General features: G+C 37.6%; 1 protein-coding gene across 4 annotated transcripts; it reads left to right on the top strand.

Annotated features, from left to right (window-relative positions):
• Positions 1–22337: 22337 nt before the first annotated feature.
• On the top strand, positions 22338–146302 carry GRB14 (growth factor receptor bound protein 14). Of its 4 annotated transcripts, XM_043487595.1 has the most exons (14): positions 22338–23208; positions 24493–24625; positions 97005–97161; positions 116360–116481; positions 118303–118377; positions 122669–122806; positions 127858–127968; positions 128160–128255; positions 134708–134788; positions 141159–141275; positions 141367–141439; positions 141582–141669; positions 143933–144026; positions 145326–146302. In XM_043487595.1, exons 1-14 carry the CDS (start codon positions 23018–23020, stop codon positions 145470–145472), a joined length of 1623 nt encoding a protein of 540 aa, XP_043343530.1. In that variant the 5' UTR covers positions 22338–23017; the 3' UTR covers positions 145473–146302. The 4 variants fall into 4 exon arrangements, with proteins under 4 accessions (XP_043343530.1, XP_043343531.1, XP_043343532.1 ...); XM_043487596.1 differs by lacking the exons at positions 143933–144026; positions 145326–146302 and adding an exon at positions 143539–143901 and having other exon boundaries at positions 22885–23208; XM_043487598.1 differs by lacking the exons at positions 22338–23208; positions 24493–24625 and adding an exon at positions 76944–77121 and having other exon boundaries at positions 145326–146091.
• Positions 146303–259961: the final 113659 nt, after the last annotated feature.

Below are 259961 nucleotides of genomic sequence, written 5' to 3'. Positions count from 1 at the left end.
CACTCTAGTGCCTGTGGATGTGACCTTATTTAACTTGTTCTTATCTTACTTGGCTGGGTAGGGTCTGAGTTGCAGCACTTGGGATCTTTGGCACGACATTTGGGATCTTTTCAGTGTGTCATATAGACGCTCTAGTTGTGGCACCTGGGCTTAATCTTAGGTCCCCGACCAAGGATTGAACTCGTGTCCCTTGCATTGCAAGGCAAATTCTTTACCACTAGGCCACCAGGGAAGTCCCGGACCTTATTTCAAAATAGGGTCTTTGTAAATGTAATCAAGTAAAGATAAGGTCACTAGTGTGGACCCTAATCTGACATGACTGGCGTCCTTATAAGAAAAGAAGGGAGAAGAAACACACACAAGGAAAAGGTCACGTGAGGAAGGCAGATGTTGTAATGATGCATCTACAAAAAGAATTGCTGGCTGTCACCAGAAGCCAGGAAGGGAGGCACGGGACAGATTTTCCCTCACAGCCCTCAGAAGGAACTGATCGTGTTGGCTTCTAGACTCCAGAACCATGAGACTGTAAAATTCTCTTGTTTTAAGCCACATAATTTGTGTTGCTCTGTTACTACAGCCCTAGGAAACTGATACAATTGTAAAAAAAAAGTTCACCTGTCAGTTTCATATATGGTTTACCACTCAGTAATATTAAGTAATTTTGTTAAATTTATTTTATTTTTTAGATAAAAACCCTAGGAATTTGTAAAAATAGGTATTTTTGGCTATGTTTTTCTGGAATATGGCAAGTTACTTCATACCATTACCAACATCTCCATTTTCATCTGATATTTCAGCTTAATTGTTTTTCAGTAGCTCAGTCATGTCTGACTCTTTGTGACCCCATGAACTGCAGCACGCCAGGTCTCCCTGTCCTTCACTATCTCCCAGGATTTACTCAAACTCATGTCCATTGAGTTGATGATGCCATCCAGCCATCTCATCCTCTGCTGACCCCTTCTCCTCTTGCTCTCAATCTTTCCCAGCATCAGGGTCTTTTCCAATGAGTCAGCTCTTTGCATCAGGTGGCCAAAGTATTGTAGCTTCAGCATCAGTCCTTCCAATGAATATTCAGGGTTGATTTCCTTTAGGATTGACTGGTTTGATTAAGGGACTTGCTGACCAAGGGACTCTCAAGAGTCTTCTCCAGCACCACAGTTCAAAAGCATCAATTCTCAGTGCTCAGCCTTCTTTATGGTCCAACTCTGACATCCATACATGACTACTGGAAAAGCCATAGCTTCGGCTATATGGACCTTTGTCAGCAAATAGATGACTAGAAAGTTAAGTTTTTGAATTTATTCCCTCAATAAATATCAGTATTAAACACCAGGTACCAGAAACTGAACTAGATACAATGGATACAACTATGAATAACCATTTTATTAAGAAATTGATCATTATCACAGTAGTTATACTACAATAATGGTGATGATGGAAAAGTAGTACAGATTACTATGGGAAGGCAGAGGAGGCACCTAATATGACCAAGAGATCAGGAAAATCATCCTACTGTGATATATATAATTTAATTCTACAGAAGTGACATATCAGCTGAACTGTCTAACAACTAAATATATAACAGAACTGAGATCCCGACCCAAGACCTCTGACCCAAATCTCTTTCTACAGCACTGCACCACTTTGCTTTTTGCATTTGCAAAATTGAGGATAATATTACTCCTTAAAGCTTTTGTAAAGATTCAATAAAACTTATGAAGCACTTTGGCCAGATGCATGGTCTTGACAGACCTTACTAGTGCCCACCAGAATCTGGTTCTTTTACCTGTCCTGCATCTTACTCTATCCTGACTAAAACAATGATCCATAATACATGCTCCACAAATTTTCTTCTTTCCTTTGACAATAATTTAGTGCACGAGATGATAGGAATAAGCTTTAAATTAAAAAAATTAAAAATTAGGGCATGTATTGTCCACTTGGATATGATATATTCTTATTCCAGATTCTGAGACAAACCAAAAGCAGCTTAAGATAGTTGAGAAAGTCACCGTGTCCTAAGACCAGCTGAAATGAAAAATCTATTTGCTGTCAGGAAAAAAGTCACCTCTCATTAAGGATCATTTCTTTCATTCTTCCAAACCAAATTATTTAGGGTTAAAAATAGCAAAAAGAACCTTATGAAAAAACATATAAATGCTAAAAATCCCAGCTTGAGGTTTCGGCAACTATTCTTAACATACCTTCAGAGGGTTTTGACTGTCATTACTACAAATAGAAGACTTCCAGGAAGGAATTATTCAACAAAAAGAAGTCTTTTATTTTGTCCACAAATTTGGGACACGGAGAGAAAAATGAGAATAAATATAATTCCAAGTTTTCCGCTCAAACAAATCTAAATGCTTCTGCCTAACATTCAACGTCTTGATGATGTGTTCTCATTTGCTAACTAACCGCATTTCCCACTTTTTTTTTTTTTAACATAGACACCATTTTAATCAGGTCTCCTCAAAGTCCACAAATAAGCCATTTCTTTATGCCTTTATCCATTTGCCTGAAATGCCTTCTCGCTTACTTGGGGAATGGGCTCTTGGTCCGCATCCTGTAACTGTATTTTGTCCTCAAAGATTCAATGCTTTTTAAAAAAAAATAATTTATTTGCTTTTAACGTTTAAAAAACTGAGATATAATTGAAATATAACATTAGTCTCAGGAGTACAATATATGTTTATTGCAAAATGATCAGAACAATAAGTTTAGTTAACATTCATTGATACTTTTTTATTCCTAGTAATTTTGTCTCTGGCTTCCCAAGTGGCTCAATGTAAAAGAATCCACCTGCCAATGTAGGAGATGTGAGTTTGATCCCTGGGTTGGGAAGATCCCCTGGAGAAGGAAATGGCAACCCACTCCAGTATTCTTGCCTGGAGAATCTCATGGACACAGAAGCCTGGTGGGGCTACAGTCCATGGGATTGCAAAAGAGTTGGACGTGATTTAGCGACTAAAGAACAACATTGTCTCTAATTCGGTCTATAAGTTCTCAAGAACAGGAATGCTTTTTACAACTCACCTCCGTCTCCTCAAAGCTCTGGCACAGTACTGAGCAAACCAGCAGTAAGCAAGCACTTCTGGGTCCATCGCTTTGTGAGTGCTTGTGGGGATGGCTGCATAACAGAGTATGAGGAAGAAGAACAGAACATTGAAGATGTTCCAGCAGAAGAACTTGTGACTGAAGTCAAAATCAGTGTCTGGGAGTATGAGGGGGCCTTAAACATCACCCTCTGCAGTTTTTTAGAGCTATGTATTCACAATTAGTGAGCATTGGACAGTAGGCAGTAGTATGACTGTCTCACAGAAAATGAAACGGGTCATAAAGCACTTCAAAAACTTTCCTGCTTGGGAATAGATCTGGTGGCTAGAGAAAAGAGGCCCTGAAAACAACACTGTTGACCTTTTAAATATTAGACATTGCATTCTCTGCTATCGTCTTCACTTCTGTGAGGCAGCTACATGATCAGGAGGTATACTGCAAGTGCCATGTCATTTTACCCAGACTGTCATCCAAGTTATAGACGGAGCACAAAGATGTTTTATGTAACAACAGAGTGCCAGTTAGTTAATGATGTTGTGATACATACTCATGTGAAGTGTATTAACACCAGTGAACACTAACAAACATTTAAGATGTTTGGGTAGGTTTTTCTCAGCTGTCTAGCCGTACTGCACCACCCTGTATCCTCTTACTAAAGCACTTTTCAGATCAGTACGTTAAACTAGGTGTTGAACTACATTTGACATGCCTAAAAGGAAAGACCCCATGGTAGACAGAGCCATGGACTTCAGCAGAAGCAGAGGAAGGAAAGACTGAAGTAGCGGTTGCCTTGAGTTCAGGTTTTTCATTTATCACTTGAATGCCAGGCACGGCTACAGACTTTGAGAAGCTACCCGTGAACAAGACAGACATCCTCTGTAACCACGGTGCAGGTGTTCCATTTGGTGAGCTAGACAATCGATCAATGAATTAGTGATCAAGATTCAGACAGTGATCAATGCTATAAAGAAAAGGAATCAGGGTGTTCTAACAGAGTAGTGAGGGAAGCGGTGGCCAGGAAAGACTGTCTGGGGAGGTGACATGTAAGCAGAGGCCAAAATGACACACGGGAGCAGAGCTGCCCCAACGCAGGGAAAGAATGACCCAGCTAAGGCCTCTAGGCTGCAGGGAGCTCAACACATTCGTGAGGAATGGCAGGCAGGCCATTGTGATGGGGACCTGATGAAGGACACAGGAGTGAAGAGGGTGGGTCAGATGTGCGGGCCCACGGGAGGAGCTGGGCTTCAGTTTCATTAACGATTGGACCCTCACTGTGGTACTGATGCTGGTAGTACTGATGCTGCTCCTAGGCTGTAGTTTCAGGTCCAATTCTCTCCTCTCTCCTGTGCTCACTGCTGGTCTGGGACTCCATTATCTTTCAAAGAGAAGGACTTAATGTCTTTGCTGGATCATTTAGAGAAAACATATACCTTGTGTTTTGCATTAGTCCTTCCTTACTAAGTATACTTGGTCCTCATGTGTGGTCATTTTGTAACAAATGGTGTACTAGTTGTGGCACTGAAATCTGAACATGAGAAGCTGTATTTCATCTCTTATGGTGTTGGTGCCAAGGCCAACTTGTCCATGTGCTATGGTGCCTATGGCCCACAATATTTAAAATATGCAGATCAATTTATTTTAAAAATCAGAAGGAAAAAAAATGAACTTTTAGGTTAGAGAATACAGGTAATATTGATATATTTATTTTCAGCCAATGCAGTTATAAAATATAACTTAATATAGTTTTATTAAAGAAAAGGGCCGTGAACGCTGTGTCTAGGGTCCTTGAAAGTCATAATAAAAGCAGCATGTGTTTATGCGATAACAGACACCAAGGGGCTGTATACTCTTCAGTATAGTTATTATTCTCACAGAAAAACATGTTATCATGTTCATTCTAGTTTAATGATTGAATAGACTCTAAACTATTTGAATGTGTGTGTGCATGCATGCATGCATGTGTGCTAGGTCACTTCAGTTGGGTCCAGCTCTTTGTGACTCCATGGACCGTAGCCCACCAGGCTCCTCTGTCCATGGGATTCTCCAGGCAAGAATACTGGAGTGGGTTGCCATGCCCTCCTCTAGGCAAATTCCTGACACAGGGATCAAACTCACATCTCTTGTGTCTCCAGCATTGGCAGGCAGGTTCTTCATCACTAGCACTACCTGGGAAGCCTGTGTGTACCCTGGAAGCTATAAATAAATAAATAATTATAATATATATATCTACCACTGTTCTATGATAGAGTATGAAATACAATATATACATAGTTATAAGTATATAAATGGAAGACTTTAAAGTTTAGACTAAAGATGAAATAATGTTTAAATAATTCTTAAGTTATTAATGACAAAGTCTTTGCTGTTAAAATTACTGATAATTATTTTTAGAGAAAACAATATAACCTCACATGTGAATTTCTATGAAAGTTTTATTTTAACATTTCGTGATCTGAAAGTGAAGTTAAAGGTTCAACTTTTTAAACTTGGTTTTAATGGCTAACATATCTGAAGAAGATACTTTACAAAAAATGTTATATTCTAATGAAATGAATACATAAAGGAAAATATTTAGGAAATCATGATACTACTCGTTTTGCAATTCCATCTACCAATTACCCAAATATTTTTTGAAATTCAGCAACTTGGCATTTTCTAGATTTTGACACCTAATCAGAAGTTGTTGCATTGTTATATTTTTAGCAATGAGTTCAAGATCCACTTAAATTTTCAGTTACAGGACTTTAAAACAGATTAAATAATGTTAGTTTATTTTTTAAAATAAGGAAGAGATATTTATAGATGTCATATTTACATCTGTTATTAAAATGCAGTAAAATCATATATTTTCAAAAATGCCTTGTCTAATTAATGAGTTGCAAAAGCAATTTGTGAATCACTCCTTGTTAAGCCACCTACTTTATCTTGATGGGTTGGAGGAAAACATATCTTTTTTCAAAAAATATCTATAAGGTGGCATTTTGTTGAGACCCACCTACCAGTGCAGAAAAGTCCAGCAAATGTGAAACCCTTATTTAATATATAAAATAAAAATGTATAACTCAATTTTTATTTCAACAATCACTTTAAGTACTTCAATGAAATAACTAGTGAATGTCTTTGTAAGACAAAACTTTTTAGATATTGTCTTTCTCATTACAAACTATTTAATGGTTATAATACTGAAATGATAAATTTAAAAATTCACTTAATGGGACAAGGAAATTGCAACACATGGCAAATGCTGAAAGGGAACCCAAGAGCGATGGAGCAGCGTTGGATGTCACAGCGGACCCTTGGTGCACCTTGCCCTCACTGTGTGGTCCATGACCTCCTGACACACACAGCGAGCAAGGTGTCACTGTAAACATCTACATTAATGACTGGTACAACTGAATTTCTTTTCTATTTTTTAGGCACGGAATGAATATAAATAGGAGACTTGATGTTTTTGTCTTGCATGAAAGTGGATTATTTACTTTTAGAGAACATTCTGTTAAATTCCCATTGGGTATTTCTCATCTTTAAAAATTTTTTAATTCTAGCTATCTTTTGCTAATATATTTACTATGACATCAATTCCTTTTTAAAATTTTAGCCAATCAAAGTGTTCTTTTAAAAATAACCATAACAAATAAGTATAGAGATTATTGACACTTTCTAAACAGTCTGTGCATTTATTAACATTCTTTTTGGGGTTTCTCATATCAGTTGAAATTAATCATAGAGATCAACTGAAGAAAAAACTTTCTGCAATTAAAAAGCAATTTTCCAAAGTCTCCATTCATTATTCAAAGAGAACAAATCTACATTAGCAAAAAATATTCAGGCTATGAAATATGCATATTTTTATTAAGAGTGAACAAACCCAGGGAATATAGTCAATACTTTATAAAAACTATGCATAATCTATAAAAATACAGTCATATGTTGTACCTATGAAACTAGTATAATATTGTAAATGAAGTATACTTCAAAAGCAAAAAAAAGACTACACAAACAACTTTTGATGTTGAGCAATAGCTATTTTTTCACCTTTTTTTGTGTGTTTTATAAAATTATCACATAATCACATAAGAGAAATATGCTGTGTGTTTATCAACCCCCACCAAAAATCCAAATATAGAATAGCATTTCTGTGACTTAAGCATTATTAAAGGTCAGAGAAGCAAATGTTACTTATGTCAAATTGGAATTTTTAAAAAGTAAAATGACATTATGTAACTTACCAGATTGGAAACCAGAGGGCAAAGAGGGATTAGCATTTCAGAGACAAAATATAGAAAAAGAAAAGAGTACATTAATAGCTAAGATAGTCGTTCAATTAATAGACTATTTTCAATTCAAAGTCAATTTATAACATCAGTCACTAGTAATTCAATTCATATTTGAATCAAGTTTAAAATTCAGCTTCAAGTCATATTCCTGAATGTTTTAAGAATTTACCAGGAATTGTTTATGCATTACTGCCTACTGCTTTTGTTCAAAATAGGGTGGGGAATGCTTGGGAAAATGAGCCAGTTTCGAAGTTGCATTGTAAAAAAAAAGTTTTAAAAGTAAATGGCTGCCAAAAAAAAAATTCTATTCAGCTCATCAAATTTGCCTTGGCCTAATCCATATTTACCAACTTACTTCCTCCTAGCTATTTCCATCATTTTCTATCATTAAACTAAGACAGTAGTTCTCAGTCTTGAAACTAGCTGAAATAACCCCTGAGGGAAGTAATAACTACCTACCTCTTTGACCGCGCCTTCTGTGTCTACTTTGAGGCTTCTTCTTCCTCCTTCTGTCCCCTAAATGTTCCTGCCTGAGATTCGTTCAAGTCTTTACTTTCTGCTCTTCAGACTCTTGCCTCTGATAATCTCATTTAGCCTGTGATTTCAATGTTGCCTTCCTACAGAAGAATCCCAAATAGATGAGTCTAGTAGAAATTTCTCAAGCTATAGTCTCACATCCCAACCTCCTGCTGGTCTTCTTTGCTATGCTCTGTGATCAGCTGCATCCAACTCTTTGTGACCCCGTGGACTGTAGCCCGCTAGGCTCCTCTGTCCATGGGATTTTCCAGGCAAGAATACTGGAGTGGGTTGCCATTTCCTTCTCCAGGGATCTTCCTGGGCCTGGTATCGAACCCCCATCTCCTGCATTGGCAGGCAGATTCTATACTACTGAGCCACCTGGGAAGCGCTAGTTTTCTACATTTGGATAAAATAATTCCTCTTTTCTGTCAGTACTTCATTCTCCTATCTATGTTGCCTTGAGGCTCAGAGCTGTTTGAATTATATGCTTCCTTCCTTACTGTTCCACCTTTCCTATCATTACTTCCACTACTTTCAGTAACATCTTAACTAGTCTCCTTGCTTCCAACTGAGGAACATGTCAAGTTGAATCATCATTCTAAAGCATGGCTTTAACCATGTTTCATATCGTCTTTAAAAATCTTCATTTGCTTCTGATTTATTTAGTTGGCCGCTCAGTCTTGTCCAACTCTTTGCGACCCCATGGGCTGTAAAGCCCACCAGGCTCCTCTATGCATGGGATTCTCCAGGCAAGAATACTGGAGTAGGCTGCCATTCCTTCTCCAGGGATCTTCCCAACCAGGGATCAAACCAGGGTCCCCTGCAATAGCGAATGGCTCCTGCATTTCAGGCAGATTCTTTACTGCCTGGGCCACCAGGGAAGCCCGATAAACATTTACTGCTATCTTTTTTAGTCTTTTTGTTGTATTCAATTGTGTCCAACTCTTTGTAACCCCATGGACTATAGGCTGCCAGGCTCCTCTGTCCATGGGATTTCCCAGGCAAGAAAATTAGTGTTGTGTTAGTTGCTTAGTTGTGTCCGACTCTTTGTGAACCCATGGACTGTAGCCCATCAGGCTCCTCTGTCCATGGGATTCTCCAGGCAGGAATACTGGAGTGGGTTGCTATTCCCTTCTCCAGGGGATCTTCCTGACCAGGAATCAAACCCAGATCTCCTGCATTGTAGACAGATTCTTTACCAAGAGAGCTATCAGGGAAGTCTAAGAATATTTATAAAGAATGTTCAAATTCCTCAGTCTGCTATTCAAGAATTTAATTATCTGTCATACTTTTCTTGATTCATTGTCTATCAACCTATAACTTATTTCTTATACACTGAATCTGAATTTTATTACCTAATATTTCCTCAATGTAACATGCAGTATCTTATCACTTCACCTTGGCTGATATCATGTTGCTGATATCATGAACACCTAGTTCAAATTAAACCTTTTCCAAGATGCCTTACCTGATAACTCTAGCTAGCTGAGATCTCCTGTTGATTTATTCCTAAAGACAACGTGATGCAATGGAAAGGGCATGGGCTTTGGAATTCTTTACATCTAGGTTCCAAAGTCATTCTGTTAGTTTTGTGACAGTAGGAAAGTCATTTAACTAAGTCTTTGTTTTTAAATATATAAAATGAGAATACAGCTTATCAAGAAGTTCAAAAGAAATCTTGTGTGGTATAATTGATGTCACCAGGAGAGAGTCCAATTCAGTAGATAGAAGCTTCTCAATAAACCTGAGATGGTAAAATTTTTATTCATTAACATATATCAAACACCAACGGAGGACCAGGCACTTTAAATTACAGGGTGATTAGCAAGATAAACATAGTCCCTGCTTTCATGGAGCCAACAATCTGAATTCACCTCAGCCCAGAGTACATCCTTCACTTTAAAGACTCAGAAATGACCTGGGGAATTGATTAGGTTAATGCATATTATACTTACTAACAGCACTCTTAACACAAATGTATAAAACCAGAATAAACAATTTCTTATTTATGCTGAAAGTCTTAACTGTCAAACACGCTGACCCCTCATCGTGATCTAACCAGGTAGCTGTATGGAATTAGAAGGAGAAGGGGAAAAGATTCAGATATTTGACAAACTTAGGTTCTCACAGCCAGGTGGGCCAATCTCTAAAACGGGAAGAGAGGCTTCCTTTCTTAAGACAGGTGTGTATTAGGAGATGACACCTGGAAGGAATTCCCTGGTGGTCTAGTGGTGAGGACTCTGCACATCCACTGCACAGGGGCAAGACTTCGGTCCCTGATCAGGGAACTAAGATCCCGTCCCACAGCAGCCAAAAAACAGAAAAACAACAACAAAACCCCACAAGAGATGATACCTCAAATCCAAGAGATGCTACAGAATGATACACCTCTCCTATCTTCCTCATTTTCTAAAGAATTTACAGAAGAGGTTCACGAATATTCTTATGGATCTTAATGTTAGGGATGGAAATGCTTGCCACAGATCTGTGCAATTAAGTATTATCTTATAGCAAGGCTGGAGGCTATGCTGAGAGAAGCGGCTAGAACTCTCAACCAAATTCTGAGAACTTATGAATCCTCACAAGGCAAAGAGAAATTACTCAATTAAAAAAGGATGAACTCAACTGAGTATCTGATATTAGGCAAAACAGCAGCTCAGAATCAAAGATGAGATTCAAGCCAAAAGAAAATCATTATGGTAGTCCTATAAAATTATGTGTCTGGTAATATATTACCTGGGCTTCACCGGTGGCTCAGCAGCAAAGAATCTACCTGCCAACTCAGGAGATGGGGGTTTGATCCCTGGGTCAAGAAGATCCCCTGCAGAACGAAATGGCAACTCACTCCAATATTCTCGCCTGGAAAATCTCACAGACAGAGGAATCTCACAGGCTGCAAACCATTGGGGTTGCAAAAAGTTGGACACCGCTTAGCAACTAAACCACCACAATATATTATCTAAATTTCTTGAAGGCTGATACAAGGCCTGGTTTGGCTTTCTATTAGAATACCATACCCAATAAATAATATGCTTTGCATCAATATTTAAGAAAGGGATAAATGATCCATCTTTATCTACACCTCAGGTAAACTGCTTATGAGAGACATCTTTGGTGACTGGAAGAGGACACTGAAGTAGGCTTTAGGTGGCATGAGACTTAAGTAGTATGACGCTGGCACCAGCAGGGAGGTTTAAATCTTATCCCTAACATCCTCCTATCCCTTTGATATTCAAGTGTCCATTAAAAGAGAGATTCCCCAAGACATATTGGCTGGGTGGACAGTAAACTGCCAGTCTCCTCTGTCCATAGGATTCTCCAGGCAAGAACACTGGAGTGGGTAGCCGTTCGCTTCTCCAGGGGATCTTCCTGACCCAAGGATCAAACCAGGGTCTCCTGCATTGCAGGCAGATTCTTTACTGTCTGAGTCAGCAGGGAAGCCCACTAAAATGGAAAATTAGTCAAAACAGCTTTAACAAAGAACACTTCTCTGAGCTTTGTCCATACCCACTCTGCAGGCCTTTTGGCCCCTCACAACACTGTGGAGTGCACAGTAACCATAATAAACTGTTACTTATTATTTATCTACTCATCACTAGGTTCATTCCAAAAACTATACGAGGTGGCCAGAACACACACAGCAAGACAACAATAAAAAGAACAGCAAAAACCAAAATATACAGAAGGAAGTCAAAGTCAATGCTGAACATAAGGAAAGGGAAATAAGCTCCAACCACGGGTAGTATTCATATAGAGAACGCAGGCTTTTGGAATCTCTACACTTGCTATAAATGGATAAGAGTGACACTGACCTTTCTTACATAGCATTTGAACTTTACAGGTAGAGCCTGATTTTCTTGGGAAATTTTAAGTTTCTTAGAATGTGAGCAAAAAGCATCTTTAGGGAAAGAAGCCTTTCTTTAGGGTATACTGTCAGATTTCCTTAGGCCTAAGCCCACAATACTTGGCTGGTTTAAAAACTGCTACCTGAGATTTCAATTTCTTTAGAATGCTCCTTAAGTGAATTTTCATTTTTACTTTATCTTTACACTATCTCAATCTTTTTTGCCCTTTCTTCCTTCCCTCTCTCCCTTCTACCTTCCTCCTTCAACAATCTAATCTTGATGCTCACTTAAGACAGTCGTTCAAAGGCTAGTCTTTGGCTTTTCTGGTATTGTTACTTAAATAGGATATACCCAATGTGCTTATAAGTGGCTCAGATGGTAAAGAATCTGCCTGCAATGCAGGAGAGCTGGATTCAATACCTGGGTCGGGAAGATCCCCTAGAGAAGGGCATGGCAACCCACTCCAGTATTCTTGCCTGGAGAATTTCATCGACAGAGGAGCCTGGTGGGCCACAGTCCATGGGTCACAAAGAGTTTGACGTGACTGAGCGACTAACACACACACACTGATTTGTTTATATTTTTAAAAAAATTAACATGAAAGGCCCAGGGCTGATTCATGTTGATGTATGGCAAAAACCATTACAATATTGTAAAGTAACTATCCTCCAGTTAAAATAAATTAGTTATTAAAAAAAAATTAACAAGAAGGGAACCCTACCAAAACACTGAAAGTAATAAAACTTGAAATATAAAATGTTTTACACAACTTTCATAGAAAAAGTTCGTGGCAGAATCTCTGTGAGCCATCTGGAGTCCAGGAGTTCGAGAGCATGCATATTTTGAGCTAATGAAGGCAGGCATGCACAGGTGCACTGGTAGGCACTCACTAAACGTCATGCTTCTAGGACTGGAGAATAAAGTACGCTCCCTGGAATACTGTAGTGGTTTTCTTTTTCACTTAAAAAATGATATCATATAGAATGTAGTTCATCAAAGTATCAGACTGGTAGCTCTGCAGCCCCATGTTTCTTCCTGCAAAGCAACAGCAACAGAGGCAGGGATATTACAAATGTGCTGAAACATTTTTAGTAATGGGACTTAATTGGGGCATTATAGGAACTTATAAGCATGTCAAAATTTTTACATATATCAGGTTGTTGTTGCATCTGAAGGCAGTGGTAGGAGATAAATGAATAAATTCACAAGAAGTGCAGGTAGTTTGGTATGTCAATTATGGCTCCTGGAAATTTCATTTTTAATAAGGCACAAAGATTACTTAAAATGGTTGTTCATGGCAGGGGCCTCCCCAGTAGCTCAGCTAGTAAAGAAACCAATGCAAGAGACCCGAGTTGGATTCCTGGGTCAGGAAGATCCCCTGGAGAAGGGACAGGCTGCCCACTCCAGTATTCTTGGACTTCCCTGGTAGCTCAGATGGTAAAGAATTTGCCTGCAATGCAGGAGACCTGGGTTCGATCCTAGGGCTGAGAAGATCCCCTGGAGGAGAGCATGGCAACCCACTCTAGTATTCTTGTCTGGAGAATCCCTATGGATAGAAGAGCCTGGAGGGCTACAGTCCATGGGCTTGCAAAGAGTTGGACATGACTGAGTCATTAAGCACAGCACACTCACGGGAGAGGGCCACATAACGGAAGATGACGGGATCTCCAACCGATGCGCTCCTGCAAAACAGGTTTCTGCACTGGCTGGTCATGGCACCACCCTTCTATCTTAGAAGAACTTAAATTGTTACTATTATTCTCCTATATTTTCTATTATTCAGGGGTAGACTTTATTTTCTAAAAGTCATGAATAAATGTATGTCTCCTAGATCACAGAGAAGATGCTTAAGCTTTTCCCACAATTATTAACTGCTTTGTTAGCACAGCTGGCTATAAGTGGGGGTGAAGGGTGGGGGTGGTCTACAATATTCCTGTTTTAAAGGAGTAAGATATATCATAGGTTAAGATTTGATGATGAAATTTCATTTGTCAGTTCTAGAGGATGGCTGAAAGGCTGAGCAATTTTTTTTTTTTAATAGTCTTGTGAGGGTTATGACAATAGAGCACTATTAAAGTAGAAAAAGGAATCCTGGAAACACCCCTTGATTTGGGATGGGTCACCAAAAGGATGTACTCTAGCAGTAATGGCAAATCAGAAGTAGTAAATCTTTAAAGGACCGGGAGCTCAACTTTGAGTCATCACCAGATGAGATAATTTCAGAGTGCTAGTGCTTTCAGAAGCAGGGAGAAGCAATTACAACCCTTTGGGAAGGAAGGCAGTGTCATCCTAGGCCTCCACTTATTTCTAAAAGTTATTTTGCAAATCAACGTCAGGTAAACAAAAATAAATAACCAAGAGTTTAAAGAGACAAAAAGACAGGAATCAAATATAATAATAGCAAATAGACACATGATGGGTTCAAAGACTGGCATTATCAGACACATTTAAATAACACCTACTACTTTCAAGGAGATAAGCAAGAAGACTGAATTTTAACAGGTATTTAGATACTAAAAATAGGATACTTTCACATGAATTTATGTATGAATGAATGGATTTATTAATATCTTGGACTCAGCTGAAGAAAGATATGTCAGGAAAAAAATACCTAGCAGAAAGTATGAAAAAATAAAAATTTGGTAATACATGAGAAACGTCAATAGGCAAGGAGGGCACAGTGATAAGGTCTAAGATATACATAATTAGAATACAAGAAAGGAGAGAAAGGGGAAGGAGCACTATTTGAAGAGATAATGGCTAAAAACATTTCTAAGATGATAAAAAATATTATGTAGCAGATTCAAGAGCACTTATAAACTGCAAGAAGAATAAAAAGAAATTCTCACCTAGGTGCAACACAATAAGATTGCTGCATATTAAAGGAAAGGGAAACCTTAAGAATAAGGGGGGTAAATAGGATTCAAATTACTTTCAAAATAAATGACAATTAGACTGAGTTGATTTCTCAATATAAACAATTAAGTCAGAGCAATGGAAGAATATATTCAAAGTGTTGAAAGAAAGTAGTGCCAAGTAGGAATTCTCTATGCAACAAAAAATTCTTCAAATAGCAAGCTGAGCAGAAAAGATCATTTAACAAAATCCTATACTTCTTCACAGTGAAACATTCGAAACTAGGAATATAAGTTTACTTTTTTAACTTGATAAAAGTCATCTATGAAAAAACATGGCTAACAGCATACTTAAGGCTGAAAGATTGAATTGTTCCCCCTATGATTAGAATCCAGACAAGGATATCTGTTCTTACCACTTCTATTCAATACTGTACTATAGGCTCTAGTCAGGGCAATTAGACAAAAAGAAAAAAAAGAATAAAGAAGGCAAAATAAAATAAAAGGTATCCAAATTAGAAATGAAGAACTAAGATTGTCTCTATTTGCAAATGACCTGATCTTGCATATGAAAAATCCTGAGGGGCGGAAAAAATGCATCCTCAAATCTATTAGAACTAATAAGTCAGTTCGACAAGGTTGCAGGATACAGAATCAATATACAATTTATCTAAACTAAAAATGAATAATCCAAAAATGAATTTAAGAAAATAATTCCATTTGCATTAGCACCAAAAAAGATAAAGTACTTAGTAATACATTTTTTAAAAGTAGTACAATGTTTATAATCTGAAAACCACAAAACATTAATGAAAGAAACTAAAGAAGACCTAAATAAAGGGAAAGATATCCCATGTTCATAGATTGGAAGACTTAATATTCTTAAGAGGACAATATTCTCCTCTTAACTGAACCAAAGTTTAAGTGAAATCCCTATCAAAATCTCAGTTGGTTCTTTGGCAGAAACTGACAAACTGACCTTAAAATTCAAGAGGAAATTAAGGGGCTACAGAAGAACTTAAACAAACTTTAAAGAAAGGACAAAGCTGGAGGATTCACAATTTCCAATTTCAAAACTCACTAAAAATTTACAATAATAAAAAGAGTATAACAGGCATAAGAAACATAGAGTTCAATGGAACAGAATTGGAAGTCAAGAAGTAAATCTTCATATTAGTGGTCAACTGATTTTTCACAATGATGCCAAAATAATGCAATGGAAACAAAAGTCTTTTCAATAAATATGCTAGGACAATTGAATATATACATGTAAAAAAATGAAGCTGAACTCTCTTTTCACATGATATATAAAAATGTATTATGGACTTAAACGTTAAGAGCTAAAACTCTAAAACTGATAGAAGAAAATATAGGAGTATATATTTATGACCTCAGCCTTCTTAGATATGATACCAATAGCATGTGCCAAAAAAATTGGACTTTATCTAAGCTTAAAACATTGTGATTTAAAAAATCATCAGAAGTGAAAAGAAAACCCATAATGGGACAAATGAACCAACTGAAAAAAAAAAAAAGACAAATGAACCAAGTGAAAAATGGGGAGGGGATCTGAACAGACATATCTCCAAAGAAGATATAAAAATGGTCAGTTGGTGCATGAAAAGATGTTCAACACTGTCAGCCATTTGCGAAGTGCAAATCAAAACCATAATGAGATACCACATGGCACCCACTGGAATGGTTATGCTCAAAAGACAGAAAATAACAAGTGTTAGTCAAAATGAGGAGAAACTGGAACCTTTGTATACTGCTGGTGTAGACACTTTGGAAAATATTCTGGCAGTTCCTTAAATGATTAAACATAGAGTTACCAAATAGCCTTGCAACTTCAAAGAGAATTGAAAACATATGTCCACACAAAAACTTGTAGGCAAATGTTCACTGTGGCACTATATGCAATAGCCAAAAAGTGGAAAAAAACCCAAATATCCATCAAGTGATGAATGGATAAACAAAATATATATATATACATGTATAAATGTATTTACACAATAGAACATTATTCCTCAATAAAAAGGAATGAAGCACTTATAAATGCTACAACATGTATGAACCTTGAAAATGTATGCTAAGTGAATGAAGCCAGTCATAAAAGACCATATACAACAACTATGTTGGGACTGCTGAATCCTTGCCACTAGACCACCAGGGACTGTCCAACTATGTTGCGATACAGGCCACATACCACACAATTCACCACTTAAAATGTACAGTTCAATAGCTATTAATATATGCACAGATTTGTACAACCAACATTACAATTAATTTTAAAACATTTTTATCACCCCCTGAAGAATCTCACACCCATTAGCAATTATTTTCCATTTTACTCCAACCCAAGCGGTCCTATGTAACCACTAATCTACCGTCTATCTCTACAGATTTGCTTATTCTGGACATTTCATATAAAAGTGTTTGATATCCTTGCATTGTTTGGAAAGATGGTTAAAATTAAATTATTATTTATTTATGCTGTAATCTCTGATACAACCACTAAAAGAATACTAAAAATGTGCATTATTCTCAAGTTAATAAAGCAGAAAACAGATGGCACATTCAAGCTGGGTAATTTGAAGAGAGTTTAATAAAGGAGCTCCTTATAAAGATGTGACCAAGTTTAAACAAGAGAAAACAAAATATAACAAAAGGAGCTAGTGCAGAACTCCACTGTGTCAAGATCTATCTGAGTTTTTACTCAGCTTGCAAGCTGACAAATTATCCTGCTATAGATTCAAGGATGCTGGCAGAAGACACAAAACTCCTGGGTCAGAGACAAAGGACAGTTTGTCACTCACAGCAATAGCAGTAGCCAAAGTATCAGCATTTGTGCAGTTTTCTGAGCTTGAAATTCCCATAGGATTACATAAAGAGGTCAGGTAACACTTATACATGCAGTGGATTGCATTGCAAGAGAGGAACCATGCCACCTGACAGGAGAAAATGGGAATAAACACCCCAATTTCATATTCTTCCCACTGTTCAATTTCTTACTGGTTTCTTCCACTGAACAAAACCAACCAGAAGTCAGAAAGTAAGGAAGCTCTTTGATGTCATCCATAAACGTGACCTTCCTTGGGACCCAGGGCAGGGTGGGGAAAGATAGAAAATGAATCAATCAGGTAGGACAAATGGATAAGCAGAAGGAAAAACATGAAGTAATACAAAATAATTCAAGAGAAGAAAGAAGGGGAAAAGAAACACAGAAATGGTTAGATAAGAAGACAGCTCTTATTAGGATAGACATTTAACAAAAAATATTCTTCAATTAAAAGCAATGATCATCTACTTGGATAAAAACAAATTAGCTAAGAGACCTAATCTATGACATAAAAGACACACAAAACATGGAGATAAAAAATGCTGACACAAAGTATGGAAAACAGATGTACCATAAAACATCAGCCAAACTGTATGAATATCAAAAGAAAGTTTGAAGGCAGAAAAGTTAATAGAAGTAAAGGAGAACAGCTCAAAATGTTCAATGTTTCAATTTATCAAAAAGACCTACTAATTCTAAATTTGTAAAATAATATACTAAAACTAACTTCTAAAAATTTAGCCTTAAAATGTATAAAGTAAAATAAAATAGAGTTTAAAAAAAATCCACAATCATAGTGGGAGATTTTAATATAACATCTCTCAGAATACGGTAGAATAAACAAATAAAAAATCACTATGAATACAGAGAATTTAAACAACATGGTTGACACCATGAAATGAAAATACCTTCTTTTCAATCATACACATACTATTATAAATGTTGACCATATGCTTGGCCAAAAAGCAACTTTCAAAGGACTGAAATCACATAGAGTATTGTCCGTGACAACAAAGAAATTAAATTATATTTTAAAAAAAAGAACAAAAGAAAAAGACAGCTAGAAAAAACTCTATCACAATGGAAAATACATTGAAATGAATAATAATCAAAATATAACTCATTGAAACTTGAGAGATACAGCTATGGTCATACTTGAGAGGAAACATATGTCTTTAAATGTGAATATTAGAAAATATGAAAAGCTAAATGTCAATGAGCTATAAGCATCCACATAAAAAATTTAGGGGAAACAAAGGAGGGCAAATAAACCCAAAGAAAGAAGAAGGGGGAAGAAAGAAAAGATTAGAATAGAAACAAACAAGACAACACAGACAATAAAGTAATTCCTGAAAAGCTTTAAAATTCATAAATTCTGGTGAATATCATCAAAAAGAAAAGTGAGAAAGCACAAATAGCTAATGTTAGGACTAAGGAATAGGCCAATACAATACACCCTTTAGGTATTAAAAAGTTAAGTAGAAAATATGAATAATTTTCTGCTAAAACATTTCCCTGATGGCTCAAGCAATAAAGAATTCACCTGCAATGAAGGAGAAGCAGGAGACGTGGGTTGGACCCTTGGGTCAGGAAGATCCCCTGGAGGACAAAATGGCAACCAATTCCAGTAATCTTACCTGGAAAATACCATGGACAGAGGACCCTGGAGCATGGGGTCACAAAGAGTCGGACATGACTGAGCAACTGAACATGCCAAACATTTAAAAATTTGGATGAAAGAGAAAAATTCTTATAAAATGCTACTTGTCAAAATTGACACTAGAAGAAATAAGAATATTAGATTAAGAATATTAGAGTAGTCCTGTAACTATTAAGAACAGTTTCTCAAAAAATATCAATGAGGTCTAAGATATAAGACAGAATGGGAGAATGGATTTACAAGACATTAAAAAAGAGCCCATAACTAGAATATAACTAGAATAAGAAAAAGACAGACAACTCATCATAAAACAGGCAGGAGAACTGGTACTTAGCAAAAGAGAATGTCCAAATGGCAAATAATCACGTGAACAAGTGTTCAACCTCATCAGTCATCAAGAGTTAAATTCCACCATGAGGTATTTCTGTACGTACACCAGAATGTCTATTGTACAAATTCTAATAATATTCCAAAGGTCAAGGACGTGAAGAACTGGGGAAACATGCATTGCTGGCGTGGTGAAAATTGGTAGAGTTAATTTGAGAAACTGGCAGTATCTACAGGAGATGAGCATAGACACACATGACCTCACAATGCCAGTTCTGTATACACGCTCTGCAGAAATGCATGCACACCACCAAGAGAAGGGTGTAAAATGTTCACTGCAACAGTACTAAGACAGTCCAAAGCTGGAAATAACCCAGATGCTTCTCAGTAGTAGATGAATACATATATTGTGGTATTTACATACAATAGAAGAGTTAGAAAAACTAGAGAAACGTGTAAAAGCAAGGAAGAATAAACAACATAAACAAAAGCATGGAAGCATATTGTAAACAATGGGTAAAGGGAACCATCTAGTCAAGCACAAAAGGGTCCTACTGCCTGATTTCATTTACATAAAGGTCCAAACCAGACAACCTACTCTGTTGTGAGTAGGGATGGATACTTACGGTTAAACTATGAATTTACTATGATTACGCGGAAAATCTGGATTGGAGGGCGGGGCTTTGGGATGACTGACAGTAGTGCATTTCATCATCTGACATCAGTGTTTGCCTTATGATAAATCATCACACAGTTCTGTTTGTGACCTTCTTTTCCGTACATGGGCTATCTTTCCCAATATAAAGGGTTAAGCAGTTTGATTGGCTGAGAAAGGGAGAGAAGAAAGCAGAGGCCACATTTTCCCTAGGGGTAGGAAGCCTAGGATCCCCGGAGAGAGAGACCCGGGGCAGAAAACGCTTACACTGGGGGAGGGGCCAGGAGACAGACTGCTTCCTTTGCCATTTTACAGGCTCAAGTCAAAAAAGAACAGCCGCTAGGGGAGGACTGACTCTGGTGACAAGGTATCTGCTTTACTGCTTCAGCTATCTTCATTAGTTATGGGAAGGAAAATCTCTTTTGAACTTCCCTTTTCACAGAAAAATGCCTCTGTATTCTCTTAGGCTGTACTAGGTCTCATAGTATTCTGCACCTTTTATATTGCATAGTTCTTTATTCAGAAACTTTTTTTTTTTTGTAAATCTCTTGGATACAAAAGCTAGTTCTTTTGTTGGCTTGCTTCAAAAATGTGAATGAGGGAACTGTATCATTCTTGATATAGATCCTCAAGGTGTCTGGGAGTAAATTCAATATTTAACGTCAATCTACAAGACAAAACTATTTAAGTTCTCATTCCTCAGAGATTTGTTCTTTTCCTTTTTGCCCCCCATTACTACAGGTATAACAAGTTTTCCTCATGGGGGTTAGAGGAGGAATATAAAGTCTGCAAATGGATACTCCCTGGATTTCCACTAAATGAGAAAATGCCCAGAGAGGGGAGACACAATTGAGATCTCATTCCAACCAATGAATATTCTTTCCTGAGGTTAAAAATTTATGCTGGTAAGTGGAGCAATATACACTACTGGGAAATAGTATTTCCAGTGATTCCAAAGATATAGTTTCCACCTACTCTTTTCTCTGGCAAAAAAAGACAGCCTGCTCTCTTTCTCTGTATGAGACAGAGAGACAAAGAGAGAGAGTTGTTGAGTAGAGAGGGGACAAACCTCAGCCATTGATTCACTCGGTTAGAAAGTTCAAACTATATCATTTTCAGATAGGAGCAATGGCTGCCTGCAGGACTTTTGGATGAAAATAGGAATGATTGGTGATGATGATGAAGAAAATATATTTATGTCTTTAGCTCAAGTTATCTGCAAATACATGCTTCTTTTTTATTTTCCTGGAAAGACTTCAACATATCTGTACGTTTTTACATTAAACTCTCTTGAAATCCACATAGAATCCAAACCATCCTTCAGGGAATAGGATGTGAATGAGGGCTTTGCCTGGCACACAGCACCAATGTGTTAGCTATCGTCATGATTAGTATCACTAATCTTATCCCTCAGGGGAACTACCATTTGGTCTGGGCTTAGCCATTGCATTGCATAAAGTGTCCTGGAGACCACTCTTGATGTGTGACCCAGGTCAATATCGCTATTTATTGGGTTTTAATTTTGACGTGAGCAAAACTTGGATTCTGTACGCTCTTTGACTCAAAATTTTGTGCCTCTATGAAGTACCACAGATTTCTCACAGGCTGGGGATTAGCAAACCCTGGGTGTGGCAGTGGATGGTGCCATGGTGTGTGTGTGTGTCAAGTTGGGGTGAGGGGGGACACGCAGATATGGAGCAGGGGGCTTTGCCAGTTGCCTTAGGAGGCAGTGTTTGCCTTTCCCTGGGCAGAGGTTGTGAAGGTTAAGAAAACCTGGTTACCAGAAGTCAGGGACAGATGTTACCTAATTTGGTCAAAGAACAAAGTGTATAAAACATTTGGAAATCCCAAACAGTGCACTGGGATGGTGTACTTATTGGAAGAGCAGAAACAGATTTACCACCCAGAATTCAGTGTAGGGCGACTGCATCTCAGGTGAGCGTAATGTAATTACCACCTCAAACAGTCTGGATTTGGGGCATGGAATCTTTCGGGTTGGAAGCTTCACTGCACTACTTCACTAGCCCTGTCTTGTACCAGGTACTCCATGACTTTGAGCCTCAATTCCCTTATTCTGGGTAAACATCTAATTTATGAGGCCGTTGTGAGGTAGAACGGGGCTAGGCAGAGTGGGGACTCATTAGATGAGAGCTGCTCTTATCAGAAGAAAATGAATAATCTTCCTAATTCCTAAGACGTCAGGTTCACTCATACCTTACTCAGAATTCTCAAACATCTCAGGAGTTTTCGGCACCGACTGTACTGCCTGTTCCCCGTCCACCCTTCTCCCTCGCCGGTGTCCTCAGCTGCGGAGTGGAAGCAAGAAGAGGCACGTGGGGGACAGACTGGGACAAACCTGGTCCCCCGCTCTCCTGGCCCGGTGGGCCTGTCATGGCGGCCCGGCGACAGCTCTCCGCTAGCAGAGCAAGAAGAATGAAAAGGTCTCGGGGGTCAGGGCTGCCCAGACCCCCGCCCCGCCTGCGCCCTGCCAGGCTCGCCCCGAGGGAGCGCCGGATCACATGGATCCCGCCTCCCGCGACGTGGATCCGCCCCGACCTCCGGCTCAGCCTCGCGCTCCGGCGCCCACCTGGGAAGCCGGCGGCCGGAGCCTCGGGAGCCGGCAGCCAGGCCCCCGCGCGGGCGGCGCGGGCCCCCAGCCAGCGCCCCCCGGCCCCCGGGCCGCGAGCGGGGCCCGCCCGGCGCCCTCCCCGCCCCCTCCGCGCCTCGCCCCGCCGCCCGCGGCCCCCACCCACCCGCCGCTCCTCCCTTCTCCCCACCCTCCTCCTCCGCCCCCTCCCCTCCCCCGCCGCCTCGCCTACCGCTCGGCCGAGCGTCTGAGCCGCCCGGGTCCAGAGCGCAGGCGGCGAGGCCACCGCACCTGCAGCGCGCTCGGGCTGCCGAACCGGCACCTCGCCTCCCGCCGCCCGGTCTCCTTCTCCCCCCGCGCCGGGTCTCCCATGACGCCCGAGCCCCACGGCCGGCGACAATGACCACTTCCCTGCAAGATGGGCAGAGCGCCGCGGGTCGGGCGGCTGCCCGGGACTCGCCGCTGGCCGCCCAGGTGTGCGGCGCTGCCCAGGGGAGGGGCGACGCCCGCGACCTGGCGCCGGCCCCCTGGCTGCACGCGCGGGCGCTCCTGCCCCCTCCGGACGCGACCCGCGGCTGTGCGGCAGACAGGTAGGCAGCCCTCGGAGGGCGCGGGGGAGTGTCCTGGGTTGGCAGCCGGCGAGGGGTGAGGAGGCGGTCCTAGGGGGTGAGCCATGTGCCCGGAGCTGGGCCAAGTTTGAGAAAGTCTCTGAAGACAATTCCCTTTGAGCTGGCTCCTACCGGATGGGCAGGACATTGCGATCTCCCAGCGCCTTATAAATAGCATCACCGTTTCATTGAGAGCTCCGGGTCGCTGTCGCCTCTGCCCATCGGTGTGAACTAGGAGGCCGAGCTCCAGGCTGACCACCCTCCTTCCTTCGTTACTGCGTTAAAAAACAAAAAACAAATCCCTTTTATGTATTATAAAAAATCAGAATAAATCAGTTCGCCTCCCACGTGGAGTCTTAGAGCGACCCTGGAGAGGCAAAGTACGGATTGACATTTGAGCATCTAGCTGATCAGCAGGAAAGAATAGAGGCTTTAAAGTGTTTCCCAATCTCCATAGCATTCAGCCCTAAGTGCCTGTAGAATTCTCAATTTCACACATACTTTAGGAAAGAGAAAGGCTGCAACAATACAAAAATCTATAGTCCTTTATATTCATACATTTAAATGGTGTCCTTTTTTTTCCCTTCAGATTTTCAAAGTGCTTCAACTTCACTGAAGTTAAAATTACTCTGCAGTGGACCAAAGTACATTAATACTAGCAAGTTCTATTCACTTACCCCCTCAAAACCACTGCCTTGCAGTTTAGTATCTATAAGCACTTGAAAAATCAACAGACTGTGTGTGGGCCACATTGTGAATGAAATTTGAAGTGAGATGAACCACAGCTATAATTAATAAACCATAACTTGCAAAAGTGATTAGTAGACTAGAATAGGGATGAATTCACTAAATGTTTATAGACTGTCAATTTAGTGGATGCAAAACAATGTCTAAGACTGTCAATTTAGTGGATGCAAAACAATGTCTAACTCCTCAGGATGATTTTTACTTCAATAATTCTGTAGTCTGTATGTCAGTTGCAGGAAAATTATCAGAAGTCCTGGAAATGGGGCTTCCAGGCCTGGTGATTTTTTTTTTTTTAAAGGCCAAAAGAAAAGGAAGAAAGGAATGCAAAAGGAGATCGATTTATATCAATTAACATGTTTTATTCTGACCCACAGATAGTACACCACAGACCTTTCCTGTATACTTTATATTAGTATTGTCACAGAGTGGGGCATTCTGGCCTTAACTTTTTAATCCTGACAGCAATTATATTTTACATTCCGTTTTATGTAAATTACATCCTATGTTCTCTCGGTGTAGGAGAAAAAAGAAAGATCTTGATGTTCTGGAAATGCCATCTATTCCAAACCCTTTTCCTGAGCTATGCTGCTCTCCATTTACATCTGTGTTGTCAGCAGGCCTGTTTCCCAAAGCAAATTCAAGGAAAAAACAGGTATGCATTTTAAAATGTTCTAATTAAAAAATCTTAGAAGTTCTATATCATATAATCTTAAAGGTATTCAATAACTTACAATATTAGCAAAAGATTAGCTTGGCCTATTTTAAATAACTGTTAACTGACATAATTCTTTGCCATTAGTTTCCTTTAGGGTCTCACTTTTCACATCTGTATAATGGGGACTTTAAAACATACCCGTCAGGCTTTTGGAATGGATTAAATTAAAGAATATAGGTGAAGTACAGAGCCTAGGAGCTATTATTATTCACATTGTAAGTGGAGAGGTATATATGATAACAACTGATCAATTTTAACTCAGAAATTGGGAGAGCGGGTAATGATTTAGAGTGAGAAGGGAATTGACTGGTTCCTTTAATACCTTCTTTAATCTTTCATATTTTCAACCCAAGCCAACCTTATTTACTAAAGGAAATTGATAATGGTGAATCTGTGGTGAAAGGTAAATGGAATTTTGGACTCTACAGGTTTTCTTTCATTTCAGTGAATTCCTCAGTTTGGAAGCTTCTGAGTGCAGAAGGCAGATGACTTGTAAGTGATGATTAGCGTATGAACTTAGTTTTTATGATTTTCTTTCAAGTTTCTAGTTTGGAGCTGACTTGAGCAATTAAACTTCAAGAACCAAGCAACTGTGGGGAGATGCATCACAATTATATATATATTTTTTGGAAAAAAAAAGTGTTTCCTAGGTTAATCCCATCTCTTCTGAATATACTTCATTCCAGTCTTGAATCAGCAGACAGAGAGAAGCTTCACTAGGTAAAATGTACCTTGTTCTTGCAAGGGTTGTTGTTTGTAGTCGCTAAGTCGTGTCCAACTCTTTGTGACCCCATGTACTACAAACAGCACACCAGGCTACCCTGTCTTTTACTATTTCCCAGGATTTGCTCAAACTCATGTCCACCGGGTGCTTCCCTGATGGCTCAGTTGGTAAAGAATCCATTAGCAATGCAAGAGACCCCAGTTCAATTCCTGGGTTGGGGAGATCCCCTGGAGAAGGGAACGGCTAGCCACTCCAGTATTCTGGTCTGGAGAATTTCACGGACCGTATAGTCCATGAGGTAGCAAAGACTCGGACACAACTGAGCGACTTTCACATAAATACACATACATGTCCATTGAATTGGTGATGCCATCCAACCATCTCATCCTCTGCTGCCCCCTTTTGCCTTCAGTCTTTCCCAGCAACAGGGTGTTGTCCGGTGAGTCTGTTCTTTGCATCAGATGGCCAAAGTATTGGAGCTTCAGCTTCTGCATCAGTCCTTCCAATGAATATTCAGGGTTGATTTCCTTTAGGATCGACTAGTTTGATCTCCTTGCCGTTCAAGTTACTCTCAAGAGCCTTCTCCAGCACCACAGTTTGAAAGTATCAATTCTTTGGCGTCTAGCCTTCTTTATGGTCCACCTCTCACATCCTGACATGATTACTGGAAGAACCATAGCTTTGACTATATACAGACCTGTGTCAGCAAAGTGATGTCTCTGCTTTTTAATATGCTATCTAGGTTTGTCATAGCTTTTCTTCCAAGGGTAGAAGCAACAAATTTAAACAGTCAGGTGCTTGCCATAAGGAAAGGGTTAATGAAAAGAGAGAAGATGGTTGATTATTTTCCCCCAGCTATTGTTCTCTTTGCTTTTTTCTGCACTTTTACTATCTGTGATGGGTTCAATAATGTGTGTTTGGGTTAAGATGTAAGATGGGAATATGGATGATAGATTCTTTTGTGCATCATGGTGATGGAAAAATTGATTTTGAACTATCCCTGTGATCCAGGATGGGGAAAGGAAATGTCTGATGATGGCATAATAGTCCTTTGGGGAATTTAATACATCGTTTTCCCTATTTATGGATGGTCTGCTATGTTTCTTGCATCATCCTAGGCTCTGAGGCACAGAGCTAAGCAAAAATGCCATCCAAAGGGTGTTTATCAGGACTTCCCTGGTGGTCCAGTGGTTAAAACTCCATTTTTCCAATGCAGGGGACATGAGTTCTATCTGACTGGGGAACTAAGATCCCACATACTGTGTAGTACTGCCACAAAGCAAAAGAAACAAATAATTAAAGAGGGTGTTTATCAAAAGGTAGGGCTAGGTTAAGCATTAGGAGATGAACAGAGGAAGGGAAGAAGAGGGAGAAAGGCCTGGGTTTACTCCAGCTTTAGATTCGTGAATGAACACTGGGAGAAAGTCTGTGTCTACCAGGTGAGTCGAAGGGGCAGGGTTTCTTTTGAATAAAGAGAGAATAAACATCTTATGATTAGGTTAATAGAGGAAGAAAAAAGAGAGAGTGGGTGTATGTGTCAGGGTCAAGTCAGAGTGTGGCCCAAGTGTGGGTAGTCACCGTCTAGAGTAGGACATCTGATTCTGAATGACAGTGTTTCTTCAGATCGGTTCAGCAGATTGGCAGAGTGGGAGAAGGGTGCTGCTGCGCTGTGCTTTCCTCCGGCCAGTCCCCTACTTGGGCCTTTGTGCCCTGTCCCACAGTGACCTTCAGCAAGAGCCCTGCACCCGAACGGACTGCTGTGGCCCGAGCCGAGTTCTGGCCTGAGTCCTAGGGACCAGTCCCAAGGGTACTCCCATCGGAGAAGCGCCCTCCCTGCTCATCTCTTCCTTGGTGCAAGGGTTGGGATTTCCATGAAGAGAAGGATGTCCTAGAGCTGGGCAAGAAGGCTCCTTTGTGCAATCTTTTATTTTGGCTGTGCCGGGTCTTTGTTGCAGCCTCTAGGATCTTTGTTGAGGAGCACTGGCTTTCTCTAGTTGCAGCACACAGGGGTTTCTCTTGTTGCAGCAGAGGGACTTCTCAGTGAGGTGCAGGGGGCCTCTCTTGTTGTGGGGCATGGGCTTTATTTTTATTTTTTATTTTTTTATTAGTTGGAGGCTAATTACTTCACAACATTTCAGTGGGTTTTGTCATACATTGATATGAATCAGCCATAGAGTTACACGTATTCCCCATCCCGATCCCCCCTCCCACCTCCCTCTCCACCCGATTCCTCTGGATCTTCCCAGGGGGCACGGGCTTTAGAGTGCTCAGGCTCAGAAGTTGTGGCTTGCGGGCTCTCTGGTTGTGGGATCTTAGTTCCCTGACCAGGGATCAAACCTATATCACCTGCATTGCAAAGTGGATTTTAACTACTGGACCACTAAGGCAGGATTTCCAGGTGGCACTACTGGTAAAGAACCTGCCTGCCAATGCAGGAGCCATAAGAGATGTGGGTTCGATCCCTGGGTTGGGAAGATTCCCTGGAGGAGGGCATGGCAGCTCACTCCAGTATTCTTGCCTGGAGAATCCCATGGCCAGTGGAGCCATGGAGTTGGATACAACTGAAGAACTAACACACGGGCTGCCAGGGAGATCTTTTGCATTCTTTTTGTTCTCTTTTCTGCACCTAGACTTTGCTTTTAGAACTGATCCTTTGTTTTATTCCTTTCTATACGCTTAGTTCTTCGGAATGAGGGAGGTTTTGGGGACAGATGGACTCTATGTCAGTAACTCCCCCAAGTTCAGTGTCTTTGTGACACAGATTACCCCTTTACAAGATGATATTTCAGGCCCAATTATCTCTGACCTTTGGTTGAGATGATGTCCTAGGTTTCTATTGACTATTATTTATGGCTGAAAACATTATAGGAGACGATGTCTCATTTCTTTATAGTCTCTCTTTGTTTTGTTTAACCATTCCAGTCATTTTAGCAATTCTTTTCCCCCCATAGAAAAAGTGAAGAATTGCACTTGTTACTTAGAAATAAATGACCAGAAAGTTTGAAAGAATCCAGACTGGCAATGTTAAATCTTGGCCTTTCAAAACCACAGTCAAAAACCATTTTACAGGCCATAGATACTTTTTTTGTTTTTTACAGTTTGCGATGTCTACATAATACATGAGTGGTAAAATGAATTGATGCCACAAATAGAATATGCTTTCTCTCTTTGTGCAAATAAAATGTCTCAAAGTATACATTACTATATGCTTTCAATATTTTTACTTTAAAATAATAACTAGATTGGGATAGAATCTGGATTCTTTATCCCCCCCTCCCTTTTTAAAATAATTCTAACTGGGTATATTTCTTCAGCATATTTCTTTGTGTTTGCCAATAAAGCAGATTTAAAGTGTGCCCTCCATATACATGATCCAGAAAAGTTACTTGCAATTTAAATTTTATATGAAAAATAACTGAACTTATGAATTTAGGTATCTTTTTTTCTGTTTCTGATTAAAATTTACCAGGAAATCATACCTGAGCACTTATTATTTGAAGAAAGGGAAAGAATATCTTTAGCCTTTACAAAAGAATCAGTTCTTTTCTTGAGTTTGCCTACCCCCAGGTTATTTTTGTTCTTGGACTCAGTTTATGTAGTTGCTCTGGCTCATTGCTTTCCAGGACTGTGTAGGATAACTAATTCAAAATAAAGCCACTGAAGATTTTAAAGATAAAAAATCACCTGTGAGAAACAGTGTCATGGAAGTTTCAAGCTGGAAGAGATCTTTGAGATAAGCTGGTGAAACAGTCTTCTACAGATGAGTAAATTGAGGCAAAGAAATGTTATGTAGCTGATGTTATCACAGCTAGAACCTGAAAATTGGATTTCTTGAAGCATAGACAGCCCTCTTTTAAGGAAGGTACAGTATCTGCAGAAACTGAGAACTGTAAGAATAGCAAAGTAATAAACCTGTAACAGTTGTTGTTAGTTATAACTCTCCCCTTAATATAAAAGGTGAGGCAGCAAATGCTGTTTGATGATCTCCACCTAAGGATCTGGATTCCTTTTTCTTTTTCCTTCCTTGACTATAGCAGTCTTTTTGTGTTTTCTTCCCCCTCTAGCTTTCTTCTCTGTCTTCTCCCTAAAACTGATAAGAAAAATCTATCAAATCATTGGTCTACATCAAGTAAGTTTTATCAGTGTTATTAATAAGTGGATTTCGTGTGTAGTTTACAGTCCACAGGCACACTGAGGCCAGGAAGTGTGTCTGTCATCCAGATCGTAAGATTTTTTTTAAAAAGTACAAAACTCAGAAGTGATTTGTCCATGCTTCCACAGTTTAGATAAAGGGAAATCGAAAAGTCATTTCTGTATGTGTTTGTCCCTCACTACACTATTTCTGGTCTATTTTATATTGAATTAAACCTTTTTGTATATCTCAGGAAAATAAAAACTATCTTCCAAATAATTAAAGAAATTCTTTTCCATATGCTCTGCCTTTGATTTTTGTTTTCTTCTCATATGTCCAGGACTATCAAACAATAAGTTTGTCTCTGTCCCCAATGAAAGGGTCTCTGATATCATTCTTTCATGATGTCAGTAGTGATTTTAATTTGTGCAGTGCTAAACCTGTATGTGTGGTTCTTATGTGGCTGCTGCATTATCCAAATTTACATACCCATTTCTCCAATATACATAGAAGAAGAAAGCAAAGAACTCTACTCCCCCTTCTCATTTTCCAGATTTAGCAGTTATCAAGATTTTGTCTCATTTATTTCATCTATTCCTTTTTGAAATTTGTATTGTATTTGTTGAAGCACAGTAAATTACTTTAAAAAAAAGTAAATTCTGGACATCCTGTCATTGCATCCCTACGCAGTTTTGTATGCACTGCTGAAAACTACATTTTCTTATTTAATCAACAGGCCATTATTCCCTAACAAAAATAAAAATTCCTTGAAAGGTGAAAGTCATTCAGTCGTGTCTGACTCTTTGCGACCCCTTGGAATTCTCCAGGCCAGAATACTGACTGGAGTGGGTAGTTGTTCCCTTCTCCAGGGGATCTTCCCAACCGAGGGATTGAACCCAGGTCTCTCACATTGCAGGCAGATTCTTTACCAGCTGACGCACTAGGGAAGTCCAAGAATACTGGAGTGGGTAGCCTATCCCTTCTCCAGGGGATCTTCCCAACCCGGGAATCGAACCGGGGTCTCCTGCATTGCAGGCAGATTCTTTACCAGCTGAGCTGCATGTGAAAAATTCCTTGGTATCACTTAATATCTTTCATAATCAAATTTTCTAAGTTGGAATGATACATGAAATCCTCAAATTACAAACTGGCTATATTTCAGAATCTTTAAATTAGGTCTTTAGCTGTTTGAATTCACGGAAACAGCATTATACATTGTGTTTAGGCCCGCCAGGCTCTTTTACAAAATCCTATATTATGTAAAATGAAATGCAAATTTCATATATTTGCAGAAAGTACACAGAAACAATACTTGCTCCTATTGGGGTTTCAAACAAATACGTGTTTCCAGCAGCAGAGTGCTACTTTTGAATGTTGGCACTTGATGAATATAATTTTCCTTGAGAGAAATTTGAAAGTGCCCAGATCTTTGTAGCAATATTGAAGCAGGCTTTAGAACAGTACTTCTCACTGGACCACCTTCCTCAGAATCAGCAGGGATGCTTATTAAAAATATAGATACTGGGGCTTCTTGAATAATAATATCCTGGTGAAGGGCATGGGATTTGACTTCTTATTTTTCTTTAATATATATACAAAATTAAGGGTACTCATTCTCTGCTGCTTTTAGGCTCTGGAGCAATTTGACCTTTCAAGATTGCGGACAATTTTATTTAGCTGAGAAAAGGTAGAAATATTCCAACAGGACTTTAGTTGGTATTTTATCCAGGTATTGATTGTTTGGGGTGAATAGAGCCTCATGTGAACTAGTTTGAAAGGTTATGTTATAGTACCTGAAGGCCAAAAGTTCATTGATCTCATGAGAGACTGGAATTGGGAATCAGAAAGCCAGCAAAAATCAAGGCAGCCACTTTCTCCATTCTCTCTCTTTCTTTTCCCATAAACATAGCACATAGTCTCTGCTTCTTTTTCTAAATCCATATCATCCTCTGATATTTCTCTATGGTCTTGCTTGTCTTGATTGCATGTCACTGCATGTGGCCCCAAGTGGCCACCCTTATTGGAATAACTATTTCTTTCTGTTGCTGGTTTAGCGTGTGGTGACTGACTGGAGTCCATATTTGGAGACAGCTATTAGCCCAGTGTGTCCAGCTCTTATTCAGTCAGCTGTGGCCACAGCTGACACAAGGGACCTGGACCGCTGCTCACTCAGCAAAGGTTATTAAACAAATTCTGTGAGTAGGAAGCGCAAGTTCAGTAGGTATAATGTATGGAGGTGGGGAGGAAATGATGAACAACTAGCACCCTAAGGAAAAAAGCTCAAACAAAAAACAGTGGACACACAATTTCTTATAATATATGAATGATATATGGTAGCCCACCATAATTTGTCTGACATAACCTGCACAGTTCACAGGATCCAACTCCTTTACCTCAATTCACTTAATTCCCTTGAAGGGAGTTTACTTGACAGTGGTTTCAGTTGATGACACCCATCAGTGATGGTCATCTTCCTTGTTCCTTGTTCTTTGTTTTAAGCCTGCCTCTTATTGAGGTCCCTTGGCTTCTGAGGACAGGAGCTGTCAACTCAGGATCCTCCCTGCTTCGTGCTAGATACCTTCGACTGTAATAGAAAACAGCTGTCTCTTCCTATTTTAAAACTTAAATCCCCTAGCAGATCTGCTTGTCAAGGTTTTATTTCCAGTTTGAAGTTTGCCTCTAATTTTTAGTTAATTTGCAGGATGCATTTGCAGTCCAACCTTTATCTGCAATATGACTTTTATTTTTTACTTCTTTGAAAGCTCAGCTTCTAGTTTGTTTTTCCCTAGGGGCGTATATTAAGTTCTTTCAAGAGGAGGAAAATTGGAGTCATTCATGGTTCAATATAAATGTGGATCTTAATTAATATAAAAAAGCTTTCTGTAGTCTTATGGAGTTGCTTTGAAACATGTCAGCTTATATGGAATAGTAATAAATTCCACTGTATAAGTATCTGAGCAAGGATAAGCAGACTTGGGAATTGTCCTTTCGGCACTCCTGCTAAGGGCTAGCTCAATGCAGAACTTAGGAAATGGCTACAAGCCTTTGCCGAAGAAATGGAGCAGAAGGGAGACTTTCAGAATCAGTTTAGAAGTCTAATGGGAGAGCTGACATAGGAAAAGTATCTTTTACTTCTTGTCCTTCCCTTTGGTTCCACTTGTTGAGTAGTTTTCAAAGCCACAGAGAGAATAAACACAAATAGCAAGATTACCACTTTTAACTATTGGTAGTTTACAGATGTTTCCGTCTATTCTGAAAGATCGTTTATAAGTTGGCTATTTATTCACTTGTATTTTTTCCATAGCTGTAATGTTAGATGGGGTTTCCCAGGTAGCGCAGTGGTATAGAATCTGTCTGCCAGTGAAGGAGACTCAGGAGACTTCTTCAATCCCTGGATTGGGAAGATCCTCTGGAGGAGGAAATGGCAACCTGCTCCAGTATTCTTGCCTGGAAAATTCCATGGACAGAGGTGACTGATAGGCTACATACAGTCCATGGGGTTGCAAAGAGTTGGATGCAACTGAGCACATACAATGCTAGATATGATTATTAGGTTATTAAGGAGCCAGTTAAAGTTTTTTAACCCACAGTCGTGCCTCCAAATGGTAGATTTACACCATCCTCTGCACCAGCTTTTAATACCATTTCCATAGAAAGATGTAGGGCCACATGATGTAATTGAAAGATACTGGACTGGGAATCTACAAACCTAGGTTTTAATAGGGTCCTGCTGCTGAGTGATGTGATATTAGCCTATTGCCCACACTTTCTGGGCCTCTAAGTGCTACAATTTTATTCTGTTCCTAAAGCAAGTGATTCTAATGGCTCTTGGAATGTTAATACTAATGACTGCATAGTAGACAGGTGTCTTAGGAGGCTTTTTTGATCCCATTGGCCCCAGCATTTCCCTTTCAATCTTAGATCTTCTCACGTGGTTACTACACCTCCTTTGATGAAGAAAACATTTGGGTGCTGTGGGACAAGTTGCACAGGAGCCAACTTTACAGAGATGATGGGGACAAGAAGGGCTTTTAAACTTGACATTGTGCATCATTGTGTCTAGATCCAAATAAGAGAAAGTCAGAAAGGTATCATATCTGGAAGGGGTCAGTTTGTGTGGTGAAATTGTTTTTAAACTTAGAAATAAGGCTATAAGATTAGATATGAACATTGAAGACTGGCCTTGGTTCAGTATGCACTTGGTTATGCTTGGCTTAAGGGGTTCGAGGGGCTTATAACTTCTGTGTCCTTTTCTAAACTCCGCTTGCTCAAGTCATTTGTTTGATCACTCAAGTCAAAAACCAAGGAGTCCTCTTTCTGGCCTTCTTTCAAGTACTGCTACATCTTTCATCCCAATAAACTTGAATCCATAACCTTCCCTCCATCTCTGCTGCTACCATCCCAACTTGAGCCCCTGTCTTCTGACATCTAGGAACATTTTAAATGGCCTCCTTTTGCTTCTGCTTTAGCCTGTTGTGGTCCATTTTCCATATACTTGCTAGAAATGAACTTTTAAAAATGTAGATCACATTATGTCACTCTCTGGTTGAAAACTTTTTGATAGATTACGAGAAAATTTAAAATTCTGCCTTGACCTACAGGTTCCTGAGCAGTTTGCTTTCTGTCCATGTCTTGAACCTCACCTGCATTCTACTCTTCATATTCTAACCATTGGAGAGGGACAGTCCTGCCTGAATGTGAACTTGGCAGGCTTTTTTTCTACCTCAGAGTCTTGGGCTTCACTGTTTTCTCCATCTGGAACCTTTTTTTCCTGGTTATTTACAAAGCTGACTCCTCTTTATTCTTTAGATCCCAGTGTAAGATCATCTCATCAAGGAGGCCTTTTTTGACAAGTCTACCTAAAGTATCCCTCCACACTTTCATTCCCCATCCTATCACATTTCCTAGTACATTTTCCTTGGTCATAGTTACCATAATCTGAACTGTCTCATTTATTTATTTGCTCTAGTTATTGTTTTTCTCTCCAAATAAAATGCTGTGGTTTTATTGTTTTCGGATTCTCTTAAGAAAAGAATTAATGAGTAAATGGATTATTGAAGATAAATAGTTAAAACCAACTTAACAAACAATATTTTGGCATATTTATTCTAATTATTACCAGTCATCTTTTTCCTCTTCATCAAATTTTAAAACATTAAAACATATTTCTAATTTTATTAACAGATTCTATTTACAAAAAACGAATATACTAGGTTCGTAGACCTGTGGGATTTTAGCAGTACATATCTTTTTCTTTCATTATGCACATAGGAAATTTTGATCACGTGTAATGAAATTAGTGGACATATTTCTGATTTTAATCATTATTCTCATTTAATGGAATTATAAGTGAAAAGTACATGGTGGATTGTTACACTTCCAGTTTATTGTGTGTTTAAAATCTACACATTTAGAAAAAAAATTAAGTATAAATATGAGTTGGGTTTTTAATATGAGTCTCTCAGTGCAAGGGGTAGATGTCATTACAGTGTGCATGCATGCATGCTCAGTCACTTCAGTCATGTCTGACTTTTTGTGACCCCATGGACTGTAGCCTCTCAGGCTCCTCTGTTCATGGGGTTCTTTAAGCAAGCATACTGAAGTGGGTAGCCATGCTTTCCTCCAGGAGATTTTCCCGACCCAAGGATTGAACCCAGGTCTCCTGCATTGAAGGCAGATTCATTACCTTCTGAACCACCAGCATGTGCGTGCTAAGTTGCTTTGGTTGTGTCCGAATCTGTGTGACCCCATGGACTGTAGCCCATCAGACTCCTCTGTCCATGGGATTCACCAGGCAAGAATACTGGGGTGGGGTGCCATTTCCTCCTCCAGGGGATCTTCCCGACCCAGGGATCAAACCCTTGTCTTTTATGTCTCTTGCGTTGGCAAGCTGGTTCTTTACCAGTAGTGCTACTTGGGAAGCCCTGTTATTATAGCAAGTGTTTTAAATTATTATCTATTAATGTCCTCGATGAATGATTTAGGCCAGTGCTATGATGTTGAAATGGGGAGACATATACCCTGTGGATATATACAGAAAGACTTTCCAAGAGATTTACAAACTCAGAGATTTAAGATAACTAGTTTCCAGATCCTCATCCTCCATGCGTACTTCTTCCTAACAGCTACCTGTGTTCACAGTAACTGTCTCACTGCATCACCCTGGGGCATGAAAACCTCCAGGGCATCACACACAGGGAAAGCTTCCTTTAATGATTAATCAAAGTGCAACAAATCAGAAGGGGTTCTTATCTTTTTACGCCTTATATTTTTGTTCAGGGGCAACATGGTTAGAAATAAGGATTTTGACTGGTGTTGAAACATTCTGAATTCAGATATATGATGGGAATAATGACAATTTTAACTTTTTCTGTTTTTCAGTTTACATTTATTGACTTAATTCTTGCCTCTGCTGACTGTTGTCAAAGAATATATAACTTTTGAGGGAGAGTTTCCTAAGAACAAGGCAAATAGCGAGCACATCAGTGGGAAATACTGAATGCTGAAAATGGCCTTTTGTGATGTATTTAAATGTAATTTGTATGTATTTTCCCACTGTTCTCAACACTTGAGACATATCCACAGCTGAAGGAAAATGCACCTACAAACACCTGATGTTATATATATTACTAAGTGGGTTCTGTGGGTGAGGGAAGTTCCTTGGGGAGCCGACTTGGAGCCTAGGTTTGCCTGCAGGAAGTGTGCTGGGGCTCAGGGCGCTTGGAAACCCTGTCTGTGGGATGAGCACAGGACAAGTTGGGCCGCAGTGCAGCCACAGCAGAAGCATCAGCTGATCTCATAGGAGCTGGAGCTGCAGAGGCCTATGGAATTGTTCAGAATGAGGGCACAGAGGCTGCTCAGCGGAGGCCTGAGCTTGAACATGGGGACTGTCCTCCCCTGAGAGCAGTGACAGGTGGGGAAGACTTGCATGCGTGTGTGTGCTCAGTCGCTCAGTCATGTCTGACCCTTTGCAACCCGATGGACTGTAGCCCGCAAGCTCCTCTGTCCATGGGATTTCTCAGGCAAGAATGCTAGTGTGGGTTGCCATTTCCTCCTTCAGGGGACCTTCTCAGCTCCTGCATTGGCAGGCGGATTCTTCACCACTCAGCCATCTGGGAAGCACGTGTCCTCAGCCGCTCAGTCGCGTCTGATATTTTGCCTGCCCCGCCCGCGACCCTTAGCTGGGTCTTAGTGGCTAACACTGTAACAGCGGGGAGAAGTAGTCCTTCAGTCCTGAAAAGGGCAGTCTTGGATTGTATGCCGCCGCGTCTCAAGGATATAATTTATACATAATTTCTTTCAGCTTTTATGTGTCTTACTTAGTATTGTGGTATTTTATCAAATTATATAGTGAACAATTCATTCCAGTCTATTCCCAACCTGTGTTATCATAAAATACATTAGAATTTTCCACTTGCTATTAATCAAATGGCCTCCCATGGGGGCTCAGTGGTAAAGAATCCTCCTGATGATCCAGGAGATCTGGGTTCAGTCCTTGGGTGGAAAGGTCCCCAGGAGAAGGAAATGGCAACCCACTCCAGTATTCTTGCCTGGGAAATCTCATGGACGGAAGAGACTGGTGGGCTACGGTCCATGAGATCCGAAAGAGCTGGACACAACCTAGGTGACTAAACAATGACAACATCATCAATAAAATACACTAGAGGCTAATTTTTAGAAGTATATACCGTTTGCTTTCATTAAAACCATAAGAAAACTTTATCATGATGAATACTATAATTAGTGAAACCATTTCTGATTTTATACTTAATTGTTAAAAATTACATCCAAAAGCTGAAAATCAGTGTATAAGTGTACATTCACACAATTATCAAAGGAATTCCATGGCCTTCCTAGCACTTCGTCATACTACTCAGAACTCTTAATTCTATATAATTTTAATTTTGAGTGCTTTCAGCTATTTCTTTAGAAATATGTTTGATAATTAATTATTAGTGGTTTTTAAAATATTTTTTCTCAGAATGCGTATTGATGCCTCCATTTGAACTGAAAAGTAAAGCTGGACTTTATTTGATAGAACATTAGTCTGATTTGTCTGATTGATTTGAGAGTAAGGACTAACTTTTCCAGTTATATGGTTGACATTTTTCTTAAATTGAATGCACTAAGTTTACAGTCTTAAACCTTTTTTATTATTTAATTTAGAAGAATTAAAATTTTCAGAATTGATTTATGGTTGATTTACAGTATTGTGTTAATTTCTGGTATACAGCAAAGTGATTCAGTTATATATATAATATATATATATATTCTTTTTCATATTTTTTTCCATGTGGTTTTATTACACAGTATTGAATATAGTTCCCTGTGCTATACAGTAGGACTTTTGTTGTTTATTTTATATATAGTAGTTTGTGTCTGCTTATCGCAAACTCCTAATTTATCCCTTTCCTATTCCATTTCCCTTTTGAGAACTGTAAGTTTGTTTCTATGTCTGTGAGTCTGTTTATGTTTTGTAAAAAAGTTCATAGTTTGTATCATAGTTTAGATTCCACATATCAGTGATATCATATAATACGTCTTTGTCTCTCTGGCTTACTTAGTATAGTAATCTCTAGGTCCACCCATGTTCCTGCAGACTTATTGGATGATTGATCATTAAAAATGAACTTTAGCTCAGATGGAATTCAGAGATTGATGTTGCTTTCTGTCACCTCTGCACTCTTTTCTCCATTATTCAGCTTAATTATTCTCTAGCACTTACTGTCAGCTGGCATATTATATGTTCATACATGTTTCTGTTTATTCTCCCAGTGCCTTTTTTCACTAGCGTATAAGCCCTGTGAGAGCAGGGACTTTGTTTTATATGCTGTTCAGTTTCCAGTAGATAGAGCATTGTCTGGCATTTAATAGACCCTTACCCTGATGCTAGGAAGGTTTGAAGGCAGGAGGAGAAGGGGATGACAGGGGATGAGATGCTTGGATGGCATCATCGACTCAATGGACGTGAGTTTGAGCAAGCTCCGGGAGATGGTGGAAGACAGGGAAGCCTGGTGTTGTGCAGTCCACGGGGTCAAAAGAGTTGGACACAACTGAGCGACTAAACAACAACAGTACATTTTGCTGAATGAAAGAATAAATGAATGAATTAATGCATGGGAAAGGAGCAGAGGAAGTAGGTATTATTAAGAGAAGGAATGAGAGTATGTTTAAGAACGTACTGATAGTTTAATATAAATGGTAAAGAGTTTGGAAGAAAACTTAGGAAAGTAAAATTTAGTTATTGGGAAGGTTCTGATATTGTTAAATGTTAAGAGAGATCCTCGTCAGAATAAACTTTTGAGTATTGATTTACCACTATTAGCACATTCTAAATCTGAATTACCGTTGCTCAGAATAAGTGCTGCTCTTGTCTCTTTGGTCTCCTTGTAAGCATTTTCAGTCTTACCAGCCCATGTGTGCCAGTTAAAAAGCATGTATGCTTTATGGGACTAAGTCCAGTAAAAGCTTTTTAGTCAACCCACATTCACAGTAGAAGGTTACTTTCATTCTTGGGAAGGGTGACGAAGCCCAGTATTCAGATGAAAGGGGTACTTTGGTATTATTTAACTGGGTATTGGCAAGACTCAGCCCAGTATCTAGTTTCTCTTTAGAGACATTTTGCATTATATTACAGTACTCTTACTGTGCTGTGCCAGGGAAATTAAGATCACCTGGAACATTCTGTAGGTCACTGGCTTAGAATCTTAGGGCACTGGGAACTTGATGTTTTGTTTTAATGACCTCATTTAGACTGAACCTGTCTTGGTCCCGAAGGCAAAAGGACTTCTTTACCAAACCATGTCTATGCCTTGGGAAATAAATGGGAAAGGTTTAGGGAAAGGTGATTTGAAAGCATTGGATCAACCTCCATGTAAAGAACACTTGATAAATTAGGACTCTTCTGTCAAGAAAGATGAGGAAGTGGTATAATTAAAGTCCTTTCCACATGGATGTAGCCATTCAGTTCCATGAAACATATTTTGAAGGTTGAAGATAGTTTTAAGAAAAGTGAAAGGAAGAAAGGTTTACAGGTCATGTAGTAGTTCATGAGCCTTGTGCTCCAGCAGATCCTTCTGCAGAAATTTCCAGAGGAAATGAAGCATGCCCTCCATGTTTCTCAAAGTGGGAGGATATAGTGTGTATATGCATATGGTGTGTATGAGAATGGTGGGAAGGCCATATGGGACGTTGCACGATAAACATGGAACACCTTTCTGGAACAATAATTTTAATTGAAAATGAGAGGAAACACTTTTTTGTTAGAACAAACACTCCTGTTTTTATGAGTCAAATGCACAATTTACATGGATTTTAAAGAGCAAATTGTATACCTTAGAGTTCTTGCCTACCCTGAGAAGGCAAGTGCTGTGTAATGACTTTCTTTTGTATTCTTGATAGAAAAGAATTTTCTGGTAGAAAAATTTGAGAAACCCTAGTGTAGTTTTCAGGTCTGTGGAAAGGGGCCTTTTGTAATCCTCAAGAGGATCAGCTGTCATCTCTCTTTTCCTTCTCGGTTCTTTTCTAGCCAAAGTTCTTTCTCGCTGAAATGTCTCTGATTTTATTGGTACCTGTATCATTAATCTTGAGGGTATTGGGTTGTTAAACATTTGAAGTGTTTTTTTCCACTTGACTTTCCTGCAGCATGGCAGGAAATTGTTCTCACTAAAATCTCTAAAGACCACCATATTCCTGAAGACCTACTTCAGTGCTTATTTTGATACCTCGGCAGTTTGGGGCTTTTTTGACTACCCTTTCCTTTGTGAAACATTTTCTTGGCTTCTACCTCTTATAGACCTCTGTTGGAAGATCTTGATGTTGGTGTTCCTTAGGGTTTTATACTATAGCTTTTTGTTTTCATTTTATTTTCATTTTATTGTTGGGGCAATCTCATCTACTCCCGTGGCCTCTATATATAAGTCTAGACTCGGTTTTCCTGGGCTGCTTGCTAAGTATCTTCTTTTGTGCAGACCATAGGCATTGCACAGTCAGCATATTCCAAACCAAATTAATACTTCTGTTAAATTTGCTTCTTCTGTGTTGCCTTTCCTAGGGAATAGCATGCTTTCTGCTTATACTGGAAGAAGATCAGAAATCTTCCTTCTCTTTTGGCTCCTCAGGATTCTTCTGTCTCCTCATTCAGCTGGTTACAAACTTCTCTTGGAAAAACAACCGTTGAACTTATCAATTTTTTTTAATGCACTCTCTGCCATTGTCGTAGTTCAGGCCAAATCATCTCATAATTGAGGGTTTCCTCACTGATTATTCTATTTTTAGTCTTATTCTACTCCTAAAAGTGTAATGTGCTTAAAACATTTTTTTTAATTGAGGAGCTAAAATTCATATAATGTAAAATTAACCATTTTCAAGTCTATAATTCAGTGGCATTTGGTACATTTACAGTGTTGTGCAATAATTACCTCTGTTGAATTCCATCACCCCAAATGGAAACCCTGTATCCATTAAGTCACTCCCCACCCCATGCCTTCCCCCAACCCCTGGCAACCAGTAATTTGCTTCCTGTCTCTATGCATTTAGCTCACTTTAGATATTTCATATAAATGAAATCATATAATGTATGACCTCTGTGTCTGGTTTCTTTCACTTAGCAAGTTTTTGAAGTTCATCTACTTTGTAACATGTAATAATATGCTTTAAACCATGAAATAATTCCAAACATGTGGAGAAGTACTTATTTTTTCTTTTGAGGAAACAGGAGGTTGTTCCTTCATGGTAGCTCCCTTTATTCTTTTGTTCTCCATCCTGTTCTGTCTCTCCTGTCTTCCTGTAGTGAGGGAGTCACTGTCCTGAAGTGGGTGAACATCCTTCCTTTCATATTTTTATACTTTGGCAATATACAGCACTGTACTTTGTTTTAGTGATTTATGTAAAAATATATATTGTATGAATATCTCTGCAACTTACAGTTTCATTCAATATTTTTGATTATTCCATGTCAGTAAATGTAGATCTAGTTTATTTTAATTTTATTTCACTGTATGTAGATATTACAATCTACTTATCCTTTCTCCATTGAAGAAAATTGAGAATCTTAATTTCTATCATTAAAAAACACACTGAAGTATACATTCTTATGCCCATGTGAAGGCATGCTCTGCTGTACGTATTCACAAGTGGGATTGTTTGGCTGCAAAGCAGGTACATAATCAATTTCACTAGATACTGCCAAATTGTTTCTCCAAAGTGGTTGTACCCACTAGTACTGTGGCTCCATTTCCACATTTTTTTATCAACAGCTGGTATTTTCAGATTTTAAAGTTTCTGCCAGTGTAATGAAATTAATTATGGCATTGATTTGCTTTAGATTGACTACATCTTTTCATTTGCTTCTGACCATTCATGTTTCTTCTTTGTGAATTGTCTATATTTTTCTATTGTGTTTTTTATTGATTTGTAAGATTCCTTTATAGTTAGTATGAATACTAATCTTTTTGTAATTGTAAACATTGCTGTGATCTTTTCTCAGTAATTATGGCTTGTCATAACTTTTTTTAATAGTGTCATGATACAGAGTATTTTGTTTTAGTTTAGTTAAATCTAGTTTCATATTATTGTGCATCTTAATAAATCTTTTCCTCCTATTTCTTGAATATATTTTCATCTAGTCACTTCAACATTTTGCTTCTCATACTTGGGTCTTTAATATAAGCATGACTTATTTTTATACATGATAGGATTCTAATTTTTTTCCAAATGAGTATCTACTCATACAAATACCATTAGTTAACCACCTCTTCTTTCTCAAAGCATTTTAGCATGCTTTGATCATGTATCAAGTTCTCTTTTTTACAGAAAATTAATAGTTTTAAAGGGCCAATCAGATTATACATTCTTAAACCATTCCACAGTCCCCATCATTCTTTGAATACTGATTTTACTAGGGCTCTTGGGTACTGCATAGCTGAACCGCCTTTCTAATCCTGCCACCTGCCCTTTCCTCCTGTGTACTCTGTTCTTTAGTCACACTTATCTCCTTTCAGTTTTCTAGTACATCATTTTTATGCTTATCTGACCAGTGAGGATCAGGTTTTTTTTTTTTTTTTTCATTTATTTTTATTATTTGGAGGCTAATTACTTTACAATATTGTAGTGGTTTTTGCCATACATTGACCTGAATCAGCCATGGATTTACATGTGGTCCGCATCCTAAACCCCCCTCCCACCTCCCTCCCCATCCCATCCCTCTGGGTCATCCCAGTGCACCAGCCCCGAGCCCTTTAAGCTGTGGTACATATACAGAATGGAATATTACTCAGCCATTAAAAAGAATACATTTGAATCAGTTCTAATGAGATGGATGAAACTGGAGCCCATTATACAGAGTGAAGTAAGCCAGAAAGATAAACACCAATACAATATACTACTGCATATATATGGAATTTAGAAAGATGGTAACGATAACCCTATATGTAAGACAGAAAAAGAGACACAGATGTATAGAACAGACTTTTGGACTCTATGGGAGAAGGCGAGGGTGGGATGATCTGAGAGAACAGCATTGAAACATGTATATTACCAAGTGTGAAACAGATCGCCAGTCCAGGCTGTATGCATGAGGATCAGGTCTTTACAGAAGACGTTTGACTTCCTGCATCTCTTTTCTCCTTGTGCTTAGTCGCTCAGTCATGTTCGACTCTTTGTGGCCCCATGGACTGCAGCCCACCAGGTTCCTCTGTCCATGGGATTCTCCAGGCAAGAGTACTGGAGTGGGTTGCCATGCCCTCCTCCAGGGGACCTTCTTGACCCTAGAATCGAACCCAGGTCTCCCCAGGCAGGTGGATTCTTTGCCATCTGAGCCACTAGGGAAGCCCAAGGTACAAAGCTAGCTTCCAATACCTCTCTCTGAACACTAGGCTGAGAGAGTTTTCTCTTTCTCTCCCAGCTCTGTGGTCGGTGCTCTGTTATTCGCTCAGTAGGTTGCATCATCCGTCTGTTTATATATCATTGCTCCACTATCCAGGAAGTTCTCTGGGGGCAGCAGGAACCAAGTTTGCCTCAGACGTCAGAGCATTTCCAGACCCCAGCCTTTTGCCTGGCATCTTGTAGACCCTCTATAAATACTTGCTGAATTGAACAGATGGTTCAGATAACAGGTTTTTTTTTTTTTTTTTTTTTACCTAAAGTAGGATTTGTCTCTGAAAAATATCTGATAGATGATCCATATAGTCTCCTTAAGCATTTTCAATGATGAGCTTAATTTTCCTGTGACCAAGAAAACCCTGGTACCAATGCTTTCTTATGAATTGCATATAAACCAAGATTGTGTATAATGGTTAGAAAATAAATTTAACTGTAATTGTTTGTAGTATTTTACCTTTCCCTATTTAAGTCTAAATTTTGATCCATTCCTCCAGTATGTCAGTATATTATTGAATTGTATTCTTTCATTGCAGTAATTGTCCCTCTCAGTTTTGCTTCATATGCACACAAATATAGATGACATTAGTGTCTTCAGTCAAGAGTGAAAAATGAAGCTTGTTAGTCTAGGCTGCTTCAAAGGTTTGCTAATGGATCATAAACACTTTTGTTTTTTTCTCAACATGTCGCCAGTCTGTTCAACCAGTATTTATTGAGTGTCTGCTTTGTACCTGTCATTGTATTTGGTATATGTACACTTATGTCATCATTTTGGTCTTATTTTCATTTTGCCTATCCAGAATGTCAGGAGATATTTCTCAGTTATTCTTTAGATGTTTTAGTCCTGGATATTCCTTTGACCCATCAGTCTAGAAGCTTATTTAAAGGTAATAACTTAGTTATTACTGTTATCAGTAATATTTATTCAGTCCTTACAATGCACCAGATGTTGTGCTAAGAAGATGAGTTTTATAATATATCCTTTTCCCAATACCTCAGTGAAGTAGATGCTATCATCATATCCATCTTATAGAGGAAGATGTTCAGGTCTACGAAAGATTGTTATTTGATCAATTTTACACAGACAAGAAGTAACAGCGGCAGGATCCACATTCTGGCCAACTTGTATTAGTGACATTTGCACACTCCTGATGACCCTTCCCTTCTTCTTCCCTTCCTCTATTGTCCCCCCCCCCACCTTAAAATTTTTTTGAAAATAAAAAATGATTGTTTTTATTAATAGACCAGACCCCTACTATGAATTGTTTTGCATGGTAGAATTCTAGAGGTAAGCATTTCTGAGACATCTCTCATACACGATGTGACCAGTGTGCCTGATGGAACAGAGCCAGTGTGAGATTTACCCAGAGGTTCTTTTCATACAACATTAGCTTGAAGTTCATTAGTTTATCTCTGGATATATGAAATTTAGTAATTGCACAGAATTTAAATATAAAAATGCTTCTTTACTTCTTTGAGAAGAAGGGCTTTTCAAAACCAGTAAGACTGGCTCCTAGATTGTGGAGGTCCAGGCTGTTCAGAGCAGTATGACTTCTCATGCCAGTTTCTGAGGGTACGTGGAGCTTCCTGCCTGTGTTACTGATCGTACAGCTTGCAAGGTACTTTCAAATAGGTTATCGCTGTTATCCTTTTACTATCTGAAGGTAGTCTGTAGAAGAGTTAGTGTTTTCTCAGTTTTACATATGGAAAGAAGCTGAGTCAGAGATCGAGGGTTAAATCGTAGAGGCTTGCATAGCCAAAACTTGATCCAAGATTTTCAGATTTCAATTCCAGCCCTGAGTGCCTAACACTAAATTGATAGGTGGCATTCTACTTAAAAACTACATGCAAAAAAACAAAAACAAAAACAAAACAAAAAACAACACATGCAGAATTCCTCCTTTTTGCTTTCAATATCACCGATTTTCATGTCATAGAACATAAATTGTGACAGTAATAGAGTTGTCCTTTGAACTGCACGTGAAACCTGACCTTACTGTATTCTGATCTCCCTCTATCTCCAGTGTTTTTCCAATGGTATTGGTATATTGCTTCCAGGAAATATATTAAACAAACCCTTTTTATTATAGTTTCAGAAAGTGTCAGAAATCTTTATTATTTTTTAATTTATAGGATTTCAAATGATTTTTGGAAACTACCCAGGAAATTGGATCCTTCTCAAGTCAGGATGTATTCTGACTGAAAGAGCTTAGCTGTGCTTTGGGGTGTTAAATTAATTTTTCACTGACAGACCACTGCCTGGGATTTAGTTGAGATTTAAGTTAGTGAAAATCCTGCCCTGTGACCTAGAGAACAACTGGGCAAAGTAGGTGAAGTGGAGAGCAGTGTGTTCTCTCAGCCTTTCTGTTGCATTGGATAGAACCCAGGTCATCCACAGAGAGGAAAGATTTGGTAGTGAATCTGTGCTGCCGTTGCACTGTCACCTGTAGCAAGTCCGATACCTGTCGTTAGACTAAATGTAAGGCTGTAAATGTCAGTGCAAAGAATCCTGGTCTTTGAAACATGGAATCAAAAATGATGCAAGTGTTCAGAGATCAAATTAAATTCCATTAAAAAAGCTTAGTGGGTTTCCCTGGTGACTCAGACACTAAGGAATCTCTCTGCAATGCAGGAGACCCCTGTTTGATACCTGGGTTGGGAAGACCACCTGGAGGAGGCATTGCAACAAACTCCTGTATTCTTGCCTGGAGAATTTCATGAACAGTGGAGCCTGGTGGGCTACAGTTCATGGGATTGCAAAGAGGCAGACACAGCTGAGCGATTAACACTTTTAACAGAAGTTAGTAATCCTTCATTTTTAAAAATTTTTTTAATACCAAAAACATTTTGTATTGAGGTATAGCCAATTATAACAATGTTGGGGTAGTTTTAGGTGAACAGCAAAGGGACTCAGCCATACATATGCATGTGTGATCCTTCATTTATTAATATGATTACCTTCCAGTCCCAGAAAAGTCCTTTTATATTTGTAATGTGTTAGGGTGGCAGTTCTCAAGCCTTACTGGGCATGTGTCACATACCTAGACTGTTTGATATCAGTACTGATTCCTGGGTCCTATTCCTGGGGAGTCTGTTTCCATAGGCCTGGAGTGGGGTCGAGGTATTAGAACATTTAACAAATGCTTCACAGGTGATTCATATGATGCTGGTGCAGGTTGTCTGTGGACCACTTTTGAGGACACCTTGGGATTGTTCTGATTGGGTTGGGTTGGAAAAACTGCATTTCTCTTGCAGAGAAAGAATTAGGCCACCATTATTGTGGAAGTGTTACTCCACATGTACATCCCCATGCTTTACATCCATTTGTGGTTCTGTATTTTCTGAACGATAGCACTTGTCTAAATATTTTTACTTTCTTTCCAAGCTGATCTGAAATTGCATTGCCTTTAAAAATAAAGCGTATTTGTTGCTTAATAAAGAACTTCTGTGGCAATGAGAATTGGCACAGCTGTGTGACTGCTCAAGTGGTTGCTGGTGTAGATCACACAGGAGGGCGCTGTTGGGATATGGTTTTGCCTGTAGTTAGTTCGGAAAACAGACAGCAGAGGGAGCGTGCTTTAAATGACCCAGAGAACCTGTGACCTAATTGTTTTAATATGAATTATTCGAGATTGCATCGTTAATTCATTTCATTTTGACCATTAGGAAAGTATTGAGACAAATGGTCTATTTAAGGAAGGACCACGTGATCAGATGTTTTAATCAGTTAATTGAGGAAAAATATTTTAATTATGTATTTAAATAATTCTGATTTCTTTCCACATTTTCACATTATGTTACAAACACTGGTTGTAGCTAGCATCTCTTCCAGTTAGGGCTTTTTTTTTTTTTTAAGTTGAAAGAATTAAGAGTCTGATAAGCTAAATGGTTAGTTGATTATGAAACTAGAATTGACAGATACTTCTTGCAGACTATTTGTTGAGTAAAGTTTTACAGTGTTTTGCCTAGGAATTGAAGATATGTATCATTTAGACTAAATTATATCACTAAGAAATTGGAAGTGAATTCCATATCCTAAAACTTTTTTTCTTTCCTTCTAGACCTAGTTTATAGGTAGACTCTGTTTATAATGTGGCATTTCCCCATACATGCTTTTATCAGTTATTAATGTTCTATTAGTAACAATAGAATAAATCAGCTTGAGTTAGGTTACTAAGCAGAAAAGGAATGCTTCCTTTGCCATTCTTTTTGTTGTGTTGAGAACTTTTTCAAAGCCAGGGACTGTTTGTCCTTTTTTATCTTTTTATTTTCTACTGTGAAATATTGGACAGAGTAATGGGTGTCACTGCAGGTGTCAATTCTTAGATACAGGCTATATGCTGGATTAAAAGTGCACGTTGATTCTTTCTACAGCCTACCCCTGCTGCCCACCCCCCCCACCCCTCCGCCCAGTGAGAGGTAGCATTATATCTTGGTATTCTAGAATCTTTAATGGGCCTGATTACTTGACCAGTATAACACAGTGGAAGTGATTCTGTCTGGTCCAAGGCTTTGAAAGACTGGTGGTTTCCATTTACTGTTTCTTAGAATCCTCTCTTTGGAAGCCCCCAGCTTTCTTGTCTGAGTTCAGTCTGACTATGTTGGAGAGGCCATATTTAGGCTCTCTGATTGATAGTCTCAGCCAAGCCCAGCTTTTTAGGCATCCCTGCCAAGGTGTTGGACACCAGAGTGACACAATCTTGAATCTTCCAGACCTGCCCATCCTCTGGCTGAATACCTATGACTTCTATTGACATCATGCCGAACTGAAGAAGTACTTAGCCAATTGACATCATGCAAAACTGAAGAAGTGCTTAGCCAAGTCATGTCGTGATCCACAAATTCCTGTGATACGATAAAAGCATTCGTGTTTTAAGTCACCATGTTTTGGGGCAGTTTGTTATGCAGCAATAGGATAAACAGAACACAAGCAAAGTTCCTGAGAGAAGAATAGATGGTGCTAACTGGAAGGAACTCTGGGGAACATCTTACTTAACCACTCCCTTTTATAGGGAAAAGCTGCATTCCAGAGAAATGAAGTGACATGTTCCTTTCAAGTCATCCTGACAGTCATGGTCACAGTCAAACTCTAGTCTGACTGCTGCATTTACTGCTGGAATACCCTAGATCATTAATTTTCACTTTATACCTGGTAAAGCCAAGACATGTAGATATAGCACAGAGACACCAAGGGAATAGACGGAAAGAACTTTTATACAACCTCAGAAAGGAGCCCCAAACAGTGTTGTTCCAGGATTACCCAACCCAGCCATTTCGTATGATTTAACTATCATTAAAAAGTTACATTCCAGTGTAAATGGATGTTTCACTTAATATTCAAATATAGTAAGTGATGTTAGAAAAAGAAGCATACACACAAATAATGAATGCTCATTTTCTACATGGGTAATCTCAGCATATATGCAACTTGTATCCCAGGAAGTAAAATGTTAGTTGCTCAGGTGTGTCCAACCTTGCAACCCCATGGGTGGTAGCCCACCAGGCCCCTCTGTCCATGGAATTCTCCAGGCAAGAATATTGGAGTGGGTTGCCAGGATCAAACCTGGGTCTCCTGCATTGCAGGTGGATTCTTTACTGTCTGAGCCACTGGGGAAGCCCTGTATTCCCAACTTCCTCAGTGAATTTGGTAACTTGCAATGCATTTCCCTGTGTAAACAGTGATAAGCAAATTTCAATTTAACACATAATATGCCTAATATATAGTACTTTAAATAATCACCATATTTATTGATTTTCTATGGGATGATGCTTTCCAAATTCCGGCTTGGTATCTGTGAACCCGTCAGTCTAGCCTCTCCCTTTGACTGTGGTAGAGGAACTGGGTTCTGTTCTTTCATGAGCAGTGGGAGTGAGCACCTCACCTCGCTCTTAGCATCAGCTGGGGACAGACTTCTTATGCCTAGGGATGAAGGAGAACAGGTTCTGGGGGCTCTGTGCAACTGGAAGTGTGCTCTCTTTGGGGATAAGAAGAAGAAAGGGAGCAATAGCAAGGTTCAGGATATCTTGCTGATAACATTTCTCAGTTCAGATCAACTCCTGGTGCTTTCCCCTCTTTCTTCTAAGAATCCTAGAGATTTGTTTACTTTCTTTCCTTTTCATCTTTCCCAATATCTTCCCCCATTCAAGGTATCAGTTCTTAAACTCACCAGAGATGGGATAAAGTCTTTTCATTTTTCTATATTTTTCTATTTCTCAAGATAGAAGAGAGATTTTCTTTTCTATCCTTCTCTTCTCTCTCCTCCCTTCGTCCCCTCTTTCCTTCCTCCCTTTCCCTTATTTCTATTACAATCAATCTAATTTCTTTTATGCCTTGGGAATTGTTATCGGGTTATTGTTGTTCAGTTGCTCAGTTGTGTCCAGCTCTTTGTGATCCCATGGACTGCAGCATGCCAGGCTTCCCTGGTATCTGCTATAGTTAATTAAATACTTCAGTTTATTTTTAGATTTAGAGACGGTGAGTGGCACCTTTACTGCTTATATAACTAAGACAAATTATAGGTCTTTTACTCGATTATAAGCCCTTGATAGGAGAGACTACATCTAATTTTTCTCTGTAATCCCTTTCATATAATTTTGAAATACTTAGCAATATTTATTGTGCAGATGAATACAGATTACTATTATGACCTCTATAGTTATATGTCTGTAAAATGAAAGAGGGTGCAATGCCCTGACAGTTATTTTAAAATCCTGTGAATGCTGGTGTATTGCCCACATTCCTAGCCTGTATATTTAGTGCAAGTGTATGTGAAAATATAGTCAAATTTTGCTTTGGTTTTCCCTTTATTACTGCTTAACTTTCTTGTTACGATACCATCAAACGGTGAAACTGTGTAAAGTCATAAACGTGTGGCTAATTCACCAATAATAAGGGCAGTATCTACATTAAATACTTCTGTTCCTTAGGGTAAGTAAATAAATGAAGGTTTTGCGAGTTTACTTCAAGGATTAAAGACTACAACTAGGAAACTTTTTTCCCCCCACTTGTTTTTTGATGACAAGTGAACTCTAGTTCTTTTTTCAGAGTACTTTGCACTGTGACAGTTCTCTTTTCCTCAAGGATAAGAAAAAAAATTGTGCCGAAAAGTTCAAGGTAGTTTAGTGTTTTATGTTCCCTGGAGCCTGATTTGAAGTGTAAAAACAAGATGCCAGGAAGTCTCAAATTGAAGAACATACTATTCTACAAAATGTTATCTTTCATATATTTATCAGTTTTTTACCCTAGCCATTCTAAACCGTTTGCTTTTTTTTTTTAATCTTCTTAGACCAAATGTCCTTTAAATAATTCTTCAAGTAATTGAAAACACAACTATGAGAGAATCCTAAATAGTAATTTTAAGAGAAACTTAGAATGATATGTAAGGAAACTTTTTATTAAAAATCTTGGTTAATTCTTCGTCCTTTTTTTTTTAAAGAAAACTGACATTTTAATGACTTGAGTGGTATTAATTTCTACTTTTTATGTTAGGGTTCAGGATTCTTTAAACATCTATTAGAGCACTAATTCTTTAGACACTCAGTATTTCAAAAGAGAAACAGCTCTATTTGCTTGATTAAAACTTGACGATATTGTTATAGATTTTATGAAAATTCTTATGTCCCTTCCAACACTGACTTACTTATGTTTGGGTAAATTTATTTTAATTAATTTTTATTCATTAATTATACATGGAGTGAAATATTTTGTACATTAATTGTACATGGAGTGGAATACCTATAGTACTATTCCCAGGTACTAATTCCCAAGTACTAGTGCCTAAGTTGGAAGTTTATATGTAGGTACCAAGTATAGAATTCAGCTTTTTCCTAGTTTTTCCCTGAACATATCTTAATATGATGTGTGACGTTATTCTACATTATTGCAGTAATCTCCAGATGCCATCAAGTGGTCCCCCAGATACCTTTCTCTCTTTGGGTGTTGTACTTGAGTACTTCTTCTAAAAATCTAAATCTGAACATGATTTTCTTCTCTGTTAATCCTTGAGTAACTCTCCACTGGTGGAGATTGTTGTTGAGAGGCCCAGTTCACTCAAAATTTCAGTCTTTTGTGAATTGTTTGTTCTTTTTTGGAGACTTTTAGGATGGTCTTGTTATCAGAGATGTTCTAGAATTTCATGATGAAATGCCATGATGTGGGATTCTTTTTTTAATTATTGTGTAAGGCAGTTTGTAATTTAGAGATTAGTCCTTCTGTTTGACATTTTTTTCTGTAATATTTCTGTGGTATATTCCTTCTTCCTGTTTTCTCTTCTCTATTTTAGTTATACAAGTCAGATGTTGAGCCTGCTGATCTAATTTTTAAATCATTTCCTCCTTTTCATCCTTCTTTTGGACTTTTTGTTCTACTTCCTGGGTGATTTTTCTCCTTTTATGTTTCCATTTTGAAGCAACCATTTTTTTTTTTTCCAGTGATTGTATCTTTCATGTCTAAGAACCCTTTTCTTATTCTAAGTCTTCTTTTTTAAGTTTTATAGTATCTTGATGCAATTTATGCCATCTCTCTGTGGATGTTATTTGTAGCTTCTTTGAAATTAACTTCTGTCTCAGTCATTGCGTCTGATTTTTTTCCTCTGTTTATTTGTTGTGCTTCTTTCTCCTGTGCTGGCGATACTCACCCAATGCCTGTTGAATTTTGGCTGCCCATTCATATTTTAAAATGAGGTCAGAAAATGATTGTTGGAGACTGTGTTTGTTGGCTGGCAGTTTTCATGGTAAAGCAGTATTAATCAAGCTTATTGGGAAACACACATGTCTATATAGGTCTTACATCTGAGGCCATCTAGGTCATCCAGACAGGGATTCGCCAGTGTTTTGCTTGAGGATATAAGCCTGGCAGCCAGTGTGTAGGAGCAGGGTAAGAACAGTGTGCTTGGAGAGTGTGTGTCTGATTATTTGGGATATAGATTTTCACCCCTAGCCTCTTCTGACCCTAGAGCCTCTCCAGTTTCATTTCTCTTAAGACTCTGTCTCCCCTGAGACTTGGTAGAAGTAGTGGCCTGACTCTGCAGGGTGGAGAGGAAGGATGTAGGAGTGCAGAGACCCTTTATTCAAAATTTCAGGTCATAACCATTTTTTTTTAATATCTAATAAGGGCGTGCTGCAGTCCATGGGGTCGCAAAGAGTCGGACATGACTGAGCGACTGAACTGAACTGAACTGAACTGAACTGAAGAGCACCTCTTCTGTACATACCTTATCTTTCTAGTTTCTGAACATACCAGGGCTTTGCAGGACATAATGGATTGCTTCTCATTGCTTCAGCTCTTAGGTTTGACCTCCCTCCATTCTCCTAAGTCATCTACTATTGTAGCTATTTTATGTTTTCATGTATTACAGTTTGTAGTTAAATCTGCTCCTTGATCTCTTTGTAGCTGAAATGAATATTTTTGTTTATTGTTCTTGTTTGGGGGCATTTGTAAAGGAGGAAAAATGTATTACCCTATAGTCTTGAAACTTTAATTTTATTGAAAATGCATTCATGCATTTATTCATTTCATTTTTATTCTCTTGAGTAGCTATAACATACATATAGTTTGCGATATAAAATATATTAAAATTATTCATCAAGAGGTCTTGCTCTCAGTTTCAAATCCATTGGTTTAGGACATCTCCTCCACGTCCTGTAGGGATTCACTTTTATTAACATCTTTTTATATCCCAAATCACTGCAGACGGTGACCACAGCCACAAAATTAAAAGATGCTAGCTCCTTGTAAGAAAAGCTATGATAAACCTAAACAGTGTATTAAAAAGCAGAGACATCACTTTGCCAACAAAGGTCTGTATAGTCAAAATTATGGTTTTTCCAGTAGTCATGTATGGGTGTGAGAGTTGGATGATAAAAAAGGCTAAGTGCCAAAGAACTGATGCTTTTCAGTTGTGGTGCTGGAGAAGACTCTTGAGAGTCCCTTGGACAACAAGGAGATCAACCAGTCAGTCCTAAGGGAATCAACCTGAATATTTGTTGGAAGGACTGATGCTGAGGCTGAAGCTCCAATACTTTGGCCACCTGATGCGAAGAACCAACTCATTGGAAAAGACCCTGATGCTGGGAAAGACTTAAGGCAAAAGAAGGGGGCAGCAGAGGATGAGATGGTTGGATGGCATCATTGACGCAATGGACATGAGTTTGAGCAAACTCCAGGAGATAATGAAAGACAGGGAAGCCTGGCATGCTACAGTTCATCGGACATGACTGAGTGACTGAACAGCAACAATGCATCCCCTTGTTCTTATTTATGTAGATATTAATAGCTGTGAATATATATTTATTTTTAGGCATACCCTATTTACTTTGCTTTTTGGCTTAACACTTTCTCTTGATATCTTTACTTGAAAACACTTTAAGCAGTATAAACCCGTATATATTATAAAGTGATTTGTATTAATCTAGAGTTTATAATTAGTTCTTATACACTTTCAATCACATTTTTATGAAACTCAAGGATTTTCATGGGGATTGGGATTGTGCAGAAGATTGAGGTATAAAAGATAAAAGAGGCTGAGGCATAGAGACAGTTGAGATGCAGTGAGAGAAGCTCAGTGTTGAAAGGAAATTAGAAAAATGGAGGTGAGTATTTAGGCCGACTTTCATAAACTGAGGAGTATTTCCACACGTGGAAAAAATAGTATAGATAGTATAGTGTTCAACTACATACAAAACACATACAAAGTAAGCATATGGTGCATGTCACCATATGCTTCCCGAAATATCTAGTAAATAGCAAAGCTTGCATCAGAAACTGTTGCCACTTCTAAAAGAGAACATGCATCTGTGCACATCTTGAAAAATTTGATAGACTTGAGACCATTAAATAATTTCTGGCTTATACATGCATATTCAGCAATACATCCACATTCAGTGATTCAAAATGAGGATGATGCCTTCAAGGAACTTATTTTCCGAGCATCTATATCAACATTGTGCTCAGTTGCTAAGTCATGTCCATAGCAACTTAGTCACAAAAGCAACTCTTCTGTGACCCCATGAATTGTAGTCCTCCAGGCTCCTCCGTTGATGGGACTTTCCAGGCAAGAATACTGGAATGGGTTGCCATTTCCTCCTCCTCCAGGGGATCTTCCTGACCCAGGGATTGAACCCATGTCTCCTGTTGTCTCCTGCACTGGCAGTGGATTCTTTACCACTGAGCCATCTGGGAAGCCCTGTATCAGCATTATACAAAAACAACTACTCAAAGACTTGGTTGGTTGTAATTCAGTTAGTAATGCTATATGCACACTTCCATCATGCTTTATGTATGTGTAAATGAGAAAGCTCTACTAAAATAGCTTCCTAGTCTACACAAAAAACAACTCAAAAAACATTTAATGATTGGGAAAAATCCTGCTTGACTGATCTTAACCATCAGTCTTTTCGTGAGAAGTTATATAATTTTGTTCTGTATTTTAAATTTAAAATAAATATTTAAATTTAATTAATTTAGATTATTAAATATTGTGGAAAACTATAAACACTATACAAACAAAAGATAAAATTAAGACCACTGAACAAAAATAAAAGTACTATCCCGTTGCTTAGAAATAATTCCTGCTAAAATTTTGGATTTTTTTAATCTTTCTCTACCCTTTAATGCATCTAGACTTCTCTGGTGGCTCAGATGGTAAAGCGTCTGCCTACAATATGGGAGACCCATTGGGAAGATCTCCTGGAGAAGGAAATGGCAACCCACTCCAGTATTCTTGCCTGGAAAATCCCAAGGATGGAGGAGCCTGGTAGGCTACAGTCCATGGGGTTGCAAAGAGTCGGACACAACTGAGCGACTTCACTTTCACTTAATGCATCTAAACATATAAAGTTTTTCAATCAAATACTCTGTATTGACCTAGAGTCATAAGCTTTTAGCAGGAAGGGTTCTATTAATGATTTTTTTCTTGTTTTACAAATTTAGAGACTGACCCAAGTGAATTAAATTACTTGCCAGTACTTGGCCGTGGTCATTAATCAAGTGAAGTGGTGGCAAGAGGAAACCTCAGGTTTTCTGATGATCTGGCTGCAGTGTCAGTGGATGTGAGTCACACTCTGATTTTCAGATTGTCAGCAGGTTGCCATGCACACCAAGGCCAGACTGTGGAGTCAGAGGCGGCATGCACACAGTGGGCCTGTTGGCTGATGCCAGCTGCCCGCTTGGATCCCAGCCTGGTGGTGCCCAAGAGTCAGGGCCTCCAAGTCAGAGGTGGCCTGTTCGGGGTAGGGTCCCAAAGGCCTTGCTAAGATTAGGAGCTTATAAAGCAGAGTCTCTGAGCCAGGCACACCAAATGTGTCTGCTCAGCTGCCCAGAACAATAGTTACTGCTTTGGAGAAGGCAGTGGGATCAGGAAATAGGTTCTGAGGATTCGTGGGGAATGATAGAAAAGTAACCTGCCCTGAAGCCTTGGGAAACCTTTCGTTTCCAGACCACCAGTCCAGAGGATTGGAGGTAACCAGGCCTTCCCATATGTGACCTCTGGTTCTCTGAAAATTAGCAAAGCAACAGCCTGGTATTTCAGGACTTAGCTGAACTTGGGCAGGATAAAGCCTTTTGTTTTTCTCTCTTTTATTGAAGAATGTAAGTACAGTTGAGGCACGGAGGACTCAAGCCTGTGGTGAACTCAAGCCTATTGATGGGGGGAGAGAGTGGGAAGGGGAAGGGAAGGAAGAGAGGAGAAGATTTTGTTTTAACTCTTGAAACATTTTAAGACTCTTTTCACTCAGTAGACATTTAAATGCAACGTTTTGATCAAAACTGCTTACTTAATGGTCTGGGATGGAAGGCACCTTAGAGAAATACAAATGAGGTGCATGCTGGTATAATCTTTTTCCATCCTTAGACTTGGAAAGTCTACATTCTATGTGGAAGAGTATTTTTAAGTGCCAATTTATTGTAGCAGTTGCTGAGTTTTAGAGGAACCCTCAATTAAATACACAGAAATTTCTGCGTATTATTTCTCCTCAGCTTAATATTAGAACTGAAAGCAATTTCCTAGGGCTGAGACAAATTCATTAGGTCAAATAATTTTACTGGGTTAACAAAATTATAAGTGATATATGATTATAGCCAAGTATTGTCCTGTTGTGTTTTTATTACGTATGTGTTGTAGCTTTTACAAAATAAATCAAGTGGCAGTTTTACAATATGAATTATAATATAACCAGTGAAGTTGTATATTTAGAGCACTTGTAATACCAAAACAATGGAGTTGATATTTTCTTTTCATAAAGAGTATGGTTGTCTTGTTTGTTTAAAAAAAGTGCAACTACTTTTGCAAAGCACTATAAAAGTAGTTTCAGTCATAGGTTCAGATGAAATGATCCTCTTGAAAAGACGTGGAGCCTTGTAGATTTCATCCAATGCCAGGGTGCTAGGTACTATATGCTGCTGCTGCTAAGTCGCTTCAGTCGTGTCCGACTCTGTGCGACCCCACAGATGGCAGCCCACCAGGCTCCTCTGCCCCTGGGATTCTCCAGGCAAGAACACTGGAGTGGGTTGCCATTTCCTTCTCCAACGCATGCATGCATGCTAAGTTGCTTCAGTTGTGTCTGACTCTGTGCGACCCTATGGACAGCAGCCCACCAGGCTCCTCTGTCCACGGTATTCTCTAGGCAAGAATACTGGAGTGAGTTGCTATTTCCTTCTCCAATGTACTATATAGAGAGCATAAATTAAATGTCAGTTTGCACTAGATTATAATCTAACTAATAGTTTTGTTGTTTATTTCCTCCTTCCAAGCTGGATTCATCTTCATTTGGATATGTGTTAAAGTCATGCAATTTATTTTATTCTAGAATCAATACATCTGAATAAATATACTCTCATTCAAGATAAACACTAGGAGATGACACTGATTCCAGTGATGGTGTTACTGCTCAAAAGTTTGTAACAACTGAGTTATTTTTAGAGATTGATAACAATCTTTTAAGCATTCTCATTGGTGACTGATCTTAATTCCTTGAAGCAGTCTCATTTTGAGAGTTAGCAAAAAGTTGTTTTGAGCCAATTCTGGAGAATGATGGGAATGCTCGAACCAGGACATATAGGAAGAAGGCTCTGCATTTCCTGCTTGACTCAGACACCTTGATATTCCTTAGGAAGTATATGAAAATTGCTTGTGGAAAAGAACATTGTTAGAATAAGGATATATAGGATGTCCAAAACTTTTTCTGTAACATTTTCTTTTGAACTGCAAATTAGAATATTTTAACTAGGATAGCATTTTTTTTCAAAGGCAAGGTATTATTATAGTTTTATTTTTTATTTTTTTTTTTAATTTTTTTATTAGTTGGAGGCTAATTACTTCACAACATTTCAGTGGGTTTTGTCATACATTGATATGAATCAGCCATAGATTTACACGTATTCCCCATCCCGATCCCCCCTCCCACCTCTAAATACATCCTAGAAGGACAGTATTGTGAAAGCAAAAACCATAAATCACTCTTAAGTAACAGGGGGATATAGTCTTATATTGCAGTGGCTATAAAATGTCTATAAATGTACACAGACTCCAGGAAAGACCTCTGTGTGCTGTAACGTGTGCATTCAACATACCGAAAGTGTAACTGTACCTCATCTGTTGTGCCGCTAGTATGTACCAATGAGTGCGTGTTGTGCTGTGTTGGGCTTAGTCTCTCAGTTTTGTCTTTGCAGTTCCACAGACTGTAGCCTGCCAGGGTCCTCTGTCCATGGGGATTTTCCAGGCAAGAATACTGGAGTGGATTGCCATGCCTGCCTCCAGGGTATCTTCACAACCCAGGGATCAAACACAGGTCTTCCGCATTGTGGGCTGATTCTTTACCATCTGGGCCACCAGGGAAGCCCAAGAATACTGGAGTGGGTAGCCTATCCCTACTCTAGGGGATCTTCCCAAACTGGGAATTGAACCGGGATCTCCTGCATTGCAGGTGGATTCTTTACCAGCTGAGCTCCTGGGGCTATTCAGAAGAAACTTTTGGAATGGTTTATCTGAATTGGGAATTTTAATAAGCATGTCTAAGAGATTTCAATGGAAACCATCTTCTTCTCAAAATAGCGTGCCCTGCAGCAAACTGAACATTCAAAACTACTGCATTAACTTCAGATCCATGTTACTTCAGGATGAGCTTACAGCTCCTCCCCATTTATTCCAGAAAATAATGGTCTCTTCTCAATAGCCTGTTATGTGGATAAAGGTGGCTGAAAATAAAAATACAGGTTTATTTTGAAATGCAGCTCCAAATGATGAGATCTGCCTGAATAACTCCTGAGACAGTCACTCTTGAAGGAGTTCACTCATTTGCTGCATCTTTATGTTCTAGTATATTTGTTAAATCAGGATAATATCACATAGTCACACCTCATAAATATTTGAACTTGCAATCAAGAAACTGCATATTCTCCCACAGTTACTTAAAAGTTAAGAATACTTTTCTCTCTCCACCTACATACAACTCTATAATGATGTCCACATTTGCTTTCTCAAAGTTTCTGCTGTGACCACTGGCAGAAACAGCAGAGGAGACCAGATGGTCTGTTGATTTGAGTAGAGAAATTCTTTGGCCTTTATTTAACTCGGTAGTTCTACTCAATCTGCTCAGGAGAGTCTAATGAGAGAACATAAGGATGCTGCTGTTAAGATGGGGTACATTGGCACCATTTCTGCATTTCTTGCCTACCCTTGGCTGGGCATTGTCATTAGTTCTCTTATCTTTATAAAACCATTAAATGAATCATTTAAACAATAAAATCATTTTTACATGTGGCATAATATTTTAAAAGATGGCTCTATGTTTAAATCCTGCTACATATAGAAAGTTTGTGAGGACTGGAAATGGATTTATCTGTTAAAAGTTGATGAGAAGTTCACCATTTCCTTTGGCTTCAGAAATATTTTGGTGACTACTGTAGTTCTAATGCAGAAGGATTGCAGTGACTAAAAGTGACGCCCTAAACAAATGCACACACTATTTTTGGACCTGGTTGTTTATATCAGAAGTTTCCATGACAAACATCATCTCTGAAAAGATCCTTTGTGAACTCACCTCCTTCTGGAGTTGCCTGTGGTGAATCCATGGTACCCCCATCTTGTATGAGAAGAGTTTTATGTCAGTGCGTTTTCTTTACATTTGGTCCTATTGTCTGGAATGAAAGTTTGCTTTGGAAGATAATCCTAAATATCTGTTTAGTAAGATGAGTAGTCTCTGTTCATTAAGATTAGCAGTTGAGCAGTTTAGTAGTTCTTGTTCAGTAAGATTAGCAGACTCTGAATTGGAGAAAATAAAAATGAGTAAAGATTTGCCTTGAATTATTTGTTGGAATTTCAACTTACTGACTGCCTGAATGACTCCCTTCTTCCTTTTCTGTATTGTCAGTGATTATTTGTCAGTCTGTGGTATGAGAGTTGGTAGATGTAAACAATATTACATTATTGTGTCAATCCCAGTACTAAAAAAACACCTCATTTATAGAAATATTAGAATTAAGCCAGTTTGGGGAATACAGTGTTCCAATAAACTGAATTTTTTTTTATTAACTGTAAGAAAACCCTTTTATATAGAAAAACTGTCTTGGACGAAGTAATTCACCTGAGCTAATGAATGCCTACTACCACATCTGAAGCAGAAAGGGTGGGTATGGTGCTAGGCATCCATTATCTCAGGTGAATTAATAGTGCTATTGATTAATCATCTGTAATTAAAAGTGCATAGAGCTCTGTTTTTAAGGATGTCTTCACTTGACCCTCATTCTTGTTCATTAATTTGGCTAGGTTTAGAATTCTAGGTTCAAAATTATTTTATCCCCAAAACTTTGTCTCAATTAATCCTTTGTCTCTGAGTGTTCAGTTTGGAAGATAAAAAGTGTGTTGTTAGCCTGAGTCCTGTTTATTTTGTAAGAGTTTTTGTTTTGATTTGTTTATTGGTTTTTATTCTCCTTTCTGGAAGCTTTGCAGTTTTTCTCTTATTGTTGGGGTTATGATATTTCACTAAAATATGTTTAACAATTGTCTTAAAAACCCTCCTATTCCTGCTCTGTACTTGGTAAACTCATTTAATCTGAAGCTCATAGTCTTTTCTTTAGCTAAGAGAACATTGTGTGTTTCATTATTTTCTCTCTTCTGTTTTTCCCTTCTGGGCCCAAATTGTGCCAAGCATTATGTCAGCCTTGTGGTTTTCAGCTAGTTAACCTCTAACATCTTTGATCATCAGTTGCATTATTATAAAGTGGAAATAATAATCCCCAGGAGGCCAGTACCCAAAATGGTAATTATTCTTTCTCCTTCAGATGCCTTGCTGCTCTAAGCTTATCGTTTTGATCAAGGCACTTGAAACTAAATATAGATTTCTGGCTCTTAAAGTGATGTCTGGGCTGTTTTTAGCATGAAGGTTATTGGACATGACTCTGGTCTTCCTCAAGGTAGCACTGGCTTATTTCCGAAGACTTCTTTGGATACTGTAGCTGTGTTATATGTCAACTACAGTGATCAGCACAGAGAAAAAAAGAGTCAAAGTATATGTGGAAATGGGAGAGTGTTAAACAAGGTGACCCAGTTTGTTACAAGGTAGAAGTCTATACAAGAAAGCTGTGGGATCTACAATGTTTCCATATAGATTCAGCTGATGAACAGCTGCTGGATTAATCTTCCCAGAAGAGCTCCAGGCATGTCACCACTCTTTAAAAATCTTTATTGAATCTCCATTTCCTTACAGAGGTAACATCAGATTCTTGAACTTAATTTTCAAGTTGTCCAAAACACTGGCTCCAGTTAAACTTTCCAATCTTATATCCTACTGTTCTCTACATATTCATTCATTCTAATTAAAATATATTATTCTGTTTCCCAAATCTATCCCATGCTGTTCCCTTTGCCTGCAGTTCTCCCTGCCTTCTATATTTTCTAGTGAAATCCTTTGCTTTTAAGTTTCAACCTCAGAGCTTCTTCCTTTACAAAGCCTCCGGCAGTCTCTGTAACTTTCTCTGTACGGCTCCAAAGCACAGGATTTGTACATGTCTTATAGCATCTAACGTACTGCACTGAAATGACCTAAGGAAGAAACTGTATCTTCATCTGTAATTTACTGAGGTCTAACAATGCCTGTTTTGTAACCTGTGCTTGATAATTATGGTTGAATGCTTAAATGAGTGAATGCATTCCAGCCATGCTGCGTTGTAATGTTTTACATAGAGGAAAATAGACTTGGAGGTTTTTTTGTTTTTGATGAAACTGACTGGCGACCAAAATTGTGCCTTTTTGACTATTTTGATTAGAGGTTTCTTAAAATATTATTTATATGATCGCTTCTTGATTTTTATGAAAGCTATAAGCACTTTCTAATGACATAGGATGTGTCAAATTTTGGGATGTAGTTACTCAGCTTTCAGTTCTTCTCTTTTTAAAAGTCTTTATGAAGAAAAATGAAAATCAGATATAATACTGCTCGTGGCTGAAAAATACTGTGCATTTTAATGAAATTTCTTATACCATCTAATTTGTTTTACCTGTGAACATATTTGTTACTTGGGATTGACTGTGATAAATCTGCTGAGAGTTGAGTTCTGTTGCAAAATGCATTCTTTCTTCTAACTTCTTTTCCACTGATGAAACTGAAGATATGAAATGTCTTCTTTAAGTTGCAGCATTTCTGTAACTAAGTGCATGACTTTTATAAATGCACTAGAAGTTTCTTGATGGATAGAAAGATGAGGAGTAGGGCAAGACATTACATGGCAATTTGTTATGTGTGACTTATAATATTTGGGAAAAGAACAGCTATAATTTTGTGTCTTCAGTCAGCAGAGTGGCATTGATTTGTGGCAAGTCAACATATTCCTGTGCAGTTTTGCAATGATGACAGTACTTAAGAGAAAAATCCTTACTTAAGTCTTCTGAAAAGAACTTTTAAATTGTAGGGGCTTACTTCTGATCATCTCCCCAGTATACAGATTTTTTTTCTTTCATAACATGAGTGTGTTTTCAAGTTTATATTAGTATTTTTTCCCCTTAAAAGTGAAAAAAATATTTAAAGACTGTTTTTTTTACCAACACCTCATTTCGCGGAGAAGGATAGATGCTCTGAGAGTTGGTAGAGGACCTGGGACCAAAATGATCAAGTCTTCCAACTTAATACTGACAATATTAACAACAAAATAACAACAGTAATAATAGCAACTAATATGTATAATGCATATATTTTCATATACTCTCACTATAAGGAAACTGAAGCATTGAAAAATTAAGTAGCTTGCTCAGGATCACACTATGAAGTGGTAGAGTTGGGGTTCAAAACTAGGCCGTCTTCTTTTGAATCTCTCAGTATAACCCAGAAATGTGGTTATCTGTGGCTTCACTTTTTAAATGAAACTCTTGAGTGAATTTAAGTGCTCTAAGAAAATAAGGATTAATCTTAAACCTAATATCACAACATTAGTATTAGCAATAGTTTTGTAAATGTCAGTTCATCTCATTACAGAGCATACCTGTCACAATTTATGGGCAGAAAAAAAGAATCTGCCTGCAGTGCAGGAGACCTGGGTTCAATCCCTGTGTTGGGAAGATCCCCTGGAGAAGAGAATGGCAACCTACTCCAGTGTTCTTGTCTGGAGAATTCTGTTGACAAGTCTATAGTCCCTGGAGTCACAGAGTCAGACACCGAGTGACTAACACTTTCACGTTTATTCCTAGGCTGACTAAAAATTTCTTATTTAAAATAAAAATATGATGGAAATTGAAACTGGGTTTAACCTTTCATAGTTTATAAGTTGAATTCAGTGTAATTCATTTTAGACTCTGGGTACTGATATTGAATTGATGATAATATGTAAGTGCATATGAGGTCAGCTAATCCTGTATATTCACAGGGAAACAAAACAAGTATGATTTTCAATAAAGAAGAAAATGTCCTCAAGTAAGAAAAGTTCCACTTTGTTGAACTTACTAGAATGTTTACAGACAGAAAATCTACTAAGAAATTATGTCAATTTTAATATAAAAATGAGTACAGTACCTACAGCTTCAGACCATTTATTGTTTACCCTTTTACTATTTGTCCCAATCATTTTATATTTCTTATTTTTTTTTTTTTTGTTTTCTGCCTTCTTTTGGACTAATGAACTTAAATACTTTGAAAATTATTCAGCTATTTCACTGTATAAGCTGGTAGGTTTACACTATTTTACTATAAGTGATGAAGATAAGTGGATTGATTTTGGAGATGTTCACGAAGTACAAATAGCAAAATTGGTGATAGAATGGATATGAGGTGTGGATATGAGGCATATCCAGAATCACTCCCAAATTTCTGGCTGCTGAATGGATGGAAGATGAATTCGCTGAGCTAGAAACACTGGAAGAGGACCAGATTTGCATGTTGGATAGTGACATTAAGAGTTTGATTCAGAATTTTTGAGTTTGGGATGCGTTTGAGGCCTCCAAATGGAGATATCAAATAGCCAGTAATATCATGAGTCTTTTGCTGCACAGAGATATCTGAGCAAGAGACGTGAGTTTGTGAGCATCTGCTTATATGGTGGTAATTGAAGTCTTTGGACTGAGTGAGCTGGCCAAATGAAAGTCAACAGAGATATGCTAGCCAAGAATGTTCACATAATGAAGGGCAAATAGAAAGGAGGATGAAAAATGTTCATTTTACTTAGCTTCAAGGAGATCTTTGGTTAAAGGACTGAATTAGGTCTTTCAGAGTGGAAACCTTAGATTGTATTTGGAGAAAGTTTGTTGGTAAAAGAAAAAAAAATTATTTTAGCTAGAGAGAAATTTTAGTATTTTTGTTTTTAAATCTAGAGGCTTCAGTAATATGTTTAAAAGCCTAAGAGAAATCTGGTTGAGAAAAGTTTAAATACCCAGGAGAGAGAAAAGAGCATAAAGTAAGACTCCTAAGAAACTAGAGAGAAAGGGGGATGTATTAGTTTCCTATTGTTACACTAACAAACTATAACAACACACATTTATTATCTTACAGTTTCAGAAATCTGAAACCAACTCATTGAGCTAAAATCAAGGTAACAGCCTTTTTCCTTCTGGAGACTCCATTGAGTTGCCTTTACTAGCCTCTGGTTCTTGGTCCCACCTCACTGTGACCTCTGCTTCTGTTTTTACATCTTTCTTTCTCTGCTTCCATTAGCACATCGTTTTCTGACTTCATCCCTGCCTTCATCATAAAGGACCCTTGTGAATACTTTGAGACCACGTATATATTTCAGTATAATCTTCTCTTATCAAGATCTTTAAATTAATCACATCTGCAAAGCCCTTTTTACCATCTAAGCTAATATATTCACAGCTACAGATTCCAGGAATTAGGACATGGACTTTTTTTTTTTGATGGAGGCACATTATTCAGTTTTATCATTTCGCTTTTTTTCCAAGTTTTAATTTCTACTTTTATTTTTATTAAGTGTTTTTTCTTTCTATTTTGCTGAGATTTAACTTAATAATGTTTTCTAAATTTTGTATGCTAGTGAATTTATTTTCATTCTTGTTTGTTAATATATATTTAAGGCCATGAAGTATAGTATGAGAATTATTATAGCAGTATAAGATGTGACGTATAGTATTTTCATTAAATTCATTATTAATAGTAGTAGTAGTACTATATGGATATTCTTCAATTTCAATTTTTATTTTTTCTTTGGAGAGTTACCTGAAGAGTCTTAAAATTTTTCCTAATCCCACATTTTCTTTGTCATTTTTCATTTTATTATATTGTGGTCAGAAACTGTTGTCTGTCATCCTTCCACTACTAGAATTTATTGCGGTTTTATCTGTGACCTAAAATGTGACTGAGTATTTTTTTAACCATTTTCTTAAAGAGAAGTTATATTCTCAATTTAACCTTAGAATTCAATATGTAGCAGTTAAACCTATTTTATTATAGCAAACTATTTATAGCTTTCATATTTATATCTACTTTTTAATACACCTGTTCATCATGGTTTGAGAGGGTTGGATAATAGTCTGTTGATAGAGTGTTTCTGATGTTCCTTATGTCTCTTATATGGATGTGTATTATATGACACCTGCTGCTGCTGCTAAGTCGCTTCAGTCGTGTCCGACTCTGTGCGACCCCATAGACGGCAGCCCACCAGGCTGCCCCGTCCCTGGGATTCTCCAGGCAAGAACACTGGAGTGGGTTGCCATTTCCTTCTCCAGTGCATCAAAGTGAAAAGTGAAAGTGAAGTCGCTCAGTCGTGTCTGACTCTTAGTGACCCCATGGACTGCAGCCTACCAGGCTCCTCTGTCCATGGGATTTTTCAGGCAAGAGTACTGGAGTGGGGTGCCATTGCCTTCTCCGATTATATGATACCTAGACATTCATAATTAATATATATATTTTATTGTGAATCACATCTTTTAACGTTCAGGTTGTCTTCATTGCTTGTTTGATGCTTTTCTGTCCTGCTTGATATTGCCCACTGTGTTCTTTCCCTAACCCTCCTTCCCTCCTTTTTTCCCCTTTCTCACCCCCGTGCCACTCTCCCACATTGTTTTCAAACTTTCTTAGTCACTTGGTTATGGAAGTCTCTTTCCCACAGAATAGAGTGGAATCTGCTTTATGATTCAAATGGAAAGTTGGTTCCCTCTCAGTAGGTGAGTTTGGCTCTCTGACATTTATTGAGAGAACATAAAATTTTGGTGTTACTACTGTTATACTCCTGGAGAAGGCAATGGCAGCCCACTCCAGTGCTCTTGCCTGGAAAATCCCATGGTGGGCTGCAGTCCATGGGGTCGCAAAGAGTCAGACACGACTGAGCGACTTCACTTCACTTCACTGTTATACTATTTGTTATGTTTTAAAATAATAGGTTTTGAAGAAAATTTACTGTGGGTTCTGCATTCTTAGCATTGCGTTCTTTTAATTAGAAAGGTTTACATTTCTGTTATCATTATGACTATATATGGAAACCCTTAAACCTCTTATTTCTTTAAGCATTATCTATTAATCCCCTCTAAGGAGCAATAATAAAATTAATATTTTTCTTTTTCCTCCTCCCTTTTCTACCCGCTGGCTTTAGCATTATAAAATAATTTAAATTATCCTGTGATTTATCAGTCTTAAATAATAGCTTTTGATCTCAGTAACATTTCCATGTTTTTCCTCCTTCAGCTTTTATCTTTCCATGTTTGTTTTATCGTTTCTGCATTTTTTAAGGTTTATATTACTTTTATTATAGCAACATAATTACATAGGGATTTAGTCCCATAATTAGTTTTGGTATTTATTACAGTCCTTTTCCTCTGAATTTTCCAGCTGTCTCTCAGATGATTGCAATTTATCTCCTAGTAAATTCTTCAAGAAGGTTCCATGGGAACAAGATTTTATGTGCTTTCATATGTTCAAAACTTTTGAATATTGTCTGTTGTCTTTATAATCAATGAGTTTCACTAGATTTAAAAATCTCGTTTCTGTTTTTCTTTCCCCAAGTATTTCATGGGCTTTACTTCATCCATTGGGGTAACTAGAAGGCCCTGAGGTCCAGTGAAACTTGTTTAATGTTATAGTGGAGAAATACCACAGTAGATGGATTTCCCCCTTACGAGCCACTAGGGCTTTTTTGCCTTGATGTCTGAAGCAGTCTTTAAATTTCAAGTCCAATAAAGTAGGATATTTTACTGTTGGCTATTAAAATGACTTTCTTAGTGGATATGTGCCCTTTGGTAGGTATTTTGTTTTTTAATCATTAAAATAGCATTTCAGCTTTATTAATAGTAAATTTGGAATAGGGAAATCAGTTTAGACCATAAGCAAAACTAGAACTTTCTATTCGTTTCCCAGCTACCCACTCACTATTCATACAAAATAAGCCTTTACTCCCACATCTAAGTGAAATGGGTCTGCAGAATCTTTTGGTGAGTGATGGGGTACCAGTGGCCAGCCTCAAACCTCGTCAGGTCTGAAAATAAGATTACTATAAGTTGGAAGTAACATTTCAGTCTTGTCTTGAGTGGTATAACCTAGGTTCAATTACAACTACATTTGTCATGTGAGGGTAAAGAGTTCAGTGTCTATTTATTGGTCAGAGTGGCAGGTGAGATGGAGCTGAATGTTTGAACTAAATTTATCTAGTTTTTTTTTTTAAACTCATTTGTTACCTTTTGGTAACTCACTCATTCTTATCTAGGGGAAAGAAAGACTTGCAGAAGAGAATGCTAAGATTCACTGAGTATAATAAAATACACATCCTTCAAAAGAAATACAAGGAATGAAGTGAAAATTGTCATCTTTTTCCTAGTCTTATTTGATATTTCTCTGCTGTTACATTGCAACCAAAGCTTTCACACCTCTCAATACAGACTTCTACACTCTGCATTTTATAGCTAGGAAATGCACTAATGAATTTTTACAAAATATCACATATATTCACTATTGTTCCAACTGTATTGCTAAATACCTATTAAACTATAAACAAATGGTCAATGAACATTACACAAAGTAGCTTCATTCTCCATGTTGAGGGAATAGACCAACCCATTGGACAATTTTATTCTTATTTTCAGACAATCGAGCTCTTATTATATTGGTTTTCCCTGAAGTATATTAAGATACTTTATCTTACAATCATATCTAAGCAGATGCTAGCATTTAGAAAGTATGAAGATGTCCCTCTCTCAACAGATACGGAACAAGCCTTTATTGGAATGTTGAACTCCAATTGAATGTTGAACTTTATTGAATGTTGAAATATGGCCATCAGAGTCTATTGAGAGGAAAATACTTAAATTCTTTCAGAAGTAAACTTTGTGTAGAATGTTTCTGATGTGCCCCTTTAATAAATCTTTTTTTTAAAATTGAAATGCAGTTGGTTTACAATGTTGTGTTAGTTTCAGGTGTATAGCAAAGTGATTCAGCTACACATAAATAAATATAAATATATATATCTATATATCTTTCAGATTTCACTATGTATTTTATTGTAAAATGTTTCTCATATTTTATTTTTATATATTTACTTGTTTCCAATATTTTGATTTTCTTCTGGGGAGATTGTGTAGATTTCCTTTACTTGTCTTTAGTTCTCTGTTTATTGGCTGTGCTGTTCTTAGTCGCTTCAGCTGTGTTTGACTCTTTGGGACGTGGACTTTGCGACCCCATGGACCATAGCCCGCCAGGCTCCTCTGTCCATGGGGATTCTCCAGGCAAGAAAACTGGAGTGGGTTGCCATGCCCTCCTCCAGGGGATCTTCCCAACCCAGGGATCCAATGCATGTCTCCTGCATTGCAGGAGCATTCTTTACTGTCTGAGCCTCTAGTGCTTCTTAAATTTAAAGCAGCTTTTTTTCTCTCTTTGGTTGCAGTTTTTGTATTTGTCATCTATTTATCCTGACTTTGATTTCACTATAGATGAGCTCTGTCAGCTGATGCTTCATCTCCTCTTATTGTCTTGGTATTTCTTCCTTATATTTTTAATTGTCTACTTTGTGTGCAAACAGATATGATTTTGCTTCATTAATTATTTTTTTATTTTTGGTTTAATGTGTGATCTTAAATTTTATCTGCTTTTTGCTAGTACTTTTCTTGCAAGTAGTCCACATCTGCCATTTGTTTTTCCTGTGCCTCTTCTTCTTTCTTCCCATTCATAGTATGTTTATACAGATTCGAGGATGGGTCTCTTTTAATATTCATCTACAAGCAGTGGGTTTTTGTTAGAACATATTTTTGGGAGGTTCATGAGGAAGACAGCCACAGTTTAAGTACTAAGTTAAAAAGACTTTTCCTTTTCTATGATTGAATATTTTTTTCAGTCTTTAATTCTTCTAAGCTAAGGGATTTGGGAATATGTGAAGTTTTTCTTAATATAATGACTGCCAACTGCTACAGAGGTATGGTGTTCCTGCAAAAATTGATTTCTTACCTCCTTTGGTTTCTGTTACTTTTTAAAGGGATTTTTGTGCCTATGTTCATGGGGGACATTGATGAGAAATTGGACAGTAGTATGATGCCAGTCCGATTTTCTTACATTGCAGGTAAACAAAAATTTCTCTCAGAAAGTGTTAGGGATTTTTTTTCTCTTTGAAGTTATCACATTTCCCACCGTTTGTTGAGCATGACTCCTTTTTCATTCATATTAGCCATCTGGGGCACTTTTATTTTTTATTTTTTTCATCTGGGGCACTTTTAGTTTAAAACTTATAACCTTATTCAGCTAAGGGAACTTCTCTTCTGCCTTTTCTTTCTTATTCCTCGTACTTTCTTTTTTAAAAACTCTTTCTGTAACATATTCTACGTGTGTTGATCTTTTTAGATTTTTCCTCTATGATTTCTTTTTCTTTGTATTTCTTTGACTTTTCTTCACATTATAGAAGACACTTTCTCAACTTTATCTTCTATATTGTTTTCTAGTTTTTAGCTTTTTTTGTTATAATAATGTTTGAGAGTTCTAGTTGCCTCATCTTCTGCATTCCTTTTCTCTTACTTTCTCTAAATATACTGTAAACCTAAGTTCTCTGGACCTGCCTTCACCATCTTTTCCCTTATACACAAGTTCTGGCTATAATTTCTTGTGTTCTTATTAGTCTAATCTCAATGACTTCTAGCTTTCAGAAATTCTTTTAATTTATGGTATATTGAAGGTACCTTTCTTGTATCCCAGCATGGTAAAAAATAGATGAAGTGACTTATTTTCTTTTAGCAAGGAAATTCTCTCTCGTTTTTCTTCTCTTCTTCCTTCTTGTCATTTTAAGGTTTTGGAGGCATGAAGAAAGTTAGTGTTTGTTTTCTGTCTACTTTCCTGATCCATTTTTCTTACGAGAACCTTAAAGTATATGAAATTTGAATAGTGTAGATAAGACATTTATCTTTTAATATTCTACACTTTTTAAAATTATAATTTATTTTGAAAGCTCATATACAGGGAAAATATAATTTTATTTATATTTTTTAATGTTTTTACTATTTAATCCTGTATTTCTCCTCCTTGTCATCTTTGAAATCTTGGTTTCTATGTTGATAATTTCCATTTCTCTCTGGGACTCATTTAGGACTAATTTCTCTCTTTCTCTTTTTCTTCCTTCTAGTCACTGTTTCACAGTTTGTCTTCCACACTAAGATAAAGGTCACATCTTATCAAATACTGCTACCTTTGAGGATGAAAGTCAGACTTCTCAGTGTGACATAGAATGACCATTCTTGGCTGGCCCATGCTTTTCCAGATTTATCTTTGTATATGTTTCCATCTTGAATATTTTGTCCACTTGGGGAACTTGTCTGCTTGCTCATGGTGAAATTAATGTCTTTCTCTTTTATGGTTCCAGAACTTTATGTATACTTGGTTAAAGAACTTAACACATTGTTGTAATTATTTTTATGTGTCCCTCTACCCTCCTGTAGACAGCACAGTACATTATGCTTCCTTGGTCAGCAGCCATAATGCTCCTAGAAAACCATCTCATCTGGAGAAAGAATACCTAGGCACTTTTAAAAATACTTGAATGACCTGTAGATTAGTAATATTTATCATCACTAGTCTCATAAGTCATTCAGTAATTTCTTTAAAAGAAGAAACTTTCTATCAGAGTTTTAATCAGTAAGAAAGTCCAGACATTTTTGATGGAAGGAAAGAGCTGTCAAGGTGGAGGAGGAAAAGTAAAATAGAGGAAGATCCGGATCAGATCCACCAAGTATAAAGGGTGATGCTGTGTCTATACCTAGGGAAGCAAAGGGTATTTGAGTAAGATGAACTGATAGGATTAGAAGTACTGAGTTTGTATCTAAAGATCTAGACTACTTATTGCAATTAACTGCTATAACGAAATATTTTAAGATTTTTCTGAATCCAGCGTTCTTAGGACAACAGTTAAATTTAGTGACAACACTGCTGACCACTGACAGAGCTATGCATGCTCAGTTGCTCAGTCATGTCCAGCTCTTTGCGACCCCGTGGACTGTAGCCCGTCAGGCTTCTCTGTCCGTGGAATTTTCCAGACAATACTGGAATGGGTTGCCTCCTTCAGGGGATTTCCTTCTCCAGGGGATCTTTCCAATCCTGGAATCGAACTCACTTCTCTCTTGCATCTCCTGCATTGGCAGGCAGATTCTTTACCACGAGCCACCTGGGAAGCCCAGAACTTTGTCGTTTAGCAAAAGAACATCCAAATGGTCCTGTGAAGAAGACTGTGTGCTTTTGTTCAGAATAAATCATAAGGCTCGCAATTGTTAAGACGAGAAAGGAAGCTTGTCCACCATGTGACCAGAGTGAGTCGTCATTCCACGTTGACTGTAACATAATGCCTACTATGCACAGAGAGGAGCAGCACAGGAAAGGAAATCCTGGGTCCCACCCTTAAGGATTATATTTTCCTTGGGCAAATAACTAAGGCCTAAAAAAGGATTTATTAGTTATCAAAGCAATTATTAGTATGTACAGAAAAAGGCATGAGAAATGGAAAAGTTTAAGCCCTAAAAAATGTATAGAACAAGAAATGATATAATTTAGATGCAGGGAATGACTTCTTGGAGGGGCCAATTTTGATCTGCATCTTTGAGGGAGTTAATGAATATGGAGGGGCAATTAGCTACCCCACTGGGTAGCATAATGGCACAATATTCAGGGACATGGTGAAGGGGCGAAACAAGTTTTGTTTTGTGTGAGACAGGAGATTGGTTGATGGGTCCCCTAAAGAAGTATTTGTAGGATTTAGTAAACAGGAAGCATTTATTACAGCATTTTCCCCCATGTATAAAGCCACTCGAGTAGAAAGAGTGCTGGTCAAAGGGAAGTTAGACATGTCCCTGGGACTTCACTTGTGGCTTGATGGTAAAGAATCTGTCTGCCAATGCAGGAGCCTCAGGAGATGTGAGTTTGATACCTGGGTCGGGAAGATCCCCTGGAGAAGAAAATGACAAACCACTCCAGTATTCTTGCCTGGAGAACCCCAGGGATAGATGAGCCTGGCGGGCTACAGTCCACTGGGACGCAAGGAGCAAAGAGTTAGGCATGTCTTAGCAGCTAAACAACAACAACAAAGACATGTCCCTATTTGCAAGGAGCCTACATTCTAAATAATATAGAATGTTAGGGAAAAAAAAAGAATGTTAGGAAACAGTAGCTGAAGCTTGACTAAACTAGGGTAAAGAATCTGGAAAAGATGGATGTGGCTTGAATCTGTAAAATGGGAATAAATAATGCCTGCTTTATAAAGCATTATCTACCTCTCAATTCTAAGGTAACTTGTCCAAAAAAAAAAGAGAGAGATGCTTGAATGATGCATCCCCAGTAAAACTTTCAGAAGAGGTGGGACTGTTTTGAGGCCTTGAAAGGTTTTAGAGAGGCCTTGTGGGTTTTAGAGAGAGAGCATTATAATATAAAGAGGTAGAATTTGAATATGTTTAAGTGAGTTCCAAGAAGCTTTCATTGATGTTGAGTGGAAGGAGAGGCTTGAAAGGCAGACTTGGAACCTAGAGGCTGATCAGTGCTTATGCCACATCCCTTCTGCCTGGATCCCACCTTGCATCCTACTTTGCCCAGGTGTTTACCTGTTGCCAAGTGTCAGCTCCTCTGCTACACAGGTATCAGGGATGATCAACTCTGAACTCCCGAGAGCAAATAGCATCATACTTTATGCATACTAAAGCCCCGCCCCATGTGTATTTATTAAGTGAGTTAGTAAATGAATGCTTAGGTACATTAGAAAAAGAGTGGTATGAAGATGACATTTTATGCTAATTATACATCAAATTATATAGTTCAATGTGGGAGAGAATATTGTAGAGTAGAATAGTAGTGTCTTGGAGAGGGCCAGATGTAGTTTTCACCTTGACTGATGGACTTACGTACTTGGTGAATTTGGGTAAGTTTTTGCAATATATACTTATATCTGAGACCATTTTTAGCCATCTGCTCTTCTGTCTTTAGTTTCTTCATTGACTGAATAGCTAGTGCCTACTAGAGTGGGCGTCCCTGCTGACTCAGACAGTAGGGGATCTGCCTGCAGTGCAGGATCTCTGGGTCAATCTCTGGGTCAAGAAGATCCCTTGGAGGAAGTCACTCCAGTGACTTCCACTCCAGTATTCTTGCCTAGAGAATTCTATGGACAGAGGAGCCTGGCAGGCTACAGTCCATGCGGTTGCAAAGAGTCTCACACAGCTGAGTGACTAAGCTCACATGTGCACTTTATAAAGTTGTGAGAATTCAATGAAAACTAGCTAAATGCCTGGCTCATATTGGGTGCTCCCTTATATAATATTATCATCATAATGTTTACTATTATATATTATTTTTTATTAGTCTTAATTCACATTGAAACTTTGATATACATAATTTGAGTGACAAAATTCACTCTTGTTCTAACAAAGTACCGAGCAAAGAACAAAATAATATACAGTGCTATTCTATAGTATTTCATTGTATATCATACTATATTGTTTGCAACCCTGTTATATCAAAATTTAATTTTGGAAACCATGATCTGTGACACAGCCTAAGGAGAAGGTATCTTCGGCCTAGTTCTCTGCAGGAGCAGTTCAAGGAATATTTTGCAGCACCTGCCTTGGACTCTTCCAGATCCTACACAGAATTGATATCCTTGACCCTCATAGCAATCCCCAAATTGTTGGCCATAGCTTTATATTCCCATTTAGCAGCAACTGAAGAAATTAAGGCTCAGGTGACAAGGTTAGTGAGTATGCAAACCATTGATAATAGTGGTAGAAAGCATAGGCTAAAGTTAGGTTTTAAGTCAGTGTCTGCAATAACTGGGATGTAAGATAAAGGACAGTCACTAGGAACACTTGGAAAGGATCTCTGAGAAGTTTACTCCTCCTGTGTTATTAAGTGCAAGTGTCGTCTCATTAATCTTTTCAGCCTGTTGACTGTAAAAAATGTGAGCTTTTTTTCGAAAGATCTTTTTGGAAACAGAGTCACAAAACGCTACATTTCACTCTTCATTGTTTTCACTGAAAATTTGTAAACTTTAATTTTCAAGAGTTCCAAAGAGATGACCTATTGTACTTCAGCAGTTTATTGTCTCTTGAATGTTTTTAGAGAGCAGGTATGTTCCAGTGCAATGAATATAGAGCCTGGGTGATGTTTTGACTTGAAGGATTCATTTTACTGTTTAAAAAGTTTGTGTGATATAAAACAGCATCTCTGACTCTCCGTTCGCCAAGACTTCAAAACTTGCAGTCAGCTTTGAGACGCTCCCTCTGAGTCTCCATCAGTTATCAAGTTCTGCATATTCTTGTCTCCTAAACACTTTTCAGAGCAAACGTCATTTCCTCCTTGAAGCCTGTCATGATGGTGTACCCCTGGTGCTTGGCATTTAATCACAATGAGACTCAGTCCATTACCGAATGTAATTTTTTTTTTTGGTTCACCTCTTTTTTAAAAATTTTTAAAGTATTTTTTTAAATTGCATTTTATTTTTTAAATTATGAAAATATGATGACACATTTACAGAGACTTGGAAAATACAGAACAAAGTTACATATGTGATTTTTCATTTAAAAAATCAGTGTCTATTCCACTACGAAGCAATGACCATACCTTACTTATCAGGATGTGCCTACCACCTAACTCACTGCCTAGCACATAGTAGGTACTTTGCCTCAAGATTTAGTGGAATGAATTACCTCGATTATGGTCGAAACGTTTTTTGAGACCAGAGATAACGCTTCTTTGTAATATTCAAAGACTAGATTGAGAAAAGAAGAAAGAAAAGTTATAGATAGTAATCTTGAAACTATGTAGTTACAGTAGGCTTTGTTATTGTGTGCCTGCCAAAAAAGTGACTCAAGGTTAAAGCGAAATCTTCCTTCACAAATGGTGACGTCCCTCTCAATATTAGTAGAATTTTTGTTGGTAGTTTTATTTTAAAAGACCACGATAGTGATGAACCTATTTGAAGGGAAGGAAAGGAGACACAGATGTAGAGAATAGACCTGGGGACACAGTGGGAGAGCGGGAGAGTGGGACAAATGGAGAGAGCAGCATCAACACATATACACCGTTGGGTGTAAGATGGATAGATGGTGAGAAGCTGGTGTGTAACATAGGGAGCCCAGTGTGGCTCTTGCTGATGATCTGGAGGAAGGGGATTTGGGGAGGGGAGGGAGTCTCAGGAGAGAGGGGGTATATGTATAATTATGGCCGATGTGCCCTGTTGTATGGCAGAAACCAACTCAACCTCGTAAAATGTTTCTTAAAAAATTAAAGAAAAAAAAAAGACCATGATAAACCTAATAGGATAGGAATCAAGTGAATGCCCCCAAATTAGATGACTGTGACTTTTTTATTAAGTGAATTCCCCCTACCTCTAACTACCATTGTGAGCCATCTGTGTAGGATTTGAAATTCAAAGTAGGGAACCCTAGAGTTTGTAGTGTCTTTTTCTTTTGAGGAGTATGAGATCACCATGCATATAAAACACACCCATGTGAACCCTGCCCAGTAGCAGCTAGACAATGAAATGGAAAGTTTGTGCCTGAGTTGCTGAGAATCTTCCATTTTGCCTTGTTTCTACAACAACCACTTTGTGATCTAGTGATGAGGAGCGCCCCTGATGCTAAACACAGGGCCCCAACACCCTGTGTCCTGCTTGAAGGCCATTGAGTAGGTGCTTGTTAAGGAGTCAGTCCAGAGGAGATTTTATAATTATAAAAACTAGATTAGTTTTAATATTGTAATACTTTTTTTTTTGTCATTTTTGAGTGTTTCTCTTACTCTTCATTTAGACTTTATTGAAAATTTTCTCATTAACCAGAAATGGACCATTCTCCAACCCTCAAAAATACTGAAATACAGTTTTTAGTTATTATAAGACAAAAGTCAAAATGCTTGTTAAAATTTTGAGAATACTTTAATCATGATTATTGTTTAAATGCTTTGAATTAAGTGAAATATGCTCAGTTACACAGATCTGTGCTTTTAAAAAAATTAGCATATCCAACTCATATATTGTAGCTTAATGCCCCATTTATATTTAACATTGTTATTTAGGTTGATTCTTAAGATTGTATTTAACAGGAATATTTAAGTGTGTAACTTCAAGGGCAGCTGAAAGGTTCATAACAAAAAATTTTAGCTGCTTAGAAGATGAAATGCCTAAGTATATATTAAAATCCTTTTATTATAACTTGTAAATGAACACTTTTGGACTGATTCTAACTTCAGGATTATTTTTTTTTATGTGTGCCTCATATAACATGTTTCAATCGACCCATTAATCACTTTTATGAGTAGCATAAGTAAATTTAGTGCATCTGCATATTTATACACTTTAAATAGACCAATGTAAACAGTTTCTTATCTGCCATATGTTGAAATGTTTTAGTAAAGTAAAGACATAACTGCCTAGTCAACAAAGAATGGCATTGAATTGCACTGTTTTGGAAAAAAAAGTTAAGTGAACTAGATGGCTGTTAATCTGGTTCTTTAAATATCATAAACAAAAGTATCAGAATGTGTTTCCAAGGACAAAGGCGGAGTTTTCTGGGCTTTGATTGGTCGCTGCCTTGTCCTGTCCCACAGCCATCCTTAATTGGCTTTGGGTAGATTGGAATCACATAAGCAGAGTGACATTTATTACTTTCCTAGTTGTTTCTTTGCACTGAGCCCCGAGATTCCCAAGGAGAAACTATAAAAGATTTCTTTCATTTTGTCCATGATCTGCGGGAGGGGATCCCTCTGAGAATAGGCATGAGTTTGAGTGCAAGAAGAGCCACTCTGCCTGCAATAACGCCCATAGTTCTCCAGAAAAGGGTATGTGACTTCTGCTTTTTTCTTTTCTTCTTCTTGCTTTTTTTTTTCTTCCTGTAACTGTGTTTATTAGTGTGTTGGTCACTTTCGTTATCTATCCTGAGAGGGGCTAGAATTCATTGAGGCTGTAGGTGATTAAAGGACAGATTATTGAAATTAGACTAAGGGGAGAAAAAAAGCAGGGCCAGCACATCTCTGTTGTAAAAAAGCTCCATGTGAAAGCAGTTTGGTCTCAATTTCAGGGCCTTGTGATTTAGAGACTGTATTGAAGCTTTTTCTTACTTTTTTTCCCCTTCTACTGTAACTTCAGGCCGCTTTGCTTTTAGTTCAATAGGCAATCTGCTAGCTATTATGTTTCATATTTGTTTACTAAGGAGCAGTTTCTTTGTTTCACTATAATTCATAATATATCCATCTTCATTGTTGAATGGACTGTGTAATTGTTTTACTACTTAAACATATGGCACCAGTTTATTAGCCTCCAGTTTTCTACCCATTTCTATTGAGTTTCTGCTTTCTTGCTTAAGAAAAACTTTCTATTGAAATACCCTGTGAAAAGGCTTTCTGTTAATTGTTAATGCAATCAATCCGTTGTGTGAAAATATTTTGTCTATTAGTTTCTTTGTAAAGTTTATTCCTATGTCTCACTCGCTGCATTGTACTTCATAAGGTAATAAACACACCACGTAATGTAGCATTTAAGTAAAGCTGAATATACTAAACTTCTCTTGTAAATGCACCAAATAAGAAGCATGTATTGAAATCCTTAAAGAATCAAATCTGTTGTATAAAAAAAGAAAGCACCAAAACACATTTTGGCACGTAATTTTTGAATGATTTTGGTGACTTTAGAAACTGTAATGTTATTTCCATACCTAACTTTTAATGGTTAACTGTCAGTGTATTTCATTAAGTCAGATGTTATGGTTTAATTTATTTGAAAATGACAAATCTTACAATTAGAGTTGTTTTTTTTTAAGAAGTGTCTCTTTTTATTGTTCTTAATTTATTTTCTTATCCGATTGGCTACTTATTCACCAGGGACGTTTTACTTGGCAGTGAAATAGTATATGATAATTTTGCCAACATTTGTTCTTATCTTTCTTGATGTCTTTCTCTCATCTTGAGCAAATTTAATTAAAAATATTTTGCTTTGAGCCGGAATCTTTATTTTGATTTAGAATTAGTAGTATATTAATAATGACTATATAGATTTCCTGAGTCACTGGGAATGTGAAAAGATATAATAGCATATATCACATCTGTGTCCTTATGTTTGGGTTCTTCTTTATCCAGTTAATTTTGCAGTTTGGAATAACCAAGAAACTTTCATCGTGTGGTATTTTTTGCATGACATGTTGGTGTGGTGGAAAGCATGCCACGTGGATTCTCCATTTCCTAGCTGTATGACCTTGGGCAAGTCACTTAAACTTGGTGTCATTACCTCCTCACCTGTAATTGTTGAGAGATTTTCATTAAATGCTCTCTTTAGTCTTATTTGTGTCTAGAATTTTGTGAATCAAGTATTTGGATTTTTATAACTATAATAAAATATTTAAACCATTTCTTATTTTCTTAGTGTATAAAATATTAGAAAAAGATGCTGTCATCTTCAAGTATTTGGAGCAGTTAGTCTAGGGGAAATTGGTGTGAGTAAATAACATTCAGCTCTGATTGGTAAGTAGCAAAACAAGATTACTGTGATTATAATTGCTATTAAGTCTGAGCTGCCGATAGATATATCATTGTGATTCCTCTTGGTCTTTTATAATAAGCTTCTAGCCAGATTTCTATTATAATAATTACATAAGTCAAAATTCCCTTTGCCCAAGTCCATGTTATTCCTTTCCTGTGAATACACATATTAGATTTTCATATAATTTAGCACATCATTTGCTGAAAATACGTAATACTATTTCTTTCTCCCAACATTTTAATCCCCAGAGGACCCATTGTCTGTAAGATTGTTCTGAAAATCTTAGTGTTAATCTTATTTTAGGAACTGGGTGTTTCTCTGACTAAAAAATATCCATCTGTTCTGGTCACACCATGCCTTTTTTCCCTAAGATAGGAAATTACTCTGTACTTGTAATTAACTTGTCGTTTTCTATATGCACCATAATTTAAGATGATACAAATTAATACAGCATTTCTCAAAGTATTTGGGGGGCAGCTCTTCCTTTTCCAAAGAACGTAGGTTTTTTTCCCACAGGTTTGGCATAGAATTTGCTCATCCTGAATGAGTGGTGCTTGTAAAATAATTTGCCAGCTGAAATCCTAATCATTTCAAAGGCTGAGGATATTTCTGAAAATGCCTAACAGTGCTAAGGAGTAAGTTTCTTATCAGCAAGTGCATATGATTTAACTGGGTATAAGATCTCCTGAGATGGATTGAGAACTTGAACTTTAACATGGCTCGTAACATGGTATGGGTCTTTTTTGTAGCAGATCAAATGTATTTTGATCTTTGAGGAATAGGGTATTTGTGTGGACTCTCTATGAAGTAAATTGGCAAGAGCATTTTACTTTCTCTAATTCTATTAGGATCTGATTTCCTTGATTCTAGTGAGTAGTTAATCAAGGTTTTAGTGAAGAAAGTTTCATCAGCTCTCTCAGAAATGATCACATCCTCATCAAATGTGCTGAGTGAATTCTTTGCCTCATAGCATTTTTCTCAGATCACTACTAGGTTATGCCATTTTTGTTCAGATGAGAAGACTGAGTCTCTTGAGTGTTGAGTAACTTATTAGGCAAGGTCACTCAGAAGGTCGATGGCAAAGCTAGAAATAGAATCTAGGTCTTGTGACTTCCAGGGTGCTTCTCTTATTAGATATGTGTTACCTCCTGAATTAATATGTTAATGAAATTGCCTTATGGTGTGTTTAATTGCCATTCAGCTTCTAATCTGAAATTAGCTCAGACAAATCCTTTCATCTTCCTCTGCACCTCCACCAACTCCCATATGCTCTAGTGTAGAAAACATTTTATTCAGAAAGCAATTGTGAGCAAAAAATGAGTGTGTGCGTGTGTGTGTGTGTGTGTGTGTGAAAGAAAGAAAGAAGGGGGGAGAGGAAAATGGAGAGAATGAGAGACAGAGAGATGGAAAGGCAATTGTACCCAGTGCTCTAATTGGGTTCATTACATCAAGAAACTATTTTAAGGTCCCAGAGAGTTAACAAAAGACTGAAGCATTATAAGGCTTACACTAAGTGCAATATAAAATTCACATTCTTTTTATAGAAAGACTGCAAGGTCAGAGGCCAGATGTTCATACTTTGATTCTGTGGGTAGGAAGGGTTCTACCTCAATCAAATTAAAATCATTTTGCAAACTATGTTTCCAAGCATTTCTACATTCTTTATCCATACTATAATTACAAGAGACTTTCAAAGGCACACAAAATTCTAACATCTCTTCCAAAATCTCAGAGAAATAAGAGATACTTTTTAGAATATATTTTTCATAAGATTCAAATCATTTTGAAAATCCAAAATTCATGAGTATAATATGGAGCAAGGCCATTTACTGAACGATCCAGTTCCCGATTATACAAGAGAAGAGTTTGTTATATTCATTTTCCTCCTCATACAATTAGAATTATTGCTATGAATTTCTAAAAACAATTTTGTAAAGAATGAAAGAATATAGATCTTCATGTTACTATTTTGCCCAGAAACTTGTAAATACGTATGAAATCAGTCCAGGCCTATGTAGCATTCACTGTACTGCAGGACCTGGGTCCACAGGGGTCTCCCAGCTTCATGTGAAACTTCCACTCCAGCGCGTGGTTTTTCTCCTTTTGCTCCGAACAGGGTGTGCTGTTTGTCCCTCTGTACTTCTGCACCCTGACTTGTGCTCCATGGCCTATAGACACCTCCAGGATCCTGTTTGTTTTCCCAAAGGCTCAGGCTGTAGTGCCATCTGAAGCCTTCTAAGACTCATTCTCGTCACATCTGTCTTGATGATGTCTGGGCTCGGGTGTTAGTGGCTGTACCTTTGTTACTCATTCCTCAATTCAGTAATGCCTGCTGGGTGACATCAGTTTCGTAATTACCTCTTATGATATTTAAATCTTATTATCTTATCCTTAGGTATCTTACACTTTCTGACTTTTCATATTTGACTTTTAGTTTTCTTTGTGGACCTCATATATCTTTTATATATCTTGCTCTATTTGGTTTTCAAAATTTGGTGGATTTTGTTTTATAACTAGATTTTACACTTTTAAGGAAAAGACTCTTTAAATAAAGTGCTTTGTCAGTTGCAGGTTGAATTTAATTTCATGTAACCAGAAAACTCAAATGACAGTGTATTAAACAGGGGAGAGATTTATTTTTCTTTCTCTTTACAAGAAGAATTGGTCCAAAGCTAACCTAGCCTTACTGCAATGTCCTCAGGCAACCAAGCCCCTTGCTTTCTATTGTACCGTCCTTAGTGTGGGTCCCTTTTCCTTTTATGGAAAGACCATTGCAAATCGCTAGTCATCCTGCTCACATTCCTGGCATACAAAATGGGAGGAACCAAGGGTATTCAGGCTACTTCTGTCAGTTATTAACGGGCCACCAGGGAATAACCAGGAGCTTCTGCTGACTACTTACTGGCCAGGGTCATGTCATGCGGTCTGGATCCAAGGAAAGCCTGGCAATGTAGGCCTTGAACTCCACAAGCTGCCCTTCTCATCAGAGTCAGGAGATAGGGAGGATGGTTCTTTGTGGGCAACTAGCTGAGAAGTGCCTCCTACATATAAAGCATGCAAAAAATGTTTGTCCCTTAGATTTTGATTATTGTCATGCCGGCTACAAGATATGGTTATGCTTTTTGAACAAATATATTTTATTGCTTGATTGGAGACAGTAAATGTCTAGTAAGTGGGGAGAGAGCAGATTTCCTGAGAAGGGGAGGCTACTGGAGATCACAGATGGTAACTTGACTTTAGGTGGCTGACTTGCTTGAAAGGTGGTCTTGAAGTGGTAGTGAGTACTGTTTTTGCTTATTTGCCTGGAGTCCCCATTCCTGCTAAACCTTAATCTTTCTTCTGTCCTTTTAATTTTTATACAGGGTAACATAGTTGCATATTCACCCGCGAAGGGTACCACATAGATGAATGGATTTTGTGTTTTCACAGAATGTTTCTTTTCCCTAAAAGTGTGCTTTTAGGAAATGTAATAGAGTGGAGATTCTATTTTAGAGTCAGGAAACCCTGAGTTTGAACCCAGCTCTGTCAGTGATCAGTGTTGTGACTTTAGGTGTCTTCTTTTTAAACCTTTCTAACAGTCAGTTTCTCTGTCTTGGGAATGATGGTGCTTCCTTACAGAACAGTTGTGAGGATTAAATAGCATAAATATTTAGAAGTACTTGACATGTAGTAGAAGCTCAACAAATGTGAATTTCTTTTTTTTCCCCCTCATCTGGCATGTTTTACTAGTTTCATAAACAGTTTAAAATCTGCCTATTAAAAATGGTGGAGGGGGGGCTCTATCCTGTTAAGTAGGTGTCCAAAAATTTTCTTGTAACAAATGAATCAACCAAAAAGTAGTTGTCCTTGATACAGTGCAGCCAGGGAACAAAAGACAATATGTCTCTCAAATTCTTGTTGCCTCTGCTCACTTTCTGAATGAAGACTCTAATTTGAATTAAAAAAATTAATCCAACTATTATATGCTGATAAATATTTTTTTTAAACATCTGGAAATATAGATTTAAATATAATAAGATAGGTATTTAGATAACATCTCCTTTCACTCTCCTAGGGAATATCCGTCAGGAACTTCTGGGTTATATATAATATCTGAAAGAGGTACAGTTTTACCTAGTGTTAAGACATTGTCTCAGTAGACAGAGGGGACATTACTGGACTGTGAGCTATAGGCTGATAGGGGCTGTGTCATTTTTGATCATCACTAGACTCAAGTGCCCAGCACAGGGAATGTACAAAGTTGAGATATAATTCCTATTCATTGAATAAACACATTTAAAAAAAAAGTAAATGGGGCTTTTTTGATACTGACCTGTTATTGGCATTTCGTTCTTTGCATTTGTCTCTCTGTAGCACTCCTTTCCTTTTCCGTGTTCCATACCTTGTGGTGAGAAGCCACGCACCCAGGGCCCATTTTAGCTGGCCCACCCTGCTTTTACATGAGCTCTGTTTCACCCCACCCCCCACCCCCCAGCTTGTTGCCCTGGGCAGTTTTGAGCTCTCCCGGCCGTCCACATACCCCGGTAGAAATAAAGGCAGCTATACTGTGTTCAGCACTAATTACACGGTCTCTTTAATCCTCTTAAGAACCCTAAAGGATTGGTGGGCAACCCAGTCTGGGATGAGAAAAGTGAGGCTTGGAGAAGTTACCCAGAGCACAGTGCGAGTGAAAGACGAGGCAGGACCGAGCCCGGGCGCGCCCTGCCGGCACAGGAGCGCCTGTCAGAATTGATCGGCGCGTGCAGGCTGCAGAGCGGGCTCCGCCCCGCGGCTGCCAAGCCCTTGCCTCTCACCTGTAGTCTGTGCTGTACTCTGCTTAGTCACTCCATCGTGTCCAACTCTTTGCAACGCCATGGACTGTAGCCCGCCAGGTTCTTCTGTCCATGGGGATTCTCCAGGCAAGAATACTGGAGTGGGTTGCCATGCCCTCCTCCCGGAATTTTCCCAACCCAGGACTTGAACCCAGGTCTCCCGCATTGCAGGCAGATTCTTTACTGTCTGACAGGTGGATTCTTTGCCATCTGAGCCACCAAGGAAGTCCAGGAATACTGGAGTGCGTAGCCTATCCCTTCTCCCAGGATCTTCCCAACCCAGGAATCCAGCCAGGGTCTCCTGCCTTGCAGGTGGATTCTTTACCAGCAGAGCTGCCAGGGAAGCCCATCTGTAGTCTACTCATTGGACAAATCTCACCTTTTTTTTCTTTAACCACTCTGTCTTTTGCCCTCCTAGTTATTTTTTCCTTGATGTGCACTCAGTCTTGCCTCAAAGATACAGTGATCAAACCATATGAGAGAGTTCATTGGACCTCAGTAGAAATCTCTTGGGACTTATTTTGCTTTCAAAAATGTATAATAATAGTCACTATTATGAATGGAATGCTATGAGTTTGCTGTCACTTTGCCCATTTTACAGGATGAGAAATCTAAGACTCATAGGTGATAAGCTGGTGGTCTAGGATCTGATCACAGAGCAGATTTTGGGAGTCCACCATGGCCTCAAGCACCTGGTCTGAACCTCTGCATGACTGAGGGCCATCCCTCGTATTAGTTTGCAAACTACAATGTCTGGTCCACTTTTGGCAATGAAAGGAGATTAAAAATAGCTGGGCTGATTAACAGTCTAAGACTCTTGCTCGGGCTGGTCTTAGGGCTGACTCTCTGGGCCATGCCTCAGTACCCTAAGCCAACTCTAGAAAAATAAGAATCTCTTTTTGGCAGAAAACAAGAAGTAAGACTTTTGGTTATTTCAGTTATTAAGCTCTCTGAAAGGATAAAGATTTTCTACTCCCATAGGATATTAAAAATGCTTGCTCTTAAGACAGCTTCAAAAGAGGGATTAAAAAACCATTTTGGCAAAACAGCATTGTCCTATGTTGTTTATAGCTTCCTAATTGGACTTCATATTTGGATATACACATTCAGTTGTGTCTGTGAAGATACCAGGAGTTTTATTTTATGGTTTTAGAAGTCAAATTAGTTGGGGTAGTTTTATCAGGATTTGAAGAAAAATTTTGGCATGATCATTCCAAATGCCAAGTAGGATCTTCAGCTTGAGTTCTAGGAAAGGGGACTTTATATTATATACCACCTGAAGTGACATACATATATATGTGTGTATATATATATATATATATAAATATATACACACCACCCTCCGCCCCATCCCTAACCCTACTTATTAAAGATTTAAAATTATTAAAATTATTAAATTTTTTATTAAAAATTTAACTTGTTATTTAAAACTATTAAATAACTTATTAAATTACTTATAAATTATTACTTATAAATTAAATAACTTATTAAAAATTTAAATAGTTCAGAATGTTTAAAAATAGATTTAAATTTGTTAGAAGCTTGCAACTATTTTAAGCAGGACCTCTATAGGGTTAATAATAGTAAAAGTGAAAAAAGTAAAAGTGACTCAGCCGTGTCCAGCTCTTTGTGACCCCATGGGCTATACAGTCCATGGAATTCTCCAGACTAGAATACTGAAATGGGTAGCCTTTTCCTTCTCCAGGGTATCTTCCCAACACAGATTAAACCCAGACCTCCCACATTGCAGACAGATTCTTTACCAACTGAGCTACCAGGGAAGCCCAATAATAATAAAGCAATATTAAATATTAAAGGGCTAACAAAGCAACTTTCAAAGCATCCTGTTTTCTTTCTCTATTTGCACCGAGAAATAAAGACTCCCTCTGCTGGCTGTTTCTGAATATGCCTTTTTTTTTTTCCTGGCAAGTTGTGCTGAAAAAAGTGAAATACAAAGAATAACTTTTTTTGACATTCAAAAAGCTGGGTGCTTTAAGCCGTATTTGCATATAGTTGCATATTTGGGTTTTCAATTATCTAATGTGTTTATCCAAGATGTCTTGTCAAAACAGCAGCGTAAAGTTGGGTAAGCAGACTGGAAAGACCAGGTAGGAACCCGGAGACGTGTTCCCTGGTAGGTTCTGCCAGTGAGCAGATGGAGATCCCCTGGCAAGTCAGGCCCTCTTCAGTCTCAGCTTCTTCACTTGTAAAATAGAAGATTTCAGTGGGTGTTTCTAAGAGTCCTGGCAGCCTTACGTATTTTATAATTCTAACAGTATTGATGCCATTTTTTTTTTTTTATAGGAATGTGCTTGTACTTAGTCACTCACTTGTGTCCGACTCTTTGCAACCACATGGACCATAGCCACCCCAGGTTCCTCTGTCCATGGGATTCTCCAGGCAAGGACACTGGAGTGGGTTGCCATTTCCTTCTCCATGTTATGGAAGTATACATGTTTTATACTGATACACATGCTTTGCACTGATAGAAAAGAAATATTTAGAAAAGTGAGAAAAAGGTAAAATTATAAAAAATGGATATAAATCAGTTTTCCCTAGTGCTATCACAATATGGGAATGTTAGGTCTAGAAAGTTATAGTTTGCATGCTGTTAAAAGTTCATATAATAATACCCGCAGGGGTATCAGAAGACTGAATATTGCATATTTCACTGATTCTCTGGCACCTTACATCATAAAAAGTATCATTATCTTATATGCTTCCAATTAAACTATGCTGTAACCGTTGATGGTAAGTTACGCCTAAGGTTCAGAGGAGTTAAATGTGAGAAGATGTGCTTTTGAAAATCACTGAAACAGGTCCTAAAAGTGCTTCCGTTGATGCCAGGCAGCTCAAGAATTTACAACAAAAAGTCTGATGGGTCCCGGGCTCTAATAAATATTCTCTTTCCTGTCCTCATGTTTTCTCCTCTTTTCTAAACTCTTCTCCCCTTGCCCCTCCCCTACTTGTCCTTCTTCCTCACTGTGTGAAACAGTTATTAACTTTTTCGCTTAGGCATGTCTTATGGTTATTCTGGGAACAAACGACTGCTGAAAACCTGAAATGAGATACTGGAATAACATTGTGTCCAAGATAAGCATGACCAGTGGTTTTCTGCTTTAAATATGAATAAGCATTAGCACTTGTGAAGGGTTTTTTTTTTTTACTTCAAAGATGAATTAGTCAGCACTGGCATCTTCACAGGAATTACATGAGTTTTAAAAACACTGAGGCTTCAGAGAACACTCCTTTGATGAAGTTACTGGGAACATTAGAGTGGGATTTGTGCTTTGACCCTTTTTATTATTTGTGTTGGATTTAGGTCCTAAAATAACATGGATATATTCATATGTATATGTGTGTGTCCACGGTTTGGGATATTTTTAGACTTAATTTTAATGTTTACTTTCTTTTATAATGAAATTGGAGCTGTTTCTTTTGCCCTCTTTCCTACCACATAACAGAGCACAACGAAAGGGCTTCTGATATCTTGCTTTATAAAATTGGACGCTCGTTTGAGTTAGGGTCTTTCTTGCTATCCTTGAGGGAGAAAGAAAGTCCATGGAATGAGCAATCTGCCTGGCTCTTGGCCTGAGAAGGAGAGCAGAAAGGATGAAGAATAGAGAAGAGCAAAGGGGCTTGAAGGAGAGTTTCTGGGCCCCTCTTTGCCTGCAGACACACTTTCTCCTCTTGGTTGGAAGCCTAGACATGGCATGATTCTCCGTGTCACCGATCCAGATTGTCAGGTGGGGCAGTGCTAAATCCCCTGCCATGCCAGGCCTGGGGCATTTCCAGTAGTGAGGCCACACTGGGCCTCAGGGCCTGATGCTAGACGGGAAATGAATTCATACAGCAAAAAGCTTCATCCTGGCTTTCTGAATTCATACGAAACTCCCAGAAGATCTGTATGGATTTCCAGCCACACAGACGCTTTAACTCTGAGTTAGTTCATCTCTTTATCCTGGCACAAACTCTAATATTCCTGCTAGAATGTGATAACCTCCAGATGTAACCAAGTTGAGGATTTTTACAAAGGTGGTGTGGGGATGATCCACCTTGTGACCTTGAGGGATTGTGAACTGATATTTAAAAAGCCTGGGTCCATAGTTACTTGGTGGAATGGCCTCTTCAGACCCTGAGCTGTCCACTTCTGGCTTTAAATGTGAGAAAAAGAAAAAAAAAAATAAAAACTTTAATTTAGTTAATAAGCCATTGTCAAATAGATTTTTCTATTACTTGTAACTGAACTTGTTCCCAAATGATTAGATCGCCATGTGGTTATTTATCGTTCTCTTACCATTGATAATCTTATTCTGGTAAAACTGTCTTTTCAAAACTTAATTATCTATTTCCAGCCATTGAAAAAAAGGTAGTTTGTTGTCTGTGTATATTAAACAGAATCCCCTCTTGGGGTGCCCTCCTCGCTAGTTCGCATTGATGGAAACCAGTGTCCGGCAGTGCTGGGCCAGGATGCTACTTCCACAGGCCTCCCAGCACCCATGCTTCCTCACCTGGTCCTCAGAACTCAGTCTCTCTCAACTCAGCTGAGTCTTCCGTCTCCTGTTTTCATGCACAGTTTTCGCCTCTTCAGTCCAAGTATCTTTGCTCATGATATTTGTTCCACCCATATGGTCTTTATTTTTTTTTCAAACTCTCACAAAGTCCTAGAGATGTCATCTCATCCACCTTTGTTGAGTCTGCCTATTTCTTGGAAACTTTGCCTGTGTTTTCTCTTTGGTCTCATGCGGGCCCTTCCTCCCCTCGAAGTTTTTAAACCCGGTGAGGTTTCCAAGCTACTGTTTTGGAATCCCTAATATTGTCTCCTACAGAGCCGTTCATGATGGTATCAGTCGTCACTAAAGGACTGTTTACCCTGTGCTAGGCACTGTGCTGACTGCCGGGGGACATGGTGGGAATTGCATATTGAGGTTATCCCTGGTGTCATGTAGCATGCTGAGTAGTGGAAGCTGATGGATAGTGATCACATAGTTGCACGTATGCATACATGAAACAAAGGGCTGGGACCTCAACTGGGAAGAGCATTGAAAACTTCCCCACAGAATGGAAGGTTTATCTGAGGAAGGAGAAGCAGAAAGTGGAGGGACAGTGGTTTTAGGCAGTGGTAGTAGGAAGTGCAAAGACCCCATGTCAGGAAGGGTCATGGCTGTTTGAAGAAACTGAGAAAAATAAGATCAGAGTTAGAGAGTAAGGGAAGGATCATAGGGAATAAAATTGAAAGGGGCCACCGGAGTATGAAATGGACCCGTTTATGTCAGTCACTTCTTGTAATTCTGATATTGGTGACAGTATCAATTTTGAGTTAATATCAGATAGCTAACTGAACATGTACTGCTCATGCTTAAATAAAATATGTTGTTGAATGTCTTGTCTAATGACAAGAATTTAAGTCCCTACTATCTGATTTCTCTAAACTATGTACTGTTTTGCTCTTAATAAATATTTGACAGCTAGCAAAATATGAAGGGTAGCAATAAGGAAGCAACAGCTTTTCTTGAACTGTTAGGATCTTTTGGAACAGTCTTTGTTTTTAAATATAACATTTTGTTAGAGGTTTGGAAAAAGCAAGAATGAATATATTATTTGCCATTTCCTTCAAGGGAACACACTGAGTTGCTTAATTCAAATTATCTGTCTCTTCTTATCTTAGGACGTTGCATTCCTTATTTAGAAGAATGTAAAAATCCAGGGCTACTCTGACCTCTATATAAAAATATTTCACTGTTTTAGGTACATTGCCTATCTGTTAAAAACAATGGAGAAAAAAAATCTGAAGCATTAAAAGATATCTTTATAATCTGGCTGTACTTGGATGATAAAATTTTAGAGAAGTAGAAATAAGCTTTACTTTGGGACCTAGTTGAAATCAAATTTCTATGGACTTTACCTTGTTCCTTATTTTCTATTAATTATATATAAACATCATATATAATTAATAGGTACAATAAATGCATTTATCTTTCTTTTGAAAAGTTAGGTAATTTTCATTCTAGTAAGATCTTGGTATTTAAATGATGGTGTTTAACTTACATTTAATTAAATATTAAATGTGGTATTTAAGGGTACTTAATCTAAAAATCAAATTTAATTTTCCCCAAAATAGAAACTTTGATACAGAAAATGGCCATATCCAGTGGTCTTTTTCCTTCCCTTTTGCTTATTCTTTCTTCTTTTTTTTTTAAAAAACGGTCTCTTACTTCATCCTGTAGATGCTTGCTCATGTAGTTATGCTTAGTCTGTGCTTGCTTTTTACCTGCTGAATGATTATCACCTTTTCCTCTTTTCTCTGAAGAAACAAAGCAGTAAATGGGGGAAGGTTATCAAGTAGCTAGTTACTTACCAGTGGGTCCAGCGCCCTTTTTTGCTCTGTGGTTTCGCCAAATGACCAGATGACGATCCTGAGTATTTCCCCATATTCTAGGATGAATCCAGTTTGGAAAGGAACTAGCCATCTTGTTCCATCACTTTCTGGAGTCTTCGGGAAGGATGAGAAAGGCTGATTGCTTAGCTCCTGCCCAGGCCTTTCCTGAGACTTCCCACATAAGCTGCTCTGAGAATCAGAATTTCCGGGGAAAATAACAGATGACTACTGTGTGTGCTTTGAGGACAAAGCAATACATATCAAATTGACTTTCAACTTCAGTCTCTAATTTTTGGCAGTAGCCTTTGTCTTATGTTTTAAGTCGTTCATCTCCTTTAGTCCCTAGGCTTTCAGATTTCTTTTCTGAAGTTAACCATTTCTTGCTGTCTTTGTATGTTTGAACATTGTTGTGTCTACTGCTGTCAAAATGAGTTATGTTAATTTTTTAATCTCTTGCCTCCACTTATTTTTTGATGAAAGGCCAGTCTAGGGGAGTTGGGGTGTAAAGTATATAAACTGCCTTGATAAGGATGTCAGCCAAAACAGAGATCTGCTCCATCCCCATGCTGGCATGTCCTCTTGCAGGGGCTACTGGGTCTTTATACTACATTTTCATTGCTGGATGCCACATGCTCCCAGAGCAGTTTAAACTGTAAACCACGCTAAAGGCCAAGGCTGCTCTGTCAGGATTATAGCGACACTTGAGGGCTTCCTCAACACAGCCTGTGTGTACATTGTTGACTATCCTCCAGAGCGCTCTCTGTTCATCCTGGTGGGATGTTATAGACAGATCTTATCAATGCTTGTCTTTCTTGCTAATCAAGTGTCTGCTCATTGATGAGACAAAGACAGTTCCTGTTCTTCTTTAGGGTTCTGGGAGGATTTCTTCTTGCTAAGATACACTGCAAATAATCTTGTGGATCAATTGATATGACTTCTTTTTACCCTATTTTTTTTAACTTTATATAGAAAGTTGAGGATTTGGGCCACTGCATTGGAAATGTACAATATCCCTTTATTAAATAGCATGATTATATGATCTCCATATCTCTCTGTTTTTATCTTTCAGTATGTGGAGGAAATAGAATACCACTGTTTTGCTCTAATGATTCATAAGAGCAACCCTGCTATTTGGTTTTAGTATGCTCACAAAAGTTTGTACCTTAGTTTAAATTTGTAGTAATCATGTAGATTCACGTAAGACTTGACATTTTTCTTAAATAGGAAAGTTTAGTGTAGTAATAATATTGGCAAGGGGCATATTCAACCTACTAAAGAGTTAAGGGTTAGATTATCTTTCCCCTTTTCATAAATTTCAAGGAGAAAAAAGTAGAAACAGAAATGAGACATTTTAACAAAGCCTCTCCATGGGTAGTGTAAGGAGTTTTTCATAAGTACTGAATAGATCTGCGAGATGACAGGGACTGTGGAATATCAACCAAAAATGTAATTTTATCATTTGTTGATAAATGTGTATTTTGGACAAATGTCAGCATTAAATGGAATTTTTTTTTTTTTTTAAGAAGGATTTGAAATGGAGTTCAAACAAAAATATTGAGTTTTTCTCCTAACAAGTGTTATTTATTTAAAAAATGAGTACATGCACTTATTCCAGAAATTTAAATTAGCCTTGTCCTTCTAAATTTATGTGTCTCAATTCTTGGCAACTTTATTTTTCAAAAAATTTGTAGCAATGTCAACTGAAGAGATTAATGGCATTTCCTGGTTGGTTAGATGTCTTTTTCATTTTCCCCAAAGCTTACCTCTTGCTCTGTTCTGTTCTCTTCTTGGATTTGGCTTAGACTTTAAAATATCTCCAGATTTTCATTTTGTAGTTCGTCTGATATAAACAACAGAGCGTGAAAAATAAGAGGCATGCTTCCATTATCCTACATGATGGGAGTTTATTGTAAGAAAGCATGGGGGTAGTCAGGAAGTCCAGGGAACCTGTCCACTGGCCACCAGCTCATTCCCAACCCCTGGCGTGGAGTGGGCATTGGCCTCTGAGAGTACTGAAATGGAGGCTTATCATTGTTCCACATGAAGTCAGATCTAAGTCAGATCTTCTTGTCCTCTCAGGATTGGTCATCTGCATGTTGCTTTTGGCAAATGCTCCCACCAGTGCTTGACCACAGCAGCATGGTGGATGGCATCTCTTAGCACCTCAGCAATTGTCTGGCACTGAGATTTGTCTGAAGGCAATGAGGACACAGGCGTAAGAACAATAGCCTTCCCAGCTGCAATCTCAGGAAACACTGAGATTCCAAACAGATCTTGGGATCTTAGTGAGCAACACATCTTAACCCTAAAGTAAAGGCATTGAATTGAGGGCTCAGACACTTCATCTCATTTTGGCAGTGTCTCCAGATTTTTATTTCTTAGTTTTTCTGATATAAAATGACCTTATAGCTGCCTCAGTGACTCCAAAACTCAGAACTGTCTGCTGATGGCAATATTGTCAGTTCTTTCCTAGGACTATTTATAAGAAAAATAGAACAATTTTAATTTCCTGAGCACTAGAATTTGATCAATTTATACTTTTGCAACAGGAATTTTTTTCCAAATTAAAATTTACAAATATGCATTGAGTATTATGTACAAAACATTTTGCATGGGTACAAAGTTCATTTGTTCCAAAGATCTTTATTAAGCCATACATTTACTTGGGTTCAGTCCCTGGGATATCATGTCAAATGGTGAGTAAATAGAGATTTTCCTTAAAGGAGCTTACTAGTACAGTTGAGGAGAAAGATATTGAAATAGAAAATTATAAACTAAGAGCATTGAAAGGGGCACATTACAAAGCCAAGGGCAGTCAGGAAGACTTTCTGGAGGAAGTGCTATTGAAATTGGAGCCAAATGATAAGTAGGTATTTGCCAAATAAAGCATGTTGTTGGTGGTTGGAGCAAAGGTTTCAAGTAGAGGATACCTCATGAGCAAATGGAAGGAGTAGCAAATGTATATCATATTTGTCTATGGTCAGAGTGACCTGTTCCATAGGCTGACTTGCTGGGGATACACATGCTGTGAGGGGCTTCCCAGGTGGCTTAGTGGTAAAGAATCTGCCTGCCAGTGCAGGAGATGCAGGTTTGATCCCTGGGTTGGGAAGATCCCCTGGAGAAGAAAATGGCAACCCACTCTAGTATTCTTTCCTGGAGAATTCCATGGACAGAGGAGCCTGGTGGGCTGCAGGCTGTGTGTGTGCTAGAGTGTGGGCTTCATTCCCTGGGGCCCCACTTTCCCTGGTTCTCTGTTTCACTTCATCTTTCAGACTTTTCTTGCCTCTAACTCACCATTAAATATGGGAATTTCTCAGGGTTCAGCCCTAGATTCTTTTTTCCCTCATGCTTCTTCCTTTTCTCCCTTGTCTGATATATCCATGTCCACAAGTTTGTTTACCACCTATAAGCTCAGTGATTCTTAAGTCAATTCTGAACTTAGAGTCTTACACCCCTCTTACGACCATCGTGTTTACGACTGTTTCCTTAGGACCATGCTCTCTGTTTGCTGATCCTGCTACCCCTGACTCTGTTAATCATTAGAACCTGCCAAGTTTCTTCTTGCCCCAGGGACTTTGCCTGACTTCACTTCCCTTATCCTGCAATGCTCTTACCCTCTTTTTGCCGAGCTATTGCCCACTCCTCCTTCAGGTCTTAGCCTGAATATCACTTTCCCAGGGATGTCTTTTGGGCTTCTCCTAACACCCGTTTGATGACTGAGTAACATACTGCATTTTTATGTCCTACTTTCTAATTATTGTTTTTAATATTGCTTTCCCCACTGTGCTTCAGCTCTCTGAGGGCAACAGCCAACTCTTTTGCTGACATACATGTGCATGCTCACTCAGTCGTGTCCAATTCTTTGTGACCCATGGACTGTAGCCAGCGAGGCTCCTCTGCCCATGGGATTTTCCAAGTGAGAATACTGGAGTGGGTTGTCATTTCCTTCTCCAGGGGATGTTCCTGACCCAGGAATTGAGCGCACATTTCCTGTGTCTTCTGCATTGACAGGCGGATTCTTTACCACTGAACCACCTAGGAAGCCAGCCTTATATTAAAACACTTAGCAGAGGATGGGCACTTTGCCTGGGGGCTTTGCACAATGAGCTGCTTGGGTTAGGACAATGAAGAGGCCCTGAAGAATTTTAGAATGATCTGATATGATCGGCTATTAGAAAGTTTATTCTTCTAGCAGTATGGAGGACTTAGAGAAGGTCTATGGCTAGAACAACGGAAATAAGTAGGTGGATATTACCACTAGAAGTGTACAGCCTCATAGCACACATATTATTAAAACACAAAGACTTCAAAAGTTCCTTGGTCCAAGGGCACAGGGTTATTCTCAGGACTCTTCATCTCTTGGTGTGATTTATTCCATGTGGGACCCTATTTTTCCACAGTCTTTCTCTTTGTGAACAGTAGCAGCCACACCTACCCCTGCCCAGTGGAAAAGAAGACCCACTTTATGATGTCCAGATTGGCCCTGATCAGCTCTGATTAGGTCATGCCCCCATCTCTGAAATGGTCATTGTTGCCAGGGAAACTCTGGGTGTTGATTGATCCATCTAGATAATATATTCGCTGTGGAGCTGAGGCAATCATGCAGTGGTAAACTGGCTCTAAAAATTTTTTTCTTTAAAAAAGACCTATTTGTAGCATTTGCCAAATTCTTCAGTATACATTCTCCCACCATGGCTGATTTCAGGATGCCTGATTGGCCAAGTTCCTGAATGTTTAACAGTCAACTGTGACGAGCAAGTTCCAGCAGCTCCACTACTCGGTCGATGAGCTGAAGTTAGAGCCGCCAGCATCACAGAGACTGATGGGGAGGGAGGCAGTGGTTCTCTGAAAGCCAATCAGAACGCAGTTAGATGGGGAGTCAGTGCCCGGCAGCCAATCCAGCCAATAAGACTGTGCATAACTTATACTTTGGTGTCCTTATTTTATTTTAAGCATTTGTTTTTAAAGTTCTTATGTCATTTTCTTGAATAACATTTTTAAGCACCTTATAATATTCCATTTTGTGAAAGTGCTATTGTTTACCATTCTTTTATTGTGGACTATTTAGGTTGATAGAACATATACAGTGCTTTGCAGGACATGTCTATGCCTAAATCTATTTTCCCCACATTTAGGACAGATTTACTGAGATAGTTTGCCTAAGTGAAATTACTAAGTTGAAGAAATAGCCTCTCTAATGCTTTTATCATGATACTTTCCAATAGATGTAAAAAATAGTTTTACCAATTTATAACACTCTATCGTTGTAAGAGAGCAACTGTTTCATTCCAGTCATTTTATGTAATTAGAAAAATAATCAATAGGAGAGAATTGATACATCATTTTAATTTTCATTTCTTTGAATTGCTAAAAATGTTTAAACGTCAACATTTTTATAGCAAGAATATTTCTTACATTGAGTTTTTTTTATAACTTCTGGACATTTGTGTGTGTTGATCTTACTATACTACTTTCATAGGTATTTCAGTCAGTTCAGTTCAGTTGCTCAGTCACGTCTGACTCTTTGCAACCCCGTGAATCGCAGCATGCCAGGCCTCCCTGTCCATCACCAACTCCCAGAGTTTACTCAAACCATGCCCATCGAGTCAGTGATGCCATCCAGCCATCTCATCCTCTGTCGTCCCCCTCTCCTCCTGCCCCCAATCCCTCCCAGCATCAGGGTCTTTTCCAATGAGTCAACTCTTCGCATGAGGTGGCCAAAGTACTGGAGTTTCAGCTTCAGCATCAGTCCTTCCAATGAACATCCAGGACTGATCTCCTTTAGGATGGACGGGTTGGTATTTAGTTCATCATAAAGTTGGATGCATGAGACAAGTGCTCGGGGCTGGTGCACTGGGATGACCCAGAGAGGTGGGTTGGGGAGGGAGGTGGGAGGGGGGTTCAGGATGGGGAACACATGTAAATCCATGGCTGATTCATGTCAATGTATGGCAAAAACCACTACAATATTGTAAAGTAATTAGCCTCCAACTAATAAAAATAATTGGGGACAAAAAAAAAAGCAAAAAAAGAAAAGTGCTCACTTTCTTAAAAACCAAAAAACAAAACAAAACATAATTTAATTTATATATGACATACCATAGTTAATAGTGGAAATTCTAGCAGGTAGCACAACGTGGTAAATGTTGAAGAGAGTGATGTATATGAAACTTTCTCTGATTCTGTATGTTTTGGGGGTGACATAAGCTGCTGTAATAGATAAATACAAAATCACAATAAGTTAGCAGTAAAAGTTAACTTCTTGCTCTTGTCAAAGTTCCTTGCAGGCATTCCTACTTGAGCACCTTTTGGTGGTCGTTCAGAGACAAAGCCTCCTTCTGTCCCATAGCTCTGCTGTCCTCTTTAGGTCTTTGTCATCATCTCCATTCAGTGATTAGGTGGTGTAAGAGAATGGAGGACAGTATGTGGGAGAGCTGTAGGGACTAGACCTGTAAGTACCACATTGCATGTACTTACATCCTATTGGCCAAATTTCAATCCTGTGGACACAACTACTTGCAAGGCAGAAGAGAAAAAAGGATTTTGTGACCATCTGGCCAGTCTTTGCCAAAGTTCCTATAAGCTGAAATAGAGAAATCTTTGCTGCTATTACGACTTGTGTATATCTGAGAATAAATCACCTGTGTTACTTGGATTATTTACAGATTAAAATATGGAATGGAAAATTTTAAATGTTGATAAGAGATGAATAGTTTTTTAGTAGATCAGAGTGGTGGAAAATGACATTGAATGGTCATTGAATGGCCTGAAGTTTACACACTTAACAGATTGGAAGTTGTCGGACAGAGTGACTTTGACATGTTATAAACAAGTCTTGAATGGGCAACCATTTGCTCCATGTATAAGAAAATTAGATGTAAAATAGACTATATGAGAAATTGGTAATTAGCTCAACCAATAAGTTTAATGACTTGTTAGAATGATATTTTTAACAGACTATTCTAGCTCTTTTTTTTTTTTTTAATTTCTACCTACACAGGTAATTAAAGTATACAGTGAAGATGAAACCAGCAGAGCTTTAGAGGTACCCAGTGACATAACTGCCCGAGATGTTTGCCAGCTGTTGATCTTGAAGAATCATTACATTGATGACCACAGCTGGACCCTTTTTGAGCACCTGCCTCATGTAGGTCTAGGTAAGGACACAAAATCATGGTCATATCATTGCTTTTCTGTCCTTTATAATTTTGATCATATGGCAAAGGTTTGCTTCACTTATGGAAAGACAGAGGACAGTTACAAATCATCCTTTTCTTTGTTTTTAATTTTTGTTGTGGTGATTGAGAGAAAAATGAAGTAGCATTAGAATAGAAATAAGGATAGAAATATTACAGATTTCCCACCTCTCATTGTTTCAATAATGATCTATGGAAATTTGGGAGCTAAACCATAGAGTCTAAGTTGATGGAAAGATACATTGCATAAAAATTTTTAGTAGCACAAAGAAAATTTTTGAGAGGTTAATAAAATATGCTGTAATGTGAGCTACATTTTACATTAATTATAGTACAGCCATGGGAAATACCCATAGTGGTGTTTAACTTTATGTGAGTGTATACCCTAAATTTTTCTTACAGAAATAAATAATTCCTTCACATTTGAAAGTCATAAACATAAAAAATAGTCTTATTTTCAGTTGGAAATGCACCTCTGTATTGTAAACTTGTAGAGGCTTTTCCTCTCAAACCTTTTAAAAACTTATAAACTGTTTCCATTCTCTTGCTAGAATGGGACAGACTTTAACAATAATTTTGTCTCCCTTTTCTTATTTTTACAGATATTGCTGTTAAAAACCATGTTCCCACAGTAGGTAGATGAGAAAGGAAGGAGTGTGTTAGGACAGTGCCATTTTAGCACTGTCCTTAGCGTTTTGCACTGATTTTAGCATTGATTCTTTTTAAGAATCATTTTAGCACTGGTTCTTAGCGTTTTATGTTAGTTTCCCTTGGCTACTGTGACAAATCAGCATGAACTCAGTGGCTTAAAACAACTGAAGTTTATTCCCTTAGCATTCTGGAGGCCAGAAGTCTGAAATCAGTATCAGTGGGTTAAATTCAAGGTATCTTCAGGGATGAACTTCTTCTGGAGGTTCACGAAGAGAATTCTGTCTTGTCTCTTCTAGCTTCTTGTGGCTGCTGGCAGGCCTTGGCTTATGGCTGCGTCACTCTGCTCTCTCCCTCCATGCTCACACTGTGTCCTCTTCTGTCCATGTGCAACCTCCCACTGTCACTGTCTTATCAGAACAGTAGCATTTAGGGTTTATGCAGCATAACCCAGGGTGCTCTCTTTACTTCAAGATCATTTAATCAATTATACGTGCAAAGCTTTGTTTTCTTTTGTTTTTTTATCATGTAAGGTAACGTTCACAGGTTCCAGGGATTAAGATGTAGGTATCTATCATTTAGCCTACCACCAACTCCTTTGCTTTATATATCAAACAACTTAGTAGTAAATCATCAAAATTATTTTAAATAATCTGTCAGTGACAGCACAGTTTGTTCCTTCAGTTTGTTTAAAGAACTGAAAATTTTATACCTAGCTATGAGAGTCATTCACTTTCTTGCATAGCTAGCTACTAGTCTTATAAACATGTTTCCTTTGTTTGATACATAGAACAAAGGAAACATGTTTATGCCCCAGAGCAGTGTACCAAACATGTTTACGCCCCAGAGCCGTGTACCAAAGCAAGGCTCAGTTTGGATGAGAAGTTTGCCTTTGTCTTATGAAGTACAATGGAGATGATGTTGGCAGAAAAGTTATGTTCTTAGGAGGATCCGTTTTCAAAAAATTCTGGAAAGTGGTTGGTTCATTTAAAGTCCCTCGCATTCCCTAAACAATTCGGAAAGTGCCTGTAGTACTTCCCGTTTGAAGATTGCTGTCCTAAGATGTGTCAAGACCTTGGGAGAGGACAGAGGGAAACCTGCAGAAAAGAAGCTTGGACAGTCCCCACAGGGATTCTGAACCCCAGCCCACCCTCCCACCCTCTGTTTGAGAGTTAATGGGCCATAACATGTCAGCTGATCTCCGCACCTGAGCCTATACCTGCCAGGAAAACTCGAATCTTGCAGGTATGCTATACTGGTCTGTGTGACTTGCTGTCTCACCTTCGTAGGCCAGAAAAAACCCAATGTATATTTTCTTCATTGCCATTTGTAACTAATTTAGCTTCTATTTATGACCATTAACCTCTTAGAAGTATGGTGGTTAACTCTCAAAAGGCACGTGCCATAATTCCAAACTATTTTGTTTACTTATGGCTTCTAGCAATATAACTCTTAATTAACATAATATCTAATAAATGTATTTTATATTCAACTTTTTCTCTTGGAGAGACTTTAAAAATCATTAAACATCTTTTGCAGTTATAGTCACTATGATTTATCCCTAACAAAGAGCTTGAAGTTCAGTAATAAAATCTACTCTCTAAATCAAGCAGCAGTGTTCATGGAGACCAACTGCAGGTTATATGAGGAATAAAAAGATTTGTGCAAGTCTTTTAATGTAGAAGCTTAAAATGGAACATTGAGAATTAATTTGAGCTACATACTAAATTTAAACTTTCAGGCACGGAATAGAAATATATTTCTCCATTACTGTATTTTCTGGAAACTGCTGAAATAAAATCAAAGATGTGAGAATATCGTTTCATGGTTTCATTAACCAAGCATTAGGCCGAAGCTTATGAGAAAGAAATTGAGTTCCAAAGCTTTCTTATGTTCTTTTTTTTCTCTTTGTTTTTACTCAGATAATATCTTTATACAGTAGAAAAATTGCAGACATTAATGCTACTGAATTACTAATGTGTATTAGATTTACCACCTTCCCTTCCTTTTTTAAAAAAAATCTACTGCTTTATTTCTGTGAGGATACACTGAGATGTTAGATGATAATAGTTAATGACTATCCAAATAAACTCCTTTTTATTTCTTCCACTTCTTTATCTAACAGTGTGACAAGAACAACTTTTATGGTGCTGTGGTCTTTCTCAGCATGAAGTATAAAACCAGTGTGTTTTTGAACTGTATTTGTGAGTATGTAGCTTATAAATTGGAGAAGGCAATGGCGACCCACTCCAGTGTTCTTGCCTGGAGAATCCCAGGGACTGGGGAGCCTGGTGGGCTGCCGTCTATGGGGTTGAACTAAGTTGGACATGACTGAAGCGACTTAGCAGCAGCAGCAGCTTATAAATACTCTTGCAATATCTTTTCAGCCTAAGAGTGGTATTAAGCAACATTTTTGCTATTTGCATGTTAAAATGAAAACAAGTAGGATGGAGTGTTTCCCCCTTAAACATGCTGTGCAGATGACAATGTCCTTTGTCAATAAAGTGAGGCACTCACATACTGAACTGTAAATATTCTAAAGGACAAACCATTTGCTGAAACTTTGGTGACCAGCTAGTGAGCTCTGCATGTTGTTCAGGGGACATTGTTGACCTCTCTCTGATAGAAATACTGGGTTTTCAATGCATAGAATCCTAAAGGTGAAGGGATAGTCTGTTATTTTTTAAAAATATTTTTAGTACAAAAATAATTAGTCTCACTGACAATAACTTAGAAATAAAGATGTCAAGAAGTAAACAATGCTATCCACAATTTAACAACACTGAAATGTTTCTTTAGTTTCTCTATTTTGACATTATCTCTTGCCTGTGTGTTCACTTGGGTAAACTACCCTTCTATATGTATGTGTACATTTTTAAAAAAAATCGTAAGTATTTTCAGTTTTTTTTTTCACTTTGCAGATTCCACAAAAACTAGGAGCTCCCTCTGCTCCTTCTGCCTTTCCCGATTGCTTTCTTCCAATAGCTTAACAAATGTCTATTGACTGTTTTGCACAAGCCTGTTTTGTATATGGATCCTGGGGGTACAGTAGGAACACAATAGACAAAAAGCAATGCCCTGATGAATTTGCATTCTGATGGGAAGAGAAAGACAAGAGACACGTGATTAAAATGTGTAATCTCTTAGGTAATGATTAGCACTGGGGAGAAAATGAAGGCAGAGAATGGGGTAGGGAGTGTAGGGCTGGCAGGGAAATCAGGGAAGGTGTCCCTGACAGTGTGATGTTTGGGTGGAGATTGAAGCAGATAGGAGCAGCTCTTTCACTTAAATGGAAGAAGATTGTTCAGCAAGGAGGGAACATAAAGGGGGAAGGCCTGGACTTGGCAACCAGCTTGTGTTCAGGAAGCAGCCCAGAGGTGGGCACTTAGGGAGTCAGGAAGGTCGTGGAAAGGCACTGCATGGAGCTTCTGTGGGGCCCTCAGGCCATGGAGGGGACTGAACTTTTACACTGAGTAAGGCAAAAAGTAACTGGACGTTTTTGCATCACAAAGCGGTAGGATCTGACTTAGTTTTAAAGTCTACTTCTGAGAAGAGCCAAATGCAAGTTTTAACCATTTGGAGGCTAAGCAAATTAATTTTGCGTTTACATTAAATTATCTGTGGTTTCCTCGCTTAGTCCTTGCCCATCTCTCATTTCTGCTAGTGATGCATGTCACATTGTACCATCTTCACGTCATGGTCTGCACGCATATGAGGCTTAGTGTTTGTGAGATCCTGAAACCTTGTAGGCAAGAACATTTTGACTTATGAGATCATGACAGCTGGGAGTTTTCTGCACTCCAGTTGACTTTAATGTCCCAGATAAGCTTAGGAAAGTTCCAGAGACATGCTGTGTTGTTAATGGATGTGCTGCTGTGGTTGCTTCTGATCCATTTTAGCACACCACAGATTACTGAGGTCAGGAGGAGGAGTACGTGACATTAAAAATATGATAGGGCTATCAAGTCCAAAGGACTTCCCTGGTGGCTCAGCAGTAAGTAATTTGCCTGCAATGCTGGAGATACAGGAGATGTGGGTTCAGTCCCTGGGTTGGGAAGATCCCCCGAGGAGAGCATGGCCACCTACTTCAGTATTGTTGCCTGGGAAATCCTATGGACAGAGGAGCCTAGAGGGCAACAGTCCAGAGGATCACAAAAAGCTGGAGATGACTGAAGTGACTAAGCACACGTGCATGCATCGAATCCAAAGTCTATTTTCAGAGTGACAGTTGGTGTGGCAAAGAAAACTCCTTTTTATTTTAATATGAATGTATATGTGTGATTCCCTGGGCTTCTCTGGTGGCTCAGAGGGTAGAGCGTCTGCCTGCAATGCAGGAGGCCTGGGTTCAATCCCTGGTTCAAGAAGATCCCCTGGAGAAGCACATGGCAACCCACTACAGTACTCTTGCCTGGGAAATCCCATGGACCGAGAAGCCTGGTAGACTACAATCCATGGGATCGCAAAGAGTCGGGCATGACTGAGCGACTTCACTTTCTTTCTTTCTTTCTATAAGTGTGGTGCCTACTATTAATGTGCATCTTGTGTTTGCAGGGCCCTTACTTAGAGGCTTCACATTCATCTTGATAGACACTCAGTATTTAGCTTCATATTGATAGACACTCAGTATTTAGCTTCATAGCAACCCTGCAAGGTACATTAATTTCATCTCCATTTCACATATAAGAATACAAAGAATCGGTGATAAAATGCCTGACCCAGAGTTAAACCTTGCACAAATCTATATACCTGTCAGCTTCTCAAGTGTACATGTTTTCCTTGGAAAAAAGTTTGTTTTTTTTTCACCCCATTAGATCAGGCAAAATTTTGGGGGAGTCTGTAGTTGGTTTGTCTCCCTCAGTGTCCATCTCCATCTCTCATACATGCTATAAATACAAGATTGAAATTTTGAAACCTCAAGAACATTTTCATATAACCCTTCAGCCAGGTAGTACTGAAATTATTGGTATTCAACTGATCCAGCCTAGTCCACTTTATTGCAGGGCCAGTTATTTGTTTTGGCTGAGCAAGGGGCTCATTTTGGAAATGACTTGTTCTTGAATTTATACACATCATGAATGGTGATATGACCTTTGGAGCTTTGACTGCAGAATCATTATTTCATTACCTCTGTCCATAATTATTAATATATACTGCTGAGAATTTTCCCAGGCAGAGTAAATCATGGCGGGCAGCCCAACATCCTGCTTTTGTTACAGATCCCTGATTTGCCTGATTTGGGGTTGTGTTATTATGAGTTTCTAGATGTATACATAGCTTTATTGACGTTGGATTTCAAATATCAGTAAATCAACAAATATTCCCCCTTCTCTAATTATAAAACAAACCAAGTTTTGTAGCTGGTGTATTTTACTTCACAGCCACTGGATGTCACTGCAGTTCCCCAGATGGAGTCCCCTGCTTTTAGAATCGTGTAAGAGGAGGGTGGGGGAAAAAGAAACTTCAGTTTTAAGTCTTCTGGAACTTACTAGGATCCGTGTTGGCTTGGCTCCCGTTTTAATTCCTGGCATGAAGCAGCGGCAATTAACACAATACCTCAAGCGCATAGCTATAGACTCCTCAGGAAGTGGAATTAATTGTATTTTAGAGTCATTGCTGGGGACAGCTGAGATTTCTATTCTGAATATCACTGTAGAGTGGCTTTAATAAGCAAAATGAATGACTGGAGACTTTTAATGAAACCACTTCTATGTGTGCGGCTCTCCCCACGTGGTCTGTTTAAGACTGAAGCAGTGTACAGCAGTGGGGAGGGAACCCTTCCCAACAGCCTGCTTTGAAGCTACTCCACTTTTTCTTTTGGCGAAAGAAGCACACGTGTGGATGTTTGACACTGATACTAATGTGTATTTGTACTTCCTGTGCTGTTTGGGACCCATCAGCCATCAGAGTTGTGACCACCCTGGTCACCAGCAGAAATAATTGTGAAGCTTTTAGGACATGTGTGCCTGCGTCTCTCCTAAGACCCTGACCCGAGGGGTAAGGCGACATGGTTCTGGTAGCACCCTAAGACAGGAGATGGAATGTTAAAGCAGCAGAGAGTGCTTATAATCAAATCTGCCTCTCATGGCCCAGCTGATTTTTCCTTTTCAGCGTTCTCATAGCCTGGGTTCAAGTCTCATCACTTCTCTTCTCAGGAATTCCTTTCTTCTCACAGCGGGCCCTTCCTGTTGCCTCAGATCATACCAGAGTTATCCATCTGAGCGCAGACATGATTTACCTTGTGTTTGGGGGCTTGTAGTTTGTGCGACTTGACTACCCTTCCTGTCTCCAGCCTTGCGTCCTGCTCCTCTCCTCTGAGTCCATACATGAGACAACTGCCTGTAGTCGCCTACATTTCTACTCCTCCGTCTCCTTACTCATGCTGTTAAGACTCTCAGGAAGCCCTTTCTCACCCATCTCTACCTGGCTAACTGCTATACATCTTCCAAGGCTTACTTGGAATAGTAGTTAAAATTGACAATAAAATATAACTGTATAATAACTCTCCCATAGTGCTCGTGGTGAAGAACTCACCTGCCAATGCAGGAGAGATGAGAGATGGGGGGTTCCATCCCTGGGTTGGGGAGATCCCCTGGAGAAGGAAATTGCAACCCATTCCAGTATTCTTGCCTGGGAAATCCCGTGGACAGAGGAACCTGGCAGGCTGCAATCCATGGTGTCACAGAGATGAATGAGTGACTGGCACTTTCAAATGGTAACTGCTGGCTGTTTCCTAAAAATTCCTATAAAAACAAAAATGAAGCCCCTCAGCTGTCGAGGCTGACTGACAGCTAACCTGGGGCCATGGTCCAGGGAGAGGAAAGATGGGAAAGCAGTTGGAGGCATCCCACACTCTTCCTTATGAAGTGGAGTTGCCCTTTCCATTTGAGAGCAGGTAGGGACACACACCTGCCTCTCCCATATGCCTAGGTGCAGCCTTTGGCTGCTCAGAAGCTAGTTGTTTTTTGAGACAGTCAGCATACTTGCTGGCACTAGTTTTTCTCATACATCTTTTAAGAAATTACAGACCTCCCCGCAGCCCCCAAAACAGAGTGATGCAAGAAGCGCTAGGAGTCAGTCAGTTCAGTCACTCAGTTGTGTTCGACTCTTTGTGACCCATGGACTGCAGCACGCCAGGCCTCCCTGTCCATCACCAACTCCTGGAGCCTACTCAAACTCATATCCATCACGTCGGTGATGCCATCCAACCATCTCATCCTCTGATGTCCCCTTCTTCTCCCACCTTCAATCTTTCCCAGCACCAGGGGCTTTTCCAAAGAGTCAGCTCTTCACATCAGGTGGCCAAAGTATTGGAGTTTCAGCTTCAGCATCAGTCCTTCCAATGAATATTCAGGACTGATTTCCTTTAGGATGGACTGGCTGGTTCTCTTTGCAGTCCAAGGGACTCTCAAGAGTCTTCTCCAACACCACAGTTCAAAAGCATCAATTCTTCAACTCTCAGTTTTCTTTATAATACAACTCTCACATTCTTGCAGGACTACTGGAAAAACCATAGCCTTGACTAGGTGGACCTTTGTTGGTAAAGTAATGTCTCTGCTTTTTAATATGCTGTCTAGGTTGGTCATAGCTTTTCTTCCAAGGAGCAAGTCATATCTGCAGTCAGCATCTGCAGTGATTTTGGAGCCCTAGAAAATAAAGTCTGTCACTGTTTCCATTGTTTCCCCATCTGTTTGCCATGAAGTGATGGGACCAGATGCCATGATCTTAGTTTTCTGAATGTTGAGTTTTAAGCCAACTTTTTCACTGTCTTCTTTCACTTTCGTTAGTTCTTCTCCACTTTCTGCCATAAGGGTGGTGTCATCTGCGTATCTGAGGTTATTGTTATTTCTCCAGGCAATCTCGATTCCAGTTTGTGCTTCATCCAGCTTGGCAGTTTGTATGATGTACTCTGCATGTAAGTTAAATAAGCAGGATGACAATATATAGCCTTGACATACTCCTTTCCTGATTTAGAACCAGTCTGTTGTTCCATGTCCAGTTCTAACTGTTACTTCTTGACCTGCATACAGATTTCTCAGGAGGCAAATAAGGTGGTCTGGTACTCCCATCTCTTTAAGAATTTTCCACAGTTTGTTTATGATATACATAGGCAAGGCTTTGGTGTAGTCAATAAAGCAAAAGTAGATGTTTTTCTGGAACTCTCTTACTCTTTTGATGATCTAGCAGATGTTGGCAATTTGGTCTCTGGTTCCTCTGCCTTTTCTAAATCCAGTTTGAACATGTGGAAGTTCACAATTCACGTACTGTTAAAGCCTGGCTTGGAGAATTTTGATCATTACTTTGCTAGCGTGTGAGATGAGTGCAGTCGTGTGGTAGTTTGAATATTCTTTGGCATTGCATTTCCTTTGGATTGGAATGAAAACTGATTAGGAGTGATAGAAGTGAACTGGGTCTGGCAGGCGACTCTCCCACAAGTGCCAGATAGGTGGGTGCAGGGGGCAAGCAAATTTGGATAAGAAACAGACTTAAGGCTGTTTCAAGCAGGATTATTTACAGTATCAATTAATGAAAAAAGAAGCCTAATGCTATAATAATAGAGGGATGTTATAAATTATAGTACATTTATAGAATATGATGTTATGCAGCTTTTAATCATGTTTTCGCAGTTTTTCCATTGAAGACTAGTATGGACAAATGTGAGACTGTAACGATGATTTGAATAAAGTGTATACTTTTCACCGCATTTAGGAAATGTTGTATATATGTTTATAAATCTATATATACATTGTTTTCTAAATGTGAAAAACCTATACATATAAACTCACATGGTCCCAAAGAAAAAGACAAGAAGGGAATATAATGTAATGTTAAGTGCTTATTCCTAATGAACAGTTTTAAAGATGGATTGTGATTGTGAGTTGTCTGTTTTCAAATTTTCTGTAATGGAAATACATTATTTTAGTAATCTGGAAAAAAAATAAACACAAATTTTAAAACTTGTTAAGATATTTTTTTAAAGACTTAATTCAGAAAACTTCCTGAAGGTCCAAGTTGGATCAAGTACCAATCTTTTATGCTGCTGTAACATTTCCTGCTGCTGTCTTAATAGGGATTGTATTATTAAATCTAATCTGTAATTACATTAATTTTGGAACTGTGTATATGTGCATCTTTGTAACTTAGAGTCTAAAACAAATAAATGGCTTCTGAACTAAGATGTACTGAACAAGCAGTTCAAAGGATAGATTACAATGTGCATAGAAGGAAGAGATTTGAAAAAGGAGCTAAAGGAATCACGTGTCATGCCATGCCCAGATGGAAATTTACTCTGAGTCCTTAAAGGATGCATTGGATAACTTAGAATTTGTGAAAGTTGTTTCTAAACTCAAGTATTTGCAGTAAGCTCGAGATAATATATATGCAGACTTCTGGGGAAAAAATAAGGCTTTCTATGAATAATACAAGTTGTGATCATTGAATCTGAGTTAGTATGAGGACTGTAGAATTTGCTGTAACAAATTTATGCTTTGTTGAGGAATGATCCACAAGACCCTTATACCCATCAACTTAAGCATCAAGATTTTCTTATTATTGCTTTTGGGAAGCTGAATCTGGCAGTGACGATTTTCTGGGGGATCTTATTGGTATTAGGTAGTTTTCTTAGGTTAAGGAACCTTTTAGAAATTGAGCCTTGCTTTATTGTTTGCTTCCCCAGTTACTGTTTTGCTTGCTCAGATGCTGTTCATTTTTATCTGAAAATAAGATTGACAAAATGTATGTAGTTTCTAGCCAGCACAGAGAAATACAAGGACCTTTTGTCTCCTGGAGTTTCCTGTAACAAAGGTATACAAAGAATTGTTTTCTGGGTGAATTAGAGCTAAAAGCCACTTTTGTTTCTTCTCTTATCTGGTGATGAAAAGAGTAGGGACTTCAGTTTCTATTTGATCCTCATGCTCTACTTTCAGTAGATTCAGGGAAGAAGTCCAGGCAGAAGGTCACAGGTGAACATTTTCCATTCTGGGAGGATTGAGGTTTTTTAAAAAGACTTTGAAGTTAAATAAACAGTTTCAGAAGAAACTTCTTTCTTTTCTTTCTTTTTAAAGAAAAATTTTCTGAAAATTAAATAGAAAACAGAATTATGTGTAGTTATCACTATTCAGTAATATTTCATGTATTACCATAAGACTTCACTGATTTATCAGAAGCAAAAATAAAACTTAGTGATGTGAAGCTTCTGTTTTTAAGACAGCTTTTTTTCCCATTCTTTCTGGAGGCTTTTTTTCCCTCCTTGTGGGTGCTGTTTTGAAGTGACTTAAGATGGCTTCTCTTCTATTTTTCTACCTACATAAGAGTGGAATTTTATCACTATAACATTCATTTTACAATGCCTGAAAAGTTCTTCGGAAAGTGTTTTAAATCGACTTGTATCTGTGAAGGTTTGTGGCATTTTTTTTTTTTTCTGCCATGCAGCGCCGGTTGCAGCCTCCTGGTTCCTGACCAGGGATGGAACCCGTGGCCTCTGCAGTGGAAGCATGGAGTCCTAACACTGGACCACCAGGGAAGTCCCTGTGAAGTTTTAATAATTTATCTTAATATAATAGTTTTGATGAATTTATAAAGTTTTAAAACTAAGGTTTTTTTAAAAATAACATTGAATTTATGTGGATTTTACCTGGAGTCATTTCTCAAATGATAACTCAACAAGTATCTGAGTTCATCCTGGATGATAGCTCGTAATACTGTGTTTTCAAACATTTACAGCAAAGAGCATCTAAATATAGAATTAATGCATTTCTTTTGCTATTTAAACAATATAAGTTATTTACTAGGATTGCTCAGTTGGTTAAAGTCTGCTTGGCTTTATAATGGGACTACAGAAGAAGAGTCAACCGAAAGTTTATTGGAAGCCATCTAGACAAGTCTTTGGTTTTGTTTTGCCTTTCTTGGGTGTTGGTGGTGATGTCTTACTTTATGAATAGGCCTTGGCAAAACAACGCTGGTCTTCGGCCACTTTTCACCTACCCTTTAAGTGTTTTTCTTTTCCTTTCAAAGTAATCCATTTAGGTATCTTGTATCCTCTTGAACTTCTCCCTATTAAATAGATCTGTAATTAGCTTGATTTCTGCATTTTTAAAAAACACTATTTTTCTGTAAGATGTGATTAGCTGATAATCACTTAGACCTTTTCGGGTTCTTTGGATTATTATAGCATTTATCTTTTAACATAATGAGCATCAGTTGGGAGATGGTATATATAATGGCACATCTAAATGGGGACTGTGATGTGTAAGTGTAAGCAAATTATTTAATATCATTTTAAGAAGCCAGATTCTATAATAAGTAAGTTTTGTCTCCATTACCAGAAGAGTATAAGAGGTAAAAACCTGTGGCTGCATTTGATACTCTGGCCTGTGTTTGCTTTTTATATGTTTTCTGAATTTTCAATAGAATAGTACCAGAAGTATGTTTCTGCTTTCCCACATACTCTAGTTTTTGTCTGCTTGATTTGAAAACATTTTTTTCTGCTTAAGATTCCAAGGCTATCTTCCTGATGCTAGTAATTGGCATTTGGTATTATCATTCTGTGAACTTTTCTGCAAATCATATATCCCTTAATTTTCCATTCTGGATTGGTATATTGGGCTTCATATGTGTGTAACCAACAAAACCCCAGCTAGACTGTTGCTTTTTTGGTGACTACACATATTACACCAGTTTTTTTTGTGTGTGTGTGACATGTTTGTCATAGCTGTTCAAATGCAACTTGGTTTTTCCACTCTTTTTTGTTTTATTTTCTTTTTTGAAGAGAATCCAAATTCAAATAATTTACTTTACTTTTATGTGAGGTTAAGATTGATAATTTGAAATACTGCTTGTTAAATTATTTCCCTTATACCCAAACTGTGGTTGTTTGTTTTCAGTTAATTAGTAAATAGTTATTGAACACATATCAAAATAAAAGAATCTGAGGCAATGGAGTCTTGAGAACTGCCAGAACGTGAGAGAGATATGAGCTGATACAGAAAGAACAAGTAGGCTATAAACAGGGGATGCCCTTCCAGTGGGAACTGCAGTGAAGGCCAAGGCAGTGCTGTGCGGAGGAAGGAGGAGAAACCCGAGGTCAGATGTGTGGCTGCCGTTCAAATCCTGAGACGTTTGTTATTCTAAACACGAGACTCCTTATCTGCAAAATGGAAATAGAGCTTGCTCTTATAGATTATCCTCTTAGTTTCGTAAGGTTGCTGGAACAAATTTATGGTGGCTTCGTTGTTTGTTGTTCAGTCGCTGAGTTGTGTCTGACACTTTGCAACCCCATGGACTGCAGCATGCCAGGCTTCCGTGTTCTTCACCATCTCCCAGAGCTTGCTCAAACTCATGTCAAATATTGAGTCAGTGATGCCATTCAGCCATCTCATCCTCTGTCGTTGATGGTGGCTTAAACCAATAAAAATGTAATCTTTAAAGGTCTGGAGGTGAGAGGTCTTAAATTAATTTCGCTAGGCTGAAATCAAGGTGTTGGCAGGGCCACACTCTTCCCAGAGGCTTTATGGGGAAGCCGTTCCTTGCCTCTTTCAGCTTCTGGTAGCAACCATGATTCCTTGGCTTGTGATCACTTCACATCACTTGAGTCTGTGCCTCTGGGGTCACATTGTCCTTTCCTCTTCTTTCTCTGTCAGATCTCCTTCTGTCTCTCTCTTAAAAGGATACTTGTGTTTGGATTTAAGGCCCACCTGTATAGTCTTGGATAATCTCTTCTCGGGATCTTTCTGTTAAAGACATCTGCAGATCCTTTGCCATATAAGGTACTGTTAACAGGTTCCAGAGATCAGGACATGAAGTCTTTATTCAACTTACTGCAGAATAATGATATAATAATTAAATACAGCCATGATTTCTCAGGTTTAGACATGAAGAGATGTAACTAACTTTATTTCTATAGCTTGAATTAATTTCTGAGTGAGTCTCCTGACCTCTTAATGACAATTTAATCTTTTGTTATTGGCTTGCTTTATGGATTATTCTTAGTCTTTTTGTTGTAATAATCAGTTCAGGTTATATACATAAGTTTCATATAGGTTTAAGATCCTTGCAGTTGAAGGTTCAGAGAAGGCAATGGCAACCCACTCCAGTACTATTGCCTGGAAAATCCCATAGACGGAGGAGCCTGGTGGGCTGCAGTCCATGGGGTCGCTAGGAGTCGGACACGACTGAGCGACTTCACTTTCACTTTTCACTTTCATGCATTGGAGAAGGAAATGGCAACCCACTCCAGTGTTCTTGCCTGGAGAATCCCAGGGACGGGGGAGCCTGGTGGGCTGCCATCTCTGGGGTCACACAGAGTCAGACACGACTGAAGTGACTTAGCAGCAGCAGCAGCAGTTGAAGGTTAAGACCTACTTTCACTCTTCAAATACTCTGGTGGGGCATTTAAGTCCCAGGGTGTTTGTCTAACTGCTATCCAACTTTTCTCTTCATGTTTTAGAAACTCTTGTTACTCTCAAGCTTATTGCCTGTACCATAAAGTCCAATAAGTTCATGGTCTTCTCTTAGCCCTTCCCTACTCCTTTTGGGGAACTTGATTCTGCAGTGTTCTTTTCTCATTCTTGAATGTTATGGACTCATCTTCCTCAAGGTTGCACTTAGCTAATTGCTTTTCTGCCATGTTAGATGCAGGACTTCTACTTGAGGCTGTAAATCTCCCGAGGTTCTCTCTGGTTTGAACCACACACCACCAGTAAACTTATATGGGGTTTTATCACCATCCACTCCTCACCCTGAAAGGGTCCTAGTTCTAGGAAGGGCAGAGTAGGGAGTCGCTGGGACCTAAGCCATCCACTTACTCTCCATCTCCCTCTCAGTCTCCACTCCACCCTTTCCTCCACTAACCCCTTAATCCAAGATAATTTCTCAGATGACAGAGGGTGCATCCCTGCCTGGGGCAGTAGAGGATCGGCTGGCCATTATTCTCCCTGAAAGTGAAAATGAAAGTCGCTCAGTCAGGTCCAACTCTTTGTGACCCCATGGACTATACAGTCCATGGAGTTCTCCCTGCCAGAATACTGGAGTGGGTAGCCTTTCCCTTCTTCAGGGGATCGAACCCAGGTCTCCCACATTGTGGGCAGATTCTTTACCAGCTGAGCTATGAGGAAAGCCTGAGAATACTAGAGTGGGTAGCCTATCCCTTCTCCAGGGGATCTTCCCGACCTAGGAGTAAAACTGGAGTCTCCTGCGTTGCAGGTGGATTCTTAACCAACTGAATTATCAGGGAAGCCAATTATTCTCCCTAAGTGATCATATTTGTCAAAGATTGATAAAGTCTGATTTGAAAGTCAAAAGTAAAGAAAGTGCATCTTTGTCATTTTTCTTGTCTGCATAGTTTATCTTCAGGGCAGATCGTGTGCTGTTTTCTTAGTGGTAGGGATAGATGATGAGTACAATTAAACACAGGTTGATAAAACAAATAGGCAGACCTCTTGCTTAATACCTTGCACTTTTCTCCCACTGTAGTTGCAGTGAATACAGATCCAGCGCTTAGCACATAGTATGTTTAATAATGTGAACCTGTGCTTCATAAGACTGAAAAAAATCAGCTGGGGTTGTGTGAGAACTAGACACAAGTAAGGCTAATAAAGATTATTAGAGGTGCAACTTCTCACTCGATATCTGAGTGACTGCTGGATCTCCCCTCAAAATGCTTCTCTTACAGTCTTCCTAGCTCTGTGGTGGCAGTCCTTCCAAATGCCTAAGTCGAGAATCCTTGTATCTTCCTTAACTGCCCCCTCTCTTTCACTCCCTATCCAATTTGTCAGTAGATCCTATTGGCTCTGCCTTCAGAACACATCCAGATCCTGCCTGCTTCTTACATGTCTTCTTACTGCTGCCCACTCATCGAAGCCACATCATCTCTCCCCTTGTTAATTGCAGTATTCTACCAGATGGGCTTCCTGCTTGCACCCTTAAGCCTTGTGAAATCAGTTCTCCACTGAGCATCTAGTGTCATCCAGTGAAAACAGGGGTCAGCTTGTAGTATTCCTGTTCAAAATGACTTCTTATCTAACTCAGAGGAAAAGCCAGATCCTTATTCTGACCTGCATGTCTTTATCCAGTGGCCCCAGCTCATCACTTTTACATCCCTGACCTCTCCTCCTGGTACTCCCCTCCCCTTCGCTCACTCGGCTTTAGCTACCTTAGCCTCCTTGCCCTGCTTCAAACATGCCAGCCTTGGTTTTTGCCTCAAGGGGTCTCCTCTTGTTCTTCCTTTCGATAGCTGCTTGGCTCATGCCTTCTTCTCTTTTGGATTTTTGCTTAAACATTACCTTCTCGACATGGCCTTCCTTGGTAATCTTTATTATTTAAATTTTTTTTTTACTTATTTATTTTTGGCTCTGCTGGGTCTTTGTTGCTGCGTGGACTTTCTCTAATTGCAGCGAGTGGAGGCTACTTGCTCATTGCAGTGCTCAGGCTTCTCATTGCCGTGGCTTTTCTTGTTGAGACACTCAGGCTCTAGGCGCGTAGCAGTAGTTGAGGTGCACTGGCGTAGTTGCTCAGTGACATGTGGAATCTTGCTGGATCAGGGATCAAACCCGTGTGCACTGCATTGGCAGGTGGATTCTTAACCGCTCTACCACCAGGGAAGTCCCTTGGCAAGCTTTAGAAAATGAATTTCTTTCCTCTGTTCCCTCCTCTCTCCCTCTTCCCCAGTCCATTTTTCTCTATAGCGTTTATTGCCACCTTTTAAGATTTACATTAGATTTTTTTTCCATGTCTTCACATTAGAGTGGGAGTCCCACAAGGCAATGCTTTCTTACTTACTGTCTTGTTGACCACAAAATTCCTAGCTCCAAGATGAGTGTCTGACACATGGTAGGCCTTCAGTAAATATTTGTTGAATGGATAGATGAATGAACAAGGGAAAACTGCCAGATTATATGGATTTATCTCATAACAAGTAGAAAGTAGATGAGTTTTTGAACAGTGGTCACGTTGATGCAAATGTATTATGAGGCTTCTTATGATATAAGGGTCCAGGTTGTATTGGAAGAATGAGAAAACAGCGGTTTGGAGATTAGTTAGGAAAAGGCGAAGGTCTAAATTGGAATAGTAACAGTGGGGGTGAGGAGTTGGTTGTGTGAGAAACTCAGAGGAAGAGTCTAATGTCTGGGGTAACAACAGTGGAGAATATCGGAGAGGACATGGGGTTGTAAGAGACATAGCAGAATTTAAGAAAAAGCACTTTGAGAGAGAAAAAGTAAGATACTCTTAGTTTTTTAATTTTTTCAGCAACTTTTGGGAAAATGTGTGTAACATAAAATTTATCATTTTACCCATTTTACTGTTCACTGGAATTATATACATTTATATTGTTGTGCAGCCATTATCCCTGTCCATCTCTAGAACACTTTGATCTTCCCATAATGAAACCCTGAACCCATTAAACAATAACTCCTCATTCCTCCCCCACCCTGGTCCTTGGCAACCACCGTTCTACTTTCTTTCTCTGTTCTAGGTACTGCATGTAAATGGAATCATATAGTGTCTATTTTTTTGTGTCTGTCTTATTTTATGTAGCATAATGTCTTTAAGGTTCATCCATGTTGTACCATGTGTAAGGATTTCATTCTTTTTAAGGCTAAATATTCCACTGTATGTCTTTACTACACTTTGTTTGTCCCCTTCGTTTGTTGATGGACGTGAGGATGTTTTTACTTTCTGGCTACTGTGAATGATGTTACAATGAACACTGATGTATGAGTACCAGTTTCAGTCCTTGTTTTCACTTCTTTTGGTTATGTGCTCAGAAGTGGAATTGCTGGGATTGTGTAATATTTTGAGGAACCACCCCTCGGAACTTTGGTTTTAGACAGACTATGTTTGAAGTGGTTGGAAAGGCTAGCAGTTAGGATTGAAGCGCCAGTGAAAGCAACTGCAGTGGAGATTTCAATTCAAGGAACTTGACAGACAGACTTAATAGCTGAAGAGGAGGGAGAGTGAATTAGTTGAGAGAAGGGAAAGAAAAGAGTCGCGCCAAGGACTGCATCTTAGGAGAGAAGGAGCTACCAGAGCTAGTCAATGAGACAGAAAAAGAACGATCGGAGTTAGGAACAGAACCCAGAGTACTGATATACACTTAACTCCAACTCATCCATATTCATTGAGCGCTCTTACAAGAACTTCCTTTCAGAAGAATAAGCTTCTGTTTAAGTATGACATTACTTTCAAGGGTTTGGGTGTTGTAGGTCACAGATCATTCCTGAGTATTGAATTTCTGAGACAGATTCTTTTCAAAAAGGTCCATGAAACACCCAAAAAAAAGCAGAGGATTTCTGCATTTCTTATTTGACTCTTCTCCATTTTGCATTAATAATTTCATAGTCACTTTTCTTTCCCCTTTTATCGAAGTGTGACATACCTTACCGTAAGGGGACAAATGTAGATAACTTGCTGGATTCTCAGATATTGTATTATATACCTGAGTATCTAACACCCGGATTAAGAAACAGAATATCTCCTTCACCTAGTGTTTCCCTCACAGCCCTGCACCCTCACCCACTGTACCCATTATCTTGATTTCTAACACCGTAGACCTATTGCATTTGTGTTGAACTTATGAAAGTAGACTATTACTCTTTGTGTCTGACTTCTTTCATTTACTGTTATGTTTGTGGAATTTATCCATGCAGTTGTGTGTTGTGTAGTGTGTATTCCGCTGGTCCTTTACACATTTACTTATTCATTCTCACATTAATAGGCATTTAGATAACTTCCAGTTTGGGGCTATTATGAATAGTACCACTGTGAACATCACAGTTTCTTTTTAAAACAGGAATTTTGCATGTTATGTTCACCTCTTTAAAGATGCCATTGCTTTTTTCATTTAAGTTCCTTTCCTCCTAAGTGCCTTCCCACCCTGCCTAATTATCTTCTTGGTTAATACAAACTGCCTGAACATTAGTATTGAAAATAAAAAGTACCACAAGAAATTAAGTTTCTTAAAAAGTGTATGTCCTTGCATTAAAAGTTTCTTTTTTAAAGCATTTATTTTAAATTTTCTTAACTATCCAGATTATGAGTCTTAAATGCATACTGAACCTGTCAAAATTTTTCATCTCTTAATGGGATGAATTGTTCAACCTTGAGGCAAATATTTTAATTTTTGGCACCATGATGAGTTAGAGAAAAATAATAGCTCTCATATCCTTAATTCAGGTTTGTTGCAAACATAATTTACATATCAGCAAAAGGAGATCAAGAATTAGTGAAAAGTGCATTGTGATATTTTGTGTCATTTTTCTCTTTGGGTTACAAACTGCTTTGGTGTAAAATCAACATTGCAAATTCAAAATTGATGAAAATTTTATCATTCTGGCTATTTCAGAATTGAGTTTAAATTGACTATGTTTAATAAAGATACATACATTATATATTTTATATATTTGTATGGATATATATGTCCATATATATATTTGTTTACCTATCTGTCCATCTTTCTGTCTGTTCATCCATCCATCCATCCATCTATCTGTTGACATGCTCACTGGAACATTCTTTACAGAAAGAACAATAGAAGACCACGAGCTGGTGATTGAAGTGCTATCTAACTGGGGAATGGAAGAAGAAAATAAGCTATACCTTAGAAAAAATTATGCCAAATATGAATTCTTTAAAAACCCAATGGTAAGTGAAATCCCAATTAATAGTTATGGAAAATAAATGAGTTTAGTTAAATTTTATTTTATTTTATGTGAGGAAAAAGTACACTATAGATAAAGTACAATTATGTACTTGGTAAATTGTAGGTAAGAATTCTAGTCCTTTAAACTTATAGTTGACATGCTCACAGAAGTTCATATACGTAGTTTTGGGGAACTGTTGCTTTTTTTTCTTGCCGTTTAAGAAAAAAAACTACATTTGATTTGGGGAATGAATTATTAGATACCTCCCAGGCAGGTTCCAAAATACTATGGTTTAAGTCTTTTTGCAGAACTTAGGAAATTAAGAAAAATTCTAAAGGAAGATCAGATTGATGTTTGTTGGGAGTGTTGAAACTTAACCAGAAGTTTAGATTGACAAGCATCTTGCTGTTCCAAATTATTTTGTTTTCAGTGCAATAATTACTGAGCTAAGAAGAAATGAGATAAATACCAGTCCATTATCTAGTAAATACTACTTTCATTATAGTTCTTTTTAAAAGAAAATAAATGTATGTCACATACTAGTGAAGACTAGTGATCTAGAGAAGTCAGAATAGCCTCTGGGCTCATTACTTTAAATTGTTTTTGTCTCTGCAGCTGTAGCGTATTTTTATACTAAGTTTTGGATAATTGGATTGAAATGATATACTTAATGAAAAATATATGATACACACCATAATAGAATATTTTCAAACCCAGAAAGGCCTCTTACATTCTCTTTTATTTGAACCTATTAATAGAAACATAATGGGATGATCTTTGACGAATAAAATAAGAGTCCTAATAAAAATTAAATAGAATTTAAAAGGAAACTGTTTTCTTGTTGTGAATCTTTATTAAAAGCAAGAAATTTAAAAGTCATCATTAAAGACATATGATTTAGTGCTCATTTTTGGTTTATCTACTTTTCTTTTATTTAAACAAGGCTATAGATTCATTTTGTAGACTTAGAGCAGTGGTTCTCAATGAGAGTGATTGATAATAATGTCTGGAGACCTTTTTGGTTTTCATACTGAGGGGACGGGGGGCTGCTAGTGGTGGAGGCCAGGGATGCTCTAAACGTCCTGCAATGCACTGAACAGTCCCCCCAGCACAGTGTTATTAGACGATGTTAATAGAGCTACTGTTCAAAAACCCTGTCCTAGAGGAAGTATAGTGGCATGTAATTTTCCAAACTTGCCTGATCATGAAAGTTTCCTGGGGGAGGAGCTAGTGCTTATTAAAAATACAGGATCCAGATCTACCCTGACCTACTGAATCAGACACTCCAGGATTGAGGCCTGGGAATTCCTATTTTAAACAGCTTTTCTGGGTGAGTTTTATGATTAAACAGGTTTGGGGAAACAGTAGGTAGACAAAACTGTCCTTTGAGCAACCTGACCCTCTGGTCAAGTCCTGGCTCCTTCATACTGTGGCTGTGACCTTGGGTAGATACGTTACTTCTGTGAGCCTTGAGTTTGTAAAATAGCCCTTCCGTACCTGCTGGAGTGGTTGCAGGACCCTGGGACAGGCGCGGGAGCTCACACACGAGCAGCCCGAGGGCGGTGTGTTGTAACTGGAGGTGCGTGGATCTTCCTGTGTCGGCACCCCCGAGGGTGTCTGCCCGGCGTTTGGGCTGTGCCCCTATCTTCTCATTAACGTACCTGTGTATTGGTTAGAGTCAGGGACTGGCGTTTTAAAAAGTGCTTGGGTGAATTTTCAAAACACTGATTTAAGAGCTTTTGCTTTAGAGTACTCTGTTGGTCATAGTTCCCTCTCTTCTGGCACGGCTTCTGGGAGAATGTAACATGTATCTTTTCGTTAGTATTTTTTTCCAGAGCATATGGTGTCTTTTGCAACTGAAACCAATGGTGAAATATCCCCTACACAGATTTTGCAGGTAAAATATATTTTCAATAAGATATGTAAGTAATAAATAATAAAGGGAAACTATAAGGTCCATATTTATTTAAATAAATAAATAAATATCTAATTATAATTATAAATACCTAATTTTATAAGTAGATATACTCATCTTACATTTCAGTGCCCTTTTGTTTTACTTTCTGAGACTAAAAATGTTCTGTTTTTATTGAAGTATAGTTGATTTACAGTGTTCTGCTAGTTTCAGATGTACAGCAAAGTGATTCAGTTATACATCCATATGTATCTATTTTTTCAGATTCTTTTATAGGCTATTACAAAATATTGAGTATAGGTTCCTGTAGGTCTTTATTAGTTATCTGTTTTATATATAGTAGTATGTATATGTTGTTTCCAAACTTTTAATTTATCCTCTGCTTTCCCCTTTGGTAACTGTAAGTGTCTTTTCTATGTCTGTGGATCTGTTTCTGTTTTGTATATAAGTTCATTTATATCATTTTTTTTTTAGGATTGTACATATAAGCAATATCATATGTTATTCATCTTTCTCTGTCTGACTTACTTCACTTTATAGTATGAAAATCTCTAGGTCCGTTCATGTTGCTTAAAATGACATTATTTCATTCTTTTTTATGGCTGAGTAATATTCCATATTCCATTATGTAAATATATCACATCTTTATTCATTCGTCTGTCAATGGACATTTAGGTTGCTTCCGTGTCTTGGCTGTTGTAAATAGTGCATCCATGAACATTGGGAGGCATGTATCTTTTCCACTTATGGTTTTCTGTGGATATATGCCTAAGAATGGGCTTACGAGATCATATTTTTAGTTCTATTTTTAGATGTATTTTTAGTTTTTTTTTTTTTTATGTTTATAGTAATTTTTTTTTTTTTTTCTTATCAGCCATAGATTTACACGTATTCCCCATCCCGATCCCCCCTCCCACCTCCCTCTCCACCCGATTCCTCTGGGTCTTCCCAGTGCACCAGGCCCGAGCACTTGTCTCATGCATCCCACCTGGGCTGGTGATCTGTTTCACCATAGATAGTATACATGCTGTTCTTTTGAAATATCCCACCCTCACATTCTCCCACAGAGTTCAAAAGTCTGTTCTGTATTTCTGTGTCTCTTTTTCTGTTTTGCATATAGGGTTATCGTTACCATCTTTCTAAATTCCATATATATGTGTTAGTATGCTGTAATGTTCTTTATCTTTCTGGCTTACTTCACTCTGTATAATGGGCTCCAGTTTCATCCATCTCATTAGGACTGATTCAAATGAATTCTTTTTAACGGCTGAGTAATATTCCATGGTGTATATGTACCACAGCTTCCTTATCCATTCATCTGCTGATGGGCATCTAGGTTGCTAAGGAATCTTCATACTGTTCTCCATAATGGCTGTACCAATTTGCATTCCTACTAACAGTGTAGGAGGGTCCTCTTTTCTCCACACACTCTCCAGCATTTATTATTTGTATACTTTTTAATGATGGCCATTCTGACCAGTGTGAGGTGATACCTCATTGTCGATTTGATTTACATTTCTCTAATAATAAGCGATGCTGAGTATCTTTTCATGTGCCATCTGTATGTCTTCTTTGGAGAAGTGACTGTTCAGTCAGATCCATATTTATACATGTCCAGATTTTGGATGTTATGTCTTGAATTATTAATTTTTGATGGAGATAAAGTTGGAAAAGAATAGAAAAAAACAAAATCTAGATAAAGAGTTCCCTAAGTCAATAAAACCCCATCACTATATTATTCTTTCCAGTTTTGGACAATTGTCAAAGGATTTTAAGTGTATCACAAAAGGAAATTTGCAGAATTTTGCTCTGTGACATATTTAAAGAATATGTTAGTCTTTGAAAAAGTCAAAATTTCCAGTAAATTGTAGACCCTTTACAAACAGATATTTATTATTAACTTTTATAATAAATGCCCTCAATCCTGTTTGTGATAAAATATTTAGCAATTCAATGAAATACTATCTATGATGGAAATACCTGATTGAAAAATGAAATAGCTGAATTAAAAATACTAAGTATTTAACATTTCCTTAGTTTTGCATCTGTTGGGCATTTTTCCCAAACTGGCTATGGCTTTAGGTGACCATTTTCCCAAGACATTTGCATTACAATAAAAGGTTTTAGGTATTTTATGTTTGATACTATACTTGTTAACAGGTTAATGGTAAACAGGGTCTTTATAATGGTTGCTGTCTGAGCTAAACAGCAGGCATCCTCGAATCCACTCAATATTCTCTCATCTTTAATGATGAAAACTTTTAATAGTTCCAGTATAGATATTGCTTAAATGTATTGATATTTGAATATATTGGTAAATACACTGAGGATCACAGATTTCTTTTCTGTGGGCTTTTTATTTTTAATAGGTTGTATTTCATTTTTTGCTTCAAAATATTTTAGAGATATGATTGGTCTCGTGATTTCTCCAAAAGCTACTTATATGCTAGTGGGTTTTCACAGACACCCCATGGAATGTTCCAGTGAATTGCAGCGGAGGTGGTGCCCCAGGAGCCCCGCTCTCATGCCTCTTAATACTTTGCATTTGGGTTATGAGAGAGTGGTGGATTGGAGTTCTTCTTCTGCCTCCTTTCCCAAATTCGCCTACAATTTAGTTATACTGCTTTAATGTTAGAGTATAAAAACAAGAAAAATCATAACTTTGGAATCAGATAGTCCTGTATGTGCCCCTGACCTCTTCTCTCCACTGAGGCAATGTTTCCACTTTTTAAAACGTTCCTTCTTTTTCTAGTGTGACCTCTGTGACTCCCTTTTTAAAATTTAATTGGTTTGGTTTAATAACTTGGAAAGCACTCAAACTAAAAAACCTACTTCCCTGTTTTGCATGTCAATTAATTAATATCTGTGGCTCATTAAATTAAAAGTTTTTTTTTTTTAATTTACTTAAAAAACATTATCTACTCTCGGCATTTCCCTGAATAGCCGTTTAAAAATATGTCATGTTGTTTTAGCTAATACTTTCTCTTAGTTTCAGTTTTTCTATTTTGCATTAGTTTATTCATAGAGGTTTCTATTTTCTTCTTTTAATGAGACACTAATGCATTTCCACTGTCTTAACTAAGGATGCTGAGCACAGCTACTCAGAGCTAGTCCTTTTCATTCTCCATTTCCTGACCGACACGCGCCCTCTGTCTCAGTTACTTTTCACTGGGTAGTAAACTAGTCCAAACCTTAATGGCTTAAGTACCCACTCACATTTTGTCAGCAGTTTTGTAGGTCAGGATTAGGAAAGGGCTTAGCTGGATGGTTTTCTGAGGCAGATCGACTCCCAGAGGGGTTATGGACCCACTTCTTCTAAGATGGCTTTTCACTATATGTGCCTGGTATTGCTTGGCGCCTCTCCCTCTCTCTTCCTCACCTCTCCCCCGCCCTACATGGTGTCTCATCCTCTAGGGCTGTTCCAGTTGCATTGTGCTTCTCACTATACAGCCATCTCAGGGTGGTCCAGTTTCTTACATGACAGCTAGCTTCCAAGAGTTAATGAGTAAAAGGCTAGTTAAGGGACATCAGGCTAGTTAAGGGACAGAGGGTTAGAATCAGCATTGTGCCCCTCCCACCACATCCTATTGGTCAGAACAGTCACAAGCCTTGCCCAGATTCAAGGGGGTGGAGAAACTTCATTTCTTGTTTCAGTGGCAGGGTAACATTTGCACAAGAGCTACTGTTACAGTTCTCTTTGGAAAACACAATCTGCCATACCCACCCACAACTGAGAACCATAGAGGACAAAGAAGAGATTATTTGCTTTACCTTCATCGAGGAGATGAATTTGGCCCAATTTCTTTACTCACTGAATAATGGAAGTCTGAATCATGGTCTGTCTTAGACTGTAATGAAGTTGAAGTTGATAGGTCAATCTATAATCTCAAGGAAAATCACCAAAAGGGATGAAAAGATACTCTGGTTTCTCTTCAGATCTTATGAATCTTTCACCTTTTATTAAAGAAAGAGATGTAAAGTATCAAGACGAAGTTGACTTTTCAAATGGACGTTGAAATAGCATATAATTTCTGTAGTACTGATTTCTAAGTACTGATCACTTAGAATATATATTTTGTGAGCATATTTACATTTGGAACTTGCCTCAGGGTTTCAGAAGACTGATTTATTTTCTGTGTATATATATCCCAATTTCCATAGTGGTGTATAAGTGGCATCTGTGTTGTTTGAAGGTGCACATTTCTGTTTGAAATATAAAGCTACAGTATCATTGATTCAGAAACTGTATGAGAGGGTCTAATTTTTCTTCCAGATGTTTCTAAGTTCAAGCACATATCCTGAAATCCATGGCTTCTTACATTCAAAAGAACAGGGAAAGAAGTCCTGGAAAAAGATTTACTTCCTTTTAAGAAGATCCGGTTTATATTTTTCTACTAAAGGGACATCAAAGGTAAATGGTAATATCAATGATATATTATGAATTATATGGAAGTTGTAAGTTAAAGTGGACTTTACTTTGTTTTATTTATTATTTTATTACATGGTATTGATGTATATTTTTTTTTAAGATTCCAAACATTTGCCATAACCTGTTTAAAAACTAATTATTCAGCTTTGTTTTCCACTAGTTTCAATAAACATCCTTTGATGGAATTTGGATGCTCTTGTTTCAGTATCACATTCCCTGCCCATTTTCCCCCACTCTGAATCTACCTTCATTCTCCTTATCAAGGCTGGGGTTTTGAAGCCCAGCAGAGTTCACATCTTTTCTTTTTACCGAGGTTCATATTACTGACCTTCTGTTGATGTTGAGCAGTTAATAACACTTAGCTGAGTCTGTAACCACTTATTAATTCCTTTGTGTGTGTCAGTTTTGCCTCCTTACCTAGACTGTAAATTCCTAGAGGAAGTCATCATGTTCTGATCAGGTGGATGTATGTGTTTGTGTGTTTGTGTATGCATACCTGTCTATGTATACAGTTACTTAGACATGGCTGTGCTGATGTTCCTACACACATACAGAATCACATATGCGTATAATTCCCTTAGTGCTAATACTAGTTAGTCTGTTTCTATGTAGTCTAGTTGTTGCCGACTATGCCATATTCCTGCATTTTGTGTCTTGATATTTTATGCAATGCATAGATTTCTTTTAAGTAAAACTACTTTTGAGAGTTTTCATGAGAGTTTAATTCTATGTTCATGCATCTGTTTTGTCACTGACAACATTGTTGCTTTTTTATGGGTAATCTGTCATTTTTCTCTGGCTCTTTTTCAAATTTTATTATCATCTTTGATATTTAGTCATTTCCTGGCATATTTCTTGGTATGTTCAAATATATTCTGCTAAACCTGGCTTGATTCTCAACATACACATTCAGAATGCAAATTCATGTTTTTTCTTATATGCTGAAGATGTTTATTATTTATCTCTCATTTTTAATATTTGATCCTTTACATTGTAGTACTATTTTCTGTCTTGGCTAGTCATGGCTCTAGGTGTCCCTTTGTTTGTGGCTACCTTTGATCTCTGCCTCTCTCTTCACACAGTCTTCTCCTTTTTCTGTGTGTCTCTGATAAGGACACTTGTGATGGATTTAGAGCCCACCCAGATAATCTAGGAAGATCTCATCTCTAGATCCTTAACTTAATTACATCTGCAAAGACCCCTTTGCGCAAAAAAAAAAAAAAAAAAAAAGGTCACATTCGCAGTTTCTCCAGGTTAGGACAGGGACAGATCTTTTAATTTTGGGTGGAGAGTGAAATGATCAGCTTGTAAGAAGATTAGTATGGCCATAGGAAGCTTAAAAAATCAACTAGAGAGACAGAAAAATTAAGAGGGAAAGGGAGCAGGGGAGATGGCGGGTAGTGAGCAGGGAAGGGAGAAAGACTGATTGAGTTGAGGCACCGATGCTGATTAGTGCTAATTAGATGATCATTTCATTAATCAAGGATGGAGGTGATGAAATATAACCTAGGAGGAGCAGTGGAGAGAGGAGTGGATATAAGATTAAATGGCAAATGGCCAGGCTTTGTTGACAGTTGATATGAAAGAAGAGGAAGCACTTAATGTTCTTAGAGAAGGACATGAAAGGAAAATAAATAGAAAATGATGAAATAAACAGGAATAGGAGATTTGTTTCAAGGTCACCATCTTAGAAGAAAGATAATGATCTTAGTTCAAGATATATTGCATTGATGATAAAGCATCAAATGGAAATGCCCAGAACACAGCTAATGATGGAGACTAGATATTTGAGCAGTGGTCCTAACAGGAGTTCAGAGTTGCAAAGGAGTAATGATAACCATATTTTCCCCAGCTTTTCTTGCATGGTTTCCTGGTTTCCGTGATACAAAGTTTTCCTTTGTTGCTATTCACACGCTTGTGCACAAAGACTTGCAGGTGGTTGTGCGTGTACCTGTGTTTCTTTAAGGTTTAAGTGGTAGAATATTTCATGGAATAGGGCTCTACTTAGGAACCCATTCCTTCACAGAAATCTTTTATGTTTATTTTTAAGTATATATAGTTTGACTACTAGTATTCTGAGCCACCAGGGAAGCCCCATTCTATCTTATAGATGCATTTAACTTTTCTTGAGGATTTAAACCTAGTTCTCAAATTTTTATATTGTAGATAATGTGAGAATGAATAATTACCCATTTTTGTAATTAAGATTTTAGATTTTTCCTTAACCTTTGTAATGAACTTTCTCTTTTCCCAGTGTTCTTAATGTATGAAGTAATATATGAAGTTAGTTTTAAACAGATGTGTGTTGGATCATCTTTATAGTTTTAACACGGGAGAAAAGTAGATTCTAAATCCAGTAACTGTGTTTCTTTCACTGTCTGTCCAGTGATTCTTCTCTGGAAGATATGATAGTATCTCCTCAATTCCTGAATTCTAACTGGTTTCTCATGAAAATCCACACTGCCCATTATCTTTTTCCTTCACCCGGCTCCTTTCTTTTCCTACCTATTACATAATAAGACAGCTCTTACTCCATCTGTTGGAGCCATGCCCTTATCCTCGCCATGATTCCCCCTTGGCTGGGTGGCATTACAAGTATCAAACCTCTATTCTCAGGTCATACTTTAGCTCTCCTCAGCGTGGTGTCTGACTTTGCTAGGCATCATACATGATAGCCTTCTTTCTGTTGTTTATTAGCTAAGTCGTGTCCGACTCTTGAAGAAGGAAATGGCAACCCACTCCAGTATTCTTGCCTGGAGAATGGACAGAGGAGCCTGGGAAGGCTGTAGTCCATGCGGTCGCAAACAGTCGGACGCAACTGAAGTGACTCAGCACACAGCATGCACGTCCAACTGTTTGAGACCCCGTGGACTGTAGCCCGCCAGGCTCCTCTGACTATGGGATTTCCTAGGCAAGATTACTGAAGTGGGTTGCCATTTCCTCCTCTAAGGGATCTTCTCAACCCAGGGATCGAACCTGCATTTCCTGCATTGCAGCAGATTCTTTACCTGTGAACCACCAGGGAAGCCTAGTCTTCTCTCTAGCCTGTGCTTAATGAGCATGTGTTCCATTGTTTATACATGAAAATGATTTTACCTTCTCCCTCAAAAAAGGAATTGCATATATTAGATAACCCCAAGGATTATGATCTTGATACAAATCATGTAGGTTGTCTAATATGGCATACCTGCCTGGCAAAGTGACCATTTCCTTCCCTTTTTCTATGAGAAGGGTCTTATTTGTTTTACTTTGTGAAGATGTAGGCTGCATGGGAGTTGGATAAACACTTTTGCAAGCCTTGGAGGTATAGCTGTGACTTACATTTACAGAGAAATACCTAAGTACCCTGCTGTCCACCTCCCCCCCTTATGTACCCGTGTGCATGCATAGCTTCGCTAACCATGCCAGCTCAGCCTGCAGTCTTACAGTGTGGTAAGCCTTGATATGTCTGCACTTCAGTTCCGTTCAGTTCAGTCTGAGTCATGTCCAACTCTTTGTGACCCCATGGACTGCAGCATGCCAGGCCTCCCTGTCCATCACCAGCTCCCAGAGCTTACTCACACTCATGTCCATTGAGTTGGTGATGCCATCCAAACTAGTGGAACAAAACTCAAGAGAAGAAGCTGATCATGCCTCTCATGGCCTTCCAGTATTTCTTGAGTTGCCTTTTTCTTACATCCAAATGACTCAGCTACACTGACTTCTACACTATCAGTGGGCAGGAATGGTTTTATTCCATCTTCATAGAAATCAGACATTTTTATGAGCAAAGTTTCTATCAAGGAATAAAGTTTTAAAGGCCATGCCAGTGAGAGTACCTTTCTCCCTCCTCCTCCTCCCTTCTCCCAGGACCCTAGGCTGGGTCTCTTTAACAATTTTCTTTTCTGCTTCATTGTTTCATGGAGTTGGGATATTCATTCATTGGGTTAAAGTGCCTAAAGAACAGTGACACGCAGAGAAACAGTTGCATACAACAGAAACTCTTGATGGGATAGCCAGTCTACTGTCCAGTGACTGAATTTTTTTGGATTTGGATTTGAATGGGTTGCTCAAATTGCTGAATGTTCTTCTTTGTCTTTTTGTTTTAAGAATACTACTGCTTCTAAAATTTAAGTGCATACAATCACTTGGGTTCTTGTTAAAATGTAGATTTTGGTTTTGAATCAGCAGACCTGGGGTGGGCCCTGAGATTTTTCATTTTTAATAAACTCCCAGGTGCTGCTGATACTGCAGGTCTGAGATTGCTAGTAGCAAGATTTTAAAGAACAAATGCATTTTGCTCAGTTTTGATTATACATTCAACCCCAGAATTAAGCATTTCTCCAAGTTATTAACCTATCACAGAAGAGTATGACCCAGATTTCCCATGACCAACTCTAAATCTCATGGCTTTCCCAGAGAAAAAATAGCCCTTCATGATTCCATTTTGCCTTGAAAATCATACACATTCCATTGCCAGGTAATTTCCCTGCATTTATCTGTACAGGTTCCCTTGCTTTTGTAAAAGAAGGTAGTCGTGTTGCCTCTTTCATTGCTTGATGTGGTGTGTGAGGCGGTACACAAACATGAGGAATGATCATTTCTCAGTGAAGCAGGGATCATCATCTGTTTCTTTGTTTTTTTCTTTTACTGCTGCAGAAGCTTAAACCACCCTTTTTCCCTTTGAGGAACTACCATTATTTGAAAGCCAGATAAAGAAAACATTTTCAAAAGCTGATCTTTGCTATCTTTCTTCTTTCCCTCAAATTCCTTGAAGGGGTGGTTAAAGCGAGTCATTTTAAATATGGAGATACATTTTTTGGTATATTGGAAGTTAAATTGTAAACAGGTCGCCTCTTCTTAAATTAAATAATCTCATATCCAGCTCCTGGTTATCTAAGGATATGGTGACTTAGTTTTCCTCTCCTTTTGTTTCTATGACATTATTTGGGATAATGTTTACCAAGGTATAAATTATGTAATATAATAGAAATACAAAAGGCAGTGTAAAATATATGTGCCCATGTCAACACACACATGTATATTTTTTTAAGGAACCACGGCATTTGCAGTTTTTCAGCGAATTTGGCAATAGTGATATTTATGTGTCACTGGCAGGCAAAAAAAAACACGGAGCACCGACGAACTATGGATTCTGCTTTAAGGTACAGGCTTAATATTTTGCTAGATGAATAAAGCAAGCCTCAGCCTTTTAGGTAAGCTTGAGTTTCTTTTAATTTCTTTTAAGAAGAGACAGCTTTCTCTTATATATAGGAGAATTTTAGTGGCTTTTATTTCAACAGGTGTTACCTTCAAGATATGCATTAACGATAAACAATGTGCTGTGGCCTTCTAGCCTAACCAAGCGGGAGGGCCCCGGGACCTGAGAGTGCTCTGCGCGGAAGAAGAGCAGAGCAGGATGTGCTGGGTGACCGCGCTTAGATTGCTTAAGGTAATCTCGCTGCAGGCGGGACTTTCCGTTAAATGCTGGGGGTACCATCAAAGTTTGAAAATGGCTGGATTTCAAAGCTCAGAAGACTCACTCTGATTTCGTGTGGTTATGTGAGGAAAAAGAAAAATAACCACCACTACATGCATGTATTTTATTTTTTATCTAAAAGATAAACTTTTCCAGAGTAGAACCTAATGCATTTATCTTGTGTGTGTGTGGAGTCTTCCATTTTTAGAAATGTTCTGATTTTTATTGTTTGGTAAGAGTGTTACATATATAGCCAGTAAAACGGACTGGAATTTCTCCTGTCTGTTACTAAGTCTGCATTTTAAAAACATTGTCATCAATTCGAAGTAAAGTGTATTTTAAAATGTGCCCACCTGGATATGTTTACTGTAGTTGTTTTATGTTTTATTGAAGTATTGTGTGAATTGCTTTTTAGTCTAATGTAAATTATTTTATAAATTTTACTGTAGCTCTATTATTCAAATATTCACCTTTGTGCTAAGTAAGAATTATAGCTTCCATAAGCAGAATTTATTGGCAAGCATTTTGACAAGGAATAAGAATGTTCTGAAAGTAGGTACGGAAGAGAGACACAGCTGATACCTTCCTGGATGTATAGAAAGCACATGTATTTTCAAAACTTGTATGCTAGTAAATTTAGCACAACTTTAAATTTATAATTATAAAACTTTACCCATTTCATTTTAAGAAGGGCAGAATAATCAGGATCAGAATTAGTAGTTGTCATACCAGGCTTGGAGGAAAGTTTTATGTTCTGTCCTTTTCCTTTTTTTTTTTTTCATTGAGGTAAAATACATGTAACATAAAATTAACCAAATCAGCTCTTTTTAATATGAACAAATTAGGGGCATTGAGTACATTCAAAATATTATGCAACTGCCACCTCTGTCTAATTCCTAAACATTTTCTTCACTCAAAATGAAACTCTGTGCCCAGTAAGCAGTTACTCCCAGCCTCTGGCAACCATCTTTTGCCTCTATGGATTTACCAATTTGGATATTTCATACAAATAAAAGTGCCCAGCTATCTCAGTCAGTAGAGCATGCGACTCTTAATCTCAGGGTCATGGGTTCAGGCCCCACATTGGGTGGCACATGTTTTTGGGCATCCCCAGTAGCTCAGTCAGTATAGAATCTGCCTGCAGTGCGGGAGACCTGGGTTTGATCCCTGGGTCGGGAAGATCCCTGGAGAAGGAAATGGCAACCCACTCCAATATTCTTGCTTGAAGAGTCCCATGTACAGAGGAGCCTGGGGGGCTACAGCCCATGGAGTCACAAAGAATTGGACATGACTTAGCAACTAAACCACCATACAAACAAAATCATGCGATATGTGACATTTTGGATCTGGCTTCTTCACTTAGCATAATTTGTGGTTCATCCATGTTGTAGCAGCTTGTATCTGTACGTTGTTCTTTTTATGGCTGAGTAATATTCCATTGTATGTGCATTGTTTAACATACACATATATGTTAAATAAACAATTTGTTTATCCATTTATCCATTGATGGGTATTTGGATTGTTTCTACCTTTTACTGTTGTGAATAGTGCTGTTTTGAACATGTCTATACACATATTTATTTGAGTAACAGTTTTTATTTTTTTATATATATGTATATACCTAAAACGGAGGAGGTAATGGCACCCCACTCCAGTACTCTTGCCTGGAAAATCCCATGGACAGAGGAGCCTGGTAGGCTGTGGTCCATGAGGTCGCCAAGAGTCAGACACGACTGAGTGACTTCACTTTCACTTTTCACTTTCATGCACTGGAGAAGGAAATGGCAACCCACTCCAGTGTTCCCACGTGGAGAATCCCAGGGACGGGGGAGCCTGGTGGGCTGCCGTCTATGGGGTCGCACAGAGTCGGACACGACTGAAGTGACTTAGCAGCATATACCTAAAAATGGAATTGCTGGGCATATGGTAATTCTATGTTTAACTTTTTGATTAATTGCCAAAATGTTTTCCTCAGAGGCTAAACCACTTTATATTCCCACCAGGAATGTATAAGAATTCCAACTTCTCCATACCTCACAAACATGTATTATTTTCCATTTTTTTTTAAAAAAGATAGTCATCCTAGTGGGTGTGAAGTGGTAAGAAGCAAGTGTTTAAAAGTAATTTAAAGCTTGGATTAACTGTGAAATTTTCTTCCTTTTGTGTTATGGCAGAAAGTCACTATGGTTACCTTTTTATTAGAGATTTGTTTGTTTCTCAAATAAGTCTATTGTCAAAATGGCTGTCATGATTTTGATTTCTGCAAATCTTATAATTACTAATTCTTTGAAATCCTCATGATAAGTAGTCCCTAGTCACTTCTATGTTGCTCTCATTGTCATAAAATGTAAAACAAACAAAATGAAAAAGAGAGAAGTACTTTAGGGTGTCTTGGAAACCAACCAGTCAAGGCAGTAGTAACTTGGTAACCAGAGACATGCATTGGAATCATAGGAGGTGCTTTCTGAAGCTCCGTGGCCCAGCTGCAGCCTCGGGGATCCTGAGTTCGTGATTGAGTTCCAAGTGTCTACCTGATTAAGAACCACTGACTTCATCCCGTCCCCTCCTTTCACAGATAAAGAAGCTGGCACTGTTTGAAAGACTTTATTCCATCACAGTTATGGTAGAGAAAATATCTTAAGGTCTCTGATTTTCTCTCCCCTTCCATCAGAACTCTGGAAGCCTAGCTAGGTTGACTGAGGAGATACCTTCCAACCTTGTTTAGCAAAACTTTCTCCCTTCTTATGGACTCAGATTCAAATACCCAACACAGAAGCAGGTGGTAAACCCACTTCCTTTAAATAGTTCTTCAGTGACTCTAACATGCCATTGATCTTACTAGGATGCTCCATTATTTTTATGGAACTAGAAAGATAAGAATTATGCCAATAAAATTATGTGAGGTTTCACAGCACTTATGATTTTTATTTTCATTTGAGTATTTAGATTTATTTAGGCCTATAGACCTACTTCTCATTTTTGTTGAAGTTATCAATTTTGTGTATGTACATGTATATATATGTATATACATGTATATATATATGAAATAAATTAGTTAAGGTATTCATGAAACTTCTTCATATTCTAAATCTGACTTTCTGAATAGTTTCCATCTCAGAGTCATGGATACTTATATTTTCCCCAGATTGTCCAGCTCTGTGCCTTCAAGAGCTTAGGGGAGGCAGATGAGTGCTCTGCCGTGGTCTGTGAGTTTCTTTCTAGCCACTGGCAATCCCTTTGCAAGGTTTGATGCTAATGACTTTTTAATCCCATCAATTTCAGGCAATGGCAAGTTGCTTGGTCCACAGTGAATATAAGATGCCATAGGTTATAATATACAGATTATTAGTCTAAAAACAGATGTCTGTCTGAGAAATGATGAAATATACTGAAAGTTTTGTTCTTTTTGTATCGAGAATGCTCAGTTTTTGGAAGATTGTATCTCCTTGTTGTTTGACTCTTCTCAGTCTCTTTCAAGTCCCAGCTGCCCAGTTTAAAGAGGCTGTGTTGTATCAGTTTTCCATAGCTGCTGTAACACATTACTGCCAGTGTAGTGGCTTAAAACACAAAATTATCATCCTTCACCTCTGTCATTCAGACATCTGAAGTGGGTCTATTGGCCTAAAAAGAAGGTGTCAACAGGGCTCCATTCTCCTTTGGAGGCTTTAAGGGAGGACCTGTTTTCTTGTGCTTTCCAGCCTTTAGAGACTGCTCATGACACCTTCCTCCATCCTTAAAGTCAGCAATATCCTGCTGAGTCCATGCTCCCTTTTTTCTGATTCTCTCTTCTGGTTCTGGATAAGGACCCTTGTGATTACACTGGATCCACAAGGATCATCTAAGACAATCATGTCATTCCAAAGTCAGCTGATCAACACCCTTCATCGTATCTGCAACCTTATTTCCCCTTTGCCAGCTATCCTAGCAACCCACACGAGTATCTTTGCTTGGAGAATTCCATGGACAGAGGAGCCTGGTGGGCTACAGTCCATGGGGTCGCAGAGTCGGACACGACTGAGCGACTTAACACACACACAGCTAGCCTGGTGTATTATATTCACAGGTTCCAGGATGTGGACATATATGGCCCATTATTCTGCTACCACATCCATGTTTCCTGTTTGTTTCAATTATGGCAACGCTTTTCCAGATGAGGCTGGAAATACAGGCCAGCATCAGTGAAGTCCTTTAGCATGGAGCCAATGAGAAACCACCATGGAATCAAACAGGAAATTGATATGATCTGTTTTACAGTTTAAAATAATCAGTTACAGGAAGTCTGAGCCTGCCAGCACAGACACATTTGAGACTCTCTAACAGGGGACTGGCAGCTTGTTAATGAGCTGCTGATTTGATCCCCATGGCTGGTGCAGCTGGGCTCACCTGGGCTTAGAGGTAGCTTTTGATCATCTCCTTTGGTTGTCTGTTGTGTTATTTCCACAGTTTATCAGCAAGGAGCAGGGGAAGACTAGTCTATGTTATGTTGGCTCAACCAGACGTACCCTTCTTATTTCCATTATATGCTGTTTATTAGATGTAGTCTCCCCCAAGAATTTTGGCCTCTTGTTTTATTTTCCTTTCTTTTTCATATATACATGTAAATTCTTCATGTAGCAACAAACAGAAATATTCCCATTCTCTTTGAAGAAATTCCATTTCAATGTAGAATCAGAAAAAAATCAGAGACTTAGAAAAGGGGAGATTTGTTCATGTAGAGTGTCCCAGGTACATGGTGTCTTTTCCCCTTACCTTCAGTTAGAACTCTTTAACATATTTTGGTCCCTTATCTGCCCCTCCACAGGACAGGGAAATATTAAGGTGATCCATGCCCTACCTCTTGGACGGAGTTAACTGCCTACTAAAGACTTCAGCAGCACAGAAGCAACTTCCCAAAGCCAGGGGGTATTGGGGATAGAACATCTTTGAAGAAAACAGTCTTATTAGTAGATGGCAGACTTTTCACTACAGGTGAATAAAAGGTGTCCAGGCAGCACGTACTTGTGAAAGTGTTGGTTGGAGTCTTATATATTCTTCAAAATGAACTTGACTAGAAATTAAGCTCCTCTGTCTTCTTTTTAAAGTCATTGTAGGCTTAGAGTTGATTTAAAATAAATTTCATTAGATCCTATTAATGTCAATCAAACCTTAAATTAAAAAATAACTTTTAGAAGTTGGGAAATAATTGGATAAAGAAGTCAACACAGAGAATTTTAAATGACTCTAGGTTTGTATTCATATTAAAAGCAAAATCTTGAAGACAGTGACTTCCCTCGCCCCCCTCTGACTTTCTGCCTAATTACCAAATATATCCACATTGCTGAAATTGCTTTCATGAAAATAGTTTTTAGTAGAGAAATAGCTCTGTTGGAATGTTTAAATGGAATTCATCCTAAGGGTAATATTTGTTTCCATGGTGTCTTTTCAAAGTCTTTTATATAGGACCTACTTTTAAGTTCATAATGGCTCCATGAAATGGAGAGAATTATAGAGGGTAGCAGAAAAAAAGATAAGCCTATCTGTTCCATTGGTTTCTTCCTTCCTTCCTTCCTTTCTTTTTTTTTTTTTTTTTTAAGGGAGTAACTTAAATCTAAGGGGGTTATCTTCCAGTTTTAGATGGGGGCTCCTGTAAGATGTTTGGTCATGGTAGTTGACATTCTTAGTGTTTCTCAAACTAATAATCCAATTATAATCCAGACCCACTTTCTTATCCTAGCCTGGCAGTCTGGTTCTTATGATGCTACCTCTTGAAAGTACATTGTATAGTTCTGATCTATTGTTCTTTACATTGTATGCCATGACCCTTTGCCTGACATCAACCTGATGCCCTACCATTTTGATTCCCAGAATTTAAAGTCAAAAATTAAACAATAGCCTAAGAGTATTGTTACCAGAGGGATGGTACAGTGCCAGGAATCTCCAAAATAGGATCAAGTTTGTGGATTACAAAAAAACAGTGCAATTCATCAATCAGTCATTGAAGAGTTATAGTAAATTTGTCATTGAAGAGTTATGGTAAATTTTACCCAATTCTGCTTAGGATGTGTGTCAGATTCTCAGAGTCTTTGCACCATAAACCCAGGAAGACTTCCCAAGTGAGCTCTCTCATCACTAGGTGATATACCACGCCACATAGTTTTGGTGCTATTGACGCTAAGAATAACGAGTAGGAATGTCAATTCCAGATCTTTATATTGTGAGCTAGAACTTAAGTGTGGGTCCCAATAAAAACCACTCTTTTAAACTGTCCCATTTAGAACATCAAATTTTGTCTTTCAAACTTTTGGTTGCTTTACTTATTTGTTTTAATGAAAGCTTGTAATTTTTATTTTTTTATATTGATGTATAATGAATGAAAGTATTGATTTTCATAAGTTATGTATGTGGTAAAAGTGGTGGGACTGTGTTTTTATTTATTTGTTCTGCAGTATGGCATGCAGCTATACCAGAATTACATGCATCCATATCAAGGCAGAAGTGGCTACAGTTCTCAGAGTATATCTCCCATGGTAAGGACCAAGTTTTTGAACCTACATCTTATTTTATATTTACATTACATTAATTTGCAATCATGTTACATTATAAATGTACATTATAATACATTTCCTGTTTTTTTTTTTTTTTTGTCAAGTAAAGTAACTTTTGAACAGCTTCTTACCATCATGTTATATTAAACTATTTACATTTGGCTTTTGTGTGATTGCAGCCTATGTGATAAAATCACGTAGTGGGGCGTACGTTAAGTAGTCACTTAAAATAATGTTTTATGTTAAAGAAAAATTTTAAATATTTGAAAGAATTATGAGAGTCATTGTGTGTCATTACATTGAGGATTAGATCTTAATAAGATATTTGATAGAACACTGTCCTTGAGAATGTAGATATTTCTTAATTATTGATTTGATTGTAGGTTTATTTATTTAAATATTAATTCTGGGATTATCATAGCCTGTGACTTCTTTTGCATTCTGACTTTCTAACAACAATATTTTTAAAGTTTCAGGTCCTTGAAAAACATACCGCTCTCCAGGAAACCCAAAAGATGCAAGCCAAAATATTGGTTGTGCATTACATTAAGACTAGCACCGCTTCACAAGTTTATCCTAAATGGCACTTGGATATTTATACACAGATACATCTTTCCCCGTCTTTGGGACCTAATTTTAATTTCCTGTGCATTAACAAGAAATTTATTTTTGAACTTAAAGTTTATGTTCTGCTGTTTTTGCTTGTGCTCTTTACTATTGAGTATATTGGAAATTTGGACATATGAGCTTGTATGACAAATTGGCTAACATGCTGCATTTACACTTAGGTTAAAACATGCTTTTCATGGCTGTGACCAAGGGAGGTGCATTTTCGCACGTGGTAACATAGCAGATAAAACGCTTAGTTCTAGGAATGAGGCATGAAATAATGTCAATTATGTATCCTGATAGACTAATATGGAAAAAGAATTCCAATTCTGTAGTTATGGTGCTTTAAGTTAAGGAAGAGTAACTTTTCATTTTTATATCGATTACTTTTTAGCTCCAAAATAAGAAAGTAAGGAATGTAATGAATTTTTATAAAAGCAGTAGCTTTAAGGTGAGAATTTTTATAATTTGTCAGCTTACCCTAATCTTTTAATTCATGTATATATGAATAATGAATTTTATTATCTTAATCCTTTTCTAAATCCTTCTAAATTTCTTTCAGAGTCTAAAGTTATTAGGATGAGCATGTTAATAGCAGCCATGATTTGGAGGCAATTATTATTTAGTATCCTCTTAATCACAGGGAAAAAATGCTATAAAATAAGTCCTTTCCAGTCTCATCATTGTCATTAATATACAAGTATAGTATTATTCTTGCTTCTTTCCACTGAAACTGATCCTACTGTTGATCATTATATCTATGACAGTTCAGTTAATGTAGCTTTATTTTTTCAGCACCTTGTATAAGAAAAGACACTCCTTGAGTCTTGAATTTGGCTGTAAACAGGGGTTCAAGGACAAGAGGTTTAAACCTCTGTGATGAGGACAAGGATCTAGTCCTGTATGGCAGTTGACATGATCAGACAAAATGGCATCTCAGCTCTTCTTAATTTTCACGAAGGAAACCTAGAAGACTGGGGAGGCATTTTTGTTTACTTTGATATCTATACAGAATCCCAGGATAATTTCTAGATGAGAAAATCAGTGACCTCACCTGCCTCCGTGGGTTTTCATCAAGGTACCATGTTCAAGGAGCAACAGGAAAAGCTTCCTAATTTTGTTATAGTTTTAAGGGACAATATTTTCTTCTCCAGGGATTCATTTTGAGAAGGGAAATGAGAAAAAAAATGATCATACCATAATGAACATCTTAACTATATATAGCACACAGTAGCTACCCCATCAACCTTTGAAAGGAGAATCATCAGCAGATATTTCAAGAAGCAGATATTTGGTCTTTTTTTAGGACAAAAAAAGGAATTCGTTTAAAGGAACATCTGTTCATTAGACCCTGGCCAGAATGAGGGGATGGGAGAAGCAAATCAACTGAAGTTCTTATTTATTGTTTCTCATATTTGACCTTGAGCTAGACATTCCAAATTGCCATTTTCTCCCCTGTACCTCCCATCCCGTGGTACAGAAAAGAACCTTAGAGAGGGCCTGTCACTATTTTCACCAAGAGTGTGACTTTGGCTGAGTCACTGCTGTCCTGCAGTATAAAATAAGGGAGGGTGGTTGTGTGATCTGTGGAAATGATTACCCCTCTGATGTCCCATGGCTCTGTACGATACTGATGAGGGGATGGCCTGCACTGCATGTTTATGCGAAAGTCAGTTGCTCAGTCGTGTCTGACTCTTTGCGACCCTGTGGACTGTAACCCGCCAGGCTTCTCTGTCCATGGAATTCTGCAGGCAAGAATACTGGGGTCGGTTGCCATTCCCTTCTCCAGGGGATCTTTCTGACCCAGGGATTGAACCTGGGTCTCCTACATTGCAGGCAGATTCTTTACCATCTCAGCCACCAGGGAAGCCCTGGAGTGGCAGAGACTGAGTAGTTAACTAGTTGCTGCTTAGCTAAGCTGCCTGAAAAACATTTCAGGCCCCAGCCTCACTCAAAAGTGTTTGGATCTGATCTCAAGGATGATCCGGATAATGGAGGGTGTACTCAGGCTCCTTCTTTCTTAAAGAGAGGCAAGCTGTTAAAATCACGGACTTTTATTTTTCGGGCTTGCCCTGTTTATCCACCACATGGAAGAGCTAGAAAAAGGGACAAATAGTTGAGAAATACATTGATTCTGAATGTTAACAATGTCGCTTTCTATGTGAAAGAAATTGAGTTGAAAATGACCTTTTGGTTCAAGTCAGATTTTTCTTCACTTCCATTTCTTTGTCCACCAAAGGTAAACTATTAATTTTTCATCTACCACCTGCCATTCAGTAGAAACATTTGCTCTATTTCTGTGTGTTCCCTAGCCTAGTAATGTAGCAAATGAAAATACTTATTTGTATTGTAGACTCCCTACTTAAGGTCAAGTAATTATGGAACATGGGATCTTGTTTTACATTTCAGCCTGTCATACTATAAGGGGGAAAATGAGAAATGAATTAAGAACAACTGCTTATGTTTATTTTTCTTTCCTAACGGTATTTTTATGTTGTCAGAGTCTTGTGATTACAGAGGCCATCTTGGCATGTGAAGGCAGAGGTGTTATATGGATAAAGCTATCATTACGATTGAGATTAGTTACTCTGTGGCTTGGGCAGGTGGAAGCTTTTCATTAATGTCGGCAAAGCAAAAGTATATCTGACTGGTCCACAGCCCAGCACAGGAGATCATGGGGTGAGAAGGGCAAAGTAAGGTGTGACAGCAAATAGAGATTACAGAGACAGCATCTGTCTGGAAAGAGCAGCTGTCAGTTACAAAAACTCCTGTAACAAATGAAAAATTGCACGCCGGATCTCCACAAATAAAGATGAACTGTAATAAGATTGTGGACCACTAGAGCAAGGTTTTGAGAGGAAATAATAAATGCTAACAAAGTGGGATGTGTAACACAGAGATAAATGATCCCCCCTCCCATTTTTGTATGAACCAAGTTTTGTTTCGAGCAGACATTTGACTAGAGTCTGTTAGACAAAGCAGGATATGCCAGAAACCATGTGGAGAGAGAGGCAAAATGGCCTTAAGCCAGGAGTCTCCAGGTGTATGTTGGCTCATCCTTACTATGAAAACTCCTTTTTTTGTGTGGTGTGTGTGTGCGAGCACATGCCCAGTCATGTTCGGTTCTTTGCAACCCCAGGGACTGTAGTCCGTCAGGCTTCTCTGTCCATGGAATTTTCCAGGCGGGAATACCAGAGCGGGTTGCCATTTCCTTTGGGGGATCTTCCTGACCCGAGAATTGAACTGCATCTCTTTTGTGTCTCCTGGATTGGCAGGTGGATTCTTTAGCACTGGCTCCATCTGGGAAACCCATTTTTTGTGTGTGTTGCTCGTCTATTAATGACCAGTGGGGAAAAACTATTAAACATTGCCCATGCTGGTTTATGGGGTTCCTAGTTGGCACTATGGTAAGGAACCCACCTGCCAATGCAGGAGATTTAAGAGACATAGATTTGATCCCTGGGTAGGGAAGATCCTCTGGGGGAGGAAATGGCAACCCACTCAGTATACTTGCCAGGAGAATCCCATGGACAGAGGAGTCTGGTGGATTATGGTCTCACTTATTCAGTTCAGTTCAGTCACTCAGTCGTGTCCAACTCTTTGTGACCCATGGACTGCAGTATGCCAGGCTTCCCTGTCCATCACCAACTCCTGGAGCTTACTCAAATTTATTTCAGTGGAGTTGGTGATGCCATCCAACCATCTCATCCACTGTCATCCCTTTCCACTCCTGCCTTCAGTCTTCCCAGCGTCAGAGTCTTTTCCAAAGAGTCAGTTCTTTGCATCAGGTAGCCAAAGTATTGGAGTTTCAGCTTCATCAGTCCTTCTAATGAATATTCAGACTGATTTCCTTTAGGATGGACTGGTTGGATCTCCTTGCAGTCCAAGGGACTCTCAAGAGTCTCCTCCAACACCACAGTTCAAAAGCATCAATTCTTCGGCGCTCAGCTTTCTTATAGTCCGACTCTCACATCCATACATGGCTACTGGAAAAACCAAAGCTTTGACTAAACGGACCTTTGTTGGCAAAGTAATGTCTCTGCTTTTTAATATGCTGTCTAGGTTAGTCATAACTTTTCTTCCAAGGAGCAAGCATCTTTTTATTTCATGGCTGCAGTCACCATCTGCAGTGATTTTGGAGCTCCAAAAAATAAAGTCTGTCACTGTTTCCATTGTTTCCCTATCTATTTGCCATGAAGTGATGGGATCAGATGCCATGATCTTAGTTTTCTGAATGTTGAGTTTTAAGCCAACTTTTTCACTCTCCTCTTTTACTTTCCTCAAGAGGCTCTTTAGTTCCCCTTTGCTTTCTGCCATAAGGGTGGTGTCATCTGCATATCTGAGGTTACTGATATTTCTCTCGGCAATCTTGATTCCAGCTTGTGCTTCATCCAGTCCAGCATTTCTCATGATGTCCTCTGCATATACGTTAAATAAGCAGAGTGATAATATACAGCCTTGATGTGCTCCTTTCCTGATTATAAACCAGTCTGTTGTTACGTGTCCAGTTCTAACTGTTGCTTCTTGACTGGCATAAAGATTTCTTAGGAGGCAGGTCAGGTGGTCCGGTATTCCTTTTTCTTTCAGAATTTTCCACAGTTTGTTGTTACCCACACAGTCAAAGGTTTTGGCATAGTCAATATAGCAGAAATAGATGTTTTTCTGGAACTCACTCACTTTTTCGATAATCCAACAGACTGTGATCTATAGGGTCATAAAGAGATGGACACAACTGAAGTGACTTAACATGCATGCACATGCTGGTTTTGGATATTTTGTCTTTTGATTTCTGTAAACCGAGTGACACTTGTAATTGGAGAGTTATCAACTTTTTTTTTTTTAGGATACATTATTTAAGATGACACATTTTTAAGAAAGATGGTTGTGAATTAGAGTCCTAAACAAAGAAAAAATAAATAAGGTCCATGTTTTGGATGTTTCATTTTCACAGTCAGAGAATATGAATAAAAAAAGTAATTGGCAAAGATGACTTTCTTACTTGTTTAAAATTATTTAAAGATGTCTTCCTTTTGTATTGGTTCTTTTGTCTTTCAGACTAATTTTTGCAACTCTCATTTTGCCATGTTTATGCCTACAAGATGAAAAAACATTCGCATACTAAATCATAGAAATTTTAGTATTATGGAGTTATCTGAATTATTTCATTAAATTTCATTTTCTAAGATAGAGGAAAGTTGACGTGATAAACTTTTAAAATACATGTTATTGGTTTATTATAAAATATGAGTACTGTTTCTTTCTAAAGAAGTAATGTAAGTCAGTCTGTTATAGCTTTAGTGTATCTTGAATCTTAATAAAAGCTGTTTTATAAGTAGGTAGATTTAACATATAAATAATCATTGATGAATTTCAAAGCATAACAGAGGGATGAATTTGGAAGTGATGGATATTTTTAGCCACATGAAGGGTTAATTTTTGGAAATTGGTATTTTTCTGCTTAAATGAATACAAAGATATAGGGTTGCTTTAGGAGAAAGACATACTTACCTTGAAAGCTATTAATCTCTCTTAATTCAGTGACCTTAACAAATAACTGTGTAACCTACTTAAATAGATTATTTTATAGCATCATTTCCTATTCAATATGTATTGTTAACTTTTTAATTTCCTGCTAGTTACCTTTGGAACCATATCCTAAAATGGAAATGTATTGCCAGCAAAAGACTGAAAGGTAACTTCAAAGGTATTTTCGAGGTAAAAAAAAAAATGTGCTTTTTTCCAGAGAAGTATATCAGAGAATTCCCTGGTAGCAATGGACTTCTCAGGCCAGAAAACCAGAGTTATAGAAAATCCCACTGAAGCCCTTTCCGTTGCAGTTGAAGAAGGACTAGCTTGGAGGGTACAGATTAGCTTCCTGTTCTTCAAAATGTTTATGATTTGAATTTGTTTCACCCTGAAAGTTGAAATTTGTTTCCCACTTCCTTATGCAGAAAAAAGGATGTTTACGCCTGGGCAGTCACGGGAGCCCCACCGCGTCTTCACAGAGCTCTGCCACAAACATGGGTATGTCTGTTCAGTCACCGCGGCCAGCTGGGCGGGAAGGTTGCATTTAGACGTAGTCACCGAGGGGCGAGGGTCAGAGTACATGTAACTAGACTGTGATCGTTGCAAACAAATCTTGTATTACCCCACTTTATTTCTTCAGCTATCCACCGGTCCCAACCATGGTTTCACCACAAAATTTCTAGAGAGGAAGCTCAGCGATTAATTATTCAGCAAGGTCTAGTGGATGGGTAAGTTAGATTTTGAATAGCACTGATTTTTGATTTCTCCTATAATCAGCAATTACTTATTCAACACACAGAGAGAGTTTTGATTTCAGCTCAATGAAGTGACTTTGTGCTGTAAGGATGGTTGCCACTGAATCCTAGCAATACCTAGACAATACCTGTTACATAGTGGTTGCATAGTCTTTGTCCATAAAGAAAAGAGTTGAATAGGATTCTCTGGTCTTAAACAGTGATAGTTAATATTTTGCCATTCTGTGCATCTCAGATATTAATTGATGGGGCAAAAGCTGAACACGTTTTGGCGTGTCAACATTTTGATTTGAATTGATTAGTACAGTGGCAAAGTATGGTTTGTGTCATGACACAACCACATCTTACAAAACCATGAACCACATCTTACATGTTACACATTTTTTAAGTTTGATGGAGGGTGTGTTAAAGTAAAATATAAAAGTAAAGTAAAAAGCTGTTTCTTATGTACTTAGATTATGCCATGTTTTTCTGTTTACATCCCATTTCTTTCCTCTAAATTTTAACAGTTTCAAGTAATATAAACCTATGAAAATAGTACTTTTTGATTCTTCTCATGTTATCTTTTAGTGGGAGACCATAGAAGACACAGGAGAAGCAGAAAATTTATTATGCAAGATTTATAGTCTAAAAAATTTTATTCTTCTCAAATTACTCAGTGTTACAGATACTTCCTATAAAATAATATTAGCTGAATTTTATTCCTAAATGCAGCACAAATGAAGGAGGTTGTATTGAGGTTTGGATGGGAAATAAAACCAGCATCAATTTAAACAAGTGGTAATGGGTGGGCTGCTCTCTATAGGGTCACATAGAGTCGGACATGACTGCAGTGACTTAGCAGCAGCAGCAGCAATGGGATCTTACATCTTCAAGGGTTGGATTAAGATGATGGCAAGATTTCAAGGTGATTTAATATAGACATTTGGACAAAAATGCATTTTCATGTAGAAGATTATTAATAGCAAGTCAGCATTTCAGTAGACTCTAAATAAGAAAAGATTTCAATATACTCTGCATGGAACTAGATCTTTTTAGATTAAATCTGAACAATCAGCGGAATTACCATCTGATAAGACCAATAAAAGAAATAAATCACAAAGAATTGTCAAAATATTTTGGAGGATTATAATTTTCCTTATTTCTGAGCCCAGTTTTTTTAATTGAATGACATAACTGCATAAAGAATGAGAGTATCGTTATGTTTTACGTTTTTTAATTTTTGAAAAATGGTTTTTGGTATTCCTTTTGGAAAGATGTGATGCTGTCAGGCAGTCCACTAGGGGGTAGTGTTGATCCACTCAGGAATCAGGAATGGGGCAAGACTTAGAGCTTGACTGACCAGGGAAACGCCCTTTTGTCCCATCTCCCAGGGATGTAATGTCAGAATCACACAGCACAGATGCAATGGATAATCTTGTCATTTGGCTCTCTTTCCCCAGCAGAGTGAGATCAGTATTGGAGTCACCAGTGGGGACTGTTGGCACAGTCTGTTTGCCAGCCATCATTACAAAGATGGTGATGCACTGAGTTGCCAGTTAATAAGAATCAGCCTGGCCACGTTTTTCTTAGGCCGTTAGGACGTGTCTTGTTTTTCTACTTGTTATAGAGACTTTATGCTACCCTTTTCAAGGTTGAAGTAAATGTTGTTTGGGTGTTTCTTTTACTAAAAATATTTTGCTCAAACATTTAATAAATGATTTCACGATTGATTTTTTAGAATATATTCACTTCTCAGTTTCAGTTGTATGTAATAGTAAGAACCAGAATAAAAAAAAAAAAGTATCCAGTATAGAAGAGTGGGTTTAAAATTTTTTAATTCTAAAAATTTTCTTTCTGCAGGACCTTACATGACCCAGAAGAAACAATATGCTAATGATTCATTCTCTGTACCAAAGAGTTGCATATGATTACCCAACTTCCCACTGGAAAAAGGACTTGGCAATAATTGTTGATGCCAGCATAGCTTTATATTGGTTATTGTGAGGAAAAAATCTGACAAATGACTGTGTATTTATCCTATTCAAATTAAATTAGTTCCAATGATAGTTTTTTAGTATTAGAGTATATCATACCATATTGTTTACCATGTTGCATAATCCTATCATTGAATACACAGTAAAGGAAAACCCTGGCTACATTTAGGAATGTACTTCCTGGATTTGGTATAGGCTATATTTCTATGAAATCCATGAATAAATAAAGAAAAATATTGAAATTCCTTCTCTCTCTTTAGAGTTTTCTTGGTACGGGATAGTCAGAGTAACCCCAAAACTTTTGTACTGTCAATGAGTCATGGACAAAAAATAAAGCACTTTCAAATTATACCAGTAAGTATTTGTGATTTCTTATTCGTGTATTAGAGATGATCTTAATGCATAAGCTTTTGGAGACTTTAGTTTTCTTTGGTTCTTTTATTAAATATAATATGGGAGCTTGTGCTTTGACTAGAGTTAACTATGGCAGAAATGGTTTTATGAGTCTGAATTAATATAAGAAATACAGGAATTGTAAAAATTAAATTTCCCTTTTCTCATGAAATATGATTTGGTAATATTGTATAGACCCCATGCCACCTATTATTAAAAGGCCACTGAAAATTCTTTCTCCTGAAATCTACTAGTGGTTGTTTAAAAACCATTATCTTAAAGCCCGTTCTCCTCTCTTGTCCCAAAAATGTTTTTTTGTAGTTTTGTTTATAATCATCATTATGGATATGTAAGCAGGTGTTGTAGCACTGGAGATCATTATTTAAACTATTCTGAACACCTTTTAAAAATGTAATTCTGCTTCCAGGTGGCACAGCTTGCTTTGAGATTTTTTGTTGTTGTTGTTATTATTGCTTCTGCTGTGTGTGTGTATGTGTGTATACACATGCATGCATGTATGTATGCATGTGATCTGTGTATTAGAACCAGATTGTGTGGAACAGAGATCCAGTCTACTTTTAAGAAAGTATTAACATGAAATTGCTAAGTTGCTAGTGTTTTCTTTTTTCAAATGAACTCTTTTTGAAATTATCCAATCCATATGAAGTTTCTTCCTGACTACATTTGATTATGTGAGTGACATCCCTGGCAAGTTATGAATTGCTTAATGCCCGAAGATCTCAATGCAAAGGGGAAAAAAAACCCAAACCAACCTGTCATTCCATTAACATAATGTTTGACTGACTGCTCCAGAATCAATTTACTGATACAAATTCTGGTGGATATTCATGTTTAAATATACAAAGTGAGGGTTTAGGTAGACAGCAATTAGAAATGGAAATTATTTTCTGAGGGTAGGCATAACAAAATTTTTTGTTTACTCTTACACTAAATAGTGCAGATTTCTCACTGTGTACTGTATTGATTCAGACTTGTCCTACTATTCTAACTACAGAACGTTAAGAGAATTAAAGATACAGGAAGTAGAGCCACACCTTACTTGGGATCAGATGATATTTCCTTTAGATGCAAGTAAAGTTACAAAAAAGAAGTGGGTGTGCCAAAATCTTCTTTTCACTGTCCTTTAGTATTATAAATGTGTCAGTTCTGGCATTTGAACATGCAGTGTGCAATAAAACATGATTGACTTTCTGAGTAGTTTTTTCCCTTCTTACTGGTTTGTTGGTTTTCCTGTTTCAGGTGGAAGATGATGGTGAGATGTTCCACACTCTTGATGATGGACATACAAGATTTACGGATCTAATCCAGTTGGTGGAGTTCTATCAACTCAATAAGGGCGTTCTTCCTTGCAAGCTGAAACATTATTGTGCTAGGATTGCACTTTAGCCAAACCAGAAGTGACTTCTTAAACTGTTGAGGAAAAATAACTCAAGAAAAAGACCATAAATAAGGGTGAAGGCATTGCCATGGTGAAAATAATCTATTTCACCTACAATTATAAAAAATAGTTTGTACATTACAAATAATTCAAGATTTGGATTGACATTACCTTCATCATTTAAAAATTCATTAGTTAAAATTAAACCTCAGAAAAAAATGATTTGGTGTGTTCTTGTGTGATTTTACATTATTAAAATATTTTCTTCAAATATGCATAATTTAGACATCTTTCTGTCCTTATTTACTATAGCAGCATTAGAATTCTCAACCACAAAATGTGAAAAAAATTTGAGGCTCAGAATGAATTATTTGTGGACTGAATTTCAATTATACCACTGTTTTTATAACTTAAGAAGTATGACAAAAATTCAAGTTATCAATTAAAAGAAGCTACTCGCAACCTGTTAATAAAACTAAAAACTATTTTGAATTGTATATTTTCTGAGTTTATTATAACCTTAAGATCAAATCATATTTTGAAATAACAGCTGAAATTTTTTTGAAATATATTGATTTTTCAGAATGACTTTTATTACATATTAAATTATTAATTATACCATAATTTTTACACTGGTATTGTACCTATCAGTGACATTATTTATTGCATTTTTTTCATTTATTTAAGGATTGACTGTGACTATCTACCTGTTTTTAAGAAAATGATCAAAATGTAGAGGGGATTTAGATAATTTGCACATGCTTTCTCATGGCATATAAATTTATGACAGTGTAACATTTTCACAGTAATATTTCCCATTTGCCCCATGCTGTAACTTTCAGAAGGTTCTTTAGATCCTTATACAGCTAGATCATTAACCTGATCAAAATGTTAAAATCAAAGATATAAAAATCTATTAAGATTCAAATAGGTAAATCCAAGCTATTCTCTTTTCATACCCCCTTTTCTGTTTCTTACCTTGGCAACATCAGTATGAAAGACAAAGGTTTCGGAAAGTTGTGACACCAGCCTCCCTTATCACCTCCCTGAGACCATATAGAAAGCTTTTGTTGGGATTCTATCTCTATTTTTCCTACTTTTTGTGAGAAGGGTATTCAGTGTTCTAAAAAAGGATGAGAAGTTAAACAGCAAAAAAAATTAACATAATACACAATGTTGCCCATCTGCTCTGATCCTTGTAAAACATTGTGGGAAAGTTAAGATTTTTTTAAGAATAATATTTCAAAAATGCATACTTTAATTTTAAATAAAAGCTATACATTTTTAGTAATAGAGCATCTGAAACATTCACAAAATGCTAATAAAATCAGCTGTTACTAGAAAAGAATTATTGACAGAATTTAAAAGTAGTCAATTTATTTTTAGCCAGTTCAAACCTAATTCTTAAAACACCGAAACTTAGAGCACAAATCTGATGTTATCAAAGATTGATCTGTCCATATATAGATATACCTATGGCTGATTCATGTTGATATTTGGCAGAAGCCAATAAAATTCTGTAAAGCAATTATTCTTCAATCAAAAAATAAATAAAAATCTTAAAAACACCAAAAAAAAGAGATAGATTTGGTGTCTTACAAAGGCTTGGATGATACACAGGATCTCTAAATAGTAGAGTAAGAGGTAAGCACACTTGACTCTTTCAACCTTGTAGGATATCTCGGATTATTTCTGATTTATAAAAATACTTTATTTTGAATTGATATGCATTTTCTTGTTTTGCAGCAGGGTCAAATTGACAGTATCAGAAAATGTCCTGTTTTAAATGCTAGACTCTCATAAATTGACCAATTTGCTCTTGTCTTCGCTATTGTGTCTCTAACTTCATTCATTATCTAAATTTATTATTGTGGAGCCCAGATTTTGTACATAATTGTCATTTTGATCTTAAAGCATGAACCAAGAAAAATTATGGAGGAAAGGTTGACATTATCCTTTCTGATTCTATCTGGTAAAGAATTTTGAACAGGTGTTAATTAGTATATATACCTTATAGGAAATTAAATCTGAGAGTATCAGATACATCCAGAGTTAGTACAGTATTAAAATGAATTTCCAAGAAAAATAGAAATTACTTTTGGGTTACTTTTCATTTTTGTTTAGCCAAATTCTTCTTGTTGTTCAGTTGATAAATCGTGTCTGACTCTTTGTGACCCCATGGACTGCAGCACGCCAGGCTTCCCTGTCCTTTACCATCTCCCAGAGCTGGCTCAAACTCATGTCCAATAAGTCAGGGATGTCATCCAACCATCTTATCTTCTGTTGTCCCCTTCTCCTCCTGCCTTCAATCTTTCCCAGCATCAGGGTCTTTTCCAAAGAGTTCTTAACATCAAGTGGCCAAAGAATGGGAGTTTCAGCTTAAGCATCAGTCCTCCCAATGATTATTCAGGGTTGATTTCCTTAAGACTGACTGGTTTGATCTCCTTGCTGCTATCACACCATTTTTGGATTAGGATTAGGACAGATTAGCTGTGTTTTCTTCTTTTTTTGCTATTCATATGTTAGAGGTAGTGTACAGTACTAGAAAGAATGAAAGAAAAAGCTGATCTGGTACATCCACATTGTTCTGTTTCATTTTTTTTATATGGGAGAATTATTTATTTTGAAACATTCAGGAGACCTATTTAGACAAGATCAAAATTACTAGGAGTGTTTAGTAATTTTTCTGAATTATCAGTTGGAGATTTTTGTCTTAGCTCTATTTTAGGGTGGTCAACATCAGTTAAGCAAGAGAATTCCAGAAAAACATCTGCTTCATTGACTATGCTAAAGCCTTTGACTGTGTGGATCACAACAAACTGTGGAAAATTCTTAAAGAGACGGGAATACCAGTCAACCTTACCTGCCTCCTGAGAAAACTGTATGCAGGTCAAGAAGCAACAGAACTGGACATGGGACAACAGACTGGTTCTAAATCAGGAAAGGAGTACCTCAAGGCTGTATATTGTTACCTTGCCTTTTTAACTTATACACAGACTACATCATGTGACATACTGGGCTGGATGAGGCTGAAGCTGGAATCAAGATTGCTGGGAGAAATACCAATAACCTCAGATATGCAGATGACACCACCCTTATGGCAGAAAGCCATAAGAACTAAAGAGTCTCTTGATAAAGGTGAAAGAGGAGAGTGAAAAAGTTGGCTTAAAACTCAACATTCAGAAAACTAAGATCATGGCATCCAGTACCATCAGTTCAGTTCAATTCAGTCGCTCAGTCATGTCCAACTCTGCGACCCCAGGTACTGCAGCACATCAGGCCTCCCTGTCCATCGCCAACTCCTGAAGTTTACTCAAACTCATGTCCACTGAGTTGGTGATGCCATCCAACCATCTCATCCTTTGTCATCCCCTTCTCTTCCTGCCTTCAATCTTTCCCAACATCAGGTCTTTTCAAATGAGTCAGCTCTTCGCATCAGGTGGCCAAAGTATTGGAGTATGAGCTTTGGCATCAGTCCTTCCAGTGAACACCCAGGACTGATCTGCTTTAGGATGGACTGATTGGATCTCCCTGCAGTCCAAGGGACTCTAAAGGGTCTTCTCCAACATCACAGTTCAAAAGCATCAATTCTTCGGTGCTCAGCTTTCTTTATAGTCCAACTAGCACATCCATACATGACTACTGAAAAACTATAGCCTTGACTAGACAGACCTTTGTTGGCAAAGTAATGTCTCTGCTTTTCAATATACTGTCTAGGTTGGTCATAACTTTCCTTCCAAGGAGCAAGCACCTTTTAATTTCATGGCTGCAGTCACCATCTGTAGTGATTTTGGAGCCCCCCAAAATAAAGTCTGCCACTGTTTCCCCATCTATTTGCCATGAAGTGATGAGACCAGATGCCATGATCTTAGTTTTCTAAATGTTGAGTTATAAGCCAACTTTTTCACTCTCCTCTTTCATTTTCATCAAGAGGCTCTTTAGTTCTTCTTCACTTTCTGGCATAAGGGTGATGTCATCTGCATATCTGAGGTTATTGATATTTCTCCCAGCAATCTTGATTCCAGCTGGTACTTCATCCAGCCCAGTATTTTCCATGATGTACTCTGCATATAAGTTAAATAATAAGCAGGGTGACAATATGCAGCCTTGATGTACTCCTTTTCCTATTTGGAACCAGTCTGTTGTTCCATGTCCAGTTCTAACTGTTGCTTCCTGACCTGCATACAGGTTTCTCAGGTGGTCTGGTACTCCTATCTCTTTCAAAATTTTCCACAGTTTATTGTGATCCATACAGTCAAAGGCTTTGGCATAGTCAATAAAGCAGAAATAGATGTTTTTCTGGAATTCTCTTGTTCTTCGATGATCCAGTGGATGTTGGCAATTTGATCTCTGGTTCCTCTGCCTTTTCTAAAACCAGCTTGAACATCTGGAAGTTCACGGTTCATGTATTGCTGAAGCCGGGCTTGGAGAATTTTGAGCATTATTTTACTAGCGTGTGAGATGAGTGCAGTTGTGCAGTAGTTAGAGCATTCTTTGGCATTGCCTTTCCTTGGGATTGGAATGAACACTGACTTTTTCCAGCCCTGTGGCCACTGCTGAGTTTTCCAAATTTGCTGGCGTATTACGTGCAGCACTTTCACCACATCATCTTTTAGGATTTGAAATAATTCAACGGGAATTTCATCACCCCCACTAGCTTTGTTCGTAGTGATGCTTCCTAAGGCCCACTTGACTTCACATTCCAGGATGTCTGGCTCTAGGTGAGTGATCACACCATCCTGATTATCTGGGTCATCAAGATCTTTTTTGTACAGTTCTGTGTATTCTTGCCACCTCTTAATATCTCCTGCTTCTGCTAGGTCCATACCATTTCTGTCCTTTATGGTGCCCATCTTTGCATGAAATGTTCCCTTGGTATCTAATTTTTTTGAAGAGATCTCTAGTCTTTCCCATTATATTGTTTTCCTCTATTTCTTTGCATTGATTGCTGAGGAAGTCTTTCTTATCTCTTCTTGCTATTCTTTGGAACTCTGCATTCAAATGGGTATATCTTTCCTTTTCTCCTTTGCTTTTCACTTCTCTTCTTTTCTCAGCTATTTATAAGGCCCCCTCAGACAGCCATTTTCCTTTTTTGCATTTCTTTTTATTGGGGCTGGTCTTGATCCCTGTCTCCTGTACAATGTCAGGAACCTCCGTCCATAGTTCATCAGGCATTCTGTCTATCAGATCTAGTCCCTTATATCTATTTCTCACTTCCACTGTATAATCATAAGGGATTTTGATTTAGGTCATATCTGAATGGTCTAGTGGTTTTCCCCACTTTCTTCAATTTAAATCTGAATTTGGCAATAAGGAGTTCATGATCTGAGCCACAGTCAGCTCCCAGTCTTGTTTTTGCTGACTGTATAGAGCTTCTCCATCTTTGGCTGCAAAGAATATAATCAATCTGATTTCAGTGTTGACCATCTGGTGATGTCCATGTGTAGAGTCATCTCTTGTGTTGTTGGAAGAGGGTGTTTCCCATGACCAGTGTGTTCTCTTGGCACAACTCTATTAGACTTTGCCCTCCTTCATTCTGTACTCCAAGGCCAAATTTGCTTGTTACTCCAGGTGTTTCTTGACTTCCTACTTTTGCATTCTAGTCCCCTATAATTAAAGGGACATCTTTTTACTTCATGGCAAAAAGATGGGGAAACAATGGAAACAGTGAGAGACTATATTTTCTTGGGCTCCAAAATCACTGCAGATGGTGACTGCAGCCATGAAGTTAAAAGACACTTGCTCCTTGGAAGAAAAGCTATATGACCAACCAAGACAGCATGTTAAAAAGCAGAGACATTACTTTGCCAGCAAAGATCCATCTAGTCAAAGTTATGGTTTTTCCAGTAGTCATGTATGGATGTGAGAGTTGGACTATAAAGAAAGCTGAGCACCAAAGAATGGATGCTTTTGCACTGTGGTGCTGGAGAAGACTCTTGAGAGTCCCTTGGACTGCAAGGAGATCAAAGCAGTCCATCCTAAAGGAAATCAGTCTTGATTATTCACTGGAAGGACTGATGCTAAAGCTGAAACTCCAGTACTTTGGCCACCTGATATGAGAAACTGATTCTTTGGAAAAGACCTGATGCTGAGAAAGATTGAAGTCAGGAGAAGGAACCAACAGAGTATGAGAAAGTTGGATGGCATCACCGACTTACTGGACCTGAATTTGAACAAGTTCCGGGAGTTGGTGAAGGACAGGGAAGCCCTGCGTACTGCAGTCCATGGCGGTAACAAAGAGTCAGATACGACTGAGCTATTGAACTGAGCATCAATTAGTCAGAGCCCCATGTGGTCTCTGGCTTCTGATCACCAAGAGTGCTATCTCTACATATGGTAGCTATGTTACATTACTGCTATCAGACTGCCACCTGAATTATGATTTCTCTGAGAGGAAAGATTACCATTGCTAATGGTTATAAGTCAGTGTTTCAAGCTGGCTCCACTATTTAAAAACTCTTCTCCCTATTGCCAGGCATTCTTAAACTTTTCTGTGCCTTGGATCCATCTCTCAGTTCTGGTGAAATATATAAACTCCCTTCACAGAATATCTTTAAATGCATAAAATAAAACAGAATTTCAAAACAAAGTAATAACAGAATTCTAACAGTGTGATTATATATGTAGATGGACCCTGGGTGGAAACGTGCGGTAGTGTGACCTGCTGTGTCTCTGGGCTGTGTTGACTCTTGCTCATATAAAGCCTCCAGTTTTCTGTGTCATCCTCTAGGGAATACAAGGCTAATGCTCAGTCAGTGTTACCACACCATGGGGCACAGAGTAGTTTGCTTGAGATGCAGGTTTCTAGTAACTTATTGAACTCTCAACCAAACCTTCATACTTGCCTCTTGTGGGATATATCAATCCCTGCCAGCCCTGACTCCCACACTTTTACCACTTAACAGTTAGGGATGCTCATAACCAGGGCACTGCTTATAATGTCTCTAGTTGCATATATCTCAGGCCACAAATTATAGATGTGAACAAGAGAAAGGCTAGCCTTTGGACTGAGCACATAACTATATTAACCCAAAACGTCATTGCAGAGATTTCCCCAACAGAGAAAGGCATCCAAGTGAATTTTTAACCAGCATAAATATTTGTTTCTACAGTTAGAGTCAAGGCTATGGTTTTTCCAGTGGTCATGTATGGATGTGAGAGTTGGACTGTGAAGAAAGTTGAGCACCAAAAAATTGATGCTTTTGAGCTGTGGTGTTGGAGAAGACTCTTGAGAGTCCCTTGGACTGCAAGGAGATCCAACCAGTCCATCCTAAAGCAGATCAGTCCTGGGTGTTCACTGGAAGGACTTATGCTGAATCTGAAACTCCAATACTTTGGCCACCTGGTGCGAAGAGTTGACTCATGGGAAAAGACCCTGATGCTGGGAGGGATTGGGGACAGGAGGAGAGGGGGACGACAGAGGATGAGATGGCTGGATGGCATCACTGACTTGATGGACATGAGTTTGAGTAAACTCCGAGAGTTGGTGATGAACAGGGAGGCCTGGCGTGCTGCAATTCATGGGGTCGCAAAGAGTCAGAGACAACTGTGTGACTGAACTGAACTGAATAGTTAGAGAATTAGGTGACTAGTCCTTTACCACACTAGTTTCCCTGTAATTATAAAAAATTTACTGCTTCCTAATTCAATTCCTCATGACACCCCAGGCATTAGGAACTAAACTTAAGATTGTAGCTCTGAAGTCATACTTTGCAGATTTGGATGCCAGCCTTTGCATAGTAGCTATGAAGCCTTGGCCAATCATAGTTTCTTCTCTCCTATGAAGGGGATTACCATCATCACTATCCGCATCATCACTACTTCTTCAGCTGGGTGGGGAAATGAAATTCATGTAAAGTGCTTAGCACACAATCTAGAATCTTAACTGATGTATTTTTAAAAAATCATATTAGTGATTGTGTATTTAGGTACTCTACCTCCCTGGAACATTGCCCTCTCTACCACTGAGTATCTGCCATGTCACCACTTGTGTGCCCTTCCTGCCAAGAATAGCACAATATACATCATATATTGTGCCTCAGCCCTGGTTTCAGTCCTTCCTGTAAGACTGCTTTTATGGAAGTAGCCACAGTTGCAGTATAGTTGGGGGTGCCTAACCCTCCCCTCCCCGCCCCCCTGAAGAGACGATGTGGACAGCTGTCCCTACCTGCACCAAATCCTGCAGACTCCCATGCTTCCTTCCACTTGATTAATACAAAGTGTTAATTGAGATTCTCATACTTTCCATCTCCATTCCCCCAAATAACGTTGATAAAGTGGGAAATGTAGAAGACTGAAAACCTGATCCAGAGACACCCTGCCCTCCACCTAGACAACACAGGAATTGAGCTAATACATGACTGAGTGGAAGAAGAAAAAAGGACTGCTAAATTAAATATTACAGTATTGGATATACAAAGGTGTCCCAGAAGCCAAGATGAATAAGATTATAAATACAATGGGAGAGAGACATTGGTTACACTTGCTGAATGATGGAAAGAATGAGATGGGTCCTAGAAGGCCTGTGGGGATTACCTTTATAAAGTCAAACTTTGGAGAAAGAGCCGAGAGTGTCATCAAAGGGAGAGTGGCGATGCCAGCCAGGCTGGAAAGGGCACAGGTTCAATTTAAGAGTCTTCCAGCAAATGATAGCTTCATTGTAACTGAAGTGTGCAGGGCATGTGATGGGGAAAGGTCATGGCTAAGGGAACTGGAAAGGCAAGCTTTCGTTTAAAAGGGAAGGCATTTTAGTTCAGGAAGGTCATAGCCAGGGACCTGAGGGTGCCACCCCATTTCATTTTTACCTTGTTGAAATCAGAAATGAGCTTTGTGTTTTCATCTCCCCTCTGCATATTAGAAATTCTCAGAAATATCTATTGAGTCAATGAGTATAATAATTAGAGGATAAAAGTACTCTGATGATATCTGGATTAGAAGGGTAACTCTGTATTAGATGACTAAGGAGGAGAGGGGAACCAAAGGAGGATAGCCCATCATGAAGCCATTGCAGTAATCTGGGCAATAATTAGGAGAGCCTGCTCTCCAGTCATGGGCATGAAAAAATGATTTTATGGAGGAGGAAATCATCAGTGTTATCACCAGACATTGGATGAGAGACATGAAGGAGTAAAGGGAGGAGCTGGAAATTATCAGTAGGTTTAGGGCCAAAGAAACTAGTGTTAGTCACTCAATCGTGGCTGACTCTTTGTGAACCCCTGGACTGTACCCTGCCAGGCTCCTCTGTCCATGGAATTCTCTAGGCAAGAATACTGGAGTGGGTTACCATGTCCTTCTCCAGGTGATCTTTCTGATCCAGGGATCGAACCCAGGTCTCCTGCACCGCAGGCAGATTCTTCACCATTTGAGCTACCCATGAAGTCAAAAAACTAGGAAGATTGTAATAATTATGATGGTGACAAAGTTACAATTTTAACAGATGTCATTGGAATTCTCAGAAAAATAATTATCTTTTTTAGCACCTCTTTATGTAGGAAGATGAATCTGAAACTTGATGCTGAAAAAAATTAGTTAAGTATAGAGAACTTCATTTTGCATGGGAAGATAAGAACTTGGGCATGGAAGTAGACAGGGGAGGCAGCAAGAGAATGAATGAAGTGGTCTAATGAGAGAGTGGGAGGCTGGAAGCTGAGGTGAAAGATGGCTATTGGCAAATTCCGGAGACCAAAGACTCTTAAGAATATGGACATTGAGGATGTATTTCCTAGGATGTTTGCTATGTTCTTCTACAGTTTAATAATGCTTCATCTTCCCAAACCTGACGTGAAATCTCCACACAGACAAGGGGCTTGGAAGAGTGTTGTGGTAGAAAGTCAAGGGAAGAGACCATACTCCATATCAAGGTTTAGGAGGAACACAGGCAACTAAAATTTCAGCAGAGGTAGGAAACAGAAAATTCAAGTTTCAGCCTAATGTCAGAAATTCTGAGTTGGTCATTGCCCTTCCAAGTAGATGCAGCTTGTTTTGCAAAAAAACAAAAAGTAATCTGCCCTCAGCTAAGATGTAATTTTCACTTTTTGTAATCATTAAAAAACATCACCCTTTGGTTGCCTTAGTAACAACTCTAATGCTTCTCCCTGCCCTCCTCCTTTATAAAGTACCTGCTTGCACATTACCTTTTCTTCACTTGCTGTGACTCACAATCGCTGACATTCCCCCACCTCCTTGAAACTGTGAGACCACACATAAAAGGAAACATTTCAGATCTTTTGTACCTGCTCTTTCAACAACTTCAGTGCTTCTAACCAGTCTCTCCTTCTTGAAACATTCCTTTCTTTTGGTTTCCATGAAAACAAAATTATATTCTTCCAGTCCTGGATACCACCTCTTGGTCTTCTTTACAAATCCATTTCCCTTTTTGCTCACTCCTTAAATCTTGCTCTGCTTAGCTAGGCCATAAGATCAATTTCCCTCCCTCCTTATTTTACTCCGTCCCTTTATTCTCATGGCTTCACATACAGTCTAAGTGGCTTTCAAGCTTGCTCCTCCTTTCTGAACTTCAGATCCAATTATTTGGCTACTTGTTCAACGTCTCCATTTGTGTATCTTATAGTTACATCAAACTACATTTCCATGGATCTCTTTATCTTTCCTCCAGACCTGATCTCCAGAGCTTCACAGCTCAGTAATGTGCTACCACCAACTTCCCAAACAACAATCTAGGAATACCAAGTGCTGTATAATGCTGGTTATATCTGTGTACTTCTCCTCACTTCCATTGCCATTACACAGATCTGGGCCACTTGCTTTCCTAGATAACTACAGCAGGCTCTTGGCTGGCCTTTCTTTTTCTGATCTTTCTCTATGCTTACCCTCCCTTCTCAAGTTTATTCCATACTCTATACTCAGAGTGGTCTCACAAAAAATATTTGATCATACCACTCCTCTACTTAAAAACTTCAATGGCTTCCTACTGGCTTTGGATAAAGCTTTTTTAACAGGGCGATGAGGCTTTCATGATTTGGCCTTTGTGTTTCCAGCATTATCTTTAGTCACTTCTCCTTGTGTTCTATTTTCCAGCTAGCTGATGCCCTGGAATAGACTCTATTCTGACATATTCTTTTTAGCTTTGGCCCTTCCCTTTATCTCAAACACATTACTGTTTTCTCCAACCCAGGTAACACATTCCCGCTTTTAGGGCTTATGTAATATACTATTTCTTCAGGAAAATGTTCTTGATTACAGATTAGGTAGGTTACCAATAATATGTTCCTCCTATTTTTTTGTTATAATGCTTGTCGCACTTTACTGAATTACTCATTAATTTTTGTTTTCTCTATAAGTCTAAAGTGAAAGTGAAAGTGTTAGTCACTCAGTTGTGTCCAACTCTTTGCAACCCCATGGACTATAGCCCACCAAGTTCCTCTGTCCATGGGATTCTCCAGGCAAGAATACCAGAGTGGGTTGCCATTCCCTTTTCTAAGGGATCTTACCAACCCAGGGATTGAACCTGGGTCTCGCACATTGATTGATCAGATTACCATCTGAGCCACCAGGGAAGCGTGTAAGTGTAAGTTCCTGGCAAGAAAGAACTTTGTTCATGGCTGTAACCTCAGAACTTAGCGAAATATCTAAGGCAGATATTAAGTGCTCAATAGAGATTTGTTGAATGAATCAATAGGATGAGGAGGAGGAACAGAATATGAGATCAGTTTTGGAACTCCTAAATCTAGGATTCCTATGCAACATGCATGAGGAAATGGTTTCAGACATTATAAGATAAAAACCAGAATTCAGGTATACCCTGTGATCATTTACCTAATCATGAGAATGATGATATTTTGGTTTTCCTCTATCCTTATTTATCCTCCTTAATTGAAATTTTATACTCATTAAAAATTGCTTTTACATTGAATCCAGTTGAGAACAGCTAAAATCCCCCTCATGTTTTTCTGGGCTGGTGGCATAATATCTCTCCTATTCTGTTTTGAAAAGTTGCTAGAGTCTTAGTACTCAACAAACCTGTAAACACTCATCAAGATTCTACTGGATCCTCCCCCGCCCCATGGTGTAAAGATTCTAACTTTGTTCAGAAAAATTAACATATTTTTAAAAATTAACATATTAACATAGCAAACAGTATGTGGAAAATGGTGGGATATTGCTATAACATTAAAATCTATGTAAAGTAAAAGTGATAAAAAATAATTTCCAAATAGACTAATGTGATTATTGTATAACTGAGTTACTTTGGTTTTGGTTGTTGTTGCTGAGGACTCATTAGAGAAGAAAGCTACTCCTTCTCCTATCCTTACTTTAGAAAGCAGAGACAAACATCGTGATTGTAAACATCTGAGCTACACTCACACCTGAAGAGAGGTGATACAACTTTGTCTTTTAGAACTACTGAATGGTGGTGAAATCTAGAGTATTCAAAGAGGAGAAAGGGGATTTGTATGTTGCAAAAAGCGGAAATGTCCTAACCAAAGGAGAGGTAATATAGTTTAGTTGAAATTGAGAAGCAGATGGTGGTTTGGAATTTTACTTGAGGAGCAGAAATCTGTGTCCCTTTTATCCGCAGCTCTGTGGATGGGTGGATGATTGGAGAATGCCTGGGAGATGAGACTATTTTATCTTCAAGAAGAGAGACAAAATCTTCTATGGCAGAAGCTGGAGTCCGTAGTAGACTGCGCAGAGCACCAAGGGTAACCTGATGGCAGAGGATCCATATGACACAACATATTTTAGCAAAAGTATCAAATGGTGCTGATCGCCAAAAAGGAAGATCAAGTCACAGCATTTGGTGCCTGGGACCGTGCCTTGGATTTCTATAAAGGTAAAGTTTGTTGCACTCAAGTGTCATTGAACAAATTCATATTTCTTTAAAATGGAAAAAAGAGAAGCCAGGAAAAGAATAAGTAATGTTCCTGGGATTAGACTCAATGAGGAAACAGTTGAGGTTTTAGGTTTGATGGGACAACTAGTATTTCAAAACTCCCTACTTTATTCTTTATGCAATAATAAATTTCATGTAGTTCAAAACCCTAAACAAAAAATATGAAATCATAAAGAACTGGAAAAATGATAGAGGAATATTTCTACAAATTATTTTTAAAACAGTGCTACCAAGTTTTTTTTTTTTTTAAAAAGCCTAGTATTTTTCCTTTAAAAAAGAAACAACAACAACAACAACAAAAAAAAGAGATTGATCTTATCCACAGAATTAACTCTGAAATTACAAATGAATGTGACTGAAAAAATATCACATAAGAGTGATTATCTTAATAGAGCATTAAAAAATTCTGCTTAGAGATGTCTTACAAGAGACATTAAAAATGAAATTAAATATATGAATATAAAAAAAAAATTGTGGCTGTATTTAAATATTAAAGCCAGAAATAAAAGAAGCACTGAAATATACAAAGTTAAAATTTGTACAAAAGAGGACTATTGCCATAAATAAGGCTTAATTACAAAAGAAAATTTTGATAAACTATTTGTGACATTATTAATGAAAAATAAGATTAGTATTCCTATTGTGCAAAATGCGTTTATATAACAGTAAACAAGGAAGGCATATGAGAGAAAAAAGACAAAGAAATGCCAATTAAAAAAAAGATCACCAACATACATATAAAAAGAAGTCCAGCTTTATTGACATTCAGGAGCTAAAATTTAAATTTGATCCATTATTTCATTTCCTAGTAGATTGGTATTAAGTGTTGTCAGAGATGTGGAGGGGAAAAAATATCCCCATTAAGTTATTAGTGAGAATTTCAAGTGTTCCATACTTTTAGTAGAATAGCTAGGTAATATTTGGTTTACTATTTTAAAACTTGAAATATAACTGACATACAGCATTTTATTGATGTTAGATGTACTCAAATACATAATATAATTGGATATATGTATGTGTTGTAAAATGTCTACCACAATAAGCTCATCCACCACCACCATATTTATAATTGTTTTTTTTTTTGTGAAGAGAACTTTCAAGATCTACTCTTTTAGCAACTTTTAAATATATAACACATTATTGTTAACTATAATCACTACACTATATGTTACATTACATTGCCAGGACTTATAACTGAAAATTTGTTCCTTTTAACCACCTTCACCCATTTCATCCACCCCACTCCCCACATCTGGCAACCACGAATCTTTACTCCATCTCTGTATGACTTCAGTTATTTTTAGATTCCATATATAAGTGAGATCACTCAGTATTTTTCTTTCTCTGCTTGACTTCTTTTAGTTCATATAATGCCCTCAAGGACCATCCATATTGTTGAAAAAGGCTGAATAATATTTGGTAATATGTATATAAAATAAAAAAAAAATAATTTCACTTTATTTAGAAACTCTATGTCTAGAAATTTATCCTAAGAAGAAAACTGGTTAAATAGTGTATCAAGATGTACTCATTGATTCATCTGTTCACTTATTCATTCACGCAACAGATATATTGTTAATGCCCACCAAATGCTTGACTATGAACCATTGATGTACATAAAAGACAATCACTGATCTTGTGGAGCTTGTGCTGGTTAAGGATACAGACAGAAAAGGGGAAATAAAATTAAAAACAGATTCAAACAACTTATAAGGAACTACTAACAAAAATGAGAATAATGGGTAATGTACATTAGATAAAGTGGCCAGAGAAAACCTCTCTGGGGAAGTGTCATTTAAGGGGCGACAAAAAAAAAGTAAGGACAGCTATATGAGTGTCCTATGATTGAAGAGTTTTCCAACCAGTGAAAAGAACACATGCAAAAGCCCATGGCAAAACATTACAATGTGTACTTGAGGAACAGAATGATTGGACATGGTGTGTAAGGACGGAGTAGTGCAGATGATAGTAGAGACGGGTGACATTCAGATCACAAAGGCCCTTCCAGGTCATGGAGAGGAGTCTGGGTTCTATTCTAAGGGAGATGGAAAACCATTGGTGGCTTTTAAACAAACAAATGAAAAAACATAAAATAGGATTTATATTTGGACAAGATCACTCTTAAAGCTTTGTGGATAATGAATTGGAAGTGGGCAAGAGTAGATGTTCAGTGCAGCATAATTTACAATTGTAAAAAAGGTGGAAACAGACAATACCTAGGGTACCAGTCATAATCGTAATGGATGTTTATATATGTAACTCACTGACAGCGAAAAATTTTCACAATTTTTGAGAAAAAGTATATGCATGAGTCTGTGTGCAATGCTAACAATGCGATGCTCACAAAAAAGAGGGTAGAATTAGTGGACCCTGCTCTGCCTACGATATAAAATTAGTGGTATTCTTGGCTGACTTTCTATTTGGCTTTGTATTGTTCCTTTATTGCTTTTGATGAATGGGTAGTTTTTATATTCAGAAAAATCAATCTCTCTTCATTTTCAAGAAAAAGAGACTAATCAACACAGGGAAATTTTTATTTAAGTGATTTTATACTCTCTACTTTTCTAATACAATTGTCATTTCTTAATGTGAACTAGCATTCTTGTAAAACATGCATGTGGATTATTGGGTGTCTTACCCATCCAAGCTAGTGTTTCGATCTGAGCATCTTACTCTTCAAAACAGGTGGATTAGTTATTTCCCATTAATTCGCAATGGACAATGAACCTACACCTTGGCCGCTGTTTGACAGTTCCTTAAGGAAAGAAGAAAAGTCTAAATTTAGGCTCTCTCCCCAGGCTGTGGTTTTGTAACTCAAAGGAACTAGAGAATTTTCATTAAAAGAGACCTGTTTTTATCTTCTGAGGCTGGGGAGCTTTTGGCTTTTATCCTGAGAGACTAGTAAAGATTACAAAGTGGCTACAGCATCAAACTCCCCAGTTCTCTTCCAGCAACATTATCCCAGACAGACAAGAATCCTACACAGGTCCTTGGGAGCCTGAAGGTGGTTTGAGCATGTTCTCTGAAAAGACGTTGCTTTTTCTGTTACTGTACTTTGTAACACTGTGACATTTTATTACAGCTAAAAGAAGTAACCTACTTGGACTTGCAATCTACCTCGTTAATTTTTAATCTTTAATCTCTCCAAAAAATTGAAAATAGTTTCACGCCCTCTAAGTTCTAGTTGCTGTCCCTCCTGCCTTTACTGTTTTATAACCCCATCTCTGTAGCACCTTTTACTTGGGTTCTCATAGAAAATAGCTTAGGCCTTGCGCTCTCTTTCCTTTATGTCCTCTACCTTGTCGGGTCTTCTCAAATTTGTTCTTCACTCCAAGTCACAATTATTCATTTAAATTATGAAATCATAGTTTCTGAGTAAATACCCAAACTCTTTATGCAGTGATTCAATTCTTAAAGGCACCCAGGAAGCTTCTGGTTGATTGAAGGCTGTTTAGGGGAATGATGATGATAACAATGATAAGGATGATTGGTTAAATATTGTTGGTTAAATATTATCAACGCACCATTGAGTCCTCCCTGAACAACTGTGGTTTCCCCAGAACCTGTAGGGTGGGTATGTTTAGCTAAACTTACAAAATAAACAAACACATCCTAATTGCAAAAAACTCAGACATATGTAGCAAAAAAAATTTACTTGTGATTTTACCACCTACAAATAACACAATACTGCTAACACATTGATACGTATAGTGAGAATAAATGACATATTGCCTTTGAGTGTTTGACACTCATTACTCTTCACCTATTTAATTTCATTCCTTTCTCGGAATCTGATTTCCATTTATAAACAATCATAAATTATTTCTGTCTTATACGTACTGCCTGGAAGATTTGAAAAAAAAATTTTAAATACTTTTGAAAGATCTGATGATCAAATTACTGGAAGTGTGGGTGTGCTCAATCTCTCAGTCATGTCCAAGTCTTTTGTGACCCCTTGCACTGTAACCCACCAGGCTCCTCTGTCCATGAAATTTTTCAGGCAAGATACTGGAGTGGGTTGCCGTTTCCTCTTCCAGGGGATGATCAAATTACTGGAAGTGATATAATGCAAAAGAAGTCATTTAAATAAGTTGTTCCACTGGTAAAGTTGACCTTCTCCCCTCTGTTTCCCCCAGTTGGGCATCCAAAACAGTATGTTCTGCGTTCTGTGTCTAATTCCGTGTTTGGAGTACAGAGGATAAGAAATTTTATTCCTCAAAGTGTGGTTCGTGAGCCAATTACATTAGAAACTTTCCTCAGAGATTCTGATAGAGCTTTGCAATGAAGCCCCCAAATCTGTAGCTATAATAAGCAATCCACATAGTTCTGCTGTTTACTAAATTTTGAGAGCTACTAATCTTAGTGCACTTGACCATTGCTACACAGTGCTCGTCTTTCCCAAATGCTTCACTGTTTCCAAAATGACAGCAGCAAGGCATTTCCCCACACCCCATTAGCATAACACTGCAATACTGATTTTCACTGATTGTATGCAAAGTGAAGATGTTTTCTCTTCTCACTGTGTCTCTGTTTGTCTTCTCTCAAACTGATGGCCAGGAGCGTCACTGGAATCTCTCTAACTCAGAATACACAGAATGATTCACATATATTATTGAATTTCAAGCTCTTCTTTGGACACATGATCCACTCAATGTAATGGGTGTACAGGTTAATCCAACTAACCGAGCATTAAAGAAAGGCATAAATATGTAAGATCTGCTATTTTTTTTTTTTTAAAACAACTTACACTAAAAATTCAAAGATTCTGAACAATGCCAAAGAACTGCCAGTGGATGTCACCGGTGCACCATAGATTTGTAGAAACAAGTACTATTTTTGCTGGTACCTCTCAGAAACAACTGTGACTGATGGTCTTTTACCTTTGTAACATCCAATATTTTTTCTTCTTACCTTATAAATTATTGACTAATTCTGTACCAATTAGTTCTACCAGTTGGTAGGTTTGTTATCACGTTAAGCTTCAAGACAAGAACCTGGACTCAAATGATTAAAAATTTAGAGGCAGTTGATTAAATATGCAGATAGTCTGTGAATCCACTTCTTGAAACAATTATATTGCCTTTTAATACTAATGATTTGTATAATTAATAAAAAAACAAGCTTAGAAGCATTAAAAAAGAAGTGAGACATTAAAGAGAATTGGGTTAAATGCCAAGAAGTAAGAATATAATTTGATCAGGACATGTTTACCCTTTAAGTCAGATCTAGCTGTTTTAATAATATGGTTTCCTTTTTAGCAAAGATGATGTATTAAATTGTACAACTGTTTTGGAAATTATGTGTTGGATCAGTGAGTGGTCTGAGGGCTAATTAAATACATTTTGCAAATTGTATACTTTTTCTTCCAATTAAAAATCTTAATTACTCCAGTGAATTTTCTAATTTGAAGGTTTGTTGTGAAGTATAAGCAGTGAAGCGTAGATGTCCAGATCAAATGGGAACGGCTGTTGAGATCGCTGGGCTTAAAATAAGGCTATTTTTAGTTAATTATAAAATTATGAAATTTCCCTATCAACTCTGACCTCCAAATAAGTTTTTAAGATGCTTTTTTCTCCAGGTCATGGATTCTTCTCTGCTATGAACAGAAATTTTGTGTCAGTTCAGGTCTTTCCATTGTGTGATAGCAGAAAAGAAATTTAAACTCTTTATGTATCTATTTTCTTAGCTGTATTATAGGGCCAATTAAACAATACCAGGAGTAGTTATTATTTTGAAGGGCCAAGTTTCAGGCACTATCACAGGCTCTTTGCGTGGTTTACCTCATTTAATCATTGATAAAAGCCCAGACAGGAAGTTGTGCTATTTTGGTATCAGAGAAGGGAAAACAGAAAAGTAAGCATTGTAGCTTGCTTTCAAATCATGAGTGCCTGACTCAAAGGCCTAAGATCTTTTCCCAAAGGACTCTCTTTTCAGTAGAGAAGGCTGTTGCTATGCTTCCTAAGGTCCAGGTATTGCCCAGGCATTGAAGTGAATATGTTCCATGGCTTGACGAAGGGGCTGGCAGTGTGAGTGCCAATGACGTCAAAGAACAGTGCTCCTTCCTGAACAGAAAGGATCGGCCAACCTCTTCCAGGGCTCTTTGAACAAGGATCTGTCTATGCCTTTCCATAGGATTGAATCTAGTTATTTGCTCTTTGGAGCCTTTGTAATCAGAGTCATTGTAGAATAGTAACCTTTACTGTTTTAAGTTTAGTGCCTTATTGTCAAAGGCAGGAAAATGAAGAAGAGATTTTCAGTCTTAATTTACAAATGGAAAAATCATGGTGAATACAAACAGTAGCCTCAAGGCCATCCCATGAATCTGGATTTAACTCTGCGATTGGCCAGTTCTTCTCATGTTGGACCCTGGACACCACTTGTTTGAGGTTGATTATAGAGATGTTTTTCTGAAGATTACTTTTGTAACTCCGGTTTTCACTAGGTTATCATTAACTATGTAGTCTAACTTTATCCCAACCTCAGCATGATACAATTATATCTGTGGATAAACATTATGGGTGAATAAAAATAGCAATTGTAAAATGATTTAAAATAGGTTAAATGATTAAGAAACTGAGGTTCTGGGCTTGTGGGGGTAGGTATGGACATTTAAGGATGTCGACGGTATAATTTTTTTTTCTATTTCTTGATACATCAGGGTTTTTGTTTGTCCAAGATTTTGATAACACTAATCTATTTTTGCAGTTGCTTATGTGTGCTGCTTTTCAACTGCTATTTAATGGTCAAATCTCTATCTCTATCTAGCTATCCAACTATGTATATATGTCTTTCATCATTTAAAACCAGAGTACAAGACCTTTGTGTAAAAGATCCATCACGGTGTGTTTTGGTTAAAAGGCACATTCTGGAGGCAGTATGTACATGGGGACAAGGGGATGGGAGGGAAATGTGTTTTTGTTACAGAAAGACAGTGGGTTCAAATCTACTTAACAACTCTGTGATTTTAGCACAAATAACTTCTCTGCACTTCACTTTCCTTATACAAAAGGAATTATCATACAGACTGAGAGATAATATATATCAAACATGAGGACTAGGGCCTGGAACAAAATAACAATAAATGCTATCTTAAAAATAATTTCCTTTCTCCTTTTTCTATGTGAACATAGTTATTTAATAAATTTTGGTTGAGAGGATAAATAACTGCTATGCATGGATAACTTTTAAGCCTACTTATTATAATGTCCATCTTTACCCTAATCTTTCCATGCCTACCTTCCAAATGGTTGTAGATGTGAGCGTGTTGTCTCCCAAATCTCTCTGGGTTCTACTTTTGCTGACTACTTCATTTGTTTTTGGTGGGTTCTCGTGCCATCAAATATGCACTCCCCTAAAAGTAGACTTTTTTTTATTTGTCACCCAAGGCTTCTTCACTTATTCACCATCTTGTTGTACTTCAAAGCACAACTTGACATGTACCTTTTTGATGAAATCTTCCAAGAGAAAAACATTAGATTCACACAGCACGCAGTTCTCTCAAAATTTTACATTTCTGAGAACATGTTGAAGGGGCTTTGTAAAATCAGCATGTGTTTGAAACAGACTACTTGGTCGTCATGAGCAGAGAAAGCATTGCATATATTACTGTCTATTTTCTTGATGCTCCCTAAGCATTCAAAGGAAGGCACTCAGCACTCAAATATTTGCTGATTTGAACAACAGAACACATTTCCAACCAAACCGTATGAGAAAGAAAGGGTATAAAATAATTCTTCTTTGGAATTTTAGAAAAAAACTGGTCATTTTCTTCTGCCTTCACCTTCACCAGTACCTCTCCTTTGGAGAAATAGGAAAATAATTTTAAGCCCATCCGCCTGTAAGGAAAATATCTGAGTTGTTTTTTGATTATGATTATTTTATGTATTCCCAATTAATCTATTTAGCACTTTTGATCATCTCCTGTATCTTAGATACTGTTCTCAGTGCCAAAGAAATGTGACATAAAAAGAAAACAGGCTCCTGTCCTCAAAGAACTCATGAAAAATTACTAGGACAAACCCAGTACAAAAATATGGTTATATAATACATAACTGCAAAAGACACATGTACCCCAGTGTTCACTGCAGCATTGTTTACAATAGCCAGGACATGGAAGCAACCTAGATGTCTACCAATAGATGAATGAATAAAATAGTGGTATGTATTTCAAATCTTAAAAGATGATGCTGTGAACGTGCTGCACTTAATATGCCAGCAAATTTGGAAAACTCAGCAATGGCCACAGGACTGGAAAAGGTCAGTTTTCATTCCAATCCCAAAGAAAGGCAATGCCAAAGAATGTTCAAATGACCGCACAATTGCACTCATCTCACATGCTAGCAAAGTAATGCTCAAAATTCTCCAAGCCAGGCTTCAACTGTTACGTGAATCGTGAAATTCCAGATGTTCAAGCTGGATTTAGAAAAGGCAGAGGAACCAGAAATCAAATTGCCAACATCCGCTGGATCATCAAAAAAGCAAGAGAGTTCTAGAAAAGCATCTATTTCTGCTTTACTGACTATGCCAAAGCCTTTGACTGTGTGGATCACAATAAACTGAAAAATTCTTAAAGAGATCAGAATATCAGACCACCTGACCTGCCTCCTGAGAAATCTGTATGTGGGTCAAGAAGCAACAGTTAGAACTGGACGTAGGACAAGAGACTGGTTTCAAATCGGGAAAGGAGTACATCAAGGCTGTATATTGTCACCCTGATTATTTAGCTTATATGCAGAGTGCATCATGCAAAATGATGGACTGGATGAAGCACAAACTGGAATCAAGATTTCTGGGAGAAAAATCAATAACCGCAGATATGCAGATGACACCACCCTTATGGCAGAAAGCAAAGGGGGACTAAAGAGTCTCTTGATGGAAGTCGAAGAGGAGAGTGAAAAAGTTGCCCTAAAACTCAGCATTCAGAAAACTAAGATCATGTCATCTGGCTCCATCACTTCATGGCAAATAGATGGGAAACAATGGAAACAGTGGCAGATTTTATTTTCTTGGGCTTCAAAATCATTGCAGATGGTGACTGTAGCCATGAAATTAAAAGACACTTGCTCCTTGGAAGAAAAGCTATGACCAACTAGACAGCATAATAAAAAGCAGAGACATTACTTTGCCAAGAAAGGTCCATCTAGTCAAAGCGATGTTTTTTCCAGTAGTTATGTATGGATGTGAGAGTTGAACTATAAAGAAAGCTGAGTGCTGAAGAATTGATGAACTATGGTGTTGGAGAAGACTCTTGACAGTCCCTCGGACTGCAAGGAGATCCAACCAATCCATCCTAAAGGAAATCAGTCCTGAATATTCATTGGAAGGACTAATGTTGAAGCTGAAACTCCAATACTTTGGCCACCTGATGCAAAGAACTGACTCTTTGGAAAAGACCCTGATGCTGGGAAAGACTGAAGGTGATAGGAGAAGGCGACAACAGGATGAGATGGTTTGATGGCATCACTGACTTGATGGACATGGGTTTGATCAAGCTCTGGGAGTTGGTGATGGACAGGGAAGCCTGGCATGCTACAGTCCATGGGGTGGCAAAGAGTCAGATGTGACTGAGTGACTGAACTGAGCTGATATATAGTGGAATATTACTCAGCCCTAAAAAGGAATGAATTTGAGTCAGTTCTAGTGAAGTGGATGAAACTAGAGCCTGTTATACAGAGTGAAGTAAGTCAGAAAGAGAAAAATGAATATTTTATATTAACATATAAATATATAATCTAGAAAAATGGTACTGATGAACTATTTGCAGGTCAGGAATAGAGGCTCAGACATAGAGAACAGACTTATGGGCACAGCGAGTGAAGGAAAGGGTGGAATGAATAGAGTGAGTGACATTGAAATATATACATTACCATGTGTAAGATATTAATAGACAGCTAATGGGAAGTTGCTGTATAGTGCAGGGAGCTCAGCCTGGTGCTCTGTGATGACCTCGAGGGGTGGGATGGGGTGGGAGGTGGAAGGGACGTTCAGAAGGGCAGGAACATGTGTACACCTATGGCTGATTCATGCTGATGTATGGCAGAAACCAACACAACATTGTAAAGCAATGATCCTCCAATTAAAGTAAATAAATTATTTTAAAAATATGGTTATACTATGGAAGATTCTTTGGGCACAAAAAGGAATGAAATTGCATCATTTTCAGCGATGCAGATGAACCTAGAGTCTGTCATACAGAGTGAAGTAAGTCAGAAAGAGAAAAACAAATAAATATTAACACACATATGGAATCTAGGAAAATGGAACTGATGAACCTATTTGCAGGGCAGGAATAGAAACACAGACATAGAGAACAAACTCATGGACACAGTGGGGAAGGAGAGAGTGGGATGGATTGAGAGAGTAGCATTGATTTATATACAGGATTATATGCTAGTGGGAGATCAGCTTGGTGCTCTATGATGACCTAGGAGAGTGGGGTGGGAAGGAGGTCCAAGAAGGAGGGGTTATATGTATACACGTAGTTGATTCACTTTATTGTATAGCAGAAACTAATACAACATTGTAAAGCAATCATATTTCAATAAAAAAATTTTAAAAAAAGAGTCAGAATTTTAAAAATACTTTTTGCTTATTCAATAAAAAGCATTTGTGTGGCATAAAAAATATGGTTGGTCCAGTGCTAGAACTCAGAAGTATAATGAGGGCACCCCAAATGGACAAGTTTAACCTAATTTTGGCTGCCAAAGGTGTGTTCTGGGATATTCTTATTCCACAGCTTACCTGTGATGATTTTGATTCAGTGGGCCCATATCCTTTCTCTTATCACGAGTTCTTTTTCCTACTGAATTGACTCCATAAAACCAGGACACTTGTATATTCCATTTGGAAATTATCTATTTATCTATCCTATTCATAAGCCTTGTCTATGCTATACATGAAATTACTATCATGGCAATAGCGATAATACAGTTTTTCTCTTATGGCAATAGTGATAATATATAATATACTCCTATTCTTTTATTACACTATAAAATCATCAAGAATTTAGACAAGGTCTATTCTCACTGTCAACATCTGTAAAGATAAAAGCATGTTACATTTCTATATCATTTGATACTTTTCCAGGCATTTCTATGGAGGCCTGTGCCTTGGAAGTAACATTCCTCAGGAAAGATATGCCGTGTTTACAATAGAATATAATGGGCAGACTCTTTGGCAAATGCCATATGTGGCAATTCTTCCCACACAAAAGCAGTCCAAAATGTGTAAGTAATTCTTGTCATGTCAGAAAGTGCAAATGTTCTTCAGGTATGGTTGGTTGATTTTATAAATGAGTTTTTCCACTTTCCATAGTTACGTCAACAGACATTTCATTAAATTATATTTAAAGATTTGACAAGACAGGTCCTGTGGAAAGCATGTTAGCTTGAATTTCACCATCTCATCACATCACACTGTGACTGGTTTAAGTGTGGTAGAGCCTGAAAGGGTGGGCTTAATCAGCATGAACATTTGCTGAAAGTAATGAAATTTAATAATAAATAATTCCAAGAGGCCTCGTTAAGCTGGAGCATTATTATCAAACCGAATATACATGTTGACAGCTATGCCAATAAATTTGAGAGCTGTGAACATTTACCACATAAAAGAATGAAAGTCCTTTAAAAGGTTCTGCTGTTCTTGTTCTAGGAAAAGGATTACTCCCTGACTTTGTTTTCTTTCTTTGTCAAAAAGAGAAAAATGAAGGGGAAAAAAAATCTTCTGGGCTTGCTGTCAGAGACATGCTTGCAAGGAAATGCAGTAGGTTTAAAAGAAATGTAAGAAAAAAAAATTCTAAAGAAGTTATTATATTATCTCTGCTATCAAAATTAAGACTACAGATCTAGTGACCACAGCAATTTCCTTGAGGTTTTACATCTTATCAAATTGATATAATGCTTTTGGATTTTCGTTATGAATAGGAATATAAGAAGATTACTTAATCCCTAGATCTTGATTCTGAATGCAGAATTGAACACAAACTCATTATAGTTGCTGCATTGAATTTAATAAAATTATGAGCCAATAATTAAATACTATGCTTCAGAACAGATTATGTTATTTTGCAATTACCAATAGTTTTTACAAAAGATAAAGGAAGCTGACAAGCTCTGTTAGATTTGTTTAGAATCCCTTGTTACAGAACATGGATACATTTTGACATTAAATTGTCTTGGATATAAAAATACCTAGTATGAAACTTCACATAGAGACCTGCCAGCATAGGTGATTACAATTTAGCTACAGCTGGAAGAGAATCAAATATATTGCAGAAAATATTGTATAGTAAATGAATTTGGTCCAAATGATATTATTTTAGGCATAATTGCACAAACCTTAACATCATTGAAGATATGTAATCCCCTTAAAAGATTTTTTTTCAAAAAATATCTGCACAAAGTGTTTCTGGGAGTTTCACAAATTTTCATTTTACTCTACTAGATCTCATAAACAGAAGAGAAAGAATGAGAATGAATGACCTTTCTTTGATTTTTTTGTTTTTCCACAAACACATTAGATTATGGAAGACCTAAGCACCTATTTTCCAATTGTAGTCCTCAGCAAAATGAAAGAAACCTGGCTTGAATTCTCTGAAAAACAATTATTGAAAATGCCTGTCCTGTGTTTCTGATTCAGAAGATCTTGTAACCACTGCAGGGAAGTTCTACGCTAAAAGCCATAGACTAAAGCTATTTTCTCCTGGTTTTGTATGACAATCAGATGTCTGAATCTGAGGGCTACGTTCAGGCAAAGATGGGGAAGTCTGCTCCTTGTGTACACTCTTAGCCCTTTTTTCAACCTTCCATTGACTGTCCCCTCCTGATGTCCTATCTAGCTACCCACTTCCAACTTTGGTAGACGTTAGCACCAACATATAATATTTTCCCTTTCTAGGCACATGGAAGACCAACTTCTAGGGTGAGTGGACCCTGTAACTTTTTCTGGTCAAAGAATATGTGGTGGTGAAGAACTTGTGTGCCTTTCTCCCTCGATCTTGATTCACAAATGGTACTAAGAAAATGACATCTTCCAAATATCACAGTTATGAACTGGCAAAGCCTCTATTGCTTGGATTCCTCAGTAGAAAAGAGATCTCCATCAATCTGCTTTGCCCATATAACATGAATAAGACAGATATTTTTATGTTAAACCAGTTAGAGTTTTGGGGGTGCTTTGGAGTTGTCCTCCACTAAGCCAGGCCAAGCCCAATCTTTTAATAAATTCTATGACCCAGGTTGTTTCCTACTGCTCTTCTTCCTATTGCAAAAGAATCAGTCACCACGGAGCAACTGAACAACATTCTTCCTTTCAAAACTTTCTTCATTTCAGCTAGCTGTTTCATTAGATTAGAAAGGTTAAAAAAATCTCATGTGTCTGGAAAATATTAATAGCTACTTCTAATAAGAAAGAAGGTAGTGAGCAACAGTAGGCAGGAAAGACCAGGGTGATCAGATGTAACAATTCTGTTATCCAAAGAAATAACTCGTGGTAGAACAGCAGAGCTTTAAGACTGACTAGTAAGGGAGAATTCAAAGGGACAGAGGGCTTTTCCTTATTTCTGTCTGTGCATGCTCAGTTGTGACGATGTGTCCGACTCTCTGCGACCCTGAGGACTGTTGCCCGCCAGGCTCCTCTGTCCATGGGATTCTCCAGGCAAGAATACTGGAGTGGGTTGCCATGCCCTCCTCCAGAGGATCTTCCCAACCCAGGGATCAAACCCACATCTCCTGTGTCTCCTGCATTGGCAGGCAGATTCTTTACCACTGTGCCACCTAGGAAGGCCCCTATTTCTGCCTGGGGTTCTGATAAAAATGCTAGTGCTTCCTGGATACCTAAATCTTCCATACCAGTTTATGTCTGTGTAAGCTCAGGGGTCAGTTGCTTCTGAAGTGGTAGATATTTTGAGTTGTTTAAAGTAAAATTTATTCAAGTATTAAGGTGAAAAATAACCATAACTTAAGTTCAGGAAGGTAAAGCTTGTGGGAAATGAGATCTGACAATAATTCCTTGAGTGTGTAAGAAGTAGAAATATTTCATACCCCTTCCCTGAAGCTTTAATTTCCATGGCAGACAACAACTCCCCCAACCCCTGGAATTATAAATAACATTTGGTCATATTTTCTTCATGCTATATTTTGAAGAAATAAATTTGGTCATATTTGCTTCATGCTATTTTTTGAAGAAATAAAACACTTTAGCTTCCCATTTGTTCTCCCCTAAAATAAAATTCACAAATTTTATGTGTATTTTTAATACTTTTACTACTATGTAACTATCCATTAACAAGATATATTTTATTTTCATGTGTTTGAAAACTTACATAATGCTATCATCCTATACATATTGTTCTACAACTTGCTTTTAAAAAGTAAATAAACATTAAATTTTGAGATCTATTTGTGTTGATTTACTTATTGTTCTATTATTCTGTCTAGCTGTGTATGCATTTAACTTTTAGTGTTTTTTATAATTATACCAAAATCTATCAATTTCTGTATATGTTATTTTGGGGGATTCTTTCAAAGTTTTCATCATTACAAACAACACTACAAAAAATTCTAAATTATGTGTTCTTATAAGAGTTTTGTTTGTGTTGTTAATGTTCTTGTCAGAGTATATACCTAGGGGTTGAATTGATAGATTTCAGATTTTGTAACTTTTCTACATTAAAAAATACTTTGAAAATGCTTTCATAATTGGTTCTAATGATTTATACCCCTATTGTAATGAACCAAAGCTACCTAATCCTCATTAACACTAGGTGTTATAATTTTTTTGCCAGTCTGGTATGAAATAGTATTTTGAAAATATTAATGTGTGTGGATATCTTCCCACAGGATTGTGTTAACTGACAATGGAAATTTACTTTTCTGGTATTTGTTCAAATCCTTTCCATATTTTACTATATTATTATGTTTTTATCACATATAAGAGTTTAAAAATTTTTTTTGATTCAGTTTCCTTGTGATATGTGTTTCAAATGTCTTCTTCCAGTGTGGGTCTTGTCCTTATATTTTGTTTTTGATATCCCTTATGAACAGAGATTTAAATTTTGATCCAGACAAATTAATCCATCTATTCCTTTATAATTCTTATTTTTTTTGCCATCCTAAGTCCACAAATGTTTCCTATTTTTATTCTTTATTTGTAAGTTTTAATATCCTTGGAATTATGTCTGTGTATATTGTTTGGCTAACAGTCTGATTTTATTTTTATTATTATTATTTAATATATGAAGCTAATGTCCAAATTCTCATTTTGGAATAGTTTGTTCTTTGATGATGTGTTTTAATACCCTGTTTACAATTACCAAGTTCATCTATATTTATACTTCTGTAGTTCATCTATATTTATACTTCTGTTTCTGGGATTCCTATTCAGTTCTATTGATTAAAATGTCTTTTTCTACTCTATAAACATATTGTATTCATTACCATGGCTTTATATAAAAACATTTATTTCTGGTGGAGAAAGACCTCTCTGTACTGTGATTTTTTTCCCCCAAATATATTTGGCTAGCCTCAGAGCTTTATTTCTCTATATGGATTTAAGAATCAGTTTGTTAAGGCATAGGAAAAATCCTATTATGCTTTTGATTGGAATTGCATTGAATTTATAATGCCCAAGGAGTTTTTGATTTTGTCTACATAATACTAACATATTCAGATAAAGAGTTGATGCTGTACTCCAGACTTTAATGCCAAGACACAAATAGAATATATGCATCACTTCCAAATCTAACTCAAGAGATGTGAACCTGTATTGGAGGTACTTTAGAAAGAAGAGCAGGTGGTTTTTAAAATGGGAAAGAATTTGGAGAGGATCCAATTGTAAAAACAGAAATAGAAAATGAGCAAAAAAATATAACCATGGCAGGGAATGAAATGACATCTTATCAGGTATGAGGATGGGACCAAGAGGATACACAGAGAGAGTCGCACAAGAATGCTACTTCCAGTGTTTGATTCTTCAATGTCCTGAAATTGGAAGCTTGTCGAATGTGTTTCAAAGTGGTAACCATTTCCCGCAAATAACAAATAAATTAGTTTCAAAAAACCACTGCCAAGTTCAAGCTCTAGAATCTGCCAGTTTAAATGGTCTGTGCCAATGCATTCTTGTATACCCCACTTCCCTCTGCCAGCTTCATTGCTGATTGGATACTGATGGATGGCACTTCTCTGTTCCAAAGCAGCACTTTATAAATAACAATGCTGTGATCTACAGCACAATGGCAATGCCTATTTTTGCAGCGATTGGACTGGCTGGAAACAAATGATTTCCCTAACAGCAGGACTTTGAATGGATTCTGGTCTCTGGACCCATCTTTAATAAATGTGTTGACAAGGTATTAAAACAAGATGTATATGTTTTTATGAATGTGAACATTTTTAGGCCCAAAGCAAATTTACTATTTAAATGCACTTGTGCTAATGTAAGTAAAAAAAAAACAAAAAACTAAACTAAATAAAACAAATTGGTATTGGTATCAGGGGAAATGTCAGGCACACAGCACATATTTGTTAGATAAACATTACCATGTGATGTTAACTATTGTCAGTACTTTATGTCCCTAGTGTTTCTCTTTATTATTATATCTGAAGAATGCATTTTTTCATAGACTTGTTTAAAAAAGATGCCTTGATAAGATTGACTACTTGGGTGAGAAAAGCTTAACTGTCAAAAATATGACCAAAATATAAAAGTTACCATAATTTTAAGATTGTCTATTTATAAGGATATGGTCATTACTAAATATGATGACATTAAATATAAGCCAAGAATTTACATCAGCTAATTAATAATTCTATAATAAGAAAGCCAGGTGGCTAGCTAGATTAAAAAGACTCAAGAAATAAATTCTACGAGAATTTTATAATGGATATTGTTAAGAATTGTAGACTAAGGTAATTACTAGAACTGCAAGGGGTTACATTATCATTTTGTCAAATTCTTCCAGTTTACCCATGAGAACCCCAAGTACCAGTTATTCTTTAATTCAAAAATTACAGGCAAGATCATTTTGGTGTCATGGTGCACAATTCCCTCTCCTGTCATGAGTGAGACTTCCTTTCTGTACTCGTGGAGGCCCTAAACTCCACCCTACCGAACGATATAGCTTATGTGTGGAATCTGTAAAGAGGCTACAATGAACTTATTTGTATTTACCAAACAGAAGTAGAGTCACAGATGTAGAAAATAAACTTATGGTTACCCTGGAGTAGGAGGGATAAATTGGGAGATTGGGATTGACATAAATATACTGCTACATATAAAATAGATAACTAATAAAGACCTACTGTATAGCCGAGAGTGCTCTACCCGATATCCTGTAACGACCCATGTGGAAAAAGAATCTTTAAAAAAGAGTGGATATATGTATAACTGATTCACTTTGCTGTATACCTAAAACCAACAAAACATTGTAAATCAACTATATTCCCATAAAAATTTAAAAAAATAAAATGAAAAAAAAATGCTTTGACTGTGTCAAACTCTCTCTCTGCAGGCTTTTGAAAATATTCCTTTACTTTGGAATGCCATTTCCTCTACCATCTAATTCATGTTGATAACCTCCTACTTTTACTTTGATAAAAATAGGAATTAGTAACATTTATGACATGCCTGCTAAGTCACTTCAGCCGTGTCCAACTCTGTGTGACCCCATCCCTGGGATTCTCCAGGCAAGAACACTGGAGTGGGTTGCCATTTCCTTCTCCAGTGCATAAAAGTGAAAAGTGAAAGTGAAGTATGACATGCTTACTATATGCCAAATTTCTAAACACATGACATCACTTCACTCATAAACCCCCATATTGACCTATTGAAGCATATAAATTATCATCCCCATTTGATAGATGGGGAAACTAAGAAACTGAAAACTTAAATATTAATAACTTGAACAAGAACACAAAGTCAGTTTACCAGATTAAAGCTCAGGCAATATACCTCCAAGACAGTAAATTGTAATCTATGTTACATTAGCACCACAGATTCAGCTCATACTTAACCTTCTCTTCAAGACTCTTCTGTCCAGGAAATATCTCTTCTGAGCTCCCACAGGGACCGCCATACATAGCAACTTCCAAGGTACATACAAGTAAATTTTGCTTTTGCTCTCCCGCTGTGGGGGCTTCCCTGGTGGCTCAGAAGGTAAAGAATCTGTCTGCAATGCAGGAAACCCGGGTTCAATCCTTGGGTCAGGATGATCCCCTGGAGAAGAGAATGGCAATCCACTCCAGTATCCTTGCCTGGAGAATTCCATGAACAGAGAAGCCTGGCAGGCTACAGTTCATGAGGTCACAAAGAGTTGGACTCTACGGAGCCACTAACACTGTATGATCTTCTTGAAGACAATGAACAGCATTTTAGAGTACTAAGAGTTTAGACCTGGAATTAGACAGACCTGGATTTGATCCCATGTCTGTCACTTCAAATGTAAACTTGGCAAATTCCTTAATCTACTGGAGCTTGGTTTTTATCATCTATAAATTGGGGATAATAATAATTGCTTCATCATAACATTATACTAGAAAGATTAAGTACATTCAGCACATCATTGCTTAACATAGATTGTTAATAATTATTTCCTGTATCCTCTAAGTTTATTATCATAATTGTAGATGCAGATTTGTTGCATAAATTGGGCTATGAGGGGCACAGATGAACCAGATTGTATTCCGAATTTACTGACTAGTGATACCCTTGTTTTTTGAACTGTGGAGCTTAACCTTCAATATAGAGACAATATCCCTCCCTTAGCTATGTTATCTTCAGCTTAGGGTCCTCCTGGTAATGCATTTGTCGTCTTAGTTGATATATCAACTCAGGCTACCTAGGATATTATTTAGGTCACAGGAAATAGATATGTTTTTTTAATGCACTGATGTTTTCTGAACTGAAGGAAGGCTGGACATGGAGAGAATTGAGTCCTTTAAATAGCTCCTTGAAGCAGGGGGAAGGAGCTATTGTAGAGGGGCGATCTGAGCCACTGAGATGTTACATGACCTTCAAGGTATTATTCTACTTTTGCCCTAGAAAAAAGGAAAACAAAACTACAAAACTTTTGGTTCCCTTCATCCATCGCCCCTAGTGTGACTGTGTGTGTGTCTGTATGTGTTGAGATGTGCCCACGTATCACCTTTGTCAAATAAGGTTTGGGGGAGCCAGCTTAGCACTGCGGTGGGAGGTAAGAGTCAGTTCTGAAGTTTTTGCCTTTAAAAATATGGTCTTTTAGTGATAAAACTGGAACTTATATAAACAAACTTGTGAGAAAGCAAGCCAAAAAGGAATGCTTGCGTGTGTGCTCAATCATGTTTGACTCTCTTCTTAAAAGAATGAAGCTGTTAATGAGAAAACCCATTACGAGTCCAGTGTCAAAGTGCAAGGTACTCACCAGCATCCTCGGCATCAGGGTCCCAGTGTACTTCTGAAGTTGTGATGAATTCCATGGTGTGATTAGGTACCTAGAAAACTGAGGCACCTCCAGTGGGGTTTTCTGAGTGTATCGGATGAGGTTCCATTAGTTAGGAAAAGATTTTGTCAGATTAAAATATGTTAGCTTGTTGAAGGAGTGGCACTTATAAATCTGCACGACTGATGTACAGTAGTCCCCCATTATCCGTGGTTTTGCTGTCTGTGTTTTTCAGTTACCCAAGATCAACCCTGATTCAAAAATATTAAATGGAAAATTCTAGAAATTAGCAATTGGTAAATTTTAAAGGGAGCCACATTCTGAGTAGCTCCTGTGCCAAAATCTGGCGATGATCCCTCAAGGTCCTGCCCCAAACGTGAATCATCCCTTTGGCAAAAATAACTCAGCTGGTTATCAGAGCGACCATGGGAGTGTCACAGTGCTTGCTGCAAGTAACGCTTGTTTTACTTAATAATGGCCCCAAAACACAAGAGGAGTGATGCTGGCCATTTGTATACACCAAAGACAAGTCAGAAAGTGCCTCCTTTAAGTGAGATGGGCAAGTTCTCGACTTAATAAGGAAAGAAAAACATTGTATGCTGAGGTTGCTAAGACTTACAGTAAGAATGAATCTTCTATCTGTGAAATTATAAAGAAGGAAATAGAAATCTAGTTTTCTTGTTGCACTTTAAACTGCAAAACTTACAGCCACTGTGTGTGATGAATGCTTAGTTAAGATGTGAAAAGACATTACATTTGTACAGTAAGATATTTTGAAAGAGAGAGGGAGGCCATATTCACACAACTATCGTTAGTCTCTTGTTAAAATTGTTATATGTTGTTTAATTTATTAGTTATTATTGTTAATCTCTTACTGCGCCTGGTTTACAAAATAAGCTTTATCATAAGTATATATGTACACAGGAAAGACCAGGATACCGGTATATACAGGCTCAGTACTATCCACGGTTTTAGGCATCCACTGGGGGGTTAGGAATATATCCCCTGCCTTCTCCACTTATCCCCCAGAATAACCTTTTAAAATGGGAATATAGCCTATCATGCTTTTGTTTGGACCTCTTCAAGGGCTTTTTGTTGTTTCTTGCACTATGAATACACTAGAAAGCCAGGCTATGTCCTTCAAGGTCCTCCGTGATCCAGACTGTGCTTTCCTTTGCAGGGTCACTCACTCCTCCTCTTCGTATCTTCCAGGCCCAGGGGCCTCTTACATTTCCTGAGGGCACCCAGTTTTCCCATATTAGGGCTGCCACGCACTCTGTTCCCTCCCCTCTTTAAGGAATCCTTTTAAATGGCATCTCAGAGAGGTCTTCCCTAACTACCTTTTCATTCTACAGCCTATTCTGTATCATTTGCCCTATACATATCTTCATAAAACAGTTCATAATTTGAATTATGGGTTTTTGTTAGTTTGTCTGTTCTTGTGTGGGCTTCCCTGGTTCACTCAGTGGTAAATAATTCACTTGCAATGCAGGAGTTGCATGTTTGATTCCTGGGTTGGGAAGATCCTCTGGAGGAGGGCATGGTAACCCACTCCAGTATTCTTGCCTGGAGAATCCCATGGAAGGAGGCGCCTGGTGGGATACAGTCCATAGGGTCACAAACAGACACGACAGCAGCTTAGCATGTAACCTATACTTGTATATGGTTTTTCTTCTCTATTCAACTATAAGCTCCAAGAGGGACATTTATCTGCCTGTTTATCACTGTATAGCCAACACAGCTTATTATATAGAATATATTGTGTTGGTAGGTATTCAGTAGCATTTACTGAGTGAAGAATGAGTGAATAATTAGTTGCAGTCTCATTTCATGGAGGTCTATTAGATGATCACCGTTTTCTCCTTGCTCCGGCGAGTGCCTGAAGTCAGTTTTGAGGAGGACTCCAAGTAGCAGTATGTCTGAATTCTGGTGAAGTTAGAGACTAGTAGAGTGGCTAATACGTATTTGTCGTGTGCATGGCACTCTGGGGGATGCAGAGTTGAACTAGATGTGATCTGATTCCTGTCACATGTCACAATTTAGGGTATGGGCATGTTCCTCTGAATATATGAGTCTAGTGTGAGTGGGGCAGACCGGTCAGCACCATGTGTTAAGTTCAATTGTGCTACTGTGTTCTAAGTGCCATGGGGGAATGTAGGTAATACTTGGATTTTTAAAATAACACTTTGAAGGCAGTGAGTCTATAGTCTTTCTAATTTAAACTGATCTGTATAAGCAATGGGCTTTCTGCATCTTTAGGTCTATATGCCATTACAAAAATCGAGTGGGACTGGTAAACTCATCTGTATGTCATTCCCTTATTAAGTCAGAAAATATTCTTTGATCTCCCACACAGGAACAGTCACTGTGCCTGGTGTGTTAGGCACCGGGGACATTGCTGTGAATAAAAGGGATTAACTCCCTGCTCTCACAATGCCCTTTCATTTGTGCATGAAACACAGATGCTAAATAACTATAATGTCAGATTTTGAAAAGTATAATGACAGAGGAGAGTGATGAGATGCAGAACCACTGGGGGAACTAGGGGTGAGCCACTTTAGGTAGGCTGATAAGGAGAGGCCTCCCTAAACACGTGGCATTTGACCCGAGGCTTGAGGGATGAGAAGGAGCTGCTCCTAGGAGAGCTTAGAGGAAGAGCCTTCAGTTCAGAGGGGGGCAGAATTAAGACCCCTGAGGTGGGACAGGGCTATGTGTGAAGAACAAGAAAGCCAGCATAGCTGAGCCTAGTAGGGAGGAGAGTGAGAGGGGTCACAAAGATAGAGCATGTAAGATCATTTGGGCTATGCACAAGAGTTAGAATTTGATTCTAAGAACGAACAAGGGGAAGTCATCGAGGTTCTGTAAGTACAAGATTGACAGAATCCGATTTATATTTTCAAAGGATCATTGCTATAAAAAGAAGGGGTTTTAAAGGAAGTATGAGTAAAATAAATAACTTAATGATCTTTGAGATCACTACTACACATGCATTTCCATTTATGATAACACAGTTCAGCAGACGTGTGTTGAGTAACCTCTATGTGCCAAGCACGGTGCAGAAGTAAAAACTTGGTGCTGTTGGACTGCATCAACAGTATTACTGACATTTTCTACAGGGACGTGATGGCCATATTTTTCAAAATTGATTTCTTCATTCATTTTCAATTTCCTTTTCATGATTAGCTAAATCCAAAGCAAATGTTTGGGGTCCTTTTAACCTACTCACCTCAAACCCTCTTTCTCTTTCTGAGCAGACCTGTAATTTCCCAAAGTAGTGCGTGGCTCTGGCATACAGTACTTATCCTGAAGAAGCAGGTTCTGCTGGGGGTTCATGCTTGAGTCCATTTTTCTTATCTTCCTCAAATGGCCGAAGTTAACTGATTTGAAAGGGCCTCATTTTAAATTACATTCATTCAGTGAAAACAGAAATTAACACTTAGAGACATCTATATGCTAATGATTGTAGCTCAGGGAATTCACTTCTAACCTTTTCAAAAGGCACTGGTAAAGAGCCATTTCACTTGAAAGCAACTTAGTAAAACTGGTAGATTAATTAAATACCATAAAATTTCTTTAAAAATCTTTATTTCATTTATCATTTAAGCTATTTTTTTCTTTTTTAAGTGAGTTACCTTGGCTCAGATTGTGCCTTCTAGAACATATTATTTAGCAGATTATTTGACATGAACAATGCAAAATCCAGAGCGATAATGCAATGCCATGAGTTTGGAAGATAGTAAAAGAACAAAAGACAAACAAAGGAAATCTGTTCATCAAGACCACTGTTAGCTTTGAGCAAAATTTTTCATTTAAAGTGCCGTTTATTTTGTCAGTGAAGCCCTGAGTGAGGGCACAAGCCCAGTCTTGGTGGGTGAAGTTGGGGTGCAAAGCTTCACTTGCCCCTTCAGTGCCACGCACTTGTACAGTGAGCAGATTGAACAGATTATAGTACATCCTTTAGGGCTCTATGTCTCATCTCTGCACCTTACTTATTTGTATTTACTTAGCTTTATCTGTGATTTCAGGTCTTTATGTTATCAGGGACATACAGGCTTTTCCCTAGTCTACCTACATCCTGAAGAGTAAAATCTGCTCAGGATTACGGAGTAGGATGAATTTTGTTGAACTGCATGAAGGAAGATCTTATACCTAAGCAGGGAAGCCCTTTCAAGGGGATAGATTAAGTCAAAGTGATGTGTTATTTTCACACCCAGCATTTTTTTTCTATCTTCTGAATAAGTAGCAATAGTTTAGAACATGGGTTGTAAAGTCAGACTTGCTTGTGAATCTGTTTCACCTGTCATTTACGGGTTGTACAATGTTGAGCATGTTATTAAACTCTTGGAAATTCAATTTTCTCATCCGTAAATTAGGAACAATAATACCTACTGGGAGAATTAAATGAGGAAATACAAGCCAAGTGCTTGGTAAAATGCTAGGCACAGCATAAGTGCTCAGTAGAGGGTACTGTTTGAAGTGCTAAGGATGAATTTAAAAAAGAAACAAGTGGAAATTTTGCTGCTTTTAGAAAATTGCTGCTCTAGAAAATGATCCCCAAATTAAGCTGAAATAAGTGCACTCAGATACCTAAGTCGGCAATGTCGTATGAAAGCGTTAGTCACTCAGTTGTGTCTGACTCTTTATGACCCCATGAACTGTGGCCTGCCAATTCTCCAGGCAGGAATACTGGAGTGGGTTGCCATTTCCTTCTCCAGGGGATCTTCTTGAACAAGGGATTGAACCTAGGTCTCCTGCACTGCAGGCAGATTTTTTACTGTCTCAGCCACCAGGGAAGCCCCTATGTTGTAGGACTCTTTGGTTAAATATTCTTTTGTCATGTTCATCTCATACTTTGTTTTTCCTTGACCCATGTCCTCAAAAGTAGCTTCTATAATCATCAAAAGGGATCATATCAGTAAATTAGTCCATGGTATGTTTATAACCCCTCTAGTTTTAAACTGTGAAATTGATTATGCTTTGACCTATATTTATACCCATGAAACCTTCAGCACAATCAAAATAATAAATATATCAATTACCCTTCAAAGTTTCATTGTGCGTTTCTGCAATCTCTCTAGTTTACCCTCCTATCCTCACCCCGACCAAGCCCTTTCCCATCCCCAGACAGCCAGTGATATGCTTTCTTTCACTATAGATTAGTTTGCATTTTCTAGAATTTTATATAAATGAAATCACATAGCACGTGCTCTTTCTTTTTTCTGGTGTTTTGTTCTGGCTTCTTTCATTGAGCATAATTATTTCGAATTTTATTTTCGAGGTAAGCATTTTTACCTCAGCAAAGGCATTTTTCTATCCAAACAGCATTCTTGTTGTTGCATCTATTAATAATTTATTCCTTCTTTTTGCCAAGTAGTACTTTATTCTATATTTATACCATAATTTACTTATCCATTCAATAATAAATGTTGATAAGCATTTGGATCATTTCCAGGTTTCAACTGTTACAACTAAATTTGCTATGAAGATTCAAATACAAGTCTCTGTATGGACATATGCTTCCCTTTTTCTGGTAGAAATATGTAGGAGTGGAATGACTAGATCATACAGTAAGTGTATGTTTAATTTTTTTCGTTCTGTTTCCAAAGCGGTTGTACCATTTCATACTCTATCAGCATAAAGTTGCAGCTGCGCCATTCCTTTACCAATAGTGAGTCAGCTTGGCCTTTTTAATTTTAGTCACTTAAAGAGTGATACAGTGGCATCTTATTGTGATTTTAATTTACTTAATGACTATCAGGTGCCTTTTTGACATCCTTTATCCTCTTTGGTGAAGTGATATTCAAATATTTTGCTCCACTCTTAAATTGAATTATTAATGATTTTGACAATTATTTATATATTTTGGATACAAATCCTGTAACAGAAATGTGATTTGCAAATATTTTTTCCTGCTGTATCTGCCTTTTCATGCCATTTGTGATCTTTGAAGGGACATTTAATTTTGATGAAGTTTAATTTATCATTTATCAATTTATCACACATGATTCATGGATCTTTGCTTAAGTCGAAGTAACAAAATTTTTCTATTCTTCTCTCTAGAAGTTTTATGGATTTCAGTTCAGTTCAGTCGCTCCGTTGTGTCTGACTCTTTGCAACCCCATGAACTGCAGCATGCCAGGCCTCACTGTCCATCACCAACTCCCGGAGTTTACCCAAACTCACGCCCATCGAGTCGGTGATGCCATCTAACCATCTCATCCTCTGTCATCCCCTTCTCGTCCTGCCTTCAATCTTTCCCAACATCAGAGTCTTTTCAAATGAGTCAGCTCTTTGCATCAGGTGGCCAAAATATTGGAGTTTCAGCTTCAACATCAGTCCTTCCAATGAACACCCAGGACTGATTACATTTAGGATGGACTGGTTGGATCTCCTTGCAGTCCAAGGGACTCTCAAGAGTCTTCTCCAATACCACAGTTCAAAAGCATCAATTTTTCTGCACTTAGCTTCCTTTGTAGTCCAACTCTCAAATTCATACATAACCACTGGAAAAATCATAGCCTTCAGTAGATAGACCTTTGTTGACAAATGTCTCTGAATTTTAATATGCTGTCTAGGTTGGTCATAACTTTCCTTCCAAGGAGTAAGCATCCTTTAACTTCATGGCTGCAATTACCATCTGCAGTGATTTTGGAGCCCCCCAAAATAAAGTCAGCCACTGTTTCCCCATCTATTTGCCATGAAGTGATGGGACTGTATGCCATGATCTTAGTTTCCTGAATGTTGAGTTTTCAGCCTACTTTTTCACTCTCCTCTTTCACTTTCATCAAGAGGCTCTTTAGTTCCTCTTCACTTTCTGCCATAAGGGTGGTGTCATTTGCATATCTGAGGTTATTGATATTTCTCCCAGCAATCTTGATTCCAACTTGTGCTTCTTCCAGCCCAGCATTTCTCATGATGTACTCTGCATATAAGTTAAATAAGCAGGGTGACAATATACAGCCTTGACGTACTCCTTTTCCTATTTGGAACCAGTCTGTTGTTCAATGTCCAGTTCTAACTGTTGCTTCCAGACCTGCATATAGGTTTCTCAGGAGGCAAGTCAGGTGGTCTGGTATTCCCATCTCTTTCAGAATTTTCCACAGTTTATTGTGATCCACACAGTCAAAGGCTTTGGCATAGTCAACAAAGCAGAAATAGATGTTTTTCTGGAAGTCTCTTGTTTTTTCAATGATCCAGCGAATGTTGGCAATTTGATCTCTTCTTCCTCTGCCTTTTCTAAAACCAGCTTGAACATCTGGAAGTTCACAGTTCACATACTGCTGAAGCCTGGCTTGGAGAATTTTGAGCATTACTTTACTAGCGTGTGAGATGAGTGCAATTGTGCGGTAGTTTGAACATTCTTTGGCATTGCCTTTCTTTGGGATTGGAATGAACACTGACCTTTTCTAGCCCTGTGGCCACTGCTGAGTTTTCCAAATTTCCTGACATATTGAGTGCTGCATTTTCACAGCATCATGTTTTTGAATTTGAAATACCTCAACTGGAATTCCATCACCTCCACTAGCTTTGTTCGTAGTTATGCTTCCTAAGGCCCACTTGACTTCACATTCCAGGATGTCTGGCTCTAGGTGAGTGATCACACCATCCTGATTATCTGGGTCATGTAGATCTCTTTTGTAAAGTTCTTTTGTGTATTCTTGCCACCTCTTAATATCTTCTGCTTCCATTAGGTCTATACCATTTCTGTCCTTTATTGAGCCCATCTTTGCATGACATGTTCCCTTGGTATGTCTAATTTTCTTGAAGAGATCTCTAGTCTTTCCTATTCTATTGTTTTCGTCTATTTCTTTGCACTGATCACTGAGGAGGGCTTTCTTATTTCTCCTTACTATTCTTTGGAACTCTGCATTCAAATTGGTATCTTTCCGTTTCTCCTTTGTTTTTTGCTTTTCTTCTCACAGCTATTTGTAAGGCCTACTCAGACAACCATTTTGCTTTTTTGCATTTCTTTTTCTTGGGGATGATCTTGATCCTTGTCTCCTGTACAATGTCACGAACCTCCATCCATAGTTCATCAGGCACTGTGTCTATCAGATCTGTCCCTTAAATCTATTTCTCACTTCCATTTAGGTTTTACATTTTGGTGTATGATACATTTTGAGTAAAAATGTTCATTTGCTGAGACATCAATGCTCATCTTTTTTGGATATGAATATTCAATTGTCACTGTACCTTTTGTTGAGAAGATTATTCTTTTTGCACCTGATTGCCTTTGTATCTTTGTCAAAAATCAGTTGATCATATATGGATGGATCTACTTCTGGACTCTCCATCTTGCTCCATTTATCTATTTTTAAGGCTGTGTTATTTTATGTAACCTTTTAATTCTCAAAGCAGTTTGCTGAGTTCCGTTCTATCAGTCTCTTCCTCTATCTCTGTAGCTCAACTAGAAAATTCAGCTTAACTTTCTCTTTTAGTGAAATTTATTCAAGGTGAATTTAGCCAGTGATTTTAAATGGATCTAAGTACTCTCTCTATCCTTTGACAGTTTTGCCTCATTTTAATTTTTATGTTGTTTGTGTTTTTGGTGGTGGGGGGGAGGTTGTGTGATGAAAATACCTTGACAAATTGTTTTATATTGCATACAAACCTATAGAAATTAGCATGAATCATCAAATCGCACAAGATGGGGTGGGGAGTCACAGTGGAAGAATCAAATGAAGAACCTAAAGTAAATGCTAAACCCTTTCTAAAGGATTCCTGCTAATGAATGTGTCCATTCCTAAATTATAGCTCATTTTCCTCCATCCTCTGCAATACACAGAGAAGGAAAATGTTCACTTTTGCTTTAGACATTCTCAAAAGCAGAGGCAGACCAGAAATCCCAGGACAAGATCCAGCTGAGCCTGCTTGAGAGCAGAGCTTTCTCAGGTAGGATTCCACTTGTAAATCCCAGCTGTCAAGCTGTGAAGGATAGTCTCAGAAGAGGAAAGAGCCAGTCTAAGGGAGGAGTCAGGAGAGTGTGTGTTGCTAAGTGTAAGGCCACCGAAGGCGGTTATCAGCCCTTTAATAGGTCCAAGCTGATTGGCGAGCTCCCTGTTGATGCTAATGAGGCTATTTTTATACTGATAGCTATATTATTCCCAGCAATTGTCATGGTTACATGGACAAAAGGAGAAGGCGAATGGTAAACTTTCTGAATAAAGGAGATGGCATGAAATTGGAATCATTTAATCATTTATTCTAACAACAAAAACAGATCCTTTCTAAGGTGAGTTAATGAACTCTGGTTTACCCTGGAGGCTGTAATCCTCCGCTGACACCAGTCTCCTCATCTGTTCAAATGAGAGGGTTGGACTAGATGGTCTCTAAGGTCCCTTCCACACTGAAAGTTCTATGAATCTGTGATTACTTAATGTTTTTCTTAGTGGCTGGAGGTTTTGCATTCCTCTATGTAGGAACAAAGGGGACTTTTAACTTGGAAAATTTGAATTTTGTTTGCATCACAAGCTGTATTTCAAAAGAAAGAAAAAAATGGAGATGTTTGAGTAAAAGAAATTGGTCTCTAATATACTTTAGACCATGTATAATAACCTATTACTGTACCATAACCTGTAGTAAGCTTATTCAGTGACAGGTCGTGGGGACTGGGAACGGAAGCATGAAAAGCCTTCTGTGTGTGTGCTAAGGTGCTCAGTCGTGTCCGACTCTCTGTGACCCTGTGGACCGTAGCTCACCAGGCTCCTCTGTCCTTGGGATTCTCCAGGCAAGAATACTGGAGAGGGTTGCCATGCTCTCCTCCAGGGGATCTTCCCAACCCAGAGATCAATCCTGCATCTCTCATGTCTCCTGCATTCGCAGGCTGGTTCTTTACCACTAGCGCCACCTGGGAAGCCTCCCAAATCCTGCTGCTGCTGCTGCTGCTGCTAAGTCTCTTCAGTCGTGTCCGACTCTGTGCGGCCCCATAGAAGGCAGCCCACCGGGCTCTGTCGTCCCTGGGACTCTCCAAGCAAGAAGACTGCGGTGGGTTGCCACTTCCTTCTCCAGTGCATGAAAGTGAAGTCGCTCACTCGTGTCCGACTCGCAGCGACCCGATGGACTTCAGCCTACCAGGCTCCTCCGTCCATGGGATTTTCCAGGCAAGAGGACTGCAGTGGGGTGCCATTGCCTTCTCCGCCCAAATCCTGCTAGTTCTGGTTAAAGGTGCAATTTCAAATTTATGATAGATGACTTCTCTCAAGTATAGTATGATATCTGTGCTAATTCTACTCCTTTTTCAAAATGGCTCTCAAGCATAATTTGGTGGCATGCCTGAAACTAATAGGTAGATGTGTTCTTTTCTTACCAAATCAGGGTGCCAGACCAAATCAGGGTGCTCATCTCCCAACTTGAGCAAACCCTATGGAGACATTAAAATAATGCATCAGAATACTCTCAGACAGGAATCTGCAAGAATGTTATTGAGGTTGTTATATATCTGGGCCAAAAATGGGTAGGATTTTATTCTATCATGTTTGTATATCATAGAATCAATAGAGAATGATCATAATGCTAAAAATCAACTACCTGAAACTGTTTGCAGATATTCTCCTATTTCTATTTATAGACTCACCTACATTTCTTCCAGTCTACTTACTAGTTTAGGGAAAAGGACCCAAAGTTTAGAGTCTATGCATACAATTTTAGCCTTAGCATAGAGTTCTTTGGTAGCCCTGTCCTCCAGGAACTTACAGTCTACTTGGAGAGAGGAGACCTGATTAGCAGTACATGATAATAAGTGTCCTGAGGGGGTGGAGATTGGGATCGGAGGAGAGGACATGTTCATACTTTAGGCTCTTGGTGCCACCTTATCTCAAGTACTAGGCATAACATGGGATTCCCAGGTGGTGCTGGTGGTAAACCATCTGCCAGTGCAGGAAACATAAGAGATGCAGGTTCGATCCCTGGGTCAGGAAGATCCTCTGGAGGAGGGCATGGCAACCCACTCCAGTATTCTTGCCTGGAGAATCCCATGAACAGAGGAGCCTGGCAGGCTACAGTCCATGGGGTCACAAAGAATTGAAAATGACCATAGTAACTTAGCATGCATGCACAGGCATAACACACACCGTGAAAAAAGATCATATCATTTCTATTCTATGGATTAAAAAACTGAGTCTCGGGGATTAAGAAAAGAAACACAAAAGCTGTGGTTGCATATCTACTGAACATTTTTATCTGGGGTTTGAATCCTGGTTCATCTGATGCCAAGGCTTGGCCTATTTCCTCAGCACATAGCAAACAGGTTTCACCTGCCAGTACTAAGTGACGGGACCACCGGGAGGATTGATTGAGAAAGTTTGTGTGTGTGTATCCAAGACCAGAGGGAAGTGCCTTGGTCTTTTGTACTGTGATGGAGCATGGCTTCTTGAAATTTCCCATTCTTGCCCTGGCATCTGCTGGCCAAATGAGTAACACACACCTCAATTACTGAAGAATGAAAAGAAGGCTTTTTAGCAGAGTTTGCATGTCCAGGGAAGTTTTCTTTAAAAAGCTGGGAGATAAGCCAGCCTTGCTAAATGGATAGAAGAATTTGGACAGTGGGCTGAAAACAAATAAGTACTCCAAGAGTTTGAGAAGTGGAGCGAAAGCAAGTAGACCTTTAAGGCAAAGGATGTGTAGTTTCTACGAAGCTGAGACACTTGCCTTCATGCCTGTGTTAACCGTGGGGCGATGAAATAAAGGCAGATTATTTAAACGAGTTCAAAGCCCTTTCGCATTTACACTGCTTGAATAATTTTTGTGTGTTTCATTAGTTGCCAATAAGTTATCCCTTTGTTTCTGTGTTTGGTTTTATGGATTCTATTGTTGGAATGAGAGCACAGGGAAACCATGTAATGACAGGGGGAAGCACTTGCTGGAGGAAAGAAAAAGCACTTTGAAGCACTGGGGCTCCCAGGCTCCATCTGGGCACAATGCCAGCTTTTCTCTAGCAGAAGAACTTACCACAGAAACAGCTGGCGGTGGCTACATTTAACCTGTAATAAAGACGACTCAGCACACTAATCAATGATTTAATAATTGTATCAGTGAAACAGATTATTGGATTGGTTTCGGGGGATTCAAGCCTCCCTCTGCAGTTAGATGCTGGCTTTCAGAATGGCCTCCCCTTCTTCAATAGACTCACACATTTCCCTCCAGTGTTTTTATTTTAAGACTCTCCTGGTTACAACTATTTTACCAAAATATATTGGAACATCATATAACCCTTAGACGGGTGTTTATTGACACTTACAGAAGCTCTAGGAAATTCCAGTGAGTGAATAGAGCCTCTCCCCACTCTGCCCATCTAGGTTTGTAGAATCTGTCTCTGGCGGGCAGGACTGTCCCCTTGGGGGTCGTAGAATATCTTTTCCTCAAAAGAGTTGAGCTACTGTTTCCCAGGGTGCGTCATAGTTTGTCTGGTTGAGGGGGTTTTGTTTGAGTACAGATTAGGTTCCATTGCATTTTGGGTTTTCTTTACTCTCTCCTTCTTTCTCTTGTGAGGTATTCTCAAACTCAGTCCAGGTTTTTTTCAGTCATGAGTAGAGTTTTCTATAGAGGCTCTGGATGACTTTTTTTCTCTCCATTTACCAGTGGTCAAATGAATAGATGCAAAAAATGTAGGGAGACTCGTCCTTCGCTTGTCCCGATGTGCAGAGCAGGCTCCAGGCACGCAGTGTAGTGTGGAGTGGCTGGTTCCAGACACTTATGATCATGTTCCATGTTCTTATGATCACACTGCTGCCAGTCCCTCGTCAAGCAGTTCTCATAGCACTTTTTTTTTTTTTTACCTTATCTTCTTCATCTCACGCAAAATGATCTAATGGTCTATCATCTAGTCTCTCCCACGTGAGTTCAACCTCACAGATGTTAGGAATCTAAGCATTAATGATATTAGATCAGTTAGAATGAGGTCTTCCTTGGTGGCAAGCCTATCATGACATTTGGGTTTTAGGAGGCAAACTGTAAGCGGTAAACGTCACTGTGTACCCAGTTCTATTTGTGGGTAGATATGAGTCAGACAAGGACTCAGATATTAAAAAAAAAAAAAAGAATCACGACCTTGCACCCACCAGCAAATATTATAAAAAGGCTTAAAATTTTATGAAAGATATGCTCTGGGTCCCCTTCCCAAAACCAGGTTCCAGTGATTTGTTAAATATACCACACTCCTGCAGTCCTGGGATCAGCCTGCCTGGCCTCAATTGCTGGTGATTCCCTTTATAATTTGAGCATTTTTTTTTTTTTTTTGTCTGTTATGTTCAACTGTGGATCCTAATGCCCAAATAGGAAAGTCCCCCTCCACATTCTGATATGTATAATGGCCCCAGGCATATTTTCCATATCTGGAAGTATATTTGTGTTCTATTATTTTAAAAACACACTCTGCTATCATTCTCCTCATCCTTGGTTTATCCTGGGTCCCACTAATTAAGGGCCTAATCTGCAAGAAGATTGTGTCACTTTTGAGAGTATATGCATTTTAATAGGTTTGCTTAAGGCCTGAAACAGATTCAAGACACAGAGGATTGAGTCGATAATGGTGGGATTTCAGGCAGTTTGACAGGTATTGAGGGATATACTTTTGGCCAGAGGCCCTGCCTCACTCCATTCAAATTTCACAAAATAGGCAGTTGTCTACTCCGTAAGCAAATGGGCAGTATCCTTTTCTTCTTTTTTTTCCTTCATAATTTTGACATAAGCTGTGCAGTAGAAAGAAGGTACTGACTGGTAGTATCCATTATGTATAGGGACCAATTTTATTAAGGATCTAGAAAATCCCTCCCTTGGTGGCATATTTAGAAAGTACTATTGGCATCCTGTCCCTCTGTGTTACCAGTGAATGACATGTCAATGTCTTGATGCCTGATCTTAATTATTCACTCTCTGCCATTTCCAGAGCCCTGAGATGACTTTTGTCTGTGCTGACACATGGAATATAGCAAAGAGCATTAGTGGATTCCAAATGTGACTAGGAAAATAAAGAACAGAAATTATATGTGTATTTATAAAAAATATACATGTATACACACATACCTACATGCATATATGTACACAAATATATATGTATATACATATGTGTATATATGCATGTTATAGGTTGATCATAAAATCAGTTTAGTAGCATCCAACATATATAGGAAGAGCATCATACTGTTCATACATGTAAGAAACCACAGTGACTTTTCTTTCCTGACCATCTCCCAGAGAGCAAACTGGAGTATGTAAAAGTTATCTATTAAATATTCATGACATGTTTTCTATTACATAATTTGTAGAGCATTCTTTTGAGGGTAAACTAAGGTGATAGAAAATATTTTGAAGATGATAAATTGTAAAATGAAAAATATATGTCATTATAATGACAACTATGATGATTTTCATGTCATCTATTTGGTCTCAAGTTTTAGATTGCAACTTTCTAGGCAGCAGGGCTAATGTAGTTGTATTTTCATTGTGAGTACCAAAGTGGCACAATGATGAAAAAAGCTCAAAGACAGTGAAGCCTAGAGAACAATGAATGCCAAAGAGCTTGTGTGTTATTCCCAACTCTCTGCTAACAAATTATGCCTTGAGCAAATTGTTTAATATCACTAAGACTTTGTATCTTTATCCTTAAAATGAAGGAGTGGATCAACCAGTATTCCATCTAGATCAGATTTTAAGGGATCCTTGAAAGAACTTTAAAAAAAAATATATGAAGCTGATCAGGAGAAAATGCTACTACAAAGTCTTTCAACCTGACAAGGTTTTCAAATTGGCATATATTTTTCAGTTTACAATTTATCATCTTCAAAATATTTTCTAGTCTATCACATTACTTTATCCTCAAGAGAATGCCCTATAAATTATGTAAAAATTTAGCCTTGGTCCAGGTCCCATAACATGATAGGCTGCAAAAATATAACAAAGCTGAAATGTTTTCCAGAAATTGTTTTAATGCCAAGAGGCTGTTATCAGTTGAATTGCTGCCAAGACATTATAATATGTGAGAAGATCCAGAATAAAATAAGAACACAAACAAAAACAAAAGCTTGGAGGGAAATCTTTTGCTGCTCAGTGAGTTTTTGTTGTTAGTATGATTTATCTGACTATAAGACAGTAGTAAATAAGTTTTTTCCTTCTTTAAATTTTTGCCTTTCCCTTCTTACCTTCCCTCCAAAGCCCTATTCCTGGTAGGAAAAATGGAGTCAATAAAATCAATGTTCAAAGGTAATTTGGAGTGGTAGAAACCATTTCAGGTAGTTGTCAAAAGCCTTCTGAGAACTTTTTTTTAGGCATTCTCACCACTTGTGGAAGTTGAAAGGAAAACAACAGAAAGAAACTCGAGTGGGAAATGCATTTTCAGCAGCCTCCTACTAAGAAGCCATAGCTGTTCCACACTGTGTGCCCATGTTATTTATCAAACTATGTCCGTGTTTGGATTTTCCCTGGATATGGTGGCATTCTGTAAGCCATGTACAACTTTTATGTTTTCTCCATTTTAAAACTGTCTTGCTAAATTAACTGGATTAAATTAACTGGATGTAGAATAAACATATTCCTACATCTCTAAAGGTCTTAATAAAGGTCTAAAGGTGATATTTGAACCTCTCCTCCCATCTATGTTGGTGAAAAGCAATCCAAACTGAGGGAGGAGCGTGTGCAAAGGCCCAGAGGCATCTCTTGAGGCAGGTGAGTGCCTGGTTGGAGGAAGTGCAAGAAGGCCAGAATAACTGGGGACAGTGAGAGACAGGTGGGGTAGTAGAGGATGATGAGGAAGATGAGAAGGGGTAGGGGGGTCTTGTAGGAATCTTTAGGCCATTGTGATGAAACTGAAGGTACTAGAGGATTTGGGCAGAGGAATGACTTCAACCACGTGATATTGTAATGGGGTATTTCTGGCAGTAAATAGAGAGGGACCTTAGGAGCCAGATAGAGTAATCTTAGGGAGTGGATAATGGTACCTTGGTAGTAGTGGAAGTGGTGAGAAATGGTCTGGATCTATTTTGACAGAGAGCTTACAAAAATCTGTTGGTGGATAGGATCAAGGGGTATGAGAAAAAGAGGTAAGTCCAAGAAGATTCAGATATCATGGCCTGAGATGATGAAACTATGAAGTTTTCATCAACTGAGATAGGAAGAACAAGAATTTGTGGGTGCAAGTTTTTGACTCCCATATAAGAAAGAAATGTTTTGTAAACACTATATCAGTACAGTTGTGTTGGATAGCAATTTTCCTTCTATTTAAATTTAAGAAAGGAGATTGAGAAAAGGGGAAAAAATGTAGGACTAGCCCATTCTATTGATTTCATCTATTCATTCATTCATTCTTTCAATTAATATGCACTGTAAACTCTTATGCATTTAAAGCTAGATGCCAGGTGCTGATAGATGTAGCTGCTGCTGCTAAGTCACTTCAGTCGTGTCCGACTCTGTGCGACCCCATAGACGGCAGCCCCCCAGGCTCCCCCATCCCTGGGATTCTCCAGGCAAGAACACTGGAGTGGGTTGCCATTTCCTTCTCCAATGCAGGAAAGTGAAAAGTGAAAGTGAAGTCACTCAGTCGTGTCCTACTCCTAGCGACCCCATGGACTGCAGCCTACCAGGCTCCTCCGTCCATGGGATTTTCCAGACAAGAGTACTGGAGTGGGTTGCCATTGCCTTCTCTGGAGAGAGGTAGAAAGGTATTCAAATGTGAATTATGCTATCAGAATGCATATAATTTTCTATTTAACCTGATAAAGGGTGGAAATGTGTGTCACTAACACAAGTAAGGTGTCCTGGTGTTTGGGTATACATGAATGATTATGAGAGATAACATGTGAGATAGCCTTATAAATTGGTTAGAACTTTATATTCCAGGAGGAAAGTTGTTACATCAATAGAGCCAGAAAGCCCATAGGAGAGGGAAATAATTAAAAAAGAAATTATTAATGACTTTGTGAGATTGTTAAAAGTAATCTGAAAAAACAGTCCAAATCAACCTTTTTCAAGATGTTCTGCATATTAAGACCTAATGTTCATTTCTTGTAATGAATTTATTTATCTCATATGCATCTAGCATGCAACTAGCCTCCTTGGGAGTATTAAGTCAATTGTTCCATGTTTGAAGAAGGCTGAGCTAGTCTGTACGGGTTCTAAATTCAAGGTTATATTTAATTAGTACAAAATATCTCAGCTTCTTGTCAAACTTTCACATCTAACTCAGAAAGCAAATAAGATGGGTGGTGGACCTGATGTCTGGCTGAGTTTGATAGCAGGTAAGAGGCTATGTAGGTAAGTGAAAATAGCAAAAGAAATAAAAGACATTTCTCTTACTCTTGAGGCTCCTATAATCTAATTGGGAGGATAACTACAAGGACAAGTAAATGAGAATAGCTTTACAGCATCATCTAAATGTGGTCCAGTGATATCATAGTCTGAGTGTGGACAAAGGGGAGGGTAGTGATTTGCATTAAAGAATAATCGAGGCTGTCTGGGTGAAAGCAGAGAGGATATCCTTGAGGATCTGAATCTTAAGAGAATATTGGCAAGTCATTGATTAATCCATTTTAAAAAATTGATGTTTGAGTGGGGATTTTATGAGCTAAACAATTGAGACTCTATAGAAATGCTGATATTCAGAGGGCTTTCCTTGATTTTCAGAATATACCTTCACGTACAAAAATTTGTGCTTCTCAAGTCTGCTGGACTTTCCTCTCCCAAAGGCTGACATCTGTCTAATACTCGGGTTGTGAAAAATGTCTCCTCTGGTAGGCTCTTTTCATTGACAGTTGTAAAATTTCCTTTTGGAAATCACTGAGTACTATCTTCCTAAAAGGAATGCTCTAATATGATGAAAACATCTAAGGAAGTGCAAGCTCCCATCAAGACAAATTCCCCACCCCTAGTGTGTGGATAAATGACTGATAACCCCTTTTCTCTCCAAATGGGGGACTTGGCAAGGGATTTTGAGGTACTACTGTCTGGACTCAGCAGGGCGCTTGAACCTCGGTGCTCTCCAAGCCGGTCTAGACACATCATAAACACATCCAGAGAGTAGGAAATCACACTGTATTTTTCCACCACCCCTTTGTGGAATATGTTGCCAAAACCCACAGTTTGTACTGTAACATCTCTAGGTGAAATGCGAAAGGGCAGGAGCTGGTGCAGGTTGTGACGCTTTCCGAAGGCACATGGAGGGAGGCTGGACTAATGTGACAGCACCCGTGTTACCTGAGCACGGCACGGTGAAATATTACATAAGTGATGCCAAGCATTTAATGAGTCGGGACTGAAAACTTAAATTAGCTTGTAAGGCTTATTATTTTATTTTTTGTTCATTATATTTTCTGCTCAGTCTCTGTGGATGTTCTGCATTTTCATCATCAAATGACTGTCTGGTTATTTTTGTCAAACAAGAAGCCTGAAACCATCAAGTCTGAGTGCAGAGACAGTCTGCCCGCTCTGTCAACAGGATGAAAGTGAGTCTCGGGCTTTTTTAATTACAAGGATAACATGTTCGCTCATCTAATAATGAAGATGGTTAGCAATTTTAAATTTTAATAATCAATTACTGAAAGTAATTCTCCATTAAACCACAAGAGAGCCATTAAATCTCAAAAGATGGAACATGCTGTATGTAACAGTAGCAAATTTTCTATTTTTAAATATCATTAGGGAATATCTGATTGTTTCATTTCTCTGCATTTCTTTTACCTTTTTCCTCATGCAGACCATCTCATTTTCCACAGGAAGACAGCACATGATCTTATAAATAATAAAAGAAAACCCTTGCAAGACTTTATCCAGGGGTGTGAAATATGTGCTAAGAATGTAATTTATTTCAGTCTGGCATATTTTGACTGAATAATAAGGAAGGTGACTAATTAATATTATACTATGCTGTGGGCAAGGCAGCACAGTGGGCTAAATTCATGCTCCTTTCACCTCTGGAGACTGGCATGCCAGCCTTAGAGGAGGCATAACTGCTGAGCATGGTTTGGGGGAGGGGAAGAGATGGCATAAGACGTCTTTTCGTGGCTGTGGAGACCCCTGTCCATATTCTAAAACCACCCTGAGCATCAGCTTCTTCTCTGCAGAGATGGGGGAAAAGACAAATGATTGCTACTTGACTATGGCAATTTGGCTGACTTCTGTGTCAAGGGGAGATAACTCCCTGACAGCTCCAGCTGTCCTGCTCTAGCCAAGTTCAGCCAGCTCGCTTTCATCTGCTTAAATATTTGGAAATAAATGGAATAAAAGAAAAGGTGTGTGTGTGTGTATGTGTGTGTGTGTGTGTGAGAGAGAGAGAGAGAGAGAGAATGTTTTTAGGTAGAAGATTGGATAAGGGTGGGAGCACCATAATGAGATGACCAGAAACAGTGAATTATTTAGAATTAAATTAGCCTAGGTCTCCACTTGGTGCAGTTGATTCCATTTTTGCAGTATCCAGAGCTCACAGAGTAGAAAGGTACTGGGCTTTATTTCTAAGGCATTTGATTAGCTTTCAGATAATGGGAAGATCACTTTGAATCTAACCAGTGGTTCTACACTGGGCACTACGCCCACCATATGGTCTGTGGGTTTGAAAGAACATGAGTACCATAAGCAACAAAGCCAGAGATGAGGTTTCTATCATCTTGATTGTTTTCCTAGTGGGAAATGTGCCTGTGTTATGAACTGTACTAGCCTTTCCAGGGAGCAGTCTCTTGCTTCCCTCGGAAGGATTAAAGCAGAAACCCTGCCAAGCCAGGTGGCTGGGGATGGGTAAGGTTTCACTGCACTGATAATTAAGCTGTAGTTCCTTTGCATTTGTTCATAGAAAACTTTAAGTTTCTGAATATTGGAGGGTTTCTGTCTCTCTCTCATCCGACTACTTGGACTTGGATCATTGTTAGCACAATGGCCAGGGAGATGTTGGTTTGGTGGCGATAAGAGAATGCTGACTCTCAATATAAATTTTACTCTCAGGTAAAATTGGAAGCTGACCCCAACACATTGAAGAAAAAGAATGACCACCCCAGACTGGTGGGTGGCAGTTTCAGTAAGCTAGGAAACTTACATCTGAGGTTTGTCTTGATTGACTGCAAGATAAGTAGGTCTCTGCATCCACCTGCTGGAATCCTAGGAATTTATAGAGAGGCCTGAATGGGCTTCAGTCTCTCCCTCAGGCCAGGGAGTCTCAGGAACACCTTGCTTTCCCAAAGCTGTGTCCTCCTCAGAGTGGCTCTGAGTACAGGAATGGTGGGCAGAATGTACATTCCAAGGATAAGGGCGGGAGTAAGGAGTTTCAATTGCTGGGGACCAGTTCTGGGATCAACTTGTGGTCATGTCCTCTTTGTTGAACTCCACAAAGAAATATAGTCCACACTGGATAATTTTGACCTTTGTAAACACATCTAAGAGGTGACTTAGGAAGATAAGAAGAAACTATTTGTTGAAGTTCAGGTCCTCATGTAAATTCCAATTATCTAGCTATGATGACTACTCTGTGTTCTACCTGTTTACTATTACTATGTGTAACTGGGTGTCAGAATGGTATATTTTTTAAAATTTCAAACATTTATTTAATTTCCCAGATTATTATCCAATCATGGATTATTATGAGTGAACTATGCCAAAGCTTTTGACTGTGTGGATCACGACAAACTGTGGAAAATTCTGAAAGAGGTGGGAATACCAGACCACCCCACCTGCCTCTTGAGAAATCTGTATGCAAGTCAAGAAGCAACAATTAGAATGGGACATGGAACAAGAGACTGGTTCCAAATAAGGAAAGAAGTACATCAAGGCTGTATATTGTCACCCTGGTCATTTAACTTATATGCAGAGTACATCATGAGAAATGCTGGGCTGGATGAAACACAAGTTGGAATCAAGATTGCTGGAAGAAATATTAATAACCCCAGATATGCAGATAACACCACCTTTATGGCAGAAAGTAAAGAAGAACTAAGAAGCCTCTTGATGAAAGTGAAAGAGGACAGTGAAAAAGTAGGCTTAAAACTCAACATTCAGCAAACTAAGATCATGGCATCTGGTCCCATCACTTCTTGGCAAACAGATGGGGAAACAATGGAAACAGTGACTGACTTTATTTTTGGGGGGCTCCAAAATCACTGCAGATGGTGACTGTAGCTATGAAATTAAAAGACGCTTGCTCCTTGGAAGAAAAGCTATGACCAACCTAGATAGCATATTAAAAAGCAGAGACATTACTTTACCAACAAAGGTCCATCTAGTCAAAGCTATGGTTTTTCCAGTGGTCATGTATAGATGTGAGAATTGACGCTTTTGAACTGTGGTGTTGGAGAAGACTCTTGAGAGTCCCTTGGTCTGCAAGGAGATCCAACCAGTCCATCCTAAAGGAGATCAGTCCTGGGTGTTCATTGGAAGGACTGATGTTGAAGCTGAAACTCCAATACTTTGGCCACCTGATGCGAGGAACCGACTCATTTGAAAGGACCCTGATGCTGGGAAATATTGAAGGCAGGAGGAGAAGGGGATGACAGAGGATGAGTTGGTTGGATGACATCACTGACTCAATAGACATGAGTTTGAGCAAACTACGGGAGTTGGTGACGGACAGGGAGGCCTGGCATGCTGCAGTTCATGGGGTGGCAAAGAGTCGGACACAACTGAGCGACTGAACTGAACTGACATCTTATATCTCCTCATAAAAACTTAACATTATTGAGTGAATATAGCATTTTATGAAAAATTGCAAGGTTATAGAGTTAAGAGCTCCTACTTCTGAAGCCTCATGAGCCCTCTTGAAAAGACCTATTATTTTCTAACTGAGGCAGAAAACCCCATCACCACTGTATGACATAGGCAAGTTTCAAGAACTAGAAATACTCTGACAGTCACGTCTGTAAATACTGTTGAAAGAAATCCACATTAGTGGGCTAAGTTCTGCTTGATATCATACTGTGTTCCTGCGTGTTCTTTCATATCCTATTTTCTGTACACACAAATCTGATCCTTCAAAAGGACATATAATAGGAAATATTGTGTCTTTTATTTTAAATTTATATTTAGAGACAAATTACAGCTCCTGATGCTGTGCGTTAGTGAAGCTGCTGTATCAGGAGCATGTATTTACTTCTGTAATGGGTGTAAAAATAAGGTGACCCAAGGGCATAAATCATCTAGCTTCGTATTGTTTGCTAGCTTTGTCTGGGATGTTTTAGATTGGTACTTGGGGTGCATGCAGGTAACTGAGCACCCTACACTGGGTCCTCGGATATTTGGTTTGGAGGTCAGGCTGTAGATTCCCTCCCCTAGGAGTCTTGACTGCTTTGAAGTGGGAGAGAATCAACTTTTAGTGGTTTCCCTGAGGAATATCTGATACTCCATAGATAGCTGGAGGGAAAGGACAATGCCAAATCCCCCTTACCTCCCTGGGGGTATTTGGATTGTTCTCTAGAGGTGGATCATTGAAAATGCGAGAGTTCCAGAAAAACATCTACTTCTGCTTTATTGACTATGCCAAAGCCTTTGTGTGGATCACAACAAACTGTGGAAAATTCTAAAAGAGATGGGAATACCAGACCACCTGACCTGCCTCCTGAGAACACTGTATGTAGGTCACGAAGCAACAGTTAGAACTGGACATGAAATAACGGACTGGTTCCAAATCAGGAAAGGAGTATGGCAAGGCTTTATATTGTCACCCTGCTTGTTTAACTTATATGCAGAGTGAAGTGAAGTGAAGTTGCTCAATCATGTCCGACACTTTGCGACCCCATAGACTGTAGCCTACCAGGCTCCTCTGTCTATGGGATTTTCCAGGCAATAGTACTGGAGTGGATTGCCATTTCCTTCTCCAGGGGATCTTCCTAACCCAGGGCTTGAACCCGGGTCTCCCACACTATAGACAGATGCTTTACCATCTGAGCCAGCTGGGAAGTCCATGATACAGAGTACATCATGCAAAATGCTGGGCTGGATGAAGCACAAGCTGAAATCAAGTTTGCCAGGAGAAATAACAATATCCTCAGATATGACATCACCCTTATGGCAGAAAGCAAAGAAGAACTAATGAAAGTGAAAGAGGAGAGTGAAAAAGTTGGCTTAAAACTCAACATTCAGAAAACTAAGATCATGGCATCTGGTCCCATCACGTTATGGCAAATGATGGGGAAACAATGGAAACAGTGAGAGACTTTATTTTCTTGGGCTCCAAAATCACTGCAGATAGCGACTGTAGCTATGAAATTAAAAGACGCTTGCTCCTTGGAAGAAAAGTTATGACCAACCTAGACAGCATATTAAGAAGCAAAGACATTACTTTGTCAACAAAGGTCCATCTAGTCAAAGCTCTGGTTTTTCCAGTAGTCATGTGTAGATGTGAGAGTTGGACCATAAAGAAAGCTGAGTGCTGAAGAGTTGATGCTTTTGAAATGTGGTATTGGAGAAGACTTTTGAGAATCGCTTGGACTGCAAGGAGATCCAACCAGTCCATCCTAAAAGAGATCAGTCCTGAATATCTATTGGAAGCACTGATGCTGAAGATGAAGCTCCAATACTTTGGCCACCTGATGCAAGGAACTGACTCATTTGAAAAGACCCTGATGCTGGGAAATATTGAAGGCAGGAAAGAAGGGGACGACAGAGGATGAGATGGTTGGATGGTATCACTGATTCAATGGACATGAGTTTGAGCAAGCTCCAGGTGTTAGTGATGGACAGGGAGGACACCAGGCCTCCCTGTCCATGAGTCACCAAGAGTCAAACACGACTGAGCAACTGAACTGAACTGAACTAGAGGTCAAAAAAAGTCATCGGTGGCATTGCTGAAGGCAGAATTGTATTCAACAGAGACAGTGGCAGAGTCAGCAGGGGGCCACTCTAGGGAATCCTCCAATGCTGTCTGGGAAGCAGAGAACAGAATAAGGTTGAAACCTAAGGGAGGTCCACTCTAACACCCCATGGAGGGATGCAGAGGCAATCAGGTAAACTTGCTAGAAAGCTCAGGGCTAGAATCACAGCCAGCTGGAGGAAACATTTAAGAAAGATCTAGCTGGAGGCCCCCAGATTACTGATATTAACTGGATGACTCCTGAAGATCAAACAGGTGGAGAGCGGCCCTACTTATACCAAATCCTAGGACCTCTGACTCAAAGCACTAAGTCTGCTGCATTATGAGATCGTGTACAGGGAGACAAATTATTTTCCAACGAGGTGCAGTGCAGCAAGAATGTGACATGGTGGAGAGGCTGTGGCATCTGGAGTACAAAACACGCAGGGTTTGAGGTCCACCTTAGCCACTTATTCGCTCTCTTACCTTGAGCAGTATTTATTTACTTAGTATTTATTTAAAACACCTTGTATTTATTTAATCTCTTTCAGCTTAATTTTCTTTTTATTTGTTAAGTGAAGGTAAAAGTAGGGCAAGGCTTTTTAACCTTTGCATGATTGCCATGTTGGACTGGATAATTTTTTGTTGCAGAAGCTGCTATTTGCATTGAAGGATATTTAGCAGGATCCCTGGCCTCTATCCCTTATACACCAATGGTACAGACCCTCTGTTCTATGTTCTGACAACCAAATATGACTCCAGATATTGCCAAATGTTCCATGGGGTCAAAAAGTCCCATTTGAGAACCACTGCAATATTGTACTAGTGAGAATAATGAGGTTCCATGCAAAGCACTTGGTATAGTATCTGGCATGTAATTATTGTTCCATATATATTAGATATTTTTGTTATTGCTGTTTAGTTGCTAAGTTGTGTCTGCCTCTTTTGCGACCCCACAGGCTATAGGCCACCAGGCTCCTCTGTCCAAGGGATTTCCCAGGCAAGCATACTAGGTGGGTTGCCATTTCCTTCTCCAAGAGATCTTCCTGACCCAGGGACTGAACCCATGTCTCCTGCATTGGCAGGTGGGTTCTTTACTACTGAGCCAACTGGGACATCCCATGAGATATTTTTATTTATTGATAAAAATGTGAGCAATATTTTTATTAGTATTGAACAAAACCAGTTATTAGGAGAAACCATTCACTCCCAGGCCATATGTGAATACTTAGTTCAGTTTTAACTAGCCCTGTTGTCTTTTACTTCGCGCAAGGGAAAGCAGGTTAAAAACAGGCATTTTTTTCTGTGTTCATGTTCTTAGTTCATGTACACTATGCAGATACACTCACAGCTTACTGTTTGCAGAACAGTAACTGCATGATTAATTGATTAAAGCTGCAGTGTTCATAACATTCTGGGAGAACAATTACAACTTTCCCAATGTAATATATGTCTTGAGTAGCTGCCCTCAATATTCTTATTTAGAAAGATATTCATGATAGTTATCTGTGGGCTTCCATTAAAAATGTGTTTATGTTGCTTTCAAACTATAGAATATTCAGTTGCTCTGTTGATAAAATCTAAAGAGGAAGGAAGATACTTATTTCTGTTTATCATGCACATTAATGTCCCATCTTATTTGGTTAGTATTTGATATCATGTACAATCACATAATCATTCAAAATGCAATTCTAGCTTCTACTTGAATTTAGTGATTAAAAACAAGCCATTCAACATGATCCACTGAGTCCTGGCTCATGTCAAGCTTCTACCTCTTCTGCAGCACAAGCAAACTTCAAGCTGTTAATAGGAACAGGCATGACTAACCAAGGTAATTTCTTCCTGCATTAATCTTAAACTCTTTAGGAGTCATCAAGGTTTTCTTTCTCTAGCTCAAGATGGAACTGCTGAATTTTGCAGAAAGTATTAAAAATTTACACAAATGAGATTAAATGAAAACAAAAGACACAATTGTCATTAAGACTACATTAAAGCAGGGTGGAAGAAAATCTAAAGTATATAAGTATGTATATTTCTAAAAGAAAACTTAGGGCTAAAAATGAACCTTTCAGCTTGCATTGGCAATATTTGGATTTGGTTCTCTCATTTGATTTGTTTAGATTGTACCACATAGACTAGCTTATAGAACACTGATTTGATAGATACTTTAGACAGTTTGGGGCAACAGTACATTAGAATTAGAAATTTTGTCTTCCAAATTGCAAAAGGAACTTGAAGAAGCAAATCAAAATAAGGTTGTTTATTCATATAATCTGTGTTGTATGATCTTTGAGGTTATCTGTCAATTGCCCTGTCTCAAGTTCCCAGCTCTTATTTCTTCTACAACTTTATTAGCCCAAATATACATTTTGGGCTTCCCTGGTGGCTCAGGTGGTAAAGAATCTGCTTGCAATTCGGGAGACCCAGGTTTGATCCCTGGGTTGGAAAAATCCCATGCAGAAGGACATGGCAATCCACTCCAGTATTCTTGCCTGGAGAATTCCATGGACAAGGGAGCCTGTTGGGCTACAGGCATATTGAGTGCAGCACTTTCACAGCATCATCTTTCAGGATTTGAAATACCTCAACTGGAATTCCATCACATCCACTAGCTTTGTTCGTAGTGATGCTTTCTAAGGCCCACTTGACTTCACATTCCAGGATGTCTGGCTCTAGGTGAGTGATCACACCATTGTGATTATCTGGCTCATGAAGATCTTTTTTGTACAGTTCTTCTGTGTTATCAAGTCACTTTTTACTTTGCTGAAGGGGCAATACAGAGCATTCTGGAGTCAAGCTCATGCTCAAGACACACAGATTGGAGATAAAGGTCTGGCTTTGCCACTCCTTAGCCTGAGAACTCAGATGAGCAACTTTGTTTATTCATTAGGAAAAGGAAACTAATAACTGTATTTAAATCAAAGTACCTAAAATATCTGATATATTTTGTGTGGCATATAAAAAGCTGTTAGTAAATGTTCCCTATACTTATTAACACTCTAAGGCTTTACAGTTTGACAAAAATTTCTAATTCTATTAATACAGTTGTTTTATAGGTACTGAATATGGATTCTAATCCATATATTTTATAGTATACTTTAAGAAATGTGTTTCTTTATACCCTGTCAGAGTTCCCAGGAAAATTTATTTAGAAATAGTTTTTTTTTTCTAAATTGGCTAGAGAAAAAAATTCTTCTTTTGAATGTTTCATTTAGATAATTTTGATGTTATAGAGAGTTTTGTTTTCATTTTCAGGAGAACTCTCCTGATCCTCATTTTAAAAAGTAGCTGTCAACATCTTTAAAAATTACTTTATAGTTTTAGGCTATGTATCTCCTTGGAGAATTACCTTTTTCTTTCAAAAAGTGAAGTGATTAAAAATGCTGAGATTAAATTATTTGCTTTATTCTTATATACCACAATACTTTACAGTTACTATCATACTTTTGAAATCATGGGTTGAATATAAAATTTATACAAGGACATAACTATGGATTTCCTTGATCAGTTTCATATCTTACCTTGTTTTAATTTCAACCCACACTTCTTTTCTTAGATGACTGGAAAAAGGAACTTTCGGAAAATGAGTTACATAACATTAAGTTTTAAAACATCTGCTATTTGCTATTATCTAAGATCATACTAGCACAAATGCCTTTTCTTGGTCACAAGTAGGTTTGAAGTATGGCTGTACCAGGGCAAACTCCAAGTACCTACTCTACATAAATTAATTTCCCAAAGGAAAATGCATTATGCTTATAATTGAAGTTATCATTTCTAATACCACCATTAATGCTGATTGAATCTTAAATTTGTGTTGGGATCATTTATTTGAAGACACTATATCTCTTAAAAATTCATGTCAAGTACACCCTATAAAGGTTAATCTATAGTCTTGAAGCTATTTCTTAGGCTTTGGCAACCTGGAGAAGGTCAGATTATCAATCTATGCAAAAATAAGAGCCTATTTTTTTTAATGGGTTAAGAGCAATATCTATTTTACAAAAAGATAGGGACAGACAATTTAGCTTAAGGATTTTATTTTTAAAATATAGAAAATTTATAGATCTATTCATAATATCATCCTTTCTTTAAGCTCATTTTTTATTTTGTTAAATTATTAATAGTGTTTTGATTTTAAACCATTTCCTGTACTCTTGGAATACGGAGTTCTGGGAATATGTCAACTCCTTCAATCAGCCCATTTCTCTGTCTCTTTCTTTCTGTTTCTTTCACTTGTTTTCATATTTAGATGGGTACCCTCACTATCTACCCAGATGCTATTTTTGGAAACTTTGAGGAGGGTCCCTCTTTATGTCTTTTTTCTTTCTTTTTGCTATATCCAATCAATCTTCAAATCTATGCCTGCTCAAAAATAGCTACAGATGATTTGGAAAGCATCTATATATTTCCATTCTCCCATCATGGCTTTAGTGCAGGCAGCAGCTGCCTAATCAGTAGACTGAACCTTTATGAAATTGGCATCTTTGTTAGACAAAAAATATTAATATATTCACAATTCAACCAAAATACTTTTCTTTTTGCCCTAATCCATGTTTCACATTAGTAAGAGAGATATTTCAAAACTACAAATCTGATGAGATTTCACCCTTGTTAACCCCCTTCAACTGTTTTCCACTGTCCTTATAATAATATCTGAATTCCTTTCCATGACCTGCAAGGGCCTACATGAGCTGGTCTCTGTTGATGTCTTTAGCATCATTTTTTGAAACTTTATACCTTTGAGATTTTGTTCATCTTATCTCTGGTCTTTTGAATGTATTTTCTACACGGCCTGTCTCCATTACCTCTGCTTTGCCGAATCCAATTCATCTTTTAGATTTCAGTGTATCTAGCACCATCTTTAATTCCTCAGGTCTATGTTAGAAGCTGTCTTAGGTGCTTAGTGACTGTAACACTCATCACACTGTGTTTTATTACATATTTACTCTTTTATCTCCTTTACTAAGCATAGAGGAGAGGGCCATTTCCTCTGGTTGAGCCCTGGGCTTCTAGTGCTAATGCATTACAGGTATCCAATACATCCTTGGGTAAATTATTTATTCTCTCAGGCTAGCCTCAGTTTCCATATAACAAAGGTGGGATAACTTCATTGGGAGATGGTGAAGACTGAATAATAGGACTTTTTTTGGCAGGCTATTCTTATTATAGGACTTCCATAGTGGCTCAGACAGTAAATCGTCTGCCTACATTGCGGGAGACCTGGATTCAGTCCCTGGGTTGCGAAGATCCCCTGGAGAAGGAAATGGCAACCCACTCCAATACTCTTGCCTGGAAAATCCCATGGATGGAGGAGCCTGGTAGGCTACAGTCTATGGGGTCGCAAAGAGTCGGACACGACTGAGTGACTTCAATTTATTCTTGTTTTAGATCTTTGTACTTCCCTTCCCCATTCATTTCCTTAATATTTTTTTGTTTGTTTGCTTCCTTTCATTTGGGAGATTTATTTTCTCACTGGTGAAGGAGAGATTCGGTGCATTATGTAGGAAGGATCGAGGAGGATGGGAAATAAAATGGAGTCAATTTTCCTTCCTGCTGGCAACTCACATCCCTGGAACTTGGTTTCTACAACCATGGAGAGAGGCAGCAGTGGTCAGATTCTTTAGGGCTGCACTGTACTTAAGCGATAGAGTGGGCACAGAGTTTGGAAGGAGACCTTTATGCCCTTGTGCATAGGGTCCAGTATTTTGTGACTCTCAGAGGACTGGGACCTTAAGTTTGCCAGGCTCAGGTTATAGGGATTTATTGTGAGACTATACTTGCCAGTAAGGAAGGCAGCATTTGTCTCTTGGGAATAAAGAACAGTAAACATAGCATGCCACCCTTTGCAGAGACTGGAACTAGATTCAAGAATCTCTGAGGGATTTTTGTTTTATGTATTTTCATTTTTGTGTGCTCCTGTTAATGGCCCTCGAAGCATCCCCAGGGTTGTTTGGGTTTTGTCTGTCCACTTCTTTTTCCTCTTCCTGCTAGCTCTTTCATACATCTTCATTACACCTTGAAAGAGAAGACTAAATAGGAAGTCAGCTCATCATTTGACTTTGAACTTGATTTCTAATTCTGTGCCTCTGCAAGCATTACCGTTTTTACTTATTCATTCATTCAACAGATATTCACTTGAGTGCCTTCCTCCTTTTTGGCACACTTCTTGATACTGGTAATAATACCTAGATCTTATACACAAAAACAATCCTGTGTTCAAGATACTCATATTCTAGCAACATTCAAACTATTGAAAAAGAAGCTGAGACTTGAGTAGAATTATAGTAGTTACTAGTATGATATCATTTTGAAAGTGATCAGAAAAATAGCAGATGAGAACATTGTGTCTATTTCTAAGGCTCCTTGAGACAGATCCATGCTTTCATTGATCATTTGTAAGTATACGTAAGATACCTTATTCATTTTCTCCCATCACACTTCTCCCTCCTGTATCCTACTGCCCTACAGAACCACTCTATTTCCATAGGTCATAGGTAAATTATCTATGAAGTCAATTTATGGGCTGAGGTGTGCTCATGGATTAATGCTTATGATGTCCAGGTATTGTTTGTATTTCAGCAGGGAGTGTCCCTCATCTTAACTCACCAACTACAAAGCATCTTTGTGGATAGTTTTAGAACTTTTTTCTAAAAAGGCTAATAGGGAAGCAATTTGGACAACAGACGAACTTTTGATTGCTTCTCAAATCTTCCCATCTATCTGGCTAATTGGTAAATACTCTCTAAAAGCCCAAATAAGAAATAAGCTAGAATCATTTCTGTTTTTCTGTCAACTGTTGTATATGTCCTACAGTCTTTTTGTAAAAAAACACCATGAGTCAAAATATGATGAGATTGTTCCCACATTATGCTCATTCATGACAAAATATAGATCTTTCTTGTGCTTGACATTATAAAGAAGCAGTCCTGGGTTAGATCTTTAAGTGAGTTAGAACAAGCCATCATCAGTGAATAGCTCTTTAAGTAGACTTGCAACCCAATAACAGTGCTACATTACTTATCAGGCTGTTATGACCATTCCTTTAAGCATTCTTTTACCTTAAAAATATTAGTGCAATGAACCCCAAGATTCACCATCCTGGGAGTTACTGGCTGCTTTGTGGGCAAAGCCAGCTTTCAGAAGCAATAGAAGCCTTAGATCTTACAGCTTCCCAGCTGTCATTCTCCTGCCAAGGCCCTTTTAAAAAGGGTTTGGGGTTCGCCTTTGCATTACATATGCATAACTTCCATTAGTGTTAATCACATGCTCCATTTTAGAGCTGTTTTGGCCCCTCCGGTTAAATGGGCGTTTAAACAGTTTTTAATGCATTATATGTACTTATTTTTTAAACGAGTATTATATGCCCAATTGACTGGAATTAATACAAAGTCCATCAGGTGAATACAGATTTATAATTGTTTTTAAAGCATGTATTATTTACTCGACCAACCATGACAGCCCTTTTGGAGTCATTCCAGCTGAGAGGGGAACTACATGTGTATGTCAATACTGAATAAGCCTTTATGAAATCTTTTAGTGAGGTTCTCTCAGTTAAGCTTAAAGCTTATCCAGCTAATTGTTTCCTCTCACTTTCTCTCTCTTTTCACAAACAAATTCTCAAAATATTGTTCACTATTTTTAGCTTGCATCATCAGCATCAGTGAACTAGGTAAAAGCTATGCAAAGGCCCATTTGGTTCAATTTCAACAAATTCAACAAGATATACAGTGTCTACAAGGCATTAGGTCCACATACCGAAAAAGGAAAGATATACTCAGTTCTCAAGTCACATATAATTGACCTTCATCAAGAGTAAAGTTCAATAGATTATTTCATTTTGCAAATTATCCAATCTGTCTAAAAATTACTATAACCAAGCAATTGAAAAGAAATTAAATAGCTCCTTGTTCTCTTCTCGGACATACAATTAAACTCCAATCCAGTCTTCTTTTATAGCATTAAGCATGTTATGTATCTTTTCCCCCCTTCCTTGGGTTAGTAAGATTATTCCAAAATTGTTTTCCAAATTTTAGCATAGTTTTATTTTTATAGCATCATCAAATTTTTTACTGTAATAGTGATTGAATAATTAGTAGGACACTGGAATTCATTTCTACTAGCTTTTAAAACTCAAAACAGATACGTCATGCAATTTTAGGAATGTATTCAGACCCTATGCCAGATGAAAGATGATTGCTTTAGACTATAATATAACCTTGTCTTATGGTTGGTCGAATTGAAATCCATATTATTTGTGAGAAGGAAATGCACTGCTTATTACCAAAAAAGAGCAGTACATAGACTTTCAGTTTCTGACAATGAAATTTAAGACTTTAAAAATTTCAATAGTACTTTAGGGAGACCCTGACATTCTTTATAGGTCAAAAATGAATGCACAAGAAAGACTGCATTTACTGAAGCAACCAAGAGTAATTCTTTCCTTACTATATACATGTGAAGATTGTTCGTGGGGTGAGCACTGTGGCCTCTCTTCCAGAAACTGACCGTGTTTGCAACTTCCCCTCCGACTGGAGATCAGTCTGAGACTCTTGCTGGTAGCGGTTTCCTAGGTAGCAGGGCTCTGAATGCAGGTGTGGCTGCTGCTGTTGTCCAGAGGGGACTGTTTATTGGTGGTTCATAAGAACACCTTTGGGTGTTCTTGTATGGCTTTCACAAAGGGAAATTTAGTTTTGACAATGTGGTTCAGAAACTAGACAGCAGTGGATGGAATATGTTCTCATTATTTGAAAAAACAAAACAAAACAAAACATAAACTCATCTTCACAAAATGTGTCCTTGGAGAATGATAATGAAGTAAGGTGAGCTTACATAATAAAAAAACATGTTGAAATTCTCAAGCATAGATAAATAATAAGTCCAGCAACCATATTTATATCCGTATGACTTATAGATTAATGATTTTCCTTGTCTGATAGCAAAGGCTGCTAAACTTAATATTGTTACATATTTTATACATCCCTTTTCTTTGGGGTTTTCTTGTTATTTAGCTTTCTTCTTCAAGCCTGTCCATCTTTCCTTTTCTCCTGTTCTTTCTTTCTTTCCATTCTCTTCTTCCACAAATACTGACTGTAAATTTGCTACGTGAATTAGGCTCTGAATGAAATATGGTTCAGTCTTTAAATACTTCATAGTTTAATAAGAATTATATGCATATGAAAAAGATAATAATTCAACAGGATAAGTGTATAAGTATAGTTAAGTATCAGCAGGATGATGTTAGCTGGGATTTGTTGGTGGCTTGAATATATTTTTTATTTGTTTGATATGGGCTTCTATACATTGGTCAACTTTTAGCAGATTCTTTCTTAAATTTAAAAAAGACATTTTCCTAGAAGGATCAAAATGATTATATTAAAAATTATGGAAAAGTTCCCCAAATGCCTCTGAGTGTGTATCTTGGTAATAGATATGCATTTTCAAGAATATAAAACATGTAGTTGACAAATTCTATACAGTAAAAGTATTATATATATATATAAATACCTATATATATATGTATGTAATAGCTTGACCTTAAGTTGGGAAGTATTATCATTACCAAGCCTAAACCACCAAAAGTATAATTTACAAAAAGTAAAATAAAACTTTGTATGATATTGTAAGAAGACAGTAAAAAATATTTACTCTGCATTTCCTCCCCACCTAAAGAAAAAGCCTTTTGAAATTGGTCATAACTTAGGGGAAATATATCTGGAGAAGAGAAATCTTTTTTAAAATCTCTCACATTGTCAGCATTTTTTGTCACTATTTTATAAGCAACTGAGTTCCATTTCTATACCCTTGTCTTACGGTGCAAAGTCCTTTGTGAACGGGCCACATTCTTCTCACACATACAGGTCCCCACAGCATAATCACGTTGATTAACTGACCTGGATCAGTAATTGTTACACTTGAAGAACTCTATAAACTTGAACAGAGAAGTGACTGGTAATGTGACATTGGCCACAGAGATTGACATTTTCTTTTTTTGTTGTTTGCTTGCTTGTATTTTAAAATTTTTTTACAGTCTCTAGTCATTTCCCACTTGAAAGAAATGTTACTAAAATGTTTTATTAAAATAAACTGTTTTCACATTCAGCATTAGCTGGAATAAACTCAGAGATCATATTGAATTCTTATATTAGGTAGGCAACAAAGTGATCATTTCTTCTACAGGCCTTCTCTGCTGAGTTTAAGTAAAAATAGTTCAGTAAATAAAAGCATAAGCATCAAAGCAGTGCTGCTGTTGCATGTTAGAAAAGGAATTTAGATGAAATTGTGATTATTTTTATTTATTGATATCAATACTTTGTACATCTCTTCCCTCTCTTATGCAGATAGCGGCTTCCATGAAAGCTTTGCTGGTTATAGAATGGAACAAAACACATAGAACCTAGCCAACCAGAAGTATATTTTACAAAAGAATAAAATAAGACTTAGCATCTATATGGCTATAAAAAGTATTTCCACTTCGTTTTCTCACCACCTTTTTTTAAATCCAGGTGTTAAAGTGTATACATTTCTATAAAGATTTTTTTCTGAAAATATATAACTTTGAACATCTTACTCTATTTTTAAACATTTCTAAATGTTTGTCAAATTATTAACAGCTACCAAGCTGATTTGAACAAAAAGAAATACGTTGGATATGATTAGATATGTCCTCCAAAAGTCGTTTCCTTGAGAAATAAGAAAACACATTCAGGGTTTCAGAGAACAGAAACAGCAAATACATTTTAAGGAGATGAAGTATTTTCTTTCTCTTTCTCTCTCTCTCGGAAGCCCCTGAAGTCGACTCTGCAGCTGAGCTGGATTCATGTTAGAAAGCTGTCCTAAATACGCACTGACAGAGGGGCCGTGAGGATGGACACAGAGCTGTCTGCTGTCTCACACATGCCACCACACACGCTCTCAGGTTCTGAATTGTTTAAGAACACTGAGCAAGGAGTCTTCAAGCCTGTTCTTAAAATACAGTCTAGTTAAGATGAATGTAGATGCCTATGCCTAGACGAATGTATATCCGGAGTCTGAAAACAGTTTACCTGATATTTAGGTGATGCATATTAGAAAACTATGGAATCACTGCTAGCATCTTTGTTGGTTAAACAAACATTCTGGTGAATAATGTGATTGACCCAGGGGAAAAAAATATTGGTACAAAAAGGGAGCAGATACGCTTTAATTTGGTATGATTGCCCTGGAAGGTGCTTTGTTAATTTCTTTGCATGATGCAATGAAGCGCTAAGAATCTACAGCGATACAAAGAAACAGAGTTCCTATATAACTTTATTGAATGTAACACAATATAATCAAAGAATGCACATAATTAAGTGCTTAAGCTCAAAGCATCTTTAAAGCAGGAATTCTGCTGATTTTTTATTTTATGTGATTGCTTACGGATTAGTTCTCTATTTGCTCCTAAAGAATATACTTAAACACTCAATCAATGAATAACCTACAGCAGTTTGTTGTAGATTCAATAATGGGGAATGGTGCATTGTACCAGGATAGTCAGATATACCCAAAGGGAGTGTCAGTGGTCAAAATGCTTCCATTGCCAGAAGGTAGTCTGAAAATGGTCTGGAAATTCAATACAGCATTGACCCTACATTGTATACATGATCCACAGTCAGTTTCTCAAGCATACTTGTAGTTTTAAAAAAGAACCATTGACCAAAAATAAGCTGGAACTTAAAAAAAAACCAAAAACCTATTTTAAGTGAGTTGTTTTTTGTGAATAGTTGATTTAAAATGTATTTGTCCAAATGAGCTAAACAGAAAAATCCTTTTTATTTCAGGTTAAATGCGCCTAAAATTATTTTATTTTCTTTAAAAATAATATAATATTATAAAGTTTTAAAAATAACTTAAAATTTTCAAGTTATGTACTGATATTTCTATTTGTGAGAGTATAGTTAAATGCTCATCTATTCCATCCTCATAAAGCCTCCTATTTATCAAACAGTAGCCATACATGAATATATACCTTGTGATATTGATCTAATTTCTATTAGTTTTTTTCTTTATTTTATCAGTGGATTAAGAAAAAGTGGCAAGTTTTCTAACAAAATAGATTAGAGCCATTTACCAAATCTCATATGGCCGTGTTTGCTTTTTCCTTCCTTCTGAGAATTGTCAGTATATTTCATTAAACATTAACAACTTTACATCCTGTAATTAATTATTTGAGGTTTTATTTTCTGTAGTTATTTAAAATTGCTTTGAATGACAACTTTTTATTGGAATTGGAATAAGATAAGAAATTATGATTACCACTAGTAGAAAAAAATTAATTATTTTGGAATATGCTTAATTTGGGAATACAGTATTTTCTTGTTATCCTCGTACACTTAGAGTTCCTTTTCAGTTTTAATAAATTGAAGATGTACATTAAAATGACGTCACATCAGTTAAATCCTAGTTTTTGTAACTTTTATGATCCTTTCTCATTCTCAAAATTATAAGGATAGTCACATTTGGGTTTTAAGAACCGCAAGTATAGCTATATGTATAATAGTAAATATTATGTATAGTTATATAATGTCTGTCCTTTTTGAAACTGCACCCAAGTACTACATTTCAGACTCTTTTGTTGACTATGAGGGCTACTCCATTTCTTCTATGGGATTCTTGCCCACAGTAGTAAGGTAATGTAATGGTCATCTGAGTTAAATTCACCCACTCTCGTCAATTTTAGTTCAATGATTCATAAGATGTTGATGTTTTCTCTTGCCAGCTCCTGCTTGACCATTTACCTTGATTCATGGACCTAACATTCCAGGTTCTTATGCAATATTGTTCTTTATAGGCTTGGACTTTACTTTCCCACCAAACACATCCACAGCTGGACATCATTTCTGCTTTGCCCAGCCTCTTCATTCTTTCTGGAGCTCTTAGTAATTGTCCTCCGTTCTTCCCCAGTAGCATATTAGACGCCTTCCAATCTGGGGGCGGGAGGGCTCATCTTTCAGTGTCGTATCTTTTTGCCTTCTTGTATTGTTAATGGGGTTCTTGTAGCAAAAATACTGGAGTGGTTTGCCATTCCTTGCTCCAATGGGCCACGTTTTGTCAGAACTCTCTACTATGACCTGTCCATCTTGCATGGCCCTGCTCATAGCTTCACCAAGGGGCACAAGCCCCTTTGCCACGGCAAGGCAGTGTCTGTGTAAACATATATGTTTAATAAGCATATGCTTCATTATTTCACCTGGAGGATAATAATTGTGTACATGAGATGGAAATTCAATATAATTTGGGAGTTGGTACTAAAATCTTAGTTTGGCATTTATGGCTATTTGATCAAATGGCACATCAAAAGGGCACAGATGAATCATACAATCATCCTGTGATGTTGATGAAAATAAAATTCCTTATTACACTTTAGACAGCATACTGATTTTTGTCATGTAGATTTCATATATTAGATTTCAACAAGCTAGATGATAATAATTTGAAGATTAATTTTTTCCACATTGATTGACAGATTTACTTTTTTGCATTAGACCTTATAGCTCATAAATTGATATAGTTCATTAAGACCCCTTTACAAAATCTGTGTAAGAAAGGTACTATTTATGGAATTACTGATGGAGAAACAGTGGTATAATAAAGTTAATCATTCCACACACTGAAATAAGTTAATTTTAATGATTCATTGGTTTTTCTATTTGACTTTTTTCTATTTTTAAGATAAAAGCTATCCTTATCTATAAAATGATTTAGCTGATCTTAATCTGCCTTTGAAAGATGTGAATGTGATAAAAATATGCAAAGTGCCTGGAACTGGGCTAGGCACATAGTTAGACATGTAACAAATGCTAACTCTCTTTCGCTATTTATCGTAAGAATTCTAGTGTTTTGTGCCTTTTTGTGAGAAAAGACTAGGTTTTGTAGCTTGGACAAACCATCTGGCATATTACAATGTCCGTTGAAAATTACACAGGCTATGGTACAAAATTTGCAGGCGGGTTAAGAACTTAAAGTATCAGAAAATCTTCACTTTTACCTTAACTCCTAACCATAACTTGATAATAATCTGTTTTTTTCTAGTTCTAATAATCCTGAATCTGTTTTTTTCTAGTTCTAAACAAAATTATAGTTTCCAAGAGGGCAGGGATGTGAATGTGTCCTGTTCACAGTTGTTTATCCAGTTCCAAGCATACAGTAGGTACTTAATAAATATCAGTTACATGAATGAGCAAAAACACTATAATTTTTCTTTATTTTCCATCTTTATAAAGTCATGTAAATTAAATTAAAATTTGTTTACTAATCTTGTGATATTTTTAAAATAATTAAAACATTCTATTTCAATACTGACTAATTTCTCCAGTTTCTGTTTTCCCTAAGAGTGAAACTAAATCTTCTATGGTCATGATTCAGGCTCTTTATTCTAAGGAATCTCTAACCTCCATTTCTTATTTTCTGCTCACCCCACTGAATGGTATTATACCTAGCACAATATTCCTACCTCAACTGCTGGACTTGTAAGAGCTTAATGATGTTAATTTATGCATCATCATTTTTTAAATAACTCTTTTTAAAACAAAGACCTTGTCATCAATGTTTGCAGATAGGACCTTCCAAATGGTTCTTCATGTACCTAGAAATTAGTGTCTGCTCTACTTTCACTGATGCAAATATTTACTAAGAGGAGAGAGAAAGAAAATAACCTTTTGCCCTTTTTTTTTCCTTTTCTGAAACCTAAAAGCATTTTGTTTTCTAGAGCTCTATAAAAGTTCAACGCATAAAAGGTTAGGAGCCTGACTTTTTTCTGTCGTGTATATCTTTGAAAAATTGGTTTACGAAGAGTCATACATCATGTAGCCAGACATATGGGAATAGTTAAAGATTAAGGTAAATAGACAAATTGAACTGCTTTAAATCATTTTCCTCGTTTCAGTTTTATGAAGGAGCTTATGAACAAAAGCTGACGTTAAGCAATCACAATGGGCTCTTCTCTATGTTTTAGACAGTGGTAAAGACTTTAGTGTCAAAGAGTGTTGCATCACCAATAGTTACATCAATTTGATTGGTGTCCAGATTTCAAAAATGTTACCTTGTCAAACCATAACCTTTTCCAAGTCTTTCATTTGTCATGGTTTTGTAGATTATATCATTTGTTTTATATTACCTGTATCAGAAAGCATGGATCATGGATTATAAGATTTTTTTATTATATATTGGTTGTTTTTGTTTTTTAAATAAAATTAATACCATAGGCATTTGTGTTCAAAAGAGACTAATCAAATATTTTGGAAGGAAGTTTGCTTTCATGCAACAAACATTACAGTAACTCTGCCTAAGGAGACCTTTGGTTCCTTTTCACTAAAAAAAAGTATTTTCAGAACCATTAGGTTAACATTTTTAATAAATTGAATAAATATACTGAACTTTTCCAAGGTACCTAATACACTAATATCCTGTGGAGAGAAGCTGGCTGTTGGACTTTAAGGTAAGTTGCAGGAATTTGCCTAGTGGCATGGTGACAAGCCCCTACTCTTATGAAAAGTGCTATGGGATCTTTAATGTCCACGCAGGGGAGTAGGATTTAAGATTTTGTGGTCTCATTTGAAAGACCCCTACATAGTAAACTGCATGGAACTCAATTTATCTACCTAGAAAGGAAAGAAGGCTTTGTAGCCCCTGTACCTATAAATCTAAGAAATGCTGTGAATATATGCCTTCATATTCATGCAGCACCAATCCCCTTCTTAAAAAATAATAAAAATAACAAGGTCTGTGATCATCAGGTTGATATGGATAAAAATCCATTAACTTTTCATCATTATCACAGCTCTTATATCAAAGTGCAGACATTCATGGGGCTAGCTCACCTCCCTTGGCAGCTGTGCAAAGAGCTGGATGAAGATCTTTTACATACTTCTTTGACGGTTTGCCTTTTAAAGTGTATGTGGTCGATTTAGGAACTGCTGATGGTCAAAATGTAATTTAAGAAGACTACAAATATTTGCACAGGAATGTGAGCCCAGCTTATAAGACATCCAGCTAATAAGGTTTCTCATGTCCTTAAGTAACGTGTATGATAGGAAAAAGAATAACTTCTACAAAATGTTGACCAAGTTTATTGCCTAGCTTGGTGTGATTCTCCATGGGATGACACATATGTTTATGCCTAGTCTGGAGACTAACATATATATTAGGCATTGCAGAAATGTTAGGTTTTTTCCTTTTGGAATATTCCAGTTGCCAAAAATATATATATAAGAAACAGCCTCGCAAAGCTTGCTGAGATATCTCCGGATATAAACATAGGAACTGTTTCTCAATAAGAAATTTGATGTAAAGGAGAAAAACATCATCATGTGTGTTTGATAAAACAGCATTTTTGTGGTGGAGACTCTTTCTGGGATTGCATACTTCTAGCAATTTTGTCCTTAGTCTCTCTTTGTCATATCTGCAAACTTCTAGCAATTTTGTCCTTAGTCTCTCTTTGTCGTATCTGCAAGCGCGCACACACACACACACACACACACATTGAGGGTGTATGGGTTTTCTTTTTTTTTTTTAAGATTTTTTTTGAAGTAGACCATTTTTTTTAAAAGTCATTATTGAATTTGTTCTAATATTGCTTCTGTTTTATATTTTAGTTTGTTGGACCTGGGGCATGTGGGATCTTAGCTCCCTGACCAGGGATCCAAACCCTCTGCATTGGAAGGGGAAGTCTTAACCACTGGCTTGCCAAGACACACACACACACACACGCTCACACATGTGTGTGCATGCACATACACACAGTTTTGATTCACTTAAAGGATGAGATATTTGTGTGTTTGTTTTTTAGGTCAGATGAGCTAAGTGACTTCTTTATATGATACAGTTTATGCCAGCATAACATATGACAATAAACCCATGATTTCTGATTTCTCTACTACACATTCCACACATCAACCCAGAAAGATATATCCATTATCCAAAGTTGAATACACGTCTTCTCTGTAGCTGTTCCTTATGACCATGAAATTCTATTTCAAAAAATAAGTAAAACCAGTATTTTACAGAATTTCTTTCATTTTTCCACCAGACCCATTCTGGTCCAAAGTACTCATGACTATAATGGGATTTATTGGTGAAATGTGAGTTGAAGCTAAGAGAAAACAAAAATGCTTATTACTTATTTGATGGGATCTTTATTGCTCACCTTTAAAATTAGTTGTTTTTAAAGACAAGTCAGATTCACCAAAATTCCCACTGTTAATGAAAACAACGTAAGTTCAGTATTTCATTGTACATTATGGTATTGAGCATAAACCACCTTTCTTTTTAAGGTGTGGTCATTAGTTAAGTTTTTCTCAACTATCCCAGCAATTTAAACTATTAAAACATATCCTGAAATACCATAAAGTTGGACAACGTATCACTGAAGCAATAGTCTGATAACATTAATGCACTATTTTACCTGTAAAAACCTTAGATCATTGTACATTTCTCGGGTATGCTTGATCACAGAATGATATTCAAACATTTTTAAGTTTAAGAGCACATTTACGTCATTTGCAATGATGACTCTACTTTTAAAAGTTTCGTAATATTGGCTGTAAAGCAAGTGTCAATGGGCTTGCATGTATACAAATGGCTTTTCCGCCTTCCACAAAGTGTTTCGGGGCAGTGTGCACTAGAGGGTGCTGTTGGAGCTGATACTAACCGTAACACACATGAACTTGGGCTTTCAAAATCAGTCCTACCCAGATCCAAAAATATTTCTCATGAAATGCTATATTACTATTAGTCTTTAACATTGGGTTCTGTGAATGTCATCAGCATAACTTCCAAAACAAGTTACAAGGCAGTAATGAAAGCAAAAGCTCTCCATAACTTGGCAATTATTTGTTGTTGTTGAAAGGAAATCAGGGTTCTCCTCTCCTGCCTTTATAATACCCTTCCAGGTTTTCTTCAGGATGTGTATATAAGCTGGTGATACATTTTTATAAATGGCAAGAAAAATAGGCTTGTCAGGCAATTAACATTTTCTCTGGACTTTAAACATGCATGGCCACCAAAGATCGTTTCTTAAAAGAAATGTGTCAAGAGGCTGCCGGTCTAACTTTTCTCCTGGTGTTTGTGAGAAATCGCGGGCATTCAAAAGAGGCAGGCACTAGAGAATACACAAGCCTTATGTCAAAAATGTTGCTTTATATCAAAAGGGAAGAATTATCTCCTCTCTCTGCCCCCACCCCCCTGGTAGTTATTTATAAAGGCGTTACTGTAGTTGCCTTTCTTAGACCTTCCCTGAAGGCATGATCAGACTCAAGCAGGCAGCTATTTCCCTTTAATTTTCCACAGCAAACCAGTAATGCTTATGATTATTGTGAAGTCAGGAAAAGTTTAGTTTCATCAAGTGACATGTAGTGATACAATTAGTTACTTAAGCACTTCTCAAAAATGTTCCACCGTGGAACCTAGTTTGTCAGATGCAGCTAAATATTAGCATCTCATATTAAACACAAGAGTAGAGCTGCCTCGTGGAAAGCACAGCTGACAGCTCTCAACATGAGCTGAATGATCACTCTCAATTGTAATCGATTCTGTAAGTACTAAACACAAACCCCCAGGCAATTGAAGAAAATAGGATGATGAAGGACTGCAAACTAATATGTTACACATCTTCATTGATTAGACATTGATTAACCATTATTTTCCTGAATGACAAACAGCTAGTGGTAAAGTAACTGAGGCTTGTGATTTATTTACATCTTAGACAGAGATGACTTCTTTATTCAACTGATTGTGAGCTGGTGCTAAACCTGGAGACAGTGAGAATTTGACAATCCGAGCTGATATTTTCTTCCTTTTTTCTCTCTTCTCTCCTTTCTTTACTCCCTCCCTCCATCCCTTCCTTCCTTCTCTCTCTCTCCCTATTTCTTTCTTTCCTTCATTCTTTCCTTCCTTCCATTTTATTATCCTCTCTGGTGGTCTTAAATTTCTGGCATGTTTCCATTTGAAACAAATTTAACTAGACTTAACTGAATTCCAAAATACAGACCATGTACCTGTGGTTTAAATACATTTAAAGAGAAGATCATTTTATAGACTTGGTATTTACAAGCATATTGATCAGTGTTTATTGAATTTTTAATTTACTTCTCTCTTTTTTTCAATGCCTTATTGGCAGTTATACACAATTTTAGAATGAGTGGAATAGGAGTTTGTTGGTATCTGTTGCTTATTTTTCTTCTGGGAAGTATTTTGCTTTAGAACTGTGTGATTCATACAAGGAGGCAAATATTTTGTTTAAATGACTTTTGGTTCATCTAAAACTGATATATTTATTATGGACAAACTTGGATTTATGTAGAAAAATCCTGTGGCAGTATAGTCAAAAATTTTAAATCTATTTCAATAGCTGTTAAACACAATGGAAAATTTTGCTCCTAAGTTTTCAGGCAATCTCTTTTCTGTTATAAAGTAGTAAAGAGAGCAAGATAGCCATTGAAATGAACTGCACTATTAGCAAGTTAAAACTAAATTATAGTAAGGCTAACATTATTATTATTATTATTGCTTTCTAGAGCATTCATGTGCATTTTGAAGGTTTGTGGGAGACATTATTTATAAGCAGAAGTAATTAAGATGGTCTGGCATTCTTCATCATAATGGTCATAATAAAGACTTTTGATGTTCAAGAAAGCATAATTTGCTTCTCCATTGGAATTCGATTGTAAATTAGCACTAATTAATGTTCACTTAAGTGTTACAGATGTGTGATATATCTAGTTAGTTACCAAAGGGGTAACAGTAGAAAATTTGTTCTATAAAAGTATATGAGTTTAGAATAATGATTAGATTGTCACTTAAAACAATAAGAGAAATTCATTATAATTTCTAGTGTTACAAGTCAATTTTAGCACTTGCATAACTTAGGGAAAAATTAGTAAACCGTATCACTTCAATTAATATAGAGATGCATTCAACACCACCCTTATTAGTTACTGAATTATTAGACATGTAATTATGGAATTTCATTGTCATTTTCCCTTTAATGTAGTTCTATCTCTAGGTTAATAAATCAAATGTTCTTTATGGACATTACCCTCTTTATCATAATATAACTATGTGGATATGCTTTTCCCTGAACAAGTTCTGCTAGCTTCATCTAAGACACGGGGTCTTTGTACACAGGTATATTAACAGGTCTTTTAAAGATTTGTTTTACAGTTTCAGAATTTTAATCATGGGGTAAAGAGAAAAATATGTGACCTTTGCATCTGTATCTTTAAAGTTAACAATTGGAAGCCTGGTCTAATTGTTAAAGATATCCAGCTGTATTTCAAGGAAAAGAGTCTTAAGTTTTTAAAAGAGGAAAACTATCAGTTGGGAAATACGTGGTGCTTAAACTTTTACAAAGTTTGAGGATGAGCTTGACTCATCAGTTGCCCTTCGTTAAAATACATCAGTGGACCCATGCGAATTATGAGTCAACTCCTTAGTTTTATTTTTGAGGCTACGTTCCCTTTTAGCTTTATACAGTGCTCAGAGCATAGGGAAGGGAAATAGTTGATTGGCTAGTGGAGCATGAAGAAAGAACAAATGAAAAACCATCCAACAGCCATATCCCAGAGGGAGCTCGGAACCCTAGAAAGAAGTCTAATAGTGTGTTGTTTCCTTGTCCATCTGTGTGCAGGTGACAGCATCACTGCAGGGGTCTGTGTGTAAATGTAAAAATCAGAAACCTGAAATTTCATAGAAGCAACCACGGTGTGATGTTTGCACAGCAACTCCCTTTTGGAAAAATAAAAAGTGCCTTCTTGGGTGTTGGCTGTCTTTTCTTGTGTGTGTGTGTGTCTGCATGTGCATGCACACACAGAGGCTTCTGTGGAGCTGAGTGTGCTTCAGCTTCCTCAAGCATATTTAATATCTTTAAAATTTTAAATGAAAATGTAGCTGTCAATTTTAAACTAATTTGGATGGACAGCAATAAAATGCAAACCTCACTTCAAATTAGAATTTTCAGTGAGGATTTCTAATGGAAAGTAATTGCTGACAATAGGAAATGACAAATTACTAATTACTTAGTTCAATTAGACTTTTGTGCCTTTGGTCCTAAGTGGCAAGCATACAGCAAATCTTGCACTTTTCTAACAATTAATGACACTAAAACTATTTAAACTGCCAACAGATGTGAGTAAGAAGACATGAATTGAAACTTACTTAATTTACATACTATCCCTATTTTATATCAAGTAAATGGTGTTTAATTTTTATGCTACAATTAAATATTACTGGTACAGTGCAATTTTCACAGAACTTCATAGGCCAAAATATCACTGCTCAAAAGCTGGTCAGTGCTAATGCTTCCTTTTCTGTTATCACAGCAGTATTTCTTTTTAAAAGATTCTTGGAGTATAAGTTTCTATGTGGTATTCGTGGCTACACATCAGTGTTAATTAAATAGCATCTTCACTTTTTTGCTTTCCTTCTCTTTATTTTTTTTTGTCTATTCTGTTCACCTTTAATATCCTAATGATTTATGTAGAATCCATTTATTTTTCATTCTGTATCTTACCCTGAAGACTAACTCAGGTGTGATTTTGGGAGAGAATTTTTCTTTAAAAGTAAACTCCCTTTACTGCCTCTGGACTGTTAACTTCTGACGGTAGCTTACAGGGAACTTAACTTGGTATTTGTAGTGCTCTCATCTTTGATCATTTTGATTTTGCAAATATAGGATTGTTTTTAATGTTCCCAGTTATAATCAGAAAGATTTTTTTCTCTGTAGGTCAGCAGCTCAGTAAACCTATTGAAGATATATGTGGAGAGTAAAGAAAAAAAAGGCAAGGGATCCAGTTATGTTTATAATGATTCATTTCCTTATTAAGACCTAAAATATATTCTTTATTCAAAGCATGTATAAAAATATTTGCTTGCGAAATGAAAATAAAAATGCTGATCACTATTGAGGCAAATTCACCTAACGTTTTGAGCTTACAGAGGAAGGGCAATAATTTTAGGCAACCAAACTAGCCATAAAAGTAAACAAAACAGGATGCTATAGAAAAACAAGACACATAACAACACTGGTCAAATTAAAGGCTTTAAAACTCACTGCATAACTAAGCAAAGAAGTGAATCAAGTATAGAAGCCCAATCTGGCTGTTAAATTCCATAATTCTCCTCTGGGAATTCCTTTAGCCCATAAGATTCTCTGGATGTCACTAAGAACTCAGACATCAGTTACCCAATTGCCTTCCCCTGTGTTCTGAGTAAGACTGCAAACGTCCTAGTCAAATTAGTTATATCTTATATTTATCTCTTAAAGATTAAGATGACATGTATTTTGTATCTTATTAGTATTGCACCTTTAGTTCATTAATTGAATGAACAGAATCTCTTATGATTTATTTCTCCTGTAAATAAAGAAAAATGTAAATAGATTTTGTTTTATCATATTGATGCAAGGATAAGGCAAATTGGAGGGGCCTGAGTCTTGAGAACAGACATATAACAAATGCTTTTTCCAAGGCTTCTGCTTGATTTTTGCAGCTTTTTTTTTCTCTGACATTCCTGCAATTAAGCTATTGTTTGGAGGCAACACTGTAAATTAGATCCAAATAACCAAGGGTAGTTTTTGGACAAACCTCTGTTGTTTCACCACAGCTGTAGTTTTCTTTTCTCATGAGCCCTGTGAACTTTAAGGGCTAGAAATATAACAGAGAGCATAGTAGATAATAGAGGAAAAAGGAAAAGCTTAGGCAGGGGGTAGGAGGCCTGGGCAGGGACAGAGGAAAGAAAGACTTTTTACAAATCATAAGAAAAATGGCACTGGCATTGTGCCTAAAAAAAGATAACTTGGAGAAGAGGCAACAGCAGCGATAGACTTAGCAAGTATATTTAGAGCAAGAATGATAGGAAGAAAGAAGTGGCCTAATTAGAAAAGAGGGAAAGGGGGAGAGAGGGAGAGGGAGAGGGAGCAAGAGTGCAAAGGAAGTGTCAGAAATACCCAGAAAGTAATGAACCTAGGGAAATTAGCAAAATGTATGTGGAGCTTGAGGGTGTATCCTCACTCACGCCACAATGCATCGTGAGAATAGACTGTTTCGGTTGATTTAAACACCCAAGGAATGCATTGTTTCTTTTCTAGTTTCCAGCATCATTATTGAGACACAGACAACATATAAATGTCACTTTAGTAATCTAGATTCCTTTTTTGTAGCCACGTGAGAAATTGAAAGGTATGAAATATCCACATATTATGTTTTATGAATTATATGAAAGTGCCATATACTTAATTCTGTAGTAAGTACAGATCATCCTGGGCTTCCTGGGTGGCGCTAGCAGTAACGAACTCACGTGGCAATGCAGGAGACATAAGAGATGCGGGTTTGATCCCCGGGTGAGGAAGATCCCCTGGGGTAGGCAATGGCAACTCACTCCAATATTCTTGCCTGGAGAATCCCATGGACAGAGAAGTCTGGAGGGCTACAGTCCACAGGGTCACAAGTTGGACATGACTGAAGTGACAGCATGCACATGCACAGATCATCCTAGACTTAAGATGATAAATCTATCATAAGTTGAAAAATTAACAAGCTGAAAATGCATTTAATACACCTAACCTGCTGAACATCATTGCTTAGCCTGGCCTACCTTAAATGTACTGAAAGCACTAGTATTAGTCTACAGTTTGGCAAATATCATCTAACACAAAGCCTATTTTATAATAGTGTTGAAAATCTCATGTGATTTATTGAATGTGATACTGAAAGTGAAAAACAGTATGCTTGTATGGGTACAGAATGTTTGTAAGTGTATCAGTTGTTAACCTTCATGGTGGGAGTTGCTGAGTGGGAGCTGCTGCCCGCCACCCCACCCAGCATCAAGAGGGAGGACTGTACCGCATAGGGCTAACCCGGGAAGAGATCACAACTCAAAATTTGAACTGCAGTTTCCACTGAATGTGTATCACTTTCTCACCATGGCTAAAGTTGAAAAAATCATAAATTGAACCAAGTCAAGTCAGGGACAGTCTGTACATGGTTCACCCACATTCTATGCTTGGTGAAAATTTTGAAAAAGTTTTGAAGCTTCAAAACATTTGAACTCTTAATTACATTTTTAAAATATGGAAGCATGGTGCATTTTCCAGAAGGTTTTGAGAGAATTGTCTAGTTTTTCTAAGATTGATATTTTAATGAATATATATGTATATACATGTAAACTTATAGGAAGAAAATTTTCTTAAGTTGCATTTTCCACATGAAGACCTTACTTAGATAATTATGCTTTCTGTTTTGTTATTAATTGTATTTCAGTTTAGGAATGCTAAAGCTGGATTCTGGTCAGTTGTATGATCTTTCTAAACAGACACCCAGAAGCTGAGAAGATTGTTGTCAGTCATTTCCTTCCTCCTTTCTTCCATTGCGCTTCCTTCTCTCTCTGCCACCTTTCCCTTATTTCTGTATGCACTGGGCCTGTTTGCATGACTTGCCCACTGAAGAGGTTGGATGTTATTCTAAATATGTTTTTGTACCTTCATGGAATGAATGGATAAGGGCAAGATTTCCTTGAAATGATCTTTGGGAGGTGCTATAGAATGTTCATTCAATTGTGTCATTAAAGCAGCTCTAGCCATGTAGATGTTGGTCAGTGGTAGACTTGTTCTTGATATGTCTGCTTCAGGTTTAGGGTCAGGAAGGCTTTGAACAGTTGGGACAATGTCCTGGCAATTTCTGTAATATGCAGTAACTTGACTTGTCCCATGGATGGTTGATTCACTTAGAAAGCTGGCTGGACACTGATTGCAACTGGTGAATTTCTTATTGGAAAGTTGTCCAATGTGAACACACATTTTGATGGACATCTATTTCTGTATCTCTCAGAGGCTGAGGGTTAACATAGCAAGTATTAAGATGCTTACCGATTGGTTAAGTATCTTATCATCTATCATTTTTGTTTTCTTGGAAACTAGGATTTGCCTTCTTTAGAGTTTTCCTTTTTTGGGGGTATTATATAGAATTGAAACAAAGGAAAAACAGAGATATCATATATACGTTCTAGACAGCGCACAGTTTTTACTGTTGAGAATTGTATACATATATGTGTGTTTGTGTGTCTAGCTGTCTATTTATCTACTTATTCTAGCAGAACAAATTTTCTAGTCCACTTTTAAATATTCTTGCAAAACCATTGAGGCTATTTCAAATTTCCTATATTAATTTCCTCAATTGTTTGCATACCTTGGAAAATTTTGATTACTTGAATTAAAATACATACAGACTTCAGGTTCAAAATCCTCATTTTCACTTTATTTCTACTGTGAAATTAGTGAAAAATCTATTGTTAGTGTCATGCAAATATTTTAGTAGGAAAATGTGTGGATTTATCATAAACATAGAAAAAGGAATGTGAAACAATAAGAATTACTTTGAAGGAACATTCTCTTCATTTTTACAGGTTCCTGAACTTCACAATTGATCCCTCAGAAAAGAGTTGTACTCTTAACTTATAGTCATGCATATTTTTATCAATTTCTTGCTAATAGTGACTGACAGAGAATAACTGGGCTTATTTTATATTAAAATAAGACATCAAACTTTTGCATAACAAAGAGCAGGAAAAGATTTAGCCAACAAACTCTATGTGGGTTTTTAACCTGGATGATTTTAAGTTATATTAAATTGCTTTAAAATCAAGAACAGAAAAGGTCTCCTACCAGATGGGAATTCACATGTGAAGACTGCATTCTAGAGATTAAGGTCAAAGTGAGAGAAACTTGAAAGAAAAAAAATGTTAGTGGGTTACTGCAATTCAAATACTAAATAGTATATTTACCTGAGGACTTCTTCTGGCTTTGGGGATAACTAGTAAATTAAAAATTTTAATTTCAAGAAGTATTAAAAATATTTTCTTTGCTTAGTTTAGGAAAACAAAAGCAAATTTACTTCTTAAATAAGTCAAAGGAAATTCTTAAAAATTTTCTCTCCATTAGTAGACTCTGGAAGTTAGATATGTAGGTTTGAAATGTAGTGAACTCTGGGCTAAAATCAGGAGAAAATTCTACTTCTCAATCTGCCATAACTTGCTATGTAATCTTTCACAAATCACTGAAATCTTTCTGTACTAGACCACTCATTATAGAATGAAAAAATTCTATTTTTTCTAGGTTTGGTATTTTCTTTTGCAATAAAGTAAGACAATGTAACTACTTGTAAAATGTGTTGCATGATAACAGTATCAGTAGAAGCAAAATTTTTGTATTTTTTATAATCATTAAGGTTTCAAAATCACTTATATTGAAATAAAGCTGTTACTCTTGAAACATTAACACAATAATAAATACACCTTTTATAAAAAAATAAAATTCAGTATTAAAATATGCTTCTAAATTCCAAACATCTTAAAATCATAAAAAATTGCACAAAACAACTATACAAGTAAAGCAATTATTTAACTTAAAATGATAAAAGGAGTGGGAAAGGAGATAAAACAATGGTTAAGAAGTAATGGAAAAATATCACTAGTAATAACATTTTAGAATTGTAAATGTTTTTGTTATTTCAAAGGTCAGCTTATTAATATAAAAAGTGTATACAAATAGATTGAGATCTTAAAATTAAAAATATATTTTGACTATAAAGTCACTCAGATTACATAAGCAAATGTGTTCACTACAGATTTATAGTTGACTTTGCATTTAATCCTTAAATTTTACTCAAATTGTACTAAATTAGAACAATACAAAGACTGCCATAAATTGCAGAAAAGAAAAGGAAAAATAGAGAATGAGGGAATACATTTTTTCAGATCCTGAGGGTTCTTCTAGTCTAACTTCCCATGTAGTTCAAGCATCTTTTAAGAGTCCCTGAGCATTGATTATCCAGGCTCTGCCCAAATGCCCCCGCTAATGGGAGGCTCATACTTGTCTGTGACTGTGTTTTTGGCACAATATTTGAGATCTGCTTTCCATAATCTGGATAACGAACACCAATGACAATTTTGGCTCACACTAAAGCTTTGAGAAGGTTAGATCCTTCTAGATTTTTTTTTTTTTAATATAGATTCAATTACATTTGAAAACCAGTTGTATAACATAGACACGGGGGTGTCAAATACAGCAAATCGTTGACATGAATCTTAATATTCAGAAACTCATAGCTTATAAGAAGAAAGACTCAAAACAAATAATTGCAACCTGGTGTAATAGGGACAATGATAGAAGTATGAACATACTACAGAGGTGCATAAGAGAGGTTTTAACAGATTTAAAGACTCATAACACATGAGTCTTCATTGAGCCACTGAGATGAATGGTGATAGAGATGGAAATGGAAGGTAGAAAAAGCACATACAAAGGCACTGAAGTCCAGATTACATAACTTACATGTGGGAAATTGCAAGAGAGAAGTCAAATTAGGTCCCTCCTCCTTTATTTTTATAATTGGCTTTCTTAAGAGTTTTATTGAAGTATATTTGATATATAAAAAATCATACCTATTTGTTGTTTGCAATTTGTTGTGTTTGGATATATATATATATACACATCTATCTATCTATCTATCTATCTATCTATCTATCTATCTATGAGGGCTTCCCAGGTGGTTCAGATGGTAAAAAATCTGCCTGCAATGCAGGAGACCTGGGTTCAGTCCCTGGGTTGGGAAGATCCCCTGGAGAAGGGAATGGCTTCTTCCTCCACTTCTTTCAAGTGGCTGAAGTGAAATTAGCAAAGAAGAGACTCGGATGAGATCAGAAAGAAAAACTGGCTTTGTATGTCACTGCAGGAAATTTGAGCTTTAGTTTGGAAAGCCCCTGAATTTTGAGTGGAGGAACGACAGGAGAGACTTTTACATTATAATAGATTATTTTGGCTGCCGAATTGAAAATAGACCAGAGCTGGCCAAGGGAAAAGAAAGGCTAGGTTTGTTTCGTTCTGTTGTGTTTTGAGGGAGGGGAGATTGCTGTTGCAGGTATTCGTGGCTTGGATTAGAATGGTAGCGGTGGCTGTGGCTAAAGTCAGTTCTCTTCTGGATAATTTTGAAGGTAGAATTAGCTGAAGGATTGGATATAGAATATGATAGGAAGTCATGGAATACTTTATAACTTTTGGCCTGGAATAGCAGAGTTGAAATTTACCTAAATGGAGAAGAGGAGCAAGTGAGTCTAGATGACATGGCTGTGAATAGTTTAGGTGTAGTCATCTACATTCAGGTATAGGTTTAAATGTAGAAGGTGTATGTTCATCCAGGAAAGCCAGGGAGAGGCGAGAGCTAAGAGCCTTTACAGAGAATGGTTGCAGTGGCTGAATCACGGAATTTAAACTCGCTGAGGAGAGTAGCGGGGCTTCCCTGGTGGCTCAGCTGGTAAAGAATCTGCCTGCAATGCAGGAGATGCAGGTTCGATCCCTGGGTTAGGAAGAGACTCTAGAGAAGGGAAAGGCCATCCACTCCAGTATTCCTGCCTGGAGAATCCCGTGGGCAGAGGAGCCTGGTGAGGCACAGTCCATGGGATTGCAAATAGCTGGATACAAGTGAGCAACACACAGACGCAAGGGGAGTAGTGAGGGCATCAGAGAGAGAGTGGAGGGTCGGTGAAAGGTGATGGGAATAATGACTGTAGAGCTCATTCTGAGGACATTAGAAGACTTTAGATTGTGGTACTGCCAGGAAGTGAACTGGAAAGATTATTCTGGTTATGTATGACAGTATGTGTCAGCTAAATTCTACTAAATTATTATTCACATCTTGATTTTTTTAACTGCTTTGTTCAAGATAGTAGTGTTTACCCCATTCTCTTAATGTCAGTGTGGCATTATTAAAAAAGACAAATCAAGTCAGTTGTGCAAGTTATTTTTACAAAAGTCATTTTGCTTTCTAATGATTATTATATGCTTTTCATTATATCAATATTTCTTTTCAAATGTTCACAAAATACATTGATTCTAGAAATTCTGGTTTAACTTGGTATCTGTAATGAGGGAAATATTAAAGAACAGAGCTCTGTATTTTACTGTGAGATTCTAAGATCTAGAAAAAAAGAATAATTAGTCTCTGGTCTTACATTTAGATCTTTAATCCATTTTGAGTTTATTATTTTACATGTTTGATGCCTTCATTTTAAAGAATAAAAGTCTTTTGACTTTTAAATTTAAAAAAGTGTTCCTGTTTATTGATATTAGCCTCATAGATCTACTTGTAGAATTTATATTCTCTCCATCAATGCTTTCAAATTTTTCTTTAAGTGTTTGGAAACTTAAACAAATTTTTAAAATTTATTTGTTTATGGCTATGATGGGTTTTCTTTGCTGCATACAGGCTTTCTTTAGTGGTATGCAGGCTTCTTGTTGTGGCTCTCATTTTTCTTGTTGTGGAGCACAGGTTCCAGGCATATGGGCTTCAGTTGCAGCATGTGGGTTCAGTAGTGGTGGCTCTCAGGCTCCAGAGTTATGGCTTAGTAGCTGTGACTCACAGGCTTAGCTGTCCTGTAACATGTGGATCTTTCCAGACCAAGGATGGAACCCAAGTCTCCTGCATTGGCAGGTGGATTCTTTACAACTGTACCACCACGAAAACCCTCAAATGTTTTTGATAGTGTGCCCCTTTCAGTAAAATATATCTATGGATTTGTATCCCAACATATGTTTATGTATAAATTATGTTCTTCAAATATAATCAAATACAAATATGATACATACATTATAAAACTTGGCCAGTTATAGGAACTGAATAGAGTGAAGTTGAATGCAATGTTGTTTATTTTATTTTTTAGCCTAAACACTTTTCTCATTTAGTTAAGTAATTATAGTTGATATTACTACTAGCAGTATTTTAGTAATAGTGACATGGTTGTATTAGATCTGATGATTTTATCATTGTCATTGACTTTTCACTCGTAAATGTTTGATAGGAAATATGCCCAAAGGGGAAGAGGACTCTTAGCACTACCATTTTCTAATTGTTCAGCTGTACTTGTGATAAGAGAATTGCCTTTGATGACTCCTTTGCAAGAGACTTTTTGAATTTCTTGTTCATTTTGTGAGGGCAAATTTCATTAAGACTGGACAATGTAATCTGTAAATCTGCTTAACTGGTACACTTAAATTGGAAAAGTTTAAATATGAGCAAAGTCACCTGTCTTAATGAACTCCTACTGTTCCATTAGAATGTTTCCATAAACTAGTACAGCATGTATAATGGTCTCATATTTGGGCTCAGTGAGGATGGTCTTGCCAATCTGTATTTTAAATGTTAGAAGAGCTTCATATCCTGACATCCTTCTTGTAGGCACTAGTTTTCCAACACAGGAAAAAAAAATTAACAAAAAGAGCATGTGGTAAATACTTATTCAGTGAAGTACATGGAAGCTGAAATTCCTCATGCACCTAAAACTTCACTCTTCATCACTTCATTCATTTTTGCCAAAGAGGTAAGGAATCTCTTGGTATAACTCCCTTACTTGCTTCACTGTGGTTTTTACCTCCACTCCTATGATACCTACAGACATCTTTGGGGTGCTTTTAAAAATCGTTGAGGTAACATTGGTTTTGTAACAGTATATAAGATTTATGTGTACAACATTATATTTCTACTTCTGTAGGGGACTTCCCTAGCGGCTCAGTGTTGAAGAATCTGCCTGCTAATGCAGGAAACTTGGATTCGATCATAGAGTTGGGAAGATCCCCTGGAGAAGGAAAAGGCAACCCATCCCAGTACTCTTGCCTGGAGAATCCCATGGACAGAGGAGCCTGGTGGGCTACAGTCCATGGGGTCATAAAGAGTCAGACATGACTGACTGAGCATGCACACACATACAGTAAGATTCTCCCTTCTTAGTGTACAGATTTATGAGATTTGTCAAACACCTGCAGTCATGTAGCTACCATTGTGATCAATAATAGAACAATTCTGTCATTCCAAGAATTACCCTCGGACACCACTTCATCTGCTCCTCCTTCACCCCCAGACCCTAAGCCACAACTCGTCTGCTTTACTCCTTATAGTTTTGCTTCTCCAGAATATTACATACTTGGAATCAGACAGTATGCATTCTTTTGAATCTGGCTTTTTCCATTTAGCATATTGCAGTTGAGATTCATCCATGTTTCTATGTGTATCAGTAGTTTGTTTCTTTTTTCAGTTGACTAGTATTCCATTGTATGGATGAATCATTCAGTGATCAGCTGAAGGACATTTTAGTTTTTCCCAAGTTTTAATAATCAGAAATAAAGCTGCTATAATAATTAGTACACAGTTTTTTTGAGTGAACATAATGTCATTTCTCTTGGATAAATACAGAGAAGATAGTGCTGCTACTTAATGAGCAATAATTTATGTATAGGTATGAATATTGTATAAATATAAGTGTATTATTAAATAGACTTTCACTAGAACCCAGAAACACTATTATGATGTCTAAAAGTAACTTTCAAATTCTTTAAGCCAGCTCATTTCTCAACACTAAATTTCAGGTTAAAACCATTGTCCTTTCTTCACTGAAAAAGGTATTGGGTTGGCCAAAAAGTTTGTTAGGGTTTTTCATAAGATATTACAGAAAACCCCAAATGAACTTTTTGGCAAATCTAGTAGAAATGAACATATGCAAAATCTATCATTTTCCCACCACATCTAAAACCCCTTTTACCTCTGTGCCTATTTCCTCCTCATAAAAAAGGGAGAAATTCCCACTGTCTTCATGAAACAGTGTATTATGAGGCTGTTTTAATTTCTCTAATACATATTTACAACCCCCTCTACTTAAATTTTGTTTCCACTCTCAATACCCAATCAAAAATACTTTCAACAAAACCACTGATGTCCTTGATGTTGCTAAATTCAATGAATTTTTGTTCTTGGTCTCTAACCTCTTGTGTATTTGTCATTGATTATTACTTTTGTTCTATTTTAAAGCCTTTTGTTTCTAAAGCTGAAATACTTAATAGAGTCAAATTTAATTATTTTGAGACATTTGGAGCAGTCCTAGAGTATGATGCAGTGTTTTTCTTTTTCAGTTTTAATTTGACTCTATTTTTATATTCTCCTGCAAGCTTAAATTTAAAATTTCCAAACTGAAAGAAATCTTTTAGGAATAGTGAAAAGAACATCCATATATTTGTCTTTGATTCTTCAACTGTTAGCATTTTGCCAAATTTGATCTGTCTCTCTAAGTCCATTTTTCTCTATAAAGAGAGATCAATATCAATCTATATTTTAATATACATCCAAGCAAAACATTTTTCTGTATTATACCTTACAAATGAAATAATTTGATCTTGTATATTTAGGTCTATGATTTATTTAAAGTTAATTCTTGTGTGAAATGCAAAGTAAGGGTTGGGGTTCTTTTTTTTCTAAGTTTTTGGTTTTGTAAGAAATAGACTTTATTTGTTAAGAGCTATTTTAGGTTCATAGCAAAATTGAGAAGAAGGTACAGAGATTTCCCATATATACCTTGTCCCCATGCATGCATAGCCTCCCGTATTATCAACATTCCTCACCAGAGTTATGCATTTGCTATAATTGAGAATCTACACTGCTACATCATTATTCCAAAGACTATAGTTTACATTGGGATTTACTTTTGGTGTTGTATATTTTATGGATACAATGATATGTATCCACCATTATAGTATCATAGAGAGTATTTTCACTTCCTTAAAAATCCTGTGCTTTTTCTTCCTTTCTTCCCCTCTAAACACTGGGAACTGCTGATCTTTATACTGTCTCTATACTTTTGCCTTTTCCAAAATGTCAGATGCTTAGAATCATTGAGTATTTCAGATTGGCTTTTTTATCCTTGTAATTTGCACTTAAGATTCCTCCATTTTTTTTGGGGGGGGGTGGCTTGATAGCTCATTTCTTTTTAGAGCTGAATAAAATTCCATTTTATTGATGTACCAGTATGTATTCATTTTCCTACTGAAGGATACCTTGGTTCCCTCCGAGTTTTGGCAATTATGAATAAAGCTGCTATATACCACTATGTGGTGGGCTTACCTGGTGGCTTGGTGGTAAAGAATCTGCCTGCCAACACAGGAGACATGGGTTTAATCCCTGGGTCAGGAAGATCCCCTGGAGGAGTGCAAGGCAACCCACTCCAAGTTTTTCCTTGGAAATCCTGGTGGACAGAGAAGCCTGGTAGATTACAGTCCATGGGGTTGCAAAAGAGTTGTACATGACTTAGTGACTAAATAACAACAACAAATACATCTATGTACAGGTTTCTGTGTTGACATAAATTTATACTCCTTTGGGTAAATACTAAGAAATGTGATTGCTGGATCATATGATGAGAATATGTTCAGTTTTGTAAGAAGCTACCAATCTTCCAAAGTGGCTGCATCATTTGCATTCATGCTAGTAATGCATGAGAATTCCTGTTGCTTTACATTCTCCCAGCATTTGGTGTTGTCATTGTTCTGGATTTCAATCATTCTACTAGGTGAGTAAAGGTATCTTGTTGTTTCAATTTGCATTTCCCTGAGACAAATGATGTGGAGCATATTTTCATATTCTTACTTGCCATCTGTATATCTTTGATGAGGTATCTCTTAAGGTCTTTGGTCCATTTTCAAATGGGTTTATTTGTTTTTTAGCGTTAAGTTTTATAAGTTCTTTGTATATTTAGCATAACATAATTTTATCAGTTGTGTCCTCTGCAAATATTTTCTCTGAGTCTGCGGTTTGTATCTTTATTCATTTGACAATGTCCTTTTCACAGCAGAAATTTTAAATTTTAATGAAATATCCAGCTTATCAAGTCCTTCTTTAATGGATTGTGCCTTTGGTGTCCTATCCAAAAAGTGAAAAGTGAAAGTGAAGTCACTCAGTCATCTTTGTGAGCCCCCGGACTGTAGCCTGCCAGGCTCTTCCATCCATGGGTTCTCCAGGCAAGAATACTAGAGTGGGTTGACATTTCCTTCTCCAGATAGGAGATCCCTGGGTCAGGAAGATCCCTTGGAAAAGGGATAGGCTACCCACTACAGTATTTTTGGGCTTCGCTTGTGGCTCAGCTGGTAAAGAATCTTCCTGCAATGTGTGAGACCTGGGTTTGATCCCCTGGAGAGGATAAAGGATACCCACTCCAGTATTCTGGCCTAGAGAATTCCATGGATTGAACCTGGGTTTCCTGCATTGCAGATGGAGTCTTTATCACTGAGCCATCAGGGAAGCGCTCCCCAATGCACAACCTTATATACAAGTATGGTGGCTAAAAAAGTGATGCCTAAACCAAAAGTTCAGACTTTATTTTTTGGGGATCCAAAATCACTGCAGATGGTGACTGCAGCCATGAAATTAAAAGACGCTTGCTCCTTGGAAGGAAAGTTATGACTAACCTAGATAGCATATTAAAAAGCAGAGACATTACTTTGCCAACAAAGGTCCGTCTAGTCAAGGCTATGGTGTTTTCAGTGGTCATGTATGTATGTGAGAGTTGGACTGTGAAGAAAGCTGAGCACTGAAAAATTGATGCTTTTGAACTGTGGTGTTGGAGAAGACTCTTGAGAGTCCCTTGGACTGCAAGGAGATCTAACCAGTCCATCCTAAAGGAGATCAGTCCTGGGTGTTCATTGGAAGGGCTGATGCTGAAGCTGAAACTCCAATACTTTGGCCACCTCATGCGAACAGTTGACTCATTGGAAAAGACCTTGATGCTTGGAGGTATTGGGGGCAGGAGGAGGAGGGGACGACAGAGGATGAGATGGCTGGATGGCAACACCGACTTGATGGACATGAGTTTGAGTAAACTCTGGGAGTTGGTAATGGACAGGGAGGCCTGACGTGCTGCAATTCATGGGGTCTCAAAGAATCGGACACGACTGAGCGACTGAACTGAACTGAACTAAACCAAAAGTTATCTAGATTTTCCCCCATATCTTTTCTTTTAGGAGTTTTATAATTTTGTGTTTCACGTTTAGGTCCATGATCCATTTCTGAATAATTTTTGTGAAAGTTGTAAAATTTGTGTTTAGATATATATTTTATGTGTGTGTATATGTATATATATATGCATATATGTATAAGGGGCTTCCCTGATGGCTCACCAGTAAATAATCTGCCTATAATGCACGAGATGCAGGAGATGTGGGTTTGAGCCCTAGGTTGGGAAGATTCCCTTGAGGAGGAAATGGTAACCCACTCCAGTATTCTTGCCTGGGAAATCCATTGACAGAGAGGACTGGTGGGCCACAGTCCATAGGGTCACAAAGAGTTGGATATGACCAAGCACGGGAGTGTACCTATATATGTATATCTGTATGCATAGATATACATATACATATATATATATATATATATATATATGTATCTTTTTTGTATGTGGATATCATGCTATTCCAGCACAGATAGTGTCAGTCCTCCAACTTTGTTCTTCTTTTTCAATAGCATGTTAGCTATTCTGAGTCTTTTGCTTGTCCATATGACCTTTAAAACCAACTTGTTGATATCCAAAAATTAACTTCCCATGTTTTTACTTTTACTGGAATTGTGTTGAATTTATAGATCATTTTGGAACTAACATCTTTTTTTTTTAATTATTTTTTTGAACTCACAACTTGATAATATTGAATGTTCCTATCCATCAATATCTCTCCTTTTGTTTGGCTATTCTGTGATTCCATTAATCAGAATTTTGTATGTTTCCTTATAGAGATATTGTACATATTTTGTTAGATACATACCTAAGTATTTCTTTCCTTATTTGGTGCTAATAAAAGTGAATTGTGATTTTAATTTCAAATTCCACTTGTTTATTGCTGTCATATAGGAGAGTAACTGACCTTTGTATATTAATCTTGTATTCCGCACCCTTGCTATAATCACTTATTAGTTCCAGGGTTGTCCTTGTTTCTTTTGAATTGGCTACATAGAAGATCCCCATTCCAGTATTCTTGCCTGGAGAATTCTGTAGGCAGAGGAGCCTGGCTGGCAACAGTCCACAGGGTCACAAAAAGTCAGACATGACTGAGCAACTGAGCGTGCATACACACACACACAGAAGATCATGTCATCTATAAAAAAAGTTTCATTTTCCCTTTCAAATTTTTATATATTTTATTTCCTTTCCTTGTCTTATTGCATTTGCTGGAACTTCTACTATAGTGTTGAAAAGGAGTGGTGAGAGGAGACATTCATGCCTTGATCCTGATCTTAGTAGGAAATCTTTGAGTTTCTCACCATTAAATATTATGTTAGTTACAGGGATTTTTAGATATTCTATATCAAATTGAGAGAGTTCCTTCTATTAATACATTCCTGAGAGTTTTTATTATGAATGGGTTTTGGATTTTGCCAAATGCTTTTTTAAATTTTTTCCATCTATTGATAATGATCATGTGATTTTTCTTCTTTAGCCAATTAATGTGATGAAGTAAGTGAAAGTCACTCGGTCATGTCTGACTCTATACAGTCCATGGAATTCTTCAGGCCAGAAAACTGGATTGGGTAGCCTTTCCCTTCTCCAGGAGATCTTCACAACCCAGGGATCAAACCCAGGTTTCCCACATTTGAGGCAGATTCTTTACCAGCTGAGCCACAAGGGAAGCCCAAGAATGCTGGTGTGAGTAGCCTAACCCTTCCCCAGGGGATCTTCCTGGCCCAGGGATTGAACCAGGCTCTCCTGCATTGCAGGCGGATTCTTTAGGAACTGAGCTATGAGGGAAGCCTTAATTAATGGGATGTATTATACCGATTGATTTTTGAATGTTGAACAAGTCTTGCATATCTAAAACAATCCCACTTGGCTGTAGTGTAATCTTTTGTACATTATTAGATTTGGTTTTGGAGAAAGCAATGGCACCCCACTCCAGTACTCTTGCCTGGAAAATCCCATGGATGGAGGAGCCTGATGGGCTGCAGTCCATGGGGTCGCTAAGAGTCGGACATGACTGAGCAACTTCAATTTCACTTTTCACTTTCATGCATTGGAGGAGGAAATGGCAGCCTGCTCCAGTGTTCTTGCCTGGAGAATCCCAGGGATGGGGGAGCCTAGAGGGCTGCTGTCTATGTGGTCGCATAGAGTCAGACATGACTGAAGTGACTTAGCAGCAGCAGCAGCAGCTAAGTATTAGCAGTTTGCTAATATCTTGTTGAGGATTTTTACATCAATACTCATAAGAGATGTGTTTTTATTTTCTTGTAATGTCTTTGTCTAGTTTAGGTATCTGGGTAATGCTGGCCTCATAGAATTAGTTATGAAGTATTCCCTATGCTCCTACCTGCTGAAAGAAGCTGTAAAGATTTGGTGTAACTTTTTCCTTAAATGTTCAGTAGAATTCACCAGTAAACCCATCTGGGTCCAATGCTTTCTTTTTTAAAAGTTTTTTTTTATTATTGACTCATTGTGTTTTATAGATATAGGCCTATTCAGATTATGTTTTTCTTCTTGTGTGAATTTTGGCAGGGTGTGTCTTTCAAAGAATTGGTCCACTTTATCTTGGTTATCAAGTTTGTGGACAATGAGATATTCATAGTATTCCTTTACTATCCATTCAATGTCTATAAGATCTGCAGTGATGTACCCTCTTTCATTTTTGGTGTTAATAATTGTGTCCTTTCTTTTCCTTCTTCAAAGAACCATCTTTTCATTTCATTGATTTTCTCTATTGATTTCCTATTTTCAATTTTATTGACTTCTGCTCTAATTTTTATTATATCTTCTCTTTTGCTTACTTTGGATTTGCTCTCTTGTTCTTTTTTCTTGTTTCTTCAAGTGGAAGCTTAGATTATTAGTTTTTCTTCTTTTCTAATCAAAGCATTCACTGCTATAAGTTCCCTTTAAGCACTGTTTTTATTGTATCAGACTAATTTTGATTAGCTGTGTTTTCATTTTCATTGAACTGAAAATATTTTAAAATTTCTTCTGATTTCTTCTTTGACTCATGTGTTCAAGTTTCATTTTTGTGCATATGGATATACAATTTTTCCCTCACTGTTTATTGAAAGACTATTTTTTTCATTGAATTTCCTGATCACCATTCTTGAAAATCAGTTGGTCATATTAGTGAGAATATATTTGTGAATTCTCTTTTTTGTTTCATTGTTCTATTTATCTGTCTTAATGCTAATACCATGCTGCCTTTATTAATATACCTTTATAGTATTATAAAGGCATTTAATACTATATACCTTTATCTGAGTATTATAAGTAATCTGAGTATTATAAGTTTTCTAAACTTGCTCTTTTTTGGGATGAACTTCATTTTAAAGCAGTTTTAAATTTATACAAATTTTGAAAAGATAGCGTTCCTATATATTCCACACTCAGTTTCTTCTATTATTAATATATGACACTAGTATAGAATTTTATCACAGTTCATGTGATAATGTTGAAACATAATGTTTATACTTTATTCAGATTTCCTAAGTTTTGTTAATGTCTTTCTTCTGTCCTTTCTATAGGATATCACTCAGGATACCACATTATATTTAGTAATCATGTATCCTTAGGCTTTTCCTAGCTGTGACAGTTTTATCAGAGTTTTCTTTTTATGATTAACTTGGCAGGACTGTAGAGTAAGACTCTACCTATCTGGCTGTTCAATTTTATATTTATATCAGCAATTCATAAGTGTCCCTATTGGTCTGCATCCTAACCAGCAGTTGGTGTCCATTCTATTAGGCATGTAGTGGTGTTTGTATTTTCCTAAGGATGAATCATGTTGAGCATCTTTTCATATGCTTATTGACATCTGTATATCTTTGGTGTAGTATCAGTTAATATCTCTTGTTAATTTTTAAATTGCATTGCTTTTTCTTTTATTGTTGAATTTTATGAGCTCTTTGAATATTTTGATATAATTCCCTTATCAGATATGTGTTTTGCAGATATTTTCTCCCAGTCTGTGACTTGTCTGCTAACATTGTCTTTCTCAGAGCAGAAGTCTTAATTTTAATGTTTAATTTATCATTTTTAAAATTTTATGGATCATCATTTTAACATTGTATCTAAGAACTCATCACCAAACCCAAGGTCACATAGATTTTCTGCTATGCTTTCTTCAAATAGTTTATTGTTGTCGTTGCATTGTTAGCTTTTCATATTATACTTAGGTCTATAGTCTGTTATGAATTAATTTAGTAAAAGGTATAATTATATATTTTTATAAAATCTATATTTATTTTATTTTCATATGAATGTCTAATTAATTCAGCACTATTTGTTAAAAAGTCTATCATTTCTTCATTGAATTGCCTTTGAAACTTTGTGAAAAATGAATTAACTATATGTGTGAGGATCTATTTCCAGGTCTTTTATTCTGATATATTATTCTATATATCTATTTTTTGCCAATACCATGCTGCATTAGTTACTTTATATTTATTATGTCTTTGAATAAATTTCTGTTATTGCTTTTTGAAGAAATATTTTATTGACCATTCCAAGTCTTTTGCCTTCCCATATCAAATTTATAATCTGTTCTTTGATATCAATAGTTCAGCTTCCTGGTCTTTTCATGGAGATTTCATTGAACTTATAAATTAAGTTAGGGATAATTGACATCTTAACAATATTGAGTCTTCTAATATATAAACATGGGACACCATTCCATTAAAAAAAGAAAAACTTTCATTTCTTCCATCGGTGCTTTTTGTTCTCCACATATAAACCCTATACATAGTATTTTCATTTGTATCTAAGTATTGCATTGTTTTAGGCTATTGTAAATGGTGTTGTTTTATAACTTCAAATTCCACTTGTTCCTTGTTGGTATATATGAATATAATTGATCTGTGTGTTGCCCTTATATTCTATGAACTTGCAATCATTATTTTCAGGGTTTTTTTTTTTTTTTGTGTGTGTGTGTGTATGTGTGGTTTTCTACCTAAGTCATGCTATCATTTTAATTCTTTTTAAAAAATCTATTTATTTTTTAATTGAAGGATGATTGCTTTATAGAATTTTGTTGTTTTCTGTCAAACCTCAACATGAATCAGCCATAGGTATACATATGTCCCCTCCCTCTTGATCATCCCTCCCATCTTCCTCCCCATCCACCCTTCTATGTTGATACAGAGCCCTCTGTTTGAATTTCCTCAGACATACAGCAAATTCCCATTGGCTATCTATTTTACATATGGTAATATAATTTTCCATGTTACTCTCTTCATACATCTCACCCTCCCCTCCCTTTTCCCTGTGTCCATAAGTCTGTTCTCTATGTCTGTCTCTCTATTGCTGCCCTATTGCTGCAAATAAATTCTTTGGTACCATCTTTTCAGATTCCATATATATGTGTTAGTATACAATATTTATCTTTCTTTTTCTGACTTAACATTGCTCTGTATAATAGGCTCTAGGTTCATCTACCTCATTAGAACTGACTCAAACATGTTCCTTTTTATGACTGAATAATATTCCATTGTGTATATGTACCATGACTTACTCATTTATCTGTCAATGGACATCTAGATTGCTTCCATGTTCTAGTTATTGTAAACAGTGCTGCAATGAACATTGGGGGTACATGGGTCTTTTTCAAATTTTGTTTCCTCAGGGTATATGCCTGGGAGTGGGATTGTGGGGTCATATGGTTGCTTTATGCCTAATTTTTAAAGGACTCTCCATACCATCTTCCATAATGGCTGTATCAATTTACATGACTAGAAGATCATGCCATCCGGTGCCATCACTTCATGGCAAATAGATGGGGAAACAATGGAAACAGTGACAGACTTTATTTTTTTTGGGCTCCAAAATCACTGCAGATGGTGACTGCAGCCATAAAATTAAAAGATGTTTGCTACTTGGAAGAAAAGCTATGGCCAACCTAGACAGCATATTAAAAAGCAGAGACCTTAGTTTGCCAACAAAGGTCCATCTAGTCAAAGCTATGGTTTTTCCAGTGGTCATGTATGGATGTGAGAGTTGGACTGTGAAGAAAGCTGAGCACTGAAGAATTGATGCTTTTGAACTGTGGTGTTGGAGAAGACGCTTGAGAGTCCCTTGGACTGCAAGGAGATCCAACCAGTCCATCCTAAAAGAGATCAGTCCTGGGTGTTCATTGGAAGGACTGATGCTGAAGCTGAAACTCCAATACTTTGGCCACCTGATGCAAAGAATTGACTCATTGGAAAATACCTTGATGCTGAGAAAGATTGAATGTAGGAGGAGAAGGGGACAACAGAGAATGAGATGGTTGGTTTGCATCACTGATGCAATGGACATGAATTTGGGTAGGCTCTGGGAGTTGGTGATGGACAGGGAGACCTGATGTGCTGCAGTCCATGGGGTCGCAAAGAGTTGGACACTACTGAACGACTGAACGGAACTGAACTGAATCTTTACTATTGTTTCTTTCATTTCTTTCTGCTCTGATCTTTATGATTTCTTTCCTTCTGCTAATTTTGAGGGTTTTTTGTTCTTTTCCCAGTTGTTTTAGGTGTTTTAGGTTGTTATTTGATGTTTTTCTTGTTTCTTGAGGTAGGATTGTATTGCTATAAACTTCCTCTTAGAACTGCTTTTGCTACATCCCATAGAATTTGAGCTGTTGTATTTTCACTGTCATTTGTTTTTAGGAATTATTTGATTTCCCTTTTGATTTCTTCAGTAACCTGTTCATTATTTAGAAACATTGTTTAATCTCCATGTGTTTATGTTTTTTAGTTTTTTCTTGTAATTGATATCTAGTTTCACAGCATTGTGGTCAGAAAAGATGTTTGGTATGATTTCAATTTTCTTAAATTTACTGAGGTTTGATTTGTGATGCAAGATGTGGTCTATTCTGGAGAATATTCCATGTGCACTTGAGAAGGTGTATTCTTCCGCATTTGGATGGAATGTCCTGAAGCTATCAGTGAGATCCATCTCATCTAATATCATTTAAGACTTGTGTTTCCTTATTAATTTTCATTTGATGATCTGTCCATTGATGTAAGTGGGGTGTTAGTATCCTATTATTATTGCATTACTGTCAATTTCCCCTTTTATGTCCATTAGTATTTGTTTTATGTATTGAGGTGCTCCTATGTTTGGTGCATATATATTTACAATTGCTATGTTGTCTTCCTCTTGGATTGATCCCTTGATCATTAGGTAGTGTTCTTTCTTATCTCTTTTAATATTTTTTATTTTAAGGTCCATTTTGTCTGATATGAGGATTGCTACTCCAGCTTTCTTTTGCTTTCCATTTGCATGGAATATATGTTTCCATCCACTCACTTTCAGTCTATATGTGTCTTTAGATCTGAAGTGTGTTTCTTGTAGACAGCATATATATGGGTCTTGATTTGTATCCATTCAGCCAGTCTATGTCTTTTGTTGGAAAATTTAATCCATTCACATTTAAAGTAATTATTGATATATATGTTCCTATTGCCATTTTCTTAATTGTTTGGGGTTTGTTTCTGAAGATCTTTTTCTTCTCTTCTATTTCCTGACTATATAAGTCCCTTTAACATTTGTTGTAAAGCTAGTTTGGTGATACTGAATTCTTTTAACTTTTGCTTGTCTGTAAAACTTTTGATTTCTCCATCAGTTTTGAATGAGATCCTTGCAGGGTAATCTTGGTTGCAGATTTTTCCCTTTCAGTACTTTAATATATACTGCCATTCCCTTCTTACCTGAAGAGTTTCTGCTGAAAGATCAACTATTAAACATATGGCGCTTCTCTTGTATGTTACTTGTTGCTTTTTCCTTGCTGCTTTTAATATACTTTCTTTGTATTTAATCTTTGCTAGTTTGATTAGTATGTGTCTTGGTGTGTTTCTCTTTGGGTTTATCCTGTGTAGGACTCTTTGTGCCTCTTGGACTTAAATAACTATTTCCTTTTCCATGTTGGGGAAGTTTTCAACTATAATTTCTTCAAAATTTTCCTCATGCTCTTTCTTTTTTTCTTCTTCTCCTGAGACTGCTATAATTTGAATGTTGGTGCATTTAGTATTGACCCCGAGGTCTATGAGACAGTCGTCAGTTCTTTTCATTCTTTTTAGTTTATTCTACTCTTAAGCAGCTATTCCCATCATTTAATCTTCCAACTCACTGATCCATTCTTCTGCTTCAGATAAGTATGCTATTGATTCCTTCTAGAGTATTTTTAATTTCAGTAATTGTGTTTGTCTCTGTATGCTTATTCTTTAATTCTTCTAGGTCTTTGTTAATTGATTCTTGCACTTTCTCCATTCTGTTTTCAAGGTTTTTGATCATCTTCACTATCACTATTCTGAATTCCTTTTCAATGTATATGCCTTTTGTTTCTTTTTTCTTATCTTATTATAATAATTAAAATTTTCAATATAATTTTGAATAGAAGTGTTAAGATAGGACATTGTTACTTTGTTCCCAATCTTAGAAAATGTTTAGTCATTTCCCATTAAGTTAGATGCTGGCTGTGGGCTGGTAGGCTGTTTTAAATGTTCTTTATTGATTTGAAGACATTTGCTGAGTTGAAGGTGGGATAGTGTTACTTCTGCTGAATTATATAAATTGAAGAGCTAATAGAACTCACTTAATTAGAAAAGAAAAATTATAGACCAACTCTTAATGAAAAGAATTTCAAAGAATATGCAGTCATTTTAAATTCATCATGGTCTGCCCTGAACCACAAATTGTTTATATTTCTGTTAAGCATAAACTCACTGTGTTTATAAAAAAAAGTGAAAATAAACTCTCTCAAAATCCCACAAATTCTTGTCCTATTGCAATATTATTTCAGATTCCAAGACCTCATGCTCAAAATCAAGTATATGCAGTTGCAAAATCATGTGCATGCAGTTCTTTGTGCATGGTTTCTCTTTATCTTAACCTTTGTATAAGATATGAGTTACATATTTCCCATAACCAACATACACTGATGAGTTAGGCACAAGATACTGGCAATAGGCACTCTTTTCAAAAAGGCACTCCTTCAGACAGAAGGTATATGGCAATCTCTGGTCCACAGCAATTCTTAAATTCGGTCAGCCATGTGTTGTCATTTATATATATATATATATATATATATATATATATATATATATATATAACTGCTCCATAGAAATAATTCTCCATGCCTATTGGCTTCTCCCTTTTAGCTCTTGGTTTCAACATTAGATTGACACTTCCTTCCTATATGAAATAATCGATGTTTCTAGCTGAGTAGTTTTCTCAGCCATCTTTTTGTCTGAGAAAATTAGGAACCCTAATGCCTTTTTAATTCTGTAATATCTCTTTTCCAGTTTAAGTTGTATAATTCTTTCAAAAACTCTGTAGACTTCATGTGTATCAATTTACTATCCATTTCAACAGACAACACTACACCCATAAATATCTTCAGAATAAGCTCTTCTATATATTGGACACTGCTTGAGTCAATGCCCTGAAGATTCTTAGAAGCCCAAAATTTTAAAAGAGATAGATTGTAAGACTTTCCTAAGAAGGTTTTTCTCCTTAAAAGGCCTTTTTTTCTAGCTGAAAGGGTCTACAAAACACCATCTTAAGTCTCTGTGAGGTCTTAAAAATAGTTTTATACTTTGACCTTTGACTTCATTTTTACTCTTAGACTATGCTTTACTAAACAGGGAACTGAATTAGATCTTTTCTCTGAGGTGATTTCTTTTTGTAGTTTTGGTTTTTTTTGTTTCATTTTTGTTTTGTTTGTTGGTTTTGGCTTGGAAAGACTGTCCTGAGCTTTTAGTGTGTTATGTTCTCTGACTGTGTTAGAAAGCTTAAAGATTTCTTTCTTAGTTTGTCTCCCTCAGCTTTCATTTTGTTATGCGTGGCTAGAAAAACTTTTGCCAGCAAATGTCTTTAGCAAGATATCTGAGATCATTAGGTTGCTTTTCTATTTTCCATATTGCTTCAGGCAACAGTTTTGCTAAGTGTTCTGTCTGTATATAACACAGCTGACCTTTTCACTGGCCTCCAAAAGCATGTTTCTCTTTTTCCTTGAAGCCCTAATGGTCTTCCTAAGGCCATTTATACAGCACCAATGATAAAACATCTGGGTAGCTTGCTTTCTCCCCTTTTGATTCCCCCTCTTCTCCTCCTGGTCACCTCTATCTCCCACCTCCCTCTTCTCTTCTCCATGTAACTCTGTGTACCTCTCCGGGTGTCCCTCACTGTGGAGAAACTTTTCATCATAAACCTAGATGTTTTATCATCGGTGCTGTATAGATGGAGAAGTCTTGAGGCTACTGTAAGAATAAGACTGAAAAGCAGAGGCAGGAGGCTTAAGTCCAAAACCTGAGAACACCAGAGAACTCCTGACTCCAGGGAACATTAATCGATAGGGGCTCATCAAAAGCCTCCATACCTACACTGAAACCAAGCACCACCCAAGGGCCAACAAGCTCCAGAGCAAGACGTACCACTCAAATTCTCCAGCAACACAGGAACATAGCTCTGAGCTTCAATATACAGGCTGCCCAAAGTCACACCAAACCCACTGACATCTCAAAACTCACTACTGGACACTTCATTGCACCCCAGAGAGAAGAAATCCAGCTCCATCCACCAGAACACCAACACAAGCTTCCCTAACCAGGAAACCTTGACAAACCACCCGTCCAACCCCAACCACAGTGAGGAACTTCCACAATAAAGAGGAACCACAAACTGCCAGAATATGGAAAGGCCACCCCAAACACAGCAATGTAAACAAGATGAAAAGGCAGAGAAATACCCAGCAGATAAAGGAACAGGATAAATGCCTACCAAACCAAACAAAAGAGGAAGAGATAAGGAATCTATCTGATAAAGAATTCCAAATAATGATAGTGAAAATGATCCAAAATCTTGAAAACAAAATAGAGTTACAGGTAAATAGCCTGGAGACAAGGATTGAGAAGATGCAAGAAATGTTTAACAAGGACCTAGAAGAAGTAAAAAAGAGTCACTATATAATGAATAATGCAATAAGTGAGATCAAAAACACTCTGGAGAGAACCAACAGTAGAATAATGGAGGCAGAAGATAGGATAAGTGAAGTAGAAGATAGAATGGTAAAAATAAATGAAACAGAGGGAAAAAAGAAAAAAGAATTAAAAGAAATGAGGACAACCTCAGAGACCTCTGGGACAATGTTAAACACCCCAACATTTGAATCATAGGAGTCCCAGAGGAAGAAGACAAAAAGAAATGCCATGAGAAAATACTTGAGGAGATAATAGTTGAAAACTTCCCTAAAATGGGGAAGGAAATAGTCACCCAAGTCCAAGAAACCCAGAGAGTCCCAAACAGGAAAAACCCAAGGCAAAACACCCCAAGACACATATTAATCAAATTAACAAAGATCAAACACAAAGAACAAATGTTAAAAGCAGCAAGGGAAAAGCAACAAATAACACACAAGGGGATTCCCATAATGATAACAGCTGATCTTTCAATAGAAACTCTTCAGGCCAGAAGGGAATGGCAAGAAATACTTAAAGTGATGAAAGAAAAAAACCTACAGCCAAGATTACTGTACTCAGCAAGGATCTCACTCAAATATGAAGGAGAAATAAAAAGCTTTACAGACAAGAAAAAGCTGAGAGAATTCAGCACCACCAAACCAGCTCTCCAACAAATGCTAAAGGATCCTCTCTAGACAGGAAACACAGAAACGGTGTGTAAACTCAAACCCAAAACAACAAAGTAAATGGCAACGGGATCATACTTATCAATAATTACCTTAAATGTAAATGGGTTGAAAGCCCCAACCAAAAGACAAAGACTGGCTGAGTGGATACAAAAACAAGACCCCAATATATGTTGCATACAAGAGATCCACCTCAAAACAAGGCACACATACAGACTAAAAGTGAAGGGCTGGAAAAAGATATTCCATGCAAATAGAGACCAAAAGAAAGGAGGAGTAGCAATATTCATATCAGATAAAATAGACTTTAAAATAAAGGCTTTAAATAGGCTTTAAATAAAGGTGAAAAGAGACAAAGAAGGACACTACATAATAATCAAAGGATCAATCCAAGAAGAAGATATAACAATTATAAATATATATGCACCCAACATAGGAGCACCACAATATGTAAGACAAATGCTAATAAGTATGAAAGGGTAAATTAACAATAACACAATAATAGTGGGAGACTTTAATACCCCACTCACACCTATGGATAGATCAACTAAACAGAAAATTAACAAGGAAACACAAACTTTAAATGATACAATAGACCAGTTAGACCTAATTGATATCTATAGGACATTTCACACCAAAACAATGAATTTCACCTTTTTCTCAAATTTCTCTATCCTGGAACCTTCTCCAGGATAGATCACATCCTGGGCCATAAATCTAGCCTTAGCAAATTAAAAAAAAATTGAAATCATCCCAAGCATCTTTTCTGACCACAATGCAGTAAGATTAGATCTCAATTACAAGGGAAAAACTATTAAAAATTCCAACATATGGAAGCTGAACAACACGCTGCTTAATAACCAACAAATCACAGAAGAAATCAAAAAAGAAATCAAAATATGCATAGAAATGAATGAAAATGAAAACACAACAATCTCAAACCTATGAGACACTGTAAAAGCAGTGATAAGGGGGAAGGTTCATAGCAATACAGGCTTACCTCAAGAAACAAGAAAAAAGTCAAATAAAGAACTGACCTCTACACCTAAAGCAACTAGAAAAGGAAGAAATGAAGAACCCCAGGGTTGGTAGAAGGAAAGAAATCATAAAAATTTGGGCAGAAATAAATGCAAAAGAAACAAAAGAGACTATAGCAAAAATCAACAAAGCCAAAAGCTGGTTCTTTGAGAAGATAAATAAAATTGACAAACCATTAGCCAGACTCATCAAGAAACAAAGAGAGAAGAATCAAATAAAAAAAGTTAGAAATGAAAATGGAGAGATCACAACAGACAATACAGAAATACAAAGGATCATAAGAGACTACTATCAGCAACTATATGCCAGTAAAATGGACAACTTGGAAGAAATGGACAAATTCTTAGAAAAGTACAACTTTCCAAAACTGTACCAGGAAGAAATAGAAAATTCTTAACAGACCAATCACAAGCATGGAAATTGAAACTGTAATCAGAAATCTTCCAGCAAACAAAAGTCCAGGACCAGATGGCTTCACAGCTGAATTCTACCAAACATTCAGAGAAGAGCTAACACCTATCTTACTCAAACTCTTCCAGAAAATTTCAGAGGAAGGTAAACTTCCAAACTCATTCTATGAGGCCACCATCACTCTAATACTAAAACAGACAAAGATGCCACACAAAAAAAGAAAACTACAGGTCAATATCACTGATGAACATAGATGCAAAAATCCTTAACAAAATTCTAGCAAACAGTATCCCACAACATATTTAAAAGATCATACATCATGACCAAGTGGGCTTTATCCCAGGATGCAAGGATTCTTCAAAATCCACAAATCAATCAACATAATACACCACATCAACAAATTGAAAGATAAAAACCATATGATTATCTCAATAGATGCAGAGAAAGCCTTTGACAAAAGTCAACATCCATTTATGATAAAAACCCTCCAGAAAGCAGGAATAGAAGGAACATACCTCAACATAATAAAAGTTATATATGACACACCCACAGCAAACATTATCCTCAATGGTGAAAAACTGAAAGCATTTCCCCTAAAGTCAGGAATAAGACAAGGGTGCCCACGCTCACCACTACTATTCAACATAGTTTTAGAAGTGTTGGCCACAGCAATCAGAGCAGAAAAAGAAATAAAAGGAATCCAGATTGGAAAAGAAGAAGTAAACTCTCACTGTTTGCAGATGACATGATCCTCTGCATAGAAAACCCTGAAGACTCCACCAGAAAATTACTAGAACTAATCAGTGAATACAGTAAAGTTGCAGGATATAAAATTAACACACAGAAATCCCTAGCATTCATACACTAACAATGAGAAAACAGAAAGAGAAATTAAGGAAAAAATTCCATTCACCATTGCAATGAAAAGAATAAAATACTTAGGAATATATCTACCTAATGAAACAAAAGACCTATATATAGAAAACTATAAAACACTGGTGAAAGAAATCAGAGGACATAAATAGATGGAGAAATATACTGTGTTCATGGATTGGAAGAATCAATATAGTGAAAATGAGTATACAACCCAAAGCAATCTATAGATTCAATGAAATCCCTATCAAGCTACCAACGGTATTTTTCATAGAACTAGAACTAATAGTTTCACAATTTGTATGGAAATACAAAAAACCTCAAATAGCCAAAGCAATCTTGAGAAAGAAGAATGGGACTGGAGGAATCAACCTGCTTGACTTCAGCCTCTACTACAAAGCCACAATCATCAAGACCGTATGGTACTGGCACAAAGACAGAAATATACATCAATGGAACAAAATATAAAGTCCAGAGGTAAACCCACACACCTATGGACACCTTATCTTTGACAAAGGAGGCAAGAATATACAATGGAGAAAAGGCAATCTCTTTAACAAGTGGTGCTGGGAAAACTGGTCAACCACTTGTAAAAGAATGAAACTAGAACACTTTATAACACTATGCACAAAAATAAACTCAAAATGGATTAAAGATCCAAATGTAAGGCCAGAAATTATAAAACTCCTAGAGGAGAACATAGACAAAACACTCTCCAACATAATCAAGCAGGATCCTCTATGACCCACCTCCCAGAATATTGGAAATAAAAGCAAAAATAAACAAATGGGAACTAATGAAACTTAAAAGCTTTTGCACAATGAAGGAAACTATAAGCACGGTGAAAAGACAGCCTTCAGAATGGGAGAAAATAATAGCAAACGAAGCAACTAACAAAGAATTAATCTCAAAAATATGCAAGCAACTCCTACAGCTCAATTCCAGAAAAATAAATGACCCAATCAAAAAATGGGCCAAAGAACTAAACAGACATTTCTCCAAAGAAGACATACAGATGGCTAACAAACACATGAAAAGATGCTCAACATCACTCATTATCAGAGAAATGCAAATCAAAACCACAGTGAGGTACCATTGCACGCCAGTCAGGATGGCTGCTATACAAAAGTCTACAAGCAATAAATGCTGGAGAGGGTGTGGAGAAAAGGGAACCCTCTTACACTGTTGGTGGGAATGAAAACTAGTACAGCCACTATGGAGAACAGTGTGGAGATTCCTTAAAAAACTGGAAATAGAACTGCCATATGATCCTACAATCCCACTACTGGGCATACACACCGAGGAAACCAGAATTGAAAGAGACACGTGTATCCCAATGTTCATCACAGCACTGTTTATAATAGCCAGGACATGGAGGCAACCTAGATGCCCATCAACAGAGGGATGGATAAGAAAGCTGTGGTACATATACACAATGGAATATTACTCAGCTGTTAAAAAGAATGCATTTGAACCAGTTCTAATGAGGTGGATGAAACTAGAGCCTATTATACAGAGTGAAGTAAGCCAGAAAGATAAAGACCAATACAGTATACTAACACATATATATGAAATTTAGAAAGATGGTAACGATAACCCTGTATGGGAGACAGCAAAACAGACCTGGATGTATAGAACAGTCTTTTGAACTCTGTGGGAGAGGGTGAGGGTGGGATGATTTGGGAGAATGGCATTGAAACATGTGTATTATCATATGTGAAATGAATTGCCAGTCCAGGTTCAATGCATGAGACAGGGTGCTTAGGTGCACTGGGATGACCCAGAGGGATGGGATGGGGAGGGAGGTGGGAGGTGGGTTCAGGATGGGGAACACATGTACACCCGTGGTGGATTCATGTCAATGTATGGCAAAACCACTACAATATTATAAAGTAATTAGCCTCAAGAAAATATTTAAAAATCATGACATAACCACTACCCTTTCAGGATTTTATGCACTTATCACTTTAAATTTAATGTTATAATAGTTGAACACCTTTGGATTATGTTTAGAAATATAATTTTGGTACATATTTCTCCTACTTCTATAGTGGACTTTCATATTACTGTAGATCTTGAATATTGTCTTACAGATTATTACAAAGTATCAGTAGTGCCTGACTAAGTGACATCATTCTGAATGGAAGAAGTACCAATCTTGCACATAGTGTCAACAGTAGACTTAATTATGCTGTGAATTTTGAGCTTCCACTATTGTATTAAGAATGAAAATTATAAGCACTCTCTTTTCCTCTCTTTTTTAAGTATTCCCAAAAGAAACAATAATTAAAGAAACACTTCACAGTGCATAGTTTCATGGCTGTATTCAGCAGAGAGTCATTTGTTTTGATAAATTCTTTAACAATAATTCTGATTACAAGAATCACTTATTTGAAAGTGATTATAATAGCCACAAGACAGAATTAATTATTTTTATTTTTGCAGAGGTTGCATTATGGGGAATGAAACAGACTTTTATCTCTCTAAATTTCCTTGTTTTTAGATTATTTTATGCTTGCAATATAATTGTATATAACTATGTTTTTATTATATGTTATTCAAAGATGCTAATATAAAAATTGAAAGTCTTCAAAAGTTTTTAAAAATAATACTTAAAAATTCTAGCTGATGGTTTTTGACGTTAAGAACATAATCAAAAACAACGGTATTTATTGGTATAATTCAACTGTGAGTTAAATATATTTTATTCTTTAAACATAATGCCATTCAACATTAAGTCCTGAGACAATAAAACAAATATTATTGCAGTGACAATCCTCCCCTTATTGAACTTATAGTTGAATTGTTGCTAATTACAGAAGGCTTTTGCTTATTGCAAATTTTATTTTTATTTTTTATTTAGTTTTATTAGTTGGAGGCTACTTACTTTACAATATTGTAGTGGTTTTTGCCATACATTGACATGAATCAGCCATGGATTTACATGTGTTCCCCATCCCGGTCCCCCCTCCTGCCTCCCTCCCCATCCCATCCCTCTGGGTCTTCCCAGTGCACCAGCCCTGAGCACTTGTCTCATGCATCCAACCTGGGCTGGTGATCTGTTTCACCCTTGATAGTATACTTGTTTCAATACTATTCTCTTAGAACATCCCACCCGTGCCTTCTCCCACAGAGTCCAAAAGGCTGTTCTGTACATCTGTGTCTCTTTTTCTGTTTTGCATATAGGGTTATCGTTACCATCTTTTAAAATTTCATATATATGTGTTAGTATACCGTATTGGTCTTTATCTTTCTGGCTTACTTCACTCTGTATAATAGGCTCTAGTTTCATCCATCTCATTAGAACTTATTCAAATGCATTCTTTTTAATGGCTGAATAATATTCCATTGTATATATTGTACCATAGCTTCCTTATCCATCTGTCTGCTGATGGGCATCTAGGTTGCCTCCATGTCCTGGCTATTATAAACCATGCTGCGATGAACATTGGGGTGCACGTGTCTCTTTCAATTCTGGTTTCCTCGGTGTGTATGCCCAGGAGTGGGATTGCTGGGTCATATGGCAGTTCTATTTCCAGTTTTTTTAAGGAATCTCCACACTGTTCTCCATAGTGGCTGTACTAGTTTTCATTCCCACCAACAGTGTAAGAGGGTTCCCTTTTTTCCACACCCTCTCCAGCATTTATTGCTTGTAGACTTTTGGATAGCAGCCATCCTGACTGGCGTGCAATGGTACCTCACTGTGGTTTTGATTTGCATTTCTCTGATAATGAGTGATGTTGAGCATCTTTTCATGTGTTTGTTAGCCATCTGTATGTCTTCTTTGGAGAAATGTCTGTTTAGTTCTTTGGCCCATTTTTTGATTGGGTCATTTATTTTTCTGGAATTGAGCTGTAGGAGTTGCTTGCATATTTTTGAGATTAATTCCTTGTTAGTTGCTTCGTTTGCTATTATTTTCTCCCATTCTGAAGGCTGTCTTTTCACCGTGCTTATAGTTTCCTTCATTGTGCAAAAGCTTTTAAGTTTCATTAGTTCCCATTTGTTTATTTTTGCTTTTATTTCCAATATTCTGGGAGGTGGGTCATAGAGGATCCTGCTGTGATTATGTTGGAGAGTGTTTGCCTATGTTCTCCTCTAGGAGTTTTATAATTTCTGGCCTTACATTTGGATCTTTAATCCATTTTGAGTTTATTTTTGTGCATAGTGTTATAAAGTGTTCTAGTTTCATTCTTTTACAAGTGGTTGACCAGTTTGCAAATTTTAAATTATTATAAGTAAAAATACCCTTTTCTAACTACATTTATACTCATCGTGTTTTAACTTGACCAACTAGTCTTCCAACTGCCTTTAGACCTTTTAGCCTTCCTTCTTAGTTTCCTATCTTTTCTCAAATATTTTCTTAAACGGCCTCAAAATAAGAAATTCCTAACCTAATATTTTAGGCATTTATACTATGGGTGAAAATGCTTTAGACTTTAAATACTGAGTTCTCAGTACACTAACTTTAGAGATGTTAGTTTCCGTATACCTTAATATTATTTTAGATCAAATATTTGCTTTTTTTCCTATACAATTGAATTTTGTCTACTCTTAGGTTTCCCTTGATAAGCATCACAGTCATATTCTTACATAATATTTTTGCTTTTTATTTAACCAGTTTTTATCTAATATTTTTTATTATTATGCCCTATATATCTTTAGTATGGCTTGATAAAATGATGTTTCTTTTCTCAATCTTCATTTTGCTCATATCACTCACAAGGCAGAGGTAATGCTGCTCTATATAACTTTTAAAAGATTATTTGTGCAAAAGTAATTCTTAAAATAAGATGACCACTGGGATTGAGTGGTAACAGTATCATAAAATGACATAGGAGACAAAGGACCATTTTTCTTCTCTACTACTGATAATAACTAGGACTTGTGGCATTTTATTTGCTGTGCCAGAGGTTCAATGAACACATCTATAAAATGGGAAAAACTAATACTTAACTGTTTGAAAGCAGAAAACTTTCCTGAGCTACATTCTTGTTCTAAGATCTTAGATTTCCTGATCATTGATTTCCTTTTTGGTCTGGAGCTTCCTCAAATGGTGCTATTGGTAAAGAACCCACCTGCCAGTGCAGAAGGTGCAAGAGATGAGGGTTTGGTTCCTGGGTCGGGAAGATCCCCTGGAGGAGAACATGGCAACCCACTCCAGTATTGTTGCCTGGAGAATTCTATGGACAGAGGAGTCTGGCAGACTAGAGTCCTTGGGGTCACAAAGAGTTGGACAGACTAAAGTGACTTAACATTTGGATTTAAGATCAATAGATAGACTTAGGATTATGCTTATAAACCTCTTGGTAGCTGATTTCTAGAAAACTTTGGTCATTATCCTCTGGACTTCTACCATACTTTACTGTGTGTTTTTATAACATCTGGAAGAAGCACAAGCTGGAATCAAGATTGCTGGGAAAAATATCAATAACCTCAGATATGCAGATGACACCACCCTTATGGCAGAAAGTGAAGAAGAACTAAAGAGCCTCTTGATGAAAGTGAAAGAGGATAGTGAAAACGTTGGCTTAAAGCTCAACAGTCAGAAAACTAACATCATGGCATTGGGTCCCATCACTTCATGGCAAATAGATGGGGAAACAGAGGAAATAGTGGCTGACTTTATTTTTCTGGGCTCCCAAATCACTGTAGGTGGTGATTGCAGCCATGAAATTAAAAAACCTTTACTCCTTGGAAGGAAAGTTATGACCAACCTAGACAGCATATTAAAAAGCAGAGACATTACTTTGTCAACAAAGGTCTGTCTAGTCAAGGCTATGGTTTTTCCAGTGGTCATGTATGGATGTGAGAGTTGGACTATAAAGAAAGCTGAGCATAGAAGAATTGATGCTTTTGAACTGTGGTGTTGGAGAAGACTCTTGAGAGTCCCTTGGACTGCAAGGAGATCCAACCAGTTCATCCTAAAGGAGATCAGTCCTGGCTGTTCATTGGAGGGACTGATGTTGAAGCCGAAACTGGGACGACAGAGGATAAGATGTTTGGATGGCATCACCGACTCAATGGACATGGGTTTGGGTGGACTCTGGGAGTTGGTGATGCACAGGGAGGGCTGGCATGCTGTGGTTCATGGGATCACAAAGTGTCAGACACGAATAAGAGACTGAACTGAAACTGAAAAAAATATTATATCAAAAGGCATAAAAAGGTGGAAGACAAAAATTGGAACAGAGAACAAGGGCAGCAACTAGAAAACATTAGTAAGTATTGTAGACAGTAATCCAGCTATACCCTGTATGCCAGCAATGCACAAGTAGAATTTGAAATTAAAAACACAATACCATTAGCACCCACAAAATGAAGTATTTAGGTATAAATCTAACAAATATGTATAAGACTCTGATGAGTAAAATCACAGAAAAACTAAATAATTGGAGACAATATGTCATACCCATGGAAAGATAGACTCAGTATTGTCAAGAATTCTTCACACCTTGGTCTATAACTGAATGCAATTCCAATTAAAATCCCAGCAAATTATTTTTCTGACATATACAAACTTATTCTAAAATTCATGTGAAGAGGCAAAACTAGAAAACAGCCAATATAGTTTTGCAGAAGAAAAGCAAATTTGGAGGACCGACACTTCCAAGGTCTACTGTAAAGTTATGATAATTAAGTCATTGTAGTACTAGTGAATCAATGAAAAAGTAGATCAGTGGGACAGAATAGAAAGCCCAGAATAGATCCATGTAGATGAATCTAATTGATCTTTGACAAAGGAACAAAGGCAACACAATGGGGCAAAGATAATATTTTCCATAAATAGTGTTGCAACAATGGGACATCCACATGCAAAGGACTGAATCTACACACAGACTTTGTTGCTGTTACTTAGTCACTAAGCAATGTCCGACTCTTTTGCAACCACTGGACTATAGCTTGCTAGGTTGCACTGTCTGTGGGATTTCCCAGGCAATAATACTGGAGTGGGTTGCCATTTCCTTCTCCAGGTGATCCTCCCAAGCCAGGGATCAAGCCTGCATCTCCTGCATTGGCAGGCAGATTCTTTACTACTGAGCTACCAGGGAAGCCCACACACAGACTTTACACTGTCACAAAAGTTGACTCCAAATATATAAAATATATAGCAAACCTGTCATAGCAATAAATAAATAAATAAATAAATAACCTTATTTAAAAATCGGTAAAGGACTCTAATGAGCATTTATTTTTAATCATATTCTGCTTTTTTAAAAATTAATTTTTATTGGGATATAGTTGATTTACAATGGTGGGTTATTTCTTGCAGTACTGCAAATTAATGTTATGCATATATGTATATCTACTTGTTTAAGATTCTTTTCCTACATAGGTCATTACAGAGTATTGACTAGACTTCCCTGTCCTATACAGTAGCTTCTTTATTAGTTATCTGGTTTTTTCTTTTTATATAGCAGTGTTTATATGTCAATCCCAGTCTCCCAATTTTAATAAGCATTTCTTTTAACATGTATATGGCCAACATATATGTGAAAAGATGCTCAACATCTCTAATCCTCAGGGATATACAAATCAAAACCCAATTATATATCATTGCACATTGTTGGGATGGGCATTATCAAAACAAAAACAAGAAATAAGTGTTGGTGAGAATCTGGAGGAGCTGGAATGTTTGTCCACTGTCGGTGAGAATGTAAAATCATCCAGCCACTATGGAAAACAGTATAGAGATTCCTCAAAATATATAGTAAAAAATAGGGCTATCATATGATAGTAATTTGATTTCTGAGTATTTAACCAAAAGTATTGTAGTCAGAATCTCAAAGGGATCTTTGCACTCCCATGTTCATAGCAGCATTATTCATAATAGCCAAGATGCAGAAATAACCTAAATGTTCATGAATGAATGAATGCATAAAAAAAAGTAGCATGTATATATAATGGAATATGATTCAGCCTTAAAAAATGAATTTTGCTATATGTGAAAACTTGAGTAAATCAGTCTTGAGGAAATCATGCTGAGTGAAATAAGCTAGTCACTGAAAAACATATACTGCATATATTACTTATTTTACATATATAAATTGGTAAAACACTTAGAGGTAGAGAGTTGAATGATAATTGCCAGGGACTGTGGGCAAGGAGAAATAGGGATTTACTATCCAGTGGGCATGAAGCTTCAGTTATGCATGATGATTAAGTAAGTTCTAGAGATCTACTGTATAACATTGTGTCTATAGTCTAGTTTATTTTACATTAAAAAATTTGTAAAAAGGGTAGATCTCTTGTTACATGTTTTACACAATTAAGAAAGAAAATGGTGATAAAGCACCATTAAAAAAAAAGCTATATTTTAAAAGGGAGATAATGTTGTCCTATCCTATGTATATAAATTTGACAACCTTGGTAAGATGACTAATTTTCTAGGAAAATATAATTTACTAAAATGGAACACATTAGAGAGAGGAAGTTAAAAAAAAAATGGTTTCCATAAAAGAAACATAGCTTATCAATGAACCCTCCACACAAAAACATCAGGCTTATATATTTGCAAAACTTTCAAAGACAAGTGAATCCCTGTTCTACTTAAATTGTTCCAGATCATAGAAAAGGAGAAAAACTTTCAAATTTGTTATATGCTGCTGCTGCTGCTAAGTCACTTCAGTCGTGTCCGACTCTAACAGCAGTCCACCAGGGATTCTCCAGGAAAGAATATTGGAGTGGGTTTCCTTTTCCTTCTCAATGCATGAAAGTGAAAAGTGAAAGTGAAGTCGTTCAGTCGTGTCCGACTCTTCATGACCCCACGGACTGTAGCCTACGAGGCTCCTCCATCCATGGGATTTTCCAGGCAAGAGTACTGGAGTGGGTTGCCATTTCCTTCTCCACTGATAATCATTAGTGCTACCCATTGAACTTGTTATATGAAGCAAGTATAAGATTGATACTTATATCTGATAGAAATCTGTGGGAAAAAAACAAAGACCAATATTACTTATGAATATTGATATAAATATTCTAAGATAATAACAGCAAACAGTATCCAAAAGTACATTTAAAATAATAAACCATAAGTAATAAGATTTATTTCACAAATGTAAATCTAGATTTATATTAAGAAATCTATCAATACAGTTCAACATAATAATAGATCAAAGGAGGAAAAATATATCTCCATAGATGCTCAAACTCTTCTCACAAAATTTAATGATCCTTAAGAAAAACATTTAATGAAGTAGGTATCAATATTAGTTGTGTAAAGCAACCATTTTATTCTACTCACAGATCCTGTGGGTCAGAATTCTAACCAGGCTGAGGAAGGATATATTATGTATGTTCCTTGATGTCTGGGCCTCAGGTGGGGACATGAATGTATGGGGATGACTCAAAACCTGGGTCCTGATATCATGCTTGGTATTTGGTTTGAAATGACTCAGAGGCTGGGTTCACTTGACTGTTGATCAGAGTGCCCACATATGGTTTCATCATTTGGTATGGGCTCTCACATCTTGGTGACAGGGTATGTCCTGAGAGACAGCATCTGGAGGAAGGGATCTTTCCAAGAGTCAGAAGGCTTCATTTGGCCTAGGCTCACAGGTCACACACCTTCACATCCTATTGGTTTCAGTTAAATCACTCAGGCTGACAGTACTCATGGAGACCAGAATTCAACTTCATTCCTTGATGGGGAAGTGACAGGGTCACACTGCATAAAGGCATTTGGGACGGGAGGTAATTTTATGGCAACCGTTGTTGA

The sequence above is a fragment of the Cervus canadensis genome, chromosome 15 (genome assembly GCF_019320065.1).
Source record: "Cervus canadensis isolate Bull #8, Minnesota chromosome 15, ASM1932006v1, whole genome shotgun sequence".
Lineage (NCBI taxonomy): Eukaryota > Metazoa > Chordata > Mammalia > Artiodactyla > Cervidae > Cervus > Cervus canadensis.
The sequence above is the reverse complement of the archived record's forward strand: the minus strand, read 5'-3'. Positions and strand labels throughout refer to the sequence as shown.

Coding starts and splice junctions, on each gene's coding strand:
- GRB14 (XM_043487595.1), top strand. CDS start 23,018: ATGACCACTTCCCTGCAAGATGGGCAGAGCGCCGCGGGTCGGGCGGCT. Junction 116,482..118,302: donor AATTCTTTAAAAACCCAATG/GTAAGTGAAATC, acceptor TCTTTTCGTTAG/TATTTTTTTCCAGAGCATAT. Junction 141,670..143,932: donor CAGCAAGGTCTAGTGGATGG/GTAAGTTAGATT, acceptor CTCTCTCTTTAG/AGTTTTCTTGGTACGGGATA.